This window comes from Oryza glaberrima, chromosome 1, assembly GCF_000147395.1.
Source record: "Oryza glaberrima chromosome 1, OglaRS2, whole genome shotgun sequence".
NCBI lineage: Eukaryota > Viridiplantae > Streptophyta > Magnoliopsida > Poales > Poaceae > Oryza > Oryza glaberrima.
In genome coordinates this window covers 36,756,997-36,997,225 of record NC_068326.1, presented here as the reverse complement: position 1 = coordinate 36,997,225, position 240,229 = coordinate 36,756,997, and the positions used below count along the sequence as shown (strand labels likewise).

The 240,229-nt window shown below is 42.5% G+C and overlaps 30 protein-coding genes, 2 long non-coding RNA genes, 1 other non-coding gene and 1 pseudogene across 47 annotated transcripts; 15 read left to right on the top strand and 19 right to left on the bottom strand.

The window, feature by feature from the left end:
• Positions 1 to 24,580: 24,580 nt before the first annotated feature.
• On the bottom strand, positions 24,581 to 25,265 carry LOC127759899 (uncharacterized; annotated as a pseudogene).
• Positions 25,266 to 25,607: 342 nt separating this feature from the next.
• LOC127763636 (uncharacterized) lies at positions 25,608 to 27,359 on the top strand. Its single transcript, XM_052288403.1, has one exon. The coding sequence runs from the start codon at positions 25,860 to 25,862 to the stop codon at positions 27,111 to 27,113; it is 1,254 nt and encodes a 417-aa protein (XP_052144363.1). The 5' UTR covers positions 25,608 to 25,859; the 3' UTR covers positions 27,114 to 27,359.
• An 8,408-nt stretch (positions 27,360 to 35,767) lies between these two features.
• On the bottom strand, positions 35,768 to 37,224 carry LOC127760459 (exocyst complex component EXO70A1-like). Its single transcript, XM_052284723.1, has one exon. It carries the CDS (start codon positions 37,172 to 37,174, stop codon positions 35,939 to 35,941), a length of 1,236 nt encoding a protein of 411 aa, XP_052140683.1. The 5' UTR covers positions 37,175 to 37,224; the 3' UTR covers positions 35,768 to 35,938.
• Positions 37,225 to 44,076: 6,852 nt separating this feature from the next.
• On the top strand, positions 44,077 to 47,570 carry LOC127760784 (uncharacterized). Its single transcript, XR_008015136.1, has 6 exons — positions 44,077 to 44,189; positions 44,668 to 44,740; positions 45,273 to 45,358; positions 46,511 to 46,583; positions 46,724 to 46,795; positions 47,168 to 47,570. It is a non-coding gene; the product is annotated as an uncharacterized LOC127760784 (long non-coding RNA).
• An 83-nt stretch (positions 47,571 to 47,653) lies between these two features.
• LOC127761988 (uncharacterized) lies at positions 47,654 to 48,207 on the top strand. The gene is made up of 2 exons (XR_008015343.1): positions 47,654 to 47,765; positions 47,858 to 48,207. It is a non-coding gene; the product is annotated as an uncharacterized LOC127761988 (long non-coding RNA).
• A 6,181-nt stretch (positions 48,208 to 54,388) lies between these two features.
• LOC127761995 (F-box protein At1g67340-like) lies at positions 54,389 to 56,292 on the top strand. Its single transcript, XM_052286366.1, has 3 exons — positions 54,389 to 54,802; positions 55,042 to 55,204; positions 55,301 to 56,292. The coding sequence occupies exons 1-3, from the start codon at positions 54,534 to 54,536 to the stop codon at positions 56,036 to 56,038; spliced, it is 1,170 nt and encodes a 389-aa protein (XP_052142326.1). The 5' UTR covers positions 54,389 to 54,533; the 3' UTR covers positions 56,039 to 56,292.
• Positions 56,293 to 68,337: 12,045 nt separating this feature from the next.
• Positions 68,338 to 72,200, bottom strand: LOC127767425 (probable mitochondrial import receptor subunit TOM20). Its single transcript, XM_052292766.1, has 6 exons — positions 71,963 to 72,200; positions 71,737 to 71,815; positions 70,493 to 70,662; positions 70,264 to 70,311; positions 69,856 to 69,936; positions 68,338 to 68,829 (listed from the first exon to the last, which is right to left on the bottom strand). Exons 1-6 carry the CDS (start codon positions 72,062 to 72,064, stop codon positions 68,701 to 68,703), a joined length of 609 nt encoding a protein of 202 aa, XP_052148726.1. The 5' UTR covers positions 72,065 to 72,200; the 3' UTR covers positions 68,338 to 68,700.
• Positions 72,201 to 72,236: 36 nt separating this feature from the next.
• LOC127767417 (SNF1-related protein kinase regulatory subunit gamma-1-like) lies at positions 72,237 to 74,474 on the top strand. Its single transcript, XM_052292757.1, has 2 exons — positions 72,237 to 73,581; positions 73,880 to 74,474. Exons 1-2 carry the CDS (start codon positions 72,554 to 72,556, stop codon positions 74,157 to 74,159), a joined length of 1,308 nt encoding a protein of 435 aa, XP_052148717.1. The 5' UTR covers positions 72,237 to 72,553; the 3' UTR covers positions 74,160 to 74,474.
• Positions 74,475 to 74,609: 135 nt separating this feature from the next.
• On the bottom strand, positions 74,610 to 77,912 carry LOC127767407 (exocyst complex component EXO70B1-like). The gene is made up of 2 exons (XM_052292744.1): positions 75,787 to 77,912; positions 74,610 to 75,083 (listed from the first exon to the last, which is right to left on the bottom strand). The coding sequence occupies exon 1, from the start codon at positions 77,760 to 77,762 to the stop codon at positions 75,813 to 75,815; it is 1,950 nt and encodes a 649-aa protein (XP_052148704.1). The 5' UTR covers positions 77,763 to 77,912; the 3' UTR covers positions 74,610 to 75,083; positions 75,787 to 75,812.
• A 1,979-nt stretch (positions 77,913 to 79,891) lies between these two features.
• On the bottom strand, positions 79,892 to 83,115 carry LOC127775533 (probable arabinosyltransferase ARAD1). Its single transcript, XM_052301787.1, has 4 exons — positions 82,110 to 83,115; positions 81,069 to 81,365; positions 80,819 to 80,914; positions 79,892 to 80,663 (listed from the first exon to the last, which is right to left on the bottom strand). The coding sequence occupies exons 1-4, from the start codon at positions 82,614 to 82,616 to the stop codon at positions 80,247 to 80,249; spliced, it is 1,317 nt and encodes a 438-aa protein (XP_052157747.1). The 5' UTR covers positions 82,617 to 83,115; the 3' UTR covers positions 79,892 to 80,246.
• A 762-nt stretch (positions 83,116 to 83,877) lies between these two features.
• LOC127775522 (alpha-glucosidase 2-like) lies at positions 83,878 to 92,215 on the bottom strand. Its single transcript, XM_052301776.1, has 22 exons — positions 91,762 to 92,215; positions 91,232 to 91,305; positions 90,631 to 90,882; positions 90,225 to 90,399; positions 89,997 to 90,083; positions 89,817 to 89,885; positions 89,596 to 89,692; positions 89,238 to 89,320; positions 88,847 to 88,954; positions 88,534 to 88,655; positions 88,299 to 88,406; positions 88,133 to 88,206; positions 87,710 to 87,835; positions 86,616 to 86,683; positions 86,259 to 86,408; positions 86,124 to 86,174; positions 85,603 to 85,659; positions 85,367 to 85,513; positions 85,182 to 85,273; positions 84,712 to 84,821; positions 84,546 to 84,609; positions 83,878 to 84,454 (listed from the first exon to the last, which is right to left on the bottom strand). Exons 1-22 carry the CDS (start codon positions 92,107 to 92,109, stop codon positions 84,301 to 84,303), a joined length of 2,616 nt encoding a protein of 871 aa, XP_052157736.1. The 5' UTR covers positions 92,110 to 92,215; the 3' UTR covers positions 83,878 to 84,300.
• Positions 92,216 to 92,974: 759 nt separating this feature from the next.
• Positions 92,975 to 94,983, bottom strand: LOC127756259 (uncharacterized protein At4g15970-like). Its single transcript, XM_052281648.1, has 3 exons — positions 94,719 to 94,983; positions 94,249 to 94,629; positions 92,975 to 94,136 (listed from the first exon to the last, which is right to left on the bottom strand). The coding sequence occupies exons 1-3, from the start codon at positions 94,962 to 94,964 to the stop codon at positions 93,630 to 93,632; spliced, it is 1,134 nt and encodes a 377-aa protein (XP_052137608.1). The 5' UTR covers positions 94,965 to 94,983; the 3' UTR covers positions 92,975 to 93,629.
• A 1,310-nt stretch (positions 94,984 to 96,293) lies between these two features.
• Positions 96,294 to 98,853, bottom strand: LOC127756311 (uncharacterized protein At4g15970-like). The gene is made up of 3 exons (XM_052281691.1): positions 98,582 to 98,853; positions 97,742 to 98,104; positions 96,294 to 97,267 (listed from the first exon to the last, which is right to left on the bottom strand). The coding sequence occupies exons 1-3, from the start codon at positions 98,819 to 98,821 to the stop codon at positions 96,752 to 96,754; spliced, it is 1,119 nt and encodes a 372-aa protein (XP_052137651.1). The 5' UTR covers positions 98,822 to 98,853; the 3' UTR covers positions 96,294 to 96,751.
• Positions 98,854 to 102,785: 3,932 nt separating this feature from the next.
• On the bottom strand, positions 102,786 to 105,079 carry LOC127759889 (uncharacterized protein At1g28695-like). Its single transcript, XM_052284109.1, has 2 exons — positions 104,825 to 105,079; positions 102,786 to 103,833 (listed from the first exon to the last, which is right to left on the bottom strand). The coding sequence occupies exons 1-2, from the start codon at positions 105,077 to 105,079 to the stop codon at positions 102,931 to 102,933; spliced, it is 1,158 nt and encodes a 385-aa protein (XP_052140069.1). The 3' UTR covers positions 102,786 to 102,930.
• A 1,441-nt stretch (positions 105,080 to 106,520) lies between these two features.
• Positions 106,521 to 109,216, bottom strand: LOC127759880 (uncharacterized protein At4g15970-like). Its single transcript, XM_052284098.1, has 3 exons — positions 109,001 to 109,216; positions 107,312 to 107,674; positions 106,521 to 107,051 (listed from the first exon to the last, which is right to left on the bottom strand). Exons 1-3 carry the CDS (start codon positions 109,214 to 109,216, stop codon positions 106,521 to 106,523), a joined length of 1,110 nt encoding a protein of 369 aa, XP_052140058.1.
• Positions 109,217 to 111,257: 2,041 nt separating this feature from the next.
• LOC127757953 (uncharacterized protein At1g28695-like) lies at positions 111,258 to 113,548 on the bottom strand. 2 transcript variants are annotated; one of them, XM_052283554.1, is made up of 4 exons: positions 113,373 to 113,548; positions 113,046 to 113,286; positions 112,550 to 112,939; positions 111,258 to 112,025 (listed from the first exon to the last, which is right to left on the bottom strand). In XM_052283554.1, exons 2-4 carry the CDS (start codon positions 113,274 to 113,276, stop codon positions 111,540 to 111,542), a joined length of 1,107 nt encoding a protein of 368 aa, XP_052139514.1. In that variant the 5' UTR covers positions 113,277 to 113,286; positions 113,373 to 113,548; the 3' UTR covers positions 111,258 to 111,539. The 2 variants fall into 2 exon arrangements, with proteins under 2 accessions (XP_052139514.1, XP_052139506.1); XM_052283546.1 differs by lacking the exon at positions 113,373 to 113,548 and having other exon boundaries at positions 113,046 to 113,366.
• A 1,793-nt stretch (positions 113,549 to 115,341) lies between these two features.
• Positions 115,342 to 123,540, top strand: LOC127762141 (dynamin-related protein 3B-like). Of its 3 annotated transcripts, none has more exons than XM_052286542.1 (20): positions 115,345 to 115,962; positions 116,907 to 117,189; positions 117,274 to 117,302; positions 117,402 to 117,503; positions 117,795 to 117,863; positions 117,948 to 118,007; positions 118,100 to 118,213; positions 118,403 to 118,451; positions 118,899 to 119,008; positions 119,102 to 119,194; positions 119,290 to 119,382; positions 119,584 to 119,721; positions 120,012 to 120,119; positions 120,779 to 120,883; positions 120,982 to 121,024; positions 121,325 to 121,374; positions 121,461 to 121,607; positions 122,477 to 122,529; positions 122,644 to 122,743; positions 122,839 to 123,540. In XM_052286542.1, the coding sequence occupies exons 1-20, from the start codon at positions 115,570 to 115,572 to the stop codon at positions 123,052 to 123,054; spliced, it is 2,355 nt and encodes a 784-aa protein (XP_052142502.1). In that variant the 5' UTR covers positions 115,345 to 115,569; the 3' UTR covers positions 123,055 to 123,540. The 3 variants fall into 3 exon arrangements, with proteins under 3 accessions (XP_052142487.1, XP_052142502.1, XP_052142495.1); XM_052286535.1 differs by having other exon boundaries at positions 115,347 to 115,962; positions 121,217 to 121,374; XM_052286527.1 differs by having other exon boundaries at positions 115,342 to 115,962; positions 118,899 to 119,194; positions 121,217 to 121,374.
• A 131-nt stretch (positions 123,541 to 123,671) lies between these two features.
• LOC127762162 (uncharacterized) lies at positions 123,672 to 130,665 on the bottom strand. The gene is made up of 16 exons (XM_052286551.1): positions 130,317 to 130,665; positions 130,108 to 130,222; positions 129,379 to 129,490; positions 129,130 to 129,174; positions 128,958 to 129,025; positions 128,729 to 128,783; positions 128,554 to 128,633; positions 128,329 to 128,412; positions 127,633 to 127,746; positions 127,261 to 127,379; positions 126,377 to 126,494; positions 126,164 to 126,294; positions 125,870 to 126,023; positions 125,557 to 125,636; positions 124,793 to 125,032; positions 123,672 to 123,876 (listed from the first exon to the last, which is right to left on the bottom strand). Exons 1-15 carry the CDS (start codon positions 130,577 to 130,579, stop codon positions 124,948 to 124,950), a joined length of 1,623 nt encoding a protein of 540 aa, XP_052142511.1. The 5' UTR covers positions 130,580 to 130,665; the 3' UTR covers positions 123,672 to 123,876; positions 124,793 to 124,947.
• A 5,293-nt stretch (positions 130,666 to 135,958) lies between these two features.
• Positions 135,959 to 138,307, top strand: LOC127782781 (transcription and mRNA export factor ENY2). Of its 2 annotated transcripts, XM_052310052.1 has the most exons (6): positions 135,959 to 136,074; positions 136,268 to 136,355; positions 136,481 to 136,528; positions 136,667 to 136,761; positions 137,462 to 137,538; positions 137,970 to 138,307. In XM_052310052.1, exons 1-6 carry the CDS (start codon positions 135,998 to 136,000, stop codon positions 138,047 to 138,049), a joined length of 465 nt encoding a protein of 154 aa, XP_052166012.1. In that variant the 5' UTR covers positions 135,959 to 135,997; the 3' UTR covers positions 138,050 to 138,307. The 2 variants fall into 2 exon arrangements, with proteins under 2 accessions (XP_052166012.1, XP_052166020.1); XM_052310060.1 differs by lacking the exon at positions 136,481 to 136,528.
• An 818-nt stretch (positions 138,308 to 139,125) lies between these two features.
• Positions 139,126 to 141,571, bottom strand: LOC127782771 (uncharacterized protein At3g27210-like). The gene is made up of 3 exons (XM_052310043.1): positions 141,178 to 141,571; positions 140,371 to 140,451; positions 139,126 to 139,808 (listed from the first exon to the last, which is right to left on the bottom strand). Exons 1-3 carry the CDS (start codon positions 141,365 to 141,367, stop codon positions 139,384 to 139,386), a joined length of 696 nt encoding a protein of 231 aa, XP_052166003.1. The 5' UTR covers positions 141,368 to 141,571; the 3' UTR covers positions 139,126 to 139,383.
• Positions 141,572 to 151,793: 10,222 nt separating this feature from the next.
• LOC127769844 (CBS domain-containing protein CBSX6) lies at positions 151,794 to 156,127 on the top strand. Its single transcript, XM_052295506.1, has 2 exons — positions 151,794 to 152,502; positions 154,971 to 156,127. Exons 1-2 carry the CDS (start codon positions 152,180 to 152,182, stop codon positions 155,860 to 155,862), a joined length of 1,215 nt encoding a protein of 404 aa, XP_052151466.1. The 5' UTR covers positions 151,794 to 152,179; the 3' UTR covers positions 155,863 to 156,127.
• A 2,443-nt stretch (positions 156,128 to 158,570) lies between these two features.
• LOC127769854 (stearoyl-[acyl-carrier-protein] 9-desaturase 2, chloroplastic) lies at positions 158,571 to 162,606 on the top strand. Of its 2 annotated transcripts, none has more exons than XM_052295524.1 (3): positions 158,571 to 158,831; positions 160,876 to 161,374; positions 161,715 to 162,606. In XM_052295524.1, exons 1-3 carry the CDS (start codon positions 158,704 to 158,706, stop codon positions 162,273 to 162,275), a joined length of 1,188 nt encoding a protein of 395 aa, XP_052151484.1. In that variant the 5' UTR covers positions 158,571 to 158,703; the 3' UTR covers positions 162,276 to 162,606. The 2 variants fall into 2 exon arrangements, with proteins under 2 accessions (XP_052151484.1, XP_052151477.1); XM_052295517.1 differs by having other exon boundaries at positions 158,571 to 158,846.
• Positions 162,607 to 166,674: 4,068 nt separating this feature from the next.
• LOC127785735 (probable auxin efflux carrier component 5a) lies at positions 166,675 to 173,228 on the top strand. Its single transcript, XM_052313138.1, has 6 exons — positions 166,675 to 166,978; positions 167,120 to 167,619; positions 168,279 to 168,364; positions 169,514 to 169,671; positions 172,760 to 172,836; positions 172,944 to 173,228. Exons 1-6 carry the CDS (start codon positions 166,781 to 166,783, stop codon positions 173,014 to 173,016), a joined length of 1,092 nt encoding a protein of 363 aa, XP_052169098.1. The 5' UTR covers positions 166,675 to 166,780; the 3' UTR covers positions 173,017 to 173,228.
• Positions 171,095 to 176,378, bottom strand: LOC127785724 (uncharacterized). Its single transcript, XM_052313128.1, has 15 exons — positions 176,204 to 176,378; positions 176,066 to 176,123; positions 175,875 to 175,930; positions 175,536 to 175,636; positions 175,307 to 175,376; positions 175,142 to 175,211; positions 174,686 to 174,742; positions 174,535 to 174,602; positions 174,374 to 174,454; positions 174,161 to 174,238; positions 173,913 to 174,068; positions 173,686 to 173,838; positions 173,395 to 173,459; positions 171,795 to 171,857; positions 171,095 to 171,692 (listed from the first exon to the last, which is right to left on the bottom strand). The coding sequence occupies exons 1-14, from the start codon at positions 176,321 to 176,323 to the stop codon at positions 171,851 to 171,853; spliced, it is 1,140 nt and encodes a 379-aa protein (XP_052169088.1). The 5' UTR covers positions 176,324 to 176,378; the 3' UTR covers positions 171,095 to 171,692; positions 171,795 to 171,850.
• Positions 176,379 to 177,062: 684 nt separating this feature from the next.
• On the bottom strand, positions 177,063 to 182,075 carry LOC127760143 (uncharacterized). Of its 6 annotated transcripts, none has more exons than XM_052284359.1 (7): positions 181,868 to 182,075; positions 180,688 to 180,951; positions 180,120 to 180,456; positions 179,837 to 180,022; positions 178,851 to 179,039; positions 178,126 to 178,460; positions 177,063 to 177,724 (listed from the first exon to the last, which is right to left on the bottom strand). In XM_052284359.1, exons 3-7 carry the CDS (start codon positions 180,294 to 180,296, stop codon positions 177,313 to 177,315), a joined length of 1,299 nt encoding a protein of 432 aa, XP_052140319.1. In that variant the 5' UTR covers positions 180,297 to 180,456; positions 180,688 to 180,951; positions 181,868 to 182,075; the 3' UTR covers positions 177,063 to 177,312. The 6 variants fall into 6 exon arrangements, with proteins under 6 accessions (XP_052140319.1, XP_052140320.1, XP_052140318.1 ...); XM_052284360.1 differs by having other exon boundaries at positions 180,688 to 180,837; XM_052284358.1 differs by having other exon boundaries at positions 180,120 to 180,248; positions 180,688 to 180,792.
• Positions 182,076 to 188,147: 6,072 nt separating this feature from the next.
• LOC127767770 (uncharacterized) lies at positions 188,148 to 193,236 on the bottom strand. Its single transcript, XM_052293244.1, has 5 exons — positions 193,084 to 193,236; positions 190,841 to 191,185; positions 190,631 to 190,706; positions 188,678 to 188,808; positions 188,148 to 188,595 (listed from the first exon to the last, which is right to left on the bottom strand). Exons 2-5 carry the CDS (start codon positions 191,138 to 191,140, stop codon positions 188,377 to 188,379), a joined length of 726 nt encoding a protein of 241 aa, XP_052149204.1. The 5' UTR covers positions 191,141 to 191,185; positions 193,084 to 193,236; the 3' UTR covers positions 188,148 to 188,376.
• A 5,847-nt stretch (positions 193,237 to 199,083) lies between these two features.
• LOC127784772 (probable sucrose-phosphate synthase 1) lies at positions 199,084 to 204,980 on the top strand. Of its 2 annotated transcripts, none has more exons than XM_052312152.1 (13): positions 199,084 to 199,226; positions 199,337 to 199,783; positions 200,423 to 200,661; positions 200,758 to 200,821; positions 200,955 to 201,647; positions 201,797 to 201,916; positions 201,999 to 202,130; positions 202,444 to 202,620; positions 202,729 to 202,782; positions 202,871 to 202,933; positions 203,023 to 203,958; positions 204,070 to 204,197; positions 204,292 to 204,980. In XM_052312152.1, the coding sequence occupies exons 2-13, from the start codon at positions 199,430 to 199,432 to the stop codon at positions 204,578 to 204,580; spliced, it is 3,249 nt and encodes a 1,082-aa protein (XP_052168112.1). In that variant the 5' UTR covers positions 199,084 to 199,226; positions 199,337 to 199,429; the 3' UTR covers positions 204,581 to 204,980. The 2 variants fall into 2 exon arrangements, with proteins under 2 accessions (XP_052168112.1, XP_052168104.1); XM_052312144.1 differs by having other exon boundaries at positions 199,143 to 199,226; positions 199,303 to 199,783.
• Positions 204,981 to 205,703: 723 nt separating this feature from the next.
• LOC127759870 (homeobox-leucine zipper protein HAT3-like) lies at positions 205,704 to 206,412 on the top strand. Its single transcript, XM_052284088.1, has 3 exons — positions 205,704 to 205,928; positions 206,009 to 206,088; positions 206,205 to 206,412. Exons 1-3 carry the CDS (start codon positions 205,704 to 205,706, stop codon positions 206,410 to 206,412), a joined length of 513 nt encoding a protein of 170 aa, XP_052140048.1.
• A 927-nt stretch (positions 206,413 to 207,339) lies between these two features.
• LOC127759859 (uncharacterized) lies at positions 207,340 to 208,437 on the bottom strand. The gene has a single exon (XM_052284079.1). The coding sequence runs from the start codon at positions 208,435 to 208,437 to the stop codon at positions 207,340 to 207,342; it is 1,098 nt and encodes a 365-aa protein (XP_052140039.1).
• A 312-nt stretch (positions 208,438 to 208,749) lies between these two features.
• LOC127760491 (protein DETOXIFICATION 42-like) lies at positions 208,750 to 212,882 on the bottom strand. 2 transcript variants are annotated; one of them, XM_052284770.1, is made up of 10 exons: positions 212,836 to 212,882; positions 211,770 to 212,663; positions 211,127 to 211,262; positions 210,946 to 211,042; positions 210,744 to 210,844; positions 210,266 to 210,429; positions 209,983 to 210,171; positions 209,789 to 209,884; positions 209,553 to 209,674; positions 208,750 to 209,378 (listed from the first exon to the last, which is right to left on the bottom strand). In XM_052284770.1, the coding sequence occupies exons 2-10, from the start codon at positions 212,637 to 212,639 to the stop codon at positions 209,336 to 209,338; spliced, it is 1,818 nt and encodes a 605-aa protein (XP_052140730.1). In that variant the 5' UTR covers positions 212,640 to 212,663; positions 212,836 to 212,882; the 3' UTR covers positions 208,750 to 209,335. The 2 variants fall into 2 exon arrangements, with proteins under 2 accessions (XP_052140730.1, XP_052140721.1); XM_052284761.1 differs by having other exon boundaries at positions 211,770 to 212,865.
• A 4,792-nt stretch (positions 212,883 to 217,674) lies between these two features.
• Positions 217,675 to 217,747, top strand: TRNAA-AGC (transfer RNA alanine (anticodon AGC)). Its single transcript has one exon. It is a non-coding gene; the product is annotated as a tRNA-Ala (tRNA).
• Positions 217,748 to 227,192: 9,445 nt separating this feature from the next.
• Positions 227,193 to 230,186, top strand: LOC127760861 (protein CPR-5-like). Its single transcript, XM_052285182.1, has 5 exons — positions 227,193 to 227,515; positions 228,340 to 228,396; positions 228,479 to 228,514; positions 228,596 to 229,264; positions 229,364 to 230,186. The coding sequence occupies exons 1-5, from the start codon at positions 227,228 to 227,230 to the stop codon at positions 229,898 to 229,900; spliced, it is 1,587 nt and encodes a 528-aa protein (XP_052141142.1). The 5' UTR covers positions 227,193 to 227,227; the 3' UTR covers positions 229,901 to 230,186.
• Positions 230,187 to 230,813: 627 nt separating this feature from the next.
• Positions 230,814 to 233,174, bottom strand: LOC127758480 (uncharacterized). The gene is made up of 3 exons (XM_052283917.1): positions 232,814 to 233,174; positions 231,568 to 231,966; positions 230,814 to 231,463 (listed from the first exon to the last, which is right to left on the bottom strand). Exons 1-3 carry the CDS (start codon positions 233,127 to 233,129, stop codon positions 231,345 to 231,347), a joined length of 834 nt encoding a protein of 277 aa, XP_052139877.1. The 5' UTR covers positions 233,130 to 233,174; the 3' UTR covers positions 230,814 to 231,344.
• Positions 233,175 to 234,547: 1,373 nt separating this feature from the next.
• LOC127779814 (small ubiquitin-related modifier 1) lies at positions 234,548 to 239,403 on the top strand. Of its 3 annotated transcripts, none has more exons than XM_052306718.1 (3): positions 234,548 to 234,778; positions 236,007 to 236,156; positions 236,255 to 236,561. In XM_052306718.1, the coding sequence occupies exons 1-3, from the start codon at positions 234,563 to 234,565 to the stop codon at positions 236,321 to 236,323; spliced, it is 435 nt and encodes a 144-aa protein (XP_052162678.1). In that variant the 5' UTR covers positions 234,548 to 234,562; the 3' UTR covers positions 236,324 to 236,561. The 3 variants fall into 3 exon arrangements, with proteins under 3 accessions (XP_052162678.1, XP_052162687.1, XP_052162695.1); XM_052306727.1 differs by lacking the exons at positions 236,007 to 236,156; positions 236,255 to 236,561 and adding exons at positions 238,856 to 239,005; positions 239,122 to 239,403 and having other exon boundaries at positions 234,561 to 234,778; XM_052306735.1 differs by lacking the exons at positions 234,548 to 234,778; positions 236,007 to 236,156; positions 236,255 to 236,561 and adding exons at positions 237,325 to 237,533; positions 238,856 to 239,005; positions 239,122 to 239,403.
• The last annotated feature ends 826 nt before the right edge of the window (positions 239,404 to 240,229 follow it).

Sequence of the window (240,229 nt, the reverse complement as noted above, 5' to 3'; positions counted from 1 at the left end):
TGGCTACACTATAAAATGGCTATAAGTCTACTTACCATGGCACAAAGGGTGGCCTCACCAAAACATTTATAAATAAATGCAATATTGTCCCTAAAAAAACTATGGAGCCGATTATTCTTAAAACAATTTAAAAATGTTTAAAATAAATAATATTTGCGCAGCTGACTTTAGATATTGAAAAAAAAATCAGTTTGTAACTCCGACAACTTAAAAGACCAACAATTCTCAGCTATAAAAAGAACTCACATGAATTTTACAAGAATTTCATATAAAGCGGTTCATTCCCGTGAAAATCATAAAACATTCCACCATGAAAGATTAAACACATCATAATAACAAGAAATGCAGAATTATTAATAAGTGGCATCTCATATCATACTGTTAATCAGCACAATCTTTTCACGTTTATTACTAGTATAGTAGGACATGGGTACTTACAAAACATATACTGTAACACAAATGTGACCTTATACCAAGTAATACTACACGGTTTTTTGCAACAAAAAAGTGTATAGTAATCTCATGAGAATTGGCTGGCCGGTTGGGCCTGCAGGTTGCATGATACTCCTGACAAAAAAAAAACGAGCTGTGCCTGTGTCAGCTGTCCCCTCTCAATCTAGCCATAGATTGGTCAAGTCAGCAAAAGCCTCCTCCATCTCCATCTCAAATACTATCTCACCACACCACCATGATGCATGCATTGGTCATGGTCGAAGGGTTAAAAAAACTCAAAAAAAAAAAAAGAAAGGAGAGAATATGCTTTGCCCCTGTCTTGCCTTTTCTGCCAATCTGCATTAGTGTTGGAGAAATTGACGTAAAATATTCCGGTTTTATTTGGCAGTCCATGAACTACAGTAAAACATGACAGAAAGTCTTGTTTTCTTATTTCTCAAGGTAGGAAAAAATCCAGCTGATTGCTACAGTACGTGGCACACTGTACTCAAGGATGGCGATCTGATGTTTCTTAGAAATTAGGTCAACTCATTGATTGATTGATTAACTAGGGTTACACATCTACAGATGCTGTGTTTGATTTAATTTGTAGTACTGTTTGCAGCATGGTTACTCTTTGGAGTAATTAGCAGTGGCTTTTACGGCTTACTTCCCCGTCAAAAAAAAAAGTAACCAGTACATGTAACGGCGAATCTGAATATATTGAACGTCCAGATTTATTGTTTTAGAACATTTTAGGTGGTGTTTGGATCCAGTTACTAAACTTTAGTCCCTATCATATCGGATGAATTTGAAGTATTAAATATAAACTACTTATAAAACTAATTACATAAATGAGAGCTAATTCGCGTGACAAATTTTTTAAGCCTAATTAATCCATAATTAGCACATGTTTACTGTAGCATCACATAGGCTAATCATAGATTAATTAGGCTCAATAGATTCGTCTTGCGAATTAGTCCAGGGTTATGGAATGAGTTTTATTAATAGTCTATATTTAATATTGATAATTAATGTCCAAACATCCGATGTGATAGGAACTTAAAAAAAGTCTTAGACCCATCAAAACAGGGTCTTAATGCGAGGTTGGTTAGTCTTTTTTAGATGGAGGGAGTAGATATATTAGAGTAGAAAACTTTCTTTACAAATTTTCTTTAGTTCCCGGGCTAAGTCCCCCATCAGCTACAGAGGTCAGAGAATTGATAGGAGATGCGTCGCATCTGGCGTGGTTCAGTTGCTTACATACTCATGTTTTTTGTGGTTATCATCAGCTTGTTGACGTCGAACGGGCGAACGGCTGCTGGCTTTCTTGCTTCTAGAAGCTTTGAACACATCTCAATTATTATTATTATTATTACTGAAAAACACACGGTACAAAGCACTCCCTCCGTTCGAAAATAAGTGTAGTTTTACACTACTTATATTCAACGTTTGACCATTCGACTTATTTAAAAAAAATTATAATTAGTATTTTTATTTTATTACATGAAAAACATAGATAGTACTTTTAAGTGTAACTAATTTTTTAATTTTTTTCATAAACTTTTCAAATAAGACGGACGATCAAACGTTGGATATGTATACATACGGCTATACTTATTTTGATTTTAGGTAGTACTGGGAAACTATAAACATGAACACATCCTGTACTTATAATCTACTCCTACCATGATGATCTATAATCTACTGTACTTATATTGTATGGAAAGCCGGCAAAGCTGGCCGGAATTAATCAAATCAAGGAACAAAGATATAGGAGTATATGTTCACCAGATCAACATATGGTCCGATCGATCGATCATCCGGTCTTTATTTTCATTTCAAAGTGTTTGTATATATATATTTTTTTCAGAGACATTTTGGATTGGAGCAGTTATTTACAGGTGATCAGTACAGTACGGTCGTCGAGTCTACGCAGAGAACATGTACGTGCGACTAGAGTCATCGAGCCGTTGTTGCTGCCGTGTCACCATGAATACTGGCGGTGTTTAGTTCTCCGTATTCCTAACTTTTCATTATATTATGTCACATCAAAAACTTTTCTACACAAATAAACTTTTAACTTTTTTTTTAAACTTTCAACTTCCTTTAAACTTTCAAGAAACTAAACACACCCTAAATTCAATGAACAATTTAATCGTCCTTGCATGTACAGTACGACAGTCCCAGAGTTTACTTTGGCCAAGTAGCCGTACGTATATAATAAGTTTGTTAATTATTTCGTCACAGTATTCATTTTTTAAGACTAACCTAAAGCCCGTGCGTTGTAACATAAAACAATTTAAGTTTCTACATTATTAAATCAATTACTCCCCCTGCTAAAATATAAGCATTTTGAGTATAGTGCCAAGTCAACCATTTTTAACTTTAACTATTAATAGCAATAAAATAAAAAAGATCAATCATGTAAAAATTGATGTTACTAGATTTAGCATTAATCAAACTATTATAATATACAACTCTTTTTATTTAAAATATTTTATTTTTATAGATATTGTTGGTTAATGTAGCATCTCGAAGACTGTGACGAGTTCTGAAAATGCTTATATTTTTGGATAGAGGGGGTAAGAAGTATTTATTTAGTTTAAACAATACTATGATTTTTCTTATTAAATAAGTAGGTGATTTTGAAATTTGGGAAAAAAATCAATAGTAAAACGCAAGATATCGATGACTAATTAAAAAGTGGTGTAATAGTATAGATTGTGGGGTTCACATGTTAGTGATATTGGTTATGTGAGAACGAACAAAACTATCTTTAATATTTTAAGCGGTATAGATAGATATTCGGTATGTGTGTGGGATAAACACGAAGAAGAACATGTTTATTGCTGATTTGGACGGCGTTAATTTAATTAAGTGTACACGTGTTAATTCGGTTTTGATTAGTAAACAATCGAATTTTTGCCGGTGTGTGCAAATTAAAACAGTGCAACGTGTTGTGCGTGTATGCATGACGTGGCTCGTGGTGACGTGCGTGGGGCGTCTACTTTGTCGTCATGCGTAATTAATCTCCATGCTTAATTAGCACAAGAAGGTCCAGGCCAGGATGGTCCATGCATGCATGTATCCATTTGGTGCGTATAATAGTACGGACCATTTTTCTGTCACGATTTAATACTGGTCCTTCATATGCTACTGGAGTATTATTTTATAGTAGTAGCTATTATGGGTTTATCTTCGCCAACACCGCTGTTAATTCGGTCAGGGATGACTGCGGGTTTCTAGTTAAGGATATTATATGGGAATATGTTCCTTTTGTCCATCCTAAAATATATTATGCAATTAACACTGGCGCAAAGACTAAAAACTATTATCAACTTTTCATTTGGAACATCGTAGTAAATATAACTTATTGTTTGGGTCATCGTAGTAAATAGTACACAACTTCCGTTTGGATCATCATAGTAAATACAACTTTTGTGTGGATCATCATAGTAAATAGGAGTACGCTGCATGCACCGGCCAATAAAATTAGAGATCTTGAGAGTGGATGATTTAAAGAACTAATTAAAGATGAGGGGAATGCTAGTTAATACTATATGCATACACGTCTTATATAACGAAATATTGATAAAAAATGGTTGCACTTGTGTCATATTTTGAGATGAAGAGATTACGTACTTTATCTCTATTTCATAGGAAAAAAAGATAAAATCAGCCTTTTTAAAATATAAGTTAGTTTTAGGCATTGACTGACAGATTGACTGCAACAACCGGATCATGCCAGAAATGATTTAATCGCGTTCAGAACGTCAGCGAGCCCCGCGCGGCGAAGTGCGAACACGGTAGATCGATCTCTAAATTAACCAGTCTTGATTAATTAGTTAGCTTTTATATATCCGACGTCCAACAAGTTGCATGCAAGAGAGAGGTTTTAATTTGAAAAGAAAAGGAATCCAAAGTTGCAATTTGAAAAAGAAAAGGAATCCTAAGTTTGCAATTCGTAAACAAAACGGATCCTAAGTTGCAAACATGGCACGTAGTGGAAATTAACCGTCGATGCATGGGATAGCTACAGAAAAAACCTGGAGCCGTACGTACTTACTGCTCTAATAATTGTGTGTTGGCCGGACATGGCATGGCACGTAGCAGTTTCTGTCTCTTACTTGGACTGTATATAGTATTACCCCTCCATACTAAGTAAAGAAAGTCCTTTTGAACAGTGACATGGTCTCCAAAACACAACTTTGACTTTTTGTTTCTATAAAAAAATATTTATTGAAAAGTGATATATGTATATATTTATGAAAGTATTCTTCAAGACAAATCTATTCATATATTTTTTATATTTTCAAACTAAAAAACTTAAGAGATATTCATGATTTATATTTCTAATATTTAACTTAAGCATTGCTCTAAACGACTTTGTTTATAAGTATGGAGAGAGTACTTACTATAGATCGAAGCTGCGTGCATGTGTTGCTACCGTATGTACGTATGCATGTGGCACGGCGCACACGTGAAGCTGGTTAATCTAATTACCTAGCTCTATGCATCTCCCTTCACGTGTATATACCGTACTACCAGTGGCTGAGTTCGGGACTTAGGGTAATTAGCAACCTTCCCTCCAAAACGTATCATTCCATTAACGCTGATTAATTAAGTATTACTTCCTTCATTTCATTTTGTAATGTAAAACTTTTTAGTATTACTCATATTCGTATAGATGTTAATAAATCTAAACACGATATTCATCTGGATTCAATAATATCTATCTATATAAACGTAGGTAAATGCTAGAAAGTCTTACATTATAAAATATATGGAGTAGCTATTTTAGAAAAAACAACATATAATTTTCTAAAGCAATTTTCCTATTTAAAATGTTTAACAGTTTAAAAAACGTGCGAAAGAAAAATGATAGAAATTGGTTGGAACGATCGAGACAATTAAGAATTAGCCAGACAATTACTCCCTCGTCAAAAAAAAGAAAAAAAAGGAAAATTTAGGTGGAGATTTAACATCACCTATTATACAATAAATTTGAACCACCTCATTCTCGGTCAGGGGATGATGCCGATCGATTACGAGTGCATGCATGGTCGGTCGCGCGCGGGGACCTCGACGGTGTCGTGCGTGCGTGCGTCGATCGTCGTACGTGGCGCGAATAATCCACTACTCCTACCTTACCTTATCAAACCGGAAGAGACGACGTCGCGCACGCACTGGCACGCGTGTATACGTGGTCCGTCGATCGATCTCGCGCGTCGTCAGAACGCGCACATCCGGCCAGCGCGCGGGCGCGGGCGCTCATGGACCCCCACCACGCGCCGGCCGTCCAGCGGCCAAGCGCGTGCACCACTATTAGAAAAAGTATTTTTTTTTAATAATGTAGAGATTTCATTTTTGCAGGCGGACATAGCTTTTGGAGCTAAAACCCTACCGACAAAGACGATATCCGAGGAGAAGGGGATGGTCCACCTACAAAGATAGATTATTGCAGACGGACCACGTAAGCGACGCCTGCGAAGATCCAGCGACGTTCCCGTCGATCTAGCCGCCGCCGCTGACGCGCGGCGGCGTCCCGACAAAGGATCGGCCGGGGAGAGGAGGGTGATGGTCCCCCGGCCCGACCCGACCAGGGCATAATTGTAGACGACGACGACCACTAGCTACCTACCTAAGCATGCAACAAGCAGAGAGCAGCAGGCAGCGATGGCCCGGGCAGATACAGTGTACATGCATGCGTCCACGCCTTCTCACCATTTCACTCGCCTAACTTTGCAATAATGCAGGGGCCATCTGCACTACTGCACTGCAGAAATCAAGTGAAGCACGCCCAAACTCCTCCCTCCTCGCACCACATTAGCTAGCTCAAAGCTATATCTAGCCGTACGTATATATATACATCCATCTAGAATATAATACTTCCTCAGTCCTAAAATATATTTATACATGACGTTGTTGACTATAGTAATACTATTTGACTATTTATCTTATTAAAAAATTATATATAATACTACTATTTAGTTGTGATCATTTTATTTTCAAAGAAATTTATACTTTTTTTATATTTATATTAAATTTTTTAATAGGATGAGTGGTCAAACGTTTATATTGAAAGTCAGCGATATCATATATTTTGGTCCGGTGAGAGTATCACTATCTCGATTGCATTGCATTGTCATCTGCATGCCGAGCTCGACGACGATATATATGTCTTTGAGCTTATCTGGCTTGTTTGAAAATCGTGACTCCTCCATATAGCTAGGTCTCTCCACTATGTCCATATGCTGATATGCAAAGTCCTACACCTCCACGATTTTTATATATATCTCCCAATATAATTAGCACATGGTACGGCATTTATATATAAATCACCACTTCATCATCGCTCTTCTATCTAAATACGTCATCTAGGTGGCCCCCTACCAAAACCTCTCTCAGACAGCTTGTGCGCGTGTGCTCGCTCAATGTTTATCCACTTGTGGCGGTGCTCTAGTCAATACAAACTACATGTTAGTGGGCCTTTGGAGTAGAGCAGTTTCATCCTTCTCTTTTACCCAAGGACATAGAGTTGAGTGCAGCGCTCGCTGTTAGGTTTTGGTTTTGGGTGGTACGGTGGTAGCTTCTTTGTTAATCTAGCGGCGACCGATCACGTTTAGTGGCGCCTAGTCCAGCACTAGTCTTCTTCTGGCTTTTGTTTAGGTGCTATCGGTGCGTGGTGCATTGTGGTGGTGATTTTTTTCTTTCCTGGTTATTGTCTTTCATGGTACTAATCTTGCATTTTTTTTTCAAGTGCTGGTTGTTCAAAGGGTGTGTTTAGTTCACACTAAAATTAGAAGTTTAGTTGAAATTGGAATGATGTGACGGAAAAGTTGGAAGTTTACGTGTGTATGAAAGTTTTGATGTGATGAAAAAGTTAGAAGTTTGAAGAAAAAAATTTGCAACTAAACACAGCCAAAGAAAAAATACAGATCACCACAAGAATTAATGTCAAGGGATGCACAATCGAGAAGACGTACTAGCTATAGCTACCATGATCTAGCTAGGGCGTTGAAGAACGAAGAATAAGATAAATGTGCTAGATCAAATTATATGCATACGACGTTGGCACCATAGTACAAAAAACCGGACCGGACCGGCGGTTGAACCGGAAAAAACCGGAACCAGCACTCTCACCGGCTCGGTTTGCTCTAAAGACCGTCCATGCAATTGAACCGGTATAAACCCGGTGAACCGGACGGTTTTTGCTTAAAACCGGCGACCGGGCTATACTAAACCGGCAGGTCAGCTAGTAGATGGGCCGGCCTTCTAAGGCCCACTTCACTTCCGGCGGCCCATGTTCGTTTTATTGCCTAAAAATGAGAAAAAGTGCTGCTTTGGGGGTTTGAACTCTAGCTGGCAAGGAGCTAGAATGTGATCCTCACCACTAGGCTAACATAAGCTCCCTGTTTGAAGGTAGTTATGTATAATATATGATGGTTCCGGTTCAGCATTAGACCGGTTGACCCAGCGGTCCAACCGGTGAACCGATGAACCAAGGGTCCAAGCGGTTCGATGACCGGTCCGGGTTTTTCTACTATGGTTGGCACACATGTACTCTCTCCATCCCACAATACAAGGGATTTTAAGTTTTTGCTTGCAACGTTTGATCACTCGTCTTATTCAATTTTTTTTGCAAATATAAAAAACAAAAAGTTATGTTTAAAGTACTATAGATAATAAAGTTTGTCATAAATAAAATAAATAATAATTTCAAAAAATTTTGAATAAGACGAGTGTTCAAATGTTACAAGTAAAAATTCAAAATCCTTATATTATAGGACGGAGGGAGTAGCAGATATCGATGGTGACTCTTCATGTCCAGGGTTGATCGATCATCTCCACTATATATATCAAGCTTCTTTCGTACTCCTACCACGACACATCAGCATATGGATCAGATTAATTGCATATTTATGCATCCAAAAATAAAAGCCTAGCTAACTTGCCCATGAAGTAATTAAGAGCCTGATTAAATTGATCAACACACATTCCAGTATTCAATTGATGAGTGATGATGCTGACCGACCGACAGAGATGCGGCATCAATGCATCAATTTTATGTGCCTGCATTCCTGCGTGTCTGTGTTCATATATACCCCCATATATAGGAGTATTCCACAACTAACAAATTAATAAGCTGAAATTTTAAGTTTCTAGCTAGTATGTTTTACTTATATACTTCCTCCATCCTAAAATACAGCAGTAATTAACCTTTTTCGCCGAACCGCACCGCCGAATGGACGCTGATCGAATTTTATTATTATTAGAGAAAAGAGGAACAAAAAGTGGTACAACCGCAGCACATAATATGTCACGGGAGGTAAATCACAACAACACTCATGGCATACCGGCCTGAGACCGTTAATCTATATTTACACTGTGTACAATTAATAGACGGCTACAACATAAACAATTAAGGCTGTGTCGATCTTACGAAAACAAGAGACAGGCATTTTTCCAAGAATTGAATTCCTCTCAAATTGAGTTTAAGAACTTCTGCTGGCGGATATGAGACATTCTGAAAATTGTGCACGTTGCGCTCCTTCCAGATTTACCAACAAACGAGGATCAATGACCGCAGCATCAAACAATTTTCTCTATTGCTTCCTTAAAAAAAAATTTTCGAGCGCGCGAGCGAAAGGATTACATGCTAATATATTAGAAGAAAATAGTATTTGTTTATCAGCCAGACTGGCTTATGCCAAGGGAAGAGAAAAAAATCAAAACCAAACAAACCAAGGAAAATATATAGCAACTTATTACAAGCGTTTAAAATTTGCTACAAAATTCAACTACTTCTCCACACGTATATACTCCCTGATCTCAACTATCTTTCACTTAACGTTTCTATATAATCGCTCTTCTTAACCAATTTATAACCATCCCTTATGTTTAATTTTACATCTCAAAAAACCCACATGCTTATATTTTGGGAGAAAGGTTCCAGTTAGTGAATTTTCACAATGCATTAGACTTGTAATCCCTGTGAAAATACATCATAAGTGTTTATATATTTTTTTTCCAATAAGTGAAGTGCTTATATTTTAAGAGGAAAGGATCGAGTACTAGCTTGCTAGTGAATTTTCACTCGGACTTGTAATCCCTATGAAAACTACATCATAAATGCTTATATATATTTTTCAATACGAGAAGTGCTTATACTTTTAATTTCAATAAGATAAAGTGCTTATATTTTGAAAAGAAGTGGGATCGAGTACTAGCTAGCTAGTGAATTTTCACAATATATATTGGATTTTCATCTAGTACTAACCAGTGAATTTCAGAATATGTACTAACATATTGCTCGTGAGTCACAATGGGATTTTAATTAAAGAAAATTATTGTTAACCCATCATTGCTATTATTTTCTGCATATATCACCTCTTAATTCTCACATATATTTATTGCTGACATATGGACCTTTTGACCTCTACTCCTTATTCTTCCCGCAAAAAGTAGGAAGTTGGTGGTGGATGATTAACATGTACGTCCTCTTGTCATGTACTCCCTCCATCTATTTTTGATAGTCATATTTCATCTTAACACATAGATCAAGGATAAGTAATTATACTTATCATTCATTTAAGTATGCTACTAGTCATTTCTCGTAAACAAGCGATTCATTAATATTTACATTTCTCAAAGCCCATGTAGCCAATCATATGTGGAAGAATGGAGAGTCACGCATTAAATTCGAGAAAATCATTAAGATGATAGGTTGTTGGATTGAAATATGCCTATTAAAAATAAAATTTTCAAATTTAGAAATATGACTATCAATAGTAGATGGAGGGAGTATTATCTTTTTCCTTTAAAAAAATATAAGGAGCCTATGGTGATGGTAGTGGCAGATTTATCACTCATCACCATTATTTCCTTTCCTGCTTAATCTTGTACTAAGGCACTTCAATCATGTAAATTTTTTTGTTTTTGCGTTTTGAGAATGCTGCATTAATCTAAAGAAGCCGTTATTGGATTTGCATCCTAATTGGTTTTTCATGTGGTACACTTCTGATGACCTTGATTATAGCACTGATCTGACTAAAATAATTTATCTGTAATTAAGCTCTAGAGCTGTACTCCTGGGGCAAGGTGCGATTACAAATTATCCATGTATAGGTTCTCTTCACTAATTAATTATTAACCAGATCCTGAATTTGGTACTAGTTGCTGTGCTACAAGATCGCTAGTTAAAAATATGATATGTAAACTATACACATGTACACACATGGTACTACATCCTACCTAGATCACACAACACTTAGTTAATTAGAAGCATATATTATTATTAGTGCCTCTTTTGGAAAAGTCTAACCAGCCTGCATCGCAGCTCATCTAATCTAATCCAACTTGCCACATTTAAATAAGGACTTGGCCCAAAGTTCCCATACTTACTAACAAATGGGATTGGTTTCATTTAGCTATCTACACCTCTCAAGAGATCTCTCCTATGCAATTAACATCATTATTGACCAAGTCATTTAATGACAAGTTGGAGCTATTATATGGCACACATATGTAATATGTGGAAGGTAACTTTATGTAGTATATACATGCATGCATATGCATGTAGTGTTGCTTTACAAAAGGAGACTTTACAAAAAGAGGTTTAAGTTAAAGATTGTCAAAAGAAGTGGATTAGCATCCACATAGATAATCAGTGGTAGATGCCTTTCTTCTCACCATGCAATTCACAGTTGCACACTAGCCTCCTGATCAAATTAAGTGGTCCATTTGATCCATGGGGCAGGCCGGCAAAGCTAGCTAGGCAGACATGAATCCAGCATTGATTTTGTGGGATCGAGTTGTTTAGTTAGCTTTAGATCATTAGATGGTATCTAGCTATGGCTAAACCTTCAGAAAAAGAGGAAGAGTTAAGAGTAGTGCCATGCATGGTGTTATAATTATCATTTGTGCTTAAACAAATCAGCTTGCTTTTGGTTAGTTTGCTCCACCTAATTATGCAGCTGTAGCCTACAAGACGTAATAAACTAATTAGTAGGCGCAGCCAGATCACTAGCTGATCATATAGTTCCAGGTTCACTGTACTTTCTCAAAATTTCGAACAACGACTTTACTTTCCCTTACTGGTAACTTGTAACTATGCATATGATCTACCTATTAACAAATCTAAAAGACTAGCGAGCTCAGCAGGCGCAGCTGCAGCTTGCAAACACTAATTAATCGTTTCACCTAATCTGAGTATTTGTTTTTCACTTGTTGCTTGCGGCTGGGTTCTTGTTAGCTAGGCATGTTTTGAATTAATTAAACTCACTTCGGTTATAAATAATTGACAGTACGTACTGGAATAATGATTCATCTTCGTCAATCTTTTAACTCTCTCTTTTCAAATACTTAAGGATTTATTCGGTTAGACTCATAAGGAGATTGAGATGTCGAATTAATCCTCCTTAGCTCCCTCCAATCACCTCCTGATGATTAACCGAACAAGATCGACTTAAATGAATGTCATATTTTCTAAGTGTGTACTGTATCCTGGACATAAAACTTTTATCATCATTATCTGACCATCTAGAATAATTATTGGTCAAAACGAAAATGTTATATATATTAACAATTATTTAAAAATGGAGAGATAATAATATATTACAAGTACTATAAGATGTTGATTCCAAACTTTTATTTATGGACCACTATTTCCAAATTAACCGGCCAGTTTAATTAGCTCAGTGAATATTATATACTCCCTCCGTTCTAAAATGTAGATATTTCTAGCACATTGTCTTGTCCCAAAATAAAGCTATTTCTTCACCTACCTCCTCTCAACCAATCACAACCATTTTTCTCCACGTACTTTCTCTTTTCAACCAATTACACACTTGCTCCAATCATTCTAACCTACTTTCTTAATACCCGTGCCAATCTTAAAAATGGCTTAATTTTAAGATGGAGGAAGTATATCTTTGGCATATTAATTAAATATAAACACATGCCTGCTGCCTCCAGCCAAACAAACATGCTGTGGTCCAGTACATATATATATATATATATATATATATCACTCGTGATAGTACGTACATACGTGCAGCCTGCATAAAAACTTGATTTGGCGTGTATATGTGTGCGTACGTGGGCGCACCTGGCAACCTAGTACTGTATAGTACTAATTAACATGAGATTAATGAATGGAAAAGAAAAAAAAAACCTCGATATCGTTGTTACATGACTCGGACAAGATCGATTAAGGGGACCATTAACGGTTGACACCAGGTTGGATTAATCAAATCATAAAATGAATTGAATTGAATTGAATTAGCTATAGGTACTGTTGGATATTTAGGTGTTGGTCGTTTTTTAATCAATTAATTGTTTCACGTACGATCGATATATACTCCCTCCGTCCCAAAAACAGATAAACTCTAAGTTTCCGTGTCCGACGTTTGACTGTCCGTCTTGTATAAAATTTTTTTTAATTAGCATTTTCATTGTTGTTAGATGATAAAACATGATTATTATGCGTGACTTATTTTTTTAAATTTTTCATTTTTTTAAATAAGACGGACGGTCAAACGTTGGACACGGAAACCCAGGGTTTCGTCTTTTTTTTTAGGACAGATAGAGTATGTACTAGTGATGCATGTACATAAGTATATTTGCATGGAGTACGTATATATATGCTAGTGTACTTGAGTTTTAGTATTTCCTGTACATCGTGTACTCTCAAAAGAAAGGTACCGGCCGGTACACGTACTACTTAAGAAAGAAGTGTAAAATGCCCATTTGAAATTTTGTTTTGTTTGGAAGAAGCTGTCCAAACCATATAGCTATAGCTAATTGTACCATAAAATTAAGTTCTAGGACTTTGTATTTGTGCTGCTAGCTATCCACTTGATTTTGATCCTCTTAACTTTAGTAGGAATACAGGAGAGAAAGGCAAAGGTGAATAATGTTGTGCCTTTGGAAAGTTTTTAAGCCATCCGCCATCCGACCCACAATGAACAGCCAAGATCGACTGCCATAGTACGATAAAATAGTGCATTCGGACTATATATTTATACTGCTAGTGAATAATTATACTGCGGCAACTACAAATGAGTACGTAGTAACGCAAGAGTTAAATTACTATCCACCTCTAATTTATATTGTCCAAAGTTCGAGGATCTGGTTTTAGATCTACAAATATAGTAGAACGTGCACATCAATTTTTGTGGGACGTGCATGCAGCTGGCGAAGGCAGAATTATGTGAAGAGTAAGGAGGATTAATAACCATGTAGTTTTAAAACTTCGATTCAAATTCTAGGTGAATTCATTGTTTCCCATTGATGTTCTTTTGCCACGTGTGGCTCCACCCCTTATTTGTCCATATACGCTAGCTTTGTACTCCCTCCATTCCAAATTGATCAACATATAGTTTTTTTTGAGGTTATTCCTAAATAATCTGCATATTCGTATTCATTCATTAAGTCTATTCGTTATTTGTGTATTGGAGTAAATAGACATTGATGCATACATCCATGCACACAAGTATTTATAACCCACATGCAATATCTTGATTTGCTATTGGCTAGGAAATAGTGGGGATGGTACATACATTGAGTTTGTTGCTAGAGTAAATATAGTATGAGAGAGTTATTAGCTTTTCTTGATCTTTTTGAACGACTCGCACGAGACGGTGCGAAGTTCTATTGATAGAGCAGGAAAAAATTACAAGATTACAACCCTGGAGGGTCGTAACCAGGAAAAAGGAAAAAATACCACCACCCACACACCGACAGCACCAACACACAAGCCGGGAGGAGGTTAGCACCAGACCGGCCACCGTTAAGCGTGACCGACCGCCGCTAGACCAACAAAGGAACACAACTGGGATCGCCCAAGCCCTCACAACCAACACAAAGCCCAACTCCTAGAGAGAGCTTGGACCAATCGATCTAGAGGTTTCAGCTAGGGGATGCCAAAACGACGTCTTCAAGAAGAGAAGCGACGGAAAACCGCCGCCGTCGTCCGTCGAGGCTCAAATGAGCCCCGACTGGGCTTTCACCCGGCAAACACCCATGAGGGGGTGAGACAGCACGACAACACCCTCAGGAGGGGGAATTAACCATCGTTGCCGGTCCGGCCAAGGCCGGACTAGGTTTTCACCCGCTGTTCACCACCTGCAAATCCACGGCTAACGCACCGATGCTCCTCCACCACTCAACCTCTGCCGACATGTGGGACCACTGCACCGACGCCCCCTGCCGGCTAGCCTTCGTGCGCCGAAGACCGCGCCACACCCACCGGCAGCTCCTCCTCACACCGAGGTCGCCTTCTCCACCGCCGGCCGCGCCTCTCGAGCCAAGCCGGCCTTCTCCACTGGACGCGCCTCTCGCGCCAATCCAGCCTCCCTCCATCAGCCGCGCCTCTCGCGCCAAGCCGGCCTCCATCTCCGCCGCCCGCACCTCTCGCGCCGAGCCGGCCTCCGCTGCCATCGGCTGCGCCACTCTGCGCCAAGCTGGACTCCGACCCCTCCTCCAAATGCTGCCGTGCCGGCCAGATGCAGCTGTCTGCCACGCCCTCGGCTAGCCGTCCAAGGCCGCTATGCCTCGCCACACCTCAGCCACAGTCGTGTAGTCACGGTCGCCACGACTGTGCCTCCTCCCACCGCACCACGGTCGCCACCACACCAGCAAGCCGCCCGAGGCCGTCAGGCCCGCACGCCGTGCATCTCACCGGTAGACTCCTTCCCCGCCTCCACTTGCTGCCGCCCACACCCACGCCGACTACTTCCATAATAGTCGTGACGGCCGCCGCCCCAGCCACAGCCACGCCAGCCGCCATATACGCCGTCGCCGTCGCCACACGGGAGTCGGCCTCCCCGTTCCCTCCATGCAGCCGCGCCCCGCCGCCTCACCACCGCTGCTACAACCCCCGCGCCACCGCCGCCTCCTCCGTCGGCTGAGGTCGCCAGCAGCATGCATGCCGCCGCCGCGAAACCTCGTCCACGCCGCCGCCTCGTCCGGCTCGCCACCGAACGCCTCGTGTACGACCTCGCCAGCAGCATGCATGCCACCGGCTGCCAACCACGCCGACGACGCCGCCCACGCGCTGGCTCGGCTCCCCGCCACCCGGAGCAACAAATCCGGCCATGGGGGGCCCGGATCCGTGTTTCTCGGCGCCGGATCTGGACGCCGCCGGCGTCTTGCCCTCCGCTCCGATTTTGCCGGCGCCCCGATCGTGAAGACCGCGAGCGAGGGAGGAAGTGCCCCGCCGCTGCCGTCCTTGCGGCCGCCGGCAAAGCCGGCGGCGGCTCGGGCAGCGGTGAGGCGGGAGGGGGGAGGAGAGGAGCGGGGGCGGCGCGGCTTGTTTTGCCGCCCGCGTCGCCCCCGGGGCAGGGCAGGGCGACCGAGCGGTGTGATCTTCCTTTTCTTGATCTTGGTATACCTATGAAATATGTAGATCAATTTGGAATGGAGGGAGTAATGTTATTGATGCCTTCAATATACTCCAGCGTGTGTTTTTACGTATTGCGAAATCCTTCAGCAAAACTCTACGAACTCTTTGTATACCGAGTGTTTGTAGGTAGATTTTCCACAATTTTCTTCCATGATATATACCCTAATTCTACACTTTATACAAATGTATAAGCATCAAGCTGCATAATTGGACCGTCTCAAAGTCCAACTTGCATGTTTAACTAGTTGAGAATTAATTTATATTTCCCCTGAATTAGTTATCTTCTTAATCTGCAACTGGCTTGCCACTTGATCTTGTTTCTTCCCCCTCCTTCAGAGGAATCAGTATGCCTTTTGCACCTGTAGATGATGCATGACGTAGAACGCATTGGTAAGCTAGCTCCCAGGTTACAAAATGCCCAGCATCAAATGAATGCAAGTTGCTGATATATATATATGAAACACAAATCAAAATGTGGCAGACTTATATAGGTTATTTCAAGTTGAAATACAATATCAAGCAACTACACAAATACACATATGAATGCTGCAATTTTATATATATATATATATATATATATATATATGCAAAGTTGCAAACATGCAGAGATTGGAATCAGAATCACACGCAGGAACATGGAAAGTTTGGCATCATGGACACTGATTAACACACTGGAGAGGATGCAGAGATCTTGCAGTTAGCTACACACCCATGACATCAGTGCAAACATCAACCAACTAATCAGGCCAACCAACATAAACAACTATACACGCCTCTGACCAATGAACACTCAGAATATGACAGGGTTTTTAATTCTGTCTTCGACTCATGCAGTTTCATGTATCTTTCAGTGCTCTGCCAAGTCCCAACTGCATTACATGGATTCGCTGTCCTCTGAAAATTCAATCAAACCTGTGTTCGTTGGTATATATGTACTATGTACTATGTACTAGGATATGGATGCATCTGTCCATACCTGATATGATGCCACCGTTGACACACACTGAAAATCATGTAGGCTTTATATGCTACCCAGTTCATGTACTTCATCAGATCTAGCAGAAGTTTCAGGCAGTAGTATTTTTCTGACTTTGAAATTGAAATGCATGGCCGGTGGAAACTAAACTTGCAGGGTATACTGACAACATCATTTGTGTCGATTTCACACTGGTTAGCTCACTGATTAATTATCACATACGCAGTAGCTCGTTGCATTTCAGTACACATAGCCACTCATGCGCTCTGAATTTCCGACCTGAAATCAGTTTACCACAAAAAGAAAAACAAAACCAATTCCATGGCTAAGAATAACTGGATTTCCAGCAATCACGGTTGGCGAGCTTAATTACCTGCGTTTCAGAAACGAAAGTACATGTTTAATGTTAATGCCGGTGCACGTGTTTGGTCAAAAAAATTGTCTGAAACGGGCCCAGCTGCAGGCTGCAGCTACTGCTGCTGCTGCAGCATACCGAACGAGAAGAAGATCGAAGACAAGTACTACAGGTCAAGTGAGTTATCATGTCGATGAACATTACTCCAACACATGGAAATTACTCCTTAATTAGCTACCACTAACTAGTTAATCAGTAGCTTGGTGACTTGATGGAGGCAATGGGGACGAGGTGTGAGCGATCAGAAAGTTCAGAAAGTTAACCAGTAGCAAGCTAGGCCGACCGGGTCGCCGTCGACGCCGTCGCCGCCGAGCGTGCGGCGGCCCAACCTTTTGCTTTCGCTTTTTGGAGCAAGCTAGCAGGCACACCACAAGATCCACGTACGCGTGCAGATATCTTTCTTGGTTGATTTTGCGAATTTTCTCGTCAGTTACAGTCCATATATCTTCTAAACAGTGGGGTTTTTTCAAAAACTTGGTGTATATGAATTTATTATAATACTATTTTAAATCCATCTTTTCAATTTCGTAGTATTTAATTAGTTCGTTCGTATTATTAAATAATTATCACAAATCATTCGGCTATTCATTACAAAAGAACAGGCCGGTTCTTCAGGTAAGGGAGTTCTGAATCAAACCTGCATGCAGAGTTGTTGCATCAGATCAATTTCTAATGTTGTTAGAAATCTTCGTGGTGACTGCTGCTGAGGCTGCCAATAATCAATCATGCAAGTATGAGAATGCGTCGGTGTCAGAAGCAACTGTAACTTTCTGGCTTTCTTCAGATTGACCTCGTGTGCTTAATTAATCAATCTTCAGGTTTAATTCCTCCTTCCCTGTCAAGATCCATGGATGATTGTAGTCAAAAGAGCAGCAGTGTTTAACACCAGAATGCACTGTGTTAGGTGTTGATAGGCACTTAGTGACAGCTGAAACATGCTTATCAGGATTCAGAAAAACGATCTGCCATTGGTCAGTGCTGAATTTTAACATGGCAGCCGCCGATATTTCTGTATCTGGAGAGTGAAACTTTGACGTTTGTTTTGGATGGATGGTCTCTGTTCAATTAGACCCGTTCCTAATCCCATGTATGAATTATATGTTTGTTGATGGATGCAACCTGAAAGAAACATCAAACACACGTGTGTTACACTTGCACAAATAGCTAGCAAAAACAGTACTTAAATTTGGGTGACTTTATTCGTGGTTAAATTAAGGAAAAAGTTCAAACACTCCTAAATTTTGGATGAAGATCCATCTAACACCCTGAATTTTAAAACTAGATATCTAACCCCATAAACTTTGTAAAACCATCCTTTAAGGTGGTTTTGAATCGTAGTTTTGCATATTTTTATAACTTAAACAAAGAACTTTAAATAACTAATATAACTTATGTACATATTATCATTTGTAAGTCATCAATTTATACGTATACAATAATACCATACTATTATTATATTGATACTTGTTTGTAAGTAAAAGCTGACAAGTAGTAAAGAGAAGTATTTAAGTGGAGATTTAAGATATATGTCTCGTGTGTATGTCAGTATGTCACATGATCAAAAACATCCAATTTATAGATAAATTAGATTTAAAAAAACAAATATACAACGCCACCTAAGGGATAACATGAACAATTATGCAAAGTGTAGGGGGTTGGATGTCCGGTTTTAAAGTCCATTGTGCTGGACGGACTTAGGTTGGATGTCCAGTTTTAAAGTTTAGGGTGCTGGATGGACTTCTATCTAAAGTTAGCGGGTATTTAGACTTTTCCTTAAATTAATTAATTAAGATGGGTTAGATTAATTCAACTGTCGCTGTAAACTCAGACGTACTCAGGTCACGGCAGTAGGATTCGGTAGCTCCATTCTTGAATCTTGCTTGCCTCAGTCCAGGGGAGCGGTTTGGTTGCTAGCTTGCTAGATGTGGAGTAGTTCTAAGTTTTCTTGAAAATTGTGGTTAGTTGGAACAAATCTTGTTGTGTACTCCAATATAGTCAATCTTTCATGATGGTGGTGATGATGATGACGAGCTTAATTAATGAAAGAAGTTCAGGATATTCCAACAAGATTCATCATTTTAATCTGGACCTGAGCTGCCCAAAATTCTCCTGGTTAGTTTCTGAATACGGTGACACCGAAATTAAACGGGCCATGATTATGTGGCCGGTTTCTTGAAGAAAAAAAAGGAACAGCTGTAATTATTTCAGAGTTCAGAGTTCAGAGTTCGGACGCCACGTGCATTACATTCTTCTCTGAAATTTGTGCGCCGTCTTTAGGACATTTTGTTTTTCCAATCATATACCTAATCATATACTCCCTCCGTTTCAAAATATAAAAAATTTTAAAAAGATGTGACATATCCTAATATTATGAATCTGTTCGGATTCGTAGTATTAGAATATGTCACATCCCTCCAAAATCTCTTATATTATAGGACAGAAGGAGTATTACAAGTATAAATAATAGGCGAGTTGATTGATTTTCTTTTAGGGGGATAGAGTATATTGTATTTAGGAACACAGCGATGCCGAATTGCTGAGAAACATCCAGTGATTCGGTTAGTTTCATATTAGATATTTCCCTAATATTTATGTTTTTTATACCGAATTGCTTACCCACATTGTAGGCTGGTGAACCACTTACACTTCGTGACAGCGAGAGAAGATGATTAGAGGCTTATTAATGAACGCGATGGAATTTGTTGGATCCTATGCCTACACTACATACTTCTATATATTCTACTAGTACGAACTAATCAACGCGATATTTGCTCCGCCCCATTTTAAGCGCAGCCATAAGTTTTTATGTCCAACTTTAATCGTTCATCTTATTTTAAAAAATAAAATTAAAAAAACATAAGTCATTATTCATGTTCTATCATCTAACAACAATAAAAATACTAAAAAAAAATTCAAATAAGACAAACAATCAAAGTTTGACACGAAAACTCATGACTGCGCTTAAAATAGGACGGAGGGAGTAGTAGTTAAGATTGCTCGAGCAGAGAAAGCACACGATGAAGTGACGGTAAAATTATGGATATACTTTCTCCGTATTTTAATGTATGATGCCGTTGATCTTTTTGCCAACATTTTACTATTCGTCTTATTCAGAATTTTTGTGCAAATATAAAAATAGTTATGTCATGCTTAAAGAACATTTGAGGATAAATAAAATCACAATTAAATAAATGATAATTATATAATTTTTTTAATAAGACGAATGGTCAAACGTTGCAAAAAAAATTAACGGCGTCATATATTAAAATATGTAGGGAGTATGATTTTACCTACCAGGGTTTATAAATCTCATTGTTCACAAGGGGAAAAGATGCGCAAGCAATATCAATGTCTTATTTATATGTAAAAAAATTTTATCACCATTTGAAGTTCTGCTTGGGCCTTTGTCAAGATGAAGCCCAGTTTGGCAGAGAAGGCCCTCGCAACCAGAGCCCAGTCTGGAGCAGAAGGCACAAAAGGCTGGATCGCGCCAAAACACACGGCCTGCTGGGGCGTACAAATGTGAGCCCAACCACACGGCCCAAGATTGTAACAGCACTAAAAGAGGCCCACCCAGACGGCCCAGGTATATGGGCCGGTAAAAGGGGGTGTGGCCTGTACACGCGGGGGCCGCAAAGGCTGGCAGGGCGGCTGGTGGGCCGGGGCCGTGGGTGGCGCCGGAAAGCGACGGCTCGCTGCTGTGCCGCCGCCTGCCTGCCCAACAACGGCGAGGTGCCCGATGCTGCCGCGTCTCTGCGCTGCGCTACCTGCTCGCGCCGCATGCCTGCCATTCGCCAAACATGGAGACGAACTGGCCGTGATGAAGAAGATGGCAGACGCAGCAGCCTGGCCGTACGGCTGCCCTGCCTAAAGCTTCGCCGCCGGCATGTGATCACCCCTGACATGACAAACAACAGACGTGTGAGTATAATGTGCACTGCTATATCTCTGTCCCAAAATATACTTCCTCCGTCCCATGATATAAGGGATTTTGATTTTTGCTTGCAACATTTAACCACTCATTATATTCAATTTTTTTGAAATTATTATTTATTTTATTTGTGATTTACTTTATTATCCACAGTACTTTAAACATAACTTTTTATTTTTTATATTTGCAAAAAAAAATTGAATAAGACGAGTGATCGAACGTTGCAAGCAAAAACTCAAAATCCCTTATATTGTGGGACGGATGGAGTACTAAAAGTCCTACTACTAACTACTCCCTCCGTTCTGCAATATAAGAAGTTTTAAAGTTGAATATGTTTATTAAGAAAGTAAATAAAAGTGAACGGTGAAAGATTTATCATTGGATGAGTAGTAGAGGTAAGTGAAAATAGTGAATGGTGGAGGGTTGTAATTGCTTGGGAAGACAATATTGGTGGAGAGGTTGTTATATTTTGGGACAACTCCTGATGACTAAAATTTATTATATTTTAGGACGAAGGAGTATATAGAATGAGATATGTGATCTATTATAAAACAATGAATATAAATCTGAACAGAGCTACGTCACATCACAACCTAAGTAGTAACGGTAGCTACGGAGGAAGTACTATTTACTAAGATATAATTGCTCCGTAACAAGTTCATTGTTCAACGAGACTCCTTGTTATAATCCTGAGTCTCATTGTGTGAGAGTGATGAGAACCAGCCCACGCGTCATGCGACGCCGGCCGCCGAGTGTCGTCGCGGTGCCGCGCATGGAGTAGTACGGCAAATGGGCGATGGAGTTGGAGCTCAAAATCCAATGGGCAATATCGCGGAATGATTAATCGGGTGATTGGGGTTGGCGTTGGCCTAGGCATCGCCCGACTCACCGGCTACTGCTGTCACCGTCGCACGCACTCAAGTTATTCGTTCACCTATCGAACAACGCCGCCGCCGCTCGCTGGCTTGCAACCGGTTGCCATCTCGTTCGGGCAGAATTAATCCAAAAATTCCACCTACCTGGCTAAGAGCAAGTTTTAAACAGCCTACTACTAACTCTAAATCATTAATAACAACTAATGTAATAGCCAATTCATACAATAGTTGCTTACTATACTATTAATACTTGGTCTCACCTGTCATACACACATTACGTCTTGGAGACCGTGCTGCAGCTGGCTAGCTGCTCTTTTCTCTCTTCTTTTATATCTTTAAAATATGTTTATAGTTGGCTTATAGCCTGCTATTTTACCTGCTCTAACCGCAGCAGCAGCTTAATTAGCTGGTCCTAAACTGATTAACAGTACTCCTAATAAGAGATCGACAAGCGTAACGTAACCAACCCCACTTAAAAATACGCATATATGCATTGCGTCTTGGCAGTAAGCAGCGGAGAGAATCAGCTAAACTGATCGTCCATCGATCAGGTACGTACTACATTATTTGCCAGCTAAACGGGGTAACCTATCCTGTATGCCCTCCCTCCAGCGATCGGGTGTACGTATATACCCGTCGTGTAATGCCGTTAGCCACCCACGGCTTGTGTGTGTTGCCTGGAAGGTGTGTCCATCGATCGGGTAGTACACTAGTACGTGCGCTGGCTCCCAGTCAACTCCATTAAAGTAAAAGTAAATCTGTAAATGGATATGATTGTATTGTGGACAGTATCGATCGCATTGTATTTGTGTAGTACAGAATGATCATAATATTCTATCATATTAACCAACATTTTAGATTGTTTTAGACCTAAATAATATAACCTGTATATTATATGATATATTCCTTGATTCTTTTCATACTACTATCTCTATTTTCTTTTAGAATTACACTGTACAACGCAGATACCTATAATGCGGACACAACTATACCGAGAGTGCTAGCTGGATAGTGCTTAAGAGAGACATCATTCTTTCCAAGAAAAAACTACTATAGTACACTCAAAATCTATGTATTTTTTTTCTTCTTAGAGAAGTTTCTCTTAAATTACTCATCCGATTTAAAATCCGATTACACCGTTGTGTTTGTAACAATTAAATCTTTACAATAAGATCTCACATGATTATATTTTGATGAAAAATCACAAATTACTTTTATGATATGTCTAAATTACTTCTAGATTTCACTAAGTTACTTCTTAGACATATATAAAAGTAAATTAAGTAAAGCTTAAAAGTAATTTAAATATATTATAGAAGTAACTTATAACAAAAAAGAAAGTAACTTTAATTTAGAACTATATCTAAATTCATTAACATCTATATAAATGTGGGCAATACTAAAATGACTTACATTATGAAACGGGGTGATTAACTCTCTATAGTAGAAATAACTATATTGTGAGTGAGCTGAAATAAAAAACTATGTAGAGTAAATTCGCAAGTAAAGTATAGAGAAGATTTATAAAGTCCACAAAATATAGAATTAACTAAAAACAATAATAAAAATAATCAACTTAGAGCATTATGAATGTATAGAAGTAATTTAGTCAAATCTAAAAGTAACTTATATATATTATAAAAGTAACTTAGTATATAATAAAAGTAATTTACAAATATAAATATTTTTTCATCGTAATATAATCATGTAAGATCTTGTTGTGAAGATTTAATTATAACGAACACAATGATGTAATTGGATTGTAAATCGGATAAGTAATTTAAGAGAAAACTTTATAAGAAGAAGAAAAAGACACACATGTCTAATAGGAAAAACAGCACGCACATCAGCACATGTAGCATTAATTCTTCTCACAATTGATTCGTCGTTGGTTAACACTAAACCGAGAGGCTTCTCAGTTTAGATTTTACCTTATAATGCACACACACTCACCCCTGTAAACACACGCACGCAAACCCTACCTCTATGAGCATCTTCGAATACTGAGCCGGCCAATCTTTGAGATTGACGAAGTCACCACAGACGCCTCGCTGTCGATGGTTACGTCGCCTAGCACTTTAATATATAACGCCGTCAACTTTATATAAATGTTTGACCATTTGTTTTATCTAAAAAAACTTTTATATATATAAAAAAAATAAGTTATACTTAAAGAACATTTGATGATAGATCATGTCATAATAAAACTAATGATAATTACTTAAATTTTTTCAATAAGACAAATGATCAAATGTATCTCAAAAGGCCAATGATATCATATATTATAAAACAGAAAGAGTATTTAACACCATCCCCACGCCTCCTGGTAATACTATGCATTTGTACTACTACATCCGTCCTAACATATAAGAGATTTTATATGAATGACACATATCTTATTACTACGAATCTGAAAAAAAAAAAGAAGATATTTAAATTTGTAGTAATAGAATGTGTTTCATCTATTAAGGTAGTGTTTGGTTTCGGGACTAAGTGGGATGGGATAGAACCATCCCTGATTTTTGGGTTGTGGTGATTCCACTCACACGTTTGATTTGTAGGATGGGACGATCCCAATTTTTTGTTTTGTTGGAGGGACAAGGGAGAGATGGGATGGACGCCATTTGTAACCACCGTCAACGATCGCTGGATCTGCCACCACAGTCCTCCCCATCACCGGAGGAAGAGCAAGAGGAAGAGCCAGCGGCGAGCAAGAGCAAGAGGAAGAGAACCATGGCTTGCTCACCTCCCCATCACCGGATCCGCTGCCGCCCCTCGATCTCCACCTCGCACGCTGCCACCACTCCTCCCCATCGCTGAATCCGTCGCCGCCCCTCAACCTCCTCATCGCACGCCGCCACCGCTCCTCCTCGCACGCCGCCGCCGCCGCTCCTCCCAATCGCCTGGATCCGCCGCCGCCCCTCGACCTCCTCCTCGCACACCGCCGCTGCTCCTCCCCATCACCGAATCCGCCACCGCAGTCCTCCCCATCGTCGGATCCTCCGCCCCGCCCTCCCCACCACTGGATCCGCCGTCACCAAGCCCCGGTCGCCGCCGCCAAGCCCCGCCGCCGCCGAGCCCGCCGTGGTCGCCGTCGCCCGAGCCGTCTGCCGCTGCTCCCGAGGGCGAGCGCGTAGGTGCTCTCGAGCTCGAGCAGGGCGAGCGCGCGAGCAAGGCGTCGTCACGCCGTTCGCTCGTCCCAGTTGGGACGAGATCGTCCGCCACATTTTTCTAGATCGGTTGGTCCTGGATCTGAGAGGAATATTTCTCTCCAAGGACCAATCCATTTCACTCACCCCTTATCCAAACACCTCTAAAATTAGGTTCGTCCCATCCCACCTCATTCTATTCTTGTAACTAAACACTACCTAAAAACTTTTCGAGTGACGTGAAAACACAAGATTTACTACTACTAATAACATACTGATGGTACTAATTTACTGTATGTGGGTGCTCGATGCGCGCGCGGGGAGATAGATAGGTAGATAGTACGTTTTGATTCGCGGTAAAACGTGGCGGGTGGCATTGTATGGACTATGGAGAAGCAAAGCTTACGTCCCGGAATAAAGAAGCGCATCTCGATCTCGGCCATCTCGGGCGGCATCACCCAGACAAAGATTTCAGAGCGCATATGCACCCCTTTCTCCTTCATTAAATACGCCTCAACTCACTTCCTACGCCTCCCTTTCCTCTCCCCCCTCCTCTCCATTCCCATGGCGTCCATGGCGTCGTTGTGCTGAGTTCGTCAGAGCTACCTGCTCCTGCTCCTGCTCGGTCCTCACTACGCTGTCTCTGAGTAGATTTGCTTGCGTTCTTTTGAGATGGAAGTGTTCGACGAGGCGGCGGTGGTGGTGGCTGCGCCGCCTCCTCCGCAGCCGGAATGCGGGGCGGCGGCGGCGGTGGTGGGCGGCGAGCCCGGGTGGTCCTCGCCGTCCCCGGCCGCGTCGCCGGAGTTCGAGTTCTGGATGGTGGGGAAGAACCCCTCCTCGTTCCAGTCCCCCGCTCTGCTCACCGCCGACGAGCTCTTCTCCGACGGCATTGTGCTCCCGCTCCGCACCCTCCAGCAGGTGCCCTCCGGTGAAGGCGACGGCGAAGGTGAGGAGGGCGAGGGCGAGGGCGATGCCGCCGCCGTGGAGTCCTCTGATTTGCCGGAGGCGGCGGCGCAGCGGGTCGCGGAGTCCGGGGGCCCCGCGCCGACGCCGGACCTCCCGGCGGTGACGTTCAAGTGGAAGGACATCTTCAAGGCGACCGGCGGCGGGGAGTCCAAGGACCGGAAGAAGGTGGAGCGCCGCGTCAGCAGCGTCGGCGGCAACGGCGAGCTCATCAACATCAACATATGGCCCTTCTCCCGGAGCCGCTCGGCCGGCCACTCCGCCGCTGGCGCCGGCACCGCGGCGGCGGGAGCGGCCTTGAGCCGCAACAAGTCAAATCCCAATGCCAATGTCAACGCCAACGCCAGCAATAACGCCGCCGCCGCAGCCGCAGCCGCAGCCACCGCACCGGCCGCCGCGACGGCGCCAGGGCCCGCGCCCGCGCGCAAGGTGAGCAGCGCGCCGTGCTCCCGGAGCAACTCCCGCGGAGAGACCTCCGCCGCCGCGCCGCCGCCGTCCATTGCCACCGCCGCATGTGCAGCCGCCGCCGCCGCAGCAACCGCCCCGGCGCCAGCACCCGCCACCTCCATGCTGAGGAGGCTGGTGCCCGGTCATGGACGAACAGGCGCCCTCACCGTCACCGGCATCCGCCTCGGCCGCGCCAGCCCCGTCTGGCAGCTCAGGCGCAACAAGCTGCAGCAGCAAGGCGCCGCGGCCGAGCAGAAGCAGAGCAGCGACACCCCCACCCCCACCACCGCCGCCACCAAGAAGAAGGCCACCGCCACCACAACCACAGCAGCAACCCCCACCACCCAAGACGTCGACGGCGAGGACAAGGCCGCGGCGAGCGCGACCACGCCAGCGGCGGCGGCAACCGCCGGTTGCCGGAACAACGCGTCGTGCTCGGAAGCCGGCGGCGAGGAAAGCAACCCGCCGCAGGGGCTGTTCGGCCTCCGGACCTTCTTCTCCAAGAAGGTGTACTGATTGCGATTCGTCCACGTTTATTTTTGTACATAGCATTCGAGCTATAGCTTACTCCATAGCTGCTGGCTCATTCAATTCACATCTCCTCCTCCTCCCCTTTCACTTCGATTCAGCAAGAGTAGCTTTTAGCTTTTCTTTCTTCTTCTCCATTGTACTTCTACTAATCTACTGCTCCTTCTACTACATGCAAAAATGCAACCGCTAAGCTCAAGTGCATTTACCCGCGTAATTAAAACGGTGTTCCTTAACAGCGTAACGTCCATACACGCACCGATGGAGATTGAAACCGTTTTGAGCTCAGCTCAGAGCTGTTGCTCACTGGCATGTGAATCTGTGAGGTGAAACATTAGCTCATGGGGTTTGGTTGTTGGCGAGTGGAGTAGAGTACTACCTACCACCTAAAATAAGTACAGTCGTGAGTATCCGTGTCTAACGTTTTACCGTTCGTCTTATTTGAAAAATTTATAAAAAAACTAAAAAGTCATTTATAAAGTATTATTCATGTATTATCATCTAATAACAATAAAAATACTAATCATAAAAAAATTTTAAAATAAGATGAACGGTCAAATATTAGATATAAATAGTGTAAAACTGCATTTATTTCGGGACGAGGGAGCGTACGAGATGGCATGACATGAGATGGAGAATGATGTGTGCGCAAAAAGGCTGGGAAAAGTCAGCTAGGAGAGGGAGGGGGTAAGCAGAGGCCACACTGCCCTCCTGCAGCGTTTGTCCCATCGCACAAGCAGATCCACCGATCCATACATCGTGCAAGATGCGCCCAGTGGCTACGCAACAAGCAAATGCCCAATAATGCTCAGTACTTGAGCTTGAGCGCGCCGAGCTAGCCACACCGATCCACTGATTGATCGATCGCTCGCCAGTCGCAAGCTGTGGACACTGTAGAGCTAGCGAGCATGTACGTATCATCCATCAAACTTTTGTACGCTTCCCACTGTTGCCCATGCCTCCCTCCCTGCACATCCATCTTCGATCCAGCTAATAAAATAAGGTTATGTTTAGTTTAGCGTAAAGTTTAGATTTTTTTTTTTGAAAAACTTTCCTTGAGTTTATCTCTCTCATCTGATTCCTATATTTTTTCTGCGGTCTAATTAAACGGTTATTCCTGTGTTTTGTAATTCTCTGTTTTACACTTGCATTCCTATCAGAATCCTATGTTTTTTCTATTCCTCTGGTTTTTTAACCCTATGATTTAAAGGGCCTAAAAGTGTTGTGATTTTGGGACCAGAGGAGCGGATTAAGCTGTAAATAATGGCAGTAGTTAGTGGTGGCACAGTACATCCCTGCGGTGGAAAAAAAAGTGAAAGGAGCATGTACAGTGGCGGTGTTTAAGGATCATCGGTCCAGTGAGCCCATCTAAACCTAAAATCTTTATCTCTCTAAGCTGTCGAACTAACAAAGTACTACCAGTATTACTTCATTCCAGTAAAAATAAATAAATATGTTGAAGCAGCTAGCAATAGTGGTCACCCTGCGCACCCACGGCCCCGGTCTTTACGCACTAATATAGTACTGGTGGACACACAGTACCACACACTATATCACTATTCGCTACAGATAGTAATAATAATTAGAGCAAGTTTAATAGTATAGTCAACTACTAACTGTAAATCATCTAGAGCCAATATAATAGCTAATTCATATAATAGTTACTTACTATACTATTAATACCTAGTCCCACATATCAGACACACGTTACGGATTTTAGTCCCACATATCAGACACACGTTACGTCTTAAAATCCGTGCTACAGCTGGCTACAGATCTGTAGCCCGCTGCTCTTCTCTTTTTTCATTTATCTTTTTAAAACATGTTTATAGCTGGTTTATAGCCTGCTGTTGTATGTGCTCTGGTAGTAGATAGTATAAACAAACGATCAGAGCATGCATGCATGCTTCAAGTTAATTTAACAAGTCCGGGGTTACTAGTTGAAGTGAGAGAGGGAAGATGAGCGATTGCCGATCGATTTGATTAGGGATAGAAAGCGTACGTGCAGCATCTAACCGGGGGTATCTAATCTGAAGCTACTCGTACTAATCTAATCTGATGCGTGCAGTGCAGTGCAGTGCAGACGTTTGATGCAAGTGGGCCGGCAGCGGCTGACCCCGGCGCCTGGATGGCGAGTTGATTTTTTTCGCGGCTTCGAGGTTGCTGTGCTGTGCTCCTTCGTTTTTCGTTCGAACTTTTGCTTTTTATTATCCCCTTTTTCTTTTTTCCCCCTCTCTCTTTTCTTTGTAGTTTGGACAAAAAGTACAGGCGATGCAGGGGGGGCAGCAGAGGGAGGATGGAAGGGGGAATCAACCCGATGAGACGCTCCTATCAGCTTTGACGTCTCATGTGCCTTGAGATTTGGGGCTTTCCATCCATCCAGTGATCGATCGAGCGAGTGACCCAGGCGCCCATCCCGAGCTAGCCGGCTGCATCGGCAACGCGCGGTAGTAGTACTACACTTGTTGGTGGTTGGTTGCAGAGGTGGCGGTGGTGGTGGTGGTGGCTGCAGGGCATGGGCAGCAGAGCAGCACATGCCATGTCGATCGATCGGCAACGGCAACGGCAACAGGGAATCCACCACACGTACTACTGTATATCGCCGGGCGTTTGCTCGGTTGGATGCGGGTGGTGAAGAGGAGGAGGAGGAGGAGGAGCAGCAGCTACATCTACAGCTAAGGGCCAGAGGCTCCCCACTGGGAACACACCAAATGTGGTGGTACTACTGCATGCTGTCACCACTCGCTGCTGCTCCTGCGTTTTGTGTGTGTGTGTGTGTGTGTTGCGTGCGGGGCGGTTAAAAAACAGTGGCGCGCAGCAGTTAACTGACCGTTATGGTAGAGAGGAGAGCTGCCTGCGATGAGAGCGCGTACTGCTGCTGAAAGTTTGGAGTTCGACGGATTAGTCAATGTTGCTAAAGAATATATACCTGTGCTTTAGCGGAACATCGCCGCTACAGGAAGGTGCTTTAATTCGAAACGAATATGTTGCAAAATTGGTTAATCAGAACATGTATGTCGCTTCTCTTTTCCGTGTTTAGTTGTTCGCAAGGGTGGACTGATTAGTATATCATCGCTGTATAGTGCGGTAGGAGTAGAGCTGATAAAGATTTGGCGTCAAGAAAAAGAGTGGATGATACAGATTCTGGCCGCGTTTGCCTTCAACATGTGGACCGACCTCGCATGCATGGCGCCAGCAGTAACAGTCATTCCCTCGGCGAACGCAAGCACCCCCCTTGCCCGGCAAATCAGTTTTAATTTGCTTGGACACATGACATCGCCCCATGCATGCATAGCAAATGCAATTAGCCATAGCCGAGAGATTGCAGCTTTGTTAGCGTGACTAATCGGCCATGGGCGGCGATAAGAAGCAAAGCAAAGCATTATTAACCGGAGAAGAGAAAGATACAGGTAGGCAAAGGATGAAACGGAGTATAATCTTGCAACGTACTAACCTCCGTGTGCGCGCCCTCAGCGAGAATGCATGCAGCTGGTGCCTGATCGCTCGCTTTGCTCCCATCCAATCAGGCAGCTGCAGCCTCAGCCTCCCTTCCTGCTCGTACCAATCAACAGTTACCACCCACAGACAACTGCAGAGGTAAAACAGCTGCCGACAAATATCATTTTCACTTTCACATGCACGGATTCGAAATTCGATAATGGCGACACCACAGACACACAGTAAACTCTGTAAAAAACTAAAAACCCTCCATGATGTGCTTGGATCTGTTGCCATGGGTTTCTCGGCGAAAACAGAGCAACAACACAGCCCCTACAAGTGTCTGTTGTTCCATGATTGGCATGCGAAAATCATATGCGGCCGCGTGTTGTTGTTGCTGCTGCTACAGAAAGAACAACCCAAGTTGGGGATCCGAATTTTGTCCGGTCAAACGAAACCGCGCGCGGGGCACGACGGCGCGAGACGGGCAAAGCCAGCACGTACGGGCGGATCGATCGATCGAACAGCATAAAACCCAGAGATCGAGACGTGACGCACCATGGACGCAACGCCACCGCATGCTTGAGGTTTTCCTAATCCTCTTTGGAATCTCGGGTGACGTGATAGCCCAAGGGTTTAGTCGACATGACAGGCCGTTGTTGACACTCCTCCAAGTACAGCTAGCTACTCCCTCCATTAAAAAAACAATCTTATTAAAGTAGGACAACCTAATACAACAAATCTACATATAGAGTATATCCTGATTCGTTGTACTATAATATATCAAATTCTAATACTATGTTGATTTTTTTAAGGGACGGTGAGAGTAGTGAAGTAGTCTGGCGACTGTCGTACTATTTTTCTATGGGAACAATTCTCCATCAGTTGAAAATTTTATATATTTATATTTTAATTTACTTAGTGGTTATCACCTTCATCTCATATTATTGCATTTTAGAATGAGTTAAATTTCATGCTAAGTAGCAGCATTTTAAAGCAAAGGTAGTAACTTCACTACGACACTCACAGAACTTAAAAAAAAGTTACTCCCTCCGTCTCAAATTACTTGTCTCTTTAGAATTTAAATTTTGTCTCAAAATATTTATCACAATAGAATATTACTTGTCTCATCAATCACTTATAATTCAAATTTATCCTTTTTCTACCCTCAACCACCCTCCTATATCCAGCCATACAATATTTAATATCTGGGTAGTAAAATCTTTTTTTCCTAAACCTAAATATATGCTAAATAACCTAGAACAATAAATAACATGGGATGGAGGGAGTAAATTTCATACTCCCTATAATTGAAATAAGTAGTACCAACGCGTATACTAGGAATAATACCGGTTCGGTAAGAATTTCTACCCCATTTGAATCGTTTGATAGCACAATCGTAAGGGTGTGCGATTTTAACCTTGAAGTCCTGTCTGGCCGTGTTCAACCTTTACCTTGCTCACAACTTCTTTAAAAAATATTTGGAGCGATGTCTCTCCCTTATAATCTCGTTTTTTTCATCGGAGTTATTACTTTGTCAAAAAAATTCCTATATGTGTCCAGGTTCGTAGGTAGGATTATTTTTTTGGATGGAGGGGTAAGTTCCACCATCTTCATTCTAAGATCCTGTTTAGATCCCTCCAAAATTTTACACCATATCACATCAAACGTTTGAACACCTATAAAAAGTATTAAATATAGACTAAAAAATTAACTAATTGCATAGATTGCGACTAATTTGTGAGACGAATCTTTTGAGACTAATTGCTTCATGATTTGACAATGTGGTGCTACAATAAACATTTGCTAATGACAAATTAATTAGGCTTAATAAATTCATATCGCGGTTTACTGACGGATTCTGTAATTAGTTTTTTATTAGTGTCCGAACACCCCATACAACACCATATATAATATTCGATGTGACACAACAAAACTTTGCATCGCTGGATCTGAACACCCCTTAGGCCCTAAGGCCTGGTTTAGGTGGTGTTTGGATCTAGGGACTTAACTTTAGTCCCTGTATTTATACACTAATTTAAAGTATTAAATATAAACTATTTACAAAACTAATTACATAAATAAAAGCTAATTTGCGAGACAAATTTTTTAAGCCTAATTAATCTATAATTAGAGAATGTTTACTGTAGCATCACATAGGCTAATCATGGATTAATTAGGCTCAATAGATTCGTCTCGCGAATTAGTCCAAGATTATAGATGGGTTTTATTAATAGTCTACATTTAATATTTATAATTAGTATCCAAACATTCGATGTAAATGGGACTTAAAAGTTTTAGTCCCTGTTCTCAAAAAAAGTTTTAGTCACGTCTAAACAGTGTCTTAGTTCCCAACTTTTTTCTTCAAACTTCCAACTTTTCCATCACATCAAAACTTTCCTACATACACAAACTTTCAACTTTTCCATCACATCTTTCCAATCTCAATCAAACTTTTAATTTTGACGTGAACTGAACACACCAGTACTAGCACTAGGAGAAGGAGTCGTTGTACAGCTAGCTGCTAGTCCGACCTATTCCCTCCGTCCTAAAAAAAGTCAAACTCTGGGTTTCCGTGCTAATGTTTGACTGTCCGTCTTAGGCTGTGTTTAGTTGGATCCAAAGTTTGGATTTTGGTTGAAATTGGAGATGATGTGACTGAAAAGTTGTGTGTGTATGACCGGTTGATGTGATGGAAAAGGACTGAAGTTTGAATCTAAATTTTAGATCTAAACACAGCTTATATGATTTTCTTTAATTAGTATTTTCATTGTTGTTAGATGATAAAACAAGATTAATACTTTATGCGTGACTTATCTTTTTAATTTTTTTCATAATTTTTTCAAATAAGACGGATATTCAAACGTTAGACACGGAAACCAGGGTTTGTCTTTTTTTTTTTTTTTTAGGATGGAGGGAGTATGTGTTCAATCTATGGGGCTGGGCATGGATGGGTACGTTAGTGCTGCAAAGCGCCGTGGCAGAACGGAACTTGCCGGCCGATGCGGGAACAGACAGCCGCGCATCACAGGTCCCCGTGACTCGCTCGCTCCACCGATTTCACCGGTTTTGTCGTACGCCACCGGCCGGCCTCTCCTTCCATTCTGCCTTTCATTCCGTATGCTACTACTATCGCTGCTGCTGTAACCATATACCCACTCCATGTCAATAAAAAAAACTAATCATAGTTACGAATCTGAATATATACGTGTCTAGATTTATAGCTAGAAATTAAGATTAGTTTTATTTTCTGTGACGGAGTAGTACTCCTATATGAGATTGCTTTCATTTGCTGCCGATGCTGCTGCAGGCAAAGGCCCTCTGATGAGAGTGACGAGAGAGCTGCAGCTAGCGTTCAGACGGGGGGCAGTGGCTGTCTGTACTATCTGGCCTATCTCGCTCATTTCTGCCTTGATAGCTTCTTAATTTCTTTCGTACCCTGCCCCCCGTATCTTGTGCTACTGTTTCGGTTGATTTCTTGCGTCCATGCTACTAATCACCATCTTGCTTGTTGATGCAAGTTCGGAACAGCGAAATCTCTGAGAAAACTGTACATCTGTGCGCAGAAAAACCTGCCAATTTCTGTTTCGCCCCACTGATGTAGTGCTGTCGCGCTCGAATTCAGTTTCGGCAAAGAATCTGTACGCTTACCTAAATGGGCCTCCAAATTGCTGCAGAGAAAAGGAAAAAAAAAATCCAATCTAACTCTCCCGAAATATAAGTTGAATCTGATTTATATATCTCAATCACAAAACTGAGTATAATGACTCTCTCAACTATTAAAACCACGGTTGACGGTGAAGTCGAGCCTTCTCTCCGTTTGGCTCTCTTTCCGTCGCCTTGTAATTAATAGAGATGGAGAAAAAAAAAGAGTAGATAGAAAGGGGATGAGGAAGGAAGTAGAGAGAGGATGACACATGAGTCCTTTTTTTTTCTTTGAGAGGTTATATATGTGAGTCTTACATTCTGACTTTGCGAGTCAACCACAATCAACATGCCATGTCAGCAGAAATCATTTTCAAAACATCGAATGAGTCGATTTGCATCGATTTTAAAAGATTGGGGAGACGTTATGCCCGATTTTATCGTTGAGGGTGGTAATTCAATCGTAAGCAAGAGATGAGTGACGGAAAATAGACTTATCCCCGGAAGAAACGACATTTTCCATATGGGCCTCTGGTCTCTGGACTACCGTAACAAGCCGACGCATTGCAGCCCAACACGTGACGCGTCAACGCTAATCCCGTCCCGGGCTCAACACCACTTGTTGAGCCCGTCAATTTCGTGGCGTACCAATAGCCGTTGGATCAGGCTGCGCGTGCGTCCAGGATTAAGATGGCGGATTCATTTGTCAAATAGCCCCTCCCACTATTCGCATTTCATATATCTCTCCCCTTCTCTCCTTCCGCCGCTCCCCCACCCGAGACGACTCGTCGGCGGCGGAGCTCCGGCCAACCCACGGCGGCGGGCCGGGACAAGGTAGCGGAGATGATGCACCGAAGGTTACCCGGCGGCGGCGGCGGCAGCACATCAGCTGGTGAAGGGGGAGGAGGAATTGAAGGATGGGGATTCGAAGAAAGTACGGCGCGGCTGCTGCCCTAGGCGAAGGCGTTGGGCTCTCCGTGGCAAGAACGCCGCCGGTCGCGACCACCATCTGGCGGTATCCCGGGTGGCAGCAGAGTACCAGACTGCAATCCTGGCTGCTGAGGTAACATTTGTGGTTTTAACAAGGGAAAATTCGAGTTGAGAAGCACGATATTTTTCGTACTGAATTTTCTGTGCATCTGTGGCTTAAGATTTTACAGCGACGAGAAATTATCCGTGAATTAGATTTGAGATGACAGATGATAGACCACATGCCTGAGCATTATCCAACATTTCATATGGATAGTCACAAGGGGTGAAGCACAATTGTGTTATTGGCATCAATAGTTGATGAAAAACGATTATGTGATTAGATCAGTTATGGTCATACAGCATAAGATGCTCAATGCTTAGGGAGTGCCATTTGATTTCTTAGTCAATTGCTGAATATACTGGCAGCAAATGGAAGACAACGAATGTTCAAGCACCGAGTCGAAAAATTCTTTGGATTTTGAACTAACTTAGATTTGTATATGCAGGGCACAGATGCAACTTGTGAAGATATATTTGTTTATCTTTCAGGTTCTATTTCTCAGGTTTTATCTGATAATGTTCACAAGTAGAATGAAATTATTATCTTTCATCTAGAACTGTTATATACTGCATCGTTGATTACATGCAAAATAAATCTTAGAGAAAAAAGGAAAATAGGCGGAGAACAACAGTGTCCCCAAGACCCAAACATCCCACAGGACCTGGAAACATACAATTGGCGTACCATGTAACTGATGCTATTCTGTTCTTCCTTCAAATAGCTTCATCAATTGTGCCTTCAGCAGCTCAGGGGTATACCACTCATGCTTTCTCTTAGCCTTCATATACTTGTCAAGGTGTGCTTGGTAAGCCAAGATTACCTTGTCACAGACAGCTCGCCGCACTTTCTCCCGAAGCTGAGGATCTTCCACCTTCCAGCACTCTTGGTTATAATAAGTTGAATCGAACTGGAGGCTAAACCTTACGGTACTGGAAGGCTGACTGAAGCAGCCACCAAGCATGCCTGTCCTGGCACTGAGGCATGATATTGCAGGCCCCCATGACAAGTCCACATAAGTCTTCAAATACTGCTCGATGAATTCTCTGTGCACTTGAACCCATGACTGCCCCAGGAGTGAGATCAGCTCTGAACCCTCCACTTGCTTGACAACAAAATGCAGGTTGTTCATAAGAAAGAAGCATTGTAAACCTTGAGATTCATAGGCCTCAGGTGCCTTGTTGAGCATGGATTCCAAGCAGATAATCAGATCTTGCACAATATGATCCAAGGAGTCCATCCGCTCATTGTCCTTGTTGCGATCATCATTTCCGAGGATGAGACCAAGTGTGGTCTTATGATGCAACAACAACCTGATGTAATTCATGACATAGCGAGTCACTTCATGGATTCCCCCACCTGGTGGTACACGCCTAGAAGCACGGGTTTGGATCAAAATTTTAAGCTCACGAAGCATGTGGTACACGGCCATCCTTAGCTTCTGCAGTGTGTCATCATACTTTGCCACGCTGAACTCTTCTGGACGACATTGCGATACAAGGAAGAAGTCTGGGTTGAGTACCTTGAGCAGCCTCAACACCACGAAGAGCTTGTCAGGGGACAATTGTAGCTTGGTGATCTCATCTGCAAAGGCGAGAAGTCGAAGCTTGTATGACCATACGAGTGCATGCTGCCTTCCTGCCTTGCTGTGGATCTCCTTCACCATCGCATCAATCTCTCTCTGCGCCATGTGCCACTGTGACGCCGCAGCCATGTGGTGACCTCCTCTGATGTTGATGATCATTTCGGTGATGTTTTTGCAGGTGTTGGGATCAATTTCTTCAGAGCCGACATTGCTGGAGCCAGAGGCAGATGTCGATGACTCCACGGCACTGGTGGGGAACATGAACGACTCACCGCTAGAGATTGGGGAGGCTGCCATGGTCTGAATTTCTGGAGCTACTAACACTATTTCGTATCTGCAGTTTCTGTTCATGTGATTTGCACATTGTTGTACGGAGATGAAAGGCCTATTCAGTGGTTATAGAGTTGACACTACATTATGGTAATGACTCCGCGTGGAAGAAAAGTCAGAGTTATTTAGTTGATGAAGGGAGTGTTCTCCGTGTGGAAACTAAGACAGCTTACTGAGACCACAAATTGGAACAGATTATACAACACCATATTGTGGTCTCCCTGCTAGCTGGCCCAAAATTGTGTTTGACAAAATGACATAACTGAAAGCGAAAGCCCTTGTCAGAACGCGTGAGTCGTTTTGCTATCTATCTGTCTTTGCTGTATTTTTCCACGAATCGTTGTATCTTTGATTGTTTGGAGGATAAGACATTGCAACTACAGGTAAACACCCTCTTCTTCCCTGAATCTACCAGTTTATTTCTTGAGCGTGTTTGACAGCATTGTACAGTCCTAAGTGTTACAAGTCAACATTTACATGCTTATTTTTTGGGAGAGACACATACACCAACAACTTAACAGTGCAAACCAACAGTAAAAACAATATAGACACAGAATTTGCACAGGTTAAACCAACGAAAAACTCGGTTTAGTTTAAAATCTTGCTTAATTTATCCCCAACTGTCAGTTCATCCATTGTTCTTTCTACCTCATCAGCATATAGGAGGTGCAACATTCCTCTCCGGTGCAGGCTTGTGCTTGATGGAGCGAACTCTCACGTACCTTCGCATCATTCCGATCATCTTCTTCTTCCCGGTCACATGTTCAGGCTGCTTCTCTGCAGCTGCTGCTTCTGCAACTCCCTGAACAGCAGCACCAGCAGCAGCAGCTTCTGCAGCAGCAGAGCTCACCTCTTGGCTTCCAGTGGCGGCATCCTTGGCGCCATTGATGGGCTCGACGTCTATCAGCTCCTGCAGCGAGAGACGCCGCGAGTTGTCTTCACACTGCAGACATTCTTGCTGCTGCTCATGCTGTGCCTCCTCTTCTCCTAGGCTTTGCCTGGGTTTCTGCTGCTCCTGGGCATCTTCAGGCTGCTGCAATGCCTCCTGCTCCGTAGTGTCTTCAGCTTCAGGCTGTGTTGTAGCACATGGACACTGGAACAGATCCTTCAGCTCAGTAACTTGATCTTGCTGCTGCTGCTCGTGTATCATCAGGATCATCTGAGACTGGGTCTCCATGCCTTGGTCTTGGTTGCAATCAGTAATAGTAACCACACTTGCCGTTGCAGGCCTTCTCGTCCTCCGGGACATGGTGAGGTCATATCGTCGCGGCTTGGCTGCACCTGCATCGCATAACCCGGTCGCCATTGCCTGAACCTTGAACAAGATCACATTGAACTATGGAAGTGTGGCTCCCTGTCCTGTGGGATGCATTGTTCATCAGTTTATATATATATATATTTATACCAGCAAGCAGATAGCAACTTGATGAGTTTGCTTGCAAGTCTCCAAGCCATTGGCTTGTGGATTGAGCTCAGATGATCAATGTGAAGTGGGAGTGAAGTGAGCTCAGATGTGTAGTACCACTGCACCGCACGAGGTGATGAAGCTTTCTGAATTTAGCCTCAATGGAAGGACTCAAGGAGTACACAGAGAGTGAAATGGATACAGCATTTGTCAGACTGTTGTACAAGATGACTTAAGCACAAAGTTGAAGTAATGTAGAAAATTAATATGGAACGGATTGATGATATATTTCTTTGTGCACAAGAGAATTATTAGTACGATGTGAGAGCTATGAAAGCTGCTGGAGATTTCGTATGTGGAAGAAAAAGAAGGGGGTTTCTTCCTCATCATCAGCTGCAATGCATGTTCGGCAGCAAGAGATTTTGAGAGAGTTTGTTTCGTTTTCCACGTTCACGCTTTCCGAATTACTAAATGATGTGTTTTTTTTAAAAAAAATTATATACGAAAGTTGCTTTAAAAATCATATTAATTCATTTTTAAAGTTTAAAATAGTTCATACTTAATTAATTATACGCTAATAGCTCATCTCGTTTTACGTATCTTATCAATCTTCTCTTTTCCATTTTACAAATAGACCCCTTTACTTGTATGGATAATTGGATATACCATTTTCACCACGGAATCCGAAACAAACCGCCGGCCATGGCCATGGGCGCCGCCGCCGCATCGATTCGCGACGGAGAACTTCCGCCCGGCGATCGTCCACGCCGGCGAGTCGATCCACGAGAACCTTACTCCTCAAGGCATCCGAGGCGATCTCGTTTCCGTCCCCTCGCTTCGCTTGGCGGTTAGGTCTTCTGTTCTTCAGATGGTGGAAAATCGGAAGGCACCACATCCACCATGTTGATTTCATTCTGCGATGTGCAATTCGTGTGTATTCTCTGATCACTTCTCTGATTTATTTTTTAAAAAATTGCACCGGATATTCACTCGGCTAAGTGCTATCCTACTCTGCAGTGATCACGCGATGCCTCGAAAATAATTCTGAACTTTCTGAATTCGCAGGAACATCTCCTATCTGCAATTAGGCGTACACCCAGGAGGAGCAGCTGAGCCTGACAGGGTTTACGATTCCGAGATGGCCTTCCGTTTCGGGCTCTGGTGGAATGACAGTTTTCACGAAATCCGGTGGAAAGCCGGTAGATTTCGAACAAATTTCATAAACAAACATTTAAATACAAATTCCTTGAGTTTACCAATAAGCTCGTGAAAATCGGTCGGCTTTGACAAAATTCTAAGCGAAATCATCGAAATTTCAATCAGTAACTAGAAAAAGAGATAAACTGAAATTGTTTTCCTTTTTTTAATTCGTTATTCTTTTCTTTCCTACTTCAAATTTCAGTAAATACACGGAATACATCAATTTTTTTTTGAAAATTTATATACCAATAGATTCTATGAATATCATACTATTTATAAGATTTTATTTGCTTTTTTCCTTTTTTTATCAATTCAAATTTGAATTTGGATGAAACTCATCGAAATCTCAGACAGCTTCTACTTTTGAGCCCCGTCGAAACATCGAAATTTCGTGGAATTCGACCGGTTTTCGTTGGAATTGTAAACCCTGAGCCTGAGATCTCCACTTTTTCTGATTGAATTTGCAGTTGCCTCAGATCATTGAGATCACCATGGATCGCTCGCTGCACGAAGGCCCATGACACGGCGAACCTTCCTTGGGCTCTGGGCAGCAAGGCCTGCTCATCTGGTACTGCTCCTATACATCCTTGTCTCTCTCTGTTAGCTGCTTGCATGTTTAGGGCATGTTTAGATCCCTATTAAGTTTTTTCTCCCTATCACATCGAACATTTGAACACCTACATGAAGTATTAAATATAGGCTACAAAAATAACTAATTACACATATCGCAACTAATTTGAGATACAAAACTTTTAAGTCTAATTGCTCCATAATTTGATAATGTGGTGCTACAGTAAACATTTACTAATGACGGATTAATTAGGCTTAATAAATTCGTCTCGCAGTTTACAGACGGATTCTGTAATTTATTTTGTTATTAGACTACGTTTAATACTTCAAATATGTGTCCATATATCCGATATGACACGGCAAAAAATTTTACCCCTGGATTTAAACACCGCCTTAGTATAGTTCATCACCAAGTCACCGGAACTACGCCATGTTCCTTGGTCCTAGGAACGCCGTTCCCGTTTCGGGAACGCGGGAACAATCTCGTTCCCCCACCCCACGTTAAAACATAAAAAATGTAGCGTCCCGCGTTCCTCGATCTCGTTCTTTGTCCCATCGATACGGGAACTTTTGTGACGTAGGTACATTGTCATTTCAAATATTTTCTACACCATTGCAATTGCATTCCACTTGCAGAAGGTAATCGAACTGATAGTCTTTTATAACCTTATTTTTACAAGAAAAGTCTCATTACCAACTTTTTTTTTGGGGGTAAGATTTTGTGTATGAGAGCAATGAGAAGTTGATTGTCCTACATGGGTCAGCAGATCTACTTTTGTACCGAACGGTCGGTTTTGTTATAGATCCTCTTCCTTTTACCCATCCACATCGAATGCATCCATTTTTTTTTATCGGTTTCTGCGGTCCATGGCTCTAGAATAGTTCAATTGATTGATCGAAATTTGGCATCTGTTAATAGAATACCGATGCAATAAGAATCATTAACCTAGGAAAATACCAGTGCAGATTGCTGCCTTTTTTGTCTTTCAAAAAGGTTTGAATTTCGTGTGATCCACAACTTCCAATGATTTTGTGTGCTGCTATTAATTTATCAGCATTGACGCGAAAAAAAGTCGCTCGATAAATTATGCCATATTTTATTCAGTAGGTCTTCAGTTTCGATTGAGCCATAGTATAATGCAATACACCAAATGCAAATTCAACAGATATTTTGCCCCCAAAATCCCTCTTGGCGCCTCTCTGATTAATTTAAGAGGTTCAATGATTTATATGCTTTCCCAAGTCCACAAGCAAACTGCACACGGTCCCATACAAAACTAACGGTACCCGGAGAATGAATGAGCTGCAGAAGAAGAATGCATCAAAGAATCACTGGAACATGTCAGGCTAATTGCCGGGTTAATGCTGGCTTTTGTTTTGGGTTCTTTCCTGTTCTCTCACGCTAACCCCAGCTGGTAACAGTCCCGGATTGCTGCGTCCTAATCATGCAGGTCACGTCCTTGATTTTGGTTTATTTTACGAGGACGTGACACCATGGCGGTGCCTGCCAAAAAAGCCTCCACTTCGCTGCACTGCTGCTGTTGACTAGCACTAGAAAAACAATTTTGCTGTCTGAAAACTGCAGAGGAGTTGAGCATGCGCATGTTCTGTACAGTCATCATGTCGTAAGAGCTTCTAGTAATCTCATCGCTCTCTTTCTAGGAGTTCTTGGAGTATTGTTTTCTTAGGAGGTTTTTTTTGTTCTTATTATGCTAACCATTTCTGCAAGTTAGTCTTTCGCTCTTTCAGAGATACTATGCATTTGCATTATGCCTCTGCTTCTAACAGTCGCCATCAGGTTGATAGCTGAATTTTTGCTTATGCTACTGGGGCCTCCCACCTGAAATGGTACGTTTCAGGCAATGAGATTTGATATGTACATTAGTATGAGCTAACTCTGATTAAAATATTAAACTAACACTGTTTGAAGAATCAAGGCACTTTGAAACGAGATGAAGCATTGGATTCGGATGGTAGAGGGTTCAAGCATGGTAGGAAGTAGTATAGGATGTACTAAGATTAAAGAGTGGGTGTTGTGTTAGGTCTGGGGTCTATACATGGCCACATAGGTAGCGTGCCCTCCTTTTCCATGTTTGTTCAACATGAGCATATTTGCAATTACTAGTAGACAGCTGACAAATGGACCTGAAAAAACTGAGAAACTTAGCTGGTTATTCTCTCACTTGTGTGACTAAATGGCTTTTATATTGATCAATTATACTATGATATGGACAGCCTGTTGTACTAATTGAAATATATATTTCTACCAAAGTGTTGGTTATATAGTCAAATTTAACAACCCTTCCTGATGTCAGAGCTTTGTCAAGACTGGTCATAACATTGGTTCAAATGTATTTGGTTTTCCCAATTTGTTTCTTTTGCATTGGTGATTTGTAAAGCCTTAAGATAGGTGCATTGTCTGGAACCTAATCCCAGTTCGTACAAAAAAGTGATTAGCCATTTCTAGATTAATAGTGCGCTTTTGACATCACCGACCGAAAACGAGGTTAGTTAATAGATGACAGATTTCTGCAACAGTAGATTGCTTGGTCCTACAGCAGTTGCTGTTCCCTTGTTAATTAACTTATCAGGACTGTTAACTGTGTACTAACTGCATGCTTCAGGCGCCATTTGCCATCTCCTTGTGTGTTGACAACTCCAAATCTGACAGCTCCTGAGGTTGATGTAAGCTGATCTTTTATCAACGCAATTCAGGAGCATGGATTTCAATTGCTTGGTTCTTACGAGTTGTTCATGTGAGCATATCACTGTGTCAGTGCTTAGTCCCCTTCCAGGCACGTACAAATGTCAGGGGAGAAAAGTTGCATAATCATTTATCCGCAGTAGGAATAACTCTCCTCTGCATTTCTGAAAAATGTTATCAGTACTCGCTGACATGTCTGTTATCATGAGTTGTTCCTCCCTTTCTTTTTATTCTTTCAGGAGAAAAGCCTGAGCTGAAGCAGTTCTCATCATAGTTTTCAGCTTGGAGTACTCATCTTCCTTTTTGACCTCCGAGGAGAATGAAATTATGCACAATAACTCAATTTTCAGCTTATCCATCTCCATTTAAACATGTCTCTCTCTTTGCCTTGCCAGAAGCATTAAAATCATATTACTGTTCTTTAACATTTCAGGGCATTGTTCATCAACAATCATATGGTCGTGCATACAGTATTGGCTACAGTTTTACAGCTCAGTTTCTCGACAATGTCAGGCTCTGATCCTGAAACTTTTTGAAACATCCATTTGCTTGCTGGTCAAAAGGTCCTTCCACTCAAATCACACCAGCTGACAGTTTTTCTTTTCGAGAGTTCCTGAGTTCTCGAGTGCTGGGTATCCTCAACAGCGCGTGCATTTGACTTCATTGCAAATCCTCTTGCTTATTCCTTCTGCCAAGCATCTTCTTGTTCGTGCTTCTCCATAAATCTAGACAACCTAAGCCTGAACTTTTTCTTGGATAATGAAATAAACCTAAGCATGATCATGCATCTCCGTTCTTTATCAGACAAAAACTTTTTCTTGAGTTTCTTGTCGTAATTCCTCTCCTTAATCCAGCTCATTTTGATCCAGCACCATTTTGTGGCTGACAGTGTGCATCTCTTGTGTTGCAGCTGAAACACGCAATTAAGATCAACTCAACTGCAGCAACTGCTATTAACAAAGGGGCTCTTACTCGTCTAATCATGGTCGTCACGTCTTCCCCTGATGCATCCATCCGCTTCATTATTTTACAGGGGACGTGACAGCATTGGCGGTGCCGGTGTTCGCTGCTCTGCGGCGTCGCCTCACCGTCAGATGTGCATGCATCCACATCAGGTGACATGCAGAACACAGTTAACCCCGGTGATGCAGAGAAAAGTGAGTATAGCTTCTTTCTTCCATGAAGTAGGTGTTGCTGATGGCGTTTCTCCTCAACCGATTTAATGGGCACTAGTACATGCATCGCATGCTAATTAAGCTTCAGTCATTTGTCCTAATGCGATGTTAAGAAGTTAAAGATTGTTATCTTTTCGGTCTAGCCATGATATAAGCCTATACTGCTATGAGTACATATACATGCATCAGAGTAGCTGGTGATGGTGTATCTGTTGCTGTCAGAATTTATTTGTCCAAAATTTTTGGAGTAGGTTTGGTTTATATATCTGCGTCGTACGTATGCGACTTGTTCGAATTTTCTGTTAGACAACAGACGTACATGTCCTTGAATGTTTCTAATCATACTACAAATTGTAGTGGTACATTCAGCGTGACTGCTGCTTTCATATTTTTGGAATTTGGAGCTATGTTTTAACTGTTTAACATGACTTGTGCTCTTACCTGGAACTAATTTTTACAGAAGTTGAAAATTGGAACTTGGACGACTAGTTTACATGAATGACTTTAAGGAGCTGAGGTGGTGTCAGCACATCGTAAGTATTAGTCAGAAGTTATGATCTTACCTCCAGGTGATTTATACTTCTAAATTGTAGGTTTAGTTGCTTGTGTCTGAAAGCTAGTCCTTATCATGATTAGGTTTTAATATATATCAAGTGCCTGAACATTATATTATAGTTTGCATCCATCTCTTTTTGAGTCGTTGATCATATTTGTACTGGAACGGCAACTTTGTACTACCCTTCGTCAGTGAGTTATGATCCTGACAGCAACAGCGATTGTGTCTTCTCAGTTGTGTTAACCCATATTTCTTGCATTTTTATAGCATATCATTGTTGTACTCTGATTTGCTGGCATTATCTTGACAAGTCATTTGGCATGGTCCAAGTACAAAAAGGCATCCTCGTCCATCATCTTGTCCATGTACTCCGTATATTATAAGCTGCAGTAACTGTTAGAACTGACCTGTTATACTGAATACTAATTAGTATAAGCTTGAGACCATTCTGAATGCAGTGGTTAGTAATCGGTAATAGTTAATACTAACAGAAGTACATGCCACTGCAGGAAGATAAGTATAAGCATGGTGGAGCAGATGCAGAGGCATTTCTGTTGGCCTTTCCCACAGTTTCTGAACCAGTAATGAGAATTAGGTAAGCCATAAGCAAAGCAATAGCATTACTAGTAGTTAATTCTGTTCTTCTCCTATCTTTAGATTCTTTCTTGAAGCACCAGCTGCATCTGCAATAGACTAACTATTCATTTTGTATCTGCTATAGAGTACTATTCATTTGTATCTACATGTGACATGTGAATGAATCAGCATGCATGGAGCAAAACTGCAAAAGTGCCAGATCGATCTGATTAATCTATGCACACTTGCACAGTTGATCCAGCTAACTCGTGCAACCACTAAACTACTACTCGTTGCTTAATGCCAGAACAAAATAGATCCTTCAAATTCCTCTCCCCCATTAAAAGATGCCTTTTTGGAGCCTTTGAAACCTTTCAAATTACAATTAGTTTAGTAATCACAACCTGTTGCTAACTGATCAACAAGATGCATTATAATCTAGGGTTGCGGCTTCAAGAGGATTACAGCTGCTGCACTAGGGACAATAACACATCCAGTGATCGTATTGACGATGCATCTCTTATGAAGTATACCTTAATTATACTAATTAAGCTCAAAGACATCCTCTTATAGCCCAATAATTAAACTTCCTCCTCTCCCTTTCCTACCATATGGACGTCACGTCTAATCTGATTAGATGTCCTGCCTGATCACCATGGCAATTGATTTATAAAGCACAGTGACACTATGCCGGCGCCTCCAAATTGCTCACTACCATGAGCTCTCACTCAAAGCCATTGTAACATGAACCCCACATTAACCATCTTTGCAAGTATCCTACATAACTTGGTCTACATTTTTTTTCTTTTCTTCTACATCTGAATATCTGAAGGTATCTTTCTGAATTTAACAGCAGAAATGGCTTGTCTCCTAAGTTTTTGGGAGGGAGTGGGGTCTCTACTTGATTTGTAATAATTTTGCATGAAACCTGCAACTAGTGGTATATTGTATGTTAGGTTGGTTCTTCCCTATCAGACACTTGTTTTAGGTATGCATCTTCCTAACCTCGGCTAGCTATAATGACCGGCCAAAACCTAATTTGGATCGTAATTAGGTTTAGTTTGAAGATTTTGGCATTTGTAGATTGTGTTAGGTTGCTCCTATATATGCAACCTCTTGCTTTTTCGTTTGTGGCCCCCTCTAACAAACCCAAGGTTGGCACGGTTTTTAGGCTTTTTCGGCAGGACATGAAAGGAACATTTTTCAGCATGTCCACTGTCTCCACTGCAAGTTATCTCAGAAAGGTTTTATTCTGAAAAACGCAATTTTATTCGTATATGGTTGTAATATCACTCTAATCATATCTACTCAATCTACTCCGTAATAATCATAAATTTTCCATCATTTCCCTTTTATTTGACAAATGAAGTGATTTTTTAATTAGGCCTATTGTGGACAATATGATTTGAACTGTTGAACCTGGTGTCTCCTCTCCACCACCCCACCCCACCTAGAGGTATTTCCCCTATATAACTCAATTTTTTGAAGAGATGTATGTCACCATTTGTCTACTGCAAGTTGATTTGCAATACTACATTTTTGGAGGTCTCTAAACAATTTAACAAAATGGACCTGAGAAGGCATGATTTTAATGTCATAAGCACTCGGATCCACGAACTCGTGAGCTCTTCTAATTTATTTGACTAATGGATTGGCAACCAAACCCCATTTTTTTATGAAAAGAATAGTAATTTTTATTAACAACTGAAGCTGTTCTTATTTGCCATAGGAAGTTGGAAAAAAGAAACAGAACATCTTGACTGGAATAAATTCATTCTCTTGGTGACGGGTTCAATTCGTCTGCTAACTGCATTTTTGAACTTTACAGCTCAAATTTCAGCTGCCGTTTTTCGGTGAGAATGACAGATCCAAGAGGAGATAAAAGAGAGACGAAAAAAGGTTGCTTTTCTCTGTCATGCTCCGATTCCATTGAGAAGAAAATGTGCCCAGCACTACACCTAGAATCTTGACAGCATTAGACATGGAGAGATGTGAATGTGCATAGCCTGTGTATATCTTTCCGACAGTAACGTCTTAGGCGACCAAACCCTAAAATCTCCCATAAAACCGTGGCTAAAAACATTGCACAGGAACAGTGACAGGTACCACTCTAGGCCTGAAACTGAAGTGCCAAACTGTTCAGGTAAAGAAACGTATCAACTTTTATCGACCCTCTGATTTTCAAAGCCACTGGTACGTTCAGAATTACAGAAGAAGCATGATATTGTCTTAACTCCTAGTCCATGGTAATATCTTCTGAACTGGAATTATACAAGGAAACATATGCATTTCATCTCAAACTTTTTCTCACTATAGATGCAATTGGTAAGGTTGTTGCTGGTTTCTTCAGATCTGCCGAATGAAACTGGGTATTATTATGCTATCTAAGTTGAAGCATAAAGAAAGCCGCATGATGGAGATTATATGTAAGATTGAACCTTTTCTTTGTCACAACTAAGACTTGGAACAATTCTGTCTGAAGACTTGAAAAATTCTGTCTGAAGCTTTGTTGATGTAGGTCTGAAACCTCAGGAGTTGACAGTGAAAACCAGGCGAACAAACCGCGGTATAATTCAGATGTCGCTTCACATCGAATTCAGATCAGCGCGCAATTCATTCAAAATTAAGTTTGTAATGCGACATGGATGGAACAGCCGTGATGTAGACATCATTAGTTAGTATTAGCCTTAATAACAATCATGGACCAGTTAGTACTACGTAGTTACTGTTGGTCAAACGAAAAAAAAATAACAGATCACTCCTGCACGAACCAACGGCCGTGCGTTTTGTAGTAGATGGTAGCAGTTGTTTGGACGGCAATTCTTTTTATGTTTGGAGAGATGACACTGCCGTCATCATGTCTGGCTACACTTGAACAGTTTTGCTTGCACTCATAGTCCTCTAATTAAATACTACTACATACATGGAAAAAGAAAAGAAATCTTCTTAATTAAATGACATTAGTTTGTTAATTTTAGATGTGCCATTCGCATGTTTGATCTTATTTGATTAGTGGTAATGGGGCACACCCAATGAAAATGAAGTTTCTTAATCTGTTGGGTGATGCAGCTCTGAACACCACTCATTTTGCAAGGTAGCTTAACCAGAGAAGATTGGATAACCTGAGGGTTTATGTGGGCCAATTAGTTCCTGATAACGTAGTATCATCTGCAGATTTGTGGCTGGAATTAAAATTTGCAGTAGTACTGAAGGCAGCAAGCATGTGTGTGTGTTAAATTACTTTCTTTATTTTGCTCTCCACAAAAACAAAGATTTTATTTGATGGTACCACTGTTCTGAAGCTGTACTGTGAAATTTACTTTTGGTGTTTGGCAGGAGCAGAGAGGATTTGGAGTACTAAGTTGGTGCAACCAATTAATCAGGATCATGCACCGACCTAGCTTGTTTTGTTCATCTGGCACCATATCATGAGCAATTAAATTTGCAACTCTTTTCACTTTTCTTTGCAAGCAAGCTAGTAGAACATTTCACACTCTGGCACATAAGTTTGCTTTTTGTACTACATGAACAGTAAACATCACTAGGTAGTTTTAAAACTCTAGGATCCTTTTTCCTTTTTTGACTCTGGCAAGTTCTTTAATTTTCTTGACCCTGGGAAACGTGTTGTTAAGCTTTTTAAACGGTCTTCTCATTTTCAAATACATTATCACTACATTTGGTCGGGTAGCAATCAGTGGATGGGCAATGCTTTTGTTTCACCCTATCTCATTGAGATTAACTGCATATTCAAACCTTGAGGTAGAATCTTCTTTCCCCAAAAAACAAAACACACACAAAAAAAAAATCAGAGAAGTGAATCAGTCCTGAGATCTTATCTTCTCCTGCCTGAAGGCTGAAGCAGAGTAGTAGTTTTCTTTGATGTAAGCATGGTATAAGAATCACACTTTTCTTGTTGTAACATTTGAAATAGTTGATGACACTTTACAATTTCTTCCCCTCAAAGAAACACTGCCCTGCATCTTGCATGTCAGTGTTGCAATGTACTGTTGCATTTTAATGTATGATGTTATTGTATGTTTGATAATTTGTCTTATTAAAAGATTACGTAATTATTATTTATTTTTTGTGATTTATTTTTTTTATTGTATGTACTTTAAGCATGAGTTCTATTTTTATATATTCGTACAACATCTTTAAATAAAACAAACAATCAAAACGTATCTTCAAAGTTAACAATATCATACATTAAAAACCGAAGAGAGAGAGAGAGAGGATATACTACTGTTGTGCAGGATTGGTTACAAGTCAGCAGCTAGAAAAGCTTCCCTCCTCTCAGTGGGCAACAGGTCACACAAATGCTCCATCCACTAGGGCAAAGAAGATCGAACCGATGCAAAAGAGGCCTAACATGCACACAACTGCCTAGTGCTTAGCACTTAGCAGCAGTAAGTAGGTCGCGACCCAGTGCAGTGCAGTGCAAACCATCACGGCATCGATCACAATTCACAAACCTCCTCCCTATGGCCGATCGATCGATTCTTCGCTAGTGGCGTACGACGTCGATCGCGCGCGTTGCGAGCTTGCAACACCAGCAATTTTTGAGCACTTTTCTTTGTTGCAGAAAAGAGACCATCTTGTGGTTCTTGGATGGATAGGGCTGGATTCTAGCTTGATTGGTGCAAGGGATGGAGGAGAATGGAGGAGGAGACCCCAGCTGATGAACAGCGGACTGACTGATGCCTGCCCGCGTGCCAACCGGCCAAAATGATGAATAAAAACATACATATCGTCGTCGTTTTTCGTACCAGATCTGTGACAGATCAATCGATGCATATGCAGTTAGAGCAAGTACAATAGCAGGCTATACGCTAGTTATAAATATATTTTAAAGATATAAAGGAAGAGAGAGAAGAGCAGCGGGCTACATAACTGTAGCTAGCTGCAGCACGGACTCGTAATCTGTGTATGATATGTGGGACCAAATATTAATATTATAATAAGCAATTATTATATGAATTGGCTATAAATGATTTAAAGCTAGTAGTGGGCTACACTATTAAACTTGCTCTTATACTGTATGTGATTTTGCGTGAAAAGGTACATTTCAGGTATAGATGGACGTGTAACGTATACCGGTTTGACACCGATAACATAATTTCATCGTCTGCTTATTAGCTTATTATTGGCGACAACTAAAACTTAAAATTCAAAACTTAATTTAGTTCGAGCATTAATTTTAAAGGTTTTTTTTTATCGCAGTCTATTTTTCACTATCAGCTTTTAAAGTTTATTACAAACGACACGTGGATTTTCGCAGGATGGACATGTGGGAAAAGGGTTGACAAGTGGTGCTGCGTGTGTGCCCTACACACGGGCCCCCGGCTCGGCCAGGCAAAGCGAGAGGAGTCGAGTCGTCGGTCGTTGGAGGAGATGAGAGACGAGAGGCCGAGATGGCGCGCCCCCGCGGCGGAGTCGATTGGCGGGCGAGATCTCGTTGCAGATTGGGTTTTTTTTTTTCGCCCACGCGACGCGATGAGGCGCGCGGCCGCGGCTTATCGACAATTTTCTCCGTAATCCGTCGCGCGATCCACACACGAGCACGATGGACGGGTTGGGCTCCACGTTTTGGCCGCCACGGCCGCTCCTTTTTTTTCTTTCCCACGGTGGTCACTCGCTTCTCCGTTCCACATCGGCCGCGTACGTGCGTTTTTTTGCGTATGCGTGTGCGTACGTGCGGATGGTGCGAGGGGAACAGGAACAGCAATGGTTTTTTTGTTTTGTTCCTTGGCCTGCAATTGGGCATGTGATAGCAACTCGCAGTTATTGCTGTAGTTTTGTGCAGTTTTTTTTCCCGCAGACATTTTTTCGATAGACAGAGAAAGAAAAACAGCTTTGGAAAATACTACTCCATCCATCCACAAAAGTTACACATATTACTTGTATCACCAAGATCAAGGAGAAATTAAATCATCTTCTGTTACAAAAATCAAGAAGTGAATACAAACATGCAACCAATAAAGTATTTAGATGACTTCTTGGGTTGTAATCAAACATTTAATTTATCTCTTCATGTAAGTCTTGAATGCATAAAGACTATAAATAAGAACAACTTATTTGGAATAACTTAAATGTAAAATATATTTAACTTTTGTGGATAGAGGGAGTACGAGTGCATTAGTAGTAGTACGTACGCGGTCCATGCTTGATTAGTCGTCTACAGACAGAGAAAAGAGTAACGAGAGAGAGAGAGAGGAGGTCATCTGGTCAGCCGGGGCATAGTAACAGTAACTCGGCCTCGTCGTGCAGTGCAGTGCAGCGCATCGGAATCAATTCGATCTCCTTTCGCCGGGACACTACTGCTCCATAGCATGGCAGTGCAGGCCGTGGCGCCCATCCAGTAGTAGTAATAAATCGAATGAATGCGAGCTGCGAAAAATAAATTTGGGGCGAGCCGGCGAGTCAGTCGGGCGGACGGACGGACGGAATAAAGAAGGCGCGGTCAGAATCCCCGCACGCAAACGGGGTGAGAAGAACCCGAGGCGCGACACATGGAAATCAGTCGTATCGATCAATCGTTCTCCCCCACCCGCGCACGCCGCGAGCGCGAGAGGCGCGACGTACGCGAGAGACCGCGACCGCGAACCCCAAACCCAACCACAAACCAGGCGGCAACCACTCTCCCAACGCCAACGCCAACGCCAACGCCGCCCCGCATCATCTATCAACCGCCGGCCGAGGTGGAGGTGAGTTCACCCAATGCGCCGCGCTATGCGTCGTAGGCGCGTCGTGGTGGATGCGGCAGCGGCTGACCTGCCTTGCCGCTAAGTTTTTCTTTCGCTTGTCGTCGCCGCCGCTGGGTTGGGTTGGTGGTGCATGTGGGGTACGTACGGGTGGGAGTCGAGCGCCGAATCTACGACTTGCGCGCTTACTATCACGTGCCGCGCGTCACCAGAAACTGGAGACTTGTTCACGTTCAAGGCGATTTCTTCATCTCAGAGACTATATATCATCGTTCGATCGGGTATGGTTTCAGAGGGAGTGACTAATGTAGCTAATTAAAGATCGATCGGCCCCAAGGTAGGTAGACAAACACATGCTCACACATCATGGGTGCATCGTTTGTTTGTTTGTTGATCAGGTTGGACGATGAACTTGAGTCAAACCACTTCAAGTATTTTTCTTGGATTCATTGACTACTCCAAGGTCGTAACAAATTCAACTTGCACCAAATTTTGCCAAATTCACAAATACGGTCTATTTGTCTTTATGTTGCTTAGAGAAATAACCAGCCAGCCTCGTAGTTCCCTGCTCTAATTAACCACCTAGTTCCTCATATCTTCATATTTGTAAATTGTAATCAGACTTATTGCTTCTTTGATTACCTGATGTAAGCTCTGTGGAGGGGAGCTTTGTCAATTACAACTTTTCTAGCTTTCTAAACAGTCCAGATTGTTATCGGATTCTAAGAATACGTTATTAAGAATTTAAAAAATAAATTAGAAGCCAAAAGCTAATAATCCCATCTTTTTTCATATTTTCACCATCTAGCTACTCACTAGCCGCTTTATCAAAATCTTAGAGCCTGTTTGGGGGAGCTTCTAGCTGCCGCAACTTCTCCCAGAATTAGAAGCTCCCCATTGAAATAAGAATTGTGTCCCATAAAACTCCAATACCCCCTTTAGCCCTTTTTATTAGATATCTTTTGTTAGAATTTTTAACAGTTCACTTAAATCAGTCCTAAACGCTTTTTTTCGCGAACGTGCAAAAAGATCACACGTCAATATATTAGAAAAAAAAGGTTTAGTTACACAAAGCAACATGCCAGACCGACCACTGCTGGGTTACAAGGAAAATGAATGCGGGGGTGAAGAAAAAAAATGTAAAATTGAAGCTGAAGCTACTGCTCCTATATAAAGGTAGAGAGGTGGTGAAGGAACCCCCTATATATATCCGGAGATTTCTTTTTGTTGGAATACACAATAAAACATCACTGGTATGTTTGTGTTAACTATAAATTGTGATACAGTTGCTCTCAAATAGATATGTTGCTAGGTACAATCAAACTATTCTAGTGTTAATTATCAATTTTTTTAACATATGCCTGGACAAGAATATTTCTTCATGTAACATTATGCCATTCTGTTATATATACAATAAATCTGTACTCCCAACACGCAAAAGATTCGAGTGTCAACCATTTTCATCCAAAATTATGTCACGTGAGGCCTGGTGCCAATTCTTTATATGACCTGGATATTTATGCAAATATATTTCTGGTCCTACCAATATTGAGACTACCCAGTAGCTGGAAGTGTTAATTATACTTGGAAATAAACGCATTGCATAAAAACAGCTAGTATTACCACTAACCTTTCCATCTCCAAAATCAGTTTAACATCGCCTAATCCACGTCGGTTTACCGCCATATCCGTTTAACAGTTCCCTCCGACCTTTTAGTACAGTTTAGAACAATCAATAACGATGCGATATGTACCAAGTACTACCATCCATCCACAATACCGTTACTGAACAACGTAAAAGCCGTACTACACGATCAATACGAGTGAACCTGTCCTTATATTTTCTAGTAGTATTTTTTTTCTTCCAAAAAAAAGCTGCCTTTCAAAAGCCCAGCACCCGGTGTTTCCCCCTCAAAACTAGGTTATTACTCTTACTCCCTCCATTTCAGGTTATACGATGTTTTAACTTTGGTTAAAATCAAAGTTTTTTTAAAATTTTTTTTAATCCGAGATAAATTTATTGTAAAAATATATTTAATTATTAATTTAATAAATTAATTTTGTGATGTAAATATTACTATATTTAATTATAAACTTAATTAAAGTTGAAGCAGTTTGACTTTGATCAAATTTAAAAACATCTTACAAACTGAAACGAATGGAATATTTACTATTTGCATTATTCGGCAGGAGACCAGGAGAAAGACAATAACAAAACCGACTAGATAAAAACACGATATAAAAAAAAGAACAGTATTCCATTCTGGGTCACTGACATCGTGGGCCCACACTCTGACTCTCTCCGCATCGGTTATACTACGCGCCCAACCTCCTATATAAAAGAGTCTCCGCTAAGCTATCTCTTTAACACAAAGCCATTACCCAAACCCGCGCTCCGCTCGCTCTCCACCGCTCGCCGCGCACGCCTCACCGGAGACCAGCCCGACGGCGGCGGCGGCGGCGCCGGCGGCAGCAGCGGGAGCTTGGACTGAGATGAGGACGAGGAGTGGATCTCTCTACCGCAGCGGCGGCGGCGGCGGGGAGACGGCCATGGTTGGGCAGAAGAGGAAGAGGTCGTCGTTGCCGCCGCAGTACGCCACCGCCGGTGACTGCTGCGGCGGAGGAGGAGGCCGCCGGAAGAGGCTGGCCGGTGGTGGCCCGGATTACCTCGACGAGCTTCCCGACGACCTCGTCCTCGCCGTGCTCTCCAAGCTCGCCGCCTCAGCCTCCTCCCCTTCCGACCTCCTCTCCGTTCACCTCACGTACGCTCGCCTCCTCCTTGTCTCGATCGATTTTGCCTTTGCCCGGAAAACACCTTCGTCTTCCTTCGAATTACAAACGAGTCCTTCCGCTCCTCTCAATGCTGTCGAAAGAGGGACCGATTTGCAATTTGTGGGAAGCTGTGGGGGGTGAATGGGGGATAAGGCGAATGAATGAATGAATGATGATGGCCACTAACCGAGGCGTCTCGTCTCCCTATCTTTTTGACGACGGCTTGCAGGTGCAAGAGGCTGAATGGGCTGGGGCGCCATGACATGGTCTTCGCCAAGGCCTCGCCGGCGTCGCTCGCCGTCAAGGCGGCGTCGTGGTCGGAGCCCGTGCAGCGATTCCTCAAGCTCTGCGCCGACGCCGGCAACCTCGAGGCCTGCTACATTCTCGGCATGGTACGGCGCCGAGAACCCTAGATTAGACGTGGTTGAGCTGTGCCAATGAGGTGTTCGATCAAGGTGCTGATGGGTGTTTTGTGGCTGTGGTTGCAGATTCGGTTCTACTGTCTTGGCAACCGGAGCGGCGGCGCGGCGCTGCTGGCGAGGGCGGCGGTCGGCGGGCACGCGGCGGCGCTCTACTCGCTGGCGGTTATCCAGTTCAACGGGAGCGGCGGCGCCAAGTCGGACCGCGACCTCCGCGCCGGGGCGGCGCTGTGCGCGCGCGCCGCCGCGCTGGGGCACGTCGACGCGCTCCGCGAGCTCGGGCACTGCCTCCAGGACGGCTACGGCGTGCGCCGCGACCCCGCCGAGGGCCGCCGCTTCCTCGTCGCCGCCAACGCGCGGGAGCTCACGCTCGCGCTCGCCGCCGCGGCGTCGCACCGCCCCTTCGCCGCCCTCCCCCTCGCCGGCGGCGCCGCCGCCGGCGCCATCGGCTGCCCGCTCCTCTCCGACTTCGGGTGGAGCCTCCCGGAGGCGGAGCCCCACCCGGCCAACCTCTTCATGGCCGACTGGTGGGCGTCCCGCGGCGTGCAGGCGACGGCCAAGAAACCCGGCCTCGAGGCTCCCGCTGCCGCCACCGGCGACAGCGACGGCGGCGGCGAGCTCCGCCTCTGCTCCCACGTGCGGTGCGGCCGGAGGGAGACCCGCCGCCACGAGTTCCGGCGGTGCTCCGTCTGCGGCGCGGCCAACTACTGCTCCCGCGCGTGCCAGGCGCTGGACTGGAAGCGCGCGCACAAGGCGCAGTGCGTGCCCATGGACCGGTGGCTCCTCGCCGCCGGCGAGGCCCAGTGACTCGCCGCCGCCGCCAACTACTCCCTTAGACCAATCGGTCCACCGGTTTAACGCTGGACCGGGTGTAGCCAAGGCAAGTGGCAGAGAGAAAAAATTGAGGAAGCTTTTTTTTCTTTTTTTTTTCTTTTTTACCGTTTCCATCGATGTCGTCTTGTCAGATGTACGTATTCCACTAGGGAAGAAGAGGGTAGAGATGCTACGGATGCTTTTTACTCGCATTATTCCTTTTTTTTTCTCATTCCGAGTAAACTAAACTCTAAATTAAATTAAATTATAATTATAATTATAATTATAATTCCAACCCCTTTAAAAGACACAGGGGGTTAAAACTAACTCAAAGAACTTATTTTTTTTGTCGTCTTGTGGTTTGGATTTATGCTGCTGTGTGGAGGGTACGGACAAAGGCAGTTCGGGCTGATGCTGTTCATTAACTCTTAATGAGGGTGATTAACCAATCTTGATTAGATTTTTAGATTAGCGGCAGCCATGGATGGGAAGCCGTGCAGGCTGATGCTGCTGCGGCCGTTTTTAATTTTAATTTAAAATTTAAAATTTTCTTTCTCGAGGGTTGAGACAGGTTGGAGTTTTCTCCATGGCTGGTTGTGTAGTTGGACTTGGAGAGAGGATCGGAAGGTGGTGGTAGCCATCTAGGCTACCGCTAAAGTGACATCAAGCTTTTGTTTTTATTTCTAATTTAATTTTGTTTCCTAGGTCATGGAAAGAATACAAGATGGAGGTGTCCTCTTTTTTATCGACATAATTACCACGTATATTTGTATATTACGTAGTATATACTAAGGACAGATATATACGTTGTAACTACTTCCTACCTGGTCGTTCGTTCGAACGATCAAAATAGATGGTTATACAAAATACAACTATAAATAATAAGTAGATGGTTTACTTCTACGGTGCCTTGAAGATGAGCCTTCTTGTGCAGAGTTGGAGTCAAAGCTGAAGAGAGTAGTATGTGATTATCCATGGATTAATTAATTTAACTAATAATATGAGGATAATTGTAGTAGATGGTGTTTGGTTGTAGTTAAGGCCGGCCTGATCCGACGGCTGGGGTCCAACACTAGATCCGATCTAAGCTACCACGCGGAGTGGCTCGGAGTAGAGTACTCGTCGCCGACTCGCCAGCAGCTCAACTGAATTTAAACATGGCAAATCTTGCATCGCCTCATGATCAATGCTTGCTTCTCCTGTGTGCTTTTATACACTTTGAATGCTGATATCGTCAATTTCTACGTATTTTTCTGTCCTCTGTGTTTTAAATCGTACGTTTTTTATATTCATGCTCGAAGACTCGCTAAAGCAGGGATGGATACCGTGTTTTTCCTATTTCTATATTTTTTCGAGCCGCTTAGCCGTGCTATTATTATTTTTAAGATAATAAAATAACATTTTGCCCTTTACTCAACGAGCTATTACAAAGTCTACATATAAAGAAATTCAGCACACATTGACATGATATAAAGAAAACACAAACTAAAAGACACAACCCAAGATGAAAGAATCTTGAATTACTGGATTCTATCATTGATGGAGCTTTTTGGATGGAGTTTGTTTTCGTGGGGGCATCGTGCGACGATGGTGGCGCCGTTTTTATTAAGTTGTAGCGTGTTCCAATTAGCAAGACAAGGTGTGTGCATGAATCATATGGGGGCTCTTGGCTAATCGGATGTGTTCATGTGTAGTACAACTACATGTACATGGTCCCATGCTGAATTCAGAGGTTAGTTTGCCCGGCTGAATTTATTAGTGGATATTGTGCAGGAGAAGCAAGCTGAACTCTATTATTTTGATCACAAATTGATCGCAATCCCAGCTGCATTATTCACAGGAAAAAAACAAAAGAAAAGTTGGTGATGTCCCTGCATGGGGCAAACCCTTGAAATTTCCAACTGGGGCAGAAGCTGAGACTGACCGGTAGTACATTGTGTCTATAGTTGACACTTGACACTGCCTCTGCTCAATTTTTCTTCCTTTTCTCCCATGCATGATGCGCTCATCACTGCTAGCTTCGAGTCAAGAGCCCCCAAAGGGACAGATTAATTAACATCTTTGATACTATCAGCATCCGATAATTACTATTTTGTTTGCACTAATGGTCAATGGCTACCAAGGGACAGCATCTCTTGAGAAGTGTGTGTGCCGGTTGCCGTCTGTCTAGTTCTTGCAGCTGCAAATTAACCTCTCCCCAAAACAAATCTGATGAAATGCGACCGGAAGCAACCAAACATGTAGTTTAGATTTTGCAGGAGCTGCACATTAATTGTGCCTACCAAACTGAAGATTTTGTATCTACATGGACAGGGTTTCTACGAGGGAATCTTCAGAGAAATGGAGCGCATCTGCGTATGTGTATTTGCAATGGTTGGGCCGTACAGCAGCTACGGTTGGTACCTGCACAAAATGCTTACTGAATTTCCTCCCCCAACAGTGTCTCATTAGTCCTAATTAACCAACTTGGAGTAGTACTGATCAGAAATTCAGAAAATTCAGAATGGGACACATGGAACAGGAAACCCACTGTTTTCTTGCAGTATTAGCTTCCAAAATGTCAATGGTTTGGAGAAAAACAGGAGAATCATATATTCATATCACATGAGGTGGTGTGGTTGATAGTATCGTATCATTTTTGTGAGAGATGATGAGCAAGAAGTGGATGCAAATTGGAGCATGTTGAGGGGTTTGACCAACACCACTCATGTAGGTCACCTTCTCCATGACCATGATCCATACATATATACTCCATGGCTTATCATTGCTCAGCTGCAGCTTTGGCTTCTCTCTTGCCTCACCGGCCTCTGTACTTTTTGATGACACACTTGCATGTTATTAGTAGCAGTTAGTTCCCTCATCACCCATCAAGGATCAAGAATACTTCCATTAATTTCATGTTAGAGTTATACACTAATGGCTTAATTACAAGCTGTAAAATCTTCAACCTAGTGAGTTGAGAAAAATACTTTGTGATCCGTAAGGTAAATTAATGCGATATGATCATCATTAGTTCGTGCGATGAAGCTGGGAAAAGAGAAAAGAGAGAGGGGGATGCAAAGAAAGAACAAGAAGCAGCTGCATGCACTGGAATAAAGCTGAAAAGAAAGAGGCTATATGCTCATGCTCCTACTACTGCTACTCCTCTCGCCTTTCTTTCTCTCCTTTTCAAGCTCTGATTTCTACCCCCCTCTCTCTCTCTCTCTCTCTCTCTCTCTTCTTTTTCTTCCCCCCTGATTCCTGTGCATTTGCAGGTTTGTTGCAGGCAAAAGCTCGCGTCCGCAGCGTGTGCGTGGCTGACTGTTTTTGTGCTGATCAACGATGCTAAAGCCCGGGAATCCAATGCAGACGGCGGTGTCGGTATGTACTCTATCCGTCGCAAAATGTAAAAACCTAGTAATACCCAATAAAACATATCAAATTAGGTTTATCTAAATTCTTAATAAACTTTTTTTTATCTAAATTCATAGCATTTAATATTAGGTTTTTATATTTTATGAGTTGGGACGGGGTTAGTAGCTCAGTATAGGAGTAGCTAGATACAGTCATTTGAATTTGTGATAGATGCCTAGGGTTGAAAACGGTTCACGGAAATTTCGGATGGACCGAGCATCGTTTCGGTAGGTAAAAGTCGAACCGTTCTCAATTTTTTTCATATATAGAATTTGTATTTTTAATTTCTTTCAGTGTCGTACCTGTACAATCGCTATAAAATTGTTAAATTGGTAAAAATTGATCAATTCGTTCCGGAACATTTTCACCCCCGTCAGCCAACTTGCCATGCCCTGGCCGGCCGACATGTAACATTATTGCCGAGTTTATTTGCTGTACGAACAGATGGATCGCCATGGCAGAAGTGCAGAAGACGGTTGATGAAGTAGACGTTGGAGTGCAGGCAGCAAGAGGAGTTCGTTCAACTACCCCAGTGGTAGTATTTATGACAGCGATCGATGCACAGTTACTATACCTGATCACGGGTTCATATCCTCTACGGTAACAACACTCACACGCAAAATAATACTAAGATAATAGAATCCACGCATTAGTGACTGTAACAATAGTGATAATATGATAGAGGATTCTCAACCCCCGATCACCACTGACAGCATCAGGCATGACACTGTTACTACTTCTAGCTAGGTGACTACTATATATTTTATGGAATCTATTGAAGTTTATAATAATAATAACATGTTTTTCTCGTGGTTTAGATGTGTTAATAATCCATGACGATGGAAAAAGGTTTGAAACAGTGGGCATACTGAGATTCAAGAAGGGTGGTGGTGTCGTGTGTCGTATGGCAGAGGCATTTAACTTTGGAAATGACGGGTTTTCGAAAGGGCCAGAAACCGTAGATTTTGCAGAATCTAACCTCTAGTCAGATCAGAACAGCGGCGACGACCACGACGACAACCAAGCGTGACACAGACGCGCGGGCAATGCACAAAATCAACGGCCACTTTTAATACTCCATCTGCTACATAATCTCTCAAAGAAAACCTCACGAAAAGAGCACGATTACGCACGAAAAGACGAGGGAAAAAACACAGGAGGCTTCTTGCACATGCTCTCTGAATAATTTTCTCTGAATATTGTTTCCGTCAGAGCTCGCACGAAGCTGCACGAGAGGCGTGATACGCTTTAATTTGGGCACTGATTAAATAAATATACTATACTCTATAGATTAGTGTGGCCTTTTCACTGTTTCAGGTAGTAATTAATTAGCTCAGCTATGACCATGAGGGTAATGAGCGTGAGTGCTAGCTAGCTTAGCTTAGCTTTTGATATCTTTTGGCAACAAGTGCACTCGATTTCTTCTCTTGATGAATAAAACGAAGAAATTAATGGAATTACCTTTGCGTCGCGGTTAAGTCGAGCACTGAGATTTGCAAAAAAAAAAAAAAAAAGGGCCCGGTCAAAAAGGGACAAGGCGAAAATGAGCACCAATCTGACAGTAACAACAACGAACAACAGGAGTCAGTTATCATCTAGTGCACCCTTTGACAAAAATGACTCCTGTTGCAGTGTACATACTCATGGTTCAATCTCTTGGCAATGATGAATCTGCACAAGATTTGCAGTGGCTGACAGGTCTTGCAAAATCATCTACTGTCAAGCCATTGCATATCAAAGAAAAAAGTAGTGCTAGTTTTTTTCTTTTTATAAAAAAAAAAGAAGAAAAAGAATCAGAAATACTAGTGGGAGGAGTACAAGGAATCCAAGGCTGAAAAGAGGCCAAGAAAAGCATCATAAAATGCTAGCTATATTTCAGCTCACACTATCTTCTGCACACTTCCCCTTTGAAACCAAGCAGGAAAAAAAGCTTGTCAGAAAGGAAACGGGTAGAAAGAAATTAAAGAAGTTTGAGAGAGTGATGAAAGGATCAATTTGGTAAAAATAAAAAGAGAAAGACATTTCAGATTCGATTCCAACATGACACAATGGGTAGAGCAAAAGGCCAAAAGAAAAGGCAGGAGTAGTAGTAAAAAGACAGCAAAAAAAAAAAATCTTGGATTCAGCAAAGAGATAAGGCAATGGGGGTGAGAAAGAAAGAAAGAAAAGGAGAAGAAAAGGCCATTGCACCACATATCTCCCCTTCTTTTTTCTTCTTCTCTTTATCTGGATTTCCATCCCACTAGTTCTCAGAGAGTATCATCATCATCTGCTCAAATTAGTGGAGTCACATTAGTGGAGTTGTGACGATTGCAATGGTGGTGTTACTGGTAACATTACTTGCTCCTCTTGTCATTGCACGTGCAAGAGTGTGTGGCTTAAGCCTAAGCTGCTTTCACAATCCACAAGCTATTGATCTCATCTAAGGAGAAAGTTTCTTTAATTTGTTATGTAATAAAACTATATCAATTCACCACTTAAGTTTGGTTTTGGAAGTATCTTTTTTTCTATTTCAGATAGAAGATCTGTATGTCATTGAATAAGAGAAGAAAATAAGGTAGTCAGAATTGCAAATGGAACTGAACATGCTGAATTTTCACAGTTGCAAAAGCATGATCAGCTACTGCCTCTTAACCAACCAACCAACCAACTAGATATATACTAGTACAACATGTGGTGATGTTGATTTATCCAAGTAAAATGGATTGTAATTTGTCACCAAAGAAAGAACAAGAAAAGGAACATGCTGAATTATACACATAATGGCTTGTAGCTTAGCTTGTCTTGGTTGCAATTGCTGCTGCAGATGATGAGATCTGTTGCAATGGAAAGAGACGACACCACCCTCTGATGTACCAACAAGCGTGTTGTGAAAGCCACAATGCTCTAAAAAGGTTTGTAAGTGGGCGTTTACTCAGGTTTGGATGATGGAGAGGCAGCACAGCAGCAATGCAATGCAAGCTGATTAGTAGGACCACATACCACTGACCTGCTAGACCTAACAGTGAAAAGGAGATTAATTAAGCCATCCACAAGAAGCATTTGAAACTTTGGAGCGAGCTAATTTAAGGAGGCGTCGCCATCAGCAGCCTTCGGTTGATTGCTGCAACGAGCTTGAGATTTTGGAGTACCAGCAGGAGAGTAACATGACGTGATTAATGCTCTAATCTCTCTTTCTCTCTCTCTGCCTTCAATTAGGGAGCTAGCTAGCTACCCGGCCAGCCAAAGTAATGCTGCTCTTGTTAATGGCAACATACTATATGGGTTCAGAGATTCAGAGTAGGATGCTAATAGGTTTGTAATTGTGTAGTACCTCAGCACTTGAATGCTACTGCCCTAGATTTTTATGTTTGCATGTACAGAATGCTGGTACATCCGATTTTTTTTTCTTTTGAATGACCTAATCTCTTACCATTTATTACCACCAAAGAAAGAGCTGCTAGTATGAAATGGTCCTGGCAGGTTACTTAATCTGTTGCTGAATAGTATAGCAAGAGACTGGGGGAAAATGGTCCTGACAGCAGCTTGCTTAATCTGCTGCTGAGTTAGTACTGCAGCAAGAGACTGGAAATGGTCCCAGCAGCTTGCTTAATCTGCTGATAAGCACTGTAGCAGGAGAGTGAGACCGGCCAGTGATTAACCAGCAGATGTCGAGACTGATCATATGCAGAAATGAAAGATTTCTGCAGAGTAGCTGTGCTCATGTTCTTCAGAGGAGCACATGGAATGCAGGGCTAGTTTTCTTCAGAGGTGAATGAACCAACCAAACAAGCTGACCACTGTTCCACAGAAATTAATCATGCATGGATCGGATACAATTGGCAACTAATGCTAACAACAATCACCAAATTCTCATGTGCATTTTGCAGGCTATGCTTGTGATGGGATTAAACAATGGGAGAGAGTACTACTACTAGTAAAAAGTAGCAGTACTGAAACAGCGAGAAAGAAAACCCTAGTGCTCTGCCTGCTTGCTAGCTATCAATGGCGTGTGTGTGCTTGTGTACCAAAAGGCTGCAAACTCCTTTTAACCACACCACACCAACACACACCAGCTTCTGCTGCATCTGCATCTGCATAATATGCACTAGTTGATGAGTTAGCACATCATCAAGCAACCACACACATCTATCAACACATGCAAATGCAATCTCAATCCATGGATCCATCTGCTTGTTTTGTTAGCATTGCACAGCTTCAGGGTTCATGCTGCTGCTGCTGCTGTTTCTCTGAACTTGTATCTGAATCTGACTGACCACATGAGGTTGGGGCCACTGCAATGTATGCGTCGCATGAAAAACTCCAAAGCTAGGGTTGGATTAGAACGCACGAAACCGGCCATTTCGCCATCACGAGCGAGCTGGCTGGCAGGCCTGTTTTAAGGGTTCTACTGTTTGGTGTTAAATTGGACGACGTTTTAGCGAGCGATTGAGCTGATTGATGATGATGGTCCTGATCGATCTCTGCAAATAAGTTTTTTGTTTTCTCGGGCCTCACCTGTTTAGCCTAATTAATGCCACTTAAGGAGCAAAAACATACATGCTCAAATAGTGATCAAATTAAAACAAAAGGTTAAATGTTCTTTTATTGATTCTCTGTCTCGCTAATTAAGGACAGATTGGTAACACCCAAACCGAATTTGACTTCATCATCTCAAGTAGTGATCAAATTAATCCAAAAGCTAATCGAAAAATTCAGAAAGATGTACGTAGGTAACCAAATTAAAATGCCCTGCCTGCATGCATGTGAGGCAGCAGACATGCATCAAGTCCAAAAGTGGTGAGAAGAGGGGGGTTGGTTGAGCTTTTGTACCACCTTAATAATTTTGAGAAATTTTTTTTTTCAGTCCTATGATGGATGAGGGCCCAAGCAAACTGATCAAGTCAAGAACATGTTGTACCTGTTTGCTGTGAGTCCAATTAATCAGCTTCCTTGCTATCTCAGCCAAAGTGCATGCATTAATTCATGAAATGCAAATGCAATGGGTGTGTGTGTGCGCGCGCGCGCAAAGAAAGGGAGCAGGGCAACCCATGCTGGCCAGGCCACCAACGTGCCATAACTGCTTACTTACAAGTGCAAAAATGCACACAGATTGTACTAATTAAAGGACATGCATGCAGCTAAGCTAACCAGCTCCCAAATGATTACCCACAAAAGTTCATCAGTCTCACACCCAAGCTAGCTAGCTACTAAAAAGACAGATGATCGATAGTGATACATATACATCATCCGTCCTAAAATATATAAGATATATAGGTTAATTATTCGGTGATAGGATCAAAACAGTAGTTGTGTGTTCCAATTTCAACTCTTGGCTGACAGAATGGCTGGTGAGTCATCTGATATTCAGGGATGGGCTAAATGCAATATAAAATACTACTATGCATGCATGATGCATGCCATGCATTGGGTTGCTGTCTTGCTGATCTGATGATCACAAGCTGAGATTGCTGTTCATCTGGATTTATTTGATTGGTACTGCAGGACATCTCACATCAGCTGCCACTAAACAACAATGCACCAGTTCAGTTTGATGCATGAACACAGATCATCACAACACACTGGGGTCACTGGCTGACTGACACATAGACACATGCTAGCTCATGTATGCAAGTATGAGAAGTATGGCTACAGAGGTTGTTGGTTGTGGGTGCAGTGCACTATGGCTTAGATGTGGCTGGCTGCCACTATCATTGTTTGAATTAGGGTTCATGCAGGTACAGAGAGAGAGGCGGCGTTGCTGTCGATCCATCCATCGACCTGCACGTCTTGTAGCTAATTAAGGTCTCTACTACTCTCTACTGATAGAGTGAGTCCTGTGTGTTATTCCAAATGTCCATGCTGGCTGTTTGGTTGTTGACTGTTGAGTCAACACATGGTGCGTTGCACCAAGCAAATTGAAAATCGATCGGATCAAATGTAATCGGTGCAAGTGCAATGCATGCGAACACACGGAGTTGTTTGTATCATTTTCATGAGTACACATTAAGCTCCGTTTTAATCCAGAACAGTATTTTTTTATAGTTTTATGGGAATTAATATTTTTTAAATCTTACAGGAATCAATTGAATTGATTCCCGTGTTACTTTAGACGAGTGATTGAGGTTTTTCTGTGAAGTTTCACGAGAATTGAACTGATTCTTATGTTACATACTTACACTAGATGATCAAGTGAGTTTTTTTCTCCTAAATTTCACGGGAATTGAACAGATTGCCATGTTACATTACACACCCTCCATCTTAGAAAAAAAAAACTTCTAGCCATATATCTGAATATGGACTATGTATAGATATATATCGAGAAATTGGTTTTTGTGTGGGAGGGAGGAAGTACGAGTGAGAAGGCTTCCAGGTTACTCAAGAATGAGGGCGACACGGACATGGGACGGCGATTCGGGGTGATGACTGATGAAGTGATGAGTGATACAAGAGGCATCCATCCACGAGTCTAGTAGCAAGCAGCATGCATGTCGCGGCGGGTCCGGCCGGCCGGCCGGGGGCGGCGGCTACTGTAGCTTAGCTGCTCATCACTCTCACACGCATGCATGCAGAGGCGTGAGGAGGAAGGAAGGAAGGCGTTCGTCTCCGTGTTCCCCACACCGGCGTCAGCTGCTACACCTCCCCCACTTTAAGGCTGTTTTGTCCTCAACACCCCAGCAGCTAATCTAAGCTCGCCGTTTCGTTGCGTTTGCGTGCAATGGGATCGAGTGAATCATGGATGGAGGAGACCGGCCGGTACCGGCAGTTACTATACGGCTTTGTTTGGAGGAGCTTTACGAAGAGTTTAAGGTTGGTTCTAACTTTTTCTTTTTCGATTACACGGCAGACACGCACTATTACACGCGTAACACCGTACTTATCCATCCACGGATACATTCGTAATACACGTTAAAATAACAGAAACCAACGGTACATTCATGATCTCACCAAGCTCATATTAAAATTTTACATACACGTAAGTAATATTTATGGGCACTAGGATTTAAATTAGATTTGGTGGTTAAAGTCATACACCAATAATCCTATTACCACATCACTGCAAATTCTAGAAAAATGAATTATGGGTTTGTGTGGATGAGTTTCTGACAGAGTTTAGATTGATTATAAGAATATGTAGTTACATAATTTAGGGAGTTTTTAGGGAAGGAAAATAAGAATATTGAGGAGATACGTAAATTAGTTGAGTATTAATTATATTAAACTTAAAATATATTAATATGACTTTTCAAAGCAATGTTCTATAGAATTTTTTTAAAAAATATATCATTTAACAATTTAGGATGCATGGAAGGAAAATAAGGAACTAATCCTCTCTATTAACGAACACACTCTTATAAAATAAACTAGTGCTGGTATGTAGAAATCGGATATTTTTTGTTTCTCTATATTCTAATCGGCTGTTCTCATAATATCTACTACCTCCGAAATATGATTGGTTGAGAATAGATGATACGTCGAGAAAGTGTGTATAGAAAGTTATATTTGGTTGAGGAAAAAAAGATCGAATAAGTTGTTATATTTTATAACAAATTTGGATGTTAAATGTTTTCTTTTTGACAGGAAAAAGAGAATTTGGACGTTAAATGTTATATACATACTTTAGGACTACTACCCCTCACTACCTCACTAGTTCTGACATAGGTACGGCCGGGCCATCACAAACACGGGCCCGGAGGCTGAGACGGGGATCCATGATGGATGGATCGGATGGATGGGGCCGAAACGGATGGACTGTTGTTAGCTTTTCTTCATCTCGCAGGAAACGGCGCCCGCACACGCGCACACAAGACACATCGTACCGCTGCTATTACTGCTGCCTGCCTTCTACAACGTGGTCGTGGTGGTGGTGGTGGTGGACGGGTTTTCAGATGCAAGCAACCGTTGCCAATCACTTGCACAACAAAGGAGACCTCCAACAGTAACTGCTGGCCGATGTTTCCCCACACTTTTTTCGCGAATGCGTAAAAGGATTGCACGTCAATATATTAGAAAAATAGAGTTTTTTACACGACGCACTCAGCCAGACCGGCTTACGCTAAGGAAGGAAGAAAAACAGAGACAAAAAAAAACAAGGAAAGTAAAAAAAAACTCGATACGACGGCAACTCTACTCCAAACAGCGGGAGGGGGCAGAGTCACTCTACGCTCCCAACAATTCCCCAAAGAAAGCGACGGCCGCTAACGACCACAACCGGCCCTCCGAAAGGATGAACTCTAGAACCGGTTCTGAGACCGAAGAGAGCACAGAGTCAATGACCCTGAAGTTATGTCTACCCCACAGGCACACTGATGTGTTCCTCTTCCTCCCTGCAAAATTCATGCTGGATTATCGTACTCCATCTGTCCAGAAATACAATACTACGAGAAGATGGATTAAGTTCATCTGTCCTTGAATATAAGCCGTTTTTGACAGGTATCCAAATGCAGTACTTCCGAAACATATTACGAATGATTATTCCATATATATCCTATTTATAGCTTAATTACCAGTCAAGAAGCAGCTTAATTCAAGTAATCAAAATAAGGCTCCGTTAGTCCGGTCGGAATTTTGCTTGTAAGCTAAGGCTGATGATTTTACATGTTCCATCGAGACTGGGAGAATTGTTATAAGCAGGGCCCAAGTTAAACCAGTGCGCTCATGGAGCGGCATAGGGTGCAGCTGTGAGGCACGCCAGGTCTACCAGAGTAGATCCTGGCAATGCTTTTGGAGTGCAGGTAAGATGACAGCCCTACATCGTGCCTGCCAACAGGATTCCGACAAACTCCGAAAAGAGATGACATGATAATAGATCGCACATATTTTTGGCGTAAAACAATCAGGGGTAATGATTCAAGGAAAACGATGTTCCCAACAAAACCACAACCAGACAGTGTGCTGATTACACAGGTTCAATTCTGGGATTCAGACAACAGCTGAGCATTATGTGCTTAATAAAGAAAGGATGCCGTTCACCATACAATAGCACCCAGTGTGGCAGTATATATAATGCAGATAGCATTGATAAAACGATCAAAACATAGTAATAATAGTTTTTGCCTCAAAACAATACCGGGATAAACAAGTATCAATAAGTGTTGATTTATGACTCATCTAAACCTCATCAAAGCTGGAAAAGGATATCAGGCATTGAAAATCTGACCAAACTGTAACATGGAAATACCAGTTCCTCTCCATGATTAACTAGCCACTAGCAAGATTTGAAGTCTGAGGCACCTAACATAGGCACGCTGCCTTCTGCAGGTAGTGTTGGAAGACGACCCACCTCACCTAGGAGCTTGGGGCGGGGCATTAGATTTGGCAAGACCCACCCAGACAACCATGCCAACCCCAAGAACCACCCACCCGAAGACATCATACCAGAAGTCGCTATCCTTCTTCTTCTTCCTTGATTGCTGCAAACCACCACGTTATCAGTTTGGATAAGGGAAAGATAGGGGGATCAGGCAACAGTTATACATGCTACAGAATAACGTTAAAAATCAAAGTCAGCTAGCAGTTTTCATCAGAAAATATACTCATATACCCAAAGGATTTCAGAATCACGAGCCTGACTTGGGTATGGGTTCTTTGCAGGGATGGAAAATGTAGGATCATTGTCTACATATATTTTAAAATCTACCATGTGAAAATTATGCCAAATCTTCTGGGATCAGATCAATATAATCAAATCAATATAAGTAAGATCATATTACTTGGGAGTATATTGAACCAAACTACTATATCAACTTATGGCTAAAACTGAAAACGCTTAGAGTCAAAGCTTTATGCTCCGAGTACACAATTGATTATGCAGGTTGTCAGAATAGAGCCCAGGGACTAATTTTCAACTTTCTAGCAAATGACTACAATGAGATGTGTATAGGCCAACAACTCAACAAGGTAGTAAGTACCAACACAGATATATCCAACACAAAGAGTTACTGAGATCCTTGCAGATAGATTGGCTCAATTGCTCACAACAGTAATGACGCGCCAAATCAATTTGTACTGCCTCCCTACTACTGTTACCTTATTCTACTAGTTAATAATAACCATAGTATATCCAGTTCACAATTGTATGTGGGGTGGGCTGCTCTATTTTCCACAATACAGATTATCGTCTTTGTTATTTGAGAAATAGTAACAAAGCCAATATATGCTCAGGAAGAAAATCTCCAACTTACATTCATCTCTAAAGAGCACATACCAATGTAAGTGTAGCCAACCCAAAACAGGTACATTAGGAAGTAAAAATAATAATTTACTAATTTGCCTACTGAAAAATGCTTATTAAGAAGATGCATGCAAGATTCGAAAATAGGCGGCAAACATAACAAAAATTGATAGCCATATAAATTTTGGAAGAAAAAAGAGTAGCTGTGCAATTCTTATTTCTGACAGGTAAGAGAGTAAAGTCCTGCAATGTTAAGACAGAATACCCTTGTATTCGAGGTTGAGGATGCAGCTTGTGAAGCCTGAGATGCCATTTGCCTGTGAATCTCCATGTGCAGTTCTGGCGCCTGAGATTTGAAACAAATAGTGTAAGTACAGTATGATACAAGCACTTCTTAACATAACATCTGCATGTATTATAGGGCGTCAATCTGTCATGACTGGAGGGAGTACAAGGTTAAGATGTGAAGCAGTTAGGATTATGAAATCCTTTGAAAGGTGTAGTCAGAACTTGCTGTAATCAGAGTTATTAACTTAAAAAGGGGATTCATATACTGCCTCAGAACTTGGAACCTAGAGACCTCAAATGTTCTATTTGCAGCGTATAAACCAATGGTAGCATTATTGTAACAAAGATCGCACAAATAGTGCTAAACATAAAGTGTTGTCAGCACCTTGGATGACAAATCCAATGACTTCCTGTAAAGATCATTCGCAGGTTCCTACAAGAAACAGGACTGCACATTAGTTTCCAGATAAACAAAAGGCACTTATTTTACAGCAAAAGAACATCAGGAGGCTCCTGTGACGGTTTTAGGCCACACAACTTCAGGACTGCAGGTCAGCCTCCACCATGGAACAAGGAAATGTGTTTGCGGAAGCATACTAGCAAACTACACATACCACATCAACAGCCTTCTGGAAACACTGGGTTGCCTTTTCAAAGAATTCATTGGCCTTGACAGTGTCTGAAGTGAAGAATCCATGAGAGGTCTGTGCATTTCCCAAGCACCAAAGCGCATCCGCCTTCATGGGATCAATTTTCAGTGCTTCCTCCAGCTTGGATTCCGCATCTATAAACAAAATTAACTGGATCAGTATACTTCAATTTGAACAAATTGAGTAACTTCTACTGACATCAAAATACACAAATTAATGTACAACAAAACTCATAACACATGTGCATGTTAAGCCACCAACAAAGTACTGTTACTTCAATTGAATAGCCCAGACGGCAAAAGAACAATCAATTGCTTTCCATTCCAACACTTGATTATGCACCCACCATATTATCCTACTTCCTAGCTAAAATGTGATCATACTCTTAACTTTAACAAAGAATCAACAAAATACATCAAGCAAACAAACAGCTCCCAGCATTTACATATAACTTGATAAAATTATGTCAGTAGGCCCAGGAAAAACTGTTCAGTCTGAACAATTGGGTGAAGAATAGCGTTCTTCTCATTAAACATCTGATGTGTAGTGCACTGCTGGATTATTGAATGATTTTGATGAATCCCGTCATCATCTTCTTTTTTTCAGCCCAAATAATACCTTAAAAAGGAAAACATCAAACATGCAAAGTTGTCTAAACTCATGAATGGATAGACAAGCACCATCAGAAAACAGTAGCGGTTCCTAAACTGCATATAATGAAATTGAATGCACCACCTACAAGTGCCCTAAATGTTTGAGGTACTGAAATGAAAAACCACATAACCGTGGGTAGAACAGTTATCCAGTCACTAAACTAGGCAGAACAAGTTGTGATTACCTTCCCATGTCATACCAGCAGGATTTTATCCTTTTCTTATTGTTAATAAAACAGCATGACAAATTTTCCTTTAAGAACATTGTACCTTTTACTTTAAGCAAACAATATATTAGGTTTGAGCTTTTCAATTATCATGAGAACAAAAGTCAATCTAATTGCTAAGTATTAGCTTGACTTGTAGAACACGATTTGCAAAGATTTGGCCCTTCCAGACCAACCGAATCCATTAATGCTGAATAACACACACAGAAATCTCAATCCCATTGGTTACAATAGCCCCTAGGAAGCATCAACTCCAACATCTCTACAAGTAAACAGTCCAAATCACCGAATAATCCGCACAACCAAGTTTCGAGATCTCACGGTATACCTTCTAGGCACTTGAGGCTCTCGGGGCCGTTCCGCATCTGCGAGAGCTCGAGCAGCGCGCCTCCCCACCGCGTGAGATTCTGCGACGAAGAACAACAAAGACAAACCCACCATCAGATCGGATCGCGTCGCGTCGCATCCAATCAGAAGCAACCCAAACCATCAGGAAAAGCAAGCAAGCAATCAAGCAGAGTCTCAAAAAGGCTCGAGGCGAGGAAGGGGCTTACGTCGGCGTCGTGCGGGTTCTGTTCGTAGGTGACCTTGGCGTTCTGGCATGCCAGGTCGAAGAAGAACATCCTCTCCGGATCGCTCATCGCTCCCATGTCCATGGCGTCGCGGGCGTCGTCGTCGGCGGCGGCTTCCGACGAGATTCGATTCGGGGGTTAGGGTTTTAGACCTCTCTCTCTCGATGTTCGATTTGGGGAGAGAGAGGAGGACGGAGGAGGAGGAGGTGGGCGTGGAGATTGGTAGTTGTAGGGGGGGGGGGGGGGGGGGGGGATCGCACCGCTCTACCGGAGACGCTGACACGTGGGCCCGGGTCGATCCGGCCCCACCTGTCAGTGAAGTGTAAACCCGACGCGTGTTACTTGCGAAAGGATCCAGGAGGAAAATATCTCCCGGCCCAGCCCACCGGTGGAATTGAGCCCATCTGGAAAGCAATCGTCGTCTCCGGCGAGTGCGAGAGCGAGAGTCCCGGCGCGCGAAACACTTGTCACGCGCGAAGCCATTGGAGAGGAAGGACATAGCTGAGATCGCGGTGGCGCCTCGGAAGAAGAAGGAAGCATTGCGCGTGTGTGGAGGAGGAGGAGGTATCAGGGATGCAGGCGAGGAGGGAGGTGAGGACGAAGGAGGAGCAATGGCGGGGGGAGGAGAGGGTGGTGGAGAGCCCGCTGGGGAGCGCACGGTGGAGCCCGGAGGCGGAGATCGGGATGAGGGTGGAGGACATCTGGGACAGCCTGGACCAGCCGCAGCTGAGCGACCGGGACCGGCTCAACAGCTGCTTCGATGCCATCCCGGTGGCGTCGTTCCCGCACACGTTCGACGGCGCGCAGGTGGTCGAGATCCCCTCCGACGCCACGCTCGCCGAGGCCGTCGACATCCTGTCGCGCCACCGGATCATCACCGCCCCCGTCCGCAACGTCGACGCCCCCGACGACGCCAGCTGGATCGACCGCTACATCGGCGTCGTCGAGTTCGCCGGCATCGCCGTCTGGCTGCTCCACCAGTCCGAGGCCGCCGCCGCCAGGGCCGACGACCTCGGCGCCGACGAGCTGGCGGCCAAGCTCGGCACCGTCGCGCTTGAGGGCGCCGCCGCCGCGAGGGCGCCCGACCAGCAGCAGTCGGCGGAGGGGGCGGTCGCGGAGGCGTTCGGCGCGCTGCCGTCGTCGGACCTGTTCAACAAGACGAAGGTGAAGGACATCTCCGGGTCGTTCCGGTGGGCGCCATTCCTGGCACTGCAGAGCTCGGACACGTTCCTGACGATGCTGCTGCTGCTGTCCAAGTACCGGATGAAGAGCCTCCCCGTGGTGGACATCGGCGAGGGCACCATCAGCAACGTCATCACGCAGGCCGCCGTGGTGCACATGCTCGCCGAGTGCGCGGGGCTCCACTGGTTCGAGGACTGGGGCGCCAAGTCGCTCACCGAGCTCGGCCTCCCCATGATACGCCCCAGCCGCCTCGTCAAGGTCCGCCACGACGAGCCGGCGCTCAAGGCATTCCGCCTCATGCGCAAGCGCGGCGTCGGCGGCATCCCCGTCGTCGACCACGCCGGCAAGCCCACCGGCAGCATCATGATCAAGGACGTCAAGCATCTCCTCGCCTCCTCTGACGCCAACAGGGACTACAGGTCAAAAACCAAACCCCCCCTCAAAAACATCTGCATCTCCTCGTTTTCGGAGTCTCGTCTTTATGGTGTTGTCGTAGGCTCGGCGGCGACCGGTCACGCATAGCAGAAGTCGTTTTGGTGCTAGACTTCACTCTCAGTGATTTGTGCTTATGTGGTTAACGCATGGTTCTTGGATGTGCTTTTTGTCGTGTTTTTTTTTTTTTTTTACTTTTATCTATCTTAATACATTTGGATGGTCTCCTTCGGTCTTCTTGGGGAAAAAAATGTTGACAGAATCAATCGAATTGCAAATTTGCAGGACGCTGACGGCGCAAGAGTTCATCGCGAATGCGAGGCAGAGTTCAGGCGAGAAGCAGATGAACATCGTGACCTGCAAGAAGGAGGAGAGCATAAAGGAGATCATCTTCAAGCTGGATGCAGAGAAGAGGCAGAGGATCTACGTCGTGGACGAGCAAGGCAACCTGGATGGGCTCATCACTCTCAGAGACATAATCGCCAAGCTGGTGTACGAGCCGCCTGGCTACTTTGGGGACTTCTTCAATGGCGTTTTCCCTCTACCTCAGAACAGCAGGGTCTGAAAACCAAAACATTTTCATTAGTCCAAATTAAATCAGGTTTCTTTTTTATCACTTCATACTTTCGATCCGGTCCTTTTGTGTAGTATGTGATGTTTCTTTCTTTGCAATTTCCTCCTTTTACCCTCTAGAAAGATCACCTTAGTTTGTTTGTGTTACAATGTGACTAATGCATAGCTAGCTTATCATAATGCTTCCACATGTGGAACACCAAGGTTCTATTCATGTTTTAAAAAGACGCACCTGGAAATCTGGAATGAGACTCTGACAATGCCAGCAAAATTCCTGCTCATTTGTATCATGAAGGCAACAGAAGACAAGATACCAATAATAATTGATGAAAACTGCACCCGATTACATCAGTTCATGAATTGATGGATTAGGAGTCGTAGCAGAAGGTATAATGAAATTGCAACACCACTTCATGATCAGAGATTGACAAGTACATGATGATAGGAGCAATGTAGTAATTTACTATGGTCTCCTTTTTTATCAGCAACAAACTATACTGCACATAACAAATGGCTGTATTGATACAACTACTGGTATGAATTGTACATAAAAAATGCCAAGCACCAACCATTCTTTCGATGTCAAACAAGTCACGAGATGTTACAATCAACAAAAGATGAGAAAAAAATGTAAGAATTACACAGCTCATGGTAGTGTCCAGTGTCCTAAATTTCATGTCGAACCTTGATATAGTCAGCACCTTGATAGATCAAAAGCTAGGTATCCAATTCCGATTGCTTCGCAATACCAAAAAATTCTGTTTGCTTGCAGTTCACACTGCTTCTTCTACAGGCAAAACTGATTTTTCTTTCCATCTTCGGATTATCAAAGGTCTTTGCAGATCAAGCTACCAATATAGCGCCACCAATGAAATTCACGAGGGAGTTGTAACTAAAATCATTGATATAAACATCCCTAAACAGAAAAGTGATCAGGTTGGTGAGCATATTTTTCAAGGAAAAAAAAAACATGCCTATAAAAGTTTCTCCTACAAATTGGCAAGCAAAAACTAACAAAATTGGAATATTTTTTTTTCTGCTACTATTAACATGTCAACAATTTGCCTATAAAGGACAACATAGCATGTTAAAGCCAACCCACGGTGTTAGATATCTTAAACTCTGGTTTTCAGTTAAAATCATATTCTCCAAAAAAACTGTATATGGAATCTATACTTCTGGTTCAAAAAAGGTTGTTGTTTAAGAGCCATTTTAAATATGTTTATGATGATATACAGTTATATAAATCAAGGTTGCAGATTAAGAAGCATAACCAACCATGGTTCACATGAGACATTAAAAAGCCCATCATTCAGATTGGTAGTTCAAGAGTTCCTCAGATCAATAGATCATTGCTTGATTAAATTAACTAAAAAGATAGCACATATGCCTGCAGTAATTCAATCGTTAACAATATGAGGACAAGATCTCATCGAACATTTCAAGTTGTAGCAGCATACATTCCAAAGGCTAATTTGATGTGCAGTGCATCACTATGTTCTTGCAAAACTAACTCCCAGATTAACTTTAACAACATACAAGCAAAAAGATCTTGACTGCAACACCTTATAGTAATCTATAAAACTCTATGGAAGTGCAATCAGGGGTTTAGTACTCACCTTAACCATCAAACATGACTAATCGATCAAGCATTTGGTCTTCTGCCTTCAAAAAAATCTGAGACCTGATTCTCCAAATCTTCAGGGTTGTACTTTATATACCTTGCGGAATTCCTTCCACCCTCTAGCTGACCTCGGAACCTTCCAACAAAAGAACGATATGCTGGAAGGACTTTCTCTGAGATTGAAATCTTCAACTCCTCTCTTAATTGAGGGTCCACAACCTTCCATGTTGTCTGTGTCTTGTATAACTCCTCGAATGCCAAGTTAAAGTTCTTGAACCTTTCCTTGAGTGAAGCCTTGAGTGCACTTGATGAACCCATTGTCTGTGGCAATCCATCATCTCTCAGACAAGCTAATACCCTCGTCCATGAGGACCTAAGGTACCCTGTAGAGTACCGTCTTATCTGACCACGACGCTGGCGGATCCAATTATCGCCAAGCAAGGTCTTGAGCTCTGAATCCTTCACCTTCTGTACAATGTACAGCAGATTGTTCATCAAAAATATGTTCTGAAGTGCCTCATCCTCATACAGCTTTGATTTCTCCTCGATCTTGGCCTGTAGATGTGTGATCAGTATGAGCACACACTGCCCCAGTGGAGTCATATTCACGTTGTCACCTCCATTTTCTAGCTCAGTATCCCAGTCCTCGAGAAGTTGGTTCAGTGAGCGGCTATAGTCTGCAAGCAGTCGGACATAGTTCATGACATACCGCGTGAGTGGGTGAATCTCCCCACCGGGCAACGCTCTCCGAGATGTCTCCCCCTGTATTGCATTTGCAAACTCTGCAACGGTGCCACGCACCGCATCCCCAAGCCTCATGAGTATCCCCACAGCCTCTTCCTTGATGAAATCCCTTGCATCACCTGAGAACAAGCCCTCGAGCTCCGGCAACACCTCATCCAGCGCCTCATACATGCCAAGAATGCGGAACAGCTTCTCGGACGATCTCTTCCCGATTGCAATTGCGTCACCAAAGTTGAGCAGCTGCAGGACACACCCCTTGGCTGCCTCAGTGAAGCAATCCTCCTCGGCTTCGGCATCAGCGGCAAAGATCTGGTTGCAGATGCGGCGCTCCTCAGCAAGAAGCCCCCTGACGACGACCTTGAGCGCCTGGATCCACTTCTTCATCTTGCCGTCGAGGACGCCCCATTCCACGCGCTGTACCTCCTCCAGGCTCATCTTGTCGACGCCAAGCACGGCGAGGCACTCCATGAGCGTGTCGCGGCGCATCTCGCCGTAGACCTGGCACAGCTCCGGCCCGTAGCCTGCGCGCAGCATGACGTCCGCGATGCCCCTGAGGGCGCCGACGGTGTCCGGGGAGATGAGGTACGGGGAGATCTCTTCGTCGGAGACGGAGGCCCTGCCGCCCGCGCCGCCGGACTCGTCCCCGTCGCCGGCGTGGCTGGCGAAGGAGGGGCAATCGAGGTCAGAGGCGGAGGAGGCGAAGGACGGCACCGTGAGCGAGAGGCGGCGGAGGAGGGAGGCGTGCAGGTCCTCCCCGGCGAGCGGCGACATCCCGCGGGCCAGCAGGTGGCGGAACTCGTCCTCCAGCCGCGCCATCGCCGCCTGCAGCGCCGCCTCCGCGCGCGCGCCGCGCGCCCCCACGAGGACGGCGGCCGCGTCCAGGTAATCCCCCGCGTCCTTCGCCGAATCGAACACCAGCCTATCACCCTCCTCCGGAGAATCCCACCGCTCCACCAACTCCGCCGCCTCCTCCACCTCGTCCTCCCGCGCGTCATCGGGGCCGGCCTCCTCCTCCTCCACCTCCTCCACGACGGAGGGCTCCCTCACGGCGGCGGCGGCGGGAGGGGGAGGCGGGAAGAGGTCGGACATGAAGGTGAGGCGGTCGTCGAACCCGGAGAGTATCCGGATCATGTCGTCGGCGGCGTTCTTGGAGTTGGCGAGCGACTTGACGATGTGCTGCGCCGCCGCGATCACCTTCTCCTGCCCTCCCGGCGGCGCCGCCGCCATCCTCCTCTCCGGTTGGGATCGAGCCCGAGCGCGACGTCGAGGAGGTTGCTGCTACTGCTGCGAAGAAGAGGAAGCGAAGGGGAAGGAGAAGGGGAAGGGGAGAGGAGGAGGCGAAATGGACTTAGTGTTAGAGTCGCTAATCCGCTGAGCTGGAGGGGGTGGTTTTGAATGAGTCGCTGGGTGGTTTTGATGATGCTTTAATGCTCCCCACTAATCCTCGCTTTATCGTACGGTCCGGATTTGCTCGGCCGGCACTCCATCTCCACTCTCTAAGGTTTATTTCCCAAACAAAAAAATTTCCATCTTTTACATCGAATATTTGGACACATGAGTATTAAATATAGAAAAAAACTAATTACACAGATGTGTGTAAATTGCGAGACGAATCTTTTAAGTCTAATTGCGCCATGATTTGATAATATGGTGCTACAGTAAATATTTGCTAATAACGGATTAATTAGGCTTAACAAATTCGTCTCGCAATTTACATGTGGAATATATAATTTGTTTTATTATCATAATACGTTTAATACTTCAAATGTGTGTCCGTATATCCGATGTGATACGTAAAAACTTTTCACCCCTGAACTAAGCAGGGCCTTGAGTACAAAGGAGATGGATGATCATGATCTCCTATATGGATTCTCTTGTCAATGTGTTACAAAATTTTGTCAATATCTGTGATAACAAAACAGTTACGGATGAAAAAAGGTGAAATTTGAGTAAATTATGTGAGAAAAATTGAATAGTTTTAAAGAACTTAGACTCATCTGTCAAGCGGTTTCTCGATTCATAGAGGCTCAAGAAGTCTGATAACTGCGATAACTGAAGCGGTTAAGGTTGTATTTGTTGACCTTGGTCTTCTCTCCTATTGTCTTGTTGGTGCTTACATTTTGTTCTGGTCAGGGTGTGTTCTTTCATGTCAAAGAATTGAAATTAAACTAAAACAGGTCAGGTGGACACTTGGTTTGAAATTATGTTGATGTCATTATGTTCATTGCACTAAAACCAGCCAAAGTTTGGTAGGCGAGCACATGGCCTCGTGATCGTATTGTTCGTTTGTCCTTTGGATGGACTAATCACTTACATTATTCCCTAAAAACGGATCAAGACTCAAGAGCCAACCACCGGTCGCTTGAAAGAATTGACAGAAAAGGAGTGCTTTGCTGTGCTGTCTTGTTCTGCATGGGTTCCAGTAGTGAACTGGTGATTGCATGCATCAGCTCTAATCCGGCCATCCAGGCAATGTCACGCTCATGTCAGGTTTGTGCGTTTGTGTTGATCTTGCATTATTATAGTTGTAAATGCTTGGATTTGCATGAGCTGGTGTACTGCTTGCTGCTCATCAGCATAGCTGGAGAAGTGGAAAGTTGAACTCTGCCAGTGCCAGGGTTAGACATTCATTTTTTTTGAGATATTTTGTTCATCTCTGTGATGTGGCAAATGGTATCTGTTCTTCTTGATTGTCAACCAAGAAATGCACATAGACAGAGCAGCAAAAGTCAGTGGTTTGTTGGGATTATCTTTTAGGTCACGACCTCCCATGCATTTCCATATCTTAGTCCTTTCTTTGCTCAAAACCGCAAGAAACTGGGACAAAAAAGACCAGTATTATAATAAAAGATTTTGGTATAATCAGCAGAACGATTATCGATATCTTGGTCTCTACTGGTACTAAAAATGATCTAAGATCTTCCCCTTTAAGTTTTGCGCTTAGTACATAGATCAATTTTGCAGTAGATTAATGGAATTACAGTGCAAGCTAAAAATATATATTAGGTATGTTCCAGCAAGTCGATCCATGTGATAAGCAGATAAACAACTAAACAAGGATGGTCTGACTCGGAGGAACGTTCCTTTCACCCCATTTTTTCAACAACCTTTACCCACCTTCTAAAGTAAACTAAACCAGAACATCAGATTAGATTTGATACTTAAGTTTGTTTAAACACAAGTGTACCTGTGTATGACCCCGACAACCTGACAAAAGTTTCATCAGAACTTTCCGCAGGAGTTCTCATCAGAAGTCGAAAACCAGCAAAATGATTAAGCTATGAGACGAAATATTTACACATAACGAAACTTCCTAGAACTAAAAGGTACACAAAAGTATCAATCACAGAGAGGAGTGGTATCTAATGGGAATACATTGCAACATCCGATAGACCGATATGTAACATAGGTGCTTTGTGTCTTTGTATTGTCAGATGAAAATCTGCTCTACAACATTAATACAACTTATTTGCTTCCACTATATCGTAAAAATCAGAGGAAAAAAAATAGTTAGGATGTCATAGAAGGAACAAAAAAAGGGGACAAAAATGTTAGTGCGTCAGTAAACCTGCGTGGAATGAGACTCGGACCCATTTTGATTTTGATGGTGCACAAGGAATGACCAGCATGACTTCATCATATACATCCCAAAAAATGTCACTTCAGCCGTCGCCCCATCGATATGATAATATATACACAATTCACCAAGGTTCATCCCCACCAGTCTGGAATTTTTAATCTCCTATTCCTGTGAATCGCAAGATTAACTGCAGGGACTTTGTGCTTCACCTGCCTCCATATCATGTTCACAGCATCACCCTTCCTGGGTGGATTCTGGAATTCATAGTGATGAGAGACATTTTTTAGCTTTGACCAGATCTCAACCCACTTCGTTTTCTGGATCTGTCTGAGCTGGTTGAGCAAATAATCAGGTCTTAGAGCTTCTTCCACTGAGAAGAAAAGGGAGAACTCACTGTAATCAATCTCATCTTCGAAAGGGAGCTCAATCCGACTGCTGACAATCACAGGAACACAATGACTGACAATTGCATCAAACAGTCGGCACGAGGAAGGAGTATCCCCAGCAGGATGGAGACAAAACTTTGATGATCGCATGCCTTCCGTAGACTGTTAGGAGTAAACCATTTTTAAATGTCATGCCCTCTTATGAAAACCTCAACAGGAAAGACTTTAGATCACCTTAGCACGTTCAAACCATAGCAGAAGGCACTATACGTTTAGATGACATTAGAAAAGTAAGGTGCAAATGACAAAGGCCTTACTGTTTTAATGCCTTCACCTGTTGCAAGGCTATCCTCAAAGCGCACACCATCCTTCCCTTTTAGAATCTTGGCAAGTTTAGCACGGATCTTCCCTTCCTGAAAAAAAAAAGGAGCCCCAAAAAAGGTCATGTTCTTGAAACACAAAAGTTAGGTATTTATTTATGTCGAGAACAGTTTCAACAAAAATAGCACTGAGCTAAATAGGCAAATTATGATAGATCACAGAGAAGGGAATAATTAAGTTGCATACATCTTTCCTGACTGTACGCCCTCGAAAGAAAAGCAGTGTAGGACGAGCATCAAATGGATCAGGTGGATCATCGTTAAGGAAGGAATCTACAACATGCACATATGGAGCTACAACATCTTTCCTCAAGGAAGCCAATTCTTTTGTGTATCTTCCAAAGTCTGCAACTATAAGAATAGATGCATTCACCATATCACGCAAAAACCTAAAAGCATTTGGGTGATGCATGGGAATCACATGATCACGGCCTGCAGATCGTTGCCAATATTTAGATTTCCATAAAATCTCCATAAGCTCAACCTACAAGAAAATAAACTAAAACAAATCAGTGTAATTATAATGCCATGAAGTTAGTTTATATTATGTAGAACTAGGGCACATTGACACTATTATATGGCAGCATACTGCACACCAGCAACATGAAAAAGTCTAAGGAGGTGATCAAAGCATACCAATTCGTCATAAATGATCATCATATATAAAACAACCAAATTCCTGATACTCACCATAACTCAGGGTAGCTAATTGTCAAACATCATAGAAATAAATCGATATATTGTCATGACAGAAAAGGAAATGCCGCACCACACAACAGATTACTGAGCAAAGAAGAGTAGACGGCATTTTTCTATGGTTTATCAGAATTTGGAGAAACCATTATTGCTAATAGCGAGGTTGATGGTGATGTAACACCAACTAAATGAGAGCATTTTTCCAAAGCTATACAGTTTATCGCACCCACATGTCATCTTTGGTGTGCTCGTCTTCTTTGTTTAATGATTACTTGATTTTTTTTCCCCAGTACAATTCGCCTGTTCTATTGAATGATGTAGCATAGTTTTATGAGAAGCAGATAAATTTGGCTGCTTTCAGCAGTCTCTCAATCCACAGTGCATACCAAAATGACTCCAAAAAATTAAGACATGACAGAACAACACAAAATTTCGTAGGCATGACTTTGCATTTCTACAAGAACATAGGCCATGCCATTGCAAACAGGATTACCAGCTGAATTGAAAGGAAAAAGTGTGAGATTTACTGCACCTGGAGGAGGCGGTCGGCCTCGGTCTCTGGATCGGTCATGTTGCGGCCGTGGACGTTGAAGCTGAGCGACGAGAAGAAGGGCACGAAGAAGGCCTCCGCCGCGTCGGGATCCGTCACCCGCACCGCCTCCCTCCCCTCCTCCTCCTCCGACGACCCGTTCCCCCCACCTCCCCCGCCCTGCAGCGACGCCATCATCCAGTACTCCACGCTGTGCTGCCGCCTGATCCCGCCCGCCGACGGCGGCCACGCGGGGAACCCCGAGGCGGAGGCGTCCATCATGCCGACGTGGAACCGCCGTGGCAGGTCGTACATGAAGACCCTGAGCGGCGGGGCGGCGGCGGCGGCGGGCGCGCACCGGGCGCCGAACGGCTTGAGGTTGAGGAGGAGGCTCGGGGAGGAGACGGCGGGGGCGGAGGTGAGGTAGAGGAAGGTGGTTGGGACGGCGAAGACGAGGAGCAGGAGGAGCGCGCCGCCGACGGCCACCGCGCGGCTGCTAGGCGACGCCATGACGATGCCCCCCACCGCCGGCGCCGCCGTAGGCGGATTTGGTGACCAAGGCGGCGGCGGTGGCCGCAGCTATTATTAGTGGAGATGGGAATTTGGTAGCGTCGCAACAGCAGCTTGTGCTCCGGTGGTTGCGACGCCGTCCGCCATGTGTGGTGCGATGGTGACGGGTCTCCGCCTCCCTCTCTCTCCTTGTTTTTTCTCTTTAAAAAGAAAATCAATCGCCCCAAAATATAAGAACTTAGTACAGAATGTCTAGATTTGAATCTAGAGTATGTTTAGTTCACGCTAAAATTGGAAGTTTGGTTGAAATTGAAACGATATGACGGAAAAGTTGGAAGTTTATGTGTGTAGGAAAGTTTTGATATGATGAAAAAGTTGGAAGTTTGAAAAAAAAAGTTAGTAACTAAACCAGGCCATAGACAAATGCAGATGCCCCATCCAGTCCTAAGATATAAGAATTGTTGTGTTTAGTTTCTAAAATTAGGAAGATGTTTGGGGAAAGTTGGTAATTTGGTAAAAAAGTTGGGAGATTATGTAAGTAGGAAAGTTTTGTATGTGATGTGATGTGATGAAAAGTTAAGGAGTTTGGAGAAAGTTTGCTGTGAACTAAACAGGACCTTATAATCTGAGATATTTCTTAATATTACGAATTTGGACATACTATACCAAAAATATAAGAACTTAGGATCGAGTGAAACATTTTCTAATACTACGAATATGTACAGACTATGCAGATTCAAATCTGGACAAATGTCTCATCTGTTCTTAGGTTATCTAAATTAGTATTACTAATAAATGTTTCATCCAATTCTAGGTTCTTACTCGAGTCCATCTAGCATAATGAATCTAGACAATTATATTGTTCTAGGTAGACTCCACCTAGTTTAGTTTTTATCGGGACAGATGGTGTATATTTTGGGAACCGTTGGTCCCGATTTGAGCGGTAGGGATTGAGTTTGTCGTATCTGTACTGTTTTAGCAGTATCCGTTTTCATGACAGAAGATCGTGCTGTTACTGCTGCGGTACGATCACGATGATCTTCCGGTACTTTGCTTGCATTAGAGAGTGAGATCATATGCTTGCAGAAGTAGCAAGCAAAGTTCACTCGAAGGCTCAGGCAAATATTGATCTACGAGAACCAGGACAGATTTGGGTAGTCATCTCTTCTTCATGGCAGAAACGGTAAGAACTGTATTAGTGCCGAGCTATTACTCCATTAGCCGTAGATGGACCTTACAGGTTACAGCTCCCTGAATCCCCGTGATCAAGTTTCTTTTCTTAACATAAAAATTGTTTAACACAAGGCCAACGCTACAGACTGCAGCAAGAAGCCAACAACGCGTAGACATGGGCAGATTACGTTAGAATTTCATTACCTCTCGATTCTAGTGCATACTTTGCTCCTCCAAAGGGATCTCAAAGCCCCAAAAAAAATGTTTATCGAGACACTAGTTACAGAATCTAGGATAAATGTTATCATTGGCTACGTAACTACTGTCTCGAGAAGGCACAAACCATATATGCAGCACGGAGTAATCACCGGTTATTGTTCAAAACCCCCACGATCAAAGTTTTTCCGAGGGTTTTTCTTTGGGGTCAAAATCGAGCTAAATCATGTTCAGGTCTTCCATTCCAAATTTCCAATTGGGATTTGTTGTGTTGTTTCTCTGTTGGAATATTCGCTTACCTATGTAGGGTCGGGTAGGACTCGCCCATGATAAGAACAACAAGCGAAGTCCATCCAGTAAAGGACCTCGCACCCTTACCCTTTCCTTTGTTCTTCTGGTCATAGTTTTCCCAGAAGAACCCAGTTTCATGGTAATTCTTCACGATGTTCCTGTAAGAAGCACAAAAGTAGCAACAGCAATCTATTAGAGAGGCTGCAATTTAACTATTTTATTCAGCTTAGGGAAGAGAGAGGGATATACCTGATCAGGTTTGATCTTAGCTCATCATACAGTTCCTTTGCCCTGTCCTTGTATGGACCATCCTCTTCAGAGCAGAACAATGTTATTAGATCATCGTGCAAACAGTAAAATTTACAGAAGGGCAAAAGCTGAATAGTTGTTTAGCAGCATCTGTTATAGAGTTTACCATGTGCATAGTGGTGTAGTCCTGAAAGAATCATGTAGTTCATGTTTATCCAAATGGCACCTCTCCAATATGGGGGATCATGCTCAGTGTTGCGCTTCATATATATTGAACTGGACCATGGACAACAGATAATTCAGATCAGAGTAACCAAAAGACCAAACAATAATGCTATGTATACATTGTTATGTTGATTTTAATTCATTAACAAGCTCAAACGATAAACATTTAGGTGTTGGGGGCAATGCAGACTTATACCCACTTCATCCCCCGGGACAAGTCTTACCAATTGAGTATTGGATCCTCTAAAGAAATTACACTTTTCAAATAAATAAATGAAATGAAATATCTCATTTATTCCAGAAGTATCAGCTTCATAACTAATCGTCTTGATGCAAGTTTAGGTTGCTGGAGATCAAGTAGGAAATTTTGCCCATGATTCAGGTTAAATGAGTTATTATCTTTATATATACCTTGTTCGAGAAAGTGACCGAAGTCCGTAATTTGTCCACAGGATAGAGCTATTTGATATAAGATCAAGCTGCTTCTCAAGAACCCATGATTCCTGAACAGAGTTGAATGGTAATTAATACTTTAGGGGATGAGCATCACTGGATTGGTAAAAGTGAGAACAAGTATATGTAGGTAAAGAGCATACAGGTGGAATGGCCCCCATCATGAAAGGGAACATGCTGACATAACCGACATGAGGTACTAATTGCAGCTGAGGGGGTTGTAATGTTTCACGCAAAAGCTCTCGTCTCATAACATCATTCTCTCTAACTTCATACCATCTCAATCGAACCTGTAAGAATAATATTGTCATCAGAGTTTGAAAGTTATGAATCATGTCCGAAAGGCAAGATGGCAAGTGAGAGGAACTGCAAGAGAGACCTTTTCTGTGTGGTTACCATAGTCGAAATAGGCACCGGTTTTATCATCCAAGTGCATCTGTAAAAATGCCAATACTTTCAAATTACTATAGGATAAATGTGACCATCAAAACCCTTCCTGTGACACAAAATGATTGGCGGCAATTGATAAAAACCATTTTAGTTGCTATATGATCTTTTGAACGTTTGATCAAAAGTAAGACTTCCTGACACAGCAGGCGTTTATGCAAAGTTTATTATCTTTATGGCATATATAAGTATGTAACCATAATATTGCAATGATCACAAACAGAAAACCAAGCACAAAACAAAAACTATTAGCTTCGTCTAGTATGTAAAATGTTAATATAAGAAACCATTATTGTTATAGGCGCAAGTGTTAGTGTTGGAGTATCAAGCCATTAATTATATCCAAAATGTAGCAGCCATTGGTGGATTGATATGCAGATTAAGTATCTATCTGACCTAAAAAGGACAAAAGCTCAGAACAAGAAGAAACAGTCAGAACTCTCAGAGCAATACCTTGTTAAGTATCCCAAAATCTGAAAGTTGATTTGACATCTTGTAGTAATCCTGTAGAAGTTCAAGACAGATTTTTTTCAAGAGAACCAAAGGCTGAGACAAAGCATAAGGCACAGTCCATTCACTCTGCAGTACCTTCTCAAGAGAGCTGTCTGTTTTAAGAAACTCTGCAATTGAGCACATACAATTCGTAGCTAAAAGCATCCAACACCGGAGGTCAACATGGCGCTCTTCATCATTAGGATGAGATGCCCGTGGATAGTCATCCAAACCAGATGTCAAAGTCTGTAGAGTAGTCAGCAACATCAGGAGTGAACGGTTAGTAGAAATGACATAGAAAGACAAGGCAAGAAACTGTAGCGTAGGCATGACAAAAGCTCAAAAACATAAACTGTAATGTAGGCATGACAAAAGCTCAAAAACATATTTCTTTTGCTATTATTTGGGACCAATTAGTCTGTGGAAGAAAGCAACTATGAAGTGTTCCAAAACCTTCGGATTCAACTCCCTGGTGGCCATGCTGTCTCTTCCATGCCAATAAAAGGTGCCTTCGTATTTCCCTAAAAAAAACAAGTTTGAAAGTCAAAGAAGCTATATAGGATAGATAAGTCGAAGGTGAAAAAAGTTGGCATGACAAACAAAAATATTGGTTATTCCACACATGGAAAGTACAGCGACATAACAATCAACAATGTCCGCCAAAAAGGAAAAAAACAATCAACAAGGTGATGGAAAAGGTAAAGATAACAGTAATTGCATAATTTCTAGCTATGTGGAATGATGGCTATAGTTTGCAATGACACTAAGCTAAATTTTGCTTAGCACAGGAGCAGAAGGTTATTCCCTTCGCTAAGTAAGTTTGAACATCTCAATTGCATGGTTCCTCTTGGGTGGCAGTGAATTAAAGTTACTTTCTAAAGAATCAGGAATTTGGGTTCATAACTCTCTCGTCCAGGAACAGTAAATGAGTGAAACAACGACTACTGAATAAGTTGACGATCAAAATTATTATTTCATATAGCATGCACTGCCTTGAGTGTATGTAAAATATAGAGTGCCAGGGATATCTGAAGACTAACATCATCCAAAACTGATGCAAAAACTAGTAGCTTCTGCAAGACAAAACGGCCAGAAAATTTTGCTGGTCACAATCCTATTCACAAATCACAAATATGATAGTACACTTAAAAAATGATAAAACTATAATTTATGATAGTACTCTTTTATCCAATCAAACCATTCATAAAATGTGAACATGTCATATTTGTATATCCAATCAAAATATTTATAAAGCTATAAATAGATACACTGACTGCATGCATCCCCAAAATATCACCCTTTTTTTTATTGAAAAGTAAGATATTAATGGCTCATCATGTTCATGTGTTCAGGCATGTATTTTCTGAACATTAATTAACATAATAATAGGCCTAAATTAAAGTGAAGATCCAATCCATACAAATTCCATACTTGCCAGAAAGAGGGCAGGTTATTCTGTCTGCAGTTATTCACAAGCAATCAAGCATCATTGGTTACCAAGTTCCTAATAAATAGTATGGACCATAAAATGTCATAACTTAACTCACCTGTTTGTGTGCTATTGAACCACTGAAACCAAGAGTTCAGCCTTACATAAGCCCTTTTAAGGAAAGTGGATATCTTTTCAGATTCCTCATCTGAAAACTGGTTTGCATGTATTCCACTTGCCAAATCTGTACCAAAAAGTGGCAAGTTAAACTCAATAGGATGTTCGATCACAGTTTATGCACTTCCATACAGTAGCAACCTTGTTGTGCTAAACCAAAATCGCAGACAGCGTGAAAATTCTCAATATTATAAATTTGAGACAAACGCACTGAAAACAGTGCAAAATAATGTTTTTGTGGTAACTTGATTTTCTGAGATATACTCAAGTCAGATAATTTAGATACTTTGATTCTCAACAGTACTGCTATACTGCATTTAATGTGTCATGACAGTGAAGAGCAAGGAAGAAAGCATTGTCTCACCACGCAGTGCAAGAAATAAGGTTGGGGGATTTCCATTGGAAGGGTACTGCAGAACAAATTCCTCAGGAACTTTACTGCAGAAATGTAAAAACAGATTATATAAGAACTGACACTCTAAACTCATAGCTAGATATGACAATGGTTCATTGCTCGCCAGGGGAACCACCTTAAAGCTTCAGCTCCTAATATTTGCTCCCGAGGAATCCATCCATCCGCATTTATTAGATCTAACCAGTGACCAATTATATCCATCGATATATGCACATCCCAGCGCCTATACATCACCATCAAGGATGTGTTAAACAAGCAGCAATAATACCAGCACAGATTCAAAAAAAAAGCGAGTGATGATATAGTGGCAGAAGCCCTGCGCTACACATCAAGATCGATGAAATGCTTACCAAATGACTAACTGATGGAAGCCCTCATCCCATAGAAATCCCCTTGGGAAGAATGAGCGACTAGGCACAGCTGTATATAGTGCAGCTGGCCAATATGGGATATATTTATCCCCATTTTTTTGCTGCAAGGAAACTCTTGAAGCATTAGATTTTGTTTGAGTGTGATGTGTAATCGCCTAGGATTTATATCAGATCTACAAAAGATAGCACAGTAATAAGAAGGGGGGGGGGGACTAAATCAGATAGCATAAAGTTCAGCTGCAATAGCTATTAGGAAAAGGATCTAATTATCAGGTAACACTCTAAAACTTACTGTAAAACCTTTTGGAAGTGCAATTTTTGACTGCCCATAGAAATAGCCAATTCCACCAAGAAGATTTGATAAAGCAGCAACACCAACAGATAATTCTTTGGGATTAATCTGCATCAGTGAAACAATAATATCAACTGCTCCATCACAAACTTTCTTCTGATTATGCAGCCAGTCACACTACTTATCTTCCAGGGGAAAAAAAATAGCTTTGAAAGGTTCTTTCAACTATGAAAAGTGTACAGACTTGAACAAAATGGCAAGGACACTATCATTTATACGCAATAGCAATTTTATATAATCATAGGAACAGGAGCATAATGAGAAGAAAACAACTGTATAGACTGCTAAAAGAAGATTGTCAAAACTACAAAGCTCATCCAAGAGATCACACCTTATTATTTACATTGAAAATTTGGTCATATCTCTTTTCAAAATCCTTCTGTTTTGATTCAAGACGAGTGCTCAGAACAGGACCTGGCAACATTAGTGATATAAAATCAACAAGCAAGATGAAATATTGCTTTCAACATCTCTGAATTTCAGGTTCAACAGAAGGAAAAGATGCAGGCGAGGAAAAAAAAGGAATGGATACCAAATGCAAGGCAGCAAAAGAAAAGGTCAAGAGCCTATGCATACCAAATTATGGAGGACATGGTATCTATGGCATGATTGCCATCCCAAAATGAATAGAACAAAAGGAAAATCACATATCCTATCTCCATGCAGTATGAGCTATGCAGTAGAGTCACCTGTTAGCCTGTTAATGCGCTCTTCAATCATTGGGTTTTCTGAGGCAGCCCCTGACAAGAAGACTATGTCGACTTCGGCAGAACGTTTCATGGAAACCTGTGAAGATGAGAGAGAGCATAGATCACAATGCCGGAAGAGAACACTATTTAAATCTGGGTGTACGTTGACTCATTGGATTCTCATATTGACAGAATAACTTTCTTTTTCATCTTTGACACACCTGATATACTATTACATTTGAAGAATCTTCTGCCATGTCTGGAAGGTTAAGGTTCCCACTTTGCATTGCCTAGAAAGGTACACAGGAGCAGCTAAATGGCAACTTGAGTTCATAAAAAAAAACTGAGACTTGTTTTTGACCCCCCCAAAAAAAAAGTAAATGTAAGGAGCTAAGACATACATTAGTCGCAAGGGCTTGCTGTACTAGGTCACTTAGATTATGCATACTAATTGATTTGAATCCAGCTCTGTGAATTTCCAAATTTTCCTGCGAGAAAAACACAGTTCTGTACATGTCAATATTAACATCAGTTTATATGGAATTGTAATGCTATATACCAGTAGCGAGTAAAATAGAAAAATAAAAAAATAGTAGCAACAATGTGACGAGCATACTGAAATATGCTACCTCAGATCTCAAATAGACTTTCCAATCACCAATCTCCTCACGGGATCCAGATGCCAAAAGAACATGACCTCTTGACGAAGGTATATGCGAATCCATAGTGATTGAGTTCCCTGCTTCATCCGCGATGTAGAAAAACAGGTGTGTGGTGCTTTCTTGGTCTTCACTTAAACTTGGCCTAAATTAAGTATAACTACATGGGATAAATTTCTTTTGGTTCCTTTGGTAACTTTATATAGGTAGCAAATAAATGATTGTTAATATCATCCTGGTTTGTGAATAGGGAATGAAAAAGTCAATCCAGTAAAATTTATTGGTCTTTTCACCTTGTACTTAAAACTGGAAAATTGTTTACATCTCTTCAGTAAAAAAAACTTTTCAGTTTTGTAACTGACAAATATACACTTACCCATCAGTCTTCGCATTCAATCGAACTGCCCAATCTCCACCATAACCGCTACCCTCTCCTTTCTCTTTCAGGAAACTCGTGGTCAACAACAAGCCATGATCAACCAACACTTGATGTCCATAATCCCTCCCATTGTGATCTGTCCACCCATATGTGCTAAGCTCATCAGAATCTTGGCAAACATGACGAAGAAAGTATTGCCCATTCTTTGCACCAATCCACATTATCCCAGCAATTAGAGACAACGGGGTTCTGAAATAGAAATACTATTAGCAAGAAGTTGAGAGTGCCACCATATCATCATCATACAGCAATAGAATTCCAACTATGAGGTGGTAAGGTGGCAACATTCTAAACCAGAAACAAAAACAATACGCATTCAAGGAATCAAGCAGGAAATATAACAACATCTTTGTTCTCGACACATATGGACTAAGCAAATGGGAACAAAACTCCATAGAAGTGTTTAAAGCATAAAAAAATATGATGCTAGCAATATGAACTTCCCTGCATATTTCTAGCATGCCATGGTGGACTAAGAGAACTGAATTGCTTAAATTAGCACGCTATAAGAATCAAGGGGAAGATCAAAGTTAAGCACCTTGCACGAATTCCAAGATATACATTCGGCCTGTAGGTACCCCAATACAAGCTTTCCTTGTGATCTCCTTGGAACTGTAAACAGTCAACTATGAGCCATCAGAAAGCTAACCATAATTACCATCCAAACTCAACAGTAAGGAATAACATGATGTTACGTATAAATCAATCAGAACTAGCTTACAGGAGGATATTTAACAGAAACTGGTACATTTTAGGTCGTCTTTCCTAGCTCAAATGACATTTGCGGCTATGCACAATTCATATTCATTTTACCTATGACAAACCAGTCGTATCCACTATGTGGTTCAAACATAAAGCAGCCCTTGTAAAATCCAAACAAGCAGTGGTCGATTCCGTTATTCTCCTAGCATTTTTACACAATTCAATTAAGTTCTTAACTACTACTGTTGCAGCAGATTAAGCAGAAGCGCACTAATAGACTACAACCGCGCGAGATTGTAATCTAAAGCTATTTCACAGAGCATTGGAGGCTTGAAGAAACAATGCGACGAACTTAATGGTCATCACCTGAGGCAGATCCATCATCCTGGGCGCGTCAAGCGGCGTGACGGAGCGCACGACCCTGCGCAGCGGCGTCTCGACCTCCCCATCCGCCTTACCCTGCCACACGCCGGTATACACCACGAAGGCGACGGCGAGGAGGGCGACGGAAGCAGTCCCTACAAGGAGGAGGTTCCGTGGGCTCACCTCCATGAGCCGCAGGGGGCCATGGTCGCCGCGGCCACGGCGCCGCGCTGCGGCGGCGGCGGCGGCGGCGGCGGCGGCCGCCCGGCGCGCGTCCGGCTCTGGCCCTGAGCGGCTCCTGGCGGCGGCTACGGGTCGCCGGACACTGCTGCTGCCGCCGCCGCCGCTCATCGGAGAAAAATCCCGGCGATCTCCGCGTCTCTGGTTGGTTTGGTCCGAGGACTCGCCGCCACTTGGGGAGACTGAGACGAGGGGTTTGGGTTGTTTCTGCACTAGTCCCGTCTTTCCGTTCGATAGGCGTAACTATCAAAATACGCCTTCCGGTGATGGATACGAGTAGTTCCAGCTTGAAATGTAATTTGGGATTACGCCTTCCACGCATCGAGTGAGGGAAAATTGACCATGTTCAGCCGTTCGGGCCTCGTTTTAATGGGCCTCAGTATCTCGGCCCATCCACATGTGGCCTCAATCCTTCTTGGGGCACCACGTGGATAGGCCTTAATGGTCTTATCTAAGCGAGGCCTTCACTGCTGAGTACTACTAGTTTCTTTTTTTTTTTTGCGGGGTGCTGACTGCTGAGTACTAGTTTCTGTTCACTATATTTCGATGATTTTTTTTTAGAAAAAATGAATCGCTGTTAAAATGAAGATTCTCAATGCTTGTTATCAATGTGCATCCATCATGTTTCATCCTACTTCCTCTTCTGTTTTACAATGTAAGTCATTCTAGCATTTCTCACATTTATATTAATGTTAATGAATCTAGATAGATATATATGTCTACATTCATTAACTTCAATATGAATATGAGAAATGTTAGAATGACTTACATTGTGAAACGGAGAAAGTACATGTTCTGCAATGCAATATTTCGTTTGCTAACTTGGTTAAAAGTTCAGGTAATTGAGCACCCATGACAAAAGCAAAAGCAGTTCACAAAATGAGATTATCCTAATCCACACAACGCCAAAGCTAATTAAAACATAGGAAATAAATCATCAGACTAATAATGTGTATGCGTAGTATAATGATTTTTTTTCAAAACACGAAATAAAAGTAAACACTCATATACAAACGTGTATACTCATTATATAAATCATTTATTTTATAGGACAGAGGGAGTATTATAGGACAGAGGGAGTATCACTGTATCACACACACTCTGTATGAATGGCTCCAGTCTTCAGAGAGTGTCATATTGATTATTGGCGAAATCACCCCATGTGCAAACTATAGTACATCAATTTAATGTGTTCAGAACTAATACTACTCCCTGAGATATGAACAAACAGAGATGAAATTGAACGAACAACATGGGGAGAGGCTTCTTCCATCCATCCATCGATCCTCCACCGTCCGTCCCACATGCCATCCCAATTCTCCAGGGCAATCAAACCTCGAGCACGATTCAAGTATAACCCCGAGCAATATTAAAATCTACGACTCTATTTTAGATTATAAGACTTCAAATTAACCGAGTTTATAAAAAAATAGTAATATTTTCGATCCAAAATAAATTTATTATAAAAATATATTTAATTATTAATTTAATAAAAACTAATTTGATAATAAAATATTACTTTATTTATCTATATATTTAGTTAAGCCTGAAGCAGTTTGACTTTAACGAAGGTCAACACATCTTATAACCTAAAACGGAGCGAGTATTTAGCTTAGCTTTGTCAGCACGAATCAGTGTATGCACTTGCCGCCCTCGAACGTCCAGCCGATCTTGCCCATCTGCCGCTCCCACCGCGGCCGCGCCACGTACCTCCTCCAGTCCCGGATCACGTTCCTCAGGTCGTGCAGCTTGTTCTCCAGCCCGATGCAGCACGTCATGTGCACGGTCGCGATGCGGTTCAGGTCCCGCCCCAGCTGGCAGAACCCGCTCACCGCCGCCGTGTCGATGAACCTGATCCTCACGCCGACGCCGCCGCCCTCGCCTGCGCCGGCGGCGAGCTCCCGCTTGATCTCGTTGAAGACGAACTGGTCGTGCTCCCCGGGGAACCGGCGCCGCGCCGCGTGCCAGTACGCCATGGCGCGCGCGTTGCGCGGCGTGGCCTTGAAGTAGATGAACCCGGTGTTCGGGTAGTTCCCCAGGTCGTCCGGGTCGCCGAAGTAGAAGTCGCTCGACGTCGTGATGTCCGCCGCCGCCGTGATGTGCACCATCGGGTTCCTGAACCACGCCAGGTCAACGTCCTGCCAACGCCAACGTGCGTCGTGTTCCTCGTCGTCAACGCCTCGTGTTTCTCCCACAATCATGGACGCCTACTAGAATTGACGAAAAGATTTATGTATGGGTGGAGCTTGCCGTGAAGAGGAGGTTGTAGCCGAGCTCGAGGACGCGCTGCTGCAGCTTGAGCTTGCTCCATACGAGGTCGAGGTAGTCCTTGGTCATGTAGCTCTTGGCGCCGGAGAGGTCGAGGCCGGCGACCTCCGGGAGCAGCAGGTAGCAGTGCGGGTGGATGGCGCGGCACCGCCGGAGCGCGCCCTCGTCCATGGCCACCACCACGATGTGCTCGACGAAATGCGAGATGTTCTCCCCCACCCTGAAGCTCTCCAGGAACGAGTCCATCAGCGACCCCGGCGCCGCCCACGCCTCGTTCACCGACGTCATGATCACCGTCCTGTCCTCCATCGCCGCCCGCCGCAAAATCCTCGCGAACTCGTCGTCGTCGTCCCCACCGCCGGTCTGCGTGCGAAATCATCACAATTCACAAATTAGTTCATCAGTTCTTGGACTCGGCTGGTTAACAATGGCGCATATCAAGAACAGCTTACCTGATTAGTTCTTGCTGCTCTGCGCGTCTCTGAATCTATCCCTTTCGCCCGTGGAGCGCAAGCCACGGCGGCAGCCTTCTTCTCCTGCCTTGTCGCCGGAGTTGCCTCCGGCGTCGGCCACGCGGGACTCGCGGTCGAGGTGAAGACGAAGACGATCAGCGCGGTGGCCGACGCCGCGCCGAGGAGGAAGACGACCACCGGAGATAGGCCATTCTTGGAGCTCGCCATGCCTGCACTTCCTCGCATGAGCAAAAACTCTGTAATCCGGGAGGTCGCAATCTGTATTTGTACACTGCTCTGTTGCAAGAGCTTGACTTTTCATGGAAACTGACAGCTGCCAGTTCGTGGACGCCCTCCAACTCCCATGTCTCCTGCACCATCACCGCCGTCTCCTAGCCGTCGATCAAGCGATGGACCGTTCAGATTTCGTGAGAAAAAACAGACGAGGATTGTGATCATGAGCTGATGTGCGTGATCAAATTATTCTCATCATTGAGGCCTAGAGATCCTCTTTTAATTTGTAGCTGCAGAAGCTTCAGAGGATATGCCACCCGAAAATATTCAGACATCGACATGCACGCATGGTTGTTGGGCATTTTTGTATGCCAAGAACTCATAAAGAACGGAGATCAAAGAGATGTTTATGTCTTGATAGCCGTTGCACCATCCTACTACTATTGATTGTTGCAAGAGGAATGCACATAAGTATTTGTGTGGACACAAGTGAAAAATGCATAGAGATCTTCCGGCTAGCTCTATAAGGTAATGGGCTAGACGCCTTTGGTTCGAAGCCTCATTTTTGTAATTATTTGATATAAGTTTATTCCCTAATATTCATGTCTTTTTATTTGTGTGGACACAAGTAACACAACCGACACAGCAAGGGACAGATCCTCTATCCCCATTGACCATTGATAGGCAGTGTGAATTTTGGGTGACCTCACAACTGAACTTTTCTCTGTATATGAACAGACGACACTGCTCAAACCACATAGAGTAACAGGCTGCAGTTCTGCACATGGTGGGATAAGGCAAAAGGGCAAGTTGGTCACTAAGAAAACCGAATCGACCTGTGTAATTGAAGAGCAGGCGAATCATGGAAGAACAAATCATTTCAGTGCACATATTAGAAGGCCAACTGAACTGTCAGATGGTCCCTCTGAAAGTCACTGGAATTGAAGCGTAAGAAAATACAGCTGGGTTGAGAAATTGATCGAGCCATTTCTTATTATTTTTCCAGCCTCACATCATACTCGAGATTCTGGAGATAACGCAAAATAATTTAGTCGAGCATTTTCTATTCATTTTGTTTCTTCACGTCACATTCATCAGTTCAGAGGAAGTAAAATGAGGTTGAGTTGGGCCTTTTGTATTATTGTACGTTTCTTCACGTCACAATCATCGATCCGGAGAAGAAAGCAACACAAGAGACAGAGTTGACAGAAGCTTGATTACCAGCCTATTTGATTTCCTGGCATCCATTTAATTGGCAACAGGTCCCTGGAACTGGAAGAATCGGAAGATGACCCATTATTCAAAACTGTACCTTTTTTGCCTCCATAAAATGATTAAAGTAGCCAGCACCACTATCAGAATTCAGAATCTGTTTCTTTTGGAAAAAAAACAGTAGTACATGCCTTCACAGACTTCAATCCAAACATAAAATACACATGCATCTTCTCTCTCCAAAAAAAAACTTAACCTACGCCTCTTCTAATACAATGAATTCGGATAAACCTCATTCGTAGTATTAGGAGGGATTACATTCCTCGTAGGTTGAGGTTTTTTTGAAATGGAGGGAGTATAGTTCAATACTAGCACAAGTACATCAGAGGCATCATAGTTTCCCTTCATCTGAACAACCTCTCATTTATTCAGATTTATTCCAGAATAGCTCAGTTCTTACATTGTCCTAGTGTTAATTCAACTGATAATTAAGGTTCATTGTCGATTGACATATAGTTCATACAACAACAGAATGCTGCAATTTCAGTGACATCAAATTAGCTTCAACCATTAATTCTCTTGACAATTTAGGGATGAACAGGTTTACGCCATCCAATCGAATTCCGGCACCGGGTGGGGTACGTCCACTTGAAACCCCCCTTCTTCCTCTCCTCCGGCGACATGCCCGTGTAGTTCTTCCAGTCGGCGGCGATGTCGGTGAGGTCGTGCACCTTGGTGTCGAGGCCGACGCAGCAGTCGGCGTGCATGGTGACGGCGCGGGCGAGGTCGTCGTGGTACTCGCAGAAGCCGCCGAAGTAGAGCGTGTCGAGCGGCTCGATCCTGGCCCGCAGCTTGGCGACGAGCTCGTGCTTGATGTGGCCGAACACCGCCTGGTCGTGCGCGCCGGGGAACCGCGGCCGCGCCGCCTGCCAGTAGCGGAGCATCTCCACGCTCCGGCTCGTCGCCTTCACGTAGTAGAGCCCCGTGTTGAGCGGGTTGTCCAGCGGCGCCCGCGCCGCGGAGTAGTCGTCCGACGACGTGCTCATGTCGGCGTACACCGCGATGTGCCGGAACGGGTCACGGAACAACACCATGTCACAGTCCTAATTAACATGGTACAGAATCAATTCAGCAAATCGATCGCCATTGATGATCTCCAGAGCTCAATGATTTGCTAGATTTGGAAGTGGATTTTTGTCCATCGAAGGAACATCCTCTCATTTTGTACATTGCGTTCAAAAAGTTATTAAAAAAACTGAAAAAAATTATCAAGATATATCAATATATGGTATATCTTTTCGCAAACATACAAGTTAAAATTTGACTTATACAATTCAAAAAAAAAACAAGAAGTTTGACCGTGTTAAAATTGCGTGTTCTTTTCATAGTCAAATTTGTTAATTTTATTTTTATTGGTATAAGTTGAATTTGAATATGTATGTTTGTGAAGTGGCATATCATATATTGATCTATCATACTAATTTTTTTAATTTTTTGATGACTTTATAAGTGACATGCATAAACGAGGGATACCCCTTAGAGGATGAATAGTTTTTTCCATTAGATTTGTACATTACCGTGAAGAGGAAGTTGTAGCCGAGCTCGAGGACGCGCTGCTGGAGGGAGAGCTTGGTCCAGACGAGCTCGAGGTACTCCCTGGACATGAAGCGGGTGGCGGAGGTGAGGTTGATGGACTTGACGTGGAGGAGGTAGCAGTGGGGGTGGACGGCCTTGCAGCGGCGGAAGCCGGCGGGGTCGACGGCGACGACGAGGACATGGTCGAGGAGGTGGGCGATCCCCTCGCCGTTCTTGAAGCTGTCGCGGTAGAGGTCGAGGAGGGACCCCGGCGCCGCCCACGCCTCGTTCACCGACGTGATGATCACCGTCCTGTCCTCCATCGCCACCTTCGGCAGCAACTCCGGCAAGCCCGGGAATTTCTCCTGCACAGGGTGCCATGGCCCATGGGCTCGTTCAATCTACATGGGCTGAACAAAATCTGCCTCTGGATGATGGGCTCAACAGCTAGACAAAAAAAGCCCACTAGAACCAGCAGTTTGAGGTCGGGATAAATTGGCCCGTTACTGCACGGTGCAATCTGCGGACATATCCTACGTACTACGTACGTGCTCAACAACGTCACGTTATAACAACGTACATATCCGAAAGACTTTCATCTGAAAAAAATTCATCTGAGAACTAACAATTTCATACGATATGAAACTTGTTGTAGCAAAAGAACAACGTATAAACTCTCTCCAGAATTAGCCAAGCCATAAATCACCAAATTAAGGGGTTTTGCCCGGGCACAAGGGCGAAGATAGATTCGGGTGAAAATACACAAAAGGAAAAGGTGATCGCGCATGCATGTAACTAATGAAGCTGGACTAATCCATCAATTTAATTTGTTAGTTTCTTACCTGTTGAGCAGGAGGAGGAGCAGCGTCGCCACCGGCGCCTCTGAGATCATGATCCGCCGCCGCCGCCGACGATGATCCACCACTCCCCCATCTCGACACGATCGCCAGCTGCTCGCTCACCTTGTCGGACGCGAGGAAGAAGAGCAGCAACGTCGGCAGCGCGGCGCCGGCGAGGAACGACACGACGTGGTTCCGGTTGATCATCGCCATGCCGCCGCCGCCTCCCAACCCCAACCCCATCTCGCTCTCCCTGCTGCTCTCTAGAGTACTTGTGAAAGGCTAAGAGAGGAATTATGAAGAGCTTAGCAGCAGAGCTGTACTTAGCTAGCTAAGCTAACTACTGTTTCATTGCCACGTACTCCTACTACTTAAACTACGCACGGTTCTCGATTCAACGATGGATATATGAGAATCTATTTTGTCAAAAGGATCGACAGTGGGATTGGCCAATAGCTAGGACGATCAACAGAGCCCATCGGAGGAAAAAACAAAACGATATGTTTACAAATAAAAAATAATTTGTAAATACAAATTTTATATACATATTCTTAACTATCAAAAAAATATTACAAAATAAACTACGATAAAAAAAAGTCAAAAATCAACTTTAAATTTAAAATTCAAAGTATAAACGAAAAGATAAGCCGGTAACACTAACTAATTAACTCGATGGCTTTGACGTCAAAATCATCATGGCTACGATGTCTGGATTTGCGTGTATTTTCTCACTTTCTTCCTCCTCGTGCCCGCCCGCGGTAATTAAACGACTCAGCGCGCTCTGCCTTTTGAGTGTTGATTAGGTCATGTGGAATTTGTTTTCACCTCTGTCAAGAGTCAATGGTGTAGGTGATCAATGTGAAGACTTCTCTTAATCCGTTTAAGTCGTACACGACGAAGACTATACACCAATGCAGCCTCCGGTTTGGACTTGTATTTGCGCAGATCACCTGCGCTATATAGAGATTCAACTGGATGCACGAGGGCGACGAGTACAATCACGCATAGATGAACAAAAATGACAAAGGGAATGTTTGGAGATCTTTAGATTCTAATTAAGCTGCCGGTGAAAACCCAGCTTGTGAGAATCTAGAGAAAGCATAAAGATTAATTTCTACTCCGTAGTTCATTTTTTGATTGTTCAATGACAATTTCTCAAAATTTTAAAAACTGAACTATTTGGATGAATATTTTTTATTTTATGAGAAGCAGTATAATGCATTCGTCCTAAATTAGTGTCGCTTTGATTTATTTTTTTTTAACGTTTAACCATTCGTCTTATTGATAAATTAGTGCAAATGTAAAAAAGATAAGTCATACTTAAAGTGCTTTTGATAATAAAGCAAGTCAAAAAAATAAATAATAATTTCATGATTTTTTAATAAGACAAATGATCAAAAGTTACAAACTAAAAACTTAAAGCGACAAGTATTTTGGGACGGAGGTAGTAGCAACAGGACTAAAGATTGGGTTGGAGTGAAAAAACAACAATTGACCTCCGGTGAAAATTAATCAGTCTGTTAATTACAACCATTGACTCAGTAGTATTATATTTAACCAATTAACCAGTTTGTTAGCTAAGCTAGTTGCCGGAATTCATGCAGAATTACAGATGCAGTAAGACTAGAGATATCACGGAAGTGGATTTTTGTCTCTCCCGGAGGCACCCGTCGTTTTGTGTATAACATTTAAAAATTATTCAAAAAAATTTAAAAATTTGTCAAGATTGTCGACGTTTGATGTCGCGATTCCGGTATTTGCATAGTATGGGAATCGTTGGTACTAGGATATACGCGAGACTGAGATAAAAGAGATGGAGACATGGATTTTTATACAATGTTCAGGCCCCTGAATTGTCAGGTAATAACCCTACATCCCGTTGGCCGAAGCCGGTCTTAGCATATGTTGGCTTGTATGTTGTGGCTTATGTTGTTCCGTGTATGTTGTGGTGGGTGTTGATTGTCCCCCCTCTCATCCTATGGGGCCTTGTATTTATACCCATAGGTATTCCCTTGTCCAAGTAGAACTAGAAAAACCAATATGGATACAATCTGAGTAGTCCTTATCGTTTCCATGTAGAACTCTGGTTGTCTTTCCTTATCCGGAACTCCTCATATATCCGCAAGTTGTTTCCATATAATTCTTTTGATTCAAAGGGGCCCTAAAAGGATTCTTAACACGAGGTAGAACCTCATGTTAAATTTCCTCCAAAACTTGTATGGGAATAGGCATTCCATAGGAATTTTATGGGATTACATAGGATTCATTCATTTGATTCAAAGGGATATATAGGAAAAATACCTATAGGAATGAAATCCTTTAAAATTCCTATAAATTTCCTTTCAATCAAAGAGGCCTAAATATTTAAACATTAATGTTTAGAATAAGATTTGATTAAAACGTTAGATCGATTTAGTCAAGGAACAAACAAAAATGATAAAGTAATTGCTAATCATTGTATTACTAAATTACTAATTTACCCATAATAATACTGGTAGAAAGCAGCGGAGCATCACTCTTTTCATAAATAAGTAAGTTTAAATTTGACCTCCACACATTGTAAAAAAATTACTACAAATATACACATGCTATTAGTTGAAATTTAATTTATTCGTCTTGTCATAATTTGTAGATATTGAATGTGAGTTTTATTTATGAAGTGATATATGGCATATTAATCTATTTTGTTATAAAATATTATAACTATTTAAGTGATATGAAAAGAGAAGGTGGTGTCGTCTCGAGAGAAGGTGATATGAAAAGAGAAGTTTCCATTCTCGGAGCGATTCCGAGCGAATGAGAGCTAAAATAGCTGGTCGATCATTCAACCTCCATTTTGCCAACTAAATCTAGCTAGCTGATCGTTCGTTTCTTCTGTTTATTTTCCCCAACACAATCCATCCGTACTTATAATCGTACGTGCAGCCATACACAACGTGGAGTATATACCAACCTTGGCAACGCATAATGAAGAGCTTGCGAGCCATCAAGTAAAATTAAAGGCGATCGATATGTCCACGCATCATGCACGTGCATATATATGCATCCATCAGCAAGAATACGTTTTTTTTTTTTTTTTTGTTCTTGTTGTTACCTGTTGCAGTTCGTGATCAGTAAGGGCAGCACCGTCGTTGTACCCCCCATCTGGACACGATCGCCAGCTGCTCGCCCACCCTGTCGGAGGCGAGGAAGAAGAGCAGCAACGCCGGCAGAGCGGCGCCGGCGAGGAACGACACGACGTGGCTCCGGTTGATCGTCATGATGCTGCCTCCCAATCTCAACCCCATATATATCTCGATCTCTCTTTGAAATTCTAACCAAATGTGGCTGGCTGATCGATCGTGATGAACAGATAAGAGAGAGAGAGAGGGCGCAATAAGAAGCTTGGCAATTGTCTCCCTGCAAATATGTTTCGTCTCTGTTTCGTGCATGGTAGCTGGGTTGATTGACCAGGCCATGGATTACTTTGTCAAAAGATTTTTGTGATTGATCAACAAGGCGACTCCATCATCCTGCATGCAGTTTCGCTAGCTAGGCGGCACGTTACGCAACTGCGTCAGCGTGTGCATGTATTTCTTCATTACAATATATATACCCGTCATTAACCCAAGCAAGGCCGCATACATTTCCTATCCCTTTTTTTTTTCTAAAATGCTGGAGTTCTATTTATTCGAAGTGTCCAAGATTTGTAACATCACTCCCTTATTTTCTAAAAATGCACATAGTTTACCAGCTTAATTATAAACTACATATTGTGAAAGTATTTCTTACACGTGAACCTAAGAATATAAATTTTATGACGTTAAACTATATAAGTTTCTAAATTTATCCTGGAAGCAAAAGAAAAAATTATAGTAGTTCCTTTTAGAGTAAACAATATATATATATAAGTTGGAGTACTATTTTCTACACGTGTATTTTGGTCTGTTTATACCATCAGAAGAACAGTGGCGGAGGCCCCCCCCCCCCCCACACCTCCCAATAAACTATTAATGCCCCCATTAAGACCTCCTAAAATTTAAATCCATATATCTATTGTAGGGAGGTTAAAATAGACTTTGTCTGAGATTGTTATAAGGCCCAAAAGGCTGAGGAGCCCCCACTGTAACTTTATCCTGGCTCCGCCACTAAGAAGAAGAAACAAGTAGCTTCCGGTTTAGACTTGTGCTAAATATTATTTTGACAAAAAAAATATAAATGTTGGGAAAGTACGCGTACATAAAGAGTCAAAACCTGCAACTGTGACACATTCAACCACATTGACAGATTGGAGCAAAACCCTTGATAATCCACGGCTAGTTATTAACCTATGTATAGAATAATTAATCTTTGACCATTCCCGGACTTCATGGTCAGTGCCGTTTCAACGACGCCTTGCACTTGGCCGGGAACGTCCACCTGAACTTGTTGGCACCCTTCTTCTCCGGCGACGTCAGGCCGGCCGTGTAGTTCTTCCAGTCGGCGAGCACGTTCTTGAGGTCGAGCACCTTGTTCTCCAGCCCGACGCAGCAGTTGGCGTGCACCGTGCACACCCTGCCGGCGTCGGGGCGGTACTCGCAGAAGCCGGCGAAGACCGCCGTGTCCAGGAACGCGATCCTGACACGGAGCTCGCCGCCGGCGAGCTCGCGCTTGATGCCGTCGAAGACGTTCTGGTCGTGGCTCGCCGGCGGGAACCGCGACCTCGCCGCCCGCCACCGCCGCAGCATCTCCACCGTCCGGTTCGTCGGCCTCACGTGGTAGAACCCCGTGTTGGGCGAGTTCCCGGCCACGTCGCCGGCGTCGCCGTGGAAATGGTCCGACGAGATGGTCACGTCGGCGTAGAGAGTGATGTGCCGGAACGGGTCGCGGAGCCACATGACGTCGACGTCGGTGAAGAGGAAGCTGTAGCCGAGCTCGAGGACGCGCTGCTGGAGGGAGAGCTTGGCCCAGACGAGCTCGAGGTAGCCCCTGGACATGAAGCGGTTGGCGGAGCTGAGGTTGGCGGCGTCGCCGGCGCCGGAGCTGACGACGACGACGTCGAGGAGGTAGCAGTGGGGGTGGACGGCCTTGCAGCGGCGGAAGCCGCCGGCGTCGACGGCGACGACGAGGACGTGGTCGAGGAGGTGGGCGATGCCGTCGCCGTTGTGGAAGCTGTCACGGAAGAGGTCGAGGAGGGAGCCCGGCGCCGCCCACGCGTCGTTCACCGACGTGATGATCACCGTCTTGTCCTCCATGGCCACCTCCGGCAGCAGCTCCGCCAGGCCGGGGAATTTCTCCTGCGCATGTCGCAGATTTGCCACGACGACACGTAGCGCACGGATGGTCAAGTTGGGTCAACGCAATATGGAGAATTTTTTTCCTTTAGAAAATAACCGAAATCCCGAGTAGCGGCCCAGTTGTGGCCCCTATAAACCTAGAGCCTACACTGCCGAAGAAACCTGGACTAAATGCAAGGCCCGCACAAACTCTCTGCTTGTTCAATTACAACACAAAAAAGATCGGTTTCCCCCCTTTTTTTTTTGACAAGTAGGAATAAACATTTTTTTTGCGAGGGGAATAAACATTTTCTACTTGGGTTGAAAAGAATTGGATTTTACAAATAACCATATTTATAGTTGGTATTTGGTACCCACTAACTCTAAGCTCAATATACAGGTATGGCATATTATCACCCACTAATAATTATTATCTATTATATTTTAAATCTCATATAAATATGACATATTATTTATAATTTTCTTGTATTTTTAGAACTCAACATGTTTTTATGTAATAGAATAAAATCCCGGTCTTTGCTCAACGAGGTACAACCAATTATTACACAAATTCACGTAAACTAGCGCACATAAACAAGTCTTAAAAAACCCAGCAAAAGCTTAAGGAAACACGAGCTAATAATCGCTCACACGTGTAGTTTTTATTAGTTTAATGTTCTCATCATTAGCCCATAACCAAAGCTATGTCAAATCATCATCTCTACTTTGTTTTCATGAAATATATACGTTCTATTTTGCAGGACACACATTCATTCACATATCTTGCAGGAAATAAAGCGCGAAGTATGAAATGCTTTTATACAACACGGATGTAAAGTGCAAACGGTGTAGCAAAGGATGATTATATTGCCCGTAAGGCCGTAACTCCGTAAGTGTAACATGTTAACATCAATAATGTTAAAAAGAATGAAATCACAAAATTCCAGCAACAATACTAATCTGCACAGAGCTTTTTTCCCCACTGTAACAGCAGAGATAAAATCGATCAAACCTTTTCTGCTGGGGCAGGTGCTGAGCCATCGACGCCTGTGAGGTCACCACCTTCTCGAGCAGTAGCACGGCCACCGATCACGAGAGCTCCATTGCCCAAGCTCGATATGGTGGGCAGCCGCTCGCTCACCCGGTCGGAGGCGAGGAAGAAGAGCAGCACGGTGGGCAGAAGAGCTCCTAGGAGGAAGGAGGTCAGGTGATGGTAATAATGGCCACTCATGTTGCCAAGTGCCAACAACCCAGGAGGGAAGTACATGGGGAACAGAGCTCCAATATATACGGAAGCAAATGCTATTATTCATCTGATATCTCTGTTCTAAAATTTTAGAGAATTTTGATCATCTAGTTACAGGGTCAAAATCTCCTATGTTTTTTTTAAAAAAATCTCTTATGTTTTCCTATATTTTTTAAATAAAAAGCCTCTTATATTCGAAGACAGAGTGTAGTACTTATTAGATATACAAGTACATCAATATTAATTTTAAAGTATGGCGTTTGATCATTTGTTTTAATTAAATTTATTAAATGAAGTATTATTTATCTTGTTATGACTTATTTTATTATTAAAGATACTTTAAACATGACTTAGAATTTCTTTCATATCTGTACATTCAGAATTTCTTTCATATTTATACATTACTTTTCTATAAAATGGATGAATTGTCAAATATAACATCCAAAGGTCAATATCGCTGTATAATTAAACACAGAGCAGGGTTCCTTCCAAACGACGACCAGATCGGGGACTTAATTTCTCGAGTGCACATGTGACTTGGAAATTTTGCCTTTGAGTGAAGTGTCAATCTGTTTTCTCCAGAATGAACAGTATCTTTGAGTGCTGATCCCGTAACACGGCTCGGTATTTTTCAATGGTGGTCTCGACTTACTCTGAAACCGGTTATACAATTATCTGACACGTGGCCCTGGATTCGCCAACAAACGCTTCGAAGCTAAGCGTGAAAGAAAAAAAAAATGAGTAGTTTACATGTATATACAGCGTCGATCTCCCGGATCACGGGCGTAGTTCTGGAGCCTAGCGCTTGAAGCGTAAGATCTCCTTAAGAAAAAAAAAATAGTGCCCAAGTATGTACATGTAGACTGTAGTATTATCCGGAACGCGCACGTCAATATATTATCCTCCATTTTCAAATAAATGTTAGTAGTAACTCCTAAATGATCAAACTAAGACGAACAAAAGTTCCATATAGGATGGAATAAACTTTAACAATACACTAGTATAATTTTGTAGTTTTATTTTTTTGCGGAAAAAGAGTGATAGAATTTTAGAAATAATCAATGTTCGGCGTAAGTTATTTAAAAACAGAGGAGGGCATGGGTCTACTTAAAAAAGTTGTTTTGTTTTTATTAAAAATATTAGTATATTTTTTTATAAACTTGATGGAACTTAAAAAGGCTTAATTAAGAAAAAAAATCAAATGAATTATAATATGAACTGATTGAGTAATTTAAAATGGAGGAGGGCATGGGCGGACTTACCTTTCATATTTGAAAGATCTATCAAATGACAAATCAATTTATCAGCAAATTAGCTGCATCATATGTCATCTTTTCAATACTACAAACAGCACAACAACACATCAGTCAAATCATCAGCTATCAATTCCTTCTCGTTTGCTAGTCTCCCTGAATTACAGGCGCCGCCGCGGCGGCGCGCCACACCGGCCGCCGGCCCGGACTCATCCCCTCTTGTCCGGCGTCCCGCACTTGGCCGGGACGCTCCACCCGGCGCGGCGGTCGCCGCCACCGCCGCCGCTCTTCTTCTTCCTCCCCTCCGGCGGCGCAGGGCTCGTGTAGTTCGCCCACTGGTCGAGCGCGCTCCTCAGGTCATGGAGCTTGTTGCCGAGGCCGACGCAGCAGTTGGCGTGCATGGTGCACGCCCTCGCCATGTCGTTGCGGAAGAGCTGGCAGAAGCCGCCGAACACGGCGGTGTCGAGGAAGCGGACGCGCACGCCGAGGCCGGCGGCGAGCTCGTGCTTGATGTAGTTGAAGATGTTCTGCTCGTGGTTCGGCGGGTACCTCGCCCGCGCCGCCCGCCACCGCCGCAGCATCTCTACTGTCCGGTTCGTCGACTTCACGTAGTAGAACCCGGTGTTGGGCCAGTTGCTCAGGTCGTCGCCATCGCCGTTGAACACGTCGCACGACGTCGTCATGTCGGCGTACACCCCGATGTGCCGGAACGGGTCCCTGAACCACAAGATATCCACGTCCTACAACACGAAATCATCATCGCACCATTAGCTGAATCGATCGATCTTTGAGTTCCTGATTAGAAGAGGAAACTGATACATCTTGCTAATTTTTCACGAACACGTAAAAGGATTGCATGTCAATATATTAGAAGAAAAGAGTTATAATTATACAACGCAATTAGCTAAACCGGCTTATGCCAGGGAAAAGGAGAAAAAGTAAAATAAAAAGTTGAAGCTTAGAAAACGATACATCTTAGCGAGGTTGATTTGATCATTACCGTGAAGAGGAAGTTGTAGCCGAGCTCGAGGACGCGTTGCTGGAGGGAGAGCTTGGTCCAGACGAGCTCGACGTAGGCCTCGCTCATGAAGTTGTTGGCCGAGCTGAGGTTCGTGGTGTCCACCTTGAGGTGGTAGCAGTGAGGGTGCACAGCGCGGCAGTGGTGGAACGCGGCGGGGTCGACGGCGACGACGAGGACGTGGTCGAGGAGGTGGGCGATCTTCTCGCCGGCGGCGAAGCTCTCGCGGAAGAGGACGAGGAGGGAGTTTGGCCGCGCGAACGCCTCGTTCACCGACGTGATGATCACCGTCCTGTCGTCGGTTGCCACCTTGGGCAGAAGCTCAGCTAAATCTGCAAAACTTGACTGGAATATTGAAATCCAAATTAAGGGTGTCGATTGGAGATGTAAAAAAGGATAAATTCTTTTGAAGTGTAGCTATTCACTTCCTAAATGAGAACTGCAGTACAATTTTTGAATCAATATTTGAGTGTTCAGAGTTTCTTCAGAACAGTACTTGTGTGTTCAGATTATATAGGCATCATGTCTACGTGGAGCAAGATACTGTTTTGCTGGATCGGAGTAAATCTCTATTTGTTTTCTTGATAATGGATTATATAACCCCGCCTCTTCATCCTAAATGAATGTACACGGCTAACAGTTCATTTCTAGGAAGTAGGATCATGACTGTTTTAATGAGCTAGCTAACTGTGTTTTGTGAAGGGAAGTACTGTACTGAATCTTTTCAGCACTATTTGACAGGTGGCATATTCACATATATATGATGAAAGCATCATTATTCTTATTAAGCACAAAAAAATGACTATTTGAAGTGGTTTCCGTACGTTCCTGCAAAACTGAAATGAAATCAACCTCACTTTATACTTATTTATACAGTATTATATAAGCTCTAAAAGAAGGTAAGGACTAAATATGTACGTTGATCTTTTCTTTTTCTGTGATTTTGTCACATGTGAATGTTGTCTGTGGAATAAAATCTGGATCTTTAATGGTAATCGGAATAACATCATTGTTTTCCCTTTTTGTCAATGCCCATAAATGTTGCATTACTCCTTTCTCCTACTCAACAATTGTCACATATGCCATTTGTTTTTCTATTTTTCTGCTAATTATCAAATACGCAATACCTATCTCGAGAAAAAACGATGATGCGCCTCTTGTTTTAACAGGCCTAGATTATAATAATATGTGTTAACTATAGTCGTATCAGAAACATGATCAATAGACCATGATTATAATCATACCGATCATGAGACATAAACAATACAGCTACGCTCTATAATATAGCCGTACGATTGCGCGGGCTTTTCCGTTACTTTTGAAGATATAATACAATTTTCTAACCGTTAGATGTGATCAAAGATTCGTGTTTCCCTTCTTAAAGAAAGCCTTTCTTTTGCCGCGCAAATCTAATGGTTCGAAAAATTGTACTTATGGTTCCTCTTCATAAATAAACATTTTTTCTGCTTAAGCAAAGACAAGATATAAGATTTAATCATTTGGGGCTGTAAGAAACATGGTATATGAAACTGAAGATTTCAGATTGCTACTGTCATGAACTAACACAGAAGTACAGAACCATACAACAGAGCACAAAATTAAACAGAACAAAGAAAAAGAAAAAAAAAACATCACCATACATATCGAGATCGAGTACAAAAGCATTATTACCTCGTTGGAATTACCGCTGGTACCAGTAACTTCTTCTGATATGCGAGAAGAAGCGATTCCAATCTGACTGCAGTTGCAGACTTCCGCCGCCGCCGGCATCTCCGGCGATCCCCCCGTGTTGGCGAGCACGCATAGCAGGACCAGGACAAGGGTGGCCGCGAGCCACAGCTCGAAGAGGAAGACGAAGAAGCGGCGGAGATTGCCCTTGATCTCCATGGCGACGCGCCGCGGAGAGCAAAACTCTTCAGCAAAAAAGAGTTGGAGAAAGGGCAGAATAGACGCGCAAAGCCTGGGATTTTTTTTTATAGGGCGTTTTTATGAACTTGGCAGAATACAGCTAATGATGATACAGGTTAATTATATATATGGGATAGAAACTTACAACTATCTTCTATGGTTTGTAGTAACGTATGTCCCATATTGTGAATCAAGCTGGCTTTTAAATGCTTATCGATCAGGATTTTTTTTCTTCAATGCATTGCATATTTACACCTTTCCTCGATGAAAAGTTGAAAACCGTTGTTCTCTATAACATTATTTTCTGCTAATTATCAAGTGCGTGACACCTATCATTCTTTTAGGAAAATTACTGTGTGATACCTATCATTAGTCCAAGAAAAATCTAAGACGACTACTCTGATTATTCTGATGCCCCTATATTATAACGGCATGAACAAACTATAGAAAAAAGGTTATCTAGTTTTCAGACACCTAAAAATATTTACAAATTTAAAGCTTTTTGACAATATAGATCACGACTAAAGTATATTAACCTAATATTCTTCTTTTCCTTTTTCCATGGTCGCAGCGCACGTCTCCGACCACTAGATCTTGAGCTCGCGCATGAGGCCACCTCCCTACCTTGCAGTGCCTCTTCCATGTGCCTCGCCCTACGCCAGGGCCGATGAGGCCCGCTAGATGACCCACTCTTCCTCCTTCCCCACTATTCCTGAAGCCAAAGTGGTGGTGAGGTGCCCCCGCCTTCTTCCTCATCTTTGGTGGCTCATGCCGCCGCGACCACCTTTACCTCCACATCCACCTCCACTCATAAGTCCTAACCACTTTTGATCTCATGTCACAACCGCTGACCTTGCCCTCCCTCTCCCTGCCTTCTCCAATGCTATGGCTTTGGCTCTACCGCCTCCCCTACCATCCCTCTAAGCCCAATCCCCTTCGCCTCCTCCCTTCAACCCCCTTCGATTTTTGGGATAACCAAAAAATAAATCTCATTGGCTTAGCTATTGCGGTCGTTTATTGCCATCGATTAGGGTTGCATGCACTAGCACCCGTCCACAGGTATGTCTTAAAAAAGGAAGTAAATTACAAGGACGCCTCTAAAAGATCGCTACAAGATATGAGTCATGCCCGTGGTCATCACAAAAATGTTTGAAAAGATATATCATTCGTTATTTGGACTCATGAATTGAGGCTAGCTCACTTGATTGGGTATGGATATACACCTAAAACACCCAAATTTAAGCCCTCATCAAGAAGGGTTTTTATGGCCTTTTCTTTTCCTAATATATACAAAGCCACCGAGTCTCATAAGTTTTCATATGTTATATGAATGATTGAGCTAAAGTGGCGATGTAACTTTTTAAGGTTGATCTTAAATTCTCTAGCTTGCGCTAAGGGGCCACAACCATTCTTTCGTGTGACATGAACCCTAAGTTGAATTATGGAGTTCTAAAAGATAAGAGAGAATAATTAGAGGTAGAAAATGGAGGCAACAGTATGAAATAAAAAATAGCTGTTAAAAAGGAAAAAGGCTATATATACAGTTAACTTTTTCTTATTAAACAATTTCTGAAATGCCAAACGGTTACAGTGCAAGCTCATAAAGAGTCTTCAATAAGAAACTTCTAAAAATAAGAATTTTCGCACTTCAATACTTACCTTTTCTTTTCTGGCGGGCCATTTAATACATACTATATTTGTTGCTTTGTTCAGTAGCGGACAAAATGTGCACAGCTATCTACTCCTTCACCAAAAGTCTTATGCATATTTGGTTTTCTGGTCTTTCTAAATGAGATGGGTATATTGGTAGCCTCTATGCACCCAAGACTTCTTATCTGTGGTGCTAGATTGAATCGTTGATCAGAACTTGAGCATCCATCTTAATACTTACTGGTTACATACATGTGTATAGTTCCTTAATTTTTGTTGTACGCGGGATGAGTTGATTGCTTCTTTTTTTTGGTGATAAAAGAAAATACGTCCGAGACATTTGGATGGAAGGAGAAATGCTGGCTTTTCCCCACAAACAGTTTCAATCTCGCAACATGGATTTTAATTATGGGTACCCCAAAAAACAATTGGAATATATATCTCAGCTCAGTTATACACCTGGCCAGGCAAAGAATTGATAATGCAACACCGAACTAATTTAAGAACACGTATAGACCCCCCCCCCCCCTCCTCTTTTCCATCCGTCTTCCTCACAGCACGCGTGGCAGTGAATATACACGTGCAATCTTTTTACGCGTTCGTGAAAAACACCCATGTACACTAACAAGCTAACCGCCTTTTGTTTTTTTCTTCAGTGAATGCAGATGCCGGGGACCTTCCAGCGCACGGGCCCCTGGCGGCGCTGCTCGTCGGGCATCCGCCGGTACGCGCGCCACTCCTCGAGCAGGTTGCGGAGGTCGTGCAGCTTGGCGCCGAGGCCGACGCAGCAGTTGGCGTGCATGGTGTAGAGCGTGGCGAAGTCGCGCGTGTTGCTGCAGAACCCGGCGACGTGCGCCGTGTCCAGGAACTGGATCCGCACGCCGCGCCGCTCCACCAGCTCCCGCTTGATCTCGTTCAGCACCTGCTGCTCGTGCCTCCCCGGGTACGACGCCCGCGCGGCGCGCCACGCCTCCATCACCCCCACCGCGCGGCGGCTCGACCGCACGTACAGGAACCCCGTGTTGGGGAAGTTGGCCGGGTTGTAGGCGCCGCCGACGAAGAAGTCCGACGAGGTCACCATGTGCGCCGCCATCGACATCTGCTCGAACGGGTCACGGAACCACAGGATGTCCACGTCCTGCGTGTATATTGCGATATTTGCATATTTAAGGGGTGCGTTATCGATAAATTACCCAATGTTTAACCATTATATATTTAGTGAGTTGAATTAAAAAAGCACTATTTGAAATACATACTACTACAAATTAGTACTTTAAATTTCAAAGAAATTTTTGCAACGTTTAGAAGCTTAGTAATTAAGCACGTATATGGTGATAATTCGTAATATTACATAATTTATTACTCTATCTATTCCAAAATGTTACAATCTAATATGAGTAATACGAGTCTTTCAGTACAATGATTCTAGATAGAACATCATTCTAGATAGATGTTCTAGAATGTCCGTTGTAATATTTTGGCGCCGAGGGAGTATGCATCTAGAATGTGCTTTAGAAGGATGGTTTTAGAAAATGTGCTTATGTACGTGGAGGACCTTTTTGTGAAATGAAATTAGTAGTACGAATTTTTGTTTTGTCCTTTTGTGAATTTATAAGATGTAGTAGTACTGTTCCAACTGCTACGTAGCGTGTTGTAACGTACCGTGAAGAGGAAGTTGTATCCGAGCTCGAGGATCCGCTGCTGCAGCTTGACCTTGCTCCAGACCAGGTCAAGGTAGTCCTCGCTCATGAACACCTTCTCGTCGGTGAAGTTGCGGCCGGCGACGGCGAGGCGGTAGCAGTGCAGGTGCACGTCCCGGCACCGCCGGAAGGCGCCGTCGTCGAGCGCCACGATGAGGAGGTGGTCGACGAAGCGCGCGATCCCCTCGCCGGCGCGGAACCCCTCCAGGAACAGGTCCAGCAGCGACCCCGGCGCCGCCCACGCCTCGTTCACCGACGTCATGATGATGTTCTTGTGCTCGTCGGCCACCGCCGCCAGCAGCTTCTCCAGCTCCTTCTCCTCCTCCTCCTTCGCCGCCTCCGCCGCTGCCGCCTGCACGGTCAAAATTTTCAAGTCAACTTTTGCCAAGCCAGGAAAATTTCAGACAAATTAAACACACAGAAAACTACAGTTTTGTATACTAATCTGAATTCCAGACCTGGCTGTTCGTCAGGTTAGCCTTCTCCTCGACATGAGCAGCGGTGCTCGTCAGGTTGGTCTCCTTGGCCGTCGCCGCTACAGTCCCATTCGCCCAGCTCGACAAGTCCGTCGTCGTCGACCAGCCGCCGCCGGCCGACGAGAAGAAGAAGATCAACACGGCCGCCGCCGAAACCCCGAGGAGAAACGACACCAGCTGGTTGAGCGCGCTCTGCTGGCCACCCATCATCATTGGCTGGCCACTGCCAAGAAACGGAGCAAATTAAAGGATTCAAGGAGAAGAGGGAGAAGAAGCGTGCGAGGGAAACTGCTCGGCGTGTTACTTAACACTTCGGTTTTTTGGACGTTGATCTCTTCAAAATAAGTCGCCAGTAGCCAATGAGACCAATTCTACTTGGTCACACGTTGCTAGAGCATTGGTGCATGATATGACCGCAGTTTCTCCTCTCCCTCTCGGCATGTGCGTCTCTAGCTACTTCTCTTGTACAAAGTCAATCCCTCTTGGGGTTTTTGATATGGAAATGGGAATGTGCTCTTCAGAAGCAGGGTTGCGTGCATTTGTAAACTGTTGGGGCCATGTGTATATCAGAGAATCTTCTTATTGTGTGCTTATTGTACACAGTTTACATGGTCAGCATTGATAATTTTCTTCAGATTCTCTGACTGTAAACATGTTCTGCGCAAGTACATTCCTTCTTATGGTAATCATCTGTGTATGATTCTCTGATTTTTTTTTCCATTTTTTTTCACAGATGGACACATCAATGATCAATTGTCCTGTACAAGTATACAGTGTGGCCGATGCAACTGTTTTTTTGAATGCTTAACAGGAGAAAACTTGTTGTCATGACAGTACATGGCTACATGCCATCGTTAACCATTGCCAGTTGCTTTCGCCAACAACTCTCAAAATGATATCACGTGGGCCTTGCTCATGAAAGCGCACAAAATATTTCAAAATAATTCGTCTTCCAATGGGCGAGATGGATCCAGTATTTTTCCAAATTGATTTTCAATTCAGATGACAATCATAGCTGCCACCTGTCCATGTTTTGACGAAGTTAGTAGATTACTTGTCCCGTCCGTAATCCACAAGTGTTTTTTCCCCTCATAGGTCAGTAATCTGACAGGGAAGTGAGACAAGTGCCAGTAGAAAAAAAGAAAAGCAAGAAAACGAAATGCCACTCCACAGTTATATTGAGGTGACTACTCAAAACTCAAAATGGAAATTTTGGCCTTGATTCATCAAACGCTCTGAATGAAGGAGAAAAGAGCCATGAACTTTTGAACAACAAAACAGAGGTGCCCAACTAAGGCCCTGGCCCGTCAAAAACTTTCCTGAAACTCGAGCAGTTTAGGCCCAACACGTGCTCATCACGGCCCAGTATAAGATTTTGCATCAGCTGGGCTATCTTGGCCCAGAACCATGAGACGAAGTACAGTAGTGCAACATTAGCGCGTTGAGCACAGTCATTCCAACTCCAAACGGGTGGTTGCCGCCGTGACGGACGTCGCCGTCACGCTGTTTCCGAGGCCACTAATCTCCAAATTATCGTTGTCGCCTCCCTCAATGCAGGTGGGCCAGCCCAGCTGTCCACGTCAGCCATGGCCCTTCTGGTGGGGCCACGCCAAGTCAATGGTTTCACTGGTCCGCGGGGACTGAGACGAACTCGACTCCAAAGCGGACGGCTCAGATCGTCACCGCTCATGATCGGACGGTCAGGATTTCGCCTTTCGACGCAAATAGTCAAATCCCCGCGCGGCACGAGTAAGAAAGTCGTCGTCGCCGGACGGGTTGCCTACGAGACCCCGTTTTACCTGATCCAAACTACAGTTTTATTATTGCTCAAGCTATTTTTACAGCACATATCCGATTATTTCCTACATCCTTGAAATCAAATGCGGTTGATATGATAAAGATGAATTATAATGCACTAAACGAGAAAACTTCTTTACACATGATTAATTAATTATTGACTATAATAAAATTTAAAAATAACTTTATTTATTTATTTAAACAACATCTATCACACCATTTAACGGTTTGATGAAAATAAGAAATTTAAAATTTAGGGTCAAGAAAAAGAATTGGGCCTAGTCCTAACGGAATAAACCAATGAACTTTTACTACTGATGATGAATTTACAGTGACTTCTTGTCGATCAAGAAAGAAAGAAACACTCTGGTATAAAACAGTAGAGGCACAATCGGGCATCGATTCTGTTGTTTTCATGCCCGAAAAGAAAGAAAGAAAGAAGCATCAAGCAGCACGTTCTTCTTGTTCCCTAAGCCAAGAAGGTGGGGAGGTTATAAAGGTCAATTCCTCCTCTCTCTCCCACCTCTGAATCCTCCTCTCCTTCCCCTCGACACCTCCCGATTCAAATCGATACCCAAAAAAAAAAAAAAAAAAAATCACGCGAGAGCTCTCGATCTAGGGATCCCTCGTGTTGCCGCAGAGTCGCCGCCTCCGCCGCACAAAACCCTAGGTCTAGCGGCGGAGCTCCCTCCTCCACCCCTTCGCTCCCATGGAGGACGGCATCTACTCGTCCTCCGCGCCGCCGTCGACGGCGGCGGCGACGGCGGCCGCGGCGGCGGCGGCGGTGGGGTCGTCGGTGATCCCGATCGTGAACAAGCTGCAGGACATCTTCTCGCAGCTGGGGAGCAGCTCCACGATCGACCTGCCGCAGGTCGCCGTCGTGGGGAGCCAGAGCAGCGGCAAGTCCAGCGTCCTCGAGGCGCTCGTCGGCCGCGACTTCCTGCCCCGGGGCTCCGACATATGCACGCGGCGACCCCTCGTGCTGCAGCTCGTGCACCAGCCCCGCCGCCCCGCCGACGCCGAGGCGGATGAGTGGGGCGAGTTCCTCCACCTCCCCGGCCGCCGCTTCTATGACTTCCGCGAAATCCGCCGCGAGATCCAGGTTCCCCTCCCCCCTCGCATTCTCTATCTTCTATCGATGTTGATTTAGGCGTTCTGATGGTTGATTAACTGATAGAGGTACTAGTTTGGAACCTTCGCTTGTGCTCTTAGCGTATTCTACTGCTCGAGAGTTCACTGGTAATGTTGTGTTATGACTGCTTGCTAGAGTTTCGAATAGTTTGTGGTGATTTGGATGAATAATTAGTATTGTACTGCTCGTGAGTCTACTGGTAATGTACTAATGTTGTTGTGTAATGGCAGCTTGCTAGGGGTTCGAGTAGTTCTAACAGGTTTGGATGGATCATTAGTAATTTGTTCGGTTTTATGATGTATGTGATGCCGGTTAGGCTCTATAGGTTTAGTGCAATTGGGTACATTCTAACACTACCAGGTTGGATTGGGGGATAACCCTTTTGGGTTATATTCCATCTTCAGATTTAGGGGTGGCGATATTTTCTCATAGTTGCTTTTATGGTGACTTGTGCTGATGTCCATTTGTGTTTCTTCAAAGGTGTGGGTGTATTGCCTTATCTAAAATCTCTTTGATTTGTTCATTGCCTTTGAGATGTTTGTACTTTCAGCCTTTGGTATATTGTCAGTAGTTTAAACTTAGTGATTTGCTTGAATGTGGAGATTGTATATGCCTGTGTATTTGGTGACGCTTATCCTATTCTGATTAATTACCATTGCTTTTATTTGTCCGGAATGAACTGGTCGCTGAGTTTAGTGGTTATGTAAAATCTGTTATTGGAGAAGTGTGCACAATAGTACCTTTGATTTAATTTTTTTTTTCAGTATATGCTAGAAAAATTGTACCATTTGTTGTGTTATGCTTTTATTGATTCAGTTATGCTGGTTTGTTTAGTTATGCCAATGCCTGCAAGTGTTGAACAAACTGTACCATAGGGCATAGAGCACTATTAATCATTCCCCCAATCAATGCAGGCCGAAACAGACAGAGAGGCGGGTGGTAACAAAGGTGTGTCAGATAAGCAGATACGACTGAAGATCTACTCACCAAATGTTCTAAACATTACGTTGGTTGACTTGCCTGGGATAACTAAGGTGCCAGTTGGTGACCAACCAACTGACATTGAGGCCAGAATAAGGACCATGATATTGTCGTATATCAAGCACAAGACATGTATCATCTTGGCTGTTTCGCCAGCAAATGCAGACTTATCGAATTCTGATGCTCTTCAAATTGCTCGAAATGCTGACCCTGATGGTATTCACTACAGACTCAATCCATTAGATAATTCATGTTAATATATTTTGTTTCTTATTAATAATTGATTCATTGTTCTTGTAGGTTCTCGAACAATTGGTGTTATAACAAAGGTTTGACCCTGGTCTTGAGTTTTTTGTCTGGATTAAATAAGCATTGTGTTCATACCAGTGACCCAGTTTGATCTTGGCTTCACTTCTATTATCTTCCAGCTGGACATAATGGACAGGGGCACAGATGCTCGTAACTTTCTGTTGGGAAATGTGATTCCATTACGACTAGGCTATGTTGGTGTGGTAAACCGCAGTCAACAGGTACTGCATTCTGGTCATTCTCATGACTTCGTGAGCGAACTCATTCTGTATGTCTGTATGATAACCATAGCTTCCAGATGGTGTAGTTGTCTAGCATCAGCCTGCTGATTGTTCATAAAATAATGGGTAACAAATAGAGATGTGTATACTACCTTGTGATTACAAACTTGTCCTAGTAGTTTGTAGCATACCAAGGATGTAATCCTCCATAACCTGGACAAATGCTTTTCCATTGTAGTGCTAAGTTTAGTGTTATTAGATTTCTATTATATAGTTTTCTCGGCGATGCAGGATATCAAATCAGATCTCAGTATCAAGGAAGCTCTGGCGCGCGAAGAAAGTTTCTTCCGTAATCATCCAGTAGGCTGCAATGAATTTTGTTATTACTTTAGTGCTTATTTTCTTCTTACATGTTTGTGAAATGCACTTTCCTTGACTTTTTAGGCGTATAATGGTCTTGCTCAGTACTGTGGTATACCACAATTAGCAAAGAAGTTAAACCAGGTATTTATGTAATTAAATTATCAGTTGTAATCAATCTGATAACTTTCATATTTCTGTTGTGATTTAAACGAAAATACATCTGTATGTTTCAGATTTTGGTCCAGCATATAAAGACTGTTCTGCCAGGATTGAAGTCACGTATAAGTTCTCAATTGACAACTACTGCTAAGGAGCTTTCCTTTTATGGTGATCCAGTTGAGTCCAAGGTGGGGTTTGAATTAAAAAAGAAATTTTGTCCAAGTGTTAGAAGCATAAAAAATTTGTTTGAAATGTTTTTCAACAATATTACCTGACTTTTTTATTTAGGGCTTAATGAAATCAGGCCAATTCATCTGTGTTCTCAGCTAATTTTTTGTCCTCTTTGTTGATGGTCCATCTGTGTTTCTTTACTGCAGGCTGGTCAAGGTGCTAAGCTTTTGAACATTCTGGCAAAGTACTGTGAAGGTAATTTTTGAATCATGACTAACTGTGCTGGCAATTTTTAAATAATGGTCAATTGTGCCATTTAATACTGTGTATGATTAAAAGTCCTGTGTTATTTTTTGTATAAGTCTTATCATATACTACCTCTGTTTCATATTATAAGTCGTTTTGACTTTTTTCCTAGTCAAACTCTTAAGTTTGACCAAATTTATAAAAATATATAGCAATATTTCCAACACAAAACAAACATATTATCAAAATATATTGAATGCTACATTTAATGAAACTAATTTGGTGTTATCAATGTTGCTATTGTTTTATGAACTTGGTCAAACCTAAAGAAATTTGACTAAGAAAAAAAAGCCAAAGCGACTTATAATATGAAACGGAGGGAGTGTGTCTATTCTTTTGTTTAAGCTGTATGTGATAAATTGTGCCATTTTAAGTTGAAACATTTTTATGTTATAGCTTTCTCCTCGATGGTGGAGGGAAAAAATGAGGACATATCAACAATTGAGCTTTGTGGTGGAGCAAGGATCCATTATATTTTTCAATCTATATATGTAAAAAGCTTAGAGGTTCGTGATTTTGTTGCATGTTCAATTACAACCTTTTCATTATGTTGTACCACATCATTATTCTATAATGAAGTTATAAAACTTTTTACACAGGATGTTGACCCTTGTGAAGATGTTACCGATGAAGACATCCGTATGGCTATACAGAACGCAACTGGTCCTAGGAGTGCTTTGTTCGTACCTGAGGTATACCATCCCACTTTAGGAAGAACGATTGTAAGAGTAATTCATGGATGATGGCCAGTTAAGCTGACAATTTTTCCTTCGCTAACATTTCTCAGGTACCTTTTGAGGTCCTTGTACGCAGGCAGATCAGCAGATTGCTTGATCCAAGCCTTCAGTGTGCAGGTTTCATATACGATGAGCTAGTCAAGGTTAGACCTGACACCTTTTTTTGCCACTTGTCTGGCATTGCCGTATGCTAATGCCTAGTATATCTTTGTGGATATGCTTTTTCTTAATATGCCACTTGCACTTTTGATGCATCTATCTGGTTCACCTCACAGCATCAACTAACATTCTGATGTATTGTTGCTCTGTTACTTCTTGAACTGACAATTTAAGTTTTTGTGTAGATGAGCCATCGCTGTCTTGCTGTTGAGCTGCAGCAGTTTCCTCTGCTCCGTAGGAGCATGGATGAAGTCATCGGGAGGTTTTTACGGGATGGGCTTAAGCCTGCGCAGGATATGATAGCACATATCATTGAGATGGAGGTAATAATTCCTCATCATGTTGGATATTAATGGTTAACAAATTTCCTGGTAGCCATTGGAGTTTAGAAATATGCCACTAGCAATATTTGAATATAGTCTTCCATAAATAGTGCTGATTACTGACCCCCAGACCCACAATTTATGAAGTATGTAGAAACCAAGCTATTTCATCTAAGCTAGTGTTTGGGCCATTGATAGCTGATTTTTTTTCCCCTGATTTACTCTTGACTTTGCATAGATATGCTATAATCTTTTTCATTGTCATAACCTGCAACTCTATTTTGGTTCAGGCGGATTACATAAACACATCTCATCCAAATTTCATCGGCGGCAGCAAGGCTGTTGAGCAAGCACAGCAGCAAGTTAGGTCTTCTAGACTGGCAGCTGTGGCTAGAAGAGTATGTATACATCATATGCACCATTACCTTTTCCTTTTCGTTCTGATTTTCTAAAAACAATTTAATAACAATATGGTAGAATCACTGCCAAGTACATTGTGTTTGTGGCAATTGCATATTGTCAAACAAGAACAATATTTAATGAATGATGTACTGATGAACTATCTTTTCATAAGTGACATGTGCTTCTACTTAATTGCATGAGGATTGCCACAATTTGAGGACCATTGGAACTAAGAGCTACGTGAGCAGTACATGTAATTCTATAATAAATGTTTAGCAGCTAAAAATAGTACCTCTCCATGACTTTAACATATTTCATGATAACCGTTGGTATGCCCATACCATAATGGATATCCATTTGTTTGTATTCAACCATTCTTTTTTCATTTAGTAAGAGGCATGGCTAAATAAACTCATGGTGTACACCATGTTAGGACTTGTGCTATACTTGCTGCACACTACTTTGGTAATTTGGATAATCTTTACAGATACTTTAATTCTGTAATTTGCATTATCATTTTTTTTGCACATTTAGATATTTGTTCTCTTGGAAAATAGGTGGTGTGACTTAGGAATTCATATCCTTCACCTGCAATTTCCGCTCTTGATTCCTCATATTATCAACTATCTTAAGTATCTAACGTACTATACTGCAGGAGGGAGTAGATGCTGATAAGTCACAAGCTTCTGATAAAACTCAAAAGCCGCGTGCGCTTTTGGGTAGAACTGGTGTAAATGGAGTAGTCACAGATCATCTCCAGGTTTTTGTCATTACCATTTTTTTTACCCTTGCAATGTCTATAATTGTTAGGCACTTACACCTGGCATTTCTTCTTTCGATTTTGTCATCCACTATCAGGGTTTACGGCCTGCTGCTGAGGCTGAGAGGCCAGGATCTTCAGGTTTGAATTTTGCTACAAATGTCATATCTTAAGTCTGTTGTGCTAACATATGTGAATGCTAATAGTATACCCTTCTCTAGAGTTGCTCTTACTGCTTTGATTCTTTCTTTCTGGGCATTTTCTTGGGACTTCTTTTTGGGGGGAAACTATAAAGCGATTTGATGTAAGCCCAATTTATTGGCCATCTTTTAGGTAGTGGAAGCACATCTTTCTGGGGATCAATATCAATATTTTCTTCTACTAGTGATGATCGTACACATTCTTCTGCAAAAGACAACTCATCGAACAAATCTTATACAGCTTCTACTTCCCACCTGGAGCATTCACTCTCTACGATACAGTTGAGAGAGGTGAGCTATCTTATCAATGCCTTAATATTTTCTCATCAGTGTTATTTGAATTTGTTGAGTGATTGATTGAGGTAATTGTCAAACAGCCACCAGTTGTCTTGAAACCTTCAGAAAGCCAGTCTGAGCAGGAGGCGCTTGAAATAGCAATAACTAAGTTGCTACTGAAGTCATATTACAATATAGTGCGGAAAAATGTTGAGGACTTCGTTCCAAAGGCAATCATGCATTTTCTGGTCTGTGATCGTTGTCTCACTTTTCTCATTATTACTCGCTTTGCATAGGATGGTGATTTATTTGGCACATTATTTCGATTATAACTAATGTTTCTGGACATGTAACATGACTTTCTATGTACTATTTTTAGTGTCATGGTAAGCATAGATGACAGTAAACAAATATTAAGACATAACATTTTTTGGGGCAACGTATCCTGTGCACACAAGCTTTCCATGTACACACCGTGCACATCAACTAACAAATTTCACCAAAAAATCTAGAAAACATTGTACATGTACTTCCAATAGCATTACAGTTTTAAGGGTATAAATCAGTCAGAATTTTGTCTTTTTTGGTGCTCCACATATATATAATGAATTTGAAGATGAGACTTTACACTTAAATGTGATACTACTAAAAGTACATGTACAATTTTTTCTAGAATTTTTGGTGAAGATTGTTAGTTGGTGTGTACACGAGAAGGCTTGTGTGCCTAGGACACTTTCCCAATTTTTTTACCACAATTGTCAAGCATTGCTTCTTAAAAAGCAAGTGCAAGTGGATCACTAATTTACTATTAGTGTGGTTGTGTGTTTTGCTTGAGTATTGATTATATTTCCTCCTTTTTGCGTAGCATTTTTATGTTGATGCGACTCGTTGATTTTCAGTGCATTGGATGGATCACTAATTATAAATGGTTCCTTTTTCTTTTCTGGCCACATTAGTATATTCAAATAAATATGCCTATATCTTCTCCAGTTATGATTCAGTTTCATGCTTATTTCTAGTGGCAGGGAAGCTGACCAGAAATCCTAATTATCCATGTCTGTAAATTTCCTCTTGGGGTTGCTGTTGCATGTTCTTTAAGGATTTGTTTCGCTTGCAGGTTAACCACACAAAACGGGAGCTGCATAATTACCTTATAACTAAGCTTTATAGGTGAGGGAAGCCTTTTCTACTCATATACATTATAATGTTTCAAACGCTGGATGTTTCCCTATAAATCCGTTATAACATTTCAAATGCTGGATGTTTTTGTATGTATCGTTGCAGAGACGACCTCTTTGCGGACATGCTCAGAGAACCCGATGAAATAACCATAAAGAGGAGGCAAATACGTGACACCCTCAAGGTCCTTCAGCAAGCATACAAGGTATGTTTTGTCAGAACTAAGTTTTCCATTTTAATAGCATTTCATACTGATTGATCTAACATTAAATTATTTATTGGCCTTGTGACATGCTTCAGACTTTGGATGAGATACCACTTGAAGCGGACACAGTTGAGAGAGGCTATTCCCTGGATGCCGATGCAACAGGTCTACCAAGGGCTCATGGGCTTTCTTCATCCTTCCAAGATGGAAGCTCGCCATATTCGACCCCAAAGCAACCAAGGTCAAGGAAATCTAGCCACTCAGGGGAGCAGCTGCCATTCAATCCCGATGCAAGCGGTAACGGATTTTGATCTCGCCATTCACGACCGTCACCCGAACGAACCAGTGGTTGAACCAGGCGATGTACCGTGGTTGCACGCATTCTGCATTCAGTTTGTTTGCACCAGATAGATGTATGCTTTTCTAGTTCTACTACTATTCTTTTCACTCAGTGTTGCGCCCCAATGAAGCCATGACATGGAGCGAGTTTTGCCCGTTTGCCCCCTTTGTACAGTATATTTCGCTGCCCAATCGTTTCATCATAAAATGATATATCAGTGATGGGTATAGTTTTAGTTTAAGCCCAGGGAAGAGTCTATGGTTGCTCGGTGTTAGTATCGAGCGTCCGAATGCCTGTATCCTAAAAGACGGTTTTGCCTTGCAAAATCTGACAAGGTTGGTTGGTAAGGATACGCAAAACAAATTTGTGTTGCATAAAGTTGGTGGTCTGTACCAGTATAAGTTTGGTGATTTCAGTCGATCACTGGTGATTTGCAAAGAGAAGCTCTGTTCATTTATTTGTTCTTTTACCATGCAATATCCTGAAAAGTTAAAAATGCTATTTTTCTTTGGTTGATTATGAAAAATGCTATTTTTCTTTGGTTGATTATGAGGGGTTTCCTCGTACTGTGGCAATCCCTCGCGATAGTTTCACAATGCAATAACCCGATCATAAGATGAATACATGTATGTACAGTAATCTCTATATTTCTGAACAAACTAGCAGAACAGCTCATATTCAATCGAGTGGTATCGCTACGCTGCTTGGAGTGTGCATATTGAGCGCCTCACTGGAATGCCCCTTGTTTACACAAAGGGAGTGTTCATCTTGAGCTCCTCCTAGCATATGCCCCCTGTTTACACAAAGTTTTGAGTGCTAGCAACATCACTAATACCAATTTATAGGCATTTTAAGGCCCTAAACTACATGCATTAACTTCCTCATGGGTCATGAGTATAAAGATAGGGTACCTGCAAACTATCGCCTTTTGGTCTAGTTTTCATCCTTCAACTTTAAAACTGGACAACTTACATCCTTCAACTACCACAACTTTAAAACTCCAGTTTACATCCTCACTCCAGTTTAAAGGTCGTTTTATCCTACTTAGCATATATATGTGGAGCTGACATGACAATCTAATTAACAAAATATTATTTTTTTCAAAAAAAACACTAGCCTCTAACCATGCACTACACGGGCTATTTTTACGATTATATTAAGATTATTTTTTAATCATATGATTAATATATGGTTATTTTTTCAATTAAACAAATTGCTCATATCATTTGCATCTTTTTAATTATGTATTTCCAAATTCAAAATTAAATCAACAAAATACTAAGTTGTTCATGGTATAAATTTAGGAAGAAGGGAGTATGAGGCTGATATAAGAGATGCATTTTTTAAAAGAAAAATGATGACGGGAGTACTGGACAGATGTGTCACCCCCATGTCAGACAAAACCGCCTTCAAACAGGGACAAGGGTATACAGTAGTACTAGAAGGTATTAATAGTTGAAGAATGCATTTTGTCCGGTTCAAAGATGGAGGATGAAAACTAGACCAATGTTCAGGGATGTTTGTAGGCATGTTGCATGTTTTGGTGAATTTTCATTCGTCCTGTCAACTAACAACATTAATTGGGAGGTTTGCAACCTTAGAGATATGAACCTTGGACCTTTTCTCTTCTATACTATAGAAGCACAGAATGGAAGGTCCAGATACTGAGAGAAACTAAACCAGATAATTGGGCAAGTTCTTTGAATTACCTGAATCTTCCGGGTATTAAATTGATGCCTGGTTGGAGGGTGTTAAATTCTTCAGGACCCACGTTAATTACACAGGTAAACGTATACCAGATCTTGTCACTTCCAGCCTTCCAGATCTAGCAAAATTGTTTCTGTAAGGTTAGCTTTTCGGGTGTCTACTTGGCTTTCTTCTTCTTAGCTTTCTTCTTTTTCTTTTGAACTGCTTCCGATTCTCGTTTGAAGATTGCCAGCACTTCGATGCTGCGTCAGTAATTCCATTCAATCAATGTGATCAAGGGCATATCAAGCAGATAACACAAATCACTCATCTTGATAAGTAATGTACTAAAACCAAGAGTGGATCAAATGGGGCCAAACAAAAGGGGCGGCATACATAAATTTCTTTACGCAAGTCATTGAATCAAGATAGCTTAGGGCAGGTCAGTTAATAGCTTATGGCAAGCTAATTATTTTGATCATTTAAACCAGCTTGATGATCAGACACAGAATGCAAATGAGAAATCACACCAATTATGTCTTGATTGCTGAAAAGAATGTATAGTAATGTTTCATTTCCCCTATCTGAGTATCAGAGTATGCCAAACTTGAAAATAAATTCATGTCTATAATAATCCAAGGTAGGTGGCGTCAGGGAAGAGTTTTATGTTCCTGCGATGCCCTACAACTTTATACTATCCATGGTAACCCTAAACAGACTTTCACAAGATCAATCCTCACAATATGCTAGTGCAACGGAATAAATTCAAGTTTAGAGCCCAGAATACCTATCAGTGCCAGGGAAGAAATTAAAAGCATGAGCATTCTGCAAATGCCAAGCCTTACTGGACATCAAGCTTTTGCAGTCCTGTTGAAGAAATGGTTATAAACGACATAATAATCGCACCAGGATAGCCAGCAGCCAAGGTACATATTTTGGAGAGAGCTCATAATTCAGGTTCGGCGAACTAGCTGAGTGCGTGATATATATGTACTACCTCCGTCCCAAAATATAACAACTTTTGGCCATTTATCTGGACAAAAATATGTCCAGATACATAGCCAAAAGTTATAATTTGGGATGGAGGGAGTAACTTTTACCTTCTTAAAACTGTCCCATCCGCAGCTAATGTATATAAGAGTTTCTGGCCACGTTTCACTACTTCCTTCCAATGGTGTACTATCAACCTGAACAGCTGCCTCTCTTGCTCTTAGGATCCATGGCCTCTTCTCATCTTTGACCTTTGTAAGTGTACTGTGTCCATGTACCAAATATCACTATCAATAAATTTACCATAACGGACACGGAATTCACAAATTAAGAAGACTCAGATGGATCATATAATAAAAGCATGAGAGCACAGAACTGGGAATGATATTTCCAACTATCTCTACCTTTTCGCCTTATATGCCTTGCGTTCGGACAAAGCAACTTTCTGTAAAGCACAGATAACAGAGGGGTGCAATCCTTTCCTGGGTGGATCCACAATAACAACACTTGACCCTTCGAGCCAATGAACAGGTTCCTGGTATGATGATGAAGGTTCCAAATGAATCCTCATAATATGAGATGTAACCATAGTAGAAAATACAAGTTTAGTTACATACAACTGAAGCATCAGTGTTGTGCCAAGTTATGGTACAACCCAGGTTTGGGGGAAGTCGGCTTGCTGATTTTTCAAAAGACATTTTTGACAATTTGTTAATCTCAACACATTTCACAGACCTGGAAGTAAAAAAAAATCATGAAATACCTGAATAAAAGAAGCATGGCACCTAGAAGGCTATGCTAAAAGTAAACATGGACACGCACAACCCAGAAATACCTGAATAAGAGAAGCATGGCACCTAGAAGGCTATGCTAAAAGTAAACATGGACACGCACAACCCAGACTGACCCAAAAATATTTTTCAAGGCTTGAGACAACTGGGCTACTGAACCAGGCCCACATGTTCTAATAAATATCTTAGAATTTTTTTAAAATAAATATTTCTAGTGAAAACACATTTGTTTGAATTTCCCAGGCTGAGTTTGGAGCTTGTTTTGGTTGAGACAGACCAGGCACGTAAACCTAGCATTTTCAGGTCACCCCAATATAAGGTTTGGTCAGGTCTAGCAGAAACAACACAATATCATAAGGCAAAATTTGCTCCAGAATACTCTAGATTTGTAATGAAGTGTAAACCATATTATAATAAATCCACCGTACCTCCCTTGATACCAGTACTATTCTACTGCATCTGACTTAGTATCCTACAAACAAGATAAGTTCCGCAATCCGAGCTGATGCCTCCAACAGATACTAACAAATATAATGAACATGAAGCAAACTCCCAACTCTTGTTTGTGAATCAAGCAAAGCATTTAGGTTATGATTTTTTTTCAACATATGAAGTATAAACCAAATGAGGCTGTTGCTCTTTGGTAGCCCAATTGTCAAGTAATGAAGCTATTTGACAAGCCCCAAAATGAAATACAGGGATAAACTCACCTACATTTCTTCGAAGCAGCAAGAGATAATCCAATAACACCAGCACCAGAATACAGGTCAACAACTGTTGACCCACGTGGTACATATTTGTGCAACGTATGCAGTAACGCATTAAAAGACTGCAAGACATTGCAAAGAGGTCACAGCATTTGTAAGACATTGATGGTATGGAATTTAGTATAAACTAACATAGCCTGTGAAACTTCTCCGACTATATCTAAAGATTCATGCAGCAAAAGGATATATGGAGTATGCTTGTATACAATTGATCACTATGTCCTAGAAAGTTGAATTGTCTAGAATTTTGGTTTTATCTAGTCCTTTGCATAGTTAAGTTCTACATGAATCAGCGATAACTTTAATCACACGTACCAAAGTATTAGCCTGCCCAAAGCTATAAGGATCCAGAGAAATATCAACTCCACCATAACGCTCCCATAAGTCGTTCTCCCCAATGAGATGTCTCCATTTATGCCCAAAAATTATCTGCAGATGTAAGAACATTTTTCTTGAATAAAATAAATCATATATCCTGAAGGTAATGTTCAATTATGTCTCTTTTAACTTGTAAGCCAACAGTTATAGCGTAAGAAAAGAAAGGTGAACATGGAGAAAGCCTTGGATATTTTTTTAAAATTCTAGTCCACTAGAATTTTTCCCTGGTGTGTTGTATATACACCTCCTTACAGCTTTGCACAAATGCTGACATTAGCATAGTAGCTTTTATATGGGGGCAGGAATACAGACATACAGTTTTGCATATGTGCATCCTCTTGACAACGTGGCTACCACCAGCTAATCAGAGGGGGCTGATTGTACATACTTGATGAATTTACGAGTAAGCTTATTATATAAGTGCCACTGTTTTCATCCATATATAATGGATATGTTGAGATGTTAAACCAGTAGATCTGAGCCTCTAAAAGTGAATTGTACAATGTCCAACTTCAGATAAAACATCAACTTTTTCAAGTATCCATCATGAAAATGGTAAACACAGTATGTGCATAGCCAACAAATGTACAATAAGTTCAGTTGTATACACTAAAATGCAAGGGTGTATCTTACATTGCTGGTTGATGTCTGAAAATTAGCCCATATAGAGTGAATCAGATGAACATTACTTCTTGGTCCCCCATTTCTCCATAAGAACTGTCGCAAGGAGCACAGAGATTGAGGATAAAATGGGAAAAAGAGGAGTTGAAGTACTGATAGAAAACATCCAAGGAAACACGAAAGCAAAATAGCAGCTACATGTGCTGTAGCTGCAGAACCTCAATTTCATCAACTTACTTCTGACAACAAGCTCAACTTCTCTGCATTTTTGGATCGCTCATCCCTTGAATTCCAAACCAACGAAACTTGAACTCTTCCTGGTTAAGCAAATAGCGCATTTAAATTAATTTGGAATTAGTATTAGACAAGAAAAGAAACTTAGAGCATTCAGCACATGAGGAATCAGGCTAACCTTGCTCATATCTTTTAGCAACTGGAATAGATGTGTTATACGTTGTCACAGCCATCTAGAGAATATGTAAAATAAATCAAATGACCAGGATCACTAACATAATGACATGGGAGTTTTTGAAGAAAAACAATATGATTGATAAGGTGACGTTTTTAGCCAGAAAAAGATGCATAAGCTGTCATTCATATAGTAATATGTATTATGTGCATGCTATTAAGAAACAGTTTACCTGCACATATCTCAGTTCGCCGGTACTCGCATCCTCATCAAATGGCTCAATATTCAACTCAGATATAGCTAAAAGAACATAGTTACTATATATTAGGTTTCTTTGGCAATGGAAAGGATATTTTTTTTGCATATCCCAATGAAGCAACAAACAAGTAATTGTAGGAACATGCCTTGTCTTAGAAGCTTGACAGTAGCATTGATGCTTGGGTGATGAGCTGAAGAAAATGTAAAACAAAAAGGATTCATAAACTGTCATGAAAAAATAAAGCATATCACAATGAAGCTCAACCAGATCATTGCAGCTTCCTTTGTAAGTAGTTCTCTTAATTTCATAGGTCATGATAACTTTCTTTTTTGAACAAACTGGCACAGGATGTGCCAAGTTCATTGAATACAGGAGGTATGTCGTGGTAACTAACCTCTGCACTCTGGAATATCTGCAACAGCGTGTGTCCCTTCCTGATATAGGCCAATCAACGGGTTCTCTGGTGTTCCACGTATAGCTAGCTTTGCACGGCACCGCCACTCCCTCTAAAAGCACCATTCTCATGTTTAGTGGAGAAGCAAAGCCATCATAATTCTTAGATAACCTAAAACATTTACTGAGAGATCCATACGGCAATGTGGCTTAGTACAGGATTTGCATGCCTTCAGACGTCACAGCTCTAAGAAGTAACGCATCACATGGCATAGCCACATAGGCCATCAAACAAACATATAATCAGGTTGATTGGGCATCTATTAGATCTCTGTTACTACAATTTTGCATTAAAAAATAAACATAATTAGCTATACAAAAAACACCGATGCTACTTTCAACTAACCATGATCTATCCCTGCACAATTGAATAAGAAATTCGGCTAGCTAGCTCGCTACATTTGGATGATAAAATTTTCTGGTGGACGCATTGCTTTGATGTCCTCAAAACACCAGCATCAGTTTGCCAAACATATTCCCAAATGAACAAAACCATGCACGACTACATATATATCCAAAACAGCTAAGCTAATTACCGAACCGAACCTGAGATATCGTGAGTTCATGACCCTTTAAACTAATCTCGGCACCAGGTAAGTAAATTAGACAACCAAACAGCACGGATTGCATACATTGGGCACGGCCAAAATTGTTTAGAAGCTACACGTACCAGCCTGCCTCTGCTGAAGGTGAAATCTCCAACTCCGTGACCCTTGAAGAAATTCTCCACCTCCTGCAGCACCGGCGGCTTGTCCAGATCCACCTCGTGCGTGCAACCCGAACACCTGCAGAGATCGCGCATCAGAAAAAAAAAATCAAAAAAATCACTTCGCCGTCTCTCACACACGCGCACACGCATTCGAGGAGAGAGAGCCGTACGAGTTGAAGTGGACGCATTCGAGGCACGTGGAGGTGGAGGGGGACAAGGTGGGGGTGATAATGGGAGGCAGCGTCGCGGTGACCGTGGTTGTGCTCGGCGCGACGACGACGACGGGCTCGAGCCGAGGCGGTGGCGGCGGGGGAGGAGCGGGAGGGGGTGGAGGGCGAACGCGAGTGCGAGGAGGAGGGCGCGTCCGGGTCGGGGCGGCCAGGCGCGCGGCGGACGGCGCCGGCCAGGGGAGCAGCCCCGCCGGTGGAGGCATTCGCCGGCGGCGAGGAAGGAGGTGGATAAGGAGGCGGGAAGAGGGAAATGAAAGGGATAAGGCGGTGAGGAGGAGAGAGATTTTTTTTCCCGCTTTTTGTCGGAATATAGGTCTTGTTCTTTTTCTCCAATAAAAGTTGTTTGGATACATGTGGCATATTTTTTAAGCTACTAAATGGTGTGTTTCGTGTGAAAACTTTTTACATGGTTGTTATAAAATATAAGGTTAATACATTTTTCAAGTTTGTAATAATTAAAACTCAATTAATCATAAGTTATTACCATCTCATTTTGTGTGAAATACTTAATTTTTATCTTCATCTTCATCTTCAGGATATTCAAACACCACCATATATGTGACTGATGAAGTGTCAGTGATGATGACGAGGATTTTTCTTTTCCTCCGAAATATGGCAGTTTTTGAAATGTTTTGTTTGCAAGCGAAAATGCTCAAGTGAGCTTCTTGTTACGGGTGTAAACTCAATTGTTTTGACTTGGACAAAAATGGGTCTCAATCCAAATATACCGTGTGCACTACTGTCACACCCTAAAAATCCCAAATATATAAATTATTGTCTAAATTGGAATTATTAGAATTTATTTTAAAAGCCTAGAAGAGAAGATCTAGTTTTAATTAATAAATTCCAATATAAAATGGGGCCAGATAAAATTTCATTAAATACTTTGCTTAATTCTATAATTCCTAGATTTTTCTGGGATTTATTTGAGCTAAGGAAGTATTTTTAATAAATGAAATTGCATTTAATGAATAATTTAAATTGAAAAAGGTTTTTTAAATCCTCTTTTGGCTTTGGGCCCCAAAACCTTCTCTCTCTCTCCCCGACCCAAGCCGGCCCACTCCGCCCGCAGCAGCCGCGTGCGCGCGCCCTCGGACGCTGACAGGTGGGGCCCGCCTGTCAGGTCGTCGTCTACCTCCGGCCGCCCGCCGCCCGAGCCCTAGCGCCGCGCCGCCGCCGTCTCCTTCCAAATTCGGCCGCCCCTTTCCTTTTCCGGTGAAATCAATAAAGGGGAAATGATCTTCGGGATCTCCTCTACCTTTTCTCTTTTGGAATCGTCGGCTAAAATCGTTTGGAAATCCGTGGATTCGAGTTTGATTCGGATCGATCTCTCTCCTCCGAACCCTAGACTTTCCTTCGCGTCGCCGGTCGCCGGTCGCCGTGGGCCTTCGCCGCCGCTTCCTAACCCCTATAAATTGACCCCCAAGCCCACCGCCACCCTCGCCTTCGCCTCTCGTCGCCGGTAGAGCCCTAGCGCCGTGTAGCCTAGCGCTGCCGTCGCCGCCGTTCGTCCAGCCGTGCGCCGCCGCCGCTACGGTCGTCGTCGTCGCTCAGGGAGGTCACCATCGTGATCGCCAAGCCGTCGCCGACCTCGTCCGCCCCTCCGCCGTCGCTGTCGACCGCCGGAACACCGTCGCCGTCGTCAAGCCGAAGGTCGCCGCCGCTTCTTCCTCGACGCCGTCGCCGTCCGTTGATCTTCCGTCGTTGTTTTGGTCACCGGTGAGTTCGCCGCGTCGCCCTCTACGTGTTGGTTCCCTCCGTTCACGCTGTCGTGCCGTCGTTCGCCGGCGAGCATGCACGCCTAAGCCGCCGCCGGTGGTGACGTCACCGCTGACGTCATCGTCGTCGTTCCCCGTGGCCCGGTCATGGACCGATGGATCTTGGCCGTCCGTTTTGGATGAATCGATCTCGGCCGTTCGTTTCCGTGAGCCGCCGCCGTGCACCCGGTTCACCGCGAACCCTAGCCGCTGACGCAATAAACCCCTTTTTCCTTTTCAAAAATAATTCATTATTGCGTCATAATTCAATTAAAATCTAAATAAATGATTTAATCCGATTTAATCTTTGAAAATTCATAACTAATTTACCTTAGCTCGGATTTAGTTGGTTCAAGTCTCTAAATTTTTCTAAAATTGAGATCTACATGTTAAAAATATCCACATGTACTGTTCATGCTTGTTTATGTGCTGTTTGGTGATTTTGCTCCTTTCTATTTAGATTCCGACGTTTCCGGAGAGTCCGTTTTCGCAGGAGAAGAATTTGAAGAGTTCCAAGGCCAGCAAGGCAAGTCACACAGATCCCAAACACAATTCCTTTGAGCATGTTGATCCTATATTAAAATTCTCTATTTATTTCAACTGTGCATTTATTTTGGAATGTCACCGGGTGGTGTGAAACTATTCCTTTGTTATGACCACTTTGCATTGCTTACTCTATTCTTTGATACCTTGGGTGATAATTTGACTAGTTGAGCTTTATATATTGGTTCAGCTAGATGTTAGACATAATTGCTTAGCCATGCTTAGAAACATTAGCACACTATTGGGATAACTAATGTTTCACTATTACTTAATGATGGATATTTAATTGTAGCTCACGATGGTCAATCGTGATTGTGAATTAATTAATGTGCCAACTAAAACTTGATAATGGTGGGTTGTGAGCACATGGTTTTGATGGTCGTGCTCATGACAATTAAGGACCGGTTCACGAGTTTCGGTTGTGAAACATTAACCGTGCCAACCACAAGCCAGCGTGGGCAACGGCTTTACCTTTTGTATAGCATGGTTCATTGCGGAGCACCAGACTGAGAAGTGGCGGAGATAAGCCCACGGGGGTCGCTGGGGAGTCCATGCCTTGTTTATAAGGGGGTGATTATGATCCAGGAACGGTGCGCTGTGGTGGATTGTGTTGTGTGAGGGGTACTGTCACAGCTCCTTTCCGAGGTACCGTGGTGGTATTGAGGCGCATGGTGATATGTCGTGGGGCTGTGTCTTGTGGGTACAGTGGTACACCTCTGGCCAGAGTAAAACTATTCGAATAGCCGTGCCCGCGGTTATGGGCGGGTCTAACAATGTCTTTCGTGATTAGTCTCACACTTCCCATCATAATAAAAGATGCTATAACTGGTAATAATTTGATTAGCTCCTGGTTTGGAATGGTTAATTCCTGGTTTAGAGATAGAACTGTGCAGCCGGGATGGTTGTTCAGAATGGTTGGGCCTATGCAACAGGGTATGTTGTATAGCGTTGGATTAATATTGTTTAATTATTACTTAACTGTTTTATTAAATTCTAAAATGTTTATTAAATGTTGTTTATGCAAATGAAACCCTACTATGCCATCCTTTGTTATCATGTGCACTTGCATATTTGCTGCGTGGCTTGCTGAGTATGTCATATACTCACCTTGCAATCATTTATCAGAGGAGGAGTTCTACAGTGATGCTGATGGTGTGGAGGATTAGGTGTAGCCCTGGTCAAGCTGCTTGTGGAGTGGAGTCGTCTGCGCCGTTTATCTTTTTTTTTTCCGCTGCTTAGATCTTTATTGATTGAGAGGAACTATCTACCTCTGTAATGACATTTTATTCGCTTATTAATTAGAGTAATAATTGTACTCTATTATCAATTTGTTATTGTGTGCCTCGGCTGATTCCTAGACGATGGTTCACACACATGTAAACGTTTGGAATTTTGGATAGAAATTCCGGGCATGACAACTACTGAAACTGGAAGTAACAAAAATGGGTCTCAATAGTAATTGATCTGACAAAAAGTGGCATCAAACAACTTGTAAAGCCGCTCAAAAAATAAAAGTTATGCAATTCCTTGCCATTGCCAACATAGACGGAAGTAAGTTTTTCTATGTCTCTGGATTGGTGTTTTACATAGTTGTCTTATTTTTAATCAAATTATGGTTTTTTTAGTTTATAGTATTTTATCATGCAAGGTTGCAACCCCTGTAATAGTTGTGGCTATTATTAAAAAAACTAGCATCAAAACAAACTGCATTAGAATGGGTTTAAATTTGCCCAACTGTTTTCTAAGCCACTCATGAGAAATCTATAGATTAGCTTTATTTTAAGGAAAAAATTCTATATAAAATTACATGTTAGTTTAATTCAATCACAAGGAAACATTCCAAAAGGGATGATCTAACCACCCTTTGAATTTTTTTTCTCTGAAACATTTTTTTCAACCATTGGATCAAAATCTAGCCATTTACATTATTCCCCATACCACTAATAGCTAGGAGAAAAATAACCACGTGCTACCATCGTCGCCGCCACCCGATTCACATTGCACTTAGTCTTCCCATCGCCTCCACCTAGGTTTACATTGCTCCTATCCCCTCGCCTTCACTGCCGACCGCCGCCTCTCGACAACTCTCTCCTTGTTTCCTCCACCGCTAACCACACTCCTTTCCTGATCCACGACGCCAAACCATCCATGAGCCTCCCTCTATACTCGTAATCTTCACCCCTTTCCTCTTCCCTCCCTAATCCCTCTCTCCATCCCAACCTCCCCTCCAATATATATCATACCTTATATTCTAAATCTGTCATCTGTCGTCACTGGAGAACCCAAGAGCTTATCGAAGTTTGTTAGAGATAGATTGACGAGGTGATGCATAAATCTTTGAGCAAGATCTAAAGGTTAGAAAATCATGGGTTCTTTGTCTCAAGAATCATTCGGATGTTTTTTTTAAGTAAATCTGTTGTCAAAATTTTTCTATATGTGCGGAAGCATCGATGGTGTGATGATGCAATTGTGGGTCTAGAATTTAGGGGTTGTTTGGTTGCTTCCTTGAGAATCATGCCTAACTCAGGCATCGATCTTAGTTGTTCGATTTTGGTCGCCTGCGGCTGGATTGATCTGTGTGAGTGAGAACGCTCAAGTGAGAGCAGCAACCAAACATCCCCTTAAATCTTGATGGATACAAAAAATTATGCACACATAGGTGTCATTTTTAGTAGGATTTTAATAAGATTAAGGCCGATGGTGTTAGCCTCTTTAAACGTGTGTCAAGAGTATACTTACAGCTAGTGTCAGATCTAAGAATTTTGTTGAGACTGAACGGCCATATAATAAGTACTCCTACAGATGAATCTATACAAGACCATTTTGACCATTAACAGTAGCAATAGTGGAACATCAAACTCGTGATTTAGGAGCAGAAAAACGGGGAAATAACTTAGATCGATAGGACGATGCTTATGTCTTACTGATGGTCATATGAGTGTTCCAAGCCATGGTGCGGGCATTAACAGTTTTGCAATTTATCTCGACTAATCTTGCCACCACCAGGGTAATTAATTACTATTGCAAATTGCAATGCTGTATATGCACTTCATTAGAACCAACAGAGAGCAGTTTGCTATTCTACTTTGCAACTTACTATATTTATCCTAAAATATAATAATATTTAGCTATAAATTTGATTAAATATCTATCGAGATTTATAGCTAAAAATATTTATGTTTGGGGACGATGGAGTATATACTGTATATTATAGTGGATATTTGATTAAATCTCTTAAATTAAGAAACGGCCCAAAATTCAGGCCCAGTAAGCCCAAACAGTCCCAGCCTGTCAGCTCTTAAGTCCGGCTCGGTCGAAGCGATGGAGAAAGAAAGGGAGCCACGAAACGAAGCTGGAAGCAAGCAAGCAGGAAGGGGAGGAGAATCCAATCCAATCATGTAAGCCCGCCTAATCGATCCTTCCTAAGCTGTTCCTACGCGCATCCTGGGATTTGTTCCACAAATTCTTCATCTGATTGAACAAATCGGAGCCATTACCGATGAATTCGCACTTTTCGTCAGTTCATGTAGCTTTAGGTGTGAAAAATCCAGCGGTGTTCTTTTTTTGTTGAATTTGAAGCTTTTGTTGCAGGAGGGCGTCGATTAATCGGCCGCCGACCCCGAATCGGGAGGAGGATCCGCAGAAGGAGCTTTCCCTCAGAGAAATCATCAACGTCAAGGTACGGCTTGCTCTTCATCCTCTTGCAGAAACTGTGCAGGAATCTGCGAAACAGTGGTTGTTTTTTTCTTTTCCCCTTCCAATTTGCTGCGGAATTGAAGTTCTTGCCACTTGGGGCACGAAAAGGCGGTGGACTCTCCGGCTACCGGTGACGTCCAATCACCCAAGAAGAGGGTAATCTTCGATTAGATTTGATTAGGGTTTGGTTTAGTGGATCTTTTTTGGGTGGGTGCTTTTTTTTTTTAATCTTTGCTGCCCTTGTGTTCGAGTGTGGTGACTGACAGTGAGGTGGTTTTTTTGGTTTTTGTGAAGTTGGTAGAGAGTGGGGAGAAGGAGAAGCTGATGGAGCTCCTCCGGGAGCGGCTCGTCGAGTGCGGCTGGAGGGACGAGATGAAAGCTCTCTGCAGGTTTGGTTCCTTGTCCCACCAAATTCTTGTATCGTTTGTGATGAGTTTCTGCTTGGTGATCCTGAATTCCGGCAACGATTCCGTGCCTAAGCCTCTGTGAACAATGATCTCTGTCTTCTGTTTCCTAGTGCGTATAGCTACCAGTTTGCTTAATGTACAAAGCACAAGCGTTTGTAAGGCTTTAACATGAATGAATGAATGAAGGAATAATTAGCTTCAACATATTGTTGTTTCAGTCAATATCTAAAATTTCTGCAATTAATCACTTGTTTTACTCGGTATGCTGTTTCTGAAACTTGCCCGGAGGTTTATAAGTAAACCAGACAGCATATGGGTCTTTATACATGCTTTTTGGCTGCTCATTGAACATTATGGGGGGTGCTTTTAAACTTTTCCTGCAGAATGTTACTTTAACTGTTAGGTTTCCATGGTGGCTAGGCCATGTAGTACATATAGTACGATTCTTCTTAACCCTAGTATGCAGTGTTGTTATAGACCATTGCTAGAGAGATTAGAAAACCCAAAGACTTAGACCACATTACAGATCGTCGCTGACCTACACGTGCTACCTGATGTTGTCATGCTGAGCCCATTTTGGAATTTGTACACATTCCACGGTTTAAAATAGGTCACTAAGGTTTTTCAGCATCAAATAGATTTTGTACCATCATTGGTTCTATGAGCTGTTTTATTTCTGTAGGGCCTATGCAAGGAAGAAAGGAAGAAATAATGTTACAGTAGATGATCTTATTCATGTCATTACTCCAAAAGGAAGAGGTAAAGCTATTTTTGTTTCTCCAATTTTTCTCCTACAAATGTGTGAGGAATTCTATTTACTGAGTCGACGGCACACCAAATGGTCTGCCAAATACAATATAAAAGTATAATTATATTATAGTAACATACTAACATAGCACTGTCACACATTTTGTTTTGTCATCTTTTCTCATATTTTGCTACCAAAATTGGATTTGTGAGTTAAGGCCAAATAAATGGATATTACCTTTTAATGCATAAATGGATTTGTGATGTTACTAAGCTTACATCCTCACCTCAATGCCTCATATCATCTGTTCATCACTCGGTTCTCAATGTTTATTGCTGGTGGTATTACAAATTTACAGTACTGGGTGGGGAAGTTCTTTTTTTTTTCCTTTCAAAATATCTATCTCTCGTATTATTCTCATTATCTCTTGTCTCTGGAACAGCATCAGTGCCTGATTCTGTGAAGGCAGAGCTCCTGCAACGCATCCAATCCTTTCTCATGTCTTCTTCCTCACTTCGGTAGTCCATTTGTCGTAATCACTGGAGCCGCAGGTATGAAGGTTCGAAGCTGATCATGTGGGGAGGAGCTATGCAGGAATACAATGCATCCTGTAATATCAACACCAAAACGATCGAGTGATATTTATAGTGTTGTCGACAATGTTTCTCTTGTCAGGCAGGCAGTTGGGCCTGTTCTCAGTCTGTACACTTCTTTACCCTGCTTAGATGTGAACCTTGAAAAATGTATTTTGAATGGAAGCTTCCAGCTTGTTATGCTGCACTGTGTTGTGTTGGCTTTGGTTGCCCCTGGATGATCGAAATCATAAAAATTATATATCTTGATAGTGTTCATGTGTCACATGTCAAACCTGATTGATTAAAGTGATCTTAAATGGTGGGCCAGAGAGAAATAGAGTCAATAGACACCATGTTTTTATTGTGTTTGTGATACTCGTGAGAGGATAATGTTAGGTGCTTTTGTGTACAGGGGTCGTATGGGCTGCCATATCTGACGGTTTTTTTGGCTGATATCCATTGGTCCTTTCATCCAAACAAAAAACGAGCATTCAAATTCATTTTTACCTAGTCGTTTTTGCAGTTCGTAGCCAGGTTTGCAAGCCCAAAATAACGGTGTAGAATTCGAGTTTTTTGCACATATATTGCATCGCTGACACTAAACTGATCAAGTAGTAGTTAGAAATATCAGAAATGACGAAGGCAACGGTGTAATCATCCATATCCTGGGGCAGTTGGCTTGTCATTATCATAAGCTCGATCAAAAGCGCTGCACAAACACGTTGGCGCCATCAAGCAGAATGCCAACCCACACGAATCAGGCTTCGATTCATGGCACAAATGCCAAATCACAAATTCTGCAAGATGTTACGACACACAGCCACGCTGAATTGTCAATGAAAGGAAAAAAAAATTAAAAGTTTGGGACAATTGGTATTGGGTAGAGCAATCCAATTGTCTGGCGTCAATCAAGCTATCCCAAACAAAAAAGGCCATCACAATTTGCCAATCAATCACATTGCTAACCTATTGAAAAAAGTTGGCATGGTATCCCACATGTCACATGCACTTCCCACAGATTGATTACAAAATTGACAACTGAGAAAATTTTATATCCATAAAGATTCATCCAGATATGCACAAAATGATCATTTCTTGAGCTAGATATCCTCACCTTACAGTTGATTTAACATGGATACAGCACATGAATTCTCAAGAGTGACTATTCACTTGATTATTACAAGGATATAGTGCTCTCAATACTAGTCTTCTTTACAGTGAACTCAGGGCCGGATCAGGTAGTATATTGTAGATACAGCTCATAGAAGGGAAGCAGCCATGTCAAACAGCACAAGGCCCAGGGGTCATCTTCTGCCTCCTCTCATCTAAGTCTAGGGTATGAACAAAAGCCGGCAAGCAACAGCGACCGGTGTACCACGCCTTCTCCTTGCGATTCTTCGCTTCTCTGATCGGCGTCGGTTCTGTGCTACACGCGGAGCTGGACTCAGATACTGGCTTCACAGCTGCAGAAACAGGCTGGAATTGCTGCTTCTCATTCTTGCTGATGTCTGGAACAGATGCATCGGTGCTATCTTCGGAACCATTCTGCATCGCCTCCTGCAAGAGCTCGGCTAGTTTTCTCCTTCCAGTTGGAGAAGGTTCAGGTGATTTGGAATTCTGTACATTATCAGGTACAAAGACATTGCTCATAACTGTTTGTGTTCTGGGTTGGTAGTTTGGAGTGCTGCCACGAGACGGAGTAAAATCTGCACACGAAAAAACATACATTACACATGAATTGAAAACAATCAAAATCACTTGGTACAGTAGAATATCTACTTGTTCATTGAACTTCCAGAATGATGCAGAAGAAATGGAGTTTCTTATAATTTAAGTGTATAGCAAGACTTCTGAAATAAAGGACCCCATGGAATAGGTAACCGAAGTTAAAGGTGGGGGGTCCAATGCAGCTAACAGATAATTAGATGCTAGAAACATGATAATGCCAAAAGACGAAATCAAAGGCCTCAACCTTTTGTCTCAACAAGCAATCAAAGGGCTAAAATAAGCCCCTTAGAATCCAGAGAGACAGATAAAACTGTATCATCACCAAATCAATCAGCGCACATGCAATTTGGACTAAACAAAAAGAACAGGCCTCATGCTAGTATGCTACTGATACAATAATAGGATAGACTTGAAAAGGAAACAGCATGAACAAGGCACTGGCACTACAGACATGCCAGTGAGAAGGAACCTATTTACTCTGCATCATTAGACTAAGATTCCAGTAGACAGTTAGTTAGCATGTCAAGATGTTAGGATTACCTCCATTCACACTGTAGAAGTCGTCCTCGCAATCAGAATCTAACCATGCCCGCGAGTCAAAGAACATTTCATCCTTGCTACCTGCAAATTAAGTTCTTTAAGTTCCTCTATCCATTAAAAACTGCATATTCAGGTCAGACAAGCATGTGTAACCATGGTATAAATTCGATCAGGCTTAATTAATGAACACACAAATTCAACGAAGTGCCCAATTGACAAACAAGAACATTAGAATACACAAAACAGTCAACTTGCACCTCTCGTCGATGATTGGTAACACAAAGAGCAAGCAGTTGATTTTGGACAAAGTAATACTAGATACAAACACACTGCAACCCCCCCCCCCCCCCCCGGCTAATCAAATGGCCATGAAGCAAGTTCCTGATTTGGATGAACCTGAATCGAAAACCAGCTTGTATGAACACTTGAACAGAGGACCGTTTCAGTTAATATCATCAATTCCTACTGAAACAATCAGTCTGTTTGATCTTCGGAAGCTATTGTTAATACCAATAAGCAATCTTTTTATTCTTCATAAACTACTCTTAACACCATAAAACTTCCCTTTCAAATTCTTAAATCCAGACCCAAACAATAAATCAATCAATAAACAAACCCAAAAGGCCTCTTTTCTTCTTCTTTTTTTTCCACAGAAAGATCAGCCAAGTCATCTACTCATCTCCCTCTTTAACCTTTCAAGAATAGACTTACCTAGCTAAGCAACCAAACTGATCAATCAAACAACCATCTGAAACTGAAACTCACTTCAGAAAAAGACCCAAGAAAGCCAAGATCAACGAATCCTACCAGAACCGGGGCTCCTGACGCCAACCCCTGCCGCCGCCGCCTGCTGCTGCTCCTTTCGCTTGAGATCAACAGACACACCGCCACCGCCACCCTTCCCGTTCGCGGCCTTCTTCTCCTTGGTAGGCGACGACGCAAGAAACAGCTTCTTGGGGAACCCGAGGTCCTTGTGAACCGAAGCGCAAGAACCCATCTCTCTCTCTCTCTCTCTCTTCCCTCCACTCCACTTTCTCTCTCCTCTCACACCCAACCTTTTTCAAACCACAGCGACACACATCTTTCTCTCCTCTTCCCCGTGCAAGAACGAGAAATGGAAGCAACAAAAGGAGAGAGAAGAGAAGAGTAAAGGAGAGAGAGAGGAGAGAGTTCTTGGGAGAAGAGGAAGAAGAGGGACAGAGGAGAGGAGAGAGTGGGAGAGTGTGTTTCTTTACTGGGAGTAGCGCGTGGGCCCGGGCTGTCATGCTCTCATTCTGGGCCGTTGTGGGATGTGGACGGGCCCCACGGGTGTAACTAGAGACCGTTTTTGGCTTTTGCAGCATTTTGGGGCTTTTAATTCCAGCGGCGTTTTTGTCACGCCACATCGGATATTATATAGAGTGTCGTATTGGTATTTGGGTACTAATAAAAAAAACTAATTACAGAATTCATCAGTAAACCGTGAGATGAATTTATTAAGCCTGATTAATCCGTTATTAGGAAATATTTACTGTAGCACCATATTGTCAAATCATGGAGCAATTAAGCTTAAAAGATTCGTTTCGCAAATTAGTCACAATCTGTGCAATTAGTTATTTTTAGCCTATATTTTAATACTTTATGCAGGTTGTTCAAACGTTCAATATGATAAGGTGTAAAATTTTTCTACTGCCGTGAAATGAAATAATAATGGATGGGAGAGAAAGTAGTAACAGAAATGACTTCAGAAAAAGTTTGTTGTCCTAACCTTTATGCAAGGGTGTGTTCAGTTTTTGAAAAAAGTTGAAAGTTTGAAGGATGTTGGGAGTTTGAAAAAAAGTTACAAATTTATATGTATAGGAAAGTTTTTGATGTGATATGATGTGATGGAAAGTTAGGAATAGGGAATCTAAACACGGACTAAAAATCAAATCCAGATAAAACTTTATGTGTTTTCATGGTGCTCAACAATTTGGTACCATTGGTGAGAAAAAATTTATAGCTTTGTCGTCACCGGATTAAATCGTAAATTACACCCTCTCTATTTTCAAATAATTGATAATGCTGACTTGTTGTTTAGTTTTCAATAATATTTTTTTAAATGGACCAATAGGAATATAAGATTATAGGTTCAATAAATCGATAAACGTTAACAATATGGTATCTTTTCAGGTATTTATTCTTATTTGAAAAAAAAATGAGCGGTGAAAGTTTATAGATAAACAATTTTCGTTACCGCTAATAAAAAACATGGCCATGTTGAAACTTAGTACTTTGAAATGTATAGTAGTTCTGTATGACTTGAATACCACCATTGAGAAAAAACAATAAATTGCACAAAACAAGTTGAAAATTCCAGTGGTGAAATTGGAGAGTAGCTAGTATACATAGACCCGAAAGTGAAGTTTATAGGTTTTCTTTCTCATTATACCCTTTTTAAATGGGACTAAAACTTTTTAGTCCCTATCACATCGGATGTTTGGATATTAATTATAAATATTAAACGTAGACTATAAAACCAATCCATAATCTTGGACTAATTTACGAGACGAATCTATTAAGCCTAATTAATCCATGATTAGCTTATGTGATGCTACAGTAAACATTCTCTAATTATGGATTAATTAGGCTTAAAAAATTTGTCTCGCAAATTAGCTTTTATTTATGTAATTAGTTTTGTAAATAGTCTATATTTAATACTCTAAATTAATGTCTAAATACATAGACTAAAGTTAAGTCCCTGATCCAAACACCACCTAATTAATCTGCTAGTCCCCTCTCTCTCCTACTCCTACTAAGCAATCGGTGACAAGGCAAAGAATTTGACACTTGAAGTGTTGGTAAGTGTGATAGCTACGGAGTACAATGCCCAACCCCCCTATCTGGCTTTCATCTTGGAAAACTTGGCAGAGACACGTGTGATTTTTACGTTCTGTCTAGAGAGCTAGAGATTCTAACAAATAGGTAGTGAGTAACCAATTGATGAGAATAAAAAACTAGGTTTTTAGTTTCTAACTATTAATTCATTTCCTAAAATCTATAGCTTATAATTATTTGAACTTAGGTAAAAGAAGTATGAATGTTTGAGTTGAGCTGGAGATTCCGAGGCAATCTACAGCTGCTACAAGCTTTTCTAAACAAACAATGTTTCTCTCGTTCTCCACGCACACACTTTCTAAACTGTTAAACAATGTTTTTTTAAAAAATCTATATAAAAGTTATTTTAAAAATTCATATTAATTCAAATTTAGTTTAAAATAACTAATACTTAATTAATCATATGCTAATGGCTCACCTCGTTTTATGTATCTTCTCAATTTTCTTTTTTCTTCTCCACTCAGGCCTTGTTTAGTTTCCAAAACAAAAACTTTTCACCCATCACATCGAATGTTCGGACACATGCATAGAATATTAAATGTGGAAAAAAAATCAATTACACAGTTTGTGTGTAAAATTGCGAGACGAATCTTTTAAGCTTAATTGCGCTATGATTTGACAATATGGTGCTACAGTAAACATTTGCTAATGACTGATTAATTAGGCTTAATAAATTCGCCTAGCAATTTTCTGGCGGAATCTGTAATTTGTTTTGTTATTAGACTACATTTAATACTTTAAATGTGTGTCCAAATATCCAATGTGACAATCAAACTTAAATTTTTTTTCCATACTGAACAAGGCCTCAAACACTCCATAGACGTGTACATGTGTTGGACCACAAGTCTCTCATTCTCATATATTCTTCAGTAGCAGATAGCAACATCCGTTGATAATAAGTATGCTTCCATGCTCAATTCAAAGATTCAGCCATCCGTCTCGTGTCCTCATGTGATTTTGTCGATCGATGCAAGATCTTTTTAGACCATTCATACTATTCCTAGTGGAAATTGATGTAGGCTCTAATTTGTTGTCATCTTAGCACAGTTCGGAAGCGTGCACCTTGTTTTCAATCAAATTTACAACTACTAAATCGCATGACTTGATATCTGATAACTAAAAAGTAAAATACATCAGCGGTCCTTAAACTTGTCGGGAGGTTTTACTTAGGTCCACGAACTTACAAAGCGTAGATCAAAGTCCCTAAACTTGGTTTATTGTTTCATCCCGGTCCAAAGCCACGTTTAACCGTGGTCTTGCCTACGTGTCACGCCACGTGAACAATGATATGAAATTTTTTTTCTCCTTTCTTCCTTCTTTTTTTCACCACTGCGACAGCCCCTCTCCTCGTGCCGCCTCTCACCACCGAGAAAAAAAAGGAAGAAAGAGAAAAAAGAAGGAAGAAGGGATAAAAAAATATAAAAAAATTCCATATCATTGTCCACGTGGCGTGACACGTAGGCAAGACCACAGTCAAACGCGGCTTTGGACCGGGATGATACAATAAACCAAGTTTAAAGACCTTGATGTGCACTTTATAAGTTCGTGGATCTAAGTAAAACCTCCTGACAAGTGTAAGGACCGCTGGTGAATTTTACTCTACCTAAAATCAGTACTCCTTCCTTTCAAAAATACTAGGACGTATTCTGAACAAGTTTTGATAATAAATTTCTCTTACACTATTTCACTTTCGGTTACGGAATCATAGCCATAAGAAAATGCTTTCAAACTGCATATACACTATATTTGAACGGATGGGGGTGATTAATTCAGATAATATGAATCCAACAATAATAATTTCTTTGGTCAAAACCTAAACATTATTATATCAATAGCCGGTCAAAACTCAAAATTGGATAGCCAAAATACGCGCTATATTTGAACGGATGGGGTAATTCCATTTTACGTATAGATCAAAATCATAATTCATTTTCAAATAGAAATGTACTAGTATCTTGTTATACTACAATCTTTGATGAAATAACTACTCCCTCCGTCTCATAATATAAGGGATTTTGAGTTTTTGCTTGCACTGTTTGACCATTCGTCTTATTTAAAAAATTTTAGAATTATTATTTATTTTCTTTGTGACTTATTTTATTATCCAAAGTACTTTAAGCACTACTTTTTCATTTTTTATATTTGCATAAATTTTTTAAATAAGACGACTGGTCAAACATTACAAACAAAAACTTAAAATCCCTTATATTATGTGACGGAGGGAGGACTAATGTTATATGCCTCAATGATAGACATGTCGATGTCTCCAATAGTAGCAATCCATTATAAATTTGACTGAGTCAATAATATCTTCTTTGGTGTGTTACAACTTACATGCCCGACACCCTCAATTGGCTAGTAACGCAATACAATATTGCTCCTGACGATTACCTTTTGTCTCTACCTGAAATTTTTGTCAAACAACGGCGAAAAGGTAGACGCAACGAGATGATGATAAGAAAAGGTGACATTATTATATATTTTACATTTTATATTTGTAAATTCCAATAGGTGGAAAAGTTTTCCAATATCCATGTAAGCCACTGAAATTGATCTTCAATGTTACTCTAAAAACTCGAATACATTCTCCTGCAAGGGTAATTCATACGTATTCTTTATTCTCATCGATATAAGATGCCATTTGGATGAATAAGAATAATTTGAAAGTTATATACCATTTTGCATGGATGTTATATACCATTTCAATGACTATCAGCCTCATCGTTTGCCCTTAAAAAATCAGCCGTTATCAATTTTTAAATATTAAAACTTCAACTTTTTTAGGATATTTTGAACGTAGTTTTTTAGCATTGGCATTTAAGCAATCAAAGACCATATATAAAGTTGAAATTTAATTTTTTATTACTAATAAACCGTTAGTCATATGCTTAACTCTTGGCCAAATGACGAGATCCTTTAGAATAACAAAAATCGAAGCAACTAGATAACATGCACCTGTATTATTCCAGAAAACACCATATATAAATAATTGGATGGATAATTAATACGCAACAGTACATATAATCCCAGCTAAGTTGTTTTCAGAAGGACAATAATCGAGTATCGATCGTGCTCTCTCGATGTAGACATAAGTAATACGCGTAGCAAGCACAGTGTATGTTAGTCGTTACATACAGGCCACGTCGGCAAGGTCACCGAGTCGTGACATCAATCAAACGGGCAAATATATGAGAAAGATATCAACAGATCGAGCTAATCAAAGATAATATTACTCTCTTAGTTTCAAAAATAAAAGTATTTTTATAACACGTATCAAATAGTGGTCAAATTATAATACTACTCCCTTAATCTCAAAATACAAGTAATTTTCTCATAAACGTCTCCCTTAATCTCAAAATACAAGTAATTTTCTCATAAACGTTTGATTGGTCGAAGATATACAATTTTTTTCATTAGTATAAATTTAAATCCTAGAAAATATATATTTATATTTGGGAGCACATCGAATGGCATCTATCTGCAGCGTACACAGCGGGGAGATCAGAAACGGTGCCATACTTCGCATGACACTTGCATGGCCAAATTCAAATCGACAGATACGACCTGTCAAGCTGATGGAAAACGACCGCCTAAATGTTCTGAAAAATGCAGTGACCGATTTAGTAGTAAAACTGAAACAAAGATAGTAGAAGTGTAACTGATCGTCATGTAAGGTTCATGAATGAGAGAGACATCGAGAGAATTCATGTCCTGCACGTCAGGGAATTGAAGTAAACACTGGAAACCCTGCAGGCAATGCAACACGACCACGACAACGGCTTGGCGGTTGAATTGTGGATGAACCGAAGTAGAACAGTAGCTTTTAATATATTTGCTAATCTCCAAATAATTTAACCGTACTGGTGTACTAAGAGTAGTACTTGTTAGCTAAACTGAAAGTCAGCAGTACTAACCAACTACTGTGAGCCGGCAATAAGCATGATACAGCTAAGGTAGAGCCTTGAATCACCGGGCATTTCATTTATCTCTCTCTCCATGTTACGGATCGGGTCATTCATGAGCAACTACTGCTATGATCCTATCTCGATCTGCAAGTGTGCCACTGGTACAGGTTGGTTGTGGTCAACCTGCATTTGGGTGCCATTTTCCTGTGAATCACTGGATCGTCACCCTTGTATATAGGTAAAGAGAATTGTAGATGATCCTAGTTGCTGCCTGCTACTTGCAAGTCACAACACAGCATGGTGATTGCCGACCTGAAAGTGATAGGTCCCCATCGTTTGTCTTATTTTCTAATAAGTCAAAACGGCTTATTAGGAAATAAAAATGAATTTGTAGGTGAAACTTTTATAAATGTGTTCTTGGTGACTTAAAAGCCAATGTTGAAAAAGAAACTACATTAAAAATATCTCAAAATCAATCTTAAAATTAAGCTTAAAAATTCAAAATTTGGCTTTTTCTTTGGCTGATTAGGCCATCCGATGGGAGCCATACTTTTCAGACAAAATCTCTTTTTCAAAAGAAAAGGCTTTTCAGAAAAAAATGTACAAAATCTCTTTTTCAAAAGAAAAGGCTTTTCAGAAAAAAAAATGTACTGGTACTTGTAATATCGATCTGAATTCTGAAACGTTGATAAGCTTGAGCTGTGCTTCGTCTCGGTTTTCGGCCCACTGATTCCATTAGGCCCATGGGCTTCCGTGGCTTGTGCGACCGGCCCGAGCTGGAAGAGGCCCGTGGGCACTGTGGAGAGCCGGAGACCCAACCAACACGACGGCCCACGCAAGCGAGGCACCGCGGCGTGTGCGTCGTGACCGGGCCACCTAGGGTAGGCGCGTTCACGTAGCCTCGATTCGATTGGCCCACCGCGTTAGTGAAGTGTTTGGACCATTTTTGATAGAAGTCAAAATGTGCCCCACCAAAATTTTCATAGCTTAGGACTTGTTCAGATTGATTTTATTTTAAACCATATCATTATTTGATAAAATTGATAATTATATAGTTATATTTTGTTTGTTATCAAATTTTGGTGATATCTATAAAATTTTGACAACATTATATTGAGCACATCCTATTAAAACTTGGTAATTTATTAAAATTTTAGCATTACCAAATTTTGAAAAAGTTATTTTGGCATCAATCAGAACATACTGTTAAATAGAATGTTAGTTAGGAATGAAACCAAACAAAATTTATAGTACCCACACTTAATTTGGTCACATTCTAAAAAATTTTTCACTATACTACTAAAATTTAGTTTTATATTAGCATCGAACCTGGACTGGTTAACTTTCATTTACCAAAAAATTGGTAATGCAAAAAAATATTTTAGTACTACCAATAAATTGGTAGGCTAGAATTGCGTTGCAGGAGTAGTAGTACAGTACGTACATGGTATGATCGGTGATATGACAAGCGACGAACACAGGTGTCGTACGAGGAACCACCGTCCCATCTCTCCCATGCTGCCAACTCAGATCATCTCTCGAATTTGTCCCCAGACAAATTAAGGTTCATTAGGCATTATATCTTCTTTTACCTTAGATGGAAATGGGTGATAAAGAAGCACAGTTAATTGATGGGATCTCTGATGATCGCCACCGTACTAAACACCTTCTCTAACTCGCTCTTATGTGACAGTTGATTGTCTGTGGTGACGGGAGATAAAAGATAAATGGTCCAACCATCTTGACTCACACACACTCCCTAAGAAAGCGCCCTTTCAGACCTCCATGAGTCAGCTTACGCACAATGCGATTTGCCTTCAAACACGTTGCCAGCAACCAACTGGTTAGCAGATGGATTAGCCACCACATGATTGGATTGGTCATATATATGAAGATGATCGATGATAATGATTTGACAAGTCAAAGAGATTTCATTGACTACCATGTAATATTAGGTCACGGGAAAAAAAAAGCAATATCATCATAAAAGCATTTTGACAATCTAGGTGGTGTTTAAATCTCCTAAAGATTAAGATGAAGGCTTGGTTTAGTTCCCAACTTTTTCTTTAAACTTCCAACTTTTCCATCACATTAAAACTTTCCTACACACACAAATTTTCAACTTTTCCATCACATCGTTCTAATTTCAATTAAACTTTCAATTTTAGTGTGAACTGAACACACCCGAAGAAAAAGATTAAGTGATTCACGCAAAACAAGGTGATAATAACGTGTGATTAATTGAGTTTTAACTATTACAAACTTGAAAAATGGATTAATATGATATTTTAGAACAACTTTCATATAGAAAGTTTTTACACGAAACGCATTGTTTAGCCGTTTGAAAAGTGTGTCATGAGTATCTAAATTTTCATCTATTTTTTATACAAGAAACGAACGGGACCTTAATCACTCAATATCTTCTATAAGTATTTTCCGTGGTAACACGTGCTCCGCTATTCCGTTCAATCGCGCCGTACGGACAGACCTACACAGTAGGAAATTAAAATTCAGTCACATACTTCCTCTGTCCTTAAAAAAAAACTTAACCTAGAAACGAATGTGACCCTCCTTTTTTCCAGATTCGTTATTCTATAAGGATATGAGGTTGAGTTTTTTTTTTTTTTACGGAGCGAGTAGTTCGCATCATATGCATATGTTAATATACATGATGTTTTGAATCAAAGTATAGTACTCGTCTACTCGATCCGTATCGATCTGTATACAAACAAATTCAACAACGCAACAGTTGCAGCGACGTCAACTCAATTGTGAAAAAAAGAAAGCTGGCTACAAAAAGTTCTACGACGGAAGAAGGCGATTGCCAAATGCCAATTGCCACACGACGAAAGCAGAAGAGATGCATGGGCAGACGGATGCTCTGATCGACAGGGAAGGGAGAAAGGGAAATGCTGCAACGACAGCGATTGAATTTATCGAATAGAAGCATGCAGAGAAGCATGAAAATTCTGGAATTGTGTGCTAAGCCATCGATCAATCGAGCTAACCTGGGATTTGCGGGTGAGAGCAACGCTATCTTTAGTAATTTTAAAAATCTATTATTGTCTTTTAGGGGGAAAATGTTTTTTGGGGTTATTTGTAACCAGTACTTCTGTTGGTAGGTTTCATTTTATAGGTGATTAATACAGCAGGACAGCGAATCAAACAGCCATCGGTGAGTCAGGGATCGGATACAGAAGAGACCAATCATAACATGTTACAGTGTTTCGAGTTAATAAAACATTAATGATCCATCCTTTGTCTTATGCTTATATTTATAAGTGGAACTTTAAATTTTAAAACTTAATTTTCAAGTTTATTTAATGGGTTTACTTTATCGTAGTTTATTTTACAACATTTGCTTTAAATTGCTAAGAGTACGTATAAAAAAGTTTACTCGTAAAGATATAAAATATTTTTTTATTTGTTAATAAGTACTCCCTCTTTCCAAAAAAAAGACAAACCCTGGTTTCCGTGCCCAACGTTTGACCGTCCGTCTTATTTGAAAAAATTATGAAAAAATTAAAAAGACAAGTCACACATAAAATATTAATCATGTTTTATCATCTAACAACAATGGAATTACGAATTATAAAAAAATTTCATATAAGACGCACAGTCAAAGTTGGACACGGAAACCCAGGGTTTGCCTTTTTTTAGGACGGAGCGAGTACTATGGATAAGTGTAAGTATAAACAAAATAATTGGTCTATAACTAGGAATGTAAATAGGCAGCCCCGCTACCCAAATAAAAACCCACTTGCTAGTTCATTTCTCACGTGGTAGTACAAAATTTAGAAGAAAAAATAAACTAGAAGTGACATAAGCGGGCTAAAAACATTCTGCTTGCCCGTCATGTTTGCATCCCTACCTATAACTTACTTGGAAGAATATCTCCCTTTAGAATGTGTAATAACTCAACAAAGATTGTTCAATTGTTTCTTTATGAAGATTGTGAATGTATGTTTTGGGTGAATATATTCCATGAAAATTATTTATATTTTCTTAAAGACATTTTTTTGTTTGAATATTGGAATAAATGAATGTCTTGTGATAATTATTCGAAAGTACCAACGAAACAAACGAATTAACTGCTATAAAATTTTAAAAAAAACTTAAAACAATATTTAAAGTTCCAGATATATATTTTTCTCTAAAAACACACATGGTCTATTAATCCATTTACCCATATTTCTCATTATTCCAGTGATAGACGCGCAAGATACTTGTGGTAACTTTCCGATTTTATGATGCGCTAGTTATTTATAGAGTTAGGGTGTGCATGTTGTACTTATAAGGCCATAGGCCTTGTTTAGTTCTAAACTTTTTCTTTAAACTTCCAACTTTTCCATCACATCAAAACTTTCCTACACACATAAACTTTAAATTTTTCCGTCACATCATTTTAATTTCAATCAAACTTTTAATTTTGACGTGAACTGAGCACATGCCATTGTACTGTGTTAAAAAATACTATTGAAGTAAATGTGACGAGCTTTTATTAATATAAATGTGATGAGCTTTTATTGAGAAGAATAGAGAAAAATAATAATAAAAAAAAGGAAAATAAGGGTCAGGGTCACTCCAATAAGGCACCAGCACCACCTTGCCCGAATCACAAAGCGAGGCCCACTTCCACCTTTTCCTATTTCTCCTCTCCGTTCTCTCCGGGTTCTTCGTCGCCTCCATCCACATCGTCGTCGCCACCACCCACGCCAACCTCGCATCTCTCTCTCACCTCTGCTCCAATCGCTCGCTGATCCCCCCCCCCCCCTCCCCCCCTCCGACCAGACACAGCCGAGCTCAGGCGACGACGCCCCCGCCTTTAATGGGCTTTCCCTCCCACCGACATGGCCGGCGATCCCCACACCCGCGCCGCCCCCGGTGACCTCTCCTCCTCCTCCTTCTCCTTCTCCCCCTCCCCTTCCGCCGCCGCGGTTGCGCTTGGAGTTGGGGGTGGCCTCGGCCTCGGCCCCTCTAGGCTCCTCCTCCACCTCCTCCTCCTCCACTCCCTCTTATAGCCCACCGCCACCGGCCGCCGCGCGCCCATGGCCGCCGTGTTCTTCCACCATGTTGTCGGCGACCTCACCGTCGGGAAGCCCGAGGTCGTGGAGCTGCACGACACCGACACGCTCGACGCCGCCGCGCGGGCCATCGCGGCCAGCCCCGAGGGCGCCGTGCCCGTGTGGCGGCCCCGGGCGGCGCCCGACGAGCCGCCGTCGGGCGCCAGGTTCCTCGGGATGATCTCCGCGCTCGACATCGCCGCGTTCGTGGCCGCTTCCGGCGTCGGTGACCGGGCCATGGCCGCCGTGGTCGGGGAGGTCGTGCAGCCCAACCCTGGCCTGCTCCGGGAGGTCGATCCAGGCACGAGGTGAGGTCTCCGCCCTCCGCACTTCGTTTCATGATGACTACCAACCTCCCCGCGTCTGTAGTATGGTCACAGCTGTGCTTGTTTCGATTGATCTGCCCACTGAGGTTTGGGGGCTATTTTATCATAACTATAACCAATTGTGATGCGGCGGTGTTGGATTGATCAGTAGGTATAGCGTTTGTTTCGATTGATCCATGAGCGAAATAGAACCTTTTCCGCGTTTTGGGTGCTAAATCATGTCCAACATGTACTTTCGACGCGCTTTGTAGGCATCCTAAAGCGATTCATGTCGTATGCAGCGGTAAATTGATAACTCTATATAATTTATATTTATGCACTGTTGTTCGTGTTAGCTTGGATCCGTCACTACTTAAAACGCAGATGCTACATCAGCCCTTTTGTTTAATGTGATCTAGTTGGTGATTTTGTCTTCTACGTAGCTTTGTAGTTTGACGTTTGATTGTATAAGCAGGTCGAAAGCTATCACTAGGTCCACTAGAATTTTTAATTGATCACATGGGTTTGTTGTTTATTTAATCTTGGATGTGATGCTTTTGCTGATTGCAAATATCGATTGTGTTCCTGAAGTTGCACAGGACCTTGTTTGAAAAAGGGTTAATGTATTAAGACAAACATATTCATTGATTTAACACCCAAGATCTTTCAGATGGAAGCATAATGAATGCCAGGTAGTCCTTTGCATCTTATCATGCTAGGCCACGATACATAATTGGTCTGATTGATTTCTGGACGGAATTTAATAGTGGATCAAGATCAAGTGTATATTTAAGTTAAAACATATGCTCAAGTATGCAAATTCTATTCCTTTTATTTGGTTTCTGTACACTTAGGATTAAAGTAATTTAAAGGAATGCATAGAACTGTTTTTCCAACTTTCTTCAGTTTGTAATTTGATGGCACTGTAGAATTGATTCACTGTTACATATAACTAAAAGATGCTAGAAAAAGACGTAGGCATGCAAAAAAAATTAATATCTAGATGAAACTTCCTATGGAATGATACAGCTAAATGGACTTTGATTTGTTATATTTCCTGTAGACAGCCTATATTATTCAGGAGTATGCATCATTTTTTCATTAGCCAAAGCAGTGCCATGCTTGATAGGGTAAAATTGCATCTTAGTTATCGTATTTACTGCAACATTGTAGGTAATAGTCACTATCAATATTCAATAGTACAGATGTGTTAGGTTATTGGCATTTATGCTTCTTCGTGGTTCCTCTCAAGCCTGTCCAGGAGTATGACTGGAATCATTCAGTCTACTTTAAAAGTCTCAGTCCCATCTAATGTGACATTGAGCTCTTATAGTAAATCTTACAACATGTATATTTTAAAGAAAATGTGAACGGAGGGATAACTTTGATCCTCTTTTCTTTAAGAAGGGGCTTTCATTTGCACTCTATTTCCTGAAGAATCTTTTGTTGAACTTTACAGATCTGGGAGATCAATGTCTTAAATAGTTTCGACGTGAACTATCTCTAGATATTTCTATTGCACATATCCTACTTCTTGATTTGTTTAGTTGACATCACATAACTTGGATTTTAAGACCCCCGCACCGCCGCACTGAGAACTCTGGTTTGTTATGTTCCGTTGTTCATACCATCATTAGGTCTTTTCCCCCTTTGTTTGTTTATATACACAAGAATATAGTTAGCTGGCCTGCATCATTTGTCTTCTGATGTTGAATTGCTGAGTTATCACCTGAAAATTAAAATTCTTTGGATCTGTTTTCTTGATGTCATCCTCTATCTGCATTTTCGTTAAGTAATATTGTTAGGAAAATTGAACTCCAAAAGTGCATTCCACTAGCAGAAGTGCAGAAAGAGTATAACTGAATATGTTTCAGTAGTAACACCTCGAGAGGATAGTACTTGGTTGTTGGTATCCTGATGCATATTGGCGGTGAGCTGAGCAGTCTTCTCCTTTTAGTATCATGTTGTAAAATGATGATGACCCAGACTTAAACAAGCTATCAGATTTCAAGCGGCTTGCCCTTCTGGTTGTGTTATGATAAGGGAACAAAGTGGGGACGAGGTTCTATTTCGTGGTAATGTAATGCCATAATCAGGAAGGTGAAAATCTATGTTGAAGCTGTACTTCATGCTATTAATGGATCATGTGTGAAGACAATAATTTACATGAACCCAACCCACACAAACACATGCAGAGCAGACCAATCATGGCTCAATATAATATGGAAAGACTAATATGGTTAGATTTGCAAATGATTGCATGCCAATTATTTCTGCATTTGTGGAATTGTTTTATGTGCTTCAGAAAAAAGAATATATACCCTAATAAAAAAAAGAATCTAATGTCTTACTTATTGTAACAGCATCTTTGGACTATATGCCTTTGCGCTTTGTAGGTAGTTCATCTTTTCCAAATGCACTGCTAGGTCTTTACCCTGTTACTAAATGAGTGTTATTGTTTTTTCTTCAAGGTTGATCGACGCACTTGATTTGATGAAGCAAGGAGTGAAGCGCTTCCTTGTTCGAAAAAATGGTGCCTGGAGAGGCATCTCCAAGAGGTTTTCAGTGCTTTACAACGGGAAGTGGCTGAAGAATATGGAAGCAACATCTCCAACCTCAGCTAGCAGCAGTAGAGAGCTTTCCTCCTCTACCAGTTCCACCTACAAGTTCTGCTGCCTCTCAAGGGAAGACATTCTCCGGTTCCTTATTGGATGCCTCGGTGCCCTTGCGCCCATTCCACTGTCTCCAATCTCTTCCCTTGGAGCCATCAATCCACATTACTGTCATGTTGATGCATCTGTCCCAGCCATGGAAGCAATTCAGAAGGTCCCTCCAGATCCAAGTGCCGTAGCTGTAGTCGAGACTACACCAGATGGAACTCGCAAGATATTAGGAGATATCTCTGCCTACAAGCTGTGGAAATGTGACTATGTTGCGGCTGCATGGGCACTGATAAACCTATCGGCGGGGCAGTTTGTCATTGGTGCCGACGATAACGAATCAACACCGATCTCAGCCATCCCAGTGCCTCCCATCAGCTCATCACTAGTGGAAGAGATCGGACCTGGGCGCTCACCCAGGGCAAAGAAGTTCAGCAGCAGGAGCATCGGGTTCCTGAACAGCCAGGCGCACCAGATGGCGTTCGGTCGAATGAGGAGCATGTACCGCGGGAGGAGCGCGCCGCTGATGTGCAAGAGCACGAGCTCACTCGCAGCGGTCATGGCGCAGATGCTGTCCCACCGTGCCACGCATGTGTGGGTGACGGACGCGGAGTCGGAGGAGGATGGCGTGCTCGTCGGCGTCGTGGGGTACACCGACATCTTCAACGCGGTCACCAAGAGCGTTTATCCGGCAGCATCTTGAATCTCTGGATTCTTGATCCGTACCGTTTGCTCCGTTGGTGGTTCCTTGGTTGGCCCTAGTGCGTGCCGTGAACTGTACACTGCGCCTGGTTGGTTCTTTTTTGTCTTTCGAGAGTTGGGGAGTTTTTTGTCCGCATGAGACTGAAACTGAAGGGTATATTGTGAATTCCTTGTGGATCGGTGCTACTATGGCAGACTCAGGCTTGTGCTTTGGTACGGTGGAATGATAGTCTACTCATTCGTATATGTATAATGTATCGTTTCTCTGTGCTCCCTTACCAATGACCCAATGGGATCAGAGATGGGTAATTAACCCAGCAGCTGCCATTTCTTGTCAACCTGTTCTTTTCGTTCTGAAGATTACAATGCTGCGTCTATTGGGATCGCTCAGGTCCCTGAAATATCCGGTTCGCTCTTGCAGAGAGTATAACTTGTTGATAGGCATAGTATAGCTTTCATCATCAGAAATCTAATTAGTCTCAAGTCTGACGTCTTACCACTAACTAGTTTGTTCTGAAGTTGCCAATTTCAGAAAGCCCTATCGCGCCGTCGAACAATAAACAAAGCAACATAAAATAATTTATGTGTTGTTATGGTCTAAAATTTAATGTTAAAAAATAAACTACAAAAATAAAATACTCTAAACAAGTTTGAAAAAATAATTTTAATATAACAAGCAATTGATGATGGTGTCATATTGCCAAGCCCACGAACTCGATCCAGCCATGGGCCATGGCGAGGGCCGAGATAGGTGTAAACAGCCGTGGTGGGCCATGGCGAGAGCTCGACAAGGCGATGCCGTGGTGGGCGGCGCTGAGTGAATTTGGTGGAATCCATTGGACCTCCGACCACCCTGCGTTCATGTTGGGCCGAGTACACGTGAAAGCTACTCGCGGAGGCGGGCCTCCCTCATCCATCTGCGAATCCAAAATTTGCCGATGGTTCGCGTCCGGGCAGAGCGGTGCCGCGGTGGCATATGGCACGCCACCCCGCGCATTGACACGCGTGTAGAGAGAGAGAGAGAGAGACCGAACCGACAAGAGACAAACAACCCACGCGTAGGAGTACGTACACTTGGCTGCCGGAGCAGCGTGTCCTACATGCACTGCACCTGCACCTGGCACGCTGGGCTGAATTCTGACGCCAACAATCGAATCATTCTCGCAGAATCGCGCCAGGGAGGACCATAGTCACTTGACCATTTTTTTTAAAAAAAAGAAACTCGGTCTCGGCCTTGTTTCTGATGCCTCCGTCCGTCACTCCAGGAGCATCTCCGCTGCCGCCGGCCTCGGTATCATCGACCGCGCCTCGCATCGCATCTCTCGGAAAGCATATGCACACCGCGTGGCGGCGCCGCTTCGAATTCGTCGTGCACTGCCGCTTGCTCGGTGCGGTGCACCGCGCACGCTCCGCTGCCGACGTCGCGCGCGCGCGAGGTGGGACGAGGAAAACGCACGCAATCTTGGCGCCACGCACGCCGATCGAGCAGCTAGAGGAGGAGGACGTAGCGGCCGGGTGGCACGCACGTAGTACGCGGTGTGGCGTGGCGTGGGGTTGGCTCGGGAAAGATCGGGGGCTCACACAAATAATCCTTCACATGACACGATTCGAACAAAATCACCTTTTAGTCTTTTACAAAAACACGAAAAGATCCCTGTGATCTACTAAAATAAAAAGGCGATTTAGACACGCTGCTCCATAAGCAAAGAACAATTCGGCTTAGCTTTAGTCCGGACCTAGTCTCTAATTACAGATAAAAATGGAAAAAAATCCGAATGTAAAATCAAAGAAAATAAAGCAGAGAGTACTGTAAGGGTGAAAACGGTCATGAAAATTGCTGATCGACCTAACATTGTTCCATATAAATAATACCGTTTTCGACCGTACCCTTTTGCCTATTATTAAATTCTGAATTTAATTTTTTTTATCATATTAATATCGTTATTGAGTAGTTTACTCCGGTTCTGTAATAATTGACGTTTTGGATAAGGTCGAAGTCAAACTTTTATAACTTTAACCATCAATAACTTTAAATATATTTAGTTTAAAGAAACTAAAACAACATACATAACAACATACTACCTCCGTACTCATAAAGGAAGTCGTTTAGAATAGCTATACGGTCTTCAAAACACAACTTTGACTTCTTATTTTATAAAAATATTTATTTAAAAGTGATATATGTATACTTTTATGGAAGTATTTTTCAAGACAAATCTATCATATTCAAGACAAATCTATCATATAATTTTTACCTTTTTAAACTCAATAACTTGAGAGTTATTTATGATTTATATTCCCAATGTTTGACTTAAACGTTGTCCTAAACAACTTCTTTTATGAGTATGGAGGGAGTATATAGATTTATCTTTCAAAACACTATAATAAAAGTAAATGTGTATTTATTTATTATATATATTATAATAGAAAAATTAAGGCCAAAGGTGTATTTTTAAAGATGTATTTTTAGACCGTATCATTATCCAAAACATCAATTAAAATGAAATCGAAAGGACTAAATGATAAATATATTAATTATCTCATTTCTAAAAAGATGCTACCGACCGTTTTTTCACCCTCGATGGTAGTATACGGGGGAGAGAGAGAGATGAGATGGCGACATAAATCAGGGGGGGAAAAGGCAAAAGCTGAGTGGCATCCAGCAGAGTGCAGTCGTGGCTCTGGTGATTTCTCCCCCCCACCTCCTCGCACTCCCAAACCTGAGGTGGAGATCGCGCGAGCCAAACACACCCCCATCCCCTCTCTCCGCGCCTCGCCTCGCCACCCGCATCGCCATCTCGCACCGCCACCTCCTCCACTCTCGGCGGCGGGGGCCTCATCGATGGCGTCGAGGATGGCGCTCCGGCCCAACGACGTCACGCTCCGCCTCACCCCGCCCCTCGCCGCCGCCGCGCGGCGCAACCGCCGCGCCGCCGCCGGCGGTGTCAGGGTCTACGCCGTCGCGTCCGGGTACGTCTCCACCAAGTAAGCTCGCCCCCGCTCCGCTCGCCACTCTCCTCTAATCCCTCTCTATCGACCTCGTCGCGTTCGGGATTGGTTCCCCGTGTGTTGGGTTGGGTTCGATGCATCGGTTTGCTCTGGGCGACGCCTCGCCGCCGCCGCGTAGGGATTTCCGGTGCACCTGTCCCCGGATTGGCGCGGCGATTCGGGGTTCGTCGACGTTGCGGCATGAATGCGTGTCTCTCTTACCCAGGATTCGGTTTTTCTTCTCTTCGTTTTGCTTGCCTCGTCTGGGTTTTGTCTCCTCAAATTCTGCGCCGTCTCCGTTCCTCGTCGCCGGCTTTGGCACCGGTGCCAGGAATCGTGAGATTCATCCTCGTCCGTGTCGCGCGCTCTCCCTACGCGCATAGCCGCTGCATCTCGCCGCTGCCTCAGATCAGGCTGCAAAGATTTGCAGCTTCGCCGTTCAATCATTCGTGCAGCATACAGTAGGTCGGTTTCACTGTATGAACTGGCGACCTGCTCCACGACGGCTTCTCCGTTGCAAGCAAAGTGAAGCTACTAGCTCGAGTTAGTCCCTTTCACATTCATTTTTGACGCAGCATTTCACCGGCATTAAATTTGCTGGGACCTTCATACCTTCAAGCTTGTACTCTGGAACCATACTCTCCATTAATATATCGCTGTACTGCACAAGGAAAATCGGTGGTACACAACAGTATCGATTTCAAGAACCTCTTTAGGGGGGCTTCCATGGGGACTCCAAGGCGTTCCTATCGTTGTCAGCCCGATTTGGTGGCCCGTGGTCCACAGCATGGTGATGTTGTTCTCAGTGTCATGGAATTTAATTTGATTTGTTCTTCGCTTGTTAGTACCACTGGACTCCTAGGTAGAGATGCTTTATGGCAGCTCAGTGTCGCTGACCTGTTTAGTTGACGGGTTCCAGAGTCATTTAATACAGTATGGCATTGGAAGGAGGTTGGTTGTGTCCTATCCTAGGTATGGCACTGAAATGGAATCACCTCCATACTCCACCCCTGTCCTGGGTTTCTTGATCGGATTATTTGCTCCATTTCTGTATAAAAATGTATTTGCTCGGAGTATTTATTTAGTATTGTTCCATTTTCTGATATTTACAAACTGATACCCTGGAAATCAGATTGTTTTTCTGAGAGGGTGGATATCATAGTTACTGCTTAAACCTTACCCAAAGTTAAATTTTTCTAGTTACTTCCAGTAGTTAAACCGGCATGAATGCAAGATGGCAGATTTGACTGCTTGGTCCAATTAGTTCCACCTGGCTGATCTTATTTCTATTTCTGCACACCCTGCTGCAGCAAAAATTGTGTTCCCCCCAGAGATGCTGCCCATGCCCAGCTACAGTGATATGCAGGGCTTCCAGGCTAAAACGCGCAGGAAAGACATCCTTGCTGTATATCAGGATTTCTTTAGCCTATGCATTAATACGTTCAGTATGGGGAGATCCTCGCACCATAATTTATAGAGCATGGCATGTGACTGTAGTGTGGACAAGGTCAATGATATTAGCTAGTAGTACTAACCTAACTGCATTTACGCTTTGTCTACCTGATGAACTCTAGAGAGGCCAAGAAGCTAAAGTTTATTGCACACTTCAGTTGTTGTGCATAATCTACCGTTTTGTCAAAAGAACAGTCCAACCATAACTGATTTAATTTTAACCTTAAGGGAAAAAAATATTAGGATGACCATCAAACTAGTACGATTAGTCTTCTTTATCTTGACAAAGCTGAATGGAAACCGTACAGGTCACCATTCTAAGCATACCTATACATATATTTTACAACTCAGGTGTAATCTGTTTCTTTTCTTTTCTTTGGGAGGGTGTTGCTTTTAACAGTGTCCCATCAGTGTCCCTCTTGTCAAAGTTTAACCTTGTAAATTTGTAAATACTCCCTAAATTAATGAAATTTGGCCGGCCTAGTCTTTGGCCAGCTTGGCAAATGCCTAAAGCTAGAGGTATATTCATCATGTGTCTGGTAGTTGCTGAAAGTTTGTTTAATTTTTGTATCAGGGTGGAGAACAAGAAGCCATTTGCTCCTCCACGAGAGGTGCACGTCCAGGTTACACATTCCATGCCACCCCAGAAGATTGAAATATTCAAGTCTCTTGATGATTGGGCCAGAGATAATATTTTGTCCCACCTTAAGCCTGTCGAGAAATGTTGGCAACCACAGGATTTTCTTCCTGATCCAGCCTCAGATGGGTTTCATGATGAAGTCAAAGAACTTAGAGAACGTGCCAAGGAAATTCCTGATGATTATTTTGTTTGTTTGGTTGGAGACATGATTACGGAGGAAGCTCTTCCTACATACCAGACTATGCTTAACACTCTCGATGGTGTCCGAGATGAAACAGGTGCAAGCCCCACTGCCTGGGCTGTTTGGACAAGGGCATGGACTGCTGAGGAGAACAGGCATGGTGACCTCCTGAACAAATATCTCTACCTCACTGGTAGGGTGGACATGAGACAAATTGAGAAGACAATTCAGTATCTTATTGGCTCTGGAATGGTAACAGTTTTCTTCAGCTTCTTTGCTAGCCTAGCTATATTTAACTGGTTAATTTGAAATTGTCATTCATGAGTTTTTCCCTCAAGCAATTGTTTTCCTCACTGGCTAGCGTATATTAGCATGATGTTTTTGAAAAACTCTTTTGAGTTTTGAGGAAGCTAGTAACTCTCACTAACTACATACTTTAGGAATAACTTTTACCTGGCATTATCAATTTTCTATTTTTTTAGTCTTATGTTCTTTTGCTCTGTTCTATTCTGTTCTGTTCACATTGGACTGTTTAAGTGGCAATTGAGCAGAGAAATCTGTAGCACTTACTCTTTTGCTGCATCATTTCCAGGACCCTAGGACAGAGAACAATCCTTATCTTGGATTCATCTACACCTCCTTCCAAGAGCGTGCGACCTTCATCTCACATGGGAACACTGCTCGCCATGCCAAAGACTTTGGCGACCTAAAACTTGCACAGATCTGTGGCATCATCGCCTCAGATGAGAAGCGTCATGAGACTGCATACACCAAGATTGTTGAGAAGCTGTTTGAGATTGACCCTGATGGCACTGTGCTTGCTTTTGCTGACATGATGAAGAAGAAGATCTCGATGCCTGCCCACCTGATGTTCGATGGGGAGGATGATAAGCTCTTTGAGCACTTCTCCATGGTTGCACAGAGGCTTGGTGTTTACACCGCCAAGGACTACGCCGACATCCTTGAGTTCCTCGTTAGCAGGTGGAAGATATCTGACCTGACTGGCCTATCTAGCGAGGGAAACAAGGCGCAAGACTACCTTTGCACCCTTGCTGCTAGGATCAAAAGGCTGGATGAGAGGGCACAATCGAGAGCCAAGAAAGCTGGTACATTGCCTTTCAGCTGGGTATATGGTAGGGAAGTTCAACTCTGAGCATCAGACGCCATTGCGACTTCTTCGAGCTCCAGTGTTACTACTGTCCGTGCTTGTCGAGACACATTTTGAGAACAATACCAGGTGTGTCTTGCTACATAGTTCTTCAGGTTGACCAAATGAACTGAGGGCATATGTTCGTGGTATCTTTGCTTAGAGTGATAGAGGGATTTGCGTCTGTGTTTTAGCTCTTTTTTTCTTTTCTGCCTTTTCATGTACAACTTCTGGCCGTGTGGATTGGACATGTACTGAACGTGAGTCTGTCGTTGGCCGTGTCAATCTGCTCGTGTGTTTGAACTGGCTGCTGTTCAGGTCTGAAAATTTTGTGAAATCTGCCATGTCGTCAGAAATATCACAGCTTTCAACTGAGGATCATCATCATCACTAGTAGTGTAGCTGCTCGTCTGCAGTGAATTACATCGTACAACTAATAAGCCCCGACTATTTGGTGCAACTGTTATGTCTGCAGATAAGCAGCATACGATTCAGCAATCAGTTCACTCGGTGATATTTTAGTATCTGCAAAGATCAGCTGTTGCTGTCATGCTGTGAATCGAGATGTGGCTCAACGCATGCCATTGTTAGTGCATTTGCATAGCTTGGTGAAGAGAATATCCCATTAAATTTTGTGCGTGCGAATTCTGTTGCTAGTGTGCCTGTACAGTACAGATGGTTAAATATACGAAATTCTCTACCGAGATATATGCAATATGCTCAGCAAATGAAAAGATATATGCTCATCTGTTGAGATTCTTCACTTCGTATAGCAAATTAGCAACCATATGTATTGTTCAAGTTGAGACTGCCTGAGATTGCTTCTGACCATCCAATCTTCCATTTGCAGCATTTGAATTGAACCTACAGTCATTGCTTCATTGCTTGCCACTCATTTACATTCTGTTTTTAGATCAAGAATTGCCTGACTTTGTTCCAAACAAATGGCTTAGGAAATTTCTCTGAACAAATGAAATTTTTGAAGATGGTGATGCATTAAGATTTCAGCACAATACTTTTGCGAGCAACCTGAAATGTATTCCACTTTGCTGCAATATGAGAATCTGAATAGTGCCGGGGTAAATTCTGTACAAACTGCTACTGACAAATGGGCCCACGTGTTGTTCCTGGCCCCACCTATCAGACATAGCTGAGTGTTATGCCAAAAGAAGCAATTCCATTTCCACCATAGCTGAGTGTGCCTCTGTTCAGGACGAATGCTGACACAAAGCACGCAAGAAATATGCCTGCTTCATTTCAATCTTTCAATTGACACAAAAATTCCATTTGCCACCTGAAAGGCAGTAAAGCATAATGCCAAGTTGCAGGGAGTAATGCAAATGCAGTGCCAATCTGCAGCTGCATTATTATTCAGTGGAGGTAGATCGATCAGAGTAAATTGAGCTCTTCATGGAACAAAGAACTGATCAATGGATTGGAACATTTTCTTTTTCGTTTTAGTGGACTGACAGTAACATGACATGCATGATCAGATGTTGCAACTTTACATATAAATGGCTTCTGTGCGTCAGCAAATTTGTTCTACGAGCAAATAGATGGATCATGATCATGCATGTATGTGGGGATTAATTCCCTGATCCTCTCTGCAGATCAGATAAGGTGAGTGGGAATATGTGGACGTCGCTCTTTGCTTTACTAACTATTCTGATCTCTGAAATTAATAGAGAATGTACGTTGGAGTGATTTCTGAATCGTCCATCTTAGGTAATTAGCGTGAATGCAGTGAAAAAGAGCTTTGCTTTTCTCTGATCTTTGCATGCACCTGCAGATGCTATTATGCTAATCCGCTTGCTTTTAGGGTAATCTGTGTTCTGAATGCATCGTGGACAATTATTTTAAGGTGTCATGTTGCTTGTAATGATTCTATTTACCAGAATGTATATAAACTAATCATTGACTTTGCCAGATTTAGTTTTCCAAGTAAGGTAGTGTGTTTCAGGAGAGTGGAGCTGAAATGTTTTTATAGCAGAATCAGTGAACTTTGAAGCTTAGCTGACTATGGATAGTGGTGATATAGCAGGAAGTTTTGCTACATATAGAAATGCAACACTAATCAGTCAACTTATGAAGTACTGTATCTGATCATATGTACCATGCATATCCCAAATTTTGGAAGACAGAGAATATATGCAAGTATGCATATACCATTGAAAATTTGAAATGGTATTTGGATATAATTCAAATGATTTGATTTTCTCACAGATAGCCCTTTTTTTCCAAGGCAAACTCACAGATGAACAGATGATAGACTGACAGTTCTATTACAGAAGCGTAATAGTGTACTTAACATTGTTTTGTCTCATGCGTCTGTAACTTTACCGACAAAACTAATTCGTGTCAACAAGAAGAGGAAAATACGGTATGCAAAGGTATAGATTCCAAATCGCTCTCCAGGCCAACTTATGATCTATCTAAAACAATGCCCAACATCTTGTTCCTTTTTCCTTTTTGTTTCAATATCGATCACAAAATACATACATATATACGCAGTAGTAGTCAAGCAGGAACTGGAAAACAATAATTTGGACAACATGCATGAAGGTATAGTAGTAGAATAACCACTGCTAGCTGCATCCTATTCCTTTGTGCTGATATACTGATATATGCTTTCTCTCTCTCCACTACTCGATCCATACGTCTCTCTCTCTAGCTAAGCCACTGTACTGAAGGTTAATCCAGGAGATGCTAGTCGACCTAGCTAGCTAGCTAGCTAGAGCACCTTTGCAGCAATACTGACCTGACCGGCCACCTGATGTTGAAACTAGCATAAGCATACAGTACTATAGCATTGTGCTAGCATTTCCTTCAAAATATCATTAACTGTTCCTTTATTTGCGTTAAGTAATTATTACCACCGTTATTCTAAAATATAAGGGATTAATTTAACTATGAATTTGTATTGCTAAAATTTCTTATATCTCGAGGCGGAGATAGTATCTAAGCTAGTTTTTTATCGGGACGGCTAAGGAGGCGGCCGACCAAATTTTATTAAGACTGAAAGAAAGATGTTACAACTTTAACAATATCGACATTAAACTGTCGAGGGAGAGAACGTGGGAGAACAGAGAGAAGAGAACAAAAACAAAAAACACACAGGACCGCTTTACAGCGGGGTTCTTAGCCAACTTCTCTAAAAATAACGGCCTCCCTCCACACCAGGATCTCATCTCTAATATCATTGTATATCCCTAACACTGAGCACTCTAAAAATACCGGCCTCCCTCCACACCATGATCTCATCTCTAATATCATTGTATATCCCTAACACCAAGCATAACCTTTGCTAAAGATCCTGGCGTTCCTCTCTTTCCGCATAAACCAACAAACCATCATACAATGAAGTACGGTGGTGTTTGAATCTCCTGAAGATGAAGATGAAGATGAAGATAAAGATTAAGTGTTTCACGTAAAATAAGATGGTAATAACGCGTGATTAATTGAGTTTTAATTATTATAAATTTAAAAAATTGATTAATATGATATTTTAGAGCAACTTTTATATAGAAAGTTTTCAAAAAAAACCCGCATCGTTTAGCAGTTTGAAAAACATGCTACGAGTATCCAAAATTTCATCTAATTCTTATCGGAGAAACGAATGCAGCCAGTTGCATGCGCTAGGTGGAGCTAAGTTTGATGAAACTGAAGAGATGTTGATAATCAAAACGAGTACGTCCTTTCAGCAGAGATGATTGTCTGAAATCAAAATATTTTAGACGACGACGTTGGTTCAGAGATTCAATTCATAGACATATATATTAGTAAGGTAAACTATAGATTCACGTATAATATACATGAACACCCTGAAACTGAAACCGAAAGCTAGCTAGTGATCAGACCACACAGATGATCACTACTTGCCTTTCGGCAACGGTAGTCACACAACCTCAAGAACACATGCTTGCTTGCATATAGCATTGCCAGTTTGCCACTAATTGCATGCAGTCTCCATCATCGAAGCAAAGCAAAGAAAAACACACACATGTACACACACACACACACTCTCTCTCTCTCTCTCTCTCTCTCTCTCTCTCTCTCTCTCTGCACGCGCGCGTGCATGCATGCAAAGATTTCAAATAATCCCAAGCGCGCGAGAGCGAGAAAGCAAAAAAGCGCGCGAACAAGATCCCGTTAACCTAACCGGCCGTCGCGTCAACTTCCAACCCCCCACTAACACTCACACTCACACTCACCACCATGCAGATATGTCATCCGAATCAAAATTACCAAGCTAGCTAATCCACCAATCCTCCCCAGCCGTTCGTTCGGATCGATCCGACGGCCACCATCCCACTCTGATCGATCCATGCATATATTCCTCCCCAGTGACTAGCTCGCCCCCGCTATAAAGCCCAGCTCACACTACACCCACTCATCCACAGCGATCAACCGCATTACACTTGGTTAATTAATTAATTCTCCATTAGCAGCTAGCTAGGGTTCTAGGGTTAATTTAGTTGATCAGTTCGCCGGAGCCGGAGAAGAAGAAGAAGATGATAGGGTGGGGAGACGTGTACAAGGTGGTGGCGGCGACGGTGCCGCTCTACTTCGCGCTGTTCCTGGGCTACGGGTCGGTGAGGTGGTGGCGGATCTTCACGAGGGAGCAGTGCGACGCCGTGAACCGGCTCGTCGCCTTCTTCGCGCTCCCCTTCTTCACCTTCGAGTTCACCCTCCACACCGACCCATTCCAGGTGAACTACCGCTAGAAACGCCCAGGGTCTTCTGGCTAGTTCCATGAGATAGTGGACTAGACGACCTGGGTTCGAAGCCTCACTCCTTTTAATTATTTGATGTTAGATCCTTGCTTCCCTAATATTCGCGTCTTTTTTAAGGTGAACTACCGCGCCGTCGCCGCCGACGTGATCTCGAAGGCGGTCATCGTCGCCGTCATCGGCGCCTGGGCGCGGTTCATGAGCAAGGGCGGCTGCGCCGTGAGCTGGTCCATCACCAGCTTCTCGCTGTCCACGCTCACCAACTCGCTCGTCGTCGGCGTGCCCATGGCGCGCGCCATGTACGGCGAGTGGGCGCAGCAGCTCGTCGTCCAGCTCTCCGTCTTCCAGGCCATCGTCTGGCTCACGCTGCTGCTCTTCGTGCTCGAGGTCAGGAAGGCCGCCATCGGGATGTACGTCGACGGCGCCGAGGCGGCGGCGGCGGCCGGCAAGGACGTCGAGGCCGCCGGCGCCGGCGCCGCCGCAGGCACGGTCGTCGTCGCCGCCGCCGCGGGCAAGCCGTCGCTGTGGGCGCTGGTGAAAGTGGTGGCGCACAAGCTGGCGCGCAACCCCAACACTTACGCCAGCTTCGTCGGCATCACCTGGGCCTGCCTCGCCAATAGGTACGTTATGTATACAAATTAATTTATTATTACATGTAGGCTCCACATGTCAGTAAGATAAAGAGGAACAATTTAATTTTTGCAATTGCATGTTATAACCACACAAAAACACACTACTCCACACGTAATATCCTCACACATCCACAAATGTGCCTCCTAACACACACTCAAACAGATGGAAACCAGTGACATATTTAATGGTTACGTAAAAGATATACGCCATCGTGTATCCACGAGTGTATCTGAGATCAATTGTAATTAAATGTTGGTCTTATTAAACTTGTAGAAAAACATATATAGGTATGTATGTTATATTTAAAAGTATCATGATTAATATAAAATCATGCACATATGCACGATTGTGCTCTGCCAACGTATCACATAGAGAGATCAGTTTATGCCGGTGTGTAATGGTATGAGTGACAAATGTGTGGTGGTTAGCTAACCATCTGACGTGGAGATCACCCTGACATGACAGTAGATGCACGTAGCTAAGCATCATGCACGAGAGGCTAATGCTATTGGTAGCTCCACACACTGGTCATAGATTATTATTCTTGCAACGTATTAATTGCGATCGACTGTCCAATTAATATGCGATCGATTCGTTGTGATGGAATACCATTGATTTGTTCTTCCTTTTTTCCCCTGAACTGCAGGTTACACATCGCGTTGCCGAGCGCCTTCGAGGGATCGGTGCTGATCATGTCCAAGTCAGGCACAGGAATGGCCATGTTCAGCATGGGTACGTACATACATACATAAGCTTGATTTTTTTTTTTTGGTGTGAAGAATACGTTAATTAATTCGATTGTACATTAGGTTTATGAAGTAATTAACTAGATCACAAGTTAATTAATCATGTACGTAGTAGTATAACAAGGGCACTTGTTAGTGAAATTCTACACTGATCGTTAGTATTAATTAACCTTCCTTTTTGTGAATGACTTGTATCCCCACACTACTTGTTCCATAATTCGTATCTAGTACTCCAGCAAGTAATACATATTCCACTAGATAATTACCCAAAAGAACACACCAAGAATCCTATACCAAATAAAAGAAATGGAAAATAAAATCAGCAGTATCTTCACGAGGAACCGTTCAAATTAAAGGCACAAGTTCTGCACGTCTGTTGCATGCAGAGAGCTTGCGATAGCTAGCACGAAAGGAAAAAAAAAGGGGTAGAAGTATGCTTTTATTTTTATTTTTTAAAAAAACTCTCTCTGATAGTAAATATTTGATGTTTGAGACAGTATTCAACCAAACTTTGGATATTTTGATCAATTTTATACGGTGACAAGTTTATAAAATCTGATAAGTTTATGACACTAATACTTTCTAAACAAATCTAATTATACCATCTTATTTTAATTAAAAAAACATACGATAATTTATTATAATTTGTTGATGGTTGGCTAAATCTTATCGTACATATGAAAATATTTATGAAAATGAAAAAGAATAGGACAATAGAATAAGGAATTATTTGTGTTCTTGTGCTGATAGTTGCTTGCATACAGCAGCAGCAGACATAAGAGCAAGTTTAATAGTATAGTCCACTATTACTCCAAATTATCTATAGCTGTTTACAATAGTTAATATATGGTTGTTACAATAGTTTAATAGCCAATTCATACAATAGTTGTTTACTATACTATTAATATATGGTTTCATCTGTCATACACACATTACGTCTTGGAGTCCGTGCTGCAGCTGGCTACATATTTATAGCCCGCTGCTTTTCTCTCTCTTCATTTATCTCTTTAAAATATGTTTATAGCTGGCTTATAGCATGCTATTACACCTGCTCTAAGTAGCTATCATTTTTATTTTTGATTACACGAAAGATACTTAAGAGGGGCGAGACGTGTGTGGTTTTGCATGGATGCAGGATTGTTCATGGCGCAGCAGGAGAAGATCATCGCGTGCGGGACGAGCTTTGCGGCGCTGGGGCTGGTGCTAAAGTTCGCGCTCGGCCCCGCCGCCATGGCCATCGGCTCCATCGCCGTCGGCCTCCGCGGCGACGTCCTCCGCGTCGCCATCATACAGGCAAGCTACCTATACCGATTGGATCCATGCACATCTCTTTCTCTCCCCTTTTTGTTCCTTAATTCTACGCGCATGCACGCATATCTCACTTGCTTTATAATACTCAACACGTATACTCGTCGTTTTAGATTTGGGTGAGGTCAAACTTTAAAATCTTTGATTATGAATCTTTTTAAAATATTTGTCCTTCAAACATGTTGACTACATGTATAGATTGATCTTAAAAAGTACTTTCATAAAATCATATATTTGTTAACACTTTTATACATATAGAAAAAATAACAGTCAAAGATGTTTTTTTTAAGACCGTGCCCTTATTCAAAACGACAAGTATTATCAACCTGGAGGGATGTTCCAAACATAAGTTGCACTAATTGTGTGCACCGGAGGTTTTGAGCTACTTCCTCCGTTCCATAATGGAGTATAAGACATATACTACAAATGTCGAATTTAGATAAACTTCCAATTTAGATTTTTAGTATTATAATATATCCTATTCGGTTCGATTTCTTATGTTTCGGTACAGATGGAGTAAGCGCTAAGGCAAGGTAATGTTTCCTCGTATTTAGGTCCATGACATACAAAATACACCTCTATTTCAAACTAAGGCTGTGTTTAGTTCCCTTCAAACTTTTAATTTTTTCGTCACATCAAATATTTGGATACATACATGGAGCATTAAATGTGGACGAAAAAAAACAATTGCACAGTTTATATATAAATTGCGAGACGAATCTTTTAAGCCTAATCACGCCATGATTTGATAATGTGATGCTACAGTAAACATTTGCTGATAATAGATTAATTAGGCTTAACAGATTTGTCTCGCAGTTTACAGGCGGAATCTATAATTTTTTTTTGTTATTAGTCTACGTTTAATACTTCAAATGTGTATCCGTATACGTCAAATATTTTTTTTTTTTTGCAAAACAACTAAACACGGCCTAAACCTAAGACTACAAAGTAGAATGGCAACGACGTATAGACGATGCTGGGCTGATGTCAATCTATCAGCCTTTCACAGGCATGCAACTTAAGCCATTTGATTTTACCACTTTACAACTAAATGTTGAAAGCTTACTTTTGACCCAAAAAAAAAAACTCTAGCTGAAGATTCCCACTTAACTTCCCATTACACCACTAGCTGATAGCCTGATACATGCATACAACCAGTGCTTTTAGCCCTTGCTGGGTTCCTTTGTGTATATATATATATATATTAACCGAACTTCTAAATGCCAACAAAGTCATCTGCCATAATTGCATTTCACCGACATTAGATCCCTTCAGCACCAAAGTATTACCGCCCAAAGGTTTTTGTCTAGATATGTCAGATGCCACACACATAGTGCAACACTAATGGAGATAAAAAGGAATTGCTAGCTTAAGTACAGGGCTAGCAATGTCCGGAAACAAAAGGGAAGAAAAGAAAGATGCTTGAACAAATGGAGGATAAGAGAATCCATTGTGAAAACTACACATTCCACTGCTATTCCTACGTGAGATTTGAGCTTAGTTTGTCAGCACGGCTCAGCACCACACTAATCTTGACCACTGGGTGCTTTAAGCCTTTAAGGTTAATGTTGCTCGCAGAGCCACAAACATGAACCGTATTTGCACAAAAGAAAAGGCAAAGCATGCACACGAAAGGCGCAGTAGCAGATTAATTATATGTTGCGTAGTCGGTGTGCAAGTGCGCATTCCAAACGACAGAACTGAATTCCTGATCAGTACTAATATAATCTTCTTGGAATCTTGGTCACCTTGACCTTGCTTTTAAGCAATCAGATCATGACGAAAAATTTCGGCCCAGCACTATATATATACCAGGCTTGAACCTCTTACCCTATCAGTGAACATGTAACACGAACTGGTATGCCATTATTGTCTGAGAAACACTCACCATCACTTTAGGGCAGTGTCTTATCCATGGAATAGATTGGTCTTCAATGGGGCGGTTCAGCTTCTGTTTTCATGCAAAGAATAGTGCATGTCCCTATTGCACCGGCACATTTTGACCCCTGCTTGCCAAAGAGCAAAGATCGTTGAAATTGGTCTAGAGATCAGATGTGCTTAAAGTAAAGAAAAGTTTAACAAAATAAAGTGAAGAATGAGCATGGCACCTATGTGGAGGATCTGTTCTTGGCATGTTCTAGAGTCCGTCCCCACATGAATGCAGTCATCCGCTAAACAAAAGGACAAGTTAAAAACAGCAAGTCATTAGAGACCACTCATTCAGATGCTTATCGCATAATGAATCGAACTCAAGTGTTAGTTAAACACCAGGACCCATACAATAATATCAAGAGTCTAACAGCATAATCATGTTCAAGGTTTTAAAAACAGTTAGTTGCTATAGTGGAGTCAGCACTAATAAGATGCACAAGGGAAGTCCTACTCATCATGTCATCTAGTGCACATTTCATTCAAGAGGGGTTAACCTCGTCTGAATCAACAGTGGGTTTACTTTATGGGAGAGGCAAACTAGTTTTTGATGTGCATCACAGTTATAAAACTGAAAGAATAATTATCCTCTTTGTTCCATGTCATCCCTTAATAACTGTCTACACAGCCACTTCTGTTCCTGTGTATAAAATTAACAAACATTCGAAAGTGGTAGGGGCTCTGCTTTGGGGTGACAGGGCACTCCTGAATATTAAGGTAAACAATGTTTCGGTTTACAAAACTAGAGTTAAACAGGGGAATGTTGCTCTGATAGTGGTCCTTGGAACAAGTGTGAACTGAATTATTGTCTACAAGAATTTGTGATCAAAGGGGGGGGGGGGGGGGTGGGGGATTGGCTTCCACTGACCACCCAGATAGTTTAATTCAAGACAATGTGAAGGTTATAGCTTTGTACGTGAAGCCAGGACTACGCAGGTTAGATCTCAGACGTCAAATACAGTTTCTCTAAATTACAATGCTTATTGTGCTCTAAAGATTAAAATGAGTGCAAAGAAATGACCTTTCTGATTTGTCTTCTAATATAATAATTTTTCATATATATTCAGGTAATTTCTGTCGACATTTTGTATCTTCCTGAAATGATGAAAATGTGCCTCAACTAACGTTCGTTTGAATTCTTCAGGCAGCCCTACCTCAATCCATCACATCATTCATATTTGCGAAAGAATACGGGCTGCATGCTGATGTGCTCAGTACTGCGTAAGTATTTTGAACTGACTACAAACTACATATTGTCAAAGGCATATGTTTCTGCGGACAGTGAAATCAAAGTTTTTCTCATACCATTTTGTTGCTCAATTTTGCAGGGTGATTTTTGGAATGCTTGTCTCCCTACCCTTGTTAGTCGGATTTTACATAGTTTTAGAGCTAATTAGGTAGACGCAGAGCCAATGGTACATCAGGAAAACATAGTTTTTCCTTGAGAATTCCAAAACATACATACTGACAACAAATGTTGCAAAATATCTCCTGCCAACATTCCTCATTGCATAAAACTGTAATGGGAGTATCGAGTTCTATGGAATACTTTTAACACGTTATGTAACAAGAATGTATACTTATTCTGTTATTCAAAAGAATGTGTTACAGTATTTCATTATTGTCATATCACCTTGATACAGCCATTTCAGTGATAGTAGGCAGTAATATTCAATATGTATTGAGAACTATATCAGCATTCAGAGAAGAATCTGTCTCCTTTGGAAATGCACCTTAGCCCGTAAGTTAAAAAAAAAAGAGGAAATTTTCCAGAGTTACCTTAGAATACGTTTGACTAGCTTGCCTAGCTCTTCACCACGGTCCTCCTGCACATGGTGCCCTGCCTGCATGATAAGTAATGACACCAGAGAATGGCAATCAATGCAATGAAAAGTAATGAGAAAAAAATTAGGCACGTAGGCTACAAGTAATCATGAAAGAAACTCAAAACAGCAGTGAGATATTCTTGTTTTTATTTTACTCTCTTTTTTCATGGAACAGGGTAATTTTGAATATTTTTTCCCCTGGTGAGGACAAGAGGAGGGTGGGGGTGGGGTAAAGACAACAAACCATTGGCAGTTCTAAAATTTTGTAATTTGCACTGCCACAAAAATCTTCAACTCCATCATAGTTCAGCCAACGATCTCTCAAGCCCCAACATACTGTCGTTTTTGTTTTCCATGAATCACTCGATAATATATTCCTCATGGATTCAATGTAAACCTGTAATAAAACACGCCATTCAGATCATACAAATTAAATAATTGAAAAGGCCAGGTGATAGACAAGTAAGCTACCTTAAGGTCCTTTTTCATAGCTCTACTGATTGCGTTCAATGCAAAACCAGAAGAACCAGAGACAAGGTATGGCCTTCTGTATACCATTGCATCTTCTTCTTTCATCATGTATGGGCCACTACTAGTCAAGGCCTTATCACTAGCTCTGAGAGGATCCTGAAGGGATTTGAGAAAAGGAATTTTAATTTCAAAGCACAAACCAAAAAATTACATAATGTCTAAGTTCATTTCACACTATGCCTGCTAACCTGGGAAAATATCTCACCCAACAAGAAATTGCTGAAACATGCAAGGGTGGACGGAAGCTTCGCGTGCTTATCCGTTATCTAAATATAAAAGCATTTCGTGATCAGTCTATGACTCTCAAGATATAATGAAGCTTTACAAGACAAGATTGCGTAGTATGTAGCACACAAAAATATCAGAGAAAACTTATGTGGCTACTAATAAAAAAAACTCACCGGTGGGTTAACTAATATCAGGTGGTTCAACTTGTCCTGATGTTCATTAGCATATTTGACTACAATTGGAGCAAAGTACCCCTGCAAGTTGTATGTTTGCATATAAACAAGGATCCTAGAGATTCATAATAGGCATATCCAGGATGGCTAATGACAAGTACTTGAACAACAATGGAGAGCTTATCAGGAGCAACAGCATTGATCAGAGACTCCAAGGACGATGTATATTCTGGAAAGGAAATAGTAGTTTATGTTATTATTAGTCGAATACACTTGTTTTGGAGACACAGGATACTATGTAGATAATTTTACCATCAAGAGTATAGTCAAAACCATAATCGGGTTGAGGCTTATCTGAGAACCCAAAACCTGCAGACACAAAGTTCTTTGTTTTCAAGTTAGGCAAATATCTACATGCTTACTCCTACAAACCGAGCAGCAGCATTAACCAAAAAGGCATGGTTGTTCAGTACGGTGGCACAACTTTACAGAAGATTATAAGCGAAGCCACACAAATTATGACTCTTACGTTCTTGAGTATTAATGTCAAAATAAGATGATAATAGGTACTAAAGATGGTTTCCTATTCTAATTTGTATGATCAGCACGCATAGACTCCTGGTCATAATGACCAGTAATTGCAATACATTTTCTAAATGTATTTTTTTCCCAAACATATGAATGACTTTGCATTTTTCTGCCAACTTAATTAAATAGTAGTTTTGCATTTGTCAAGCATCAAACAATGTGCATACCACTGCAACTCACCGAGCCAATCAAAAGCAATGGCATGATAATTGTCTGATACTACAGGTAGCACATTTCGATAAGAGTATGCCTGTAACCAAGAAAGTCCAAAGGCATATATTCAGTATTGGAAGACTTTTTTGTAGAAAAAGAAGAACATAGGCAAAAACCTAGTCAAAATCCCACCTGAGATGGAAATCCATGAATAAAAAGAACAGGAGGATTCGAAGAACTCCCAGCCTCCACACAAAACCACCTGCATCACAGTAAAAAAGAACACACAAGAGCAATTATCATCTTTGAAGAACTAATATACTTATCCTAAAGGAGACCAATGACTTGAAAATACAAGGCTAAATGCCGTCACTATTATTGTACCTGACACCCTGCTAACCACTTATATAGCTCAATTCACCTGAAAACATCATTTGAAGATTGTGATTCAGCTCCCATTGTGAGCCCAAAGATGGGATCTTTTGCCTTCCCTTTGTTCCCGTATACTGGATGAGCTTTTACCTGTAATGTAAGTATCATCATATTTTTGACTAGCATATTGGAACAATCCTACTCTCATCCACATGAAGAATATGATGAAATGAAAATGCTCATGGTGAGACAGTGCATTATCAAGCAAAAGGCACACGGAAAATCTAATCACTCCGTCAAACTCTGGATTATGTAGTTTAGATATCAAACAGTCTGCAAGTGATGAGTGCACAACAACACATCAAAACAGGGAGTGATCACACTATACCATTCTCCCTTGAGCAAACCACTCATCGGACTTGCTCGGGCCATCCGTATACTTCCCTGCACCGATCCCCCGCAGAATAGGAACAAGTTAGCGAATACCAATATTGACATGATGTCAGAACCCAACTAATGTGGACTAAAATTTGCAGCCTCTGATCCGATTCCCCAATGCTGAAACAAACCCTAACTCACCCCCACTGAACGAGAAGCCGTCCCCGATGGACTCCGGCGCATCGATCAAGTAGTAATCCTGCAAAAAAACCCCACCGAATCAAAAACCAAATCCATCTCTCAAAATCGCAAGCCCTGGTGTGGCGGCTGGTGCAGGACCTCGTCGTTGGGCCGGGCGGCGCGGCGCCAGCAGGGGAGCTTCTGGGGGCGGGTGCGGAGGCGGAGGCGGAGGGGTAGCGCGGCGGCGTGGAAGCGCGGCGCGGCGAGCGGCGGCGCCATGGGAGGTGGTGGAGGATTGCCATGGGGGATCGAATTCTGCTGGGGTTTTGGAGGGAGGAACGAAGTGGGGATAGGGTTTGGTTGGTTGGCGCTCCTCCCGCCACAGTTTCTGAATTCCCCGTGTGGGTCCCACTCGTCAGTGGCTGGCTCCCATTTCTCACTTATTTTTTTGTCACTTTGTATTCGGCAAAATTTGATAAGTTTTCCCAATTCTTTTATAAGGAAACTACCACAAGGTCTTACCCAGTAGTTGAAATCATATTAAAGGAGCAAAAAATGTTATAAATATACAAACCAAAAGGAACCGAATTACAAGGCTTATAACCAGCTACAAACTGAAAATATATACTGAAAAAAAAAAGAGGTTCATTCATCCTATATAGGTGTAGAAGATTTTTTTTTTGTTTGGAACACCTAAGCCAATCATTAACATCATCAGGAACAGCATTCTGAAATATGAAAGCATTTCTTTATTTCCAGATGTGCCAACAGGCTATAAACATTATTTCCAAAAACACCTTGCTTCGAAATCTGATTCTGGCTAGAACAATCATCTGAAAAAGCTCTATATTATGGTTCCAAATAAAACCAATCATCTCCCAGCAAGTTCTCCAAATTTTTGTGTGCTGCAAAATGCACTAGACCTCGACAAGTACTAGCATGATATACTATCTCTGAACTTGACACCTGTACTTATTCTGTTTTTCTTGGAATAATCTGCAGCCAAATTCCAGCTATGTACAAGTAAAGATGCAACCTCACATACATGCCAAAATTTGATTGATCGATATATTTCTTTTTTTAAAAAACTATTGTAATTACATCGTCTTTGATTCTAACATTTGCTTATTCTGACGATGAGAGAAACAAATCTGTACATCAAGAAGAGAAGCTCTGTATCTATCATATCTCAGCTACTCAAGTAACTAGCCGTACGCCCGGTCCCACCGCCATCGCCGGCGACGAGCTCGGTCGCCGTCGCCGGCGGACTACGGGTAGGGGTCGGTCCAGCACACGTCCCCCTCCGCCGCGGCCTTCCACCGCCGGTTGAATATCTGCAGCTCGGTGTACGACCGCTGCCTCACGGCGAGCCGGTCGGTCGCCGTCGACGACCGCTTCGCCGCCGGCTTGCCGCCGCCGTCGCCGAGCGTGGGGATGCCGCGGTGGAGGACGTACTCGCTGTCGACGATGCCGACGGCGAGCCTCCGGTCGCCGCCGGCGCAGTACCCGAGCTTGAAGTCGAGGCCCCACGCGTAGATGAGGTCGTTCTGGATCATGTGCCACGCGCACCGCCATGCCGCCCGCGAGAACACCGGCACCATCATCTCCACCCACCCCGTGCATGGCGGCCCCGTGCTGTTGTCGTCGCATCTCCCCCCTCCCCTCGTCTTGTAGAATCTCCTGTTCCAAACAAATTTTACGGTTCTCAACAAAAACGAAGCTGAAATTGTCGTCGATTCGGGGGCATATCCACTCTGTGTGTTTTTTTCCTACTAAATTCAATGCAAATAAATATAAAAAATGATAATGTAGAGTAGAGTAACTTTTAACATTTTCACCAAAAATTAAATTCAAATTCAATCTACACATTAAGAATAAAAAAGACAAATTCCGATATACTATTCATGCCAAAATGATAAGTTGAGTTTATACAATTTTATGAAATGGCATATATATGGTTTGAATTATCAAACCTTTTTTTTAAAAAAGTGAATAAGTTTTTGACAAACGAAAAAAAATTGTCCCCTCAAGGGATCAAGAGAGTTTCTATCAATTTCACATGAAACAGCTTGATTTGTTACCTGTGAACTTGGCCTTTGCGGGCGCGGAGTGTGAGGCGGTGGTGGATCTGGGAGCGGTGGTCGAGCGCGGGCTGGGAGATCTCGAGGTGTTCGCGGCGGATGATGCGGAGGTAGCGGATGGGGTCGAAGCCGTCCACCTCGATGTCCTCGTCCCAGAGGAAGATGTACTCATACTCGGCCACCATGTCTGGGTGTAAGAACCTCTTCCCGAACCACCATTTCGTCTGGTCCTTCGCCGCCACGTGAATCGCCCGGTCCGACCACCCGAGTTCCCTCCACCCGTCCATCTTGCCGTCGTAGTGGAACAACATCACCGTGAACCTGTCACCGGGGAACTGCATGCACACCAACCATTGTCGCCGACGAGAATCAGCTCAAGTTTCAGTGCTACCAGGGGCGGATCCAGCATGGGGGCAGCGGGGTCTCGAGTCCCCAAGCTCCCACGAAGACCTCACTAAAATTTTTTACCATATGTAGATAGGTGGGGGACTGTAACTCTATCTAGATGGATTGGAAACTTTAACTTTGAGCCCCCAAGCTCCCACGAAGACCTCACTAAAATTTCCACTAAATTTTTTTACCATATGTAGATAAGTGCTATCTAGATAGGTGGGGAACTGTAACTCTACATGATTTGCTTAGATCACACTGTTATTTCTTTCTAGATCCGCCACTGATGCTAGCGTTGAAGGAAGGAACTGAAGAAGAAGATATGGTATTGGTACCTTGGAGACGAGCTTGTCGACGACGGCCTTCTGCTTTATGCCGACGGGGATGGCGAGGAGGCTCTTCGCCGGCCGGGCGACGGCGGCGCGCCGTTCGGGGTTGCCGCCGAGCGGCTCCATCTCGAAGTTGGACTTGTCCTGCACGATGCCCTTCGGCAATGGCTCGCTGCCTGAAGGCCTGCACTGATTCTGCAGACGTAACGAGCAGTTTAGTTTGTTCGGTTTATTGCCTGCATTGTTTGCATTGCAGGTAATATCTCTGTTCTAAAATATAACAAGCTTTAGGTTAAGTACGGTTATTAAGAATTTTAATAAAATATTATGATTGACTAAGAAAAGAAAGTAAGCAGGGAATTTGAATGCCACTTTCTCCGTTTCACAATGTAAGTCATTTTAGTATTTCTCACATTTATATTGATGTTAATGAATCTAGACATATATATTTATTTAGATTCATTAACATCAATATGAATGTGGAAAATGCTAGAATAACTTATATTATGAAAAAGAGGGAGCATAAGGTTATGATTGGTTGAAAATAAAATGCATGTGAAAAAGTTGTTATATTTTAGAGGAGATGGATTCTAATTTCCTAGGTAGATGTCCATTCGTTTCTTGATGTAAACTAAATAGTTACAAAAACCTGAAAAAATTATATGCGATATATTATTTCATAAACATGCAAGTTCGAATTCGACTTCTATAAATTTTTTAAAAAATAATAAATTAAACTCTAACTAGTATACGTATATTCAGTTAAATTTATTTATTTTTATAATATATAGAAGTTGAATTCAAACTTATATGTTTATAGAGTAATAATTCTTATCATTTTTTTGAAAGTTTTTCATAACTATTTAGTTGATAATTATTTAGTTGATATGTAAGAAACGTCTATCTAAATGCTTAAAAGAGTTTCTCATATTTTATAACAAATTTTGAAGGCTCTTGTTATATATTGGAATGGAGTGAGCATCTGTTCTGACCTCGCAGATGCTGCTGCCGGCGAGTTCCGCTCGCTGGACGCCGCCGGCGGCGGCGCCGGTGCCTGCCTCTTGCACCTCGCTGGTCGGAGCCCTCGTCTCCGTCTCTTGCACCTCGCTCGTCGGAGCCCTCGTCTCCGTCTCGCTTACGACCATTTCTCTCGGCCGTAACTGAAGAATTGACAAATTCTGCAGAAACAAATTCATAAGCTTTCAGAATTCAGAGAATTGATTTTATCATTCATCTATCTCTGTGCTTGATGTAAAGAAGCATCAAGGTGCATACCTCCTTGTGATCAAGCGTGACGATTGCACCGCCGGCGAACACCAGCACGAAGAAGATGAGCGCCGCCGGCGGCGCGACGCCGGAGAACCGCTTGCGCGGCGAGTCATTCGGTGCAGCTGGACCCTGTGCCTGTGGTAATCCGTCAGAAACAGAAGCAACTTGTGAGCTCATCATCATCGCACATGTGTTGCGAATTTAGTTTGCTTCAAGATTGAACAAGGTCACAGCCATGAAGCAATCTCTGAATCAATCTGTCTGCTCGAACTAGTCTTGATCAGAGAGATAATATCTTCAGGTAGGAAATCAAGAACCGGAGGAGAAAGCAAAGGCATATTCCCTGAAAACCCAATCGAGGAAGGAAGTCTATTATAGCTTAGGTCTAAAACTCCCCCTGAATTCTACTGCAAGGGTGCAGTAGAAGCAAAGAAACGTTCACTATGGTTAAAAACTGAGAGGTTTAAATTATGGAGGAGAAGAGGTTCTTCCAGATCAAGAAGAGAAGTTAACGCAAGCAAATTCCAGACAAAAGTAGTCCCGAGATGAATCAGAAAGAGATGTGGATGCTCACCAGGATCCCCTCCCCTGCTCTGCTCGCCAGATGGAGATCGCTGCGACTCGTCTTGGCGGCGGCGCAAGGAGCGGAGGAGACCACGAGACAGGAGACTTCCTCTTTCTTTTACGCGATACTTGAGTTAGTACTCAGTGGCAACCGATTGCACTGCCCAGTGCCCACCCATATCGGAATGTATATGGAACAAGAAATCAATCGGAATAATGCGTAGAAATATGTTTTTCAGAGTTTAAGACTGTTCCATTCAGATTGACACAAATTCTGCAATAGAAAATAGTGGCAGGTATCCATGTAACATATTTTTGACGGAAGAAGGTAGAGTAGGCTCTAACTTATAGTCATTTCATTAATAGAAATGAGGTTTACAGATTACATATTAGGTGTGGGAATTATCAGAGAGAAAAAAAAGGAACAAAAAGCAGTACAAACCAAAACAGAAAAAGGGAGAATTTACAGATATATGTACATGATCCATGTAACATATCAGGGATATTAATAAAAAACTTTGCACTAGTCATTGAATTAAAACAGGGGAGTAATTTATGGCTCATTAATAACTATAGTTACTGAATCAAGTAGTATCAAATCTAAACGGAGAAAACAAATGGAAAATGGCAGGACCGCAGGTGAGGAAAGCTAGATTCCGTGCGAGAAGTGGCGATTATAAAAATCAAACCTTTGAACATAATTCATGGAATTCCGTTACTAAATCAACAATTAAGTTCATGGAATTCCGTTACTAAATCAACACCAATGCGATGTAAGCATGACAACTACCTAAAGAGTATAACGAAAGCAGAACAGCTAATACTTCAGAAGAACAAACAAAAGACATATGGAAAGAACTTCGAATCGCAAAAGAATCAACTCAAAAATTAACTTTTAGAAGACAATTGAAATCATAAACCATCACGTGCGCATCAATCCCGGAGAAATTCGATCTTTTAGCAACGGAATAAACCTAAGATAGCGAAGAACCAGCAGCAAAGATAGCAGAGCAGCGTAAATTCAGGGGAAGAACGTTACAAACCGCAAACTTAACGAATTTTAATTCAACATCTATCGAAATCAACTCCAGTAACCGGAACAAATACCCCAAGACTCTCAAAAATTCAGATGAAAAATAAGGCATGAAAGGAAAAAAAAACAGAGAAGATCAAGAAGGCGGCGGCCGTACCATGGCGGGAGAGCAATCACGAATTCCTCCACGAGCCGCAACCGCGGCAGATGATCATTTGATTGGAAATCGAGTTCGCAATCCAAAAGGCGAGGCGGCGCAAAACGGAATCACGCGATGAGGAGGAGGAATTCGGAGTTGGGAGACGCGAAGAGGAGTTGGGGTTGCGAGTAATGGAGGGATGTTTAGTGCTTTAGCCCCTCACGGCTTTTGGTTTTGGTTCTATGCTAGTGTTGCGTTTTTTTCAAAAACACCCCTAATATTCCTCATATTCTGTGACAAACCCAGTGGGTTTAAGGTTTGAAGGTTTCACATGATTGACCCCTTGTTCACGGGTTTGAAAGGTAGATAAAGCATTTATCATGTCATTTTTCCTAAACCAATACTGTATTATTCTTTTGGGAGGAAAATATTAGAGAAGATAAAGTACTTGTTCTAGGAAAAAAGAAGTACTAACAAAGAACTTCATCAAAAGCTATGTGTGACAGTGACACCAGAGACCAGAGCTTGCCTTTCTATATTCTGAATTAGTAATTTGGAGAAAGTTAAATGGGTTTTTTTGTGAAATATGCAGGAATATAGTTTATGGAAGTCAAAAGGATACTAGTAGTTATGTGACGCAACATTTTTTTTTGAGAAATGCGACTCATGATGACCTGTTTAGATCCCGCTAAAAATTTTACATTACGTCACATCGAACGTTTGAACGTCTGCATGAAATATTAAATATAGACTTAAAAAATAACTAATTGCACAGCTTGCGACTAATTTGAGAGACGAATCTTTTAAGCCTAATTGCTCCATAATTTGACAATGTGGTGCTACAGTAAACATTTGCTAATAATAGATTAATTAGGCTTAATAAATTTGTCTCGCAATTTGCTGACGGATTCTTTAATTTGTTGTTTTATTAGTGCCCGAACACCCAATACGATACCCAATATAATATTCGATGTGACGCTAAAACTTTACACCCCTAGATCTAAACAACCTCTCAACATTCTAGGGAAGTAATGAGTACACTCGTGCACTTCCCGTTTTCTCCACCCGCTAATACGTCCAAATTGCCCATCGATTATGTTTTAACGGCAATAAAAAAAGCCTAAAAAGCCAAGAAAAATGGAAACGAACTAACTGGTAACTGAAAATGAGGGATTGGCAGTTTGAGCACCTTATTTACCTTTCTTCTCCATTTCTATCGAGAAAAATAGGGCCGCACATGTTCTAGCATTTCTTGGTCTTATCTTTAACTTCGAATTACCTTTTTATTAGTGCTCCCTTAACATAGAATATGAAAATAAATTTCCGCAAACAAAAATGAAATTGATAAAAATTGGAAGGAAAAGGAGGGGCATTTATTATGGGTGAGACCTGTATGATGAAGAGAGGAATGGCCAGAAGCTCGTGTGTCAGTGCTAGGAAGGGCCCACACTCTGACAGGAGAAGATTCTGAACCCCACGAGGGGCTTTCGACGTGTGGAGCCCACTTCCTCTGCTTCTCACACATTGCAGAAAATCCTAACTGTACCCCACCATGCTCAGGATCTTCTGTGGCCTTGCATGCTGCACCAATAGAAAGTTAGAAACCCAACCTAATCTAGCCTTTGGAATTTTGGCCATACACAATTCAGGCAACTAGGTGTATCAGATTATTTTTGTAGAGTAGATAAATCGCAATCTCACATATGAAGAGTTTAAGGTTTTTTTTTAATCTTTTCAAAGAGGAATACCCTATCACTGTGGTAGGCAATAAGAATGCTCCAAAGGCATCCAAAAGGTGCCCATGCCTGGATCATAAAGTTGTGATCTTGCCAAGTTGTATAGCTAAAATAAACCAAAAATAATTGCTTATCTTTATTGGATCAGAAAGCTATCTCCACCACTGAAGCCCAAGTCACCTTAGAAAATGATATATGTGCCTCTGAATAAAAAGGCAAATGAAATGATGGATATGTGGAAAAACACCAACTAGCATAACTGTATCTGCTAACCAAAACATGCTATTATTGTCACCAGACTACAATAACTTTTGTGGGGTTCTGCATATATCGGCGTTATATTTATTGTTTGATTAAACTTTGTATGTGTTCTTGAGAAATTAATGCTTTTTTTCATATTGAAAATCAATCAAGTTAACTGCATTCCAAAGGATTTTTTTGGGGGCAATTTTCAAGAGAGTGGAAGGGAACCATATTGCTAAATTAAACCATTAAAACAAGGAAAAAATTTATCTGAAAAGTTAGAGTTGGAAGGATGATGGCAAGGTATCCACTCGATTTGGATGACATTCTTTTGAGTACAAACTTATAAAGCATGCAACTATAAATGCTTCCACTTGCATATGACTAAAAATATGGAATAGTTATGATCCAAACTGCTTAGTATGAGGTCATCCTGCCGTGGAGATAAGTGGCTTCATATCACATTTGTATAACTTTGGAGCAGCTCCAATTATTTTTCCCTTCTTGCGAGGTACCACCAATGTTGGTAGGCAGGACCAGGAGAAAAAATGGAGAAGAGAAGAGACAATTTTTCAGAATTAGGTGCCTTGTACTGTGTTGTTTGGCCGGCCACCTTTGGTTGGGAGGGAAAGGTCGTTAGGGACATTGAAGTACATATTTTGCCTTATGATATCTTGGACATTCTACACAGCATTAGATCAGCATAGGTAGCAGCAGATGAAATCCAACCAACACAATGATATAAAAGAAAGAAGAGGAAGAAAAAGGAAAAAAATATTTTGTATGTCATTAAGTTGATTGTGAGTCGTGACATACCCATAGTTGACCATCCAGTGAAGATATTCTTTTGTTGACAACTAGAATTATCACCTCACTTTTTATAATTATCTATGCCTCATGGGTCATAGTGTGACAACTAACTTATCTAGGTTTCTAAAGAGCGAGGACAATAATTAATGTAAGTGGGCTCTACAAATTGACACATCAGGTTTACCTTAGGTAAAAAAGAGAGGAGATGAGACATGAAAAAAAAATTAAACTATAGATATGTAACTAGCTGTAGCCCGAGATCTAATACATCATAGGTATAGGTATATTAAGTTGATCGTTTGTGATAGTTGATGTAGCAGCCAACTCGTAATAGCTATAGCGGCTGCTGCTAGCCCCAATAAGCAGCTGCTCTTTGTATGATTTTTGTTTCCCTTGATTTTTTTTAAAACTTGTTTTCTTAGTTAATGGCTGTGTGGTTTTGGGCTGCAGCCTGTAGCCGATCGATCGGCTTGGTTTTACGGTCGCAGCATAAAACATGGCAACCATCACAAACTATCACAATCATTTATATGTAATTATTATATTGCTAGGTTATTAGATAAGTTGTAGATGATATGTTGATTAATTTTAGAGTTATAGTTAACTATATTACTATTATAAACTTGTTTGTGTGGATATGAGCTGTCTCTCGCTCGTGTCTTGAACTTTGAAATGAATTATTCCAATCCAATGTAGCCGCAGCCGCAGCCGCAGCCGAACAAGACTTTCTATGTGGTATGCGTGACATGTGTCGCGTCACAGATTTCCCCTGTTTTTTCCTCTGTATTTTGCACTCCCGTTAACGTTGAAAATGCAGTTGTTGCCTAGCGATGATGAACTGACCGATGTAAACGTTGCACCTAAACTGAGGTGTCCAGAAGACGCCGTGGTCATGGAGGACGTTGCATTGGAAGTTGGAACAAGCCCAACTGCGTTTAGCTGGGACTAATTGAGGTGGGCGACATGATATAATTATTGAAAAAGGTTATACGTGTTTATTTTTTCTCACTAAATTCTTATCCGCACTGATATGTCATGCTATGAGTGTATTTAGATTTTTTTTAACTTCCTCTTATCTAAATCAAACGTTTGAGATGATTGTTAATAAAAATTTTGTAATAAAAATTTAGTAGGTATAGCAGTGGTCATAATTATTCTCGTAAGGTGTCATGATCAATATTTCGATCAGCCTACTGTTCTAATAAACGTGGAACTGCATGAGGGAGGAAAAGAAATCGTTTCATCAGTGATTTTAATCCTGGAAAAAAAATTAATTTGACAGATTAAGGACCACCCCTGTAGCCATAATCCATCGCCTTAAATACACAACTTGAGCCCGTGATGTTATACTATACACGTTGCACGGCGATCCCTTGCTAATTATTGAATTTGATATGATAGCGTCTTGCGCCGCCTACTTGACTGATTAACACCCTTAGCTATATTGTTTCTTCGATTGCATTGCAGACACACACTCAACATCATATCTCATCCACAAACATATTCCCTAACACATACGCCATACAACAGATCTCTAAAACTCACTTGGGTGTATCACTTCATCTGTTTTATATTATAACTTATTTGACTTTTTTTAAAAAAATACTTAGGTTTGATCAAGTTTATAAAAAATAGCAACACTTATGACATCAAATTACTTTCATTAAATTTAACATTGAATATATTTTGATAATATGTTTGTTTTGTATTGAAAACGTTGGCGCAGAAGCAATCTCTGGGTCTCTACCTTAAGATTACCTGGCCATACTATATATTTCTATAAACCTATCAAATTTAAATAAATTTGACTAAGAAAAAAAATGTTAAATGACTTATACAATATAAAACGGAGAGAGTAATATTTATGTGCATATTTAAATCCTACTTAGTGTAATAGCTCCATAATACTAATCTAGGGGCTAGTTAACAGTAGAATTAAGGAGAGTGCCTACTGCCTAGCTAGTACTAGCAAGGTGCTGCCTCCGTCATGTATTACTTGTCGCTTTGACCTTTTTCTTGTAACGTTTGACCATTCGTTTTAAAAATTAGTGTAAATATAAAAAATAATAAGTCAAACTTAAAGTAGTTTTGATAATAAAATAAGTCACAAACAAAATAAATAATAATTCCAATTTTTTTAATAAGACGAACGATCAAACATTACAAATAAAAACTCAAAGCGACAAGTAATATGAGACGGAGGTAGCTAAGCAATATGAAGGATTTTCATTTATGCAAGGGAGGCGTTACCCTAGTAGTGGCGTATGGGTGGAAAGACGGAGCAGGAGGGGTATGCGCTGGGTGTCCCGTCGCCTACGTCAACGTCCGTGTGCCCACCACGGCACCACCACGTCTTCTTCTTCTTCCTGGCTTCCTGCTCGCCTGCCTGCCCTCTAGTTATCGCGGTCGGCGTCAACGGAATGGAGACGTGTGTGTTGAACGGCGCCGTTGGGTGGATGATGCACTGCGTTGTTGCTGCTGCTGCGCGTGTGGTAGACGCCCCTTGCTTCGGGCTAACGAGATGGCAACCCGTTGATTGAGACCTCCCCCGGTCGCACACGCCAGAGATGGTCACTCTGCTGCTGCTAGGGGTGGGTATAAACACCGAGGATCAAAAACCGGAGGCTGAAATATCGGTTAACCGAATTGTTGGTTCATATGAGTTTGCGTAGATAACTTTGATTTTAGGGAATTTAACTATTTGTCACTTTTAAATTTGACGTTTACTATTTGTTATTCATATGTTAACGATACGTGGATCCTCATGTGTCAAATAATATACGGGTCTCGGTGACTTGCCACATCTAAGAGTGATAAATAGTTAAAAATATTTTCTCAATTTTCTGCTTTTAAAGATCGAAAAAATTGGACCGAAATACCAAGGATGACCAATTACCCACCCCTGCTGCCGCCGCGAGCCCATGACCTCAAGAGACAAACGCCAGCAGCAGAGCACAGAAATGCTTCCTATATTCCCTGGAGCCTAGAGGGCAAGCACGATGGAATTTTGTCCCTCAAGATAACGTACCCCTGTTTTAGTGCCAATAGGGTAACAAACTAAACATAACTTTATCATTGCTACCCTACCAAACATCGGTAATCTGGAAATTTCTTCTCACAAAAGTTCTCCTAAATTTTAGTAAGACTTCAAATTAACGTAACTAACACCAAAACTTTGGTAATGTTAAAGTGTACCAAAATTTTGACATTACCGATTTTTGGTAGGATTAATTTTTCTCAACAAAATGAATAAGTCCTTAAATAGTTATTAAAAAGGTTTTTAAAAAATAACAAGACAGATTAATATGATATATATCACTCCACAGCTACCCCAGATCAAATTAAACTTCTACATGTTTTAAAAAAATTAAAATCTAACTACAACTCATAACTCAGAATTCGAATTTGAATTATATGTTTGTAAACTGATATATTACACATCAATCTATCATCACAATTTTTTTAAAAGATTTTCTTGACTATTTAGGTGTCATAAAAAAAGGAAAATGTTTTCCCCACAAAATCTAGACCTTTAATAGCATGGATCATTTCCACAGGACATACAATCGTATTCTTTTAACGGATCCAACAACAGTACAACACCTGTTAAAACTGCTCCAGCAAAACGGTATGCTAGCAAGCCTGTCAAACATTTTCAGATACAATCATCAGAACGCCAATGTGGCGAGAGTCAGGGTGGAAGGAGGGACGCTGATTTCCAGAATGGTGGAAACCGGTTTACTCCGCAGAAGGGAGATACACGCGGTGGAAGTTGTTCATGGTCAGCTTCCTCCGGCAGGTAGGGCACTTCTTCTGAGCCTGGATTGAGGCCTTGATACACTGCTTGCAAAAAATGTGACCGCAGATGGTCGATGACGGTTCGACCAGCTCGTTCATGCAGACAGGGCAATTGAAAGTTGGTTCCTTCGGAACGGCCTTCTCAGGTTCAGGGAGTGCCTGCATTACCACCAAACGCTGCATTATTTAACTGAACATCACAGACCTGATAGGTGTATTGAAGAAATTCAAGTTTGAGTACATTGCTAGGTGTGTCAATTATATGTATCACAGGGCTGGTGCTGATGTTGGAGGATCTCTGATGACCATGCCTAGGATACCTGCCCAGAGTCAGAGATAGTAGTATATCCACATGCTCATCAACTGCATCCCCTGGAACAAAGCAACACACACCACATTAATAAATGGAAAATGTGGTCTAAACACATGCGGGAAACTTTAAAGAAGAAAAGCTGCGAGAATTAGTGCCTATGGTTTATTTTGAGGAGAATTGGCAGATACTGTGAGATTGAATAGCATTTATCATATCCAGCTTGTAGTTTATAAGCCATGGCAATATGGCATACTAAAAGAGTACATGTCTCAAAGAGACCTAAAACATCTTTGCAACACCTAACTTGAACTATCCTACACATTTTGACAGGTGTTCGGTTACTTCTCACAACTGTGACTTACACAGAACCTCGTTTTTTCAATTCCTATGGTCCATGTCATAGTGGAAAAAACCGGACCGGGCCGGCGGTTCAACCTGAAAAAACCGGAACCAGAAGTCTCCACGGTTCGGTCCAGCTGAAAGACCGGACATGCATCCAACCCGGATTGAACCGGCTGAACCGGCCGGGTTTTGAATTAACCGGGCATTAAACCGCCTTGGTCGGACCGGTAAAGGAGATATACATGGGCTCCAGTAAGGCCCAGTCCTAGCCCACGCGGTTGTTTTTTACAAAAATCAGAGAAATACTTGCAGGCGCGAGGACCCGAACCTTGGTCTACTAGGTTAGGGTCTACTAGGTTAGAGCGCTTGGCTCTAGCCATCCCACCGTTCTTTCACTTGTGTGATAAAGAAAATACACATTGCTTACATAAGTTATTGAACCGCGGTTCAACCGGCGGTTCCCTGGTCAGACCGTTGGACCGGTGAACCGAGAGGTCCTCCGGGTCACTCACCGGTCCCGTTTTTTCCACTATGGTCCATGTGCCAGAGCTTCATACTTAGGCTTAGCTTTAGCCCTCTTATGGCACTTTTTTTTGGGGGGTGGGGGAGGTGGCAAGTCACACTTTGCCAAAGGCTAGGAAGCATTAGAATAAAATAAATGATCCTTAGTGCTGATTTTTCTGCTAATGAATCTTACATGGTAACTTGCTATGTCTAATGACCCAACCCAGTGACATCTACAGATAGCAGTTGTAAGAAAACTGAACTTTCTGAAGTCAGAAAGACTACTTTGTGTTTGTGGCACTCTTCTCCCCACTACCACACAAGGCAATCTCAAGTGGTGGTGTGAGTTCCTACACATTATTTATATGCTATAGTCAATAGGCAATATCAAGCAGCAGCCTGAATCTGTTTATCTTACAACCAAATAGCGCGTGTATAAAACTTTGGTTCTGATAGGAGTGCGGAGCTGTACAAGAATATTGTGTATAGTTGGCTAGTTTCCATTCTTGCAGGGGCTCATAACAAATGGGCACCTAAGTTGGCAACAGCCTCAACAGTTATTCATGTAACTGTTGTAATTCTTGATGCTCAGAAACCAACAAGTGGAAGACGCACTAACCATAGATGTAAAATCTCTCATACCTTAGATGCTTGTACAATTACATGGGCTACCACGCTGAGTTTAATGGGGGGCAAGTGGGGATCAGGGATATGGAATATGGGGACGTTCCCACTACCACGACTCACCCAACAGGGGTAGACTATTCCCAGATAGCATAATGTTGGGAGGCAACAAATCCCATATCTCCATACCCTAAAAGAGGAATTTCCTGCTAGGGAATGTGGAATGGGTACGAATTGCTATCCTATGTTGGATACACACAATTTAACTAGCATAACAATTCACACTAATCTGATGCCAGATAAATAATGTTATTTGAGAGAAACTGATCACTATAGAAAACAAAAGGTATGAATAACTAGTTCCGTTCAAATGCCAACAATATGGACGGGGAAAAGGACGTGCTGGGGTACCTGCTTGTCCAGGGGTAGTTTCAGAATCATCTTCTATGGTCACAACAGGTTCTGTCCTTGGAGCCTGCTGCCTCACCTGAAAAATAAAGGAAGCAACAGTGCAACAATGATTCTTTCATACTGAACTTGAACAATCATATAATAAAATAAAAGAGCAAGAAAACAAATATGTGTGCATGCAGAAATAAGAACCAAGCACAAGGATCATACTTGAGGGAACGAGCTTGCAGAATAAATCACAACATCATCATCGATATCATCCACGATAATGGGACAACTACTCATTCCAATGTGCGGCCCCGCAACAACTGCTGGCACCAAATGCTGCGAGGTTCCAGCCACAGCCACAGCAGAAGTCTGGGCGTGTGAGACGAGCACACTACTGGAAGGTGATCCCCCATCATCAGCTCCTTCAGCTGGGAGTGAGTTCAGGTCCGGAAGAAGTTGCGAAAGCAACTTGTTAGTCCGCCGCCTCTTCGGAACCCTTCTTGCAAAATCATGAGAGCTCATACTGTTTCGATGCAACCTAATGGCTTGAGCAATAGGAGCAGGAACCTGCAAGTTTCAAACCTCAACATAAAAAAACAACCACAATTCCAACTATTAGGATTGAATACGCCTTTACTCTTTTAAAAGTATGAGCTAGGGATTATGCCCTGCTCTCAGTCTACACCCACCTATCACTTCAAAATCCAAAAACCCAACCTAATAGGGAAACTTCATGATTTTCCACCACCCACTTTGGTATTCTAGCCTCTCGGTCTAGGATATGCCATCAACCCATCGTTTCCATTCTAATTGTTAAAATGGCACTGTCTAGTGTTTTGTCATCAAAGCCCTGGGGTATGCCACTTTGGGCATCTTTGCAAAATATTTTCCACTTCCATTTTTCTCTTTTGAACAAATGGCAAGTTTGGTGTACACATTTTGCCACTGGCGAAAGGCAGCATCACCAACCTTCCATTCACCTAGGTCCCAAGCGCCAAGATACTAAGTCATCCTCGTCACTAAGGTCCAAGTGGTCTGTCCAACGCACAAGGCGTAGATAATCGAACTAGCATACCAGAAACTTGATGTGAAACCTTCATATTTAATCAAGTTGGAATTCTTCCTATTTTGGTGAATTGAGCTAAATGTGCCTGACAATCCAAGGGCTGAGTATACAGACCACACTATTTTGACGCGCAATAAAGGAGCTGTAGCACGCATTGACACAAAGGTGACCATGCAGTAGATATCTTTGTGAGCTGGGAGTAGAATCGAACAAAATAGATCCTATCTCTGCGTGCGCAAGATAGGAAGGCACAAGAGTTGTGTCTAGTAGTTATCCAATTGGTTAGCTTTTGTCGTTTCCTTTTATCTATTTATTTCCTAAATAGAGTGCATGTCCTTGGTACATGAACTAACTCGAGTTGGTTTACTAGAGCTTCTGTACAAAAGTGAGTACCACATAAAACCAGAATGGATTTATTAGGAGGTCCTACACGTTTATGTTACGATTCGCAGTTTGTTTTTCTTGCTGAAGACGCTAGGGCTTGCGTCATATATACTGCAACTATTGTAGCCTAGGGTTTGTTTTATTCGTTTTTGCATGGCTGTCATCAAGCATGTCTCCCCAGTACAAAGATAGATGGCACTATGGCAGTTCGCCAGTTCCATCTGCTATAAGTTGAAGATTGCTGCCGCCTCTACCACTCTACAGTTTGGTGAAGGGGGCGAGTCCAGGGTGGTTAGTTCCTGGTTGCATCACTTGATCCCCACAGGAAACCTGTTTTGTTCATGATCCTGGAAGGCGCACGGGTAGAGGTTTGTCTAGGGTTTATTAGCGCGCATTGAGGTTTGTTAGAACCCACTGTAAGCTGGCCTTCTTGATGTTTTGCTTCAATATCAAGATACTTTTTGGATCGTGTTTTGCCGTTTTATTGCATGAGAACATCAAAATCCCTCTACTTGAAGATGGAAAATATCTTGCATAGAGCTATCATAAACTAATAGGTAGCATTTCAACATTTAGAAAACAGGCGCTGTGGCGTATCCTAAAGTGATATCGCAAACCATGAAATTTCCCAACCTAATTATCCGATTAATCGTTTCCGCAGCTTTACTCGGCTCATATCCTAGACCCACATACATAGCACCTCCTACCTACAAAATTCTTATGCAAAGGGGGCGGACCTAACAAGCCGATTATCCATTTCCGCTGGTTTATTCGGCTCATACCCTAGACCACACACATAGCAACTCCCCTACCTACATGTTCCTACGCAGCGGCGGATCCAACGTCACGCATGGGGGTTTCATCTGAACCCCCCCAAACATCCATTAGCACAAGGGTTAAGACAAGGGGGAGAAAATCTCCCGGATTTATTTACAAGGGAAAGCTAAGGTTAAGTCAAGGAGAAAGCGCGTGGGTGTAGAGGAATGGTAAAGAGGGTCTGCGCGCGGGTGCTCACCGGCGAGGGGCTCGGTCGGAGGACGGCGGCGCCGCTGCCTAGCGGGACGGGGATCGGCGGTGCTCAGCGTCGGCGGGGAGGAGGGGCGACCGGCGGCGTGCGGCGGTGCGGGCGGGCGTGCGGGCGAACCCAGCGAGGAAGGGGGACGCGGGGGTCGACGACTAGGTCAGAAGAGAAGGGAGGAAAGGAGTTATAGGCCAATTAAAAGTTGTCGCTTTCTTCTGTCGCTGGGCTGTTCGTTGTATGGGCCTGACGATTTCTTAGGGGAATAGTCTAGTTTAAGTCCCTTAACTACTGACCACAACTATTAAAACCAGTGCAATTTAACTCCGTCGAAGGTTTTGGAGGAAGGTTTCGCTGACGTGTCACCTATGTGGTGGTGCTGATTTGATCTCTGTCCTACGTAGTGCTTATGTGGTATTAGAATTAAAAAAAATGTGAGACTCATTTATCATTCACATAAGGAATGTTGTGGGACCCATATATCATCCTCTCTTTCTCAATCCCTTCTTCCTCCTTCCTCCCTCTCCCTTCTCTCTCTTTCTCTTTCTCTCCCCCTTGGTCGTCTACAGGGACCGCTAGAGCAGCGGTGGCGGTGGGCGGGGCCCAGAGTGGCGACAGCATGTCCCGTGGGTGGTGCCGCTGGCCACATTCGAGGAAGCCGGAGACGAGACGCCGCCGAGAACTCATGCCCACAAGATATAAACGGAAAGAAACCCTACTCCAGCCGACGCGCCCCAGTCTCTCTCTCTCTCTCTCTCTCTCTCTCTCTCTCTCTCTCAGCTCTTATCGGCTCCGATGACCTAAGCGCACACCTCCTATCGCCGCCGCCGATGACGACAATGAGAGAGATGCCGAGGCGCTGCTGCTCGCACAGCAGGAGTCGGACGAGGTGGCATCAGCACCACGATGATGAAATGCGAGAGCGGTGGTGAACGAGGACGTCGTCGATATGATGGCACCAAGGGCCACGACGAGACGAAAGGAGGAGGAGGAGGAGGAGGTGGTGGTGGTGGTGGAGGAGGGGCGAGCACAAGCGACTTCTACGTGGCGGCTCCAGTCGGAGACTAATGAGGTGAGTGGCTCCCTGATGAGGATCATCTGCGCTAGTTCTTGGTCACCGAGGTTTTCACGAGGTCACCGCCACCGCTGTTCTCATCTCAGGTGACAACAACTCCCAGTGGAACTGATGGTCTTTTGTTCGATGGTGATGGTCAGGGGGGAGCAGCTTCCTCGTCGTCGTTACCCCAGCCGGTGTAAGTGGCTCCTCATCCCATGGTGAGGATGTCCTTCTCGGCCGTCACCGGCGACAACTTGATGTTAGCCATTCCTTTTGTGAATGATAAATGTGTCCCATATTTTTTTAAATTCTAATACCACATGAGCGTCATGTCAATACCATGTAGGACGAAGACTACATTATCATGGTTACGGATAAGACATATCTTATATCCTACGACTTATGGAATATACGAATACAGTATACCTTCGTGTATACGGTATAACTCCGTATACGATAAGGAAAATAACAAGAAATTATGGAAATTATCATCACGGGCAAGTGAATAGCATAGTCCTATTCAGAAAGGATTGGGTTTATACTATATCGTGTGTGGTCCATAGTATCCGAGTTCTACGTGAAGACTAAGGTGATTCACGGTATAAAAGGCATACCCCCTGAGGGGTCTGGAGGAGGGAATCAGAGAGCCAGCACCACCACCATAGTCTACAATCCGGAGGACGTGAAGCCTATTCGCCAGGAGATCTCGACGAAACCATCTTGACAAGGATCTCGCCAGTAATCTCCAACCATGTTTTTTGAAATTCTTTTTGGCCAGAGGGTTGGTAATTGGAATCCAAGCAATTTTGAAATAAATTGTGTAGCGAGATTTATAATTTTGGATATGGATTATGTGGATAAAGATGCATGTAGAATCCAACCCATATTTTTAAAAGTTTTTGCCCAGAGGGTTGGTAATTCGGATACAAACCAATTTGAAATGAATTGTGTAATGAAATTTATAATTATGAATAGTAAGGAAAAAAAAAGTCCCATTTATATATGTTCTCCTGTTTATAATATGCCGTAGCATTTTTTTTCATAGGAATGGAAAATTGTCTCTTTTTTTTATCTTCATTTATATACCAAATTTGACCTTTATTTGTGGATATATAGCATGTGTAACAACATATCAATGTTATCTAAAATCCACATAATCTGTTTATGCTTTTGTATCGCACTCACTTTTTCATGACGAATAGATTTTCAGGAATGTCTAAATTACTTTTTTGTCGTTGTATTTGTGCAACACTCATTTTTTTATGTCACATGCCCGTGCGATGCAACGGTACAATGGTTTCACTTGGTTCGCTTTTTTTTTTCTATATTTTTTCTCACTATCATCAGTTATATTAGGAGGGCAGCTTGTTTCCGTGGAAAAGAAAGTGTGCAATATATAAGAGGGTGGGAGGAGGACTACTCCCTTTTAAGTAGCAGAGATAAATTTCCGAAATATTAAAATATATTAGTCATCATTTGTGTCACACTCACCTCTTACGGCAAAAAAAAAACATGGAATGTATAAAGAGAAAACCTTTTGGTCGTCCTTTTAGCCACACTCACTTTTTTACAATGATTAAATTCATGAAATATAGCTAATGCTTTTTTTCGCTGCGCTCACTTTTTTTGGTAAATAGTTTATTTAATATTAAGAAACACTCACTTCCCTCTTGCTCCCGCTAGTTTGGCAGCACGGGAGTACGAGACGGAGGTGACGTGTCTTTGTGGTGACAAGTAGTGGCATTGAGCGGTATGGCTGATAGTTATGACTGACGACGAACAAGAGTGTTGGCATCGGGCGACTGTGGAGCCTATACCACCTAGTGGACATGGTGGTGACGACGTGCAGCGACAGATCGCGCGGTGCTGGATGGCAGCGGGGGCTAAGCCTCTGCCCCTCACTCCGCCACCGGTGGCGAACTGGCGACGATGTTTAGTTTGCAGAGGATGGTGGTGGCCCAGTTCAGTGGGTGGCGATGCGTTAGGGACGTCCGGACTGCACGACACATCTCAGGAGATCCGATGTGGTGGGGATGGTGCAGCAACAGATAGCATGGACTAGTTCCACTTCTCCCCTCCTGTCCTGTTGTGTTGCACCGAACAAGAAAAAATCGTCGATGGAGAACGAAGCTTAGTCTTCTAGTTCTTCCTTTTGTGTTTGTATGTTTTCCTCGGTATTAAGGTGTAGAGTCAAAAGAACTCGTGTATCTTTTTGGCTGCGTATATCCTCAATATTGAGGTATACTCGCTCCGTCCCAAAAAGACTCAATTCCTGGGTTTTCGTGTCCTACGTTTGACTGTTCGTTTTATATGATTTTTTTAATTAGTATTTTCATTGTTGTTAAATGATAAAACATAAATAATACTTTATGTGTGACTTATTTTTTTAATTTTTTTTCATAATTTTTTCAAATAAGACGGACGGTCAAATGTTGGACACAGAAACTCAGGAATTGAGTTATTTTGGGACGGAGGGAGTACATGCCAGATTAATGAAAATATATTTTCTAAAAAAAAAAGAAACACGAGCATATAGTGTACCCCTTGTGGTGCTTTATCATTTAATTATAGCAAACTAAGTACAGTCACTGTGTGTCGTCCTGCTTCTTGGGACAACTGGTCTGCAGCGAGCTACAAAAGCAAGAGCGCATGACTATACTTCTGTTGGATGATTTGGAAGGAGAGGAATGTGAGAGTGTTCCAACTTCCAAGTAGAATCTCGTCAGGCGCCGGAGGTCGCAGAATTCATCAATCATCAATGAGTAGTGGACATGGAGGATGGCAGGCTGAGGCGCCGGGGTTTACATTTCGTTTTCGAAGTGAAAGTCATTTTCCACTGGTTTACTGAAAACCGAAGACCAGCATTTTCATATAAAAACTTTTTTGTGAACCCTGAGCGAGCTTAGATGCATAGAGCAGTCTCTGTGTAGTCCCCTTGTGTGGCATCGCGTCGATGCATCTTAGGTTTTTCCGTTTCTTAGCGTGCTTTGTTTAGGACACCGCTTGCGGTCCCAAGACGCTTCAAACTTGCTGAGCATCTGTAAAATGTTTTTACTCCCCACCCCCCTCCTTAATAAAAGTTATTAAGCTTGCGTAATTTTGTTCAAGACTCGTTAATTCAACTTAATCGTCACGAACGCGCGTGCCAGAGCCATATAACTTATTACTCCCTTCGTACCATAAAAAACAAATATAGAACCAATATAACATATTCTAATACTACGAATTTAGATATATGTATGTCTAAATTCATAGCATAGAATGTGTCGCATCCTATACTAAATTGGTTTTTTTTTGAGATGGAGGGAGTACTTGCATATTATTCATGTGAAAACGCTACCTAAAAACGTACCCGCGCATACTCACTCCGTAAAAAAAAAACCCAACCTAAGATGTGATCCATCCTAGTACAACGAATCGACAGACTAAGAGCCTAGATTGAGATTTTTTTTTTGGGACGGAGGGAGTACTGTATATGTATCGATATACTATACTCTACTACTTCTTCCTTTCCAAAATATGAAGGATTTTGGAGGATGCGGCACATCATAATACTAAGAATCTGGATAGAGAGTACGCCCAAATTCATAATACTATAATGTGTCATATCTCTTCGAAATCCCTTACTTTCTCCGTCCCAAAATATAAGGTATTTTACATGGATGTGTGTACAGATTTATTATGCCAGGATGTTTTACATCCATTTAAAATCCTTTATATTTTAGGAGGATGGAGTACAATGTTTTAGGACCGAGGGAGTAACAAACAAGCTACATGACATGACAGTTCAGATTCCAATGCTCTCAACTGAATATTCCATCGAGAAAAAAAAAAGAAGGTTTGCGCCTGATCAGTCGCGCGCCGGCGCAACAGGGGCCGGCAGCAACGGACGGCGATGCGTTTGTCCCGTCCCGTGCAAATGTGTGCAGTGGCAGTGCAAGCATTTTATCGATCGACGCGCGCATGCAAGTGGTGGTGGTCGAGCTAGCTTGTTGGCGGATGCGAACGTGAGAGAGGCGGGCTGCTCTTGTCTGCACAGATGCACGCACGCGACGCGCACGGCGTGTTGTTGCCATGGGTGGTTACGGGGAGGATTGCGCGGTGACGCAGCGCATCCACAAATATACGTGCAATATATATTTAAGTTCTATTTTTATAAGGATTTTACTACTCTACGTTATTTGTTAATGTGCTTAGTCAATAGACAGCGTAGAGATAAAGATAAGTGAGTGTATGTTATGTTTCTTATGACGCTACCAACACACCTAGATCTAAGATTTAAATCCTAGATTTAATACGGGTGTTTGCACTTATGACTAATTATTCTTTTAAATAATAGGTGACGTCCCGTCGACAACGTAAGCGTATGAGTCTGTATTCTATTCTTAAAAATAAAAGTAAACAACGTAAAGAAAATTATTTAAGTGGTAGACGTACTACTCGATATGTTTGTCCAATTTATAAAGTGATCATAGTAGTAATATGTGCATGCGTGCATATATACGTGTGTTTTTTTAAAGATAATGGACACGTGTGTTTTTGAACGTTCATAATACTGTTTTGGGAAAATAATTAGATAATAAAACGAAGTTTGTTGAGAAAACGAGTGAATTAACCAATGCCTTAATTTGGTACTGCAAGTACTACATTGGGATAACAAATTAGAGATCGACGAAAAGCGGAATATCCTTTTTATTTGCGCCCTGACGGATATCTTTCAGTTTGTAACCACCGGATGACGCACGGACGGCTCGGATCATCCCGAAAAGATCAACCGCGGCGCGAGCACGAGACCACCGTGGGCCCCATGGCCCACCGACTTACACAATCTCTCCCACTGCCATGCGGGCCCACACCCGCAACAGTCCAGTCCAGAGAGCCCCGAACTCCTCCAAACCCGGGGGGGCCACACCCTGCCACGTGTCACCCGCCGCGCCTCCCTCTCATCCTCTCTCTCCTCGTCCAGTGCTTCTCCTTCTCCTCCTCGCAACCGAACGCCTAGAAGCGCGCGTCCACCAAGCCACGGACTCCTCTAATTCTCTCTCTTGCTTTCTCTCTCCTCGCTTCCCGGGTTTGATACGTGGTACGTGACGCTTTGCCCTTTTCCTCTCTCTCTCTCTCTCTCTTGATCAGTTTGATTTGATCGGTTCCGCCATTAGCAAACCTCGCCGATTCTCTCTCTCGATCGAACAGGGGTAGGGAAGCGATTAACCGGCGATCGATCGATCGATGCAAGTGATCGCGCTCGGTTGATCCAGGAATTGGAGAGCATCGGCTGATCGAGAGATGGCGGGGAACGAGTGGATCAATGGCTACCTGGAGGCGATACTGGACAGCGGCGGCGCGGCGGGGGGAGGTGGAGGCGGCGGAGGAGGTGGAGGTGGAGGTGGCGGTGGAGGTGGAGGGGGAGGGGGAGGCGACCCGAGGTCGCCGGCGGCGGGGGCGGCGAGCCCGCGTGGCCCGCACATGAACTTCAACCCGACGCACTACTTCGTGGAGGAGGTGGTGAAGGGCGTCGACGAGAGCGACCTCCACCGGACGTGGATCAAGGTCGTCGCCACCCGCAACGCCCGCGAGCGGAGCACCCGCCTCGAGAACATGTGCTGGCGCATCTGGCACCTCGCGAGAAAGAAGAAGCAGGCATGCATCGATCTCTCCCTGTCTTTTTCTTTCTTTCTCGTGTTCATGGTTGATTTAATTTAGTTTCTCGTGCTCTCTGCATGACTGAATTAATTATCTCCGAGATACTTCTGAACTTTCTATTCGACAGAAAATTCAGATTTTGATTTTAAAAGAAAATCTTGTCGGAACTATGTTATACGGAGTGCTTTAACTGTTCATCAACACGATACCATATAATATCCTTTACAAGGATTCAGATAATTTTTAGTGGTAACGATAGATCGGCTAAATTGTCGTGTAGGGCTAGATCAGGCCGTTGGCATGATTCTTTTCTGCTTTCAAGAAAAGATCAGAGTGTTCAATTAATTTCAGATATGATTATAGTCCCTTGTAGATCATGTAGTTTGTATTATGCACCACACACGTTTGTGGAAAGAAGAAAGTATGGCAACCCAACGGTGTCAGTAATGGACGATGAGTGTGCTATCTTTTTTCCTTTTCCAAGAGTAGGAAACAGGATCTTTTTAAAACCACTCAATTGGCCATGCCAAAAGTGAGTTTATTGTGTTCTTTTCGATGAGAAAAAAAATTATGACTGTTCATGATGCTCCTAAAAGGTATTTGTTTCTGAGATTGCCTAAATTTTTATGTGAGCAGCTGGAGCTTGAGGGAATCCTGAGGATTTCTGCACGGAGGAAGGAGCAGGAGCAGGTGCGCCGCGAGACTTCGGAGGACCTTGCAGAGGATCTGTTTGAAGGCGAGAAGGCGGACACCGTCGGTGAATTGGCACAGCAAGACACTCCCATGAAGAAGAAGTTCCAGAGGAACTTCTCAGAGCTCACCGTCAGCTGGTCCGACGAGAACAAGGAGAAAAAGCTGTACATTGTGCTCATCAGGTCTTATACCGCTTACTTTACTCATTGGTGCCATTCTGTATATGCCACTAAATTGCAAAATTTTACTGAGTTCCTTTATTCTTTGTTCTACTTTAGTCTTCATGGTCTAGTTCGTGGCGATAACATGGAACTTGGTCGGGATTCAGATACTGGAGGACAGGTAAAACATGATTGATCTTTTCTTTTCTTTTGAGCAGATATTTCTTATCATCTCCAGCCCTAGTTCAAAAAAAAAAAATTCTTATCACCCCAGCCCTGCATGGTTGCGTATTACTGTTTTTCATGTCTTGCAGGTGAAATATGTTGTTGAACTCGCAAGAGCACTTGCAATGATGCCTGGCGTGTACAGAGTGGATCTGTTTACTCGTCAAGTGTCATCTCCTGAAGTGGACTGGAGCTATGGGGAGCCTACTGAAATGTTAACCTCCGGTTCCACTGACGGAGAGGGAAGCGGTGAGAGTGCTGGTGCGTACATTGTGCGCATTCCGTGCGGTCCAAGGGACAAGTACCTCCGTAAAGAGGCCCTGTGGCCTTACCTCCAAGAGTTTGTCGACGGAGCTCTCGCGCATATCCTGAACATGTCCAAGGCTCTGGGGGAACAGGTTAGCAATGGGAAGCTGGTCTTGCCATATGTAATCCATGGCCACTATGCCGATGCTGGAGATGTCGCTGCTCTTCTTTCTGGTGCGCTGAATGTGCCGATGGTTCTCACCGGTCATTCACTTGGGAGGAACAAGCTGGAGCAGATCATGAAGCAAGGGCGCATGTCGAAGGAGGAGATTGATTCAACTTACAAGATCATGAGGCGCATTGAGGGTGAGGAGCTGGCCTTGGATGCAGCGGAGCTTGTCATAACGAGTACAAGGCAGGAGATTGATGAGCAATGGGGACTGTATGATGGCTTTGATGTCAAGCTAGAGAAAGTTTTGAGGGCTCGTGCGAGGCGCGGAGTTAGCTGCCACGGCCGTTTTATGCCTAGAATGGTGGTAAGTGTTCAATAATAAGCGTAATAGTACTGTATCATATCTGACAAATTTCCACAGATCTTGTGTTTGACTTGAAACTTGTGGTAATCAATTTTGTTTTGTATGTGTGATTTATGTTTTTGGTAATTATTATGCACACTCCTCCACAGGTAATTCCTCCTGGGATGGATTTCAGCAGTGTTGTGGTTCCTGAAGATACCAGCGATGGAGATGATGGCAAAGACTTTGAGATTGCCTCGCCGAGGTCACTGCCCCCAATCTGGGCTGAGGTTGGTTTCTGGATTTCCTCTTCAAATGTATAATTGTTCCCTTCAAATGGATTTCAAATGCTGATGAAATTGTTTGTCATAGGTGATGCGGTTTTTGACCAATCCCCACAAGCCAATGATTCTGGCTCTGTCAAGACCTGATCCAAAGAAGAACATCACCACCCTTGTCAAAGCATTTGGAGAATGTCGCCCACTGAGGGAACTTGCAAACCTAGTAAGCAACAGTTACTTGAATAACTACATTTCCTTTTTTTTTATTCGCAAGGAAGAATAACTGCATTTTCAGCACTTTACCAGTACAATACTAGTAAATAGTAATATTAGATTATAGTTGCACCCCAAAAGCTAATCCATCTGTCATGAACACAAAGTACAAAAAATATTTCAAGTAGTATGTACAATTGCATACTACTTGCAAATATTTCAAGTCACAAAAGTAGTATATACAATGCTTCTGAACATTCTTGTACAATTGCATAATTCATGTATTACTAGTACCTAGCAATAAAATTTGCCTTTTGTTGCAGATTCTGATCATGGGGAACAGGGATGACATCGATGAGATGTCCGCTGGCAATGCAAGCGTCCTCACCACTGTCCTGAAGCTGATCGACAAGTATGATCTGTACGGAAGTGTTGCATTCCCCAAGCATCACAAGCAGTCAGACGTACCGGAGATTTATCGCCTCACAGGGAAGATGAAGGTCTGTCACCAGTCATGTCCTCACTCTGTTTCAGCTTAGCCATGTCCCCACTCTGTTTCATCTTCTGTAACTTGTAACTAACCAAAAACATCGGCTCTCCTTTTGCAGGGCGTCTTCATCAATCCTGCTCTTGTTGAGCCTTTCGGTCTCACCCTGATCGAGGTCTTCTCATAGTTCAATTCTCTGACAACCACCTGATTATTATTCTTTCATGTACAGCTTAACTGACAAACTCATGGCATTTATTTAGGCTGCGGCTCACGGTCTCCCGATCGTCGCCACCAAGAACGGCGGTCCGGTTGACATTAAAAATGTAAGCATCCATCCTCGCCAAATCTTGTGTACAACCGCAATATTTGTGCAAAGAATTCATATCCGTGTGCATATTCATGGTGTTTGCAGGCTCTGAACAATGGACTGCTGGTAGACCCGCATGACCAGCACGCCATTGCCGACGCGCTGCTGAAGCTGGTGGCGGACAAGAACCTGTGGCAGGAGTGCCGGAAGAACGGCCTGCGCAACATCCAGCTCTACTCGTGGCCGGAGCATTGCCGGACATACCTCACCAGGATAGCCGGATGCCGGATCAGGAACCCGCGCTGGCTGATGGACACGCCGGCGGACGCGGCCGCCGAGGAGGAGGAAGCCCTGGAGGACTCGCTCATGGACGTCCAGGACCTCTCGCTGCGCCTGTCCATCGACGGCGAGCGGGGGTCATCCATGAACGACGCGCCATCGTCGGACCCGCAGGACTCGGTGCAGAGGATCATGAACAAGATCAAGCGGTCGTCTCCCGCGGACACGGACGGCGCCAAGATTCCGGCCGAAGCGGCCGCCACCGCCACCTCCGGTGCCATGAACAAGTACCCGCTCCTCCGCCGACGCCGCAGGCTGTTCGTCATAGCCGTGGACTGCTACGGCGACGATGGCAGCGCCAGCAAGAGGATGCTGCAGGTGATCCAGGAGGTGTTCAGGGCTGTCCGGTCGGACTCCCAGATGTCCAGGATCTCCGGGTTCGCGCTGTCGACGGCGATGCCGCTGCCGGAGACGCTCAAGCTTCTGCAGCTGGGCAAGATCCCACCGACCGACTTTGACGCGCTCATCTGCGGCAGCGGCAGCGAGGTGTACTACCCTGGCACGGCGCAGTGCGTGGACGCCGGGGGGAGGCTGCGCCCCGACCAGGACTACCTGCTGCACATCAACCACCGGTGGTCTCACGACGGCGCCAAGCAGACCATTGCCAAGCTCGCGCACGACGGATCCGGCACCAATGTCGAACCGGACGTGGAGTCCTGCAACCCCCACTGTGTCTCCTTCTTCATCAAAGACCCCAATAAGGTCCGTACAGCGCCCTGCATTCTACTTAATCACAATCTCCTGACACATTGAAAAATGTTCTAATTTGTTGGTATCTGAAATTCTGAATCTGAATTCTGCTTCATTTTTTAGGTGAGGACGATCGATGAGATGCGGGAGAGGATGAGGATGCGTGGCCTCCGATGCCATCTCATGTACTGCAGGAATGCAACAAGGCTTCAAGTTGTTCCTCTTCTAGCATCGAGGTCACAAGCACTCAGGTGAAGTCTACATACAAGTTTTACACACTGTAGTGTGATTACTGTAGCATTTACGGCAACAGATGGTCTTATTGGCAATTTCTCGTAAATTCAGGTATCTTTTCGTACGCTGGGGCCTGTCTGTGGGAAACATGTATCTGATCGTCGGGGAGCACGGTGACACCGATCACGAGGAGATGCTGTCAGGGTTACACAAGACGGTGATCATCCGCGGCGTCACTGAGAAGGGCTCGGAGCAGCTGGTGAGGAGCTCAGGGAGTTACCAGAGGGAAGATGTTGTCCCATCCGAGAGCCCCTTGATTGCTTTCACAAAGGGTGATCTGAAGGCCGATGAGATCATGCGTGCTCTCAAGGAGGTCACCAAGGCTGCCAGTGGCATGTAAATTGGTTGCCTGCTGGGAAGCCTAATATTACTCTGAAGCCTGGAAGAATCAGGAGTGCTAGCTTGATGAAGTCTCCTGGCTCTTTAACTGAAAGACAAGACTCTTTTTCTCTCCTTAATTTACAGCATAATCTTATGGACCACTACCACGAACTTACCTTGCAGTGAGAAATAATTATGACACTGCTGATGCTACTGTTGGCTCAAATGTTTATGAGCTGATTCAGTTATATGTATTTTTTCTTTTAATCCTGCACTTGGTTCAAGTACGCATATCATGGCAATTCTCTTAATAATTTCGGTGTTGTTCAGGATTGGATTACTTGGCACGTTCTCTCCGTGGTTTGTGAAAATAACCTAGGACATAAATGTTTTGTAACTTAAGTTTCAGTAAACCCAGTCAAAAGGAAACATACAATTCAAACAAGCTGACTGATAATTAACACTGTATTTCTGACACTAGGTTCATTTTCTGAGACTGTCCTATCGCTGAAACTTTTTTTTATTTTTTTTATTTTTTGAAAGAACTGAAACTTTACCAAGCTAACTAATACTCTCTCCGTCCCTAAATATTTGACGCCGTTGACTTTTTAGCACATATTTGACCATTCGTCTTATTCAAAAACTTTTGTGAAATATATAAAACTATATGTATACATAAAAGTATATTTAAGAATGAATCAAATGATAGGAAAAGAATTAATAATTACTTAAATTTTTTGAATAAGACGAACGGTCAAACATATTTAAAAAAGTCAACGGCGTCGAATATTTAGGGAGCATAAATGAAGGTTAAGTTATATTTCTTTAATAATAACTTACAGGCCACGTGGCACACTCCAATTGGCCGACAAACAAACGCAAAACTGGAATGATAAGGGAAAAATAATCTGCTACTAGTATTTATCTTGCCTACACAACTTCCAGCATGATGCTTTCTGAAACGTCCCTGAAGCATTTACATAGGCAATTGATTGGTTCAATATCTGCTTCCCTCTGCGAGACATGTCTCTTCCCTAATCAATATCAGAACGAAACTGCCACAATTTTACAATATATACAGGGATTGGCAGAGGCCATTGTGCAAGACTGCTTATTGGTTCCAATCAAGAGTGTATACTAACATGGAAGAAAAGGAGGAAATGACCATGCTTTCCCTTGGAGTTGGAGCTGCTAGCAAGCACTCAATATCCAACAGAAAATTCAGACTGAAAGAAGTGACAGATCACAAATTCAACCTTGGAGATCAAGATCATAACAGTGGCCATGTGAGGAAGAAGCTAAGGCTTAGCGAAGAACAATTGACTGTGCTGGAAAATATGTATGAAGCTGGCAGCAATCTCGACCAAGTAAGTTCAAATTTGTGATCTCTGAACATTGATGCATGACAAAAATCCCATGTTTCCTGCTATTTAATGACTGAAATTAGGCACTAAAACAAGGGCTTGCGGAGAAGCTGAACATAAAACCACGCCAAGTTGAAGTCTGGTTTCAGAACAGAAGAGCCCGGTACTTGCATTTCATTCACATGCATGGATTCTAACTTCTAAGACCTCTGAAAACTGAATTCATCAAGATTTATGAACTGCAGTTTTTCTGATGATTGCTTTTGTCGAAAATTTTAGGACCAAACATAAGCAGATCGAAGAAGAATGCAAGAACCTAAAGAGGTGGTTGGAGGGCCTAAACAAGGAGAACCAAAGGCTGAAGATGGAACTGATGAGGGTTTCTCGGCCTGTTTTGACTCCTCACGGCGGCACCCATAATGTGTCAGAGGTTACTGTTACTTGTTTATCTTGCAACAAATCTTCATACGAGACTTTCACAGTGTGAAGAACCTGGCGGTAAAATACATGAGGGTCAATTCAGTGATCTGAATATAGTTTCTGATCAATGGAGAATTCTCAAAGGCCTACAAGATTTTCTCTTTCTTTTTCCTTTTTACAGAATGCGCAAAAAGACTGTATTAAGAAAGGGATACAACAATGGTAACAAGATTATTATTTTTTTTTTTGAGGAAACCATGCTAACAAGAAAATGCTTCCAAAGTGACATAGTCTCCCATGTTAAATAATAAATATGCATTTATTTTTTTTAAAAAAGTGGATGTTTCACTTATTCAGATTTATATGTCAAGGGGGAACAACAGTAACAACCAAGGAGGCACTTTTTTTTTTTGAGAGGAAACCAAGGAGGAACTTGATGGAATAATTTAAAAGAAAGTGTCAGCATTTTAAGAATTGCACTCCAGGACCATGGGGTTGAAATTTAGTACCTCCGGTAATAGAAGGTACGGAAATTTAGTGCAAATTTTAGTACATCTCAACGACGGTAAAATTTCTCTTTCTCTTATGCCATTGATCATTGTAAAATGGAAAGCTACTAAAACAATATACAGAAATATCCCCCGTTATAACTTCAGGGAATAATGTCTTGGCACCTTCCTGACAGTACAGATGCAGAGCTGCTCCCTATAAAGTTCAGAAAATACCAATTAGATTGCTCTATCTGCAGAAAGAATATGAACTGAAAAAAAGGGCAGTAACTCAGTCCATTGCATGCATGCATATGCGAGAATTCCGAACTTGACCTTCCAAAATTGACAATGTCTCACCATTCGCCTACTCTTAAGCACCACCACCACAAAACAAAGCGCCTCCCCTTAATCCTCTCCTATCCACTCCTCTCACCCCTCCTCTCAAGCTATAAAAGGAGCTCCCAAGAACACGAAGCATCCATCGATCTCCAAGTCTCCACCCATCAAGATTGCAGTAATAATCCAAGCTCAATAAACGAGCCAATCCGTCGAAGAAGGAAGCAGCGGCGATGGCGGCGAGGTCCGGCGAGGTGCGGGCGACGGTGCTGGGCATGGCGGTGCTGGCGCTGCTTCTGCTGCTCGGCCACCACGCGGCGGCCATCGAGGCCAACGTCGGCGTCACCCGCCAGGCCAGCTTCAGCCTGAACGGCGGCGCCGGTGCTCGCGCTGGCGCTGGTGCTGGCGCTGGCGCTGGCGTCGGCGCTGGCATCGGAGCTAACGTCGGCGTTGGCGCTCGCGCCGGCGTCGGTGCTGGCGTCGGCGCTGGCGTAGGTGCGAAGGTCGGTGCTGGCGTCGGTGCGAAGGTCGGTGCTGGCGCCGGCGTTGGAGCACGCGCTGGCGTTGGTGCGAACGTCGGTGCTGGCGTCGGTGCGAAGGTCGGTGCTGGCGTCGGCGTTGGCGCTGGTGCTGGCGTCGGTGCGAAGGTCGGTGCTGGCGTCGGCGTTGGCGCTGGTGCTGGCGTCGGTGCGAAGGTCGGTGCTGGCGTTGGTGCGAAGGTCGGCGCTGGCGCTGGTGCTGGTGTCGGCGCCGGCGTCGGCGCTGGAGCTCGCGTTGGCATCGGTGCTAACGTCGGTGCTGGCGCTGGTACGGGCGTCGGCGCTGGCGCAGGAGTCGGCGCTGGCGCTCGCGCCGGCATCGGTGCTAACGTCGGTGCGAACGTCGGCGCTGGTGCTGGTGCTGGCGCTGGCGCTGGTGCGGGAGTCGGCGCTGGAGCTCGCGCTGGCATCGGAGCTAACGTCGGTGCCAACGTCGGCGCCGGCGTCGGCGCTGGTGCTGGTGCTGGTGCTGGCGCTGGTGCGGGAGTCGGCGCTCGCGCCGGCGTCGGTGCCAACGTCGGTGCCAACGTCGGCGCTGGCGTCGGCGCTGGCGCTGGAGCTGGCGCTGGTGCGGGCATCGGCGCCAACGTCGGTGCCAACGTCGGCGCCAACGTCGGCGCCGGCGTGGGCGTGCGCGCGAACAGGCAGAACAGCTTCAGCATGAACAGCGCGTGACCGTCTGATACCACCAACCCCGGCTGGTTGATCCTTCACACGCGGCCGCATCAAACTGATGATTCTTAGTCCGGCTTCGTGTTGATCTTCCTGATTAATTTTGTTCGTGTGTTTTTAATTATTTTTTGTTAATCTCTATTTGTTGCAGTTGCATGCCATGCATGCAGGCTTTTTTTTCTTTCATCGAATCATTCAGTGTTCTTGTGTTTGTAATCTCTTGTTCTTCTTCGTAATCTCGGAGATATATAAATATATATATAGCGATTTTAACTGTTATTCGTTTTGCCTCTCATAACTGTCAGTCATGAGAGATTAATCAGCATCAGCAATAAAATTAAAGAGACCATTCATCAGAGAGAGAAAAAGGAGAATGATCCATAAATGTCTATCAAGTATTTATAGCGGAAAGCATAGAAAATAAACAGGAGAATGCTGTGAATAATCTGTGATATATATATGGTACAAACTGCGACACTGTGAGTGACTGAATACAGCAATGGCCGGATCTCGCCTACACAGCCAACAAATAGTGGTAGTACATGAAGACTACTCTCTCAAATGACAAATCTAAATGCCAATTTGCTGTGACGTCATATTGTATCATACTATTATATGTGTTGTGCTTATTAAAACACAAAAAAAAGAGCTATTCCTTTCATCCCAAAATAAATTAAACTAGTACTAAGTTAACTTATTATGGGACGGAGGTAGTAGTGGGCAGCTGGGCATGGCCTCAACTCTTCTGCAATACGGACCCTTAAGCAAATAGAGCCCACATGTCAGCCACAGTAATGCAGAGAATCTCGTTCCAGTGGACACACATTGACACATACTACGTACAACACGTATGTGGTTTTATGTATACTACTACTCCCGTATACGTACGTGTATACACTAGCAGTATGCAAAAAAAAAAAAAATACTGCTATGCTAGATACTGATCATGTGCTCATTTGCGAAGAAACTTCCACGGCCCCCTGGCTGCTCCCATCCTGCAGAAATTCATAAAACATTCAGTAATTAGATCAGTCATGCTGCAGTTAAACTTAAAATTGCTTCCAAATTATCGAGAACAAAATTTAAAATTCAGGCTGATTTTATTCAGACTGCAAAATCACGAACACAGTTTGCACAAGAATGCACATCTTAGAGTGTTAATCAATTACCTCCAGGTGCTAGCAAATGCTCTGACGCTCATGTAGATGGCCAAGGCGATCCAGATCCCGACGAACCCGCCGTGCGACGAGAGAAGAACCAAGCACGGGATCGTCACCGCCGCTACGCCGACCTGCAATTGAATCGATGCATCGCCGCATTGTCAGTTACATGGTGTCCATTTTAACTTTTTAAGGTTTAATCGATTCGAAAAGTTTAATTAAGGCAAAGGTTAATGTGTTCGTGCCATGGAGTATGCAGCGAAGGCGTAGTCGGAGGCGCCGAAGTTGACGCCGTCGAAGACGAAGGCCAGCGTGTTTATCGTCTGCGTGCCGGCGACGAACTGATCGATTTAGAGACAATCGTCATATATCTTCATGAGACAATTTTTTACTTAATCTCTGAAGATTAATCTGTTCCTGCTTATGATGAACATCTCACCGGAACGCCTCTGTGGATGGTGCTGATGACGACGGCGTCGCTGGTAAAAACGCCGGCGCCGAACCACATGCCGGCAGCGAGGAAGGCCGTCAGCCCAACGCCGAGGACGACAGCAAGCTGCAACACGCGGGCGGTGGTCACCGCCACCTTGTAGTGATCCTTCTTTGCAAACGCGCTGGCAAGCAAGGCCTGAGATTGATCGATCAATTTAAGCCAAATTAATCAAGCAGCCATGCATATCATCGGAATGTAGCTAAGCTAGGTAGCTAGCTAGCTAGCTCACCTGGCCGGCGACAGCGAGGCCGTCGGCGAGGAGCGATGAGGCGAGCCAGACTTGGGCGCAGATCTGGAACGCCGCCATGGCCGTCGCGCCGTGGCGCGCCGCGAGCGACGCCGCCAGCGTCACGCAGAACGTCACGGCCACCACCCTCGCCAGCAGCAGAAACCCTGCAGCATCACATATTCAGATCAATCACCACCAGCTTCCTCACCTCTGAGATTTGCTCTGATCCAAAAAAAAAAATATCTCGAGATACCGGTACCTCATGGTATCAAATCGTTTTCGATTGTTGGATACTCCAAAACGATTGAGTACCGTAAGGTACCGTTGTAGCGATACCGCGAGATAATTTTTGTTGGACCCAAACAAATCTATTCACCTTTACTTCTTCTACTGATCTACTCGGAAGGGAAAAAAAAAAAAGGAAAAAACAGACACTGCACTTCACTGTCCAAAAATGCCGTGCCATTTTTCTGCTTACCGCATCCGAGGAAACGACGAAACTTGAGTGATTTTAGACTGGACGGGATGACATCGACCTTCCTCACGAGCTTGCACAGCATTATCAGCGTGATCAGGTACCTGAAATATTAGGACATATCACGCGGTTAATTTTGGGGAAATTAGTGTTAACATTAGTGGATATAACGGTCTGACAAGTGACAAGAGTGATCGATCCTTACTGAGAAATGACATGGGCAATGGCTGCACCGACCACACCAAAACGGCAGGTGAATATCAGGATCGGATCCAGTGCGATGTTCGCTAGGTCGCCGGTCACTGTAGAAAACGTAATGATAAATCAGTCATTAATTTCATTGTTAGTGGTAGCTAATAAATACGAGTAGGATGTTTTATACTTACCAGTTGCATATAAGGGTGTCTTGGTGTCCTTGAATCCTCTGAAAACACCTTGCATTGCCAGAGACAGCAGCACGGCCGGAGCACCCAGAGATCTCACTACCAGGTATCGCAGTGCAGGGATCATCATTGGTGAACCCTGTCATTAATCGACACAGTAATTCAAACACCGGATGCTAATACAGCAATAACGAATAATCAAAAGTAAAAGAATAACCATTTTTTTCCTGTAGAAAACTGAAAAAAAATGCAAGTTATTTTCGGGGGACGCACTGGATTCACCAGTGGCCTTTGCATCTTAAAGAGGGTGATGAGAAAGCTGTGAAGATTGGGTACCAAAAATTGAAAGTTACCATTATGAAATTCTACTCAAAATCTAGATAGAGTTGGAGAATATTGAATTCCAAGTATTGAATTGTTAATTGAAATCTTTTGTTGTGAGGCTTGTTCTAGATGTGTTTGTCGTCTATTTGTCTTCTATGGTGGTGTTTGCTTTTGAACTTATTTGTAATCGCGATTGTTTGGTGATGTAATATTGTGGCTATGTATATCCTTCGAAATGTAGAGGCCGGATTTTATTTAAAACATCATAAAAAAAAAAGAAATCTGAAAACGAGCAGAAATGAGTATATATATATATACTGACCGGCTTGACGCCCATGATGCGCAGCAGCGGCTTGCCGGCGGCAACGAGGAATACGGCCTGGAGCAGACCGAGGAACGCGCCTACGATCAGCGCTGACGTCACGGACGGCACGAATCTCCTCCTGCATTTGCCGACGCCGACGCCGGCGGCGGCGGCCTTCTTGTCGTCAGTAGTGCGCACCGCCGCCGTCGAGACCTCGGCGCCATTGGTTTCAGCTGAATCCACACCCACCACCTGCTGCTTCTCCAGATCCGCGACGGCGGCGGCACTGGCACCGTGGCCTTTGGCGTCGTGGCCGTCGTCGTCGTCGTCGTCGTCTCCGGCGGCGCCCTTGCTGAGGATGGCGTCCTCCTCGGCGACGAAGGAGGTGGTGACGCTGACGAGCGGGTAGATGCACACCTTCATGACCTGGTTGAACACCGCGATGGCGACGCCCACGGCGGCGATCTCCACGGACCCGATCCGGCCGATGAACGCCGTGTCGATCAGCGACGCCAGCGGGTCGGCCGTCAGCGCCAGCGACGCCGGCACGGCGATGCGCAGCACCTCCGCGCCGAGCTCGTCCAGCCTCAGCGCGCTCCTCGCGTTCAGCACGAACAGATGCAGCCCCGTCCTCCTCGCCCCGCCCAGCAACGATGTCGCCGTCGGCGGCAAGTGGTCGCCATTATCGCCGCCGCCGCCGCCGCCACCGCCGCCACCGCCGCCGGCAGCATCAGCATTCTCGGTCGCCGGCGGCGCCGCCACCGCCACCATCTGTTGCTGCTGCTGCTGCTCGGTCACCGGCATGTCGCCGGAAGCAGCAGCTGTCACTGTCGCTGTCAGCTGGTGATCCGCCTCCATGGATTCGGGAGCTGATGAACTCCTCGCCATGCAGGTGTTGCTTAGCTCGTCGATCTGCATGTAGCATAATGAGTGCCAAATTAACAAGGACTAATTATCATCAGCAACTTGCTAATCCGAATGACCGTACGCGCAGCTTACGTGCTTGTGCTGATTAAGGATGAAACAGCGTGCTTAGTATCATTAATAATGTGGATGCAAATTAACAAGGTAGAGAAAGACTAACCAGGGATTAATTTGAGCAAGATCACCTAGAGGAAAGCAGCGGTTTTGGAGCCGTGGTGGGTGGTGGCCAATTGGTTCACTCAGCTCGGCTTAAATAGATCCAAAAATCAGGGGAGTCTGTACGTGTTCGTGCCTGCACTAGATGTAACCCGACCGGCCGTACGAAATTACGAATGGAGTTTGTATCTGTGGACAGTGGACACAGGGAGTGGCCAGCAGCAGGCAGCAAGGGAAGCTTGTATGGTAATACTCCCAACCTAGTGCCGGATGGAAGCAGATCCTTTGACCTAACTGTGTAGTTGTCACTGATATGTGAATTAATCCTACTTTGTTGTGGTTTATATATCAGTAATTCAACTGCACAACAAGTAGGTAAGAGGATCTCTTTCCGTGTCGGATAAGATTTATCTTATTAGTATTAAGAATCTAAACAGATTTTCTGTTCCAGTAGTAGGTTATTATATTTTGTTACGAAAAGAGTATAGTATAAGAAAGCTAAATCATTCGCATGTGAGACCGTAACAAAGAGGACTACTCATATACGAGTGACTCAGGCTTAATTCAAATCAGCACAATTTGGTTTAGCTTTTCAACGACACGTAAAGTGAGATAAGACATTAGCATATAATTAATTATAATAAACTTTAAAGATGAATTTATTTAAAGAAATTTATATATAAACAGTTTTTGAAAAAAACATAATACTATTTAACAATTTGTATAGTGTGCTAACGGAATGTGAGAAAATTGTAGTTTAGAGTTGAAGAAAATAAAATATCTCAATTGTATGTGCAGCAACGAGGGAGGATGATGTGCTCAATGTCTTGACAATTAATGATTAGATTTAAATACTGAAGTTTCGTATTCTATTTGTTTTAAAATATAAATGATTTTGGTTATATATGACACATTATAATACTATAAAATTAAATAAAAAACATATTTAGAATCACATTACTAAGTTAAAATCACTTATATTTTTGAACGAAGAGAGCGACGTATTGCAAAAATGCCGAGCAGCGCAGTCGCCATCGACGGCAACTGGTCACCGTCATCGCCGCCGCTGCCGCCGGCAGCATCAACATTCTCGGTCGCCGCCGCCTTTGCTGAAGCAGTACACCGCCGCCACCACCACCATCTGCTGTTGCTACTGCTACTGCTCGGTCACCGGCATATCGCCAGAAGCAGCAGCTGTCACGGTTAGTCATGGATTCCGGAGCTGATCGAACTCCTCGCCATATGCAGGTTTGCTAGCTCGTCGACCTGCATGCATGCAGCATAATCTGAGAATTAATTATTTGACTTAAGTACTGAAGTTTATCTTACCGTATTGCAAAAATGTACTTTCCTTGAGAATACAGAACAAAAAAAATCATTTCTATTTACTTCTTTTTTTTGTTAGTAATAAAATGGTTCGGTCTGTAAAAACTGATAAAATACGGCACCATCCTCACCTCTAGATTTAAGGTGGTACTTCAAGTTTTCACTGTTGTTTCTGGAAAAAAAAGATTTAATTCACTATTTCTACGCTTACAAGACAAGTAACTACTTAGAGGACGGTTGAGTAAAATTTCTCTTGCATTGCCTAGACAAAATAAAAAGCTATAGGACGGTGCATTTACAATTCGCAATCGTTAGATAAGTTGACTGCTAAATACGAGCATATACTCAACAAGGTAGAAAAGGAGGAGACAAGCGAGTACTTGGTCCTTCATGATCCGACAATCTAGTACATCAAGTAAATTTGAAGCAAAACGGTAGCAAATTTTAAACCCCCTTTCGGCTGGTCCCAACATCGCAAATTTGCAACTCGACATAAAGTGCCTCACACTATTTAGAGCTTTTGTAAAGCTTACTCCCCTACATAAATAAAGCTAGCTATATGCGAATTTCAAGGTGAGTGAACTAGGGCAAAATGCATGTACGTACGTACTCAACGATGGTGCGTTGCATTATTGCAGAGGGACGCAGATGAATGAACTGAAATCGTAGGGACTTGTGCGATCTGCTCGTGGGCCGGCCGGCCGTGGCCGTCATGACGCGTGTCATGCATGGTGTGTCGTCTAGGTTGATTGATTGGATCGTAAAATTCGGATGCATGTATGTACGCATATGCGTGCGGAGACGAAAGGTAGACCGGTGCGGACGTGCGGTCTCTGCCTTTTGACGATAAGCAAAGCGATCCAGGGTTAGGCTGAGATGAAAAGCCAGCGACCAAAAAGAAAAAAAAAATAATGATCTGAAGGGAGAGACGTCTCTCAAAATATTTTTTTTTAAAAAAATTATGAGTATGTTGAAAATTGAGTATGGAATCTAAAAGTTAAAACCACACATCTTTTATCACTGTACTATTAAGTACATAAAAAAACCAGCGATCCGTGCATACGCATATATATGGCTGACGAAAAAGATCAGTTTCTGCGGATTTTCGAGACACACGGCTTGGAATCGATCGATTTCAAGGAGAGATTTTCTTTTCTGGACAAATTCAAATCCAGAACAGTAAATTTTGATCAAAACATATAAAAACATGGTCCAAATTTAGGCCTTAACGTTTGTACAAACCTTGTAACCTGTCGTCAAAATTTCATTTATAAAAACTAATTTTGATTATTTTCTTTTTATCGTACTCCTTCCGTCTCTAAATATAAGTGATTTTGGTTGGATGTGACACATTCTAGTACAATGAATCTGAACATAAAGCCTGTCCAGGTTCGTTGTACTAGGATAAGTCACATCCAACTAAAATCTCTTATATTTAAAGACCGAAGGAGTAGTTTTTTAGCATTATCCTCTAAATCGCTAAGAATGAATATATAAAATTTTTGTTTATAAATTATATTATATGTTTCCAATAAAAGTTACTCCCTCCATTTCATATTATAAATCATTTTGTTTTTTTACTAGTTAACTTTCCAAGTTATAGAAAATTTTATTTGTGTGTCCTCAAAACAAATATATTGTTGAAATATATTCAATGCTAGTGTTTTAGATGCTACTATTTGTATACACTTAACTAAACTGTAAAAATGTTTAGCAAGGAAAAAATATTATAATATGTAATGGAAGTAGTATGATTTTTTAAACAACTCTGATCCACTTTTACCATCCGGGTTCATGGTCCGGTGCAAGGTTTTATCATGGTTATTACGTACAGTAATCTTTTTCAGTTTTATAAATCACGGAAGGTTATCACCGTAACCACTAAACCATGGGTTGTCGCCCAAACCACCTCCCTGAGATGCAAAAGTGAGCAGAGCAGGGCACGGCGACCAGCTGCAGCTATACTGTGACTGTGACTGTGACCAGTCCACTAGTGGACGGAGCTAGAGACGACGATCAAACCAACCATGGGTGACGTACTAGTACCAGTATTAATATTACTGCAGATTTGCATAGTTAATTTGTGAGATAGATACGGCGGTCGGGAGGAGTATACGTAGCAGCAGCTTTACCGGCGACGACGGGAGGGGAGGCAAAGCTTTACCGGCGACCGATACGTACGGAGAGGAGCCACGTGGCGAGCACGAGGAGATGGAATGCCATGCTAGCTACAGCAAATCTATCTATCGCGAGGATCTAGACGATTCGATTCGATGATGCTTCCAGGTAGTCTCGCTCCCTAGCAGCAGCAGGACCAGGCGACGCGTTGCTGAACCGCGCTGAGATAGCGCCTGGCTCAGATCACCGCGCCATCAGCTCAACCAAAAGCTAGAGAGAGAATCATACCATTGATTTTTTAATTAATCTACTACTCCATCAGTGAGATCAATGAGGCGGCCGGCAGGTGCTTCAGGACGAAGTTAAGGTTAGTACGTATGGCAGTCCATAGTGTGCATAAGCAGTGTCTATGATGCCATGTTAATAAGACATCACAATAGAAACTGTACTCTACAACCCATAGTTTCTTAAAGTGGACCATTAATAAATACATCATCTCTCTTCTCTACCAATCATATTTATTCTTCATCTATTATGAAGACACTATTCTCTCCCAATGCAAAGCTTGATAGTGTCTAGTGCATAGGTTCTCGTGTTGAAGCTGTGTCTTGCATGAGACCCAGTTTCTTCCTCTCTTCACTCTCTCTCTCTTAATTAATATAGTGCCACATAAGTTAAAAGTTCTACATGTCAATATAGTTAATGCCATAGACACCATCATAGGTGGAGGGTTGGGACTGCCCTTAGATAATTCAAAAGAAAAAACACTCTACTAATTAACATACCAAGCGAATCTAGAATGTAAATTGAGAGGTGCTAGTGTAAAAATGTAATATGATTAATGCAAATAAAGATATATCAACAAAAGTGTTTTCCAATAAAAACCAGATGCGCATATGATCAAAAGAACTTTCTCATTTATGGCTATATTAAAATGTTCAAAAATATCAGTGAATATATTGTTTTGTATACTCGAAGTAAGCTATGTTTTATCAGTTTGGTAGTAGAAGCAGTGAGGCAGCCTGCAACCTTGCTATCCGGGGAATTTCTTCACTAATAATTACTTCCTCCGTTTTATATTATAAAATTTTCTAATATTACACATATTCATATACATGTTAATGAATCTAGACATATCATTAACATCTATATGAATATGGACAATGCTAAGAAGTCTTAGAATATGAAACGGATAAAGTAATTAGATTAGTTAATGACTAATTAGAGACAGGAATGGATCCGCTACTGCTACCAATTTCTCTCCTTGCTTGATCGAGGAACGGAATTCAGGCAGCAGATCAGCGCGTCGCAGCGCCAGGAAACGCAGACGATAATCACAGACGTGCATAATGCAAAATCACAATGCAGTGTACAGTAAGTAAGATTTTAACGCTCGTTCGGGGATGTAGCTCAGATGGTAGAGCGCTCGCTTAGCATGCGAGAGGTACGGGGATCGATACCCCGCATCTCCACTATAACCTCCAATTTTCTCTTTTGCTTCGAGTCGAGGGATTAGTGTCTTTTTTTTTTATTTGTTGGGCTTTTTCACACACTCGTTTGTTTTCCAAGCCCATCATGCTGATCTGCTACACGTTGTACTTCTGGGCCGGATACTGCTCGGCCCACCATGCCTTGCAACCGCAGTCCCAAACAGAAGTGGGCCGTCACGTCCAAAATTCCCTAATCAAAAGCCACCCGGGTTCTCCTCAATTCGGTCGGGAAAAGGAATAAGTTCACCGGAGGTCCCTCAAATTGACACCGGGATTTTTTAAGGTCCCTAAACTAGAATACCAAAAATGTGTACCCCTAAAATTACTAAATCTGTCCGTAGAAGGTCCCTCGGCAGTATTGACTCAGTTTTTGCCCGGTTAGCAATAACATGTTTCTCTAAATCCGAACAAATGAAAACTCTATGCACCAAATATATTACCAAATATATTCCTCTATCATTATATTTGCCAAAGATATGAAAAATAGCATTGGACATGGCAAATCAGACTTAGCAAATAATTTCTCCTTCAAATTATCGAGCTCACAAAAATCATCAAACTGAACATAGCCCAAAGTATTTAAAGAAGATAGCAATTTACGTTCCTCAACTTCATTAGCAATGTGAACAGCATGCTTAAAATCAGCACACAAAGAAACACTAGAAATAGCATGTTCATTCACTAGTTGTGTCATGGATATAAGTGAAGCATTATCACACAACTCTTCTTTATCACAAGGAACAGTGAGTAAATCAACTTGTGACAAAGGAATTCCAGCATTTGGTTCCACTAACGGTTGCTCTACTTTAGCATGAAAAGTGGACAAATTTACTTCGTTAACAACGCACTCACCTTGATTAATTTCAGTACCATTTACTTTACCTTTGATGTCCTCTTCAGATGATGGAGGTGCCTCGACTTTGAGTGTGAACAATGGGATTGGTGGCTCTTTCATGTCTATCTCCTCCTTTTCATGATTATGCACTTTCTGCAAATGATTAGTAATAGAAGACACAAACATAGCATGTTGCTTCTTCATGTCCTACTCTATTTTACTTTCAGCATTGCAAGCAAGTTGTAACAAATGAGAAAGAGATGTATATCTTTGACAATCAAGCATGTCCTGAATTTCCTTGTTAAGCCCACGTAAAAACCTCAATTCTTTAGCTTCTTCGCATTCACCTAAACCACAACGTAATAAACAAGCTTGCATATCATGATAGTATGAAGTAACAGTTCTGGTATCTTGTTTTAAACATTGCAGTTTGTTGAGCAGAATATCAGCATAATACATGGGAATATAAACATCTCTAAAATATCGATTCAGATCTTTCTAAGATTGTGGTATTTTGTTATGCCTACAAAGATGTTTCCAATCATTAGAAGCATGTTTAACTAAAACACTAGAGGCACACATAACCTTTTGTTTCTCAGACAAGACATGCTTTTGAAATTCACTATCAACCGCTAGCTCCCAATTAATGTAAGCACGAGGATCATAGTTTCCCTTGAAATAAGGCAGTGCAGATTTGATCTTACCTAGAACATCATCACTTACCTCATAATGGTCATGTTGATCCCTCCTCATGTCTCGACGAAGATGTCGATGTTGAGCAGAACTATCCCCAATTATCTTGCGTATCCCTGCCATTGTTAGTAGAAAACAAGAAACATACACAAAAATATGCGCATCCCTATTAACTACTAGGTAGTGTAGGTTCAAATTTCACACACACTCAAGCTTTTAACCGAGCTCTTACAAATTCTTACCAAAGCAAGCGGAATGGTGACGTACACCGACTCAACCAAGCACCCCAATGGAGATTGGATGTATCGATGCCTTGGCAAACACTTGCTGTACGGCTGCAGTCAAATCTGTATAGCTCTGGGTAGGCTAAAGTATGTAGCAAAGGAATAGCAAATGCTCAAATCAGAGAATGCAAAGTTGAATGATCGTTCAAAGTCAAGTACCGTACTGGTCCTAGGCTAGAACGTACTAGAGACGCGAGCCTAAACACAAACGATACCACAAGATAGCACTAGGAACAACTCATGCACAACTTTGATATATGAAGTTCAGCTCAAACATAACAGTATTTTCTCTTTTATTTCTTTCTTCTTTCTTCTTTTCTTTTTTTTCTTTCCTTTTCTTTTCTGTTTTTTTTGTGCGGCTTTTTTTCTTTTCTTTTTTATGCACCTTTTTGCCTTTTTTTTCTTACTTTTTCTTGATTTTTTTAACAAAAACTGACTCAAGGACCTTAATGTAAGGTTACAGGGACTCAAACGTAAATATAAAATTTACAGGGACTCAAATGTAAAAGTGTAAACCCAAAATTAAAATTATACAAAAATGGAATGCTGAATTTATGCTGGTTTCGTTTTTCCAAAAAGATCTCGAAACCAACACCAAACAAAAATTCACCAAAGTGTTTTACACAACTCGGAACCGTGAAAGGGAGGAAGGGAGTCGGACTCGGCCACTCGGCCAGGAGGTGGAGTGGATGGTAGCCGATAATTAGGATTTGGTGTATGGGATAAAAAGGAAACTGATTTTTAACCAATCCAATCTACTATATCTTTCCAAAACAAACTTGACTACTTCCAAAATCAGATATGGTAATTCACCTTCCTCCTCTCGTGCACGACACAGGCACGGCCAAAACAGAAGCACGACAGTCAGCAAACCCAAGATGCAACTCAACAACTCCAAATCCAACCGGTAGAAACTTTTGAAAACTACAAAAATAGAATCGTGGCAGCAAGCCGATTCCGTTTTCGTAGGTCCCGACGATAACAGAGACACGGAGGCGACGACGACTCTGGTATAAAACGTGACCAGAACTCGAAACTCTAAACGAACTAGACGCTAAGACCAACAACACGACGAGACGATGCAACACAAAATTCAACAAAGCAAAAACTGAAAAGAACAATGCAATGGCACAATATGGCTAGGTAAATGATACGGATTTTTTTTGTATGGCTATTTTCTGGTTATAGGAAGATAAAAACTCACCGAGTAACGAAAGCTCTGATACCACCTGATGAACCCTGAGTTCTTCTCGACACTCAAGGTTGTTGTTGGCCCGATCTTTCAGTGAGTTGTGATAACTACGATTTGGGAGAAACGTTGACAATCCGACTACAACCGTACGAGACGTTGTGTTGCGCCTTAGCAATCGGTACACTTCTCCGTGGGTTGTTGATCTTGCCGGTGCAGATCAACCCTATTCCTGCAAGCAAATTGAAGAAACAAGCAAGAACAAGATAAAAACAATCTGATATTGTAAATAGGAATTTAATACAAATGATAAGTTGGGGTTCCGCAGAACAAGCAGACGGACGATCTAGCCGACACGCGTGCTGCAAGCAAATAGCAATGGCTAAACTTTAATCTATCAAAACCTAAGAAACCCTGAAGGGGTACCTAGCTATATAAATAGGGGTGGAAGGACGACCTAGGGGTGCCTAGGGTCGTGCTCCACCTGGTTGGGGCGCACCCCACATGGGCCCCACCTGGGCCGGGGTCCCAAATGAAGTTACAAGCCCATAGGCCCATTATAGGTGACGCAACACCTTGTGCTTGTGATTCCGGCCACACGAGATGGAATTCGGAGATGAGGCTGGATCTGTTGGAAAGAGGGCTCCGAGAGCTTTCCATCAAGTACTCACGGGCCGAAAACGGAGGTCGTATGCAGATTCGGCGGCCGTTTGAAGTCAGCAGTGTAGCAGGTGGCCGAATCGGATTCCGGCACTTGCAGGACTCGAACTTGATATCTTGTTGTTCATCCATGATGTGAGCGACGGATGTATCCGTAGTAGTCATGGTCACATCAAGGTCCCTTGGCAGTATTGACTCAGTTTTTGCCCGGTTTTGCTAACGTGTCGCGCTGTGGGACCCACTGGTCAGTCCGCCGTTGGGGAGTTAATAGACAGGGTTAACGGAGGGGAGCGCAGCTAGCCAGACCTCCATTCTCTCTCCTTTGCTTGAACCCTAGCTGAGCGGCGACCAGGAGGCGACTTGAAGGCGACGCCGGGTTTGTCGGCGGCGGCGAGCTGGCCGTGGCGCCGGCGACGAGCATCGTTTTCGTCCAAACGCGCGGCGGATTCCACCCTGGTTAGTACCTTGTTGGCTCGGCATTGCGTGCTATTGTAGCTGGTACTATGTTGATTTTGGGGGAAGATTTAAAATGTGGTAGATTCGTTTTTTGTTTGGGGTTCGGTGTAGAGGTCAAGTAGTATATTGTCCCATATGCTTTAGGTGTAGTAATGCTTTTGTATACCCATGTGAATCTGGGTGGTCCTTTTTTAATCGGTGTTAGGTGTTAACTAGGTATTAGGGATATGGATGTAGTGTAGTTTTAATAGTAGAGTAGTAAAGTGCTTCTTTTTTTATTTTTTCAGAGCTGGTAGCATGGATCCCTTGCGCACTCTAGCAGTTAGGTTCCATTTCAATGGGGAATTTGTCAATAGAGGGAGACAGAAGTTGTATTGTGGGGGGAGAGAAGCAATGTCATACATAGACAGGGATAAAGTGTCATTACCTGAACTTTTTGGACACCTAAAAGATCACTGCAAATTTGTGGATGAGACTTTATTGCATTGGTTATTTCCTGGGGAAGAAATAGGGACATGCCTGCGGTTGTTGATGGATGATAAGGTGTGTGGGTTCATGTCTGACAGTATAAGTGAGGGTGGTGTGGTTGAGGTGTATGCTGAGGAGCCCATTGTAATTGATGTTGATGAAGAGGAACACAATGATTATGAGGCTGAAATGAAGTTGGATTTGGATGAAGAATCAGAGGAAGATGGAGATGAGGATAAGGATGGGGATAGAAAGGTGAAAGTGAAAGATAAAGACAAAGCTATTGTGGACAAAGGGAAGGGCAAAGCTGTTGTGGGTGCTGGTGAAGGTAAAGCAATGGAAGTGGATGAAAGTGCTAGTGATAGGAGGATTGTCATTTATAGGGAAAGGTCACCTTTGAGGGAAAATGCACCTATGAGGGAGAACTCACCTTCTAGGGATACCTCACCTATAAACATTGTCCTGCCTTCTGACAGTGAGGATGATAGTGATTATGTAGGAGATGATTGCCCTTCTGAGGATGATGAAGAGGCTAGGGAGATAGAAAGACACTACAAAGAGTTGAAGAGGAATATGAGAGCTGGAAAGGTTCATGAGCTAGATGAAGTTGTGTTTGAGGGGTTTAAAAGTCAGTCAGCTAGAACTGCTAGAGGTCCAGAAGATGGCAATGACACCCATATGCAGATAGTGATGATGAAGACTCATATGATGAGGTTGGCAGTGATGGTGAGCTTGTCAGAAGAAAGGGCAAATTTCCAAGGTTTCAGAAGCAGCCAGGGGTTCCTGTTTTTGAGCTAGGAATGAAGTTCAGCTCTAAGCATCAGTTCAATAAGACCATTATAAAATATGCCCTGGCTGAAAGGAAAGTGATTAATTTTATTAAAGATGATCGTGTGATTGGGCTAGCTGTCCTTGGGTGTGTTTGCTGTCCAAGACTACAAGAAGTGATAGTTGGCAGATTGCCACTTATGACAGTATGCATGCATGCCCACCAAGGAGGGACAGTAGACATGTTTCATCTGTTAGGATAGCAGAAAAATATGGCAAGTTCATTGTTGCTAACCCTGGTTGGCCACTATCCCATATGAAAGCAACAGTTCAAGAAGAGATGTTTGCTGATGCATCAATTTCCAAGCTTAAGAGGGCCAAAAGACTTGTGATGCAGAAGGCATTTGATGTGACCAAGGGCCAGTACCAGAAGCTTTACAATTATCAACAAGAACTGCTTAGGACCAACCCTGGGAGCACTGTGGTGATCAACAGAGTGATAGGTATAGAACCACCTGTGTTCAAAAGAATTTACATTTGCCTTGATGGATGCAAGAAAGGGTTTATGGCTAGTTGCAGGAAGGTAATAGGGCTTGATGGTTGCTTTTTCAAGGGATCTACAAATGGAGAGCTATTGTGTGCTATAGGGAGGGATGCCAATAATCAGATGTACCCAATAGCTTGGGCAGTGGTCTATAAAGAGAACAATGAAGAATGGGATTGGTTTTGTGACTTGCTGTGCAGTGATCTGAAGGTTGGTGATGGAAGTGGATGGGTCTTCATCTCTGACCAGCAGAAGGTAATGCTCATGATTCACTGTTTGCTTTTATGTTCTGTCATTTCTGTCATTACACAATGCATACCTAATGTCTTGTGCATGTTACTGTCAAATGCATGGAATAATTAATGCTGTCTCTAAGTGGGCTCCAGAAGCTGAACACAGAAACTGTGCCAGGCATATCTATGCCAATTGGAAGAGGCACTTCAATGATAAAGAGTTTCAAAAAAAATTCTGGAAGTGTGCCAAAGCATCATGCAGAATGCTTTTCAACTTGGCAAGAGCAAAGCTGGCCCAACTGACCCCTGCTGGAGCTCAAGCAATATTGAACACACACCCAGAGCATTAGAGTAGGGCTTGGTTCAAGTTAGAATCTAATTGTGACTCTGTTGATAACAACATTTGTGAATCTTTCAACAAATGGATTCTTAAGGCTAGATTCTTTCCTATCATAACAATGCTTGAAACCATTAGAAGGAAAGTAATGGTTAGGATCCATGACCAAAGAAAATGTTCTGATAGATGGAGTACTGTCATTTGCCCTGGTATACTTAAGAAACTTAATGTGTACATTGCTGAATCTGCATTCTGCCATGCTATATTCAATGGGGCTGACAGTTTTGAAGTCAAGCATAATGAGCATAGGTTCACAGTTAACCTAGATATGAAGGAGTGCTCATGCAAATATTGGCAATTGTCAGGTTTGCCATGTCCTCATGCTGCTTGCATCTACTATAGGACCAACACACTAGATGGGTGGGTTGCTCCATGCTATTCAGTGGAATCTTTCAAAAAAAAAAAAACCAATGCCCATTGCCTGCAGCCAGTAGAGGGCATGACTAGTTGGCCAGATGATCCTAGAGAGCCTCTCAATGCCCCAGGATACATAAAGATGCCAGGGAGGCCTAAGACTAAAAGGAGAAGGGAGCCTAATGAGCCAGCTAAACCTACCAAAGCTTCCAAATTTGGCACAATTATGAGGTGCAGATCATGCAAGCAACCTGGTCACAACAGCAAGGGCTGTCACAAGCACAGTGGGGCAGGTGGTAGCACATCTGCAGCTGCAACATCTGCTCCAGGAAATACAGTCACTGCAAATAACAACTTAGTGTTGTCAAGCACACCTAGCAGCATTGCACAAAGCAGGAAAAGGAAGTCAGCTGAGCTCAGTACTAGCACATCTGCTTGCCACACTAGGAAGAGAACAACTCCTACAAAAAAAGGTATGTCAGCCAGTCCTCATTCAATTAAACTTTTGAAATTAACATTCATTTGCTAACAACACTTTGTTTCTTTTCGTTCTAGTCAGCAAACACAAACAGTTCACTTGTGAAGGTTGCAGCCAGTGCTAGGGTGGCAACTGAAAGAGGTGGTTCAGCCAGTGTGAACCTTCAGGCCATAGTGCCACACTCTCAATGTTCTTCTTCTGCTTCAGTGAGGATCACTTCTGGGAAAGCAAGTGTTTATGTGCAAGCTCAAGAACCAGCCACTACCAATCCCAAGAAAACACCTGCAGGTCCACTGATGCTGATTCCCCCATGGGAAACTGACAAGCTGTGATGCCATATTGTGCTAACTATGCAATGTTCTGTGCTTTTTGTGTATTTTGGCAGACTCTAAGCCAACTATGCCTATCTGTGAACTTTATGTAATTTGGCAGACTCTAAGCCAACTTTGCCTATTTGTTTAGTTTCTGTAATTTGGTAGACTGCTTGCCAACTATGCTGTGATGTGTGCTTGTTCTGGCAGACTGTAAGCCAGCTAAGCTATGTGGATTGTTATCATCTAAATTGAGTAACTTTGCTCAAATGGTGTGTCATAACCTAATCTGATATGAGATGGCATTTACTGAGCTGATCTGATGTTATGAACTGACTCTTATCAATTTGTTATGCTAAAATTATGTGCAAAGTTACCAATACTCAGTCACTACAAAAGCTGATATTCAGTCACTATTCAGCCAACCACTGCAAAGTCAGCTCAAATATATGCAATGTCAGTGTCATTATTGAATATCAATCACAATTCAGCCAACCACAAATCCATTCACTTAACTTAGATAGTCAAAGAGCACAGCTCAGTTTCTTGGAAAAATACAGCAAAATGCTTTTAGCTACCAGCATTTTGACACATAGATTAACACATTGCACCTCACATCTGAACTAAAATCACAGCAAACAACACAAACATGCATCCCAACAACATCAGTACAAGCCAAACTCTCTGTTTCTCTAGCCTACTGTTACTTGCTCTCATAGCAGCCATGGTAGCTTCATTCTCAGCTGCCACAAGCCTCAATTGTGCCACTTCATTCATTGCTACCCTTAATTCTAGGCACTGCTCTTCTACCTTTGGCCTCAGTTCTTCAACACAATGTTGCAGCTCATTCTTCTCCCTTCTTAGCGATAACACGGCTTCACGAAGATCGTTCAACAGCTCCCTCAAAAAACTGCTTGTTGCGGGCTCATACCAGTCAAAAAAATCGCAGCCGGCGCCCTGAAAACATTACATCCCAAATCACCCAACCATACTGCCAGTTCAAACAAAAAAAAGCAAGCAAACGAAATCTGAATCACTCACCCGATTGCGGCATCGGTAGTACCGTCAACCAGGGTTGTCCACGCTCCAAGAAATCCACCGTACCGCCTTCGCACCACACCGGCACATCACCGCCGGCTGATAATCATAGGGCCCAACTCGCGCCGGGATGGGAGCACGACTGCTGGGATGCGACGACCCCGACGACCGGTCACTGCAATAACTCGCCATCGCCTAGCCTCACCTCCTCTTGTCACCCCCGCTGCCGCCGCCGCTTCCGCCGCCGCCGCCGCCCTAAGCTAGGGTTTCAGCTCGAGAAGAGGAAAATGTCGCGCCAACGCCTGGAAACGGCGAGGACAGAGCCTTTAACCCCGTCTATTCACTCCCCAACGGCGGACTGACCAGTGGGTCCCACAGCGCGACACGTCAGCAAAATCGGGCAAAAACTGAGTCAATACTGCCGAGGGACCTTCTACGGACGGATTTAGTAATTTTAGGGGTACACATTTCTGGTATTCTAGTTTAGGGACCTTAAAAAATCTCGGTGTCAATTTGAGGGACCTCCGGTGAACTTATTCCGTTCGGTCGGTCCCACCAAACCGCCTCACAGTCACAACGGCTAATTCCGGCCCAAACCGTTCACGTTCACACTCACGACGTCGCTTCGCCTCCTCCTCCTTCCGTTTCCGTTCCGTTCCATTTCCCGTTCACACCCTCCGTTTTTCCATTACAAAGGCGACACGAGGCTTTCTTCCCCCAAATCACACGCGGCGCTTTCTCTCTCTCCCGCGAGATGGACGCCGCGGCGGCGTCCTCCTCCTCCTCCTCGTCGGCGACGATGGCGGCGGCGGCGGCGGCGGCGGCGGCGGCGGCGGCGGCGGAGGCGTCGTCGTCCGGCTCGCCTGCTTCTTCGAGGAACGCTCGCCATCGGCAGCGTAAGGGGGTCCGGCTCCGGATGCTGCGACGGCGGGGGCGGCAGCCTGTGGAGGCCGAGCGCGCCCCAGGCGATGGGGGCGGTGGCGCCGTGCAGGAGGATCTCGCGCTGCCTCTCGGAATGTCCTTCGCCGCCGTCCTCGCGCAGGTGCGTCATGGCGGGTGGATTTCCTTATAGGCAAACCCTGAAGAAAGTAGTAGTACTAGTACTTTTTTCTTCCTTGGCGCTGTTCGTGATCCTCTCTGCGATGTTCGTGCCATCAAATGTACTAGCATATTGCGTGTAGATTCTGTTGCTAGCGTCTCACGAACACGGTAATCTGAGAGGTTGCGTGCTCTGGATGGTAGCTTAGAATGGGAAATGGAACGTTAGACGCGGCAGCTTGGGACCGAGGAAATTCTTTGTGCTATACTTCCCTCAATGGAAATGTCATTGAGCCAAAATAAAAAAAAAGTCATTTTAGTTCACAGCTATATGCTCAGATTTTTCACAAATAAGGGGAAAAACTAGGATGCAAAAGGATGAGAACAAGGAATGATTATGAATAAGACAGCAGAGAAATTGGGCTTGACAATGTTGTGGCTTTATGGGTTATGCAAGCCTTGTACTTTTGTCAAATAAGTAGTGTGGCATTTACCGTCTTATTGCAAAATTCAACTTCATTGCTACTATTATTCTTCATTTCCATACTTATAGTGGACATGAAATTAAATAGTCATTTTGATAATACTACCCCGTCATCCTGTCATTGGACATTAAATTAGTCACAGTTCAGCATCTCTTCATCCGAAAGCTTGCACTATAGCAGCATTTTGAACACAGATGCATATGCATGTGCAAAGTCTATCTAATATTCACCTGCGTACATCTGGACATTTGCATTAGTAATTATAAATAAACATGTTTGTACACCGGTTTAGCCCTATGCCCTTATTGTTCAGGTAACAAGGAGCTGCTTTCGTTGACCGCAGGTTATAAATACAAAGAATATTTCAGGACAAAGATTACATCCTGATTTCCTCTCCAAGGTACGTGCTTTCTAATTTGATTTATGAACTCTGTTATCCATAAACCCACAAATCGATGGTCTGAAATTGGGTTTGAGTGTAGATCTGTACATCAGCAGTCAAGGAATCTCTGACAAATGTAAGCCTGGCTACCACTATTATTCAGTTCTCATTGTCTCTTAGTATTCATTGTAATATCCTTTAATTATCGTTTCTGTAGATATATGGTGACAGTTCCAACAGTTTCATCAAAAATTTCGAAAAATCTTTCAGCAGCACTTTTAGGACGCTTCATCTTGTTAATGAAATACCTGTGAATGAGAGAAGTCATATTCCTGAATGTTCTTTTAAACATGATGATTCTGTGGCTGTGGACAGCTTGAGCTCATCTGATTTGCAAAATCAGACAAACAGAATAGAGCATGACCTTGTGAACACAGTGGAAAGTCAACTAGTTCTCTTTGCCAGTGACAATCAGCAGTTAACGCATCTTCGGCGTAGCAGATCCTCTCCTGAAGCTGATAATCGCATTCTTAATGCCATTGAGAAATCTGTGAAAGAGAAAGCTCGCTCGAACGAACTCAAGGAATTTGAAATAGGGCTTACCATGAGAAAGTTGCAACTCAAACAGTCACAGTTAGCTCTTAGTTCCCATTCACACATGTTAGAGAAGATTAAGCTATCTTTCGGATTTCAGAAAGCTTCCTTCAAAGGAGAGAAATTCAAGACTCACATGCAGGAGACAAGAGACGCAGAAATCCTTAGGACGCTAATAGATTTTCTTGTTAGTGCTGTGATAGTTATGTCAGCGTGCTTTGGATATGGAACTTATATTTATTCGTATCAAAGGATAACGGATGTTACGTTAGCTTGTTCTGCCACATCAAAGGTATGTTTATGTAGTACATCTGTTATCACTGAGTAGTTTTCACTTATCGTGTCTCTTTAGTAATCGGAAGCTGTTTTTTTCCCACCCTGTCTCTTTCAGGGATCTAAGTCATGGTGGATGCCAAATTCAGTGTCGAACTTCAGTTCTGGGTTTCTTTTTCTCAGGTGTCATGTAATTGCCGTAACACGTATGTGCTTTGGCATACTAATGATCCTGGCAATTGCTTGGTTAGCATTACAGCGTTCCTCAACTACTGGGTCAAATATGCCTATAACATTCAATCTCATTTTGCTGGGAATTATCTGCGGCTTTGCTGGAAGGTTTTGTACCAATACACTAGGTGGCAATGGAAACACTTGGCTCATGTACTGGGAGGTTCTTTGTTCTATCCACTTACTTGGAAATCTTTTTCCATCTCTTTTATACCACGTTCTACATGGACCTATTTCAGTATCTCACAGAGAGCAAGTTGTCTGGTTACCATACTGGGTTCGCCGGTGCTTGTTTTATGCTGCGGTGGGGCTTATTCTTCCAGCCTTGACTGGCTTGCTCCCGTTTGCCTCTCTTTCTGACTGGAAGGATCATTTTGTGGAAGAGATAAAATCCATTGTTATCGGTGACAAGATTGAAGCATGAAATTTCTTGGATGTAAGGTGGCGCAATACTTGTCCTGTTGTATCTTTTGAAGAAGTGAAGTTTGTTCAGTTTGAGATTAGCCTCAGAGTTTAGCTTGGTATTGTATGAACTCCAAAGGAGATTATGCTCAAGTTGGTTGCACGTAGACTGACCTGTTAGCTGCCAGCCTGCCACTTTGTTGTAGTTGGAGTATTATTTTAAACTTTTTTCTAGTTTTATTCTTACTTTGTTGTAAATACTCAATAGCAAGAGATGCTGTTTATCTTTGTTGATTGATTGTTCCACCTGGACATGAGGACAATGAGTGCAGTACAAGACCCTCCAAACGGATTGAGATCCAGCGCAGTTGTTACTATTACTTCAACTTTAGCAGATGGATCAAAAACCAGCGGCTCAGATCATCAGAAAAATACTGTTCACGAATTACTGTACGAAGTAGCAAATTTCGCCTGTAGCGTTTACTGTTTACGAATTACTGTACGAAGTAGCAAATTTCTCCTGTAGCGTCTAGTGTGCGGTAGGGTGGGAGAGCAAATCCAAGCCGTTGGCTGCATCGATCCAACGGTCATAATGTGCTCTCACTGCTAAAGTTACCGTCGTTATTATGACTGCATTGGATCTCAATTCCCTCCAAACGTCCATGCCTAGTGGCGGATCCATGTATAATTTGTAGGGTTGGCTGATTCCACGGCTTTTTAAAAAACAACCTTTTAAAACTTGATTTTCATGTATAAATAAAAATAATAAAGAAAGGGTTTGTTGGAACCATGCCACCCTATATTTGCAAAATTTGAGATATGCCACCCGTATCTCAATGACATGTAGAACCCACATGAGTCAATGACATGCGGGTCAGGGTGACATATCACAAATTTTGCAAAATTTGTGTGGCATGGTTCAAATTGTCCTATAAAGAAATGACCCCACTTAAATACAAATCACTAGTAATTGATCTCATAGGTTTATATTTCTGGCTCCACCATTGTCCATGCCAGTGATATCACGCACCCAAGGCTCAACCCTTGAGCAACCTTGAGCTCAGATACATTGTTAGAAAAATTTGCGGTCGGTACATATACGAACACGAGAACAACCGCAAATTCTATGCTGCAATTCAGCAGTTTCTCTATCTTGGATTGAATGAACTATGCACAGATATGCTAAAAACAAACGAGAGTAGTTTGTCCTAGTGCCATAAACTGCCAAATTAACCATTGACAATTTCTGGAACTATGGTGATGGAAGTATGATTTACAACATTCTAAAACCAGGGTCTACTTTTCTCACAGAGAACACATTTGCAGTTCGGGATCATATCAGACAGAAGGATGTACATGGAAAATACACAGTACTTCATTATACAACAACCGCAGCAAGCTTACTTGACATATCAGTTCATGACCACAGCTTCAAGTAGCCTCGATCATTCCAGAAAGATTTCCAGTCATCTAACTCTTTTGCATGAGAATGAGGTAATCATCTCCTCGTCCCGTGACCGCTTTCCGTGCCCGTTGATGAAGCTGCAGGAGAACTTAACCGGCTGCTGTGTTTCTGCTCCATTGACTGACCATGCAATGTAGGAGCAAGTTAGGAAACATTTTGATCAATGGTCATATTTGAAGATGAGAAAATGTTACTATCTGATAGTAGAGAGCTTTGTCACTAACCTGTGCTGCATTCTATTTGCTTCATCTTCTTAGCTGGATTGGCGTCATCCAATTTTAGTCTTCTCTTCAAACCAAGGGTGATTTCATCGCTAAGTATATCAGCCCCAGTTCTAGACAGAACTCCATCTTCGGAATTCTTGCTCTTCTTAAGACTTTTTCCAGCATACAACCCAAATTTTTGCTTTGGGCAGACCTCGGTTGTACAATCTGAAACCAACCCAAATTTTCTCTTTGGGCAGACCTCTGTTGTACAATCTGAAGCCAACCCGAATTTTCGCTTTGGGCAGACCTCGGTTGTAAAATCTGAAACCAACCCAAATTTTCGCTTTGGACAGATCTCGGTTGTACAATCTGAAACCAACCCAAATTTCCGCTTTGGGCAAACATTGATTGTACAATCTGAAGAGAAGCATATTTTGCAGGGTTAGACTCTATTTTTTTAAATGAACTTCAATACAATGCAAAGGCATTCTTCTAGAATTAAGTGGATAAGATATCATTGAATATTCTTGTGCTAAGAAAAAAAATGAATAAGGAATTGAAACTTGACTTGTTTTCAGGAAACTGAAGCACTGGGAAAATGCCATATAAATTTTACATTGTAGTCTTTATCAAGTTGACTCAAATTTGTTCAAGCCTAGCATACTTAACTCTGCAATACAGCAAACTTCAACAGAAAGTGAGGAAATACTGTGAACTCTGCTTTTTCTTCTGTCTAGTACTCAACGGCTCAACCATATCAGCACCAGCCTTTCATACCTCAATATTATTTGGTGATATATAAATCAGCCTAAAAAAACCAAGTAGCCCAATTTTTTTCGAGGGGACAGGCAGGCAGTTCCTGCAATTCACTATAGAAAAAGAGAGTTGAAAATAGATTACAGTCCTATTATTCATACTCTTCATAAAACTACAAAAATGAGAATCAGAAATGAGCTATTGGCACTCCAAATTCCAGAATGAAGTGTGACAGTGTGTCAACTTCTATCTGCATTCTACAATATGCATGCTCCAGAGACCAGAGTACCAGACTTCCTAAAAAAATTTACCCAAAATTATCAGGCACCCCACTTGACTCCTGCACTTCACAATACAACTTCCATCTATGCAAACACATGAATCGATGCCACAAAACCAGCAAGCTCACAAACCTCCAGCCAAATCGCTATCTCTATCTCGTAACAGTAGTAGTGGCATGAATCGAAATTCGAAAACCAACGGTTCGTGGAGAGGCGCGCGCGCATACCTGACACCGGGGGAGGAGGAGGAGGAGGCGCGGGCTTGCCGTGGACGGCGACGGGCGAGGCGGGGGCGTCGCCCGTGGGCAGCCCGCGCGCGGCGAAGAAGTCGAGGAGCGCGCGCCACGTGACGGCGGAGGAGACGTGGCCGCGCCCGCGGCTGACGAAGTAGCCGTTGAGGCGGACGGTGGCCGGGTCCAGCCCCAGCGCCCGGCCGACCATCGCGAGGTCCACCCCGCACCCGCCCTCCACCGCGATCGCCGCCTCCACCTCCGTCTCCGACGAAGACCACCGGAGATTCACGGCCCGGCGCGGCGACGGCATCGCTGCTGCTGCTCTCGATCGAGAGGCGCGCGGAAGCGCGGCGAACTCTCTCTGGTGGTGTCTTGTGGTTTCGAGAGGGTTTTTTTTTTTTTTTTTCTAGAAGCGTCGCCGCGAGGTCGGTGTCGGACACGGTCACTGCCAGGTAGGCCATACCTGGTCCGATTAAACTGTACATCGAGGCCTTGGGCCATAAGTCCAACTGCAAGATGGGAAAGATTAAACTGCATATCTAGGCCTTGGTCCATAAGCCCATGATCAGTACCGGCAGTCTAACGAAAGCCACTCCTGACTGGGCCCATGCAGAGTGATTGATCTCGCGTGAGTTTGAGATTATTGCATATCTAGACATTTCATACTCCCTTCGTTTCAAAATATTTGTCACCGTTAACTTTTTAGCATATATTTGACCATTCGTTTTATTTAAAAAATTTAAGTAATTATTAATTCTTTTCCTATCATTTAATTCATTGTTAAAAATATTTTTATATAGACATATAATTTTACATATTTTACAAAAGTTTTTAAATAAGATCTCGAAACGAAGGGAGTACTTATCATAACAAACAAAATTAACGCCTACCAGAAACAGCATAACCACCATCCACTATCTAAAATAAAAACTGATTTGCTAAAAACATGATGCTACATTTTTCAGCTTAACTAAAAACAACACGCTTCCCTACAAGTTAACCTTAACACCAAAATTTCCGTCCGCATGAGCTGCACCTGCACCAAAACCGCCCTTATCTGCAACGGTAAAACAAATGCACGACTTCTAATGACCAAATCAACGGTGGAGATGCGGCCAGCAACACCAATATGACGTACGGCCATCCTGGCGTCACCGTGACGACGACGAGTCGGGCGATATGCCATTGTTCATCTTGCGAGCAAAAAGAACGGCCATGTATTCAAGCTGGCCACTTCACGAAGAGCTCGGTCCGTTTATTCTCACCGGAGAAAAAAAAAGAAAAAAATTCCTTTCGTGTTGCATTTTGTTTCCCGCTTCGCTCGCGAATATTAAATTCGAACCGAAATTTCGTAAAAAGTGGCCGAGATATTCGCGGCAAATCCACCGCCCGTTCGTGCGAGGAGGAGGAAAAGCCACACGTGTTCACACGAGCTGGATAAGATGAAACCAAAAAGTCCAAATTATTTCTGTGCAGCAAAAAAAAAAATAAAAAAAAAAACACCACAACTTTTTTTCCATTAAAAAACGGAGAAACGGGCGGGGTGCTTGGCTTGACCCGGTCCGCGTGCAAAGTACGCGGCGGGGGTTACGCGGGGCCCACACCCGAGGCCCGCGGGCCACACGCGATCCGGCGCCCCGGACACCGCCGGCCAATCCGGCGCGGCCCACAGGGTTCCCCCCCGCAGGATAGATCCGGACGTGACGCCGACTTATTAAATGCGCTTCTGAGACGCCGCGCTATATGAGCCATCGCGTCCGCCCCTGCACCAGCACCAGCACAGGGTCGTCGTCGTCTCCTTCCTCTCGCCAGTGCCACCACAGCTCAAGCGTGATCCAGCGTTGGGCCGCGCGTGCGAGCGAGCGAGCGTGCGAGATGTCGGCCGCCGGGGAGGAGGACAAGAAGCCGGCGGGGGGAGAGGGCGGCGGCGCCCACATCAACCTCAAGGTCAAGGGACAGGTCTGCCTCTCTTCTTGCTCTCAAACTCGTAGCCTTATTATCCAGTAGTACATAGGAGTAAGTTTGTTCCGTAGTGGATGTATGGATTGTAGAATTGAGATTTGAGGGTTAGGTTCGATTGGTAAGCCCGCAAGCGATATAGTAGGCGGTTGTTATGTTCGGCGATGGATTCGGATTGCTTTGCGGAGCTATTAGCGTGGCTGCGACCAAGCACTTGGTTCGATGGTTTGACTTTGCTTGATTCGTCCAGATAGGGAACGTTTTGTTTTATGTTGTGCTGATGCTAGTGTGAAGTTCAATTTATGCATGAATCGATCTTTTGTTAGGTTGTTGAGTGATGAGTTTCCTGTGGATTTATAATGGGAATTCGTATTTAGTTGAATGAGCATCATCAGCGCTTGGTAGTCTCACGGAGTTTATGGATAAGGGTTTTATTTATGGAAGGATTTGAACTTGGATTACTTTCATCCTAAGTTTGCAGCAACATCTTTTAGATGATTTGACAATAATGTTAACTCTGTAACACTGCTAGTGTAGGGTACATAAACTCAGTTTGATGCCAGCAATCTGAGGACACTGAAATTTTGATTTTTGATTTTTGCCATAAAAATGCTAACTTTTCAGCAAACAAGATGAAAAATATGGTCAGTATTGCTCGTTTAATCTGCTAGAGTTTGCAAATTAGTATCCATCTTCCATTCTTTAACTTGTATGATATCTTGTAAAAATGTGGTCAGTATTCCTTGTAAAAACTTACTGTGGGTTTTATGAACTGTGGGGATTGTATGGTTAATACTACCTTCACTAACTCTTCTGTTGTTCATGCTAATGTGTATGCTGGTCTATTGAATTTGTAGCAATAGTTGGAAGAATCACTCGCTCATTCATTTCAACAGATTGTATGTTTTTGTTGCATGCAACTATTGTTCTGAACGTTGTCGTACTGCATTTTTCAGTAATGGGCTAATCTTTTGCTTCCTGAAAAGTGTGGCACAATCGAGAGCGTACTTTGTTAAATATATCAGTTTACAGTAGAAATACGTATCTTACAAGTTACAGTCAAGTCTAGAGACCATAACTTCAGATGCCTTTGTTTTTTTCCCCTTGAGCATCAGAATTTCCTCTGTACATGATATTTTGGTTATGCAGCACTCTCGAATGAGAAATTATTTGACAATAGTTGTGTTTTTTTGTGCTCGATTTGTTAACAATTTCCTTTGTTCTGTAGGATGGGAACGAGGTATTCTTCCGCATCAAGAGATCTACGCAGCTGAAGAAGCTGATGAACGCCTATTGTGACCGTCAGTCTGTGGATATGAATGCTATTGCATTCCTATTTGATGGTCGTAGGCTCCGTGGCGAGCAGACCCCTGACGAGGTGCGTAGCTTATCTTCTCTTCATACTCAATTCAGTATTTGCGGAGCCTAGCAAATCATCACCAATCCATTACTGATGACCATTGCAAACTGTTTCAGCTCGAGATGGAAGACGGGGACGAGATCGACGCCATGCTCCACCAGACTGGAGGCTGCCTGCCTGCCTAGAAGCTTAGGAGTTCTTGCAGCCTCGTAAAATTGTGCCTTTAGTCGGCTCAATATCTAGAAGTACATGAAAAAAAAGAAGCCTAAAAGAACTTGTGAGGCTTTGGTCCTGTGCCATAGCTGAAGGACATTAGAAGAGCTTTGTTTGGCAAAAATATTTTGGTACTTCGGCTGTTATGACTCGTTTATCCATACCCTAATATGTCCATCGTTGCTGGTGCTTGGCATGTTTTCTTTTGCATCATTTGCTGTTCATTCTGCTGTGTGTTTCGTGGCACAGCACATTTTAAGTGATTTACTGCTAGCTTGTACCTTTTCTGTTTGTAATATTCCGATCGTGCAGCGAGTGGTCAGATAATCGAACCTGCAGCAGGAACAATGAAAGCATTGGCATACTACACCTGAAGCCTCAAGGTATGGTTAAAACTGCAACTTGATGAGGAGCTTCTCGTCTCTGCTGTGTTCTGTCTGTTGTGCTTAAGGAGAGCAAAAGATGAGTGATTAGAGAATAAGATTGAGGTATGTTGTGGGCATCAGCCCATTTTTTATGTGTAAACCGATTCCTTAAACCTGTCATTCTCTCCGTTGATATCCAATTTGGCTGATCTGTGTTGTTCATCAACACTTATGAAAGTTTAATTTCATACAACAAAAAAAATCGAGAATATTACAACACGTTACTGTAAAGTGGATGGATACATGACCAATAGTCACAGGCGAATATATATATATATTTTAAAAAAAGGCAAAAACATTAAAGTAGAGGATAAGTGGATAACCTCTGCCAACAAAAAGAGCCAGCCCTAGGGGCCCACGTCCTTTTGACCTGCTGCGCGTAGAAGTGACGCAAGAAGGCAGCGGGCCCACTAGGCAGGGGGCCCAGGTAGCAGGAGGCCCAGGTAGTCGCAGAGGCGCGGCCCACATGCGAGAGCCCGCGTGCAAACCGAGGCCGACCTGAGAGAACTCTTGGACTTCGCGGCCGCACTATATAAGATCCTCTCCGCCGCTGGCTATCCACTTCTCCTCCCCCAACCTCTCCGGCGACGCATCGAACCCCAAAATTCTTCCTCTCTCGAGAAAGAGCTAGGTTAGAATCGGATCAATCTCTCGCTTCCTTCCCGTGAAGATGTCGTCGCCCGCGGGGGAGGATGAGAAGAAGCCGGCGGGGGGAGAGGGCGGCGGCGCCCACATCAACCTCAAGGTCAAGGGACAGGTGCGTTTTCCTCCTGCCCCTTCACCTGGGATGGAGCGATCCCGTGGCGGGGTTGATTGCGTGATCGGAATCGCGTCGATTCTATCTAGATGTGAATGTGTTCGCTTCCTTTGTAGGGATTATGGGGCGTCTTCTCTTGCGATCGAAATCGCGATCGGAATCGCGTTGTGATGTGGTCTTAGGGTTTGTAGGTTGGAATTTCAATTCCCTATTTGGGCGTTGTTTGATATAAGTTTGGGTAGAAGAGGAAGTTTTAGCCGTAGGAATTATCGATCGATTTGTGCTAGGGCATGGCCCACCTTTGAGTTTCTAGCAGCGAGGTACTCCTACATGATGGGAGAATTGGTTAAGCACATAGGGGTTGTTTATCATCAGTAAAAATTCCAGTCCAATACAACTTACTCTTGATCATTGGTAATTTTGTTTGAGGCGTTAACCTTGATATGGTACTCTCTTATGATTTTTTGTTCCGAGTATACATGATAATTTAGTTGAATTTTCATTCAGATTATCAGTTCCTATGATGTTTTAGTTGATGCTGGTGGGTATCATACTCTCTTAGTTCGCAATGGCTGAAAGGAGTTTTTGTTCAGCGATACAGAACAATTTGTTGAAGCCAAATGGGATGTTTCATTGCTCAGTATCTCCTTCATACAGCGTTGATCATAATTAGTTTAAACCCTAGTTAGTTGCATTCTCGATTTAGACTCTGGCATTCTCGAACATCTGAGTCATAGGCACACAACTTCTGTGTTCATATACAGAACAAACTTGTGAGAGGAATTTCTTTTAATCCAGTAGCATTCTTACAACATGCACATCCTTTGGCTAGTTAATTGTAATGATATTCAGAGCAAATCTGATCTGTGTATGCCTGTTGCATTTTCTGTCTGGAATTGTTAATATGGTTTTTGTCAAATACTGCCTTATAGGACATTTTCATGTACCAGGGCTGAGTTCTTTTGTGTTAAATACTCATAAAGGGGAGACTTGCTAGTTGCAAGCATATCATAGGTTGCAGACAATTCTCAATTTCTGAGTGTCCAGATAAAATATAATGGCAAGAATTTGAGAATATGCATTTGTTTGTGGTTGTGTGCTAATAGGATATTATACTTCAATTCAAAAGTTTTAGATCACTGATAAATTTGCATCAACTTTGAAGTTGAATCATTTATCAATTGAGTCACTATGCTGGAAATTGAAAACAATGCATTTATTTGTTTGCGATGATGAGATGTTGCCAGATTTTTTTTTCTTTTGTTAGTAAAGTGCATTTTATGTTTTGGCGCCATAAAACCTTATCATTCCTTGTGCTGTAGGACGGCAACGAGGTGTTCTTTCGTATCAAGAGATCAACCCAACTGAAGAAGCTGATGAACGCCTACTGTGATCGCCAGTCCGTGGATATCAAATCTATTGCCTTCCTGTTTGATGGTCGTAGGCTCAATGCTGAGCAGACCCCTGACCAGGTGCGTGATATACCATACTGCCTTCTCTAAACAATGAGCTGATGCAAATACTGCCTTCCCTAAAACCCAGAGCTATAGCTGATGCTTTTTTACCACTGCAAACTGTTTGATTTCAGCTCGAGATGGAAGACGGCGACGAGATTGACGCCATGCTTCACCAGACTGGGGGCTCTCTGCCTGCCTAGAGCTCATATGAAGCTGTTGCAACAATGCAACCGCATTACTATTTTCTGCCTTGTTAGAGCCAGTCAGTCTAGAGGACATGAAACTAGTCTAAAGAACTTGTGAATCTTTTGGTCCTGTGCCCCAGCTGAAGGACATTAGGGTGGCTTTGTTTAGCGAGACTTGGTACTTTGGTGTGTTAATCCATCGCCTAATTTATCCATCCTTTGCTGGTACTCCCGATGATACGCTGATTGTTTTTTAGCTCCTCGAAGCTGCATGCTTTTGTTTTGCTTTGCTGACCGTCCGTTCTGTCCCGTGTACGTTCGTCCGTTGAGTGCCGGGAGATTGACTCTCAGTTTTTGTGTTACTGCCTCCTCGGAATTCGTGCGCTGCACGTGTTAACTGTTGGATTTCACCCTGATTATCGCGCTGTTACCATGGGAATATTTCCTGCTACTGCAATCATCTCTGTTTGTTTCAGCATCGCTTTACTAACAGCAGGTACAATAGCAGGCTCTGAACCAGCCTTAAACATATTTTAAACATATTTTAAAGAGATAAATAAGACATATTTTAAAGAGATAAATAAGGAGAGAGATTGGCAGCGGGCTACAGATTTGTAGCCAGCTGCAGCACGGACTCCAAAACGCAGGGTGTGTATGATAGGTGGGACCAGATATTAATAGTGTACTATGTAACTATTGTATGAATGAGCTATTAGATTGGCTATATAGTGTACTATGTAACTATTGTATGAATGAGCTATTAGATTGGCTATAGATAAATTAGAGTTAGTAGTTGGCTATATTATTAAACTTGCTCTAAGGGCAGCCCAACCCATAACACTAGACATGGTTTCCATAAAGTCCACATCATCAAGAAACTAGTACTAGACACAACTCTTCCAATGCAAACACCACTATTTCATACTTCAATTTAATGCTACTTATCTCACACGAAGTATGGGATGTTGTACTAGACACAACTCTTCCAATGCAAACACCACTATTTCATACTTCAATTTAATGCTACTTATTGTATAGAAATCATGTCTTATAC

What these genes read in the sequence shown, in the direction of transcription:
- LOC127763636 (XM_052288403.1), top strand. Translation starts at nt 25,860, where the DNA reads ATGGAAGTGTTCGACGAGGCGGCGGTGGTGGTGGCTGCGCCGCCTCCT.
- LOC127760459 (XM_052284723.1), bottom strand. Translation starts at nt 37,174, where the DNA reads ATGAACAGAAACTGCAGATACGAAATAGTGTTAGTAGCTCCAGAAATT.
- LOC127761995 (XM_052286366.1), top strand. Translation starts at nt 54,534, where the DNA reads ATGAGGACGAGGAGTGGATCTCTCTACCGCAGCGGCGGCGGCGGCGGG. An exon ending in CTCCTCTCCGTTCACCTCAC is followed by an intron (nt 54,803 to 55,041) that starts GTACGCTCGCCT and finishes GACGGCTTGCAG; the next exon opens with GTGCAAGAGGCTGAATGGGC. An exon ending in CCTGCTACATTCTCGGCATG is followed by an intron (nt 55,205 to 55,300) that starts GTACGGCGCCGA and finishes CTGTGGTTGCAG; the next exon opens with ATTCGGTTCTACTGTCTTGG.
- LOC127767425 (XM_052292766.1), bottom strand. Translation starts at nt 72,064, where the DNA reads ATGGACATGGGAGCGATGAGCGATCCGGAGAGGATGTTCTTCTTCGAC. An exon ending in AGAACCCGCACGACGCCGAC is followed by an intron (nt 71,816 to 71,962) that starts GTAAGCCCCTTC and finishes TCTTCGTCGCAG; the next exon opens with AATCTCACGCGGTGGGGAGG. An exon ending in CATTGGATTTGTCATCCAAG is followed by an intron (nt 69,937 to 70,263) that starts GTGCTGACAACA and finishes TTCAAATCTCAG; the next exon opens with GCGCCAGAACTGCACATGGA.
- LOC127767417 (XM_052292757.1), top strand. Translation starts at nt 72,554, where the DNA reads ATGCAGGCGAGGAGGGAGGTGAGGACGAAGGAGGAGCAATGGCGGGGG. An exon ending in GACGCCAACAGGGACTACAG is followed by an intron (nt 73,582 to 73,879) that starts GTCAAAAACCAA and finishes GCAAATTTGCAG; the next exon opens with GACGCTGACGGCGCAAGAGT.
- LOC127767407 (XM_052292744.1), bottom strand. Translation starts at nt 77,762, where the DNA reads ATGGCGGCGGCGCCGCCGGGAGGGCAGGAGAAGGTGATCGCGGCGGCG.
- LOC127775533 (XM_052301787.1), bottom strand. Translation starts at nt 82,616, where the DNA reads ATGGCGTCGCCTAGCAGCCGCGCGGTGGCCGTCGGCGGCGCGCTCCTC. An exon ending in AGGCCGACCGCCTCCTCCAG is followed by an intron (nt 81,366 to 82,109) that starts GTGCAGTAAATC and finishes ATTTTCTTGTAG; the next exon opens with GTTGAGCTTATGGAGATTTT. An exon ending in CAGGTGAAGGCATTAAAACA is followed by an intron (nt 80,664 to 80,818) that starts GTAAGGCCTTTG and finishes TACTCCTAACAG; the next exon opens with TCTACGGAAGGCATGCGATC.
- LOC127775522 (XM_052301776.1), bottom strand. Translation starts at nt 92,109, where the DNA reads ATGAGCGGCGGCGGCGGCAGCAGCAGTGTCCGGCGACCCGTAGCCGCC. An exon ending in CGGTCACTTTCTCGAACAAG is followed by an intron (nt 84,822 to 85,181) that starts GTATATATAAAG and finishes TCCATGGTCCAG; the next exon opens with TTCAATATATATGAAGCGCA. An exon ending in CTAAGATCAAACCTGATCAG is followed by an intron (nt 84,455 to 84,545) that starts GTATATCCCTCT and finishes TGCTTCTTACAG; the next exon opens with GAACATCGTGAAGAATTACC.
- LOC127756259 (XM_052281648.1), bottom strand. Translation starts at nt 94,964, where the DNA reads ATGCGAGGAAGTGCAGGCATGGCGAGCTCCAAGAATGGCCTATCTCCG. An exon ending in GAGCAGCAAGAACTAATCAG is followed by an intron (nt 94,630 to 94,718) that starts GTAAGCTGTTCT and finishes TTTCGCACGCAG; the next exon opens with ACCGGCGGTGGGGACGACGA. An exon ending in GCTACAACCTCCTCTTCACG is followed by an intron (nt 94,137 to 94,248) that starts GCAAGCTCCACC and finishes TGGCGTTGGCAG; the next exon opens with GACGTTGACCTGGCGTGGTT.
- LOC127756311 (XM_052281691.1), bottom strand. Translation starts at nt 98,821, where the DNA reads ATGGGGTTGGGGTTGGGAGGCGGCGGCGGCATGGCGATGATCAACCGG. An exon ending in CTCCTCCTCCTGCTCAACAG is followed by an intron (nt 98,105 to 98,581) that starts GTAAGAAACTAA and finishes CACCCTGTGCAG; the next exon opens with GAGAAATTCCCGGGCTTGCC. An exon ending in GCTACAACTTCCTCTTCACG is followed by an intron (nt 97,268 to 97,741) that starts GTAATGTACAAA and finishes CATGTTAATTAG; the next exon opens with GACTGTGACATGGTGTTGTT.
- LOC127759889 (XM_052284109.1), bottom strand. Translation starts at nt 105,079, where the DNA reads ATGTACTTCCCTCCTGGGTTGTTGGCACTTGGCAACATGAGTGGCCAT. An exon ending in CACCTGCCCCAGCAGAAAAG is followed by an intron (nt 103,834 to 104,824) that starts GTTTGATCGATT and finishes CGACATGCGCAG; the next exon opens with GAGAAATTCCCCGGCCTGGC.
- LOC127759880 (XM_052284098.1), bottom strand. Translation starts at nt 109,216, where the DNA reads ATGGAGATCAAGGGCAATCTCCGCCGCTTCTTCGTCTTCCTCTTCGAG. An exon ending in CCAGCGGTAATTCCAACGAG is followed by an intron (nt 107,675 to 109,000) that starts GTAATAATGCTT and finishes TCAATATTCCAG; the next exon opens with TCAAGTTTTGCAGATTTAGC. An exon ending in GCTACAACTTCCTCTTCACG is followed by an intron (nt 107,052 to 107,311) that starts GTAATGATCAAA and finishes TTCGTGTTGTAG; the next exon opens with GACGTGGATATCTTGTGGTT.
- LOC127757953 (XM_052283554.1), bottom strand. Translation starts at nt 113,276, where the DNA reads ATGATGATGGGTGGCCAGCAGAGCGCGCTCAACCAGCTGGTGTCGTTT. An exon ending in CTAACCTGACGAACAGCCAG is followed by an intron (nt 112,940 to 113,045) that starts GTCTGGAATTCA and finishes TTGACCGTGCAG; the next exon opens with GCGGCAGCGGCGGAGGCGGC. An exon ending in GATACAACTTCCTCTTCACG is followed by an intron (nt 112,026 to 112,549) that starts GTACGTTACAAC and finishes ATATACACGCAG; the next exon opens with GACGTGGACATCCTGTGGTT.
- LOC127762141 (XM_052286527.1), top strand. Translation starts at nt 115,570, where the DNA reads ATGGAGGACGGCATCTACTCGTCCTCCGCGCCGCCGTCGACGGCGGCG. An exon ending in AAATCCGCCGCGAGATCCAG is followed by an intron (nt 115,963 to 116,906) that starts GTTCCCCTCCCC and finishes CAATCAATGCAG; the next exon opens with GCCGAAACAGACAGAGAGGC. An exon ending in GTGATCCAGTTGAGTCCAAG is followed by an intron (nt 118,214 to 118,402) that starts GTGGGGTTTGAA and finishes TCTTTACTGCAG; the next exon opens with GCTGGTCAAGGTGCTAAGCT.
- LOC127762162 (XM_052286551.1), bottom strand. Translation starts at nt 130,579, where the DNA reads ATGCCTCCACCGGCGGGGCTGCTCCCCTGGCCGGCGCCGTCCGCCGCG. An exon ending in TTGGGCAGGCTAATACTTTG is followed by an intron (nt 127,380 to 127,632) that starts GTACGTGTGATT and finishes AATGTCTTGCAG; the next exon opens with TCTTTTAATGCGTTACTGCA. An exon ending in AAGGCATATAAGGCGAAAAG is followed by an intron (nt 126,024 to 126,163) that starts GTAGAGATAGTT and finishes ACATGGACACAG; the next exon opens with TACACTTACAAAGGTCAAAG.
- LOC127782781 (XM_052310052.1), top strand. Translation starts at nt 135,998, where the DNA reads ATGGAGAAAGAAAGGGAGCCACGAAACGAAGCTGGAAGCAAGCAAGCA. An exon ending in GGAGAATCCAATCCAATCAT is followed by an intron (nt 136,075 to 136,267) that starts GTAAGCCCGCCT and finishes CTTTTGTTGCAG; the next exon opens with GAGGGCGTCGATTAATCGGC. An exon ending in GAGATGAAAGCTCTCTGCAG is followed by an intron (nt 136,762 to 137,461) that starts GTTTGGTTCCTT and finishes TTATTTCTGTAG; the next exon opens with GGCCTATGCAAGGAAGAAAG.
- LOC127782771 (XM_052310043.1), bottom strand. Translation starts at nt 141,367, where the DNA reads ATGGGTTCTTGCGCTTCGGTTCACAAGGACCTCGGGTTCCCCAAGAAG. An exon ending in CGTCAGGAGCCCCGGTTCTG is followed by an intron (nt 140,452 to 141,177) that starts GTAGGATTCGTT and finishes CTTAATTTGCAG; the next exon opens with GTAGCAAGGATGAAATGTTC. An exon ending in CTTCTACAGTGTGAATGGAG is followed by an intron (nt 139,809 to 140,370) that starts GTAATCCTAACA and finishes TTTCGTGTGCAG; the next exon opens with ATTTTACTCCGTCTCGTGGC.
- LOC127769844 (XM_052295506.1), top strand. Translation starts at nt 152,180, where the DNA reads ATGGCCGCCGTGTTCTTCCACCATGTTGTCGGCGACCTCACCGTCGGG. An exon ending in GAGGTCGATCCAGGCACGAG is followed by an intron (nt 152,503 to 154,970) that starts GTGAGGTCTCCG and finishes TTTTTCTTCAAG; the next exon opens with GTTGATCGACGCACTTGATT.
- LOC127769854 (XM_052295517.1), top strand. Translation starts at nt 158,704, where the DNA reads ATGGCGTCGAGGATGGCGCTCCGGCCCAACGACGTCACGCTCCGCCTC. An exon ending in TCCGGGTACGTCTCCACCAA is followed by an intron (nt 158,847 to 160,875) that starts GTAAGCTCGCCC and finishes TTTTTGTATCAG; the next exon opens with GGTGGAGAACAAGAAGCCAT. An exon ending in ATCTTATTGGCTCTGGAATG is followed by an intron (nt 161,375 to 161,714) that starts GTAACAGTTTTC and finishes CATCATTTCCAG; the next exon opens with GACCCTAGGACAGAGAACAA.
- LOC127785735 (XM_052313138.1), top strand. Translation starts at nt 166,781, where the DNA reads ATGATAGGGTGGGGAGACGTGTACAAGGTGGTGGCGGCGACGGTGCCG. An exon ending in TGGGCCTGCCTCGCCAATAG is followed by an intron (nt 167,620 to 168,278) that starts GTACGTTATGTA and finishes CCTGAACTGCAG; the next exon opens with GTTACACATCGCGTTGCCGA. An exon ending in TCCGCGTCGCCATCATACAG is followed by an intron (nt 169,672 to 172,759) that starts GCAAGCTACCTA and finishes TGAATTCTTCAG; the next exon opens with GCAGCCCTACCTCAATCCAT.
- LOC127785724 (XM_052313128.1), bottom strand. Translation starts at nt 176,323, where the DNA reads ATGGCGCCGCCGCTCGCCGCGCCGCGCTTCCACGCCGCCGCGCTACCC. An exon ending in TTCATGGATTTCCATCTCAG is followed by an intron (nt 175,212 to 175,306) that starts GTGGGATTTTGA and finishes TCTTGGTTACAG; the next exon opens with GCATACTCTTATCGAAATGT. An exon ending in TGGGTGAGATATTTTCCCAG is followed by an intron (nt 174,069 to 174,160) that starts GTTAGCAGGCAT and finishes AAATCCCTTCAG; the next exon opens with GATCCTCTCAGAGCTAGTGA.
- LOC127760143 (XM_052284358.1), bottom strand. An exon ending in TCACGCTTGATCACAAGGAG is followed by an intron (nt 180,023 to 180,119) that starts GTATGCACCTTG and finishes TTGTTTCTGCAG; the next exon opens with AATTTGTCAATTCTTCAGTT. An exon ending in CCGGCAGCAGCATCTGCGAG is followed by an intron (nt 179,040 to 179,836) that starts GTCAGAACAGAT and finishes TTACGTCTGCAG; the next exon opens with AATCAGTGCAGGCCTTCAGG.
- LOC127767770 (XM_052293244.1), bottom strand. Translation starts at nt 191,140, where the DNA reads ATGAGCTCTCATGATTTTGCAAGAAGGGTTCCGAAGAGGCGGCGGACT. An exon ending in CTGCAAGCTCGTTCCCTCAA is followed by an intron (nt 190,707 to 190,840) that starts GTATGATCCTTG and finishes TTTATTTTTCAG; the next exon opens with GTGAGGCAGCAGGCTCCAAG. An exon ending in TAATTGACACACCTAGCAAT is followed by an intron (nt 188,596 to 188,677) that starts GTACTCAAACTT and finishes GTGGTAATGCAG; the next exon opens with GCACTCCCTGAACCTGAGAA.
- LOC127784772 (XM_052312152.1), top strand. Translation starts at nt 199,430, where the DNA reads ATGGCGGGGAACGAGTGGATCAATGGCTACCTGGAGGCGATACTGGAC. An exon ending in ATTCAGATACTGGAGGACAG is followed by an intron (nt 200,822 to 200,954) that starts GTAAAACATGAT and finishes CATGTCTTGCAG; the next exon opens with GTGAAATATGTTGTTGAACT. An exon ending in GTTTTATGCCTAGAATGGTG is followed by an intron (nt 201,648 to 201,796) that starts GTAAGTGTTCAA and finishes ACTCCTCCACAG; the next exon opens with GTAATTCCTCCTGGGATGGA.
- LOC127759870 (XM_052284088.1), top strand. Translation starts at nt 205,704, where the DNA reads ATGGAAGAAAAGGAGGAAATGACCATGCTTTCCCTTGGAGTTGGAGCT. An exon ending in CTGGCAGCAATCTCGACCAA is followed by an intron (nt 205,929 to 206,008) that starts GTAAGTTCAAAT and finishes GACTGAAATTAG; the next exon opens with GCACTAAAACAAGGGCTTGC. An exon ending in TTTCAGAACAGAAGAGCCCG is followed by an intron (nt 206,089 to 206,204) that starts GTACTTGCATTT and finishes CGAAAATTTTAG; the next exon opens with GACCAAACATAAGCAGATCG.
- LOC127759859 (XM_052284079.1), bottom strand. Translation starts at nt 208,437, where the DNA reads ATGCGGCCGCGTGTGAAGGATCAACCAGCCGGGGTTGGTGGTATCAGA.
- LOC127760491 (XM_052284761.1), bottom strand. Translation starts at nt 212,669, where the DNA reads ATGCAGATCGACGAGCTAAGCAACACCTGCATGGCGAGGAGTTCATCA. An exon ending in GCCTCGCTGTCGCCGGCCAG is followed by an intron (nt 210,172 to 210,265) that starts GTGAGCTAGCTA and finishes GATCAATCTCAG; the next exon opens with GCCTTGCTTGCCAGCGCGTT. An exon ending in GCATTTGCTAGCACCTGGAG is followed by an intron (nt 209,379 to 209,552) that starts GTAATTGATTAA and finishes GAATTTCTGCAG; the next exon opens with GATGGGAGCAGCCAGGGGGC.
- LOC127760861 (XM_052285182.1), top strand. Translation starts at nt 227,228, where the DNA reads ATGGACGCCGCGGCGGCGTCCTCCTCCTCCTCCTCGTCGGCGACGATG. An exon ending in TCAAGGAATCTCTGACAAAT is followed by an intron (nt 228,515 to 228,595) that starts GTAAGCCTGGCT and finishes TCGTTTCTGTAG; the next exon opens with ATATATGGTGACAGTTCCAA. An exon ending in CTTGTTCTGCCACATCAAAG is followed by an intron (nt 229,265 to 229,363) that starts GTATGTTTATGT and finishes TGTCTCTTTCAG; the next exon opens with GGATCTAAGTCATGGTGGAT.
- LOC127758480 (XM_052283917.1), bottom strand. Translation starts at nt 233,129, where the DNA reads ATGCCGTCGCCGCGCCGGGCCGTGAATCTCCGGTGGTCTTCGTCGGAG. An exon ending in TCCTCCTCCCCCGGTGTCAG is followed by an intron (nt 231,967 to 232,813) that starts GTATGCGCGCGC and finishes GCTTCTCTTCAG; the next exon opens with ATTGTACAATCAATGTTTGC. An exon ending in GCAAATAGAATGCAGCACAG is followed by an intron (nt 231,464 to 231,567) that starts GTTAGTGACAAA and finishes TTGCATGGTCAG; the next exon opens with TCAATGGAGCAGAAACACAG.
- LOC127779814 (XM_052306727.1), top strand. Translation starts at nt 234,563, where the DNA reads ATGAGCCATCGCGTCCGCCCCTGCACCAGCACCAGCACAGGGTCGTCG. An exon ending in ACCTCAAGGTCAAGGGACAG is followed by an intron (nt 234,779 to 238,855) that starts GTCTGCCTCTCT and finishes CTTGTGCTGTAG; the next exon opens with GACGGCAACGAGGTGTTCTT. An exon ending in CTGAGCAGACCCCTGACCAG is followed by an intron (nt 239,006 to 239,121) that starts GTGCGTGATATA and finishes GTTTGATTTCAG; the next exon opens with CTCGAGATGGAAGACGGCGA.